Source organism: Spermophilus citellus, assembly GCF_964194105.1.
Source record: "Spermophilus citellus genome assembly, chromosome: 2".
Taxonomy (NCBI): domain Eukaryota; kingdom Metazoa; phylum Chordata; class Mammalia; order Rodentia; family Sciuridae; genus Spermophilus; species Spermophilus citellus.
Window position 1 is genome coordinate 225,291,931 of NC_138183.1, and position 233,327 is coordinate 225,525,257.

Consider the following 233,327-nt stretch of genomic DNA (forward strand, 5'->3'; position numbering starts at 1 on the left):
GAGTTGAAGTTGTGAGAGTAGGCAAGTTCTCTGAATGTAATTAAAGGACAGAAGGGAAAAGACAGAGTCTTACAGGATGCCCCCCACTAAGTATGCAGAAAAAAGAGGAGGAGCCAGCAAGGAGGGCAGAAAAAGAAGGAACATAAATTGTAATTCTACCCCACGCTGAAATTCTTGGAAAACTCCCTGAGGCATTATATGACCTATGGGCATGGACTAAGAAGTCTGTGTCTATAAATTCTGTAGAAATTTCAGAAGTGAGAGAAAGTAAGAAAGAATTTGTTTAATTTTTCTTTCTTTTTTTTTTTTAAGATAGAGTGAGAGAGGAGAGAGAGAGAGAGAACTTTTTAATATTTATTTTTTAGTTCTCGGCGGACACAACATCTTTGTATGTGGTGCTGAGGATCGAACCCGGGCCGCACGCATGCCAGGCGAGCACGCTACTGCTTGAGCCACATCCCCAGCCCATTGTTTAATTTTTCTTAAGCCACTATCTTTAAGCTGAAGACCTATGTTAATTTTCCTCATTCAGTGTATAGGAAATGAATAAGTTCTTTTCATTTTCTAGGACTTTTGACCAAGATTTTATTTACTATGGGTTTTTCACCAGCTAGGGGAATCCACAGGTTAATTAAAACATAGGCAAAATTTGTCTTTGGAGATTCTTCTTGATGTCTATCTTTCCTTTTCTCCTACCCCATTCATAATGTTTTTCGGGGGGGAAAAAAAAGCTCTTGGGGCTATAGTTGTAGCTCCATGGTAGAGCGCTTGCCTAACATGTGTGAAGCACTGGATTTGATCCTCAGCACCACATCAAATAAAACAAAGGTATTGTGTCCATCTACAACTAAAAAAAAAAATTTAAATGAAAAGCTCTTATATGTCCTCATGTTTAATAACTGCATTCAGCCTAGGGGTGTGGCTCTGTGGTAGAGCACTTGCCTAGCAGGTGCCAGGCCTGGGTTCCATCTCCAACACTGAAAAAAAAAATCATTCAAGGTCTGTGGTATCTATGATAGCACATGCATTATTCAGTGTCTTCGTGCTTGATGATTTCTTCTCTCTGCTTTATTTTTCTACTTTTCTATACCATTCTGTCTTCCTTATTTTGTTCCTTGTTTTTAAAACCCCAGAAATATTTATAATTTTTTCCCTGCATGAGGGTAGAAAAAGAATTCAAATTCATGGGGAGGTTAGGCAAAGTGCTGCTCTAGTAGTCCTAGCTACATGAGAGATTGGGGCAGAAGGATCACTTGAGCCTACAGGTTCAAGGCCAGCCTAGGGAACATAGTAAGACCCTCATTTAAAATAAATAAATAAATAAGCATCACATGGGGGGTTAAGTGGTGGCATGATTATGGCATGTCTTCTGTATATGTCATTGTGAAATATAAAACCCTGGATATCTCCTCTTAAAAGTAAAGTTAGTTAACGTTAGTCTAGTGTAATACCAGTGTAGTATACAAATAATTTTTCATTCATTGTGTCTGATCCTCTGAACTGTTGAGTTCTAGAGGACATTTCAAGCTAGGTTTAATAGAAATGCTCTTTTAAATACTAAAGAGCTCTTTTAAATACTAACTTTGAAATACTAAAGTGCTTTGCATTTATTGTCCCAAGAAATTCTTCTAGCAGAGTCATTTGTTCACTTTCTGTATTTCACAAGGCTGAAAGTAGTGAGAAGGGAAGAGAATACTTGAGAAAGAAAAACAATTTTTTAAAAAAGATCATGGTCAGAAAAATTTGCCTCTGTGTAAAACATACCAAAAAATGGAAAATTCTAAAATCTTTTCCATTCTTGGTTCCTGTATTTTGTGGAAGAAAAGAGGCATAATATGGTATTCCAGTTTTAAGATATTATTAGTGCATACTTTCTGATTTTGATCACATAAGATATATGAGGTGTAAGAAAACACTAGGTAGTATTTAATGACTGATGTAATCATTACATAGTTTCTATAGTTTTTTGTTTGTTTGTTATTTTTATTTTTTTTGGTACTAGAGATTGAACCCAAGAGTATTTTACTATTGAGCTTCATCCCAAGAACTTTTTATTTTTTATTTTGAGACAGGGTCTTCCTAAGTTGTCCAAATGGCCTTGAACTTGATCCTCCTGTCTCAGCCTCCTAAGTAGCTAGGATTACCGATGTGAGCCACTGTGCACTGCTTCTATGTATTAAATTTTGAAAGTCAACATGGAAAATTTTTGTTAGAATAAAATATCTGTCTACCCCATCCCCTGTAAGCAAACACACAGAACTTCTTCATCGTAAGCTGATGAATGTGGCAAGTGACTGACCTCTCATGAGTGCATTCCAGACTTCTGACAGAGGAGGAATTGTGTTGAGCCCTCAGTTGCCTCTCAACTATTGAAGGGCTGATTATCCAGCTCCTAGATTTACACAGGCTTTTGCTTTTCTTCTTTCTGCAATTTTTCTCTTTCCCTCCAATTTCAAATCTCATTATTACCATCAAAAGGAAAAGGTGTCTTAAAGAACCAATTGGCTGACTTAGCTTGGGAAAGTTCTCTGTAAATTGTCTGTGTCTTAATGGGAAGTATAGTGTAAACATTGACTAGAGGTCAATATTGACTGTAAGTTTTAATTATCTCATTAGCCGTAACTATAGGAGGTTAACTTATGTAAGGGTACTTTATAGACATCCAACTTTATAATCTAAACAGATTTACTTCTTAATGCTTCAATTACATTTCATAATTCACAATGGGAAGAGAAAACCGTAGGTTTAAAACACCAGACCCATGTTGCAACTTCCATTGACAGGCAAGGTTTTGTGAAAATGGTCGACTGAACCAAGCCATTTATGTATTTATTTTCCTGTGTGTGGGGGGGGGAATAAATATATATATATGGCTTAGATTAGTGGAAGGGGAAAACACAATTCTAAGAAAAGGATCAATACCAGTGAAAACATAGAGAAGGGCCCAAGAATTTGCTGCAAACACAGGGTAGTATCAATAAATTACTCAGCAAGAGCAGAGAACTGTAAAAACTAGGGCAAGACCAGAATAAGGGAGGCTTTCAAGAGGAGGCTCAGGAGTCCGAACCCGATTCGGTGGCAAGTAGGCTGCAGATAGACTTTTAAGGAGGAGGGCAACATGAAGGAAGTACTGCTGTCTTGGAGGTATGGAGGTACAGGTAGGAGGGAACAGAAGACAAAGGAGGATATCAGCCATTGTGATTATCTCTGTGGCATTTATTTCCTTGGCTTGGAGTTGTCCCCCTCAACAAAGCCTCGATTTGGCATCATATCATACTTTTGAGAAAATTTTCAGAGAAGAGGGAGTGAAAGAAAATTCACACATTTTGGATTCTTACTAAGTGTGCCAGACACTGCTAGAAGCTATATATACAACATCCTCCTGGGTTTTCACAAAACAATTCTGCTGTAGCTTTTACTATTCCCATGTTAGAGAGGAGGAAACAGGTAGTTTGAGTTCATTCATATATCTATGAAATGACTGTCAAGTTTCAAACCATGTCTGACTTGGTCTTTCCCTATACCAAGACTCTTTCAGAGTCATGGGTAAACTATAAAACAGTTGTTATATTAATAAATTGAGTTCAACATTTATCAAAATATTTAATTTTTTAATATTTTTTTAGCTTTAAGTGGACACAATATCTTTTATTTTATTTTTATGTGGTGTTGAGTATTGAACCCAGTGCCTCAAGCATGCCAGGCGAGCATGCTACTCTACCTGAGCTATATCCCCAGCCCCGAAAATATTTATTTTTTAATATTAATCATATTAATCCAAAAATGCTGCCTTTCCTAGACCTAAACATGATCTCTCTGTTTAGTTCTCCAGCCATCTATGCCAGAAGGGGCAGACACACTCCCTCCATCATTTTCAGAGGACCTGAGGAAGCTGTCTTATCACCGTCACCAACTTCTTTGGAGGACACAGGACTGCCTTCTTATGAACAGGCAATGGCACTGACCAGAAAACACAGTGTTTCACCACCACCACCATATCCTGGGCCAGCAAGAGGATTTAGGGTATTTAAAAAGTCTATGTCACTCCCGTCTCACTAAGAACACCCTGCACTTCGGCATAAGAAATCCATGCTATTTGAATGGTTTGTTCTCCCTGAACCAAAAAAGATTCAGCTCTTTATGACAAACTGCATAGAATAAAGGAAGAGTAAGCACTATGAACCACACCACAGTTCCATTTGCATCTTGGACCCGAAAGTGATTGTCATCAGCTTGATAAGAGAATTTGGCGTCAAGGGCAACATGGTGACACACACGTGTAATCTCAGCTACAGGGGAGGCGGAGGCAGGAGGATCACAAGATCGAGACCAGCCTGAGCAAGTTAGTGAGGTATCTCAAAACAAAATTTTAAAAAATGGCTGAGTATGTAACTCAGTGGTAGAATTGCCTGGCACATGTGAAGCCCTGGGTTAGATTTCCCCACCCTGCAAAAAAGGGAGAGAGAAAAAGAAACAGAATTTGATTATATAATTCTCACAGTTAATAAGAAAGCACTTTTAAATAATGTATATTTTAAAGGTTCAAAAATCTTTGTTAATAGCTGGAGATTTAACTCAGTTGGTAGAGTTATTTGCCTCACATGCACAACGCCCTGGGTTCAGTCCCCAGCACCACAAAAAACAAAAAACAAAAAAAAAAAAAAAAAAAAAAACCTTTGTTAGTATCTTTTGTCCAGATAAAAGTTGTAGATTTCTTCTGTTGAATATTTTAAAAAGTAAGAATTTCTAGTCATTACTTATCCCAAGTCATGATATTGAACCCACTATTAGGATTTTTTTTGTGAGAGGAGGTGGAAATACTTCACAGAATTCAACATTTTAATATAAATTTGTGACCTTAACATAAACACTGGTTTTATATTTTAAATTATTGCCTACTATTCACCATATTATGCAGGTATTAGTTCTTAATGCTTATTATAAGTCATGTTTTATTATCAGGAGTGGGGTCAGTAGAAATACTGTTTGATACAATTTAGTTCTTCATATGGTACAGCGTTGCAATGGCAAGGATTTATAAAAGTTGTTATGGTTTCAAATAAATAATCCTCTAACCTAGGACTAGAACTTGATAAAATTGCCCTCATTCCTGATGAGGAGATACCCCATCTGCATTAATAAAAAATCTACATCTACATCATTCAATCTCTGGAAAATATAAATAGTAGTTTGAGAATCTAGAAAAGGTATTTAACTATTAAAATAATAATAATTAAATTTGCCAGAAAACCCTTATATATTGTCTTTTTTTTTTTTTTTTTGGTGCTGAATATTGAAGATAGGCCTTGTGCATGCTAAGCACAGGCTCTACCACTAAGCTATTTCCCCAGGACCTACCACTTCCTCCCTTGCATCTTTTAATATGTCTGAACACAAAAGAAAGACACCATATGTAATAATTTTAACCAGTACTTTATGTCTATTTTAATTATGTATATAACCAGTTTTTCCCTAAGAATGTTGCATAGTGGATAGGGGATATAGTTCAAAATAGAATCTGTGCTTAGTATTTACCAAAGACCTTGAGTTATATCCCCAGCACACATACACACACACACACACACACACACACACACACACACACACACAAATCTAGCAGAGTATAAGTTAGTATAAGTTATAAATCTCTGGTATATATGTGTCCTAATTTATATGGGTAGGTATATATGCATAAGTGAATCTGTTTCCTCTTTGTAAGAGGTCAAGAAATATACTCCTGCCAGGTGTGGTGGTATATGCCTACAATCCCAGCAGCTAGGGAGGCTGAGGCAGGAGGATCACAGGTTTGAAGCCAGACTCAGCAATTTAGCAAGGCTATGAGCAACCTAATGAGACCCTGTCCCAAAATAAAAAATAAAAGGGCTGGGGATGTGGCTCAATGGCTAAGCACCCCTGGGTTTAGTCCCTGGTACCCCCCGCCAAAAAAAAAAAAGAAAGAAAGAGGGCTGGGGTTGTGGCGTAGTGGTGGAGTGCTTGCCTCTCATGCATGAGGCGCTGGGTTCAATACTCAGCACCACATAAAATAAATTGCATTTATCTACAATAACAACCAAAAAAAGTATTTAAAAAAAAAAGGAAGAAAGAAAAGAAATAACATACTCCTAAAAAATAAAACAGAAAATTCTCTTCTTTATGTTCTTGCAGGCATTGCATTTTCCTATTATTTAAAATAATTTATAAAATATTACTTTATTTTATAATTTTTACAGAGATGGGACTTCAAACCCATGTGCATTTGATAATTCCTTCCAAATTAAATGTTTAGAAAATATGTATTATATTACAGTTCATATGTGTGTCTCTCTTTTATAAAAGCATGATCTTCATTAAGACAGATAAAAGTAAGACCTTAATTATTAGGCACTGTTAAATTATCCTTGTAGATGCTCAGAGTCTGTTTAGTTGCTTATTACAAATAAATCATCTAGCAACATTTAGATTTAATTAGGAAAATGTTTCATTAAGCCACCCACATTACCTATAAAATTCTATTAGTCATATCTTGACTTTACATGAGCACTTTTTGTCTTGTTGCTATGCATTTTTTTTAGTTGTAAGTGGACACAATACCTTTATTTTTTTAATTTATTTTTTTAATGTGGTGCTGAGGATCGAACCCAGTGCCTCACATATGCTAAGCAAGCGCTGTACCACTGAGCTACACTCCAGCCCTTGTTACTATACATTTTACACTTATTTTAATCCCCTTTTTACGAAGTGAGCAAAGTTAAGATTGCCAGTAACCTTTTAAAGAATAAGTATCAGACTAAGATATAACTTGCCTAAAATCCAACAAGTTCTTGAGAGCTGGGTTTAGATTGAGTATGTACACTTTTCAGGTCCCAACTCATGCTTATAGAATTACATTGCTTCTAATTATAATCCAGGTATCTTGTTAATTAATTCTAAATCCATGAGAAAAATTTACAAGCACTTCTCACATAGACATACATAAGTACACATATCACATGTATATGTATAACTGTTTTTACATACATGTGAGGAATATTTGGGTTAAATACAAATATAAAATGTGCGTTTCTTTTACTGAATTGTAATTTGAAATGTTCCATGAATTCCTTTACTTCTACTGACTCCCAAAAGTCAAACTGCAAAGCTAGCTTCACAGTCTGTGACAACCCCACCCTGTCCCAACAGCAGCCTACAGATATCAACTGCCATCATTTAGTGCGAACGGGATGCTCTGACTTGAATGAATCTAGAATAAATTCTTGTGATTGTGAAGTCACTGGTATTTATAGAGCCTCCAAAATTGAGATCATGATACTTTAAATATAAAAGGTCAATGTGAGAGAACCATTGTTGACGTATGCTTATAATGATGGAAAGAGAGCTATCTCAACATAAAACCCCTGATGTATATCTGTTTCATTCACTTCTTTCTGTGTCTGTGGTATATCTGGTAAAATTGTTGTTTGATTTAATTGACCTGTTTTGTTTATGCTTCCCCAGGTTATTGATTAGTGCTAACCATTAAATCTATTTTCTTTTTTTTTTTTATCTTTCTCACTGAAAATATTTCTTTTTTTTTTCTTTTTTTATTGTTGGTCATTCAAAACATTACGTAGTTCTTGATATATCATATTTCACAGTTTGATTCAAGTGGGTTATGAACTCCCATTTTTACCCTGTATACAGATTGCTGAATCACATCATTTACACTTCCATTGATTTACACATTGCCATTCTAGTGTCTGTTGTATTCTGCTGCCTTTCCTATCCTCTACTATCCCCCATTAAATCTATTTTCACTTGAGGTTTTATATATAGTTAGATAAGTTTTCCACTTTATCACAATCAGAAAATGAATGGAATATAGAAACAAAAGGAGAGTTGGACTTGAATAAGACAAATACACATTTATAAGGTTATACCTTTAGTAGGATAGATAATTTTACATAGAATATTCTCTTTTGAAAACGTAAAAAAGGACAAATTATGTGAAAAACTTTTGCATCTATTAATGTGTCTTCTGAGTGAATACAGACAAATGTGGAGAACTCTCAGAATAATTAAAAACTGTAGGGTTGGGGACATAGCTCAGTGGTAGAGCATTTGTGTAGCATATACAAGAACCTAAATTTGATCTTCAGCTACACAAAAACAAAAGAGCTGGGCACAGTAATCCCAGCAACTGGGGAGGCTGAGACAGGTGGATCACAAGTTCAAGAACAGCCTCAGCAATTTAGTCAGACTCTGTCTTAAAAGATAAAAAGAACTGGGGACATAATTTAGTGGTAAAGCTCCCCTAGGTTCAGTACTCGTAACACACACACACACACACACACACACACACACACACACACACGAAGTGAGGGACACTGTCCTCAGTATCTTTGATTTCCCATTTCCCTTTAATATTCTAAACAATTTTTTCTATTTCTCAGAAAATTTATATATATGTATACTCTTATATGTAGAATAGACTTTTTTGGGTACTGGGGGTTGAACTCAGGGGTATTCGCTCACTAAGCCACCTCCCCAGCTCTATTTTGTATTTTATTTAGAGACAGGGTCTCACTGAGTTGCTTAGTGCCTTGCTGTTGCTGATGTTGGGTTTGAACTCAGGATTCTCCTGCCTCAGCCTCCTGAACCACTGGGGTTACAGAAATGCACCACCGCGCCCGGCTGGAAGAGACTTTTAATGCTAAATGATTTGTTAATGCTTAACAAAACCTCTATATATTATTCATATTGTTTTTGTTTTATTTGAATTTTGTTATTAGTTTGATTTGTTTATTTGAATTTTATTAGCTATTAATTTGATTTGAAATATATATGACATTTATACTATTAAAGGAATGTCTAGCATTTCTATAATTTTTTTAATTGAATATCCTGTCTATATGGTCACTTTGGAACATGTATGACATATATTGATGCCTTCAACCTTCTGAATTACATTTCCTCCAACCTATCTCTCTCTCTCTCTCTCTCTCTCTCTCTCTCTCTCTCTCTCTCTCTCTCAATGTACACTGGGGATTGAACCCATGGGTACTTTACTACTGAGCTACATCTCAGCCCTTTTTTTTTTTTTTTTTTTTTTTAAAGAGAGAGTGAGAGAGGAGAGAGAGAGAGAGAGAGAGAGAGAGAGAGAGAATTTTTTAATATTTATTTCTTAGTTCTCGGCGGACACAACATCTTTGTTGGTATGTGGTGCTGAGGATCGAACCCGGGCCGCACGCATGCCAGGCGAGCGCGCTACTGCCTGAGCCACATCCCCAGCCCAACCCCTTTTTATTTTTAATTTTGAGACAGGGTCTGGCTCAATTGCCAGATTTGCCTTAAACTTGACATCCTGCTGTATCAGCCTTCTAAGTTGCTGGTATTATAGGTATGGGCCTGGCTCCTCCAACATTTTTTGTTTAAAAATGTTTTTAACAGCTTAACAGTTTAAAGTAATCCAGTACAAATATATCTGTATTTTCATTACCTTAAAAGAGCAATCCTTTCTTTTGAACACATTTTTTCCTAAAATCTAATTGTGTTTTTGTTTTAATGAATTTCCTGTTCAAACACTTTTTATATATGTAAATAAACTTTATTCTAAGTAAACATTTATTGCTTATTTCATTTAAATATTCTTCTTCCTCATATAATAGCATATTGTGACATATGCTATCATATGAATTAAATCTGAACAACAACTGCAGATTATCAAAACAATGTTTATAGTACAATGTTGTATCTATCTTTCACCTAGTAGGGCTTGCATTCTATGTAAACACTGTAGTTCAGTTGTGAAGGTTTTTGTTGTTGTTGTTGTTTAACAAATTCTCAATGTTTAATATATTACTTGAGGCAAGCATATTACCCCTTAAAACTTTTTTTTTCCAGTACTGGCATTGAACCCAAAAGAGTGTTCCATCACTGAACTACATCTCCAGCTCTTATTATTTTGATTTTTTATTATTTAGTACTGATGGTTGAAACCAAGGGCGCTCTGCCATTAACTACATCCCCAGCCTTTTTTTATTTTTTGTTTTGAGACAGGGCCTCACTAAGTTGCTAAGGGTGGCCTTAAACTTGTGATCCTCCTGCCTCAGCCTCCTGAATTGCTAGGATTACAGGCGTGTATCACTGCACTGGGCCCTAGCCCTTTTTATTTAATTTTTGCTTTGTTTTGTTTTTGAGACAGGGTCTCACTAAACTGCTGAGTCTGGTCTCAAACTTGCAATCTTCCTGTCTCATCCTCCTGAGTAGCAGGGATCACAGGTGTGTGCTACCACACCCAAATAAAACTAAATTTATTTCTGTGACCTGAAGATTGTCTACGACATTGACTAATGATGACCAGAGTTTTGCTTTTTCTTTCTCCTCTATATGCATTCTATTTATTTATTTTCTTTACCTTATTGTACTGGCTAGTCCTCCAGTGCAATGTTGAATAAATGGCATGTGAAAGAGACAGAGACAGAGCGATAGAAAGAGTTTAAAAATATAAATCTTGGGGCTGAAGCAATAGCTCATTGGTCGAGTGCTTGCCTAGCACATGTGAGGCCCTGGGTTCGATCCTCAGCACCACATACAAATGAATAAATAAAATAAAGGTATTTAACAAAAAAATCCTTCCTTTAAAAATATATAAATATTACCATTTAGTGAATGTTAATGAAGGATATAAGAAAATTATATTATTCTTTTCTTTCAGTTTTTTTTTAATTTTTAAAAGAAAGTGCTTTAAAGGAAACACAAAAACACAAGCAACAAACAGTCATCCAGCCACAAGAAGCTTAGTTGGACATGTCTTTCCAGGTCCTGTGTGTGCATACACATAGCATCCCATTTTGTGTGACTGAGATTGTACTTGTGTATTGTGCTTTTCCACACATCATGAATATTCACCAGTTCAAAATCCCAAAGTTATATAAATACTTCCGATAACCAAGAATACACTGCACCAACTCAATCTGTTAGAAAAAAAAAAAAATTGTAATCCTGCCTTTCTTGGGAACAAAAATTTCACTGAAAGCTGAAATGGCAACAGGCCTCTAGATAGACATATTGGCAGAGTTACAACTAAAATAATGCATTTTCTTAATGCTCAATTTAAAATGAAACATAAAGCAACAGAGTACACCAAGCAGAATGCTTCTAAGAGGATTCATTATCAGATTTCTCCACCATGCGGCCAGCGCACTGGTTTCATTAATGAGGTTCTTGGCATAAAAGTTAGCTAGCAGAGATCGAAATAAAACACACAGACTCAGTTACCTTTTTCTATGACCAGGTCCGAGATGGCTCCCCTCTCTGGCTCCCACCTCGAACCACCCATAGGGCAACAAGGATTACTCAGGGCTAGCAGGAGAGAGAGAGAGCAAGCACGCCAGGGAGTAGCCTTTTATTGAGGAACAAGAAATTCAGGGGAGAATTCCATCCAATGAAGGTTGAGGGGGGCTGCACTCCAAGGTCAGGGTCAGTGATTGGGCCCCCGGGGTCAGTGGTCAGTCACACCCCCACACGGACGGGTTCTCTCATCAGAAAAGGGCCAGGAAAGCTCCGACACAGTTAGCCAGAGCACCTCAGACCCAAACCGGGAGTTGCCCAGTCACGTGTGAGAATGGCTCTCCACAGATTTCTACCACTAAAATAATAGCAAGAAAGCAGGTTCCCAGTGAATTAAAGATGCGCACACACCAATGGCTCACATCAGAATAGAAATCCTTAAGCACTTGTTCCCATCTTTCCCTGTGTGCTTCCTTCTGCCCCTCTGTTGCCAGCCTAATGAACAGGTTCTGATACACACTGCCCAAAGATAAAACAATTCCATGTCCAAGATGCATCTTTTCTATAAATTATAACAAAAAGATATTACTGGGGCTGTGGTTGTGGCTCAGCGGTAGAGCGCTCATCTAGCATGTGCAAGACCCTGGGTTCGATCCTCAGCACCACATAAAAATAAAATAAAGATATTGCACAGCACCACATAAAAATAAAGATTTTTTTAAAAAAAGATATTACTAGCTGGCTAATTCACTAGCTCTACTTTTTATGATATACTGTCACCTCAGGACATCTAGAAAGCTTAGATAATGTAAAATAAAGTACAAACTTTGTGCACAATGAACACAGGTACTTTACCAAAAAGGCACATATAGATCTATGCTTATAATCTAAAATTGTCTTCCAGATATGGAGATACTAGCAAAGAGTGCTTCCTCTCACTCTTCCTCCTCCCTCTTCACCATTCCAGTGACTAAGTTCAGGGTTACCCCCAGTTCTAAGAGTTTACTAGTTATATTTCCATTACTTGGGTATCAACAACTCTTTTCATTTTTTGCTGGTACTAAGAATTGAATCCAGGGGTATTTACTACTAAGTACATCCCCAGTCTTTTTTATTTATTTGTTTCTTTACAGATTCATTTTTGTGGTACTGGGGATTAAACCCAGGGGAGCTCTACACCTGAGCTATATCCCCAGTCTTTTCTATTTTTTATTTGGAGATGGTGTCTCTCTAAATTGCTGCACTAGCCTCCAATTTGTGATTTTCCTGCCTCAGCTTTCTCAGTAGGTGGGAGTACACATGTGCACCACGGCCTTGTGCACCTGACAAGGCCTTTGTAACTCCTTACTGACCAGCTGTAAACTGAGGTTCCCATAACTCCCTGTGTTCTAAAAATTCGCTAGAGCTGCTCATAAGACTCAAGGAAACATGTTCACTGGTTTATTATGATGGATATCAGAAAGCACACCAGTAATCCAAGCAACTCAGGAGGCTGAGGAAGGAGGATTGCAAGTTCCAAGTTGACCCTGGCAATGTAGCAAGATCCTGTTTTAAAGTAAAAGATAAAAATGGGCTGATTTTGTAGTTCAGTGGTCAAGCACCCCTGAGTTCAATTTCCAGTACAGGGGTTGGGGAGGAGGATATTATAAAGTTTGGTGCTGTGGCACATGCTTGTAATCCCAGCTGTTTGGAGGCTAGGAAGATCACAAGTTCAAAGATAGCCTCAGCAATTTAGAGACCCTGTTTCAAAATGAAAAATAAAAGGGCTGGGATGTAGCTCAGTGGTAGTAAGCATGATTGAGTTCAATCCCCAATACTGGGGGGTGGGGGTCTGAAAGGGAAGGATATCACAAAGGATGCCCCTGAAGAAATACATAGGGTGAGGTATGGAACAAGAGGTACAGAGCTCCCATGCCACCCCAGGTGAGCCACCCTCCAGGAATATCCCCATGTTTTGCTATCCAGAGTTTCTCAAAACCCTATTCTTTTAGAGCTTTATGTAGGCTGCATTGTGCAGGAGTAACTGATCAGATCATTAGTCATTTGTGATCAATTTAACCTTTAGTCCCCCAGAAGTTGAGGGTGAGGGCAAAAGTTCCATCAGCCTATGTCTTTCCAGTGACCAGCCCTCATCCTGCCACTACCTAAGGGCTGCTAGTCAACAGTCAATTCCATTGCATACAAAGAGATACTTATAACTTTGAAGATCCCAAGGATTTGATTTATTTATTCCTATAGATACCAGGAATTGAACCCAGGGGTGCTTAACCACTGAGCCACATCTCCAGCCCTATTTATTTATTTATTTATTTATTTATTTATTTATTTAGAGGCAGCTCACTAAATTGCTTAAGGCCTGGCTAAATTGCACCATCACGTCTGGCTGAAGATCCTAGGATTTTAAGAGTAGTATGCCAGGAAACTGGCAAAAACTAAGTATATATATTTCACAACATCACAGATACCAAGTAAATGATATGCTTAGTAGGTAGTACACATTAACTGACATTAACATGCATGATAATTAAATCTAGATCTTTCCCCAAAAAAATCATTTATCACCACCATATCACCTGCTTCAGGATAAAGAGAACAGAGACATCACTAAGGGACAGGACAATGTAAACCAGCTATGAAGAGGGAAGTTGTGGTTTAGTGCCTCATGCTTTGGCTGCAGCTGAGAAAAGCTAAAGCATGAGCCCAGTGAAGGCCCTGCCACCCTTGGTTTGGGTCTCAGTCCTTTAGCAGCAAACCTTCTGGAAGACACTGGTCTCGAATTATATTTGCAAATAAGGACAACAGGACTGCCCTAGATAGTAAAATATCTTTTTCTTTTCATGATGCGTGAAAAATGTATGTGGGTAAACTTATAAAGGACTGTGTTTCTCTTGTTGGGACACAAATGTTCCCTTCATAGAAAACATTCCTTTGTTCTTCCTAATGTTTCACTTTGAGGAACGTTTCCCATGGCTTTGATCAAGCCACTTCCCTGCTTCAAAGGTTCTGATGGCTCCCTATTGTGAAGACATATTCTGAAATGATTAAATGTTTGGATCTTGGGCCAAATATGGGACTATTTGAACATCCATGTAAATAAATGTGGTAACAGATTATAATCTCATATTTGGAGAACAACTTCAAGTTCAATGATTGACTACAAGAATTTATAGAACTCAGAGATATTGTTATACTCATGGTTACAGCTCATTACAGTGAAAGGAAGCAAATTAAAATCATCAATGAAAAAAGGCACATAATGCAGAGTACAAGAGACCAGGAGCAAGCTTCTGGTTGTCCCTTTCATTGGAGCCATGTAGACATTAATGCTGTGTGACAACACACATGAAGTATTGTCAATCAGGAGTACATGTAAGCCATGGTGTCCAAGGTTTTTATTGGGGGTCATCACACAGTCAAAGCTGAATTGCTCTGGGTCTGACCTTAATTCTCTAGCCCCTCCAGAGGTCAAACTGATAGGTGGTTCAAAGTCTCCAGCATAAATCGCTTTGCTAGCATAAACTCTGTTGTGTGGCCCAAAGCCTCAAATAAAGATGTTTCTAATAGGCAGAATATTCCTTTCTTTGCATTGTGTGGGGTTTGAACAAATGGAACCTGCTCAGTGAATCCTATACTGCACAAATCTATCAGATGAAATAAGAATCTAAAGACCTAGGAATTAGACCAGAAACACTGCAACTTCTAGAAGAAAAGATAGGGTCAACACTCCAATAAATTGGCCCAGGCACTGACTTCCTTAATAAGACTTATGAAGCTCAAGAAATAAAACCAAGAATCAATAAGTGGGAAAGCATCAAATTTAAAAGCTTCTGCAGGAGGCATCATAATACCAAACCTTAAACTATACTACAGATCAATAGTAACAAAAATGGCATGACACTGGTACCAAAATAGACATGTAGACCAAGAGTACAGAATAGAAGACAGAGACAAACCCACATAAACACAGTTATCTCATAGTAGACAAAGGCACCAAAAATATACATTGGAGAAAAGATAGCATCTTCAACAAATGGTGCTGGTAAAACTAGAAATCCATATGTAGCAAAATGAAATTAAACCGCTATCTCTCACATGCACAAAAATCAACTCAAAGTGCACCAAAGACTTAGGCACTAGAATAGAGACCCTGCACCTAATAGAAGAAAAAGTAGGCCCAAATCTTCATCATGTCAGCTTAGGAACTGACTTTCTTAACAAGACTACTAAAGCACAAGAAATAATATCAAGATCAATAAATGGGATGGATTCAAACTAAAGAGTTTCTTCTCAGCAAAGGAAACAATCAAAAACATGAAGAAAGAGCCTACCGAATGGGAAAAAAATTTTACCACACACACCTCAGATAGAGCACTAATCTCCAAGATATATAAAGAACTCAAAAACTTAACACCAAAAAAATACATAACCCATTAATAAATGAGCTAAGGAACTGAACAGACACTTCACAGAAGAAGAAATATAATTGATCAATAAACATATGGAAAATGTTCATCATTTCTAGCAATTAAAGAAATGCAAATCAAAACTATTCTAAGGGGCTGGAGTTGTGGCTCACTGGTAGAAAGACCCTGGGTTCGATCCTCAGCACCACATAAAAATAAATAAGTGAAATAAAGGTATTGTATCCAACTACAACTAAAAAATAAATATTAAAAACTCAAAGATTTCATCTCACTCTAGTCAGAATGGCAATTATCAAGAATACAGGGGCTGGTGAAATAGCTCAGTTGGTAGAGTGTGTGCCTCGCATGTACAAGGCCCTGGGTTCAATCCCCAGCACCACACACACACAAAACAAAACAAAACAAAACAAAACAAGAATACAAGCAACGATAATTGTTGGCAAGAATGTGGGGGGAAAAGGTACATTCATTCATACATTGCTGGTGGTACTGCAAATTGATGCAACCACTATGGAAAGAAGTATGGAGATTCCTCAGAAAACTTGGAATGGAACCACCATTTGACCCAGTCATTCCACTCCTCTGTTTATACCCAAAAGACTTAAAATCAGCATCCTACAGTGACACAGCCACATCGATGTTTATAGCAGCTCAATTCACAATAGCTAAACTATGGAAACAACCTAGATGCCCTTCAACAGATGAACAGAGAAAGAAAATTCATATATATAAACAATGGAATATTATTCAACCTTAAAGAAGAATGAAATTATGGCATTTGCAGGTACATAGATGGACCTGGAGAATATGACGCTAAGTGAAATAAGCCAAATCCAAAAATCCAAAGGCCGAATGTTTTCTCTGATAAGCAGATGCTGATCCATAATGGGGGGTAGGGAAGAATGAAGGAACTTTGGATTGGGCAGAAGGAGGTGAGGGGAGGGAAGGGGGTGTGGGGGTAGAATGAGACAGACATTATTACCATTTATACATGTATGACTACACTACTGGTAAGGCTCTGCACCATGTACAGCCAGAGGAATGAGAAGTTGTGTACAATGTGTCAAAATGCATTCTACTGTCATGTGTAACTAATTAGAACAAATTTTTAAAAATTTAAAAGCTTCTGCACAGCAAGGAAAATAAGTGCATGAAGAGAGAGCCTAGAGAATAGGAGAGAAATCTTTGCCAACTACTTCTCTGACAGAGAATTAAAATCCAAAATATAGGGCTGGGGCTGGGGTTCAGCAATAGAGTGCTTGCCTAGCATCTGCAAGGCCCTGGATTCAAACCTCAGCACCAAATAAAAATAAATAAATAAAAAAGGGTATTGTGTCCAACTACAACTTAAAAATAAATATATATATTTTTAAAAAAATCAAAATACATAAAGAACTCAAAAAACTTGACACCAAAAAACTCTTTTAACTCAACCAATAAATGGGCAACTGATGTAAACAGACATTTCTCAAAAGAGGAAATATAAGCTGGGCATGGTGGCCGCTGGCACACATCTATAATCCCAGAAACCTGGAAAGCTGAGGCAGGATATCACAATTTCAAGGCCAGCCTCAGCAATTTCACCAGGCCCTAAGCAACTTGGTGAGACACTGTCTTAAATTAAATAATAATAATGATGATGATGATGATGATGCCTGGTGTGGTGCTATATCCCTGTAATCCCAACAATTCAGGAGTCTGAGCCAGGAGGATCACAAGTTTAAAGAGAGCCTCAGCAATTTAGCTGAGGCCCTAAGGAATTTACCTTTTTTTTTTTTTTTTAAACTTATGGTGCTGAGGATTGAACCCAGGGCCTTATGCATGTGAGTCAAGCACTCTACCAACTGAGCTATATCCCCAGCCCATCTAGTCAATTTAGCAAGATCCAAGATCCTGTCTCAAATTAAAAAATAGAAAAAAGCCTAGTAGTCCAGAAGGCTGGGGCAGGAGGATTGCAAGTTCAAGGCCAACCTCAGCAATTTAGCAAGGCCTCAATAAATTTAGTGAGAACCTGTCTCAAAATAAAAAATTAAAAAGGGCTGGGATGTGGCTCAGTGGTTAAGTGCCCCTGGATTCAATCCCATATAAAAATAAATAAGTAAAAAATAAAAAATAAATTTAAAAAGGGAGCCAGACATAGAGGTGCACACCTATGATCTAGTAGCTCAGGAATCTGAGGCAGGAGGATCATGAGTCAAAACCAGCCTCAGCAACTTATTAAGGCCCTAGGTAACCTAGGGAAACCCTGTCTCAAATTAAAAATATATAAATAGGGCTGGGGTTGTGGCTCAGTGGTAGAGTGCTTGCCTAGTATGCATGAGGCACTGGGTTCAATCCTCAGCACCACATAAAGATTAAAAAGTAAAGATATTGTGTCTACCTAAAACTAAAAATTAAATATTAAAAATATATATATCCATATATATATATCTCCATATATATATGGAGATATATATATATATAAAGAGAGAGAGAGAGAGCGCTTGCGCTTGCGCACGCTAGGGATGCAACTTAGTACTTAAGCACCCCTCAGTTCAATCTGTGATACCAAAAAAAGAAAAAGAAAAAAAAAAGAAATACAAATGGCCAACAAATAAATGAAAAAATGTTCAACATCCTTAGCGATCAGGAAAATGTAAACCAAAATTATATTGAGATTTCATCTCACTCCAGTTATAATGACAATTATCAAGAATAAAGTAACAGGGCTGGGTTTGTGGCTCAGCGGTAGAGTGCTCACCTAGCACGGGCAAGGCCCTGGGTTCGATCCTCAGCACCACACAAAATAAATTAATTAATTAAAGATATTATATCCAACTACAACTAAAAAATAAATATTAAAAAAGAATAAAATAACAATAATTGTTGGTGAGAATGTGGGGGAAAAGATACACCTATACATTGTTGGTGGGACAGAAAATTAGTATAACCATTTTGGAAAGCAATACCGAGATTCCTCAAAAGGCTACTAGGAATGGTCATGTGCAGTGGTACATGCCTGTAATGTCAGCAATATGGGAGGCTGAGGTAGGAGGATCCCAAGTTCCTCAAGCCCAGCCTCAGCAGTTTAGAAAGCCCATTAGCAATTTAGTGAGACCCTATCTCAAAATAAAGAAATAAAAAGTGCTGGGAATGTAGTTCATTGGTACAGCACCCCTGGGCTCAATCCCCAGCACTGCCCCCAAAATAAATAAAATTATCATACTATAGGGATATATACATACCAATGTTTATAGCAGCACAATTCACAATAGCCAAGTTATTAAACCAGCCTAGGTCAACAGACTTGTGGCTAAGAAAATGTGGCATATATACACAATAGAGTGTTATTCAGTCATAAAGAATGAAATTATGTCATTTGAATGTAAATGGATGGAACTAGAGAAACTCATGCTAAATGAAATAAGTCAGAATGAGAAAGTCAAGGGTAAAGTGTTTTCTCTCATTTGCAGGAGCTAGGGAAAGGTGGGGGATGGCTGGGGTTGTGGCTCAGTGGCAAAGCGCTTGCCTAGCATGTGTGAGGCACTGGGTTCAATTCTCAGCACCACATAAAAATAAACAAAGGTCCATTGACAACTAAAAATATTTTAAAAAGAAAAAGGTGGGGGAAGGAATAATAAAAAAGGGAATTTCACAAAAATAGAAGGAAGACCATAGAGTAGAGGAAGGGGACTGAGAGGGATAGAGGAAAGAAGGACATGAGGAAATATGGGGAATGAAATCTAGCAAATTATGCCATGTCCATGTTCCACAGGGAATCATATATGTGTGCATACATATAGAATGCATTATATATATAATTATAATGCACTATTTAAATAATAATTATAATACTAGAAGAGAGATCAGTAAAGTAGAGCAAGTGGATCAGGGGAAAGGAGGTGGGAAGGGTAAGGGAAGTTACCAGGGAATGAAATTAAATTATGTGCATGTATGAATATGGCAGAATGAATCCCAGTATTATGTATAATTGTAATGCACTAATAAAAATAAATAATGAAATAAAAGTAAGAATCCTTGAGTTCATATAGATACAAAAAATAAATAAATGTGATAAGAAAAAGTTCCTTCTTGTAGAAGAATGATTACTAATGACTGTACAAACAATGATGGAGTTAGAAAAACTACTTTTTGATAATCATAGTAATTGCTTCAGGAAAATATTATCAAAGGATACTATAGAGAATTGATTGGTAGCTCCAAAAAATTGTATCCTTGTTCTTGTCCTCAGGACGTCGGAATGTTATCTTGTTTGGAAAAGGCTTTTTGCTTAGGGCCTCGCTAAGTTGCTGAACCTGGCTTTGAAATTGTGATCCTCCTGCCTCAGCCTCCTGAGCTGCTGGGATTCCATGCCCAGCAGGAATTTACAGTCCTAAAGGACCTACAAAATACATACTAATTATTAAAGAAAATATAGTAACATTGGCCCAAACTGGCAGTAGCTCCTTAATCAAACTTATTAGATTTTGGAGTTAAAGAGCTGGTTTGAAGCTTCACTTGCATCACTGTCTTATGTTGACTTGCATGTTGTTGGGAAAGTTACTAAAATTCAGCAAGCTTCAATTTTCTGTAAAACGAGATTAACAGTAATCAATATCTACATCTTAAAGATGTTATGAGGATGAAATATAATGATCCATATAAGCCCTTGCCACAAGGTCAAACATGTTCAGTATGCATTGATTATTCTAATAAGAATATCCATCACTTATAGAATAAGGTTTTGAATTTTCTACAATCTATTCAAAGAGGTAAAAGATATGTTCAATGAATGCTGCTTCTTTACCAAACCTCTTGGTATCTCTTAATCATTCATCCTTTCTTTTTACCGACCCTGGATCAGCTAATCCATTCATCAATGCCCAAGAGTCCCTCTGTATTCAAAGCTCAGACCTCTACCCTCCACACAAAACTGCAGATCAAATATGCTTCTAGAAGCTCTGCTCACTGCAGGATTTTGACTCATCATTGTTTTTTTAGGGATACCCTCCTTCCCATTGAGAGTGAACTTCCAAAGAAGCAGGCTTAAAAACAGCTCTTCCAACTCTATTGCTGTCTCTCTTAGCAGGGGAGATAGGCAACAGAGAGAATAGTCAAAGCTGATGACACGGTTAAGCCTCAGAGAGAAAATGGTAGTGGAACTTCCTTGATATCTGATGTTTTAATTTGTGATAGTGATCGAACAGATTAAAATCAGAGTTGCCCTAACAAAGTCAGGACTCACTGGTCCCCTCAACAAAAGAGAAAGGAAAATTTGAAAACTAAGACCCATCCCTTTATCAACCCACTTCTCTCAAACATACCTCTCATATTCTCAGTTCTGAAACCACAAATTTGAGCTTGGATCTTTCTACACAATGGTTGGGCTATTTGTAACACAGGAATGTATGGAGTTATTGACTACAGTTCTAATCAGGCAACCCCAAATCCTGCATTTGCCAACAAGCTAATGAACAAGGCCATCTTAGTGGAGATGGCATTTGCTCTCTCCCCCAACTGATTCCCTACATCACCTTAAAGCAAACCAAGAAAAGCTAAACTCCAGTTTCCTCAACTACAAAACAAAAGGATTGAATTGCTTGATCTAACTCCAACCTTTCCAGCAGTTGTTATATTCATTTTACTAAAGGAATAGGAGGAGGATGAGAAATTCGGAAGATTGTTCCTGCGTGTGCGCGCGTTTTTTTTTTTTTTTTTTTTTGGTAGTAGTGGGATGGAACCCAGGGGTACTATACCATTGCGCTATATCCCCAGACCTTTTAATTTTTTATTTTGAGACAAGATCTCACTAAGTTGCCAAGGCCAGTCTAGAAGGCCATCCTCCTGATCATGCATATATTTTAAGGCATTACTTAACTCAGAAGGAAGTGGGAAATGGAGGTGAGGAAGGAAAGTTTCCTTTTTAAGCATAGGACTTCCAATTCATTTGGTTTCCTGCAAACAAACTGTCTGATTCCATCAATTTTCTGGCCCTTCTCTCCAATTATAGGATCAAGATAAAATCTCTAGCTTTTTAAGGCCTGGTAGAGTGCTTGCCTAACATGTGAGATCCCAAGTTCAATTCCCAGATTTTTTAAAAAAATGCTTTTTTAGAATAGCATATGCAAATTAAATGAAACCTTTAAAAGGGTATTTTAAAAGTCATATGTGTATTTATTCATTCAACAATCATATTTGTTGACCTAATAAATTGTGTCAATAGATGCAAGGGGCTCAAGATATTTAGTACAGAAGATATAAGGATGAATTAAATACAACACTGCCTTTATGGAATGCATGATTTGTGAGAGTAAAACCCAGATACACAACTAATTGCAATGCAATATGATAAGTGTTAAGTAGAATAGCAATTGGAATAAAACACTGTAGCACTTCTGAAAAGCCATCAATTAATTTTCCCTGGGAGAGCTAGGGAAATGTTTTAGAAGATGTTTTGTTTCAATCTTAATTAGTACTCCGGACTCATCCCAGGGGTGCTCTACCACTGAATAACATCTCCAATCTTTTTTATTTTTTGTGATAAGGTCTTGCTAAGTTGCTGAGGGCCTCACTAAATTACTGAGACTGTCCTCGAACTTGTGATCCTCCTGTCTGTTTCCTGAGTCAGTGGGATTATAGGCATGTGCCAATGTGCCCAGCTTCATTTGAATCTTAGTGAATGAACAGGAGTTCCACAGGAAAAAATGAAATGAATCCTAGTGGCTTGGGAGGCTGAAAATAGGGGGATGGCAAGTTGGAGCTCAGTCTAGGCATCTTAGTATGACCTCATCTCAAAATATGAAAGTAAAATGAGCTGAAGATGTAGCTCAGTGGTAGAGTGCTCTGGGAGGCCATGAGTTAAAATCCTAGTACCACACATACACACACACAAAATAGAATGGTTGTTATTATTTAAAACAAAAACAACATTTATTCTAAACTTTTGATATTACCTAGATCAGTCTTGAAGCAGCTAGATTGGGGATGATATAAAACAGATCATGGAAAATGCAGAGTTGGGAATATATTTTCAGTAGGGAAAAATATTTATTTACATATACCAAAACATTACATTATATCCCATAAAATTATACAATTATGACTCATCAATTAAAAAATGTTAAGTTAAATGATTTAATGATGCTAATCATAAACATGTTGCAACATTTGACTTTAGGATAAACTAAGAAAATTTCATTTGAAGGGCAAAGGAACATCTGACGACAGGATATATTATTTAATACTACTCATTTGGGCACAGTGAAGCATTCCTGTAATCCCAGAGGCTAAGGAGGCTGAGGGCAGCCTCAGTAAATTAACAAGGCCCTAAGCAATTTAGTGAGACCCTGTCTCAAAGTTAAAAATAAAAAAAGCTGGGATGAGGCTCAGGGGTTAAGTGCCCCTGGATTCAGTCTTTGGTACCAAAATAAGTAAAAATACAAAAGTTTTCCCTTAATATCTGTTCTTTGATCAATGTGGCATAAACTAATAATGGTGTAAGAGATGACAAAGGTTTTATTGCCACTTGTTTGCTATTGCTAGCATAACTCACTTTTTTTGAGGTTCTGGGAATTGAACCCAGGGGTGCTGTACCACTGAGCTACATTCCCAGCCATTTTAAGAACTTCTGAAACAGGGTCTTACTAAATTGCCTGGGTTGGCCCCAAACTTGCAATCCTCCTGCCTCAGCCTCCTGGGTGGCTGGGATTACAGGCATGGGCTACCATGCCCTGCTCCCCATAACTTACTTTGAGTACCAGTTATGGTCTCAAACTAAGTGCCATAAAACATTTATAGTATGCCACTTCATTTCTTAGCTTTTCCACAGAAACGAAACTTTAAACTCACAAAAGTAGTTTATAAATATAAAAGTTATTTGGAAAACTTATTGTATTTAGATTCCACATTTCCAGTATGCAGAAATAAAAAAAAATGTAATGGAAATTTATGTTACTTCTCTGTAGGATCTTACATTTGGCAAATTCCTTCCCCAATGAAAATCACTTTCAAAGATATCTTTAGTAAATGCATACTGTAATTAACTTAAAATTGCAAGGTCAGTTTTGTCCACAGCTTGAATTCATTTGTAAATAAGACTACTTAACTTTCCTTCCCCACCCCAGGACCTGGCTCCAAGCTTCGCAGGTGCAAAAGGGTTTACAAAAAAGAATGAATAGGAACAAAAGGATGTAGGCACCAGGAGGAAAACAGAATCTCCCAGGACAAAATTAATCTCAGAAGGATTAGTAGCCCCTGTACCAGGTAGTCCTTAAATTTAAAACAGCTTTTTAAATGGTCATTAGAGATAGTGTATCAAGATTATCAGGTCTTCCTCTACGCCTGTCTAGATTTGCTAAAAACCTTTACCTTAGGCTTATCTTGAGGGATAGATTGCTGTGCTAAGCATGTAATAGGTGTTAAACCAATATTGATTTTTAAAAGGTGGTCATTAAATATAACTTCACCGTTATTTTAACTTTGGCTGAAGGGCCAAGTGATTTCTCTGATCTCTTAATTTCCTCATGAGAAGAAACACAACTGATAGACAACAGAAAAACCTCAAGTAGTCATTAAAATTACTCCACACCAACATCTTGGAAGTCAGATAAGAAATGTTTGGGTAGAGTCCTGCAGAGGTTCCGAATCTCGACCAAAAAAAAAAAAAAAAAGCCCAACACACATTGCATACTGAGTTAGACTTATTGTTATAAAAGTCATCCAGATGGTAGTTGGATTGATCAACGAAGAGCCAGTATTTATTTTGGAATACAAAGATTCAAAAATCTAGAGTGGGAAAATCCCCAAGTTGGGGGATGGGGACAGTTAATAAGAACTCCTGGGAAAGGCCCTTTCAGCGAGGATTGGAAAGTAATACGTTTGAATTTGAATTTCTTTGAATATAAATCTCCTCTAGCAGCAGGAAAAGGGTCCTTTTGCCCAGCAAGCTTTGGGCAGGAAGGGAGTAAACGGAACTGTAAAACAGCCCGTTCAGCTGTTTCTGGTTTGGGGCGCAGAGAAAGAAATAGCGATTTGGAGATTGAGTGTCTCTGAATCTCTCAAAATAATCCGAAGGGTCAAGTAATGAACTCCAGGAAAAGCGCTGACAAGCCTCCCGCTTTGCGGCACCCTAGGCTGCGTTTCCGCTCACTGTCCCCTCCCTCGGTGGGGCGATCGGGAAGCGCGGCCCCTTCCCACGCGGGCGCAGTGAGAGCGGACAGCTCCCCTCCGGGCAGACGTCCGCGGCCCGCGGGCTTCGGCTGCCGGGTGCTCTCCGAGTCCCCGGGGTCGGCCGGGTCGTCAGACTTCGCCTCCTTAGCCGTGGCTGCCCCTCCAGAGCCGACCGGTAGCGGCGGAGGCCTCGCCCGCGCCCGCCCAGCCCACGAGCTGCGAGCGCGGGGCGCCGAGGGGAGGCGGGGCGAGGCCGCGGGGCGGAGGGGGGCGGGAGGTGCATCCTGGGAAATCCACCAACATGGGGCGCAGCGGCCGCCGCCGCCGCCGCCGCGAGTCCCGGCCGCTGGTGCCGCCGCTTCCCTGACGCCCAGGCTGGAGCCTTGCAGCCTGCCGCAGCCCCGGCTGCCGCGGTACGGACTCGCCCGCGCGCCCTCCTCCTGCCTCTCCTCAGGGCCATGTGAGGGGGCAGCTCCCCCTGCAGCCGCCGCCTCCTCCTCCTCTTCCTCCCCCTGCCCCTCCCTCCCTTCCCGCCCCCCTCACGCAGGGCCCTAGAGGAGCCCCCATTGCAGCCCGTCCTCCCTACGCCACCCCCACGATGGACAGGAACTACCCGACCTCGGACTTCGCCGACCCACCGCCGCCGCCCGCGCCCCCCGCCGCCCCCGCCGCCCCCGCCGCCGCCTCCAGCGCCGCCGCGCAGACCCCGACCCCCGCCTGGGCCTACGAACCCCGAGCCCCAGCAGCCGCCTCTAGCCCCAGCTGCAGCAGCGGCAGCAGCCCCATCCTCAAGGCCAGGTAGGGAGGGTGGGCGGCGGGGTCGCGGTGGGCCAGGAAAGGCCGGGGATGCGTTTGGGGCCTTCGCACTGCTGCAGCGCCTCTCAGGGGTCTGGGTCGGGCGGGGAGTTCTCCGCTCGCCCTCGCCCCTCTCGGGAGAGGGGGCTGATAACTCCTAGGGGGTGGTCCCGTCTGGGTGGGGGCGCCCAGCGCAGCATTCGCGTATGGAACTGGTTGAGGACCGCGGTTGACGGGAGGGCTGGGCGGGAGTCGTGGGGCTCCGTCATCTCCCGGTCCTGGTCTCTCACATGGTGAAGTTTGGGCTCGAGACCGAACTCGGTATCAGGGAGATCCAGGACTGGCTCTGGGGGGCGAGGAGGGCCCCGGATAATTCGGGGCAGTGACATTCCATTGTATTGGAACCTGGGTGACCGACAATGTGGTCTTGGGGCTCTGGCGGTGTGCGGGTGGGGGAGGTGGGAGAGGAAGAGGAGCGGGGCCGCGTCCCTGACACTGGGTGACCCGGGAAGGCTGGGCTACCGGAGCACCCCCGGAGCGCGACGCGCGCGGGGGAGGAGGCCCGGCGGGGCGGGAACGCGGAGTTGGGGCTGTGTGACATATGTTTGCAGTGGTGGCCAAGATTAAACCATTTCTCTTCGACGAGTTCAAAGTTGCTGTAGGGTTTTCTCCCCTTTTAACAACAGCAGGAAGTAAGGAATCTCTGTTTGCTTTCTGTGCCTTGGGGTGACTGAGTTTGGGAAGAAATCGGGGGCTGCTGATCAGTGAAAGCCATAAAGGTTGAGGAACCAGAGCATGCTTCACCTCCATTTCGGCTACTGAAGCCTGGGTTTATTATGTAGCGCGGGGTTCAAGAGTTCATCTTTCCTTCAGCATAACCAAGGGAACCTAAAATGTTGACTCCTGCTTGATATTTAAGCTTGCAAGGAATTGTGTAGTAGTGCCACACTTTGAAACGGTTCCATTTGAATGATAACTGGAAGGCGTGGTCTGGCTTGGAGGATTCGGGAGCCGGGTGTTTTAAAGCCACCTCTCCCGAACAATACTGTATCTGGTAGGTGCAGCTTCTGATTACAAGGACTTGGGAATCCTGGGTTGCTAATGACTTCATCCTCAGCTACCAACAGGAAGCTTCATGGGTTTATGATCTCATCAGATTTCTTCATTATTTTCACGACAGAAGTGAACTTTTTTTTTTTTAAACTTTGTACATTATAGTAGTCTAGATTGCCTTCTTTGTTTTTATGGAAGTTCCACATTCATGATTTGGGAAATATGTATAGCTGGTCTTTGTCTTAGATTGTACTTTGGGATGATTGTGAAAGAATGAGAAAAGGGAAATGAGCCTCCTTAGAAAATTTTAGACTCTTTGTTTAAGTGACCAGGGAGTTAAAAAAAGATAATAGTGATATGCCAATTTGATGTTCAACGATTAAACCTTTTAGAAATAGCTACAATTTGTTGTATATATAAACAAGCCATTTTGAGGAGGTTTATGTAAATGTTGGCACTTCTCCCATTATTTCTTTTTGGTGATATTTAGCTATCAGTTTTCAAGTAGCTTTTACATTGAACATGATAAATTATAAATTACTAATTAAAATTACTTTCTCTTCAGTGAACAGCAGTGATAGGTATCTGCCTCATTTTTTTGTGTGTTATAAGTGAAAAATGTTTGTTAGGTAAATGAAACTGAAGGCTACCTAGTTATTTTTGTTATTTCTTTTATCAGAATACTTCTCAGGCAAGAAACTAAAATATACTTATCATATTTTCCAAATATTATTTACCAAAGTAACAAAATGGGACTTCCCAAACATATCTGAAAACAGTAAGTAGACAGAGTTGGAATTGTTAATATAAAAGATATATTTTCTGTTTATTGTAAGTTATTGATTTTTAAATGATATCCCCCCTTTTGAATTTTTTGGAGGTGGGGTCAGTCACATTATAGCATAGAAAATTCAGGCTTCTCCTTCCTCTACAAACCTGCTTTGTTAACATCTTGTATTAGGATCAGGCCATCTGTACAGGGCTGCTCACACTTCTTAATTCTACCTCATTTTATTTTTCAAACTGTGCAAATGGCCCCTTATTTCAGTTACATCAAAAGTACCATAACTGAAATGTCTTTTAAGTCTTTAAATAACCTACATTTCAGAAGCTTAATCATATTTTTATAACATTTAAAAAAGCTTTTTCATAATTCATGTTATTAGTTGAATGTTTTGTTTCCCTTTGTGGCAGTTTCTTCTGAAGGTGCAAATGAGTACTAGCTGTGATGATGTAATATGGATACTTAGCCATAACGAATTAGCCTGTCTGTCACCTTGTTTCCTATAACCTGTTTAGAAATTGACAGATGGTAATGACCAGTCGGTTATTGACATGGGATCTAACATCCTCCTTTACATCTTGGTCCTGAAACACAACATTTTTATCACTTGATGGGAAAGGGCCTGATAAACAAATTTTCATGAGTTTGGAACAATACTTTTTTGGATACAACTGCTCTATCAGATATTAGATAGTCTTGTTATTTTAATGGTTGGAAAATAACAATGGAAAACCAGAGCATTTTTCCTCAAGTGGGGCTTATGGAGAGAGTTCTGTCCCTGAATGTTTTTATTTGTGCTCTTCTCAGTTTTAGGAACCATATGAACATGTTCTTTCCCAATCACCATTTAGTCTGATATACCTTTTAGGGGGCTGTTTTAGGTACTATACGTATCTTTGCACACTCTTTGCACACTCTTGGAAATAAGATAGTCATCAGGCAACTCTAAACCTGCTACCCCTTTCTACATTGTATTTAAATCTTGTGCAGAACAAGAAGCAGCTTAGTGTTTCATCAGGTAGATGTTGTCCTTATATTTGAATATGCACCAGAAAAATGTCTGAATGGAAATACTTTTTTTTATTTTTGATGCTGGGGACTCGACCCAGGGATAGTCTACTACTAAGCTACATCCCCAGCCCTATTAATTTTTTTCTTTTAGTTTTGAGACAGGGTCTCACTAGGTTGTGGAGGCTGGTCTCAACTTGTGATCCTCCTGCCTCAGCTGGGATTACAGTTGTGTACCACCATGTTCAGCTCCTGAATAAGTTTTAAGATTTTTGAAAAAAAGATCTTGTAAGATCACAGTTGATAAAGCAATAAGGACAATGCCAAATTAGTGGGGAGTTATTTAGTGTTCACTATTTTCCATAGAAGTACTGTTGGAATAGTAGCTATCATTTACCTCAAGAGTTAATTTGTGCTGTATTATTACTATTATTTTTTTTCTGCAGTGTTGGGGATTGAACTGGGAGGCCTGTGCATGCCGGCAAGCACTCTATTACTAAGCCACATCCCCAGCACTAATTTGTGCTATTTTAAAACACATACATATTAATTTATTTAATCCTCACAGAGATTCTTTAAGGTAAGTATTATTTTTGCCTTTACTTATGAATGAGGAAACTGAGGCATAGAGACATTAAGTTAATATATCTAGAACTACAAAACTGACAAGTATTGAAGCTAGGATTTAAATCTGGGTGCTGTGAGTCTTGAGCTTGCATGTTTGGCTACTATACTGCAGTGCTTCATGGTAAGATAGTTTAATGCTGTAATTCGCCTATATTATGGTTAAATGAACTTTTGTGAGTTGGCCTAGAATCCTGAACATCAACATCAACATCCTAATTTCAGTGTTCTTTACCACTGTTGACCATTTCCTAACTGAAACATGCTTCTTTTTATGTATATATATTTATGTATTTTTTTAGTTTTAGGTGGACACATTGTTTGTTTTTATGTGGTGCTGAGGATCGAACCCAATGCCTCATGCATGCTAAGCCATCGCTCTATCACTGAGACACAACCCCAGCCCTGAAACATGCTTCTTTGCATTTCTGCACTGAACTTTCCTGTTTTCTTTCTGTATCACTGGCCTACAGTTTTTCTTTTGTGTTTCACTAGATTTTATTCCTCTTCTATTTAATATCTACATTTTGTTGTTTACTTAGGGTTTGTAATTAATATGATTTCTTGTCTGTTTTATGCTTTCTTCTGAGGCTATCACATCCATGCCCATTTTTTAAAAAATTTTTTCCATGTCCATGTTTTTAAAAACCATATCAGTGAAAATGTCCATGTTTATGTTTTCAGCTCAGACCTCGTGTGAAGACTTAGTCACATATCCAGCTACCTTTGTAACCTTTGACTTGGATATATAATGGGCATTTAATGATGAGCTCGTTTCCCCACTCATCTCACCTTTGCTTTTCTAGTGAGGCTCATCTCAGTCATACTTCTCTCTACCTGATTTCTCATTCTAGAAACCTGTACATTGTGTTCTCTGTCACTAAGCCCTAAAGCTTTTTTTTTTTTTTTTTTTTTTTAATGGTACTGGGGATTGAATCTAGAGCACTCTACCACTGAATTGTATCCCTAACCCTTATTAGTTTTTATGTGAGACAGGGTCTTGCTAAGTTTCTGCAGGTAAGTTGCCAAGGCTGGCCTCAAACTTGCCATCCTACTTCAGCCTCCTTAGTCACTGGAATTATAGGTATGTACTGCCATGCCCGAATCTACTTTTAGCCCCCAGCCAGCACAGGCTTCATAAGTGAAGGTTCTGTAGGTGAGAAATCTGAAGGGAGTCGAATTAAAGAGACGGGTTCTAACTACCTTTAAACCAGCTACAGGACAGCTTCTCCTACCTCCAGCCTCCAGCCACCTATTGTGGTAGCTAGGTTTACTGAAGAAGCTAGTGAGCAAGAGAGAACATGCCTGGGAGTGGACTTTTATTGGGGAACAAAAAATTCTGGGGAAAATCCCATCCAATGAAAATTAAGCGGGGCAGTGTCCTAGGGTCAGGTGTGAAGATTGGGTATTCGGGTAGTGGCCAGACAGGATAGTGGCCTCCACACGGACAAGCCCCCGGACCCGAGAAGGGTGGGGAAAGCTCTGGACACAAGGATGTGTCTGAGCGCCTCTCGCCCAGCCAGGGAGGTAACTCAAATCATGTGCAAGGATGGCCTCCCACATCTACTGCTTTTAAAAAATCTCTTAAATATACCTTGGAGTTTTCCAGTTTGGTTTCCACTGCTCCACACTAACCCAGTCTGCCATTATTTTTCATTTGGATAACTTCAGTAGCTTTCTAATAAGTCACTTTAAACCAGACCCTTTCGTTCTTCCCTTCGTCATTCTCCTTATACATCCAGATTGATTTTTTTTGTACTGAAGATTGAACCTAGGGGTGCTTTAGCACTATGCTGCATTCCCCAGCCTTTTTTGTTGTTTTGAGATAGGTTCTCACCAAGTTGCTGAGGTTGAACTTGTACTTGTGATCCTCCTGCCTCAGCCTCCCAAGGTGCTTGGATTACAGGTATATACCACTTCACCTGGGTAGATTTTTTTTATATATATATTTTAGTTGTGGTTGGACACAACACCTTCACTTCACTTGTTCATTTTTATGTGGTGCCAAGGACCGAACCCAGAGCCTCAAAAGCTCTCCACCGCTGAGCCACAACCCCAGCCCAGGCAGATTGATTTTTAAAAACAGATCTACCAGTTTGATCCTGTTGGTTCTGGGCTTAACATCTTTTTGTTTTGTTTTTGTTTTGGGGAACCAGGGATTGAACTCTGGGGCACTCAACCAATGAGCCACATCCCTAGCCCTATTTTGTGTTTTATTAGAGACAGGGTCTCATTGAGTTGCTTAGCACCTGGATGAAGTGCCTGAATTGTGAGGCTGGTTTTGAATTGGCAATCCTCCTGTGCCCTATCCCCCGCTGGAATTACAGATGTGTGCCACTGCCTGGCCTTGGGTTTAACATCTTTAAGCCTACTTAATGGCTCCTCCTAGGGTCAATGTGCCCCGTATGCACCTACATTTACAACCCATTTAAAATGTTGTTAGCATTTGGATCATCCTGAATTCTTCCTACTTAAGGCCTTCATATATGCCCTTTCCTCTACCTAGATACAGTCACTCTTTTCCTACTTCCCAGACTGACTTCTTAAAGTATCTTATATTCAGAAACCTGTTCCCTTCCAAACTTACTCCAGTTACTTTATGTATATATTTCCACAGTACATTTTACTTTCATATCATTATATACCTATATGGTATTTACATAATCAGTGTCTTCCACTTTAGAATGGAAGTTCTTTGAGGAACCTTATCTGTTTTGCTGTTGTAGTATTATTTTTAATATTTAGCACTTACTCTTTATATGCTACATACCTAGAATATAGTGTTACTTAATACTTGCTTATGGTATGAAAGCCAGAACTCAACTTTTGTGTGGGAATTGGAAGTCCCTTTCGTCCTGTTGTAGCCGTCAGTGCCATGCACCCACTACCTTGTAGTAGGGACCAAGATGAAAGGTTTAGTGTTTTTGTGATTATCATTGTTAAAAATGACAGGAAATAAGCAACTGCTTTTCTTCTCTCTTTCCTTGCTGTGTTTTCTGGAAAAATGAGTATTAAAATATGTCTACCAAAACACAGCCAAGTTTTTTTTTTAATTCATTAAGCAAATATTTGAATGCCTAGAAGATATGAGGTTCTGTGCCTTCATCCTCAAGTATAATATTTCCACATTGAAGCTTGAGAAATTTAATGGAAGCCACTTATTTATTCATTCATTAAAATGTACTGAGCATCTTTGAATTTATGATACTCAGCTAAGTTCTACAAGGTACCACAGAAATGAAAAAGACATTATCTTGCCTTTTAAAGAACTTGGCATTTGGGCTGGGTTTGTGGCACAGTGGTAGAGTGCTTGCCTAGTGTGTGTGAGGCACTGAGTTCAATTTTCAGCACCACATATAAATAAATAAAGAAAATAAAGATCCACCAACAACTAAAAAATATATTTAAAAAAAAACAAACTTGGTAATCTACAAGGGTGACAGGTATACTTGCTGCTTTGCTGTTTGGCTTCTATGTTGAATTGTCCAAGAACTTGGAGATCCATCCTCTTTTTTTCCCTCTCCAGGTTGCCATATATATGAGATTTTATTCAAATTTATATTGATAAATATATATATAGATTCATATCTAGCATCTGCCATTGAGCAGATATTTCAAACATATGTCCAAGACGAGATTATCATCCTAACACCTGGCCTGATCCTCCTTTAATAAATAATACCACCATTTACTTTGTTGCCTGGTTCCAATAGTTTGGAACCATCTATAATCATTTCTTTCCTCCCTGTATATATCTGGTCCCCTCAACAGAACTCATTGATTTGATCTCTATACTCAGTTTCCATAGTTACCACCAACTCCTTTCCTTACTTTCCATTGGCCTTCTTGCATTTAAATATGCAACAGGCAGAGTTAACTTTTCAAAACATAATTCAGATATCATTACCTTGCTTAAAATCTTTCAGTGTTATTCAGAGTAAAATTCAAGTCCTTAGCCTATAATAAGGTCTTATGTGATCTCAGCCTCAACTAATTCTCCATCCTTAGCTCATTCCCATCCCTCCACCATCCTTTAGTCACATTGACTATCTCTTTCATGAAATGTGCTAAAATTACTCATGTTTTAGAGCTTTTGCACTAGCTGTTCTCTTCACCTAGAGTTCTCTCTCCAGGTCTTTGCTGATTTTGGATATTTAGGTGTTTTGCAAGATGTTTCCTCTTCTCCAACTGCCCATCTAAATTAACTTTGCAACACTATCATATCACAGAATTGTTTTTTTTTTCTTGATAGCATTATCACTCTCTGAAGTAATTTTGTTGCTTTATATGTATCATTTAGTACTAACCACTCTTTTCCACATATCACTAGCCACCACTAACAATCCGTGTTTCAAGAGAATAGTGCTCTTCTCTGTCCTATGTTTGGGTTTATATTTTGACTCTGCTACTTTCAGTGTGATCTTACAAAAGTTTAACTTTCTGTGCTTCAGTTTCCTTTTATGAAATGATATGATTTACACTTTTATGTGTACGTGTATGTGTGGTAATGGGGATTGAACCCTGGGGCACTGTACCACTAACAGATGTCCTCTCCCCAGCTTTTTTTTTTTTTTTTTTTTTTTTAATTTTGAGACAGGGTCTTGCTAAGTTGAGGAGGCTGGCAACTGGTACAAACATGCTTTAGAGACATAGAGGAGAAAAGTTTATCTGGTTCAGGGGGCTCATAGAAGCATTTGTCAAGTAGATTAAATACAAATTGATTGAAATTGTTAATATTGTGGCTCAGCAGTAGAGTGCTTGCCTAGCATGTGCAAGGCCCTGGGTTCAATCCTCAACACCACATAAAAATAAATAAATAAATAAAGGTATTCTATCAAACTACAACTAAAAAATAAATTTAAAAAAGAAGAAATTGTTAATATTGCATCATGGAATAAAGGATTGGCCCTAAGGAGCTTCCAAGAACAAGTATTCCATGAGGAATAAAGGTGATTCTATTGGGCCAGTTAATGACTGGGCCTTGAACTGGCATAGGATCACTTATGTCACAGTCTGCTAGTCAATTCTGTCCTTGATCAAGTAGAGTCATTATGGGAGGGAGATTATCAAACATGTGGTTCATTGAGGAGCTTATTGGAGTAACATTACTACAGAGTATTAGTGCTAGATTTTAGAAGTTTTTTTAGTTTAGTCTCTATGAGGGTTAAAGAACTTTGAAAGGTTTTTCTTTAAGAAGGATAGTGATATCCTTATCACTCTCTCAAGTAATTTTGTGTTTGTGTGTGTGTGTGTGTGTGTGTGTGTGTGTGTGTGTTTTGTACTGGTATCAAACCTAGGTATGCTTTACTACTGAGTACATTCCCCAGCCCCATTTTCATTTTAAGACAGGGTCTCCTTAAGTTACCATGTTGGTCTTGAACTTGTGTTCCTCCTGCCTCAGCCTTCTGAGTAGATTTGATGACAGGCATATGCTACTACACTCAGCTGATTTTTTTTTTTTTTTTGAATTTAAGAACAGAATGGATTAGAATTGGCAGAGATAAAAAACAGGATACAAGATAAGAGGTGATTCACTAGACCAGACAAGAGAGAAGTGATAGGAAATTGGTAAAGATATGTTGGTGTAGAAAGAAGTAGATGAATGTGAAAGATCAAAATAACCTGGGGTGTTGTCAGGGTACATAGTAAAGGGTAAGAAAAAAGTAAATTTTGAGCTGGGTCACCAGAAAAATGATTACAGTGAACTAAAAGATGTTTTTTAAAATTTATTTTTTAATTGAAAAAAGTTGTGCGGAGGTTGGGGGGTGGGTGGTGGTGCATACCTATAATACAAGTGATTCGGGAGGTAAGGCAGGGGGATTACAAGTTACAGACCAGCTTCAGCAATTTAGCACTGCCTTAGGCAATTTATAAAAATAAAAAGGGATGGGGATTGCGCTGGGGCTCTAGCTTAGTGGTAGAGCACTTGCCTAGCATGCATGAGCACTGGGTTCAATCCTCAGCACCACATAAAAATAAACAAGATAAAGGCATTCTGTCCATCTACAACTACAAAAAAATTTAAAAGGCGGGGGCGGGGGATATGGCTCAGTGGTTTGCCAATGTCTTGGCTGAGCACAAGATCACAAGCTACCACACAGCTTTGTCGATTCAAACAGCAATTCTTTATTCCCGAACTCACACCGGCCTCTACACACGTTCTGGGGAAATCCCAGTTCTGCTGCCGCCCAATTCACCTACTCCACGAGGCTTTCTTTTCCAATATACTTTCTGAATCTCACGAGAACTCAATGGGAGCTCAGGCAGCAGGAACGCCCTATTTCCAGCAGCAATAATCTTCAACCTCCAGCTTCCCTAAAACCCATATTGTCTTAATTGTCTTAAACCGGGAACGCCCTAAACCCAAGGACCGGGATACTTCCTCAAACCTGATCAGCTCTAAACCCAGATCCGCCCTGATCCTTGAGCAAGGTCACCTTACATGCAATGTCAACAGCAAAATTCCAAGGCAAGTCCATTTAACATGGGGTACGCTGGCAAGGAAATTTCGATGCGTCATTCCTACTTGGCAATGGCCCTCAGCAGTGGTTAAGTGCCCTGGATTTAAAAAAAAGAAGGGGGGGGGTTTGAACAATAAGTTGTATACCAGTTTATAGCATGTTTTGAAGTATGTATACATTGAAGAAATAGAAATGTTAATTCATTTTGGTCAGTACATATATCATGCAACTCTTCTAGGCATTGGGGACTTGGTAGCAATTAAAACAGACAAAATCTTTGTTCTTGTGGTATATACACTGTTGGGCTGGGGAGTCAGACAAACAAATAGACAAGAAAATTTTCTCGTTGCAGAAGTAACATTTCCTTGATACCTTAAAAAACAACATGAACAAATGTCCTAAAAGAGTCTGACGGTTTCTTTCCCTCATAGGATCTTGCCATAGATTAGTGGTCCTTCAGAATCACCCAGAGAACTTGTTGAAACACAGGTTGCTTGGCCCAACTCCAGAGCTTTTTAATCAGTTGATCTGGGTTAGAGCCCTAAAACAAGTTCCTAGGTGATGCTAGTGCTGCTTGTCCAGGGACCACACTTCGAGACCACCAACATAAATGTTATTCCTGTTGTCTTTTTAAAAAAATTCAGATTTAGATGATATTTATTGTAATTCACCAAACTTGTAAATCAAGTGTTGAAAAGGTTTTCTACGTAGATCTGAAAATTTATGAAATCCAACAACTATTTCATATTTTAAAAAAAATTATAAAAATAAGGCAGAAACTGAAAGATATTGTAATCATTTGTATACTAAAAAAGGAGAGGGGCCCACAAGTACATATCCCTGTTTTGGTCAGTTTTTGTGTCATTGTGATGAAAATACCAATGAGAATAATGTAGAAGAGAAAAAGTTTATTTTGGCTCACAGTTTCAGAAGTTCAGTCCACAGTCCTCTGAATTCATACTTAGGTTTTGGTCTTTGGTGAGGCAGGACATCATGGCAAAAGGGCATGGTGGAGGAAAGCAGCTCAGGACGTGGCAACCAGGAAACAAACATCTCTATTCACAAGTAACAAGATATTAAGCCCAAAGTCATTCCCCCAGTGACCCACTTCCTCCAGCCACATCCTACCTGCCTTTCAGTTACCACCCAGTTAACCATTTCAGTGGATTAATCTACTGGTTAGGCTAAATCTCTTAATCCATTTATTTCACTCCTGCATAAGCTCACACATGAGCTTTTAGGGGACACCTTATATTTAAACCTTAACTTTTCCACTGCAGCCCTCAAATGCTCATGCAATGCAAAATACATTTAGACCATTTTCAATAGTCCTCATAGTCTTAACAGTTCCAGCATTACCCAAAAGTCCAAGTCCAGAATCTCATCTGAATTCATGAATGTTTTCTCCTGTAAACCTCAAGAGCAAGTCACATATATCCAATATATGATGGTATATTTCTATTCCATAAGGAGAAATAGGGGCATAGAAAGAAGGAATGAGACCAAAGCAAGACTGAAATCCAGCTGGGCAAATAAGTCCTATAGCTCCACATTCAGCATTTAGGGCACAGGGCATCATGATGTTCTCTTCAAAGAACTTCTGTAGCTCCACCCCTATGGCCTTCATGGTTGCAGCCCATATGGTCTCTATTGACTTGCCCCTACTCAATTCCTGTATCTTTCCTAGGCAGATGTTCCACATTACTGGCATTTCTTAATCTCAGAAGTTTCCACTGAACCTTTGGCTTCCTTTTCATATCTTTATGCATCACCCTGTTCAGCACCTTGCAGGGATTCTGACCCTGTTACACTTTGCTTGGCTTTCCAGGCCTGCCTTTGAAGTCTTGGTGGAAGTCTCCAAGACTCACTGACTCCAGAATCCTTCATTTCTGCAGAACTAGCATCAAGTGATTGATGCCAGTGGCTGCCACCATCTTGATCAGTAGCCAAGCCTCCTAGGACCATGGCTGCAGCCTTCAAGTGCCTGGGTGACTGAGCATGATAAAAAAAACTTCTTAGGCTCCCTTGTGCAAGCAGGGTACTTCCCCCAAGTCTTTTAAAGAAATTTTTACTTTAACACTCTTGAGCCTGAGGTGGGTGTGGTTTTGTGGATTCCTGAAATGCCCTCAAGCCATCTTGTTGTCTTTGTGCAAAGTATTTAGTATCTCTTTAGTGCCTGTAATGTCTTTAGATCACAACTTCCTTTGCTCCTGTTTTACTTTGATTTATCTGGCCAAATTGTAAGTTTTTCAAATATTTGTGCATTGCTTTCTCCTCCTGATTATCATAGTAAACTTTTGGCTAAAAGCTGCCAGCAATATCCATGCCACTGCCTGAATACTGTGCTGCCTTGAGATTTCCTCTGTCAGGTACTCATTAGTACCTCAGTTGTAAATTCAGCATTACAAAAATCTCAGGACATGGGCAAAATGTAGACTTCTGGTCCAATTTCTGATAGAGTCATCCTCTTTCTGAAACCTCATGAACTCAGTCTTTACTATCCACAGACCTATTGGCATTCTGGTCTTCTGAGCTCCAACCAGGATCATGTTAAGATTTGTAAGGGGACAAATAGATGAGAATGATGGGAACACAAGGTTACGAGAATAATTCTGTTAAATGGGCCCACTGTACTTAACCCCCATATGCTTTCTCTGCCAAAAAGCAATCTGCCTGCAGCCCCTTCTGGCCTAGGCAGGGATGAAGACCAGGCAATTTGTGTAGGTAATGAATGATGGGGGGGAGAGGATGACTGGTTATCAAATAGAGAACCATGGGTTATTATTCCTGTGATCCTTCTCCTGGACACTCTGGGTTGCTAACAGTTAACCCGCCCCCCCCCCCCAATCCCTGCTTCTAGGCACATACACTGAGAATAAAGAGATGGCAATTCTGGGGTCTATAAAAGAGCAAGATGCACACCCTTTTCAGGACTCCCAGGTTTGGGGCCCCTTCAGAGAAGTCTTGTCTCTGTCACTTTCTTAAATAAAACTTGCTTTCTATGCTTGCCTCAGCAATTCTCAGTTCACAGGGTTGTGGGAGTTGTGGGGGGTACGGGACTGGTATCAGCTTTGCTTACAACATTGCAAAGAGTTTTCAGCCTGTATCTTAAAGTTTTCAAAATTTCTCATTCCAGCTCCAAAGACTACAGAACCACATGGTCTAGTTGGGTACAGCAGTGACCCCGCTTCTTGGTACCAGTTTCTGTTTTTGTCAGCTTTTTGTTGCTGTTACCAAAAGACCTTACAAGAACAACATAGAGAATAAGAAATTTATGTGGGGTTCAAGGTTTTAGAGGTTCAATCCGCAGTTATCTGAATTCATAGCTCTGAGCCCTGAGGTGAGGCAGAACATCAAGGTAAAAGGGCATGACACAGGAAGCAGCTTGATGTTCTTATCATCTCTTCACAAAGTCCTTCCCTGACCACCACATCTGAAGTAGCCCTGCTAAGTTTTCTTTATTCTGACATTTTGATTTTTTTTCCAAGTATTTGTCTTTAGCTGAAAAGATCAGAGAATTGAGTTCAGGAGTTTACATAGAGATAATAGTAAGATCTCAGAGATCAAGATTTGGGAGGTTATGATGTTTATTCTTAGCTTTTGGGTTGAGAACCAAGTCTTAGGTGTTTCTGGTGACAGTGTTTTTTTTTTTTTAATTGTTATTATTGTTTTGTTTTATGGCACCCAGGGATGCTCTACACTGAGCTACATCCCTAGCCCATGAATGAATGAGTGAATGAATGAATGAATGAGTGAATTTATTTTTGAGACAGACTGACCTCAAACTTGTGATCCTTCTTCCTTAACCTCCCAAGCAGCTGGGTGGGATCACAGACATGTGTCACTGTGCCTGCTTGGTGTGACAGCAATTATTGAATACCTACCAAAAACCAAGCACTGGTGTAATAATTTATATACATTGTCACTTCTCATACTAACTTTGAGATAGATATTGTTAGACCAATTTGCAGATAATGAAACTGAAGCATAGAGAGGATAATTAGCTTTGCTAGGCCACACTGCTATTAAATAGGATTTGAACCCTGGAAGTGACTTCAGACACTGTATTGTTAATCACAAGCTGTTCTGGAACTCAGGGAAAACTCCTCAAAAGGCTTAGGGTATAGGACAAAGTATAATTGGCAAATGAAAAGACGTAAAAAAAGAAGCATTAATGATGGAAAACTCTGAAGAAGTATGCTAGGTCTTTTGGGACTTAATGTATGTGCAGAAAGAGGCTATACTTCCATCTTTTTTCAAAATTAGAAATATTTTCCCAGCACATACTTTTAATAAAAGATTTGGAGGGGCTGAGGTTGTGGCTCAGCGGTAGAGTGCTCTCCTAGCACATGCGAGGCTCTGGGTTCCATCCTCAGCACCATATAAAACTAAAAACAAATAAAAATAAAGGTATTGATAAGGGTATTGTGTTCAACTACAACTGAAAAAAAGAAAAAAGTTTTAGAGAAAACTTGAGAACATAGGCTTAGATCAGATGGAATGATTACCATAAGGTGGGAAATCCAGAGATGTTTACTGAGTAGCCCTCATATTTGAAACACTGTTCAGTATCAGTGATTTCAGTATTTCCATTCATTGTCTTTTGATTTTTTTTCAGAGCCATGGCCACGGATTCTATCTTGTCCTCTTGATTTAATATCTTTGAATTAATATACCACTTTTCACTGTTTCTTGAATGGTGGCAGGCATGCTGTTACTCGCAGGGTCTTTGGGTTGTTTCCTCTACCAGGACTACTCTTCACTCAGATAATCTACATAACTTTCTCCTTCAGGTCATTCAATGGCCTTTCCTTAGTACCTTCCATGGAATCCTCCTCTCCTACCCCCCCACCCCCCACATCAATGTTAAGTCCTTCAACTGTGCTGCATATCAGGTTTCTTCATAGTCTGTTCATAGCATTTATTAATTCTTGATATTAAATACTTTTTTGTCCTTATTTATTGTTAGTCTCTGTTACCTTGGGAGTTTCTTTTTCTTTTCCTTTTATTTATTATTATTTTGGGGGGGTGGCAGGTTGGGGGGGTACCGGGGATTGAACTCGGGAGCACTCAACCACTGAGCCACATCCCCAGTCTTATTTTGTATTTTGTTTAGAGACAGGGTCTCACTGAGTTGCTTAGCACTCTGCTTTTGCTGACCTTGAGTGTTTCTTAATGGTAGAACTTAAGCTATGGCTTTCCTCCACTTACCTGGCATATGATAAATATTGAATAAATATTGTTTTAATAAAGAATATATTTGTGCTGGGGATATAGCTCAGTAGTAGAGCAGTTGCCTGGCATGCTCAAGGCCCTGGGTTTGATACCCAGCACTGCAAAAAATAAATAATATATTTAATGCAAGTGTTTCTGCTTTGACTTATTGTCTAATATCTCAGGAGTTTAAACTTGGTTTACATAAATTAAGAGTTATTTAAGAACCCTGTATACCTTTAATCCTGGTGGCTTGGGAGGCTAAGGCAGGAGGATCACAAGTTCAAAGCCAGCCCCAGCAAAAGCAAGGCGCTAAAGAACTCAGTGAGACCCTGTCTCTAAATAAAAAATATAGAATAGAGCTTGGGATGTGGCTCAGTGGTAAAGTGCCTTTAGGTTCAATCTCTAGTACAAAAAAACCCAAAAAACAAAAAAACAATGAATTTTGTATAGCTTGTCTTATGTTGCCAGGACTATAGACATTTATGGAGTGTAACTAAATAAAAAATGAAGAAGTTTTCATATGACCTAATGCCATTGCGCTCATTACTGTGTGATCACTGATCCTATTTAAATAACTTGAGTCCAAATTGTCTGAATCAGTGAAGCAAACACAAAAATGTGGATAAGCTAAAATAGTTTTGCTTAGATCTGCTTAAATTATATGGCTTAACATTTAAAAACATTTTTTCATATTGAGAAAGACTGCAAGATAAAGCAATCTAATAAAGCAGCTGGTACTATCTTCACTCAAATAGAACTAAAGTATTTTAAGTCAGAATTTGATTTGGCCAGAGCCATTAAGGGATTGGTGAAATGATGCCAAAATTAAATAGTGAACCTTTGGGAAGGATGAAATTCGGTAGAAGTGTGAGTGTGCAACAAACAAAACCGAAAAATCTCCCACATACTCAAAACTTAGAGATGGTCTTTCCCTATTTCCTATTGGTTAATATCTTTGTATTGCTTTTTTTTTTTTTTTTTTGGTACTAAGGAGTTGAACCAAGGGGGACTTCCACTGAGCTATATCTCGTCTTTTTTATTTTTAAATTTTTTTAATATTTATTTTTTAGTTGTAGTTGGATACAATATCACTCATTAATTAATTAATTTTTATGTGGTGCTGAGGATTGAACCCAGGGCCTCGCCCATACTAGGTGAGTGCTCTACCACTGAGCTACAACCCTAGCCTCATCTGTCCTTTTTATTTTTATTTTTTTATTTTATTCTTTTTTTAAAGAGAGAATTTATTTATTTATTTTTTATTTTAGTTCTCGGCAGACACAACATCTTTGTTTGTATGTGGTGCTGAGGATCGAACGCGGGCCGCACGCATGCCAGGCGAGCGCGCTACCGCTTGAGCCACATCTCCAGCCCCTCCTTTTTATTTTTTGAGACAGGGTTTTGCTAAGTTACTGAGGCTGGCCTCAAACTTGTAATCTTCTTGTCTCTTAAAAGCTAATCTAAAAGTCTCTTAAAAGCTTATTTTAAAATAGGAATTTTTTAAAATAGTAAGTTTGTGCATTGTAACAGCTGAATAATACTTTGTGAAAACTTTTTTTAGTGTGTAAATTGTTTTAAAATATATACCCTTACTTAAATGTTCATCATAATTTCTCCCTTTACATACCATTTGGTGTGAATCAGTAATCTAGAACAAGAATTAGCCACTTAAAAGTTGATTTTCTCCACTACAAACAACAACACTTTTATTATGGAAATTTGAAACTAAATAAATTTGGAGAGCAAGGTATAATAGATCCCTATGAATTCATTACCCAGCTTTGGTTTCTATTCATAGTCTTTTCCCCTCCATATTTCTTTTTATTAGTACATTATAGCTGTGCGTAATGGTGGGGCTTGTTGTTACGTATTCATACATACACACAATATTACAATATAATTTGGCTAATATTATTCCCCAGTATTTTCTCTTTCCCTTACCCCATCCCTCTTCCTGGTCCCTTTTATCTACTCTATTGATCTCCCTTATATTTTCATAATTTTCCTGCTTCCCTACTCTCTTTTTCCTCTCTAGCTTTCAATCTGAATGAAACCATAATGACCCTTGACTTTCTGAGTTTGGCTTATTTCACTTAAATAAGGTTCCCAAGTTCTATTTTCCTATAAATGATATGATTTATTTATTTATTTATTTATTTAGTAAGTAAGTAAGTAAGTAAGTACCAGGGATTGAACCCAGAGATGTTTAACCACCCAGCCACATCCCCAGCCCTTCTTTATGATATTAGAGATGGGGTCTTGCTGAGTCACTTAGGGCTTCCCTAAGTTGCTGAGGCTGGGTTTGAACTCAAGAGCCTCCTGCCTTAACTTCCCAAGTCACTGGGATTACAGACGTGTGCCACTGCACCTGGTAATTTCATTATTCTTTATGGCTGAATAAAGCTCCTTTGTGTATATATACCACATTTATTAATCCATTCATCCATTGATGAACATCTAGGCTGGTTCCATAGTTTGGCATTTGTAAATTGTACTTCATAGTCTTGTTTCATTTACAACGTTTCCTACATTCTCTTAACTCCCAAATTTCAAAGCAAATTTCAGGCCATTTGTGTATTTCTTTCAACCATATTAAGGAAGATATCTCCGAAAGGTAAAGATTTAAAAAATATTTTCTGGGGATCAAAAACAGGCTCTTGTGCATGGTGAACATATGCTCCCTCACTGAGCAATATCACTGGTTCAAAAATGAGGTTTTTAAACATAACCATAATGTGTAGGATATTTTAAAGACTGGGGATGTAGCTCAGTGGTAAAATGCCCCTGGTTCAATTAGTACAACATCAACAACAAAAAGTATAATAGTATCAAGCACTAGGGTTTTTAAAATAGCTTGTTGACTAGTGGGCTTATAACTTTCTGGAAGTTTCTTTAGGAAAATAGAAGTATTAAATCTTTTGAGTTTTTAGGAAATTTAGATTACTTTTCTAAAAATTTGTAGAGAAAATAGTATATTGAGTATTAAAATGGATATTGTAACTTTGAACTTTGATTCACCTTAATTATTTTTTCAGGGCTAGAGGGTGTAGCTTAATGGTAGAATTCTCATAGCTTAATGGTAGAATTCTCATCTAGCATGCAGGAGGCCCTGGGTTTCATCCCCAGCACTGAACAACAACAAAACATTTTTGCTACCCTAAAATATTCAAAGATGTATAAATGTTTATCTGTAAATCTAGTATACAGAGGTGAATTATTGTGATAAATGCATATCTTTATAGTTTTCTTAACTAATGCCAGAAATCTTATAACATGCTAATAATAATGAATAAAATTTGTCTTATAAAATATCGGCTTCACTTGTTTCTCAAACAAGGAAGAAAATTTAATTTTGGTTAAGAACATCATACTAGGCTATAAACAAACAAACAAAAAAAGATTCATTAAAGATGAAATAACATTTCATAGGACCCATACATTTGAGTCATGGAAATATGAACTTTATACTATGTGTTGTGAAAAGTGAGCAGGTATGTATTAATTATTTTTAAATAATTCTTTTTAGCCCAAAATGAGAGACTCATTTAGGATCCATGTGATCTTTTTTATATCACTCTTAAACCTTGTCTGGACTTTACAAATAGTTAATACATGTGACAATTTGAACCACAGAACAAGAGGCTTTGACAGATGTTATTTCTTTTAGAAGAAAATAATTATATAAAAATAATGGGAAAATAGGATTTAAAAACTCTTTGTTCAGAGGAAAGGTTAGTGATGCAGGTATGATAGAAATACAAGAGGAAGATGATAAAAAGAATTTTTTTTTAAATTTATATTTTCTTGGGCTAGGGTTTTGGCTCAGTGGTAGAGTACTCACCTTGCACATGCGAGACCCTGGGTTTGATCCTTAACACAATATAAAAATAAATAAGTGAAATAAAGGTATTATGTCCAAATACAACTAAAAAAATTTTAAAAAATTATATTTTCTTGACGCTGGGAGTGCAATCCAGGGCCTCACTCATACTAGGGAAATGTTTAACCACTAAGCTACACCTCTAGCCTGATTTTTTTTTTTTTTTTAATGATGCTTTGGGTATATGCATGCTAGGCAAGCATGGTACCCCTGAGCTAAACCCCTAGTCCTGAAATGGAATTTTGGACTTGTATTCAATCCAGGTTTTGTTGTCATAGGTACAGATATGATATATTCACACTTTAGGAATTACTCATAAAGCAACAGACAAACTCTTAGTCTTGACTTTGACAATGTTTTCTTGGGCACCTATTACAAATACCAATAGTGTTTTATTGTTTTGAATCTTATTTGGACCTGAAAGATTGTTTTTTGAGTATACTCTTACCATTCTACTGAATGGGAAGTTTCATATTGTATTCTTTATTTCACTTATTATTTTTTCCCCCAGTACTGGTGTTTGAACCCAGGGGCACTCTACCACTTAGCTAGTTTTTAAATTTTATTTTGAGACAGGATCTTGCTAAGTTGCTCAGGCTGAACTTGTGATTTGCCTGCCTTAGCTTGCCGAGTAGCTGAAACTACCATTGCATGCCACTGCACACAATATTTATTTTTATTTTTTTAAAGAATTTAATCTTTATTTTATTTGTTGTTTATGTGGTACTGAGGATCGAAGCCAGGGCCTCACCAGTGCTAGGCAAGCGCTCTACCACTGAGCCACAATGTCAGCCTCTAATATTCATTTTTAAAGCAATTTTCATGGAACTTGGAACTATTTGGATAGTGATGTATTGTATAGGTGGTTTGGTCATGACATTCAGAGGTATATGCATTTGTTTTTAGAATTTGTTCTGATTTTAGTTTGGTAATGAGGTAAGTTTTACAGCTGGTAGTTGTCTTTAAAAATATGTAATTTAGTCACTCCTATGCTTAAAAAAAAACTTTGGTTTTCCATTGTACTTGCAGTAAAATCCATACACCTTATTGTGCCTACAAGGTTTTCAGTGTCTGAACCTTGCCTTGCCACCTCTCCTGCTTCATCCCTTCCCTCATATATGCTAATTCTGTTGGTCTTCTTTAAGTTCTCTATTTTCTTTTTTTTTTTTTTAGAGAGAGATTTATTTTTTAGTTTTTGGCGGACATAACATCTTTGTTTGTATGTGGTGCTGAGGATCGAACCCGGGCCACATGCATGCCAAGCGAGCACGCTACCGCTTGAGCCACATCCCTAGCCCAAATTCTCTATTTTCTATGATTGTTCCCACCTTAGGCCTTCACATAACTGTACCTTCTTCTCTTCCTCTGATTTGGGACGGGACTAGCTTAATATGCTTTATTCAGGGAGGCTTTTGCTCATATTCTCAACCTTTGTATCTATTTTTCTTCAGTTTATTTGATAGAATTTGTAATTATTTAATTAGTTCATATGCATTTGTCACCTCACTTCACAACTAAACTATAATCTCTTTGAAGGCACTCATCTTGTCTTTTATACTGTTAATAGCCATAGTGTCTTGCTCATTACCTAATATTTGTCGAATAATGAGATGTGTTTATCCTACTCTACCGTAGTTTTTGTTTATTCTGTTTTTTAGAGAAGGCACTTATATTGTTTACTTCCTCATGATTACATGGGTCATGAAGGCTGAAACTTTGTTATGTGTATTTCTTTTCTTTCTTTCTTTTTTTTAAAATATTTTTTTAGTTGTCAGTGGACCTTTATTTTATTTATATGTGGTGTTGAAAATAGAACCCAGTGCCACACATGCTAGGCAAGTGCACCACCATTGAGCTACAACCCAGCCCTGTTATGTGTATCTCTCAACACTAGGAACATATATATACATACACACACACACATACATACATAGATACATACATACATACACACACTCAATAAATACATATGGACTTGAGTTGAGATTTTCCCTTGATAAAATGTTGAGCATGCTGAAATGGCTACATTAGAAATGTTCAACAGCTACAATTGCCAATATTATAGAGTTCTAGAACAATTTTAAGATCAAAGCTAAGTGGAATAAAAACAAAAAATGGAATTTGAACTCTAGAGCATAAGTTATAATTTATATACAGTTTCTTACATCTGTTCCCCATGTTCCACCTTCTTCATGCCATTAAACTACTTCTCCTTGCAGTTGACTTTCTGTTTTGACCCTAGATTTCTTGTCCACAGAACTTTTAAGCACTAGAGTGTGGAAGAAGGGATAATGTAATTATAATGTATATGTAATATGTGTATTAAATATTTTTGATTTGGGATTATTGTGTCTGATCTCAATTCAGCATTTGGTATTCCTTTTTTTTTTTTTTTTGTAGTGGGAATTGAACTCAGGGGCACTCAACCGCTGAGCCACATCCCCAGCCCTATTTTACATTTTTAGAGAGAGGGTCTCGGTGAGTCACCATTGCTGAGGCTGGCTTAGAATTTGTGATCCTTCTGCCTCAGCCTCCTGAGCTGCTGGGATTACAGGTGTGTGCCACTGTGCCAGGCTGGTATTCCTTTCTTGAAATTTATACTTTTGATTTTTGGATACACCAATTCTTGGTTTTCCTCCCAATTTTCTAATTCAATTTTTTTGTTTTCTTTGTGGTTTTCTCTTCCATCTTTCCCTTAAATCTGCATTTCATGTAACTGATTATACAGGTAGCAAATTGTGAATGATTTCTTGTTTTCATTAAATACAACAAGTCTTAGAAAAACAAAGGAGGAAAGATTTATTGTGGCTCACAGTTTCAGAGGTTTCAACTCTTGGTTGGCTGGCTCTATTAATGTGGTCCTGTAGTGAAGCAGAGTATCATGGCAGAGAGGGCATGATGGAGCAGAGCTGCTTACTTCATGACAGCCAGAAAACAGAGGTTGCTGGGAAGAAGAGGGCCAGGAACAAGACATAACTTTCCAGTGCATAACCCCAGTGACCTTCCAACGAGGCCCTACCTCATACATTTTCTACCACCTCCCAATAATGCCATCAAATTATGAATCCCTCAGTGGATTTAACCCATAGATGAGGTCATAGCCCTCATGAATCAATCACTTCTCAAAGCCTCACTTCTTTCTATTGTTGCACTGGGTACCAAGCCTTCGACACATGAGCCTTTGAGAGACATTCCAGATCCAAACTATAGCAGAGCTGATCCCTGTAATAATTTTGCACATATACTTCTGTGATATCTTAAGTGGGAATAGGAAAGGTTGTAAGGAATTTTGAACTCCAGGTATCATCCTTGAGAGTGGGAAATTATTATTGGTCATAATGTCCCCATGACTTTTGTTCTGAGCCTGCTTCTCATGTAGTAACATGCTCTTGAACATTTTTACCAACCTTTGTGACTAAAAAAACACCCAATTGGTAATAATTTCCAATTTTTAATTTCCTGTTCATATTTCTATTCTGACTTCTAAGTAGCAATATTCACTAGCTCTCATGAGTATTTCTCATAATATCTCTTATAAGTATCTCAGACTCAGTGAATCCGAAACTGAACTCTTCTGGCTGTGTTCACTCTTATGGGTAGTTCACACTGAATCGTGACTTGTCTGTCTTTCTCTGTAAATTATTATTGGTCAAATCCTCTCAATTGTATTTTTTAACAGATTTCAAATATTTAACTATTGCCACTGTTTTGTAATTTTTATGATTTTCTACTTAGATTTGGCAACAGGATCTTGTTTTCCTGATTGCAGGTTTACTCTGTTCTCTGTACTGTTTATTAAAATTATCTAAACTGGGTGCCGTGGCACAAGCCTGTGCCTATAATCCCAGCAGCTCAGGAGGTTGAGGCAGAAGAATAGAGAGTTCAAAGCCAGCCTCAGCAACTGTGAGGCACTAAGCAACTCAGTGAAAGCCTGTCTCTAAATAAAATACAAACTAGGGCTGAGGATGTGACTCAGTGGTTGAGTGCCCCTGAGTTCAATACCTGCTACCCCTCCCCCCTAAAAAACAACAATTATCTAAGAGATTGATTCTCTTGATACTTCACTTTTTCTTCCCTTCCCTTTTTCCTTCCCTTCCTCCTTTTCTCTTTCCTATTCCTTCTTTCCTCTCCCCACCCTCCTTTTTTATTTAGTGCTGAGTATTGAACCTCACAGGGCCTTGTGCATGCTAAGCATGTAGTCTACCACTGAGTTACACCTATAGCCTCTTCTTTTGCACTTTTTCAAAGTAAACTTGCAGTATCCCATCTCAGACTACTAATAAATGATTTCTAGAATTGAGATCTGAGCATGTATAGTTTGAAAACACCAACCAGCTGATACGAATGAATGGTTAAGAACCAATTTTTTTTTGTTTATTTATTTTTATGTGGTGCTGAGGATCAAACCCAGGGCCTCAAACGTGCTAGGCGAGCACTCTACCGCTGAGCCACAACCCTAGCCCAAGAATCAAGTATAAATTTAATCATTCTATAATGAATTAAAATACCTTAGACAACCTTGTAGAGGAAATGTGAGATGCTTCTTTTGGTATGTATTTTCTGTAGTTTGGCTCCTATCTCCCTCATATCCTATCGTTCTTTTTTTTTTTTTTTAGTTTTTTTTTTTTATTGGTTGTTCACAACATTACAAAGCTCTTGACAAATCATATTTCATACATTAGAATCAAGTGGGTTATGAACTCCCATTTTTACCCCAAATACAGATTGCAGAATGACATCGGTTACACATCACATTTTTACATACTGCCATATTAGTGACTGTTGTATTTTGCTACCTTTCCTATCCTCTACTATCCCCCCTCCCCTCCCCTCCCATCTTCTCTCTCTACCCCATCTACTGTAATTCATTTCCCTCCATGTTTGTTATCCCATTCCCCTCATAACCTCTTATATATAATTTTGTATAACAATGAGGGTCTCCCTCCATTTCTATGTGATTTCCCTTTTTTTCTCCCTTTCCCTCCCGCCTCATGTCTCTGTTTAATGTTAAACTTTTCTTCCTGCTCTTCCTCCCTGTTCTGTTCTTAGTTGCTCTCATTATATCAAAGAAGACATTTGGTATTTGTTTTTTAGGGATTGGCTAGCTTCATTAAGCATAATCTGCTCTAGTGCCATCCATTTCCCTGCAAATTCCGTGATTTTGTCATTTTTTAGTGCTGCGTAATACTCCATGGTGTATAAATGCCACATTTTTTTATCCATTCATCTATTGAAGGGCATCTGGGTTGATTCCACAGTCTAGCAATTGTGAATTGTGCTGCTATGAACATCGATGTGGCAGTATCCCTGTAGTGTGCTCTTTTAAGGTTTTCAGGAAATAGTCCGAGAAGGGCAATAGCTGGGTCAAATGGTGGTTCCATTCCCAGCTTTCCCAGGAATCTCCATACTGCTTTCCAAATTGGCCGCACCCGTTTGCAGTCCCAGCAGCAGTGTACAAGAGTACCCTTTTCCCCACATCCTCGCCAGCACTCGTTGTTGTTTGACTTTGTCATGGCTGCCAATCTTACTGGGGTGAGGTGGTATCTTAGGGTGGTTTTGATTTGCATTTCCTTGACTGCTAGAGATGTTGAGCATTTTTTCATGTACTTGTTGATTGATTGTATGTCCTCCTCTGTGAAGTGTTTGTTCATGTCCTTGGCCCATTTGTTGATTGGGTTGTTTGTTTTCTTATTGTCTAATTTTTTGAGTTCTTTGTATACTCTGGATATTAGGGCTCTATCTGAAGTGTGAGGAGTAAAAATTTGTTCCCATGATGTGGGCTCCCTATTTACCTCTCTTATTGTTTCTCTTGCTGAGAAAAAAACTTTTCAGTTTAAGAAAGTCCCATTTGTTGATTCTTGTTATTAACTCTTGTGCTATGGGTGTCCTGTTAAGGAATTTTGAGCCCGTCCCCACAATCTGTAGATTGGAGCCAACTTTTTCTTCTATCAGACGGAGAGTCTCTGATTTGATATCTAGCTCCTTTATCCACTTTGAGTTGACTTTTGTGCATGGGGAGAGTAGGGGATTCAGTTTCATTTTGTTGCATATGGATTTCCAGTTTTCCCAACACCATTTGTTGAAGATGCTATCCTTTCTCCATTGCATGTTTTTAGCTCCTTTATCAAATATAAGATAGTTGTAGCTTTGTGGATTAGTCTCTGTGTCCTCTATTCTATACCATTGGTCCACCCGCCTGTTCTGGTACCAGTACCATGCTGTTTTTATTACTATTGCTCTGTAATATAGTTTGAAATCTGGTATCGCTATACCACCTGATTCACACTTCCTGCTTAGAATTGTTTTTGCTATTCTGGGTCTTTTATTTTTCCATATGAATTTCATGATTGCTTTATCTATTTCTACAAGAAATGCCATTGGGATTTTGATTGGCATTGCATTGAACCTATAGAGAACTTTTGGTAATATCGCCATTTTGATGATGTTAGTTCTGCCTACAATGAACAAGGTATATTTTTCCATCTTCTAAGATCCTCTTCTATTTCTTTCTTTAGGGTTCTGTAGTTTTCATTGTATAGGTCATTCACCTCTTTTGTTAGGTTGATTCCCAAGTATTTTATTTTTTTTGAGGATATTGTGAATGGAGTGTTTTTCCTCATTTCCGTTTCAGAAGTTTTGTCGCTGATATACAGAAATGCCTTTGATTTATGCGTGTTGATTTTATATCCTGCCACTTTGCTGAATTCATTTATTAGTTCTAGTAGTTTCTTTGTAGACCCTTTTGGGTCTTCTAGGTATAAAATCATGTCATCTGCAAATAGTGATAATTTAAGTTCTTCTTTTCCTATTTTTATGCCTTTAATTTCTTTTGTCTGTCTAATTGCTCTGGCCAGTGTTTCGAGAACTATATTGAATAGAAGTGGTGATAGGGGGCATCCCTGTCTTGTTCCAGATTTTAGAGGGAATGTCTTCAATTTTTCTCCATTCAGAATGATGCTAGCCTGAGGCTTAGCATAGATAGCTTTTACAATGTCGAGGTAAGTTCCTGTTATCCCTAGTTTTTCTAATGTTTTGAACATAAAGGGATGCTGTACTTTGTCAAATGCTTTTTCTGCGTCTATCGAGATGATCATATGGTTCTTATCTTTAAGTCTATTGATGTGGTGAATAACATTTATTGATTTCCGTATATTGAACCATCCTTGCATCCCAGGGATGAATCCTACTTGATCATGGTACACAATTTTTTTGATGTGCCTTTGTATCCGATTCGCCAGAATTTTATTGAGGATTTTTACATCTAGGTTCATTAGAGATATTGGTCTGTAGTTTTCTTTCTTTGAGGTGTCTTTGTCTGGTTTCGGAATCAGGGTGATGTTGGCCTCATAGAATGAATTTGGAAGAGCTCCCTCTTTTTCTATTTCCTGAAATAACTTGAAAAGTATTGGTATTAATTCTTCTTTAAAGGTTTTGTAGAGGGCTGGGGATGTGGCTCAAGCGGTAGCGCGCTCGCCTCGCATGCGTGCGGCCCGGGTTCGATCCTCAGCACGACATACCAACAAAGATGTTGTGTCCGCCGAGAACTAAAAAATAAATATTAAAAATTCTCTCTCTCACTCACTCTCCTCTCTCACTCTCTCTTTAAAAAAAAAAAAAAAAGGTTTTGTAGAACTCCGCTGTATACCCATCCGGTCCTGGGCTTTTCTTGGTTGGAAGTCTTTTGATTGCTTCTTCTATTTCATCTATTGATATTGGTCTGTTTAAGTTGTGAGTTTCCTCCTGACTCAGTCTGGGCAAATCATATGACTTAAGGAATTTATCGATGTCTTCACTATCTTCTATTTTATTGGAATATAGGTTTTCAAAATAATTTCTAATTGTTTTCTGTATTTCTGAAGCGTCTGTTGTAATATTGCCTTTTTCATCCCGTATGTTAGTAATTTGAGTTCTCTCTCCTCTTCGTTAGTATGGCTAGGGGTCTGTCGATCTTATTTATTTTTTCAAAGAACCAACTTTTTGTTTTGTTAATTTTTTCAATAGTTTCTTTTGATTTCTGCTCTGATTTTAATTAATTCTTGCCTTCTGCTACATTTGCTATTGTTTTGCTCTTCCTTTTCTAGGGCTTTGAGATGAAGTGTGAGCTCATTTATTTGTTGGTTTTTCCTTTTTTTGAGGAATGACCTCCAGGCGATGAATTTCCCTCTCAAAACTGCTTTCATTGTGTCCCATAGATTCCGATATGTTGTGTCTGTATTTTCATTTATCTCTAAGAATTTTTTGATTTCCTCCTTTATGTCTTCTGTAACCCATTGATCATTCAGTAACGTATTGTTCATTGTCCATGTGATGTAGGATTTTTCCTTCCTTCTTTTATCATTGATTTCCAGTTTCATTCCATTATGATCAGATAAAATGCATGGTATTATCTTCACCCCTTTATATTTACTGAGGGTTGCCCTATGGCATAATATATGGTCTATTTTTGAGAAGGACCCATGTACTGCTGAGAAAAAAGTATATCCACTTGATGATGGTTGATACATTCTATATATGTCAGGTAAGTCTAGGTTATTGATTGTGGTATTGAGTTCTGTAGTTTCTTTGTTCAACTTTTGTTTGGAGGATCTGTCCAATGGTGAGAGAGGTGTGTTGAAGTCACCCATGATTATTGTGTTGTGGTCTATTTGATTTTTGAACTTGAGGAGAGTTTGTTTTATGAACGTCGCAGCGCCATTATTTGGTGCATAAATATTGATAATTGTTATGTCTTGTTGGTCAATGGTTCCTTTTAACAGTATATAATGTCCTTCCTTATCCCTTTTGATTAACTTAGTCTTGAAGTCGATTTTATTAGATATGAGGATGGCCACCCCTGCTTGCTTACGAGGAGCGTGTGCGTGATATATTTTTTCCCAACCTTTTACCTTGAGCCTGTGTATGTCTTTTCCAATCAGATGTGTCTCCTGGAGGCAGCATATTGTTGGATTTGTTTTTTTAATCCATGTTACCAACCTATGTCACTTTATTGGAGAGTTTAAGCCATTAACGTTTAGAGTTACTATTGATATATGGTTTGTACTTCCTGCCATGTTTGATTATTTATCTCTTTTTTTTCCCCTAATTTAGATTGTTTCTCCATGATTAGCTTTCCCCCCATCCTCTGTCTTTACTGAGGCACTTCCCGCTGATGGTTTTGGTTATCGTTTTCCATTTCTTCCTCGTGTAGAGTTTTGCTCAAGACGCTTTGCAATGCTGGTTTTCTGGCTACAAATTCTTTTAGCTTTTGTTTGTCATGAAAGATTTTTATTTCGTTGTCGTATCTGAAGCTTAATTTTGCTGGATACAGAATTCTTGGTTGGCATCCATTGTCTTTCAGTGTTTGAAATACGTTGTTCTAGGATCTTCTTGCTTTCAGCGTCTGTGATGAAAAATCCGTTGTCAACCTTATTGGTTTACCCCTGAATGTAATCTGCCTCTTTTCTCTTGTAGCTTTTAATATTTTCTCTTTGTTCTGTATATTGGATAGCTTCATAACAATGTGTCTTGGCGTTGGTCTACTGTGATTTTGTGTGCTCGGTGTCCTGTATGCATCTACAATTTGTATATCTGTTTCCTTTTTTATTTCTGGGAAGTTTTCTGTAATTATTTCCTTCAGCAAGTTACTCATTCCCTTGGCATGAATCTCTGTGCCTTCCTCTATCCCGATGACTCGTAAGTTTGATTTTTTTAAATTATCCCAAATCTCTTGGATGTTTTTCTCGTGATTTTTTACCAGTCTATTTGAGTTGGCTAGACTCTTTTCAAGATGATATATTTTGTCTTCATTATCTGACGTTCTGGCTTCTACTTGCTCCACTCTGTTAGTGATACTCTCGATTGAGTTTTTAATTTGGTTTATCGTTTTCTTCATTTCTAGAATTATTGTTTGATTTTTTTTATAATCTCTATCTCCTGATAAAGATGCTTAACTTCTTCTTTTATCTGTTTATGTAATTCATTTTCAATGTGCTCTTTAAGGTTCCTTTCCATCTGTCTAAGGTGTTCCTTGAGTTCTTTATATGGCCATTTTTCTGATGACTCCAGGTCCTCCTGAATATTTAGGCTGTCTTTCATTGTTTGTACTCCTTTTCTTCCTTGCTTTTTTATGCTCATGATACTTCTTGTTCTGTTTGCTGAGTTACTGTTTACTCTTATAAATTTATTTGATGCTTGGGAGGAGAGGTATTAGAAGGGAAGGGAAGAAGTGACTAAATAGAGTGAGTCAGTAGGCAGGTGGAATTCAAGAGAGGGGGGAATAACAAAATTGAAAAGAAATGAAAAGACAAAAGAAAAGAAAGTGAAAAGAAAGAAAGAAAAAACGAAAAAATAAAAATTTTAAAACAAACCAAAAAAATTATAATGATAATAGAAAAATGGAAATTGAAGTTTAAAAAAAATAATAATAATAGAATAAAAAGAATTTAAAAAATTGAAACCATTAATAAGAAAGTTAAAGAACAACAACAACATCAACTACAAAGAGTGAGAATAAAAAAAATACTAATAATAATCATTAAAGAAAAATAGTAATAATAATACATGCAGTCATAGAGCTCGATTAATTTCTCTTCCAGTAGGTGGAGCTATGCCCACTGGGCCAGGCTTCTCCTCGTGATAGGTGGGAACCAATCACTGTGCCTCAGCTCTTCTTCCCAGACTGTGCGAGTCTCCAGTCCTGAGTGCCTAGGTCCTTCTCTTGTGGTTCCTCAATCCAGGCCCCACTCACCTGTGACGCTTACCACATTACTGGCTACATGCCGGGTCTGCTGCTCCTGGGAGCCCTGTTTTCACGGATGCCTGGGCCCACCCTTTCTGTTTGCCTCCCTCGGACCCTAAGTTTGTAGGGCTTGGGGCTGAGGACCCCCAGCGAATTTGTTTGCCCTTAGGTAGCAACTCCCCTGGTAGCTGGTGCAAGGGACCTCTGTTGTCAGCCCTGGTGGGAGCGCCGCTAGTCCCACGTCACTCCTGATTCCCTGGGTCTGGCTATGGTGCTCAGTTGGCTTTTACCTCTGTGAGATCAGGTGGGCCGACTAGTTATTTCAGCAGGATCGTTAGTGCTGAGTCACGAGAAGCAGGCGATCCGGGGCTTAAATGCAGCAAATTCGTGTTCAGTGTGCGTTTTCTGAGGGGCCCAAAGTGTCCGCCCTAGCTCCACGTCAGCCCAGCATTGCCTAGTAATCCTGAGCAAATAGGCTTTAGATAATTTACAGCTCCCTATGCCCGCGCAGTTGAAGAGGTCAGAGACTTGATCTCTCCGCGCCTGCAGTCATGTTAGACCTCCTCAATGATATTCATGTTACCCTTACAGTTTCCTGGCATAAGCAAGATCTTGGGGTTATACAAACTGCTGCTTCTGTTTCCAGTCCAGTTTTCTAGAACTGAAACCCTGCTGTCGTCGCCTCCACCTCTGGTCCACGCTCTTGGGCGCCGCGCTTGTCTGCGACCTTAGCAGCGCCGCCGCGGAGGGCCCAAGCGGCAGCCGCCGCGGAGGGCCCAAGGGGCTGGCGCCGCAGGGGGCCCAAGCGGCTGCCGCCGCGCCTGTCCCCTCGCAGAGGGATGCCGAATGACCCCAGAGCAGGCTATGCCCCAAGGTGCAGCAGGGAACGGGCGACCGAGGCACTTGAGGCCGTGGTCCAGCCTTCAGAGGACAGGGCTCGGCACGCAGCCCAGTTCCAGTCTCTAGATGCAGCAGCTGGACCGTGTAGACAGGGCCATCAAGACAGCATGCAGAAAGCAAATGGCGGCTCCCGCGGAGTGGATTTTCGGCCCCGAAACTACAGCCCCGCCAACAATTCCAATCCACTAACTCTCCCTGTATAGACAATATTCAAAAAAAAAAAAAAAAAGGGCGGGGTGTACTGAGCTTTCTTTGCCTCAGGTACTTACAATCCACTGCTGATTACCCATTCAGCTTCTCTGCTGGGAGCGAAGTGAAAGACCTATCGTTCTTTTTTTTAAAAAAAAAAATTATTTTTGTGATGCTGGGGGTAAAACCCAGGACCTCACACATACCAGGCAACCCTCTACCACTGAGCCATATCCTCTGCCCCTCATATCACATCTTTCAATAGAACCAGGTAGAAGTTCTTACCATTTTACTAATGTGCCATCTTAATTCTCAAAACAACCTGATGAAGGTTGTAGGTGTTATTATTACCCATATTTTACAGTTGAGGATACTGAGACTTATGTAGTTAGCCTTGAGTCAAGACTTTATACAGAACTATATTTGAATCCTGCCATCTATTTGGCAGAGTCTGTCTTTTTTTGTTGTTATTCTGTTTTGCTGTACTGGGGATTGAACCCAGGAGCACTCTACCACTGCGCTACATCCCTAGACCTTTTTTGTTTCGAGACAGTGTCGCACTAAGTGCTGAGTCTAGCCTTGAACTTGGATCCTCCTGCTGCAGACTCTTGAGTAGCTGGGATTATAGGTGAGCACCACTGCTCCTGAGTCTTTGCTTTTAACAGCTGTTACACATTTGCTTCAAGGTTCTTTAGTTTATTTTCCAAATTTATGATAAATAATTTCTAATAGGGCTGATTATTCTTAGGATACAGTTTTTTTTAATTCTCAGACAATGATTAGCTAAAATAAAATAGTTCTACAAAATATTCTGTCTATAAGTATAAGTGGGGGAGACATAAGCTAGAACTCCCAATACAAAGTTATTTCAGTGGATTCACTGTTAATATTTTTGTATAAATTTTATAGTAAATACTATCATATACTAGTTAAATGAAAATATTTATCTTCACTCAGAATATTAGAACTACAAAGAGCATTAGGCTTTATAAATAGGAAAACTAGTACTCTACAAGATTACATGCTTTGCCCAAGTCTTTAAGCATTTATTTGCAGCATCAAGACTGAATTGGAACTTCTGATTTTTGAATCCAGAATTTTCATCTTAAGTCTGCAAGTTGATCTATCTAAGTAAGACTTAATATATTCTTATTTATTATTTGTTTGCTTGTATAAGACTAATATTTCAAAGCTTAAGGAGAATTCTGTTTTTATTATATTCTAGTTTTTAGTAGCTATATTCTTTTAACACAAAGAGAAGGAAGTGGGATAGCTTCTTAAGGTAAAATCATTCATTCAGTGCTTAAGTAATTTACATGCAAGTACTGACTTGTTTACTTGGGATTTAACATATTTCATGGAACCCTTGCTAATTGACTTTGAAACTTAGAATGTGTTTCATTTCTTAAGCATTATAGATATAAGGGTAGTGCTACCCAAGGAGTAGGTTTATACGTTATTATCATTATATAAATCATAAGATAGCTTATTAATATTCAAAGCATTTTTCTTATGATCATATACCATCTTAAATGCCTGACTTGCCATTTTTGGTGAGTTTTTTGTTTCAGCTTTCTCATCTGCCTTAAAGCAACTTTCTTGGTGGGCATGGAGGTGCACTCCTGTAATCCCAGTGACTCAGGAGGCTAAGACCAGAGGATCCCAAGTTTGAGGCCAGCGTCAGCAGTTTAATGAGGCCCTAAGCAGCTTAACAAAACCCTGTCTCAAAATAAAAAGGGCTGGGTGTGTAGCTCAGTGGTAAAGTGCTTCTGGATTCAATCACCAGTACTAAAAAAAAAAAAAAAAAAAAATCTTATTTTTTATTAAAGTAAATTAGCCCATTAAGTTCCAAGTTTTCAGTTCTGTGAATATTTCAACAAAATTGACACAGGCATATTAAAATAGGTTGGGAAGCATAATCTAGAGCTTATATATAATTAATTAATATTATCAATGTTAATTATTGTAATTATTAAAATTATAATCTTTGTATTATATTACATATCATAGTTATATATTGTATAGTATATTTAAACTTTCATGGGTGTTCTACAACTGGAACCATGTGGGTTAAATGAAAATGCTAAGGAAAAGATTTTCATACTTAAACAGAGTAGAAAGTGGTAACTAAATAATCTGGTTTTGTTTATTTTGATTTTGAGGAAAAGGTTAAAAAAAATCCAATTGAAGGGAGATGATACTTTCTCCTGCAAAATTCTGACCCTCCTTATCCTTAAGATTGAGTCCATAACCCACTTATGAGTATATAAGAAGAGGAAGGAAGATTGAAATTTTTATGCTAGGCTGGGAATATGAAGATTGAGGCATATCTCTTAGCTCATTCCTGCTCTCTAGGCCTCAGCTCAGGTAATGTTTACAGCTTGTAGGCGGATGGTAAAAGTCTCCCCCCACCACCACCATTCAATCAGGCCTTTCAGGTCTTGGGTGTTAGGAAGATCTATGAGCCACAGTAGATCCTATCTTAAATAAATATACATTTATTCAAAAGAATCATTTGTACTGGTTTAAGGAATTAGAAACAAAAAACATGTTTGAGGCATGTTTTTCCTAGCAGAATTAAGGAAAAAAAAATCTAACTTTTGTTTAAAAAATAAACAACCTCAACAAACAATGAATATCAGATTATTTCAATCTATTTTAAAACTGAAATCTATTTTAAAACCATAAGCATTATATACAGATATTTTTTGGGAAGCAATGCTGGGGATCAAACTCAGGACCCTCCTGTGTGTTAGGCAAGCACTCTCACTGAGCTACATCCCCAGACCTTTTTTCATTGTCTTTTGCTGTGTTGTTTGATTGAACCCAGGAAGTTGCACATGCTAGGCAAGGGCTCTACCACTGAGCCAAACCCCCAGGACCCTATGTATAGATTTTAAAAAATTATTGTATGGTATATGGAAATGGGTCAGCTGTGGAAGATTGAATAATACATGACAAAAGACATATTAATAAACTGCCTTCTTGTTTGATATGTTGCATAGTTCGTGAAAAATTACCAATGATCCCTAAAGTTGGAAGACTATAATTTTTGTTGATACATAACATATACCATATAATTGGCTACTTAAAAGTATATAGCTCAGTAGTATTTAGGATATTCACAGGGTTGTGCATCTATCACTACTATCCAATTCTGAAGCAGTTTCTTTGCCTCATAAAGAAACATACCTATCAGCATCCTCTTCCTATTTCTCCCCTATCTCCAGTTCCAGGCAGTCTCAGTAACTCTGTCTCCATGGGTTTGCTTATCCAGGACATTTCATATAAATGGAATTATATGTGATCTTCCGTGTTTGATATATTTCACTTGTATAATATTTTCCAGGCTAGTTAATTTGTAGTGGCTATCAGTATTTATTCCTTTCAGTGGTTGAATAATACTCTATTGTATGGCAATATCACGTTTTGTTTACCCATTTATCAATTGTTGGTTATATGGATTATTTCTATATTTTGACTCTCTGTTCTTGGCAGTGCTGGGAATTGCTCCCTGGGCCTTACACATGCTAGGAAAGCCCTCTACCATTGAGCTATATAACTCCAGCCCTACCTACTCTGAACATTCATGTACAAGTTTTTTTTTTTTTTTTTTTTTTTTTTTTTTTTTAAAGAGAGAGTGAGAGAGGAGAGAGAGAATTTTTTTAATATTTATTTTTTAGTTCTCGGCGGACACAACATCTTTGTTGGTATGTGGTGCTGAGGATTGAACCCGGGCCGCGCGCATGCCAAGCGAGCGCCCTTACCGCTTGAGCCACATCCCCAGCCCCTCATGTACAAGTTTTTGTGTGAACATTTGTTTCAGTTCTCCAGGAGTGAAATTGCTAGGCCGTATGGTAACTGTGTTCAACTTTATAAGAGAAGCTTGGGATTTTAATTGGTTTTCTTGATTCAGTAGATTTTTGTTGCTTTACTGAAACCAAATTTTATATCACAAATAATCTTTCTTCCATTGTACTTACAGATAAATTGACCCACCATATCATTCATATTATAAACATATGAATGTATGTATGCTAAATACTACTGAGCTATATATTTTTAAGTAGCCAATTATATGTTATATGAGTTATGTATCAACAGAAATTATAGTCATCCAACTTTAGTGATCATTTGTAATTTTTCACAAACTATGCAACTCTATCAAACGAGAAGGCAGTTTATTAATATGTCTTTTGTCATGTGTTATTCAATATCCCACAGCTGGCCCATCTCCATATACCATATAATATTTTTTTTTAAATCTCTCTCTATATATGTATGTATTCCACACACACACCCTGCAGTGGTAGAACCCAGAGCTCTACCACTGAACTAGCCCCAAAACATCATATCTTATAAAATTGTTGAGAGAGGCCAAGTGTGCTAGTGCAAGCCTATAATTCCAGCCTGGGGAGGCTGAGGCAAGAGGATTGTGAGTTTGAGGCCGGCCTCAGCAGTTCTGTCTCAGAATTTTTTAAAAGGCAGGGCAGGGGCTGGGATTGTGGCTCAGCCGTAGAGCCATCGCCTGGCACAATTTTTTTGATGTGTTTTTGTATTCGATTCGCCAGAATTTTATTGGGGATTTTTGCACCTAGGTTCATTAGAGATATTGGTCTGTAGTTTTCTTTCTTTGAGGTGTCTTTGTCTGGTTTCGGAATCAGGGTGATGTTGGCCTCATAGAATGAATTTGGAAGAGCTCCCTCTTTTTCTATTTCCTGAAATAACTTGAAAAGTATTGGTATTAATTCTTCTTTAAGGTTTTGTAAAACTCCGCTGTATACCCATCCGGTCCTGGGCTTTTCTTGGTTTGTAGTCTTTTGATTGCTTCTTCAATTTCATCCATTGATATTGGTCTGTTCAAATTGTGTGTATCCTCCTGACTCAGTCTGGGCAAATCATATGACTTAAGAAATTTATGAATGTCTTCACTATCTTCTATTTTATTAGAATATAGGTTTTCAAAATAATTTCTAATTTTCTTCTGTATTTCTGTAGCATCTGTTGTGATATTGCCTTTTTCATCCCGTATGTTAGTAATTTGAGTTCTCTCTTCTTCTCTTCGTTAGCATGGCTAAAGGTCTGTTGATCTTATTTATTTTTTCGAAGAACCAACTTTTAGTTTTGTTAATTTTTTCAATAGTTTCTTTTGTTTCAATTTCATTGATTTCCGCTCTGATTTTAATTATTTCTTGCCTTCTGCTACATTTGCTGTTGTTTTGCTCATCCTTTTCTAGGGCTTTGAGATGAAGTGTGAGCTCATTTATTTGTTGGTTTTTTCTTTTTTTGAGGAATGACCTCCAGGTGATGAATTTCCCTCTTAAAACTGCTTTCATTGTGTCCCATAGATTCCGATATGTTGTGTCTGTATTTTCATTTATCTCTAAGAATTTTTTGATTTCCTCCTTTATGTCTTCTGTAACCCATTGATCATTCAGTAACATATTGTTCATTTTCCATGTGATGTAGGATTTTTCCTTCCTTCTTTTATCATTGATTTCCAGTTTCATTCCATTATGATCAGATAAAATGCATGGTATTATCTTCACCCCTTTATATTTACTGAGGGTTGCCCTATGGCATAATATATGGTCTATTTTTGAGAAGGACCCATGTACTGCTGAGAAAAAAGTATATCCACTTGATGATGGTTGATACATTCTATATATGTCAGGTAAGTCTAGGTTATTGATTGTGGTATTGAGTTCTGTAGTTTCTTTGTTCAACTTTTGTTTGGAGGATCTGTCCAATGGTGAGAGAGGTGTGTTGAAGTCACCCATAATTATTGTGTTGTGGTCTATTTGATTCTTGAACTTGAGGAGAATTTGTTTTATGAATGTCGCAGCACCATTATTTGGTGCATAAATATTGATAATTGTTATGTCTTGTTGGTCAATGGTTCCTTTTAACAGTATATAATGTCCTTCCTTATCCCTTTTGATTAACTTAGTCTTGAAGTCGATTTTATTAGATATGAGGATGGCCACCCCTGCTTGCTTACAAGGACCGTGTGCGTGCTATATTTTTTCCCATCCTTTCACCTTCAGCCTGTGTTTGTCTTTTCCAATCAGATGTGTCTCCTAGAGGCAGCATATTGTTGGATTTGTTTTTCTAATCCATGATACCAGCCTATGTCGCTTTATTGGAGAGTTTAAGCCATTAACATTTAGAGTTACTATTGATATATGGTTTGTACTTCCAGCCATGTTTGATTATTTATCCTTTTTTTAAAAAAAAAAAAATTAGTTTGTTTCTCCATGATTATCTTTCCCCTCTCCCTCTGTCTTTACCGAGGCACTTCCCACTGATGGTTTTGGTTATTGTTTTTCATTTCTTCCTCGTGTAGTATTTTGCTCAAGATGCTTTGCAATGCTGGTTTTCTGGCTACAAATTCTTTTAACTTTTGTTTATCATGAAAGATTTTTATTTCGTTGTCATACCTGAAACTTAATTTTGCTGGATACAGAATTCTTGGTTGGCATCCATTGTCTTTCAGTGTTTGAAATACATTGTTCCAGGACCTTCTTGCTTTCAGCGTCTGTGATGAAAAATCCGTTGTTAACCTTATTGGTTTACCCCTGAATGTAATCTGTCTCCTTTCTCTTGTAGCTTTTAAAATTTTCTCTTTGTTCTGTATATTGGATATCTTCATAACAATGTGTCTTGGCGTTGGTCTACTGTGATTTTGTATGCTCTGTCCTGTATGCATCTACAATTTGTATATCCGTTTCCTTTTTTATTTCTGGAAAGTTTTCTGTAATTATTTCATTCAGCAGGTTACTCATTCCCTTGGTTTGAATCTCTATACCTTCCTCTATCCCGATGACTCTTAAGTTTGGTTTTTTTATGTTATCCCGTTATCCCATATCTCTTGGATGTTTTTCTCGTGATTTTTTACCTGCTTTTCTGAGTTGGCTAGACTCTTTTCAAGATGATATATTTTGTCTTCATTATCTGACGTTCTGGCTTCTACTTGCTCCACTCTGTTAGTAATACTCTCATTTGAGTTTTTAATTTGGTTTATAGTTTCCTTCATTTCTAGAATTATTGTTTGATTTCTTTTTATAATCTCTATCTCCTTTATCTGTTTATGTAATTCATTCTCAATGTATTCTTTCACTGTTTGAATTTGCTGTCTCATATCCTCTTTAAGCTTCCTTTTCTTTCTTGCTTTTTCATGCTGGTCATGTTACTTCTTGTTCTGTTTGACTGCTGAGTTACTGTTTACTCCTATAAATTTATTTGATGCTTGGGAGGAAAGATATTAGAAGGGAAGAGAAGAAGTCACTAAAGAGAATGAGAGTAAGCAGGTAGAATTCAAGGAAGGGGGAATAAGAAAATTGAAAAGAAATGAAAAGACAAAAGAAGAAAAAAATAGGAAATAAAAAAATTTAAATAATAATAATAATAAATAAAAATTAAAATTAGAAGAAAAAATTTAAAAAAAAATTAAAATCAACAAGAAAGAAAAATGAAAATGAAAAAAAAAACCCAAATTAAAAAAGAAAACTAATAAATGCAGTCTTAGAGTTTGATTAACTTCTCTTCCAGTAGGTGGCGCTGTGCCCACCAGGCCAAGCTTCTCCTGTCAATACGTGGGAACCAATCACTGTGCAGCAGCTCCTCCTCCCAGACTGGGCGAGTCTCCAATCCTGAGTGCCTAGGGCCTCTTCTTGTGTCTAGTCACTTCCCCACTTTTCCTCTAGCCAGGCCCCTCTCATCGGTGACGCTCACCACAATACTGGCTACACGTCAGGTCTGCTGCTCCTGAGCACACACTCCCTGTTTGCCATTCCCTCAGACCCTAAGTTTGTAGAGCTTGGGGCTGAGAATCCTCAGGAAATTTTACTTGCCCTCCCTAGCCACGCCCCCGGTAGCTGGTAGAAGAGACCTCAGTTGTCAGCACTGGTGGGATCGGTAGCCGGGAGTTCCGCACCGCGGGTCCCGCACCACTCCTGATTCCCTCGGTCTGGCTATCAGCTCACGGGAGAGCTGGGAGGGGCCCTTAAGGTTTCCTCGATGTGTGGAGAAGGAAGGCTAGGGGATTACACACCTGTAGCCGCTGGTTTCAATGAAGTTATCTCCTCCGCCGCAGTCTGGTGACGTCAGTTCTCTGCCATGGTTGTGTCTCTTGCAAATGGCGACAGTTCGTTTCCCTTTGCCGGGTGACCAATGCAACAGATGGGTCCTGACTGTCTCTCCTAAGCCCCGTTTCAATCCTGTGGCCACTGCCTATGAAGGCTCGGTTGGCATTTACCTCCGTAGGATCAGAAGGGCCGACCAGTTGTTTCAGCGGGATGGATTAGTGCTGAGTCACAGCTGTTTGTCTGCGGGAAGCAGGCAAACGGGAGCTTGAATTCAGCCGATCCGGGCTCAGTGTGTGTTCTGAGAGGCCCAGACTGTTCACCCCAGATCCACGTCAGCTCAGCATTGCCTAGTGATCCTGAGCAACAGCATTTAGACTGTTTACGACTCCCTATGCCCGCACAGCTGAAGAGGTCAGAGACTTGATCTCTCCGCACCCGCCGCCATGTTGGATCTCCCTAATTATTTATTGAACTATCCAATGTTCCATAGAATTTTAGAACTGAAGAGGCTTTTGAGATAATTTGGTTTTTTTCTTCATATAGATGAGGAAATTAGTATGACAGTAATTGAGTCACTTATATATATATCACACTATAATCCAGAGGTTTGGACAGTAAATTAGGCTCTCCTGGTTTCCAGGATGTTCTTTGTACTATGTCATGTTATCTCTGCTAGTAAAGACTGTTCAAGATAAAGTTGAATTAAGGAAAATGTATGCATCATTCTTCTGTGTAGTAAATTTTCAATTAATTTTTCTTTGTGACAGTATTGTTAAATTAGATTATATATATCTGCAGGTTGGAATTTGGTCAAAGATTTCTACTATTTTTTTTTATTGTTGTTGAGAACATTACATAGTTCTTGATATATCATATTTCACACTTTGATTCAAGTGGGTTATGAATTCCCATTTTTACCCCGTATACAGATTGCAGAATCACATCAGTCACACTTCCATTGATTTACATATTGACAAACTCATGTCTGTTGTATTCTGCTGCCTTTCCTATCCTCTACTATCCCCCCTATTTTTGTTTTTTATTTGCTACTTCCAGGTGCTTCTTGGTTGAGACAACGTTTACTGTTTTTCGCAGGGGCAGGGGGGACACCGGGAGTTGACCCCAGGAACACTTTACCACTGAGCTACATCCCCAACCCACTCCTTCTTTCTTTTTTTTTTTTTTTTTTTTTTAAATCTTAATATTTATTTTTTAGTTTTCAGCGGACACAATACAACATCTTTCTTTGTACATGGTGCTGAGGATCAAACCTGGGCCGCACGCATGCCAGGCGAGCGCGCTACCGCTTGAGCCACATCCCCAGCCCTCCTTTCTTTTTTTAAATTTTGAGACAGGTTCTCACTAATGGCTGGCTTCCAACTTGCAATCTTCTTCCTTCAGCCTTCCAAGTCCAAGCTTACAGGTGTACACCACCACTCCTGGCCAACTTTTATGACTTTTAAAGGTTTTTCTAGAAATTTGTTGATGATATGGTTTGGACTCTGTGTATTTGGTTATTGATTACTTTACTGGTGCATTATAATTATACATAATAGTGGAATCCATTGTATGGTTACTGATTTTTAATATCCTCTAGTTTAAGTTATGAAGAAGGACATCCCTCAGAGTCTGAAACAGATCTCCTTCAGAGACAGACATTTGTAGCCTCTCATCAGATTCCTGGATATGCCTCCACATCTCAACCAACTGGTAACAGTTCTATTGTGAAATATACTATGAATCTGTATACATTTAGTAAATAAGAAAAAAATCAATTTTCATCTTTTGAGTTATAAATATAATATGTAAAGGAAATATCAGGGGAAATGTTAAAATGAAAATGACATTAAAACCTTTGTAATTAATAGATTGAGACATCTTTTATGCATCTTTAGGGATTTTAAGTTATGAATATGCTTGGTCAAATTAATACTTGCTTTCTATTTGAAAGTAAAACAGTTTAGGATTATAGAATTATTTTACCTCAATTTTCAGAAATAGAGTAGGGAAATAATTTTATTTAAAGTATTTATTTTTACCTTGAGATATATTTTATCCTTCATTTGTAGGTCTTTCAGGAATGTTTGATACTAGCGTGAACAGTGTCAGCACTAACACTAAGGAATCTTCCGTGATGAATTTTCTCTCTACTGCTGAGTCCCGAACTGCTCAGGCTGCTTCTTCAGGACCTACTCTTTTACCACAATTCAGGGCTCCATCCTGGCAGACAGGTGATTCTTTTTTTCAAGTCCTCTAAAAATTACTGGTCAAAAATACACTTCTTGGGGCTGGGGTTGTGGCTCAGTGGTAGCACACATGCCTGGCATGCATGAGGCACTGGCTTCGATTCTCAGCACCATATACAAATAAATAAAATAAAGGTCCATCAACAACTTTAAAAAAAAATACACTTCTGTGGCCCTATCACTATGGTAGTGTGCCTGAGAGTGAATTCCAAAGGCTTTAAAACCTGGAATTTTTTTCTTTCTTTTTTTTTTTTTTTTTAATAATTTTAAGATAGATAAAATTCAAGAATTTGTAAACAGAAATTCAGTTTTAGCATTCTGAAAACTAGCAAGTTCATATTGAAGGGTTGGTAATTATTTTCTGTTTTTGTTTTTGTTTTTGTTTTAAGGATTCCTGTGACTAACTTTAAAAAAAAAAAAAACTTCCATTTTATTATTTAATTTATTTTTATGTGGTGCTGAGGATTGAACCCAGTGCCTCACACATGCTAGGCAAGCACTCTACCATGGAGCCACAACCCCAGGCCAGGGTTGGTAATCATTAAAGATAAACTCAGATGTAAAGTTTGTATTTGGCAGTTTAAATACTTGTTCATTTGGAAGGAGCAAAAATTAAATTTCAATTATTTTAATGTCTTCTGGCAGGGTATGTATTGCAGTAAAATAATAATCTTATGATCATTTCATTTTTAGTATTCTATAAAATTATCCTTGATCAAAGAGATCAAATCATCACTTAAAAAAAACACTACAAGTTTGGGAGTAAGGTTGTAGCTTAGTGTTAAGATCACTTGCTTAGCATGCTTGAAGCCCTGGGCTCAATCCCAGCATCTTAAAAAAATTTTGAAAGCATTACAGTTGATACTATGTTATACTCATTTCCTTCCCTCCTCATTTCCTCCCTTCTGCTCTCCCTCTTCCTCTCTTTCTCCTTCCTTCTTTCATTTCTTCTTTTTTGATAGTGGGGTTTAAATCCAGGGGCGCTTTACTACTGTGTTTTCTTTTGAGGCAGGGTCTTACTAAGTTGCTAAGGGTCTTAAGTAAGTTTCCCAGGCTGGCCTCCAATTTGAGTTCCTCCTGCCTTAGCCTCCCGAGTCACTAGAATTACAGGCATGTGTCATTGTGCCCAGCTTATTATACTCATTTTTAACAATAATTATAAGGCCCATATGAACCTTTTCTTTATTTGATTTTTTCAATTTAAATTTTCAACATTTTAAAAATTACTGTATATTTTTATTTTTTGTAGAATGACATGAAATTTCTTGGGAGAGGCTGTTTGTTTTAAAGAAGAAATGTCAGCATATGTAAGGGTTTTGTTTATTGTGTTGAGTGTTGAACTCAGTGCTGTGTCCATGATAGGCAAGTGCTTTACCACTGAGCTATACTACCAACCCTGAGAAGATATTTTTAAGTAATAACTCATTCTGATATAAATCCCATTAATAGAGCCTCTTACCATGCCTAGCAACATTTTCCCCCTGCTTCTAAAGAGATCATTAGTGATTAGTATAAGATACAACAGTATTTTAAAACCATAGCTTCAGTTTTTCCTTCCTTTCTTCCCTTTTTTGGGGGGAGAAAGTTGGTGGACAGGGATTGAAGCCCTGACCTCCCCCCTTTTTTCTTTATTTTTAATTTTATTTTGAGATAGGGTGTTGCTTAGTTGGCCAGGTAGTTTTTGATCCTCCTGCCTCAACTTTCTTAGTTCATGCCACATAGTTCCACTTTTTTTAGAGAGGAAGTAATAGCTTGGTATTTATTCTTCTTGACTATTTTTCTGTGTCAAAACATATATTTCTACCTAATCAATATTTATTGTTAGGATATGCCATAAGTTTTTTATGTGTTTTGGTTGTTTGTACTTATAATTTTAAGAACTATAGTACATAGCTTGCACAAATCTCTTTGTGTCTAGTTATTCCTATGGAATAATTTTCTAGAAGTGGAACTTTGGGATCAAAAGGGTATGTATATTAGGGCTAGGGTTGTAGCTCAGTGGTAGAGCACTTGCCTAGTATGTGTGAGGACAGAAGTTATATCAGCAACTAAAAAAAAAGGAATTTAGGAAAAAAAAAAAGTTGTAGGGGATGGGATTGTGGCTCAGCAGTAGTGCACTCGCCTAGCACGTATGACACACTGGGTTCAATCCTCAGTACCACATAAAAAAAATAAAATAAAGGTATTGTATCCAACTACAACTAAAACAAAATATTGTTTTAAAAAAGTTGTATACTTTCGTTGTGTGTGGCTAGAATGCTGTCCAGCTATGTTAACAGCCTACTGACATAATTAATTTCTGATCAGTCTTCCATAATAATTATTCATTTATTGTTTTGGGGAAGTCTATTGTTATATAGGAAGTCAACCTTGAAATGAGAGAGATTTTCAAAATGAATATATTTTGGTATAAAAACCTTTTCGATGTTAACTTCACTATTATTTTTAGATTGATTTATCATGTTGGATATAGGCAGTTTACTGTTGATTTTCACTTTTACTGTTTTGTACATTTTACCTTATTGGTATTTTGCATTAGGAACTTAAGGTAAATTAATCACTATTGATTACATACATTTTTACTGGTTTCTTAATTTTTTTTTTTTTTTAGTTGTTGATAGATGTTTATTTCATTTATTTATATGCGGTGCTGAGAATCAAACCCAGTGCCTTACACGTGCCAGGCAAGTGCATTACTGCTGAGCCCCAGCCCCAGTCCCAGCCCCAGTTTTCTTAATTTTAATATGGCCATGTCCAACTGTATTCTGTTACAATAAAGACATGAATTACTGATACCTTTATAAAATTATTTTTGTTTTAAGAAAGAGAGCTACTTTGAAATATAATTTTCAATATTTACATAGAGAACTGACTTATGAGGCTTTTAACCTTACAGTACTTTTTAAAAAATATTTTATTTAGTTGTAAGTGGCCCAATACCTTTATTTTATTTATTTATGTGATGCTGAGGATCAAACCCAAGTCCTCACATGTGCTAGGCGAGTACTGTAACACTGAGCCACAACCCCAGCCCAACCTTACTGTACTTTGATGAATTGAGGGTTACATAATTCACTTCAATGAAAGCATTTATTTATTTGTTCTATAACTGCATAATAATCTTTTTGCTTTCTCTTCATAGGTATGCATTCCTCAGCAGCAACTGAGCTGTTTGTTACTGGACCTTTGCCAACCACTGGAACTCTTCCACCATCTGCCCCTTCTGCTTATCAGCATCCTACCACCTTTAGCAATAGAAACTTTGCCACCACCTCACCTTTGGTGCTTCAGGATTCAACTTTTAACACTACATCAAATGGAATTTTAAATCCTCATGACCCTTTGTTACAAATTAAGACTTCCCAGGGAACTCTTCCAACTGCTTTGGCATTTGAGCGCCTGGGCAGTTCTGCATTAAGTAACAGCATACCACCTCAGTCTTCAACATATCGTTCAGCTCAAGAGTCTGCACCCCATCTTTTACAACCTCAATTTAGTTTGTTGCCTTCAGCACTTGGGGGAGCCCAGCAGACTCCTCAAGCCTACAGTTCAACCCTTTTCACTAATTCTACTGCTTCCATTGAAAGAGCTCTTCTTCGAGAATGTAGTGTTATTAAACACCATCAGCGGCCTTCAGGTACCCAGTCTATTCAGTCACAACTGACTGGTTCACAGCATTCCTTACATAGTTATCTATCAAATACAAGTGTAGTTAGCTTTCAGGAAACAACCAGGCAGTCATCCTTAACCTGTAGCCCAATTGGAGATTCTCCTCAGGTGAGCAATGGAGGATTGCAACCGAAGACCCCACAGGTTTCAGTGGAACTTGCTCAATCTTACTCATCTGCAATTCCCTCATCAGGGTATGCTGCTCCTACTACAAAAATAAACAGCTGTTCTACAAAACAACCACTAATATCAACTAAGATCCCAAAACCTCAAAGTATAATTCCTCCTGTGCAAACACTAACCTATGCCAAACCTTTACATAACCAGAGTTCTGTAATATCAGGTCAAGCACAGATTTATTCTACAGCACAGCTACCAAGCCTGTTATCAGTTAGTCAGTCCCAAAATTATGGTTTAGTACAGCCACACAATGTGCCATCTATTGTTCATTCACAGGTTTATAGGTCCAGCAAAGTGGAGAAATTGCCATCCTTGTATAAAACATTGACTTTTTCTGGGTCTTCTCGGCCTATAACTTCTGAAAGTCAGACACTCAGTTATTCATCCAATCAACAAGAAGTATTAACTTCAGTTACAAATGAGAATTACCCTGATCATACAAGAGATCTATCTTCAGTCAGTCAGTCTCAAAGTTATTCATCTAGTCACTCTCAGGGTTTATCACCAGTTAGCCAGACCCAGGTTAGTTATTCATCTCAATCACAAGTGTTGTCAGTTGTTAGTCCTTCAGAAAGCTATGCTTCAGGGCAGTCCCTGACATTGACAGCCCCTTCTCTTTCTTATTCTTCTGCCTCACGGGCTCAGAAATTGCCAGACTCTAGCTCAACCCAGAATTATATTTCCATGCATTCTTCTCAAAATGCTCAGACTCAAGATTCATCATCTTCCCAGTCCCAGAAGTTTTTGCCTGCAATCCAGTCATCATCTTTTGCATCCTCTACTCATTGTCAGACGTTACAGAATAACATACCTTCCCCAGATCCAAAGTCTTATGCTGAAAGAAAACTTGACTCAAATGTCTATACATCTTCAAAGCAAGAAGATGATTTTCCAATTCAAGAGTTACAGGCATTGCAGCCACAGTCGTCTTTAGAGACATCAACCCCAAGGCTATCTGATGGGGAAATCAATGCTCAAGAATCAACTTATAAAATGTCAAAGGCAGATGACAGATATTCTCAGAGTGTGATCAGAAGTAATTCCCATCTTGAAGATCAAGTTGTTGGGATTACTCCACAAGGGTCAAAAAAAGAAGAAAACTTGGTTGGTTCAGTGACACAACTTAACCAACAAATTGGCCAAGCCAATAATGGAGCAACCCTTGATCTTAAGAAAACTGATTTAATGCAGACTCCACAAATAAGGTTAAATGCTAAAGACCTAAGCCAACAGCATTCTCTTATACATAAGGTTCATGAAGCCAAGGTCCAGGAACAGCATGATCAAATAATTAATGCATCTCAGATTCAAATTCCAAATCATGCTTTAGGACATGGCCACCAGACATCTCTTCCTAATACACAGCTTCTTTTAGATTCTGCCTGTGATTTACAGATTCTTCAACAGTCAATACTACAGGCAGGTTTAGGACAAGTAAAGGCGTCTTTACAAGTTCAACGTGTCCAAAGTCCTCAACAAGTAGTGAATCCTTTCCTTCAATTGGATGGTCATATTATTCAGAGCAATGGTGATCATTCTCAACAGCAGATCCATCCTCAAAATCCTGAAATTATGAAAATGGACCTCTCTGAACCCTCAAAACCATTACAGCATCTTCCAACAAAGGGTCATTTCAGTGAAACAAATCAACATGATTCAAAGAACCAGTTTGTTTCTCTTGGATCAATGTGTTTTCCAGAGGCAATGCTTCTCAGTGATGAAAGAAATATTTTATCAAATGTAGATGATATCTTAGCAGCTACAGCAGCAGCTTGTGGAGTTACACCTTCTGATTTTCCCAAGTCAGCTTCAAATGAAAGCATGCAAGCTGTTGAAGGTGGTGATTCTAAATCTCATTTTCAGCCAGCATTAGATGTCAGGCATGTGACCTCAGATTTTAACTCTATAACAGCTACAGTAGGAAAGCCACAGAATATAGATGATATTTCTTTAAATGGAAATCAGGTTACTGTAAACCTTTCATCCATACCTACCCTTCAGTCAAAAATGACTCTTGATCAACAGCATGTTGAAACACCTGGTCAAAATATACCAACTAAAGTAACTTCGGCAGTAGTTGGACCAAGTCATGAAGTCCAGGAACAAAACTCTGGCCCATTCAAGAAACAGTCTACTACCAGTAATGAATCTGAAGAAGACAGTGAAGTTCCCATTGATAATACATTAAATAATAACAGAAACCAAGAGTTTGTTTCTAGTAGTAGAAGCATAAGTGGAGAAAGTGCTACATCAGAGAGTGAATTTACTTTAGGTGCTGATGATAGTAATGTGTCAGTGAACCCCACTAGAAGTGCACTTGCACTGTTGGCCATGGCCCAACCTGGGGATGCAATCAGTGTCAAGATTGAAGAAGAAAACCAAGATCTAATACATTTTAACCTTCCAAAGAAAAAAGCTAAAGGAAAAGGACAAATTAAAGATGAAGACAACAATAATCAGAAACATCTGAAAAGACCTTCCCAAGGCAAACGCCAGAATCCCATGGGAACAGATATATATTTACCCTATACTCCTCCTTCCTCAGAAAGCTGCCATGATGGTTATCAGCATCAAGAAAAAATGAGACAGAAGATCAAAGAAGTAGAGGAAAAACAACCAGAAGTCAAAACAGGATTTATTGCTTCTTTCTTAGATTTTCTGAAATCTGGACCCAAGCAACAGTTTTCCACTCTTGCTGTCCGAATGCCTAACAGGACCAGACGACCAGGAACCCAGATTGTTCGTACATTTTGTCCCCCACCACTTCCAAAAACTTCATCTACAACACCCACACCTTTAGTGTCTGAAACTGGAGGCAATAATAGTCCATCAGAAAAAGCTGGCAACAAACTTAAAAACTTGGAGCATTTATCTTCATTTTCTTCTGATGAAGAAGATCCTGCTGTATGCAGTCATGATGTTTATAAAAACATCTCTACTCCTTTAACTGCTTTGGATGCAGATTCTGATAAAAAGAAGAAAACAGGTAAAGTTTTAAATAATTCACAGTTAAGACTTTCTACTATTATTTTTCTAGCTATAACCTACCATTTACGTGTTTTTTTTTTTGTTTTGTTTTGTTTTTAGCTTAAAGCACGTTTGCAAAATAAATTTTCAGAACATAATGCCTAAACATTTAGCATTTGCCCTGCCTAGGAGAGTTTTTGTTTTAGGTTGAGTAGTTCTGATTTTTCTTGGCTTTTTGCCACAGATAGCTTAACACACAGCATGCTATCTAGACTTCTAATCTGAGACATTTTAAGGTAGCTTTTGGATATGAGGTATGGTATTGGGGGCCCTGTTGTGTAAACCTGGCATATTTTCTTGATATGCCAATTTTACCTGAAGATTGGCATTTTACTTTTAAATACTGTTGTGTGCAGCATGCACATTACTGATCTAATTAAAATAAAACTTTACAATTTTCTACTAGCCTCAAATCATATATCAAATCTTTGGGTATGTGTTTCACTTTATTCTATGATTAATAGAGGAAATGTTTTAAGAAGCACTGTCTTTCTGTAAATAATTGACAGGTAAGTGTAAAAGTTACTATTTTAAGGAAGATTCCAAGAAAAAAATATTTATAACAGGAGTGGAGATATAGCTTAGTTGGTAGAGTGCTTGCCTTGCATGCACAAGGCCCTTGGTTTGATTCCCCAGCACCACACACACAAAAAAATTACTTATAATATAGTTATTAGATGTGCATCATTACTTCTGATATACAGATGGTATGACTGAATAAATGTAAACATGGAATCTGAACCCAGATTTGTCTACATTCCTGCTGAATTCTTTTATATAATCAGGGTTGTGCTTTAAGACTTAATCTCTGTTTCATAATGTACTTCTCAACTTCCTTCCAGACTTGGGACCAGTTGTGACTGCTAGATTGATGTGAAACAGCTGATAATCCAAATAATCTATTAGCATAGGTGTTTGATAATACATACATTTCTAAATAATTCTCATTTTATTAAACAAGGAAATTAGCATAATAGAAAGTCAGTTTTTGATTCAAAGAAATTACTATGGATATGGGCATCCTAGTAAACTTATAACTTCTTTCCCAATTCAGACTGCTTTGCCATTATTATTATATTTCCTTTTTTTGTTTCTAGAACAAACCTTTAGTAGTCTCTGATCTAAAACATGAATCTAAAACTAGTTTCTTCCAGATGACCATGATTAAATTTTTAATTATAATCATCCCCATCAACTCAATCCTCACTATCAGGTCTCTCTTTACCATCTCTGTTGCTTCATCTACAAGAACTCAACATTTCACTTGAGCTATTGCAACAGACTTCTAATTAGGTATTTTTCACCAGTCTCGATATCAATCCATCCTCCACATTGTTGTCAGATTTATCTTTATAAAAAAGGAATTTTTTATTTGAGGATGTGAGGGCAATTTGGTTGTGACATCTGTCACACCTTTGATTGCTAGAGTTGATTTGAATGATCTGACTGGTGAGTGAGTGTCCCCTTTCTACCTCACTGCTCTCTGTGCATCCCTCCTGAAGCTGAAGAGGACAACCTTCCCCTATAGAGGACTGTTCTTCAGTCAAGGGATACAAGTAGCTGTACTCTCTTGCTAGAACCTCCAAATAAGCTCTCAAAAAAGAAAAGTTAATTATTACTTATGCTTTGAAACATTCTTTTGCATTTCATAGGAAAATACAATGATGAGAGATGATAGACAGGTTTTCCTTTTTCTGTGTTTTACTGTCTTGCTCTTCCAGAATCCTTCTTCTGTGATAACTGATTCTTATGTCTTGGATACAAGATCTTGGATATCTGAACCTCTTACACAATTGTGAACCTTTGAACATATTTTTACTTACACTATTCTTTTCTCCATTTTTCAGTCCAGCAGATAATTCATTGTAAGTATGTGTTCCTTTAGGCCAGCAAAGGGTTATAGTTAAGAATTTGAGCTTTGGAGTTAAATCACCTGAGGTTTAAATTAATTCTATGTAACTTCAGACATATTCCTTATCTGTAAAATGGGGACATTTCCTTATCTGTAAACAGCTGACTGTGTTAGTCAGCACTTTGTTGCTGTGACAAAATGCCTAAGAGAAAAACTTACAGGAGGAGAGATGTGTTTTGGTTTATGGTTTCAGTCCATGGTGAGCAGGCTTCATTGCTATGGCCTATGGTGAGGTAGAATAACCATCATGGTGGAACAGAGTTGCTCACCTCATGACACCCAGGAAGCAAAGAAGGAAAGGAAAAGAAGATAAAGAGACACACAGACACCAGGGATAAGATGCAATCTTCTAGAGCATGCCCCCAGTGACCTTCCTCCAATAGGGCGTGACCTCCAGTGGTCTTCACTATCTCCCAATAGTCGGTTCAATTATGAAGCCATCAGTGGGTTAATCCATTCATGAGTTCATAGTTGTCATGATTCAATTACTTACCTAAAGCCCTACCTTTGAATATTGCTGCATTGAGGATCAAACCTTTAATGCATAAGCCTTTGGGGGACATTTCAAATCTAAAATATAACAGATAACAATATACATTATGCCTCTGCTAGGGTTTTTGAGAAGATTCAGAGATTTAAAGCATTAGTACAGAAAAGGACACTTTTTTAGTTATCATACTGTGTTCATCTTTGTCCTTGACAGCCTGAAATATGGTAGATACTTAATAAATGGCTGTTAAATGCATGAAGTTATTTAAAAGAAAAGTGAGGACTGGGGGTATGTAACTCCGTGATACAGCACATACTGAGCATGTGCAAATCCCTGAGTTCAGTCTCCAATACCAAAATAAAATTTAAAAAGTAACAGCCAGGCAGGGTAGCTTATACTTCTCAAGTATCTGGAGGCAGGTGGCAGGAGGATGTCAAATTGGAGGCCAGCCTGGGCAACTGTCTTGAAAGGAAATAAAAAGGGATAGGGGTGCAAGCTAGGGATAATAGAGTTTGCCTAACATGCTTGAGGCCCTGAGTTCAGTCCTCGGCTCTGGGGGGGAAAAAGTGGAGTATGAGTTAAGTTATGTTGCTCGATTTCACTCTTTTAAATTTTGTGACTAGAATTCTGAATTTTGACAGTTTCAGTGAAGTCACAGAGTATTATGGGCCTGTGGTCCTCCAAATTCCATGATTCTTTGGAAAGTAAGAAGTTTAAAAAATGGTGGGGGAGGTCAGGGATGGTAGGAATATACCTCAAAATTAAAAAATAGAAAGTACTGGGGATATAGTTCAGTGGTAAAGCAACCCTGGGTTCAATCCCCAGTATTGAATTAAATTAATAAATATACATCACTGGATTATGAAAAGAAAAACAAAACTATGAAATCTTATCTAAGATTAATTTAAATTATCTCCTGTCCTATTTTAGGCAAGATGGAGCACAGTCCTATAACACTTTGATTTCTATATTTGCATTAAAATGACGTGGAGGGCTGGGAATGTACTTCAGAGCCAGAACACTGGCTTACCATGTGAGGCCTTGGATTGGATCTCTAGCACTTCATTTAACAACAATAAAAACTGACAAATGGAATATAAAAAGAAGGGAAAATCTGCTTCAGTTTTGGAACTAGGAATGGTCACTGTTTTCACAGTTCCCTACTCTCTTCAAATTGAATCCAGTTGCAGTATAAAACTAGTTTTTGCAGAACTATCAAGTGTGAGCTATGCCATTAACATAGACCTGACATATTTGCATCTTTCTACGATGTCAGAATTTACCAACATATTCATAAGGTATATCACTTCCATCAGTTTTAATTCATTGAGTACTTGTGGGTCACTGGGTAGCCATGAGCAGGATAAGCACAGGAAGTTTTGGTTTTCTTTTGCAGGGGTGGTTGGTACCAGGGATTGAACCCAAGGATACTTAACAACTGAGCCATATTCCCAGCCTTTTTTATATTTTATCTAGAGACAGGGTCTTGCTGAGTTACTTAGGGCCTTGTTAAGTTGCTGAGTCTGGCTTTGAATTCTTGATCTTCCTGTCTCAGCCTCCCAAGCCACTAGGATTACAGATATGTGCTACTGCACCCAGCAAGCACAAGTTCTTTGATTCCAGCTATTACTAATATCTATAACACTTGAGTCACACATCACACTTTATTCATACACGCACACACACATATATATATGTATGTATAGATTAACTGGGTAGTAAATATGGGCAGGTAGGGAGTAGCTAGAGGAAGTGGGTGACTAGGGGCATGCATGTAGGGGTATATATTTTGTCCCTGGTAAGCAGAGCTCTGTCTAATCTTCTTTCTGGTGGCCGTGTCCATAGTTGCTTTCCTCCTCCACACAGGCCCAGAGCAATGATGTTGGACAGCCATCTATGAACCCATGAGCACCTAATGAACTTTTTCTCCTCTACCTTGTTCTTGTCTGGTGTTTTGATCATAACAACAAAAAAGCTGACTGAAACAGGGTGCTTCTTCCTCTAAGGATTTCAGTATGGGGATTATGTCTGGTGATTCTGGTAGGCTCGTGGACCTCGTTTTTCTGATATCAATTTAATATGTTTACACAGCTATGTGCTTCTGATTTAGTTTAGTAAGTTTCCAGGTGGTCATTTTTATTAGCATGATTAATTTATCTGTTTGTGATTTATGATTGTGCTATGCAGATGATGGTGGTTTACTTGTACAAATGGTATAGAGTCATTCTACCTTGGCACTTGAACTCAAAATGGAGTAACTCATGGCAAACTCTTGCTTTATAAAATGGACTCAGAGCAGGGTACAGCCTGGTCTCCACAACTATTAAAATGTTTCTGAATCTGTATCAAATACCGAACTATAGGACCTAGTCAGTGGAAGCAGAATATTAGAGGTTACAATTTCTAGCTACAATTAAGTATATCATTCAAAGTAATGATATATTTCTTCAAAGTGGAGTCCAACTAAATAGCATTCAGCTTGGACTTCTTGGAGGAGCTCTAGGAGTGCAGAGTAAACTGTTAAGGACATAGGTGACTGAAACCCCAGAGCTCAAGAACATAGTGAAACCAAAAATGTTGTTTCCTTTCAGTTTGTCTGTATCTCTGTGAATAAAATGCATTTGGCTGAAATGTGTTTTAAGCTTAAAAATGAAATGCAGGAGTCCTTTGGTTTGTTTTTTATGGTTCTTGAAGTGTTTTTTAAAACTTTAGGTTTTAATTTTGTTTTGTTTAACTCCTTGCCTATGAAATTTGTTTGAGGTTGTGGGATAGTGTAAGGATTTAGCATTTTCCCCCAAAATGGATGTTAAATTATTCAAACACATTTATTGTCTAGTCCATTTCCCCCTATTTGTCTGAAAAATCACTTTTGGTAACTAAATTCTCACACTTGGGGGTCTATTTTTGAACTTTATTCTTTTTCCACTGATGTAGTTGTCTGTTCTCTCTTCAACAGTATGTCAGTGCATTAAGTCCTCTGCAGTTACTTCTTTTTATGGTTCTTTTCACTATTAGATTTTTCTAATCAAAGAACTTTAGAATCAGTATGTCAAATCCTATTAGGCATTTTGGAAGGATTGTGTTTTTTGTTTGTTTTTTGTTGTTATTATTTTTAAGATTTTTTTTAAAAGATGCACACAATATTTATTTTTATGTGGTGCTTAGAATTGAACCCAGTGCCTCACATGTGCAAGGCAGGAGCTCTACCGCTGAGCCATAACCCAGCCCTGGCAGGATTTTTTTTTAATTAATAGTTTTATAAGGAACTATTTTTGATGTTTGAGCAAGCTGTATAGAAACTGCAAGTGCTATTACATTGTCCTAGCATTTGGGCCATTCTATTCCTTAGGCTTTAAAGACTAGGGGGAGAGAACAGTGACAGATGTTTGAGACAGATTTAGGATCCGGTCAGAGTTCACTACTATATTTTATTGTTGTATCTCCTTAGTTTTCTTTAGCCTATAGCACAGTCTGCTTCCCCACCTCCCACATTATTATTGTTATTATTATTTTTGGATCCAGGGAGTGTATTCTTCCACTGAGCTACATCTCCAGCCCTTTCTATTATTTGAGATAGGATTTGGGTAACTTGCTGAGGCTGGCCTCAAACTTGTGATCCTCCTGCCTCAGTCTCCTGGGTTGCTAGGATTATAGGTGTGCACCACTGCACCCGACTCCACACTGAATTATTGAAGAATCAAGAAGAGTTTTCTTGCTCAACCCAGTGACTCATGCCTATAATCCCATCATCTTGGGAGGCTGAGGCACAAGGACTGCAAGTTTAAGGCCTTCATGGGCCACTTAGCAAGACCCTGTCTCCAAATTTAAAGATTTTTTTAAAATATTTACTTTCTAGTTATAGTTTGACACGATATCTTTATTTTATTTATTTATTTTTATGTGGTGCTGAGGATCGAACCCAGGGCCTTGCACATGCTAGGCAAGTGCTCTACTGCTAAGCCACAATCCCAGCCCTTAGAGAATTTTTTTAAAGGGCTGGGGTTGTAGCTCAAAGGCATTAAGCTCCTGGGTTCAAGTAACACCCCCTAGCCCCACCCAAATATACTACACATACACAAGAAGAGTTTTCCTAAAGAATGTCTCATATTCTACATTTCTCTGATTATTTCCTCCTGTCATTTAACATTTTCCTTTGTCTTCTGAATTTCCTATAACTGAGAATTGGATATAGAAGTTTGGGTTTAGGATAAATGCTTATGGCAACAACATTGGTAGTAATATTGTACCCTTCATATGTTAGTATCTGAGGTATATCATGTCAGGTTGGCAACATTCAATTTCTACTTAAGGTATTTACTGTCAGATCTCTCTCTTGTGAAATATATTGTTTTCTTAGTATTCAATAAGAAGCAGTAGGGAATGTGGGCAATTTTTGTCACTTTTTAGATGTCTTGTTTCCCAATAATCTCTCATCCATTATTTTTTAAAATTAGTATTTGTTTTGTTAAATTAATTAGCTTCCCCCAACATTATTGCTGCGTGCGTATCGAACCCATGCCCTAATGCCTGATAGGCAAGTGCTACAGCTACAAGCACTAGTTGTAGTATTTTTTATACCTTTATTTTTATTTATTTTTATGTGGTGCTGAGTATCAAAACCAATGCCTCACACATGCTAGGCAAGCACTCTTCCACTGAGCCACAATCCCAGCCCCTAGTTTTAGTGTTTTTTTTTTTTTTTAGTTGTGATGGACACAATACCTTTATTTATTTATTTTTATGTGGTGCTGAGAATTGAGCCCAGTCCCTCATAAGTGCAAAACAAGCACACCACCACTGAACTAAACCTCAGCCCCAGTTTTAGTATTCTTAAGAGCTTATCTCCCCACCCCTTTTCTCTTGTTTTTACATTTAACAAATATCACCATGGATACTGTATTTTTAAATTTCCATACTGTAAAATTTATGTACAATTCTGTGCATTTTGATAAACACATAGTTTTATAACAATCAACCCCCAACTTTTCTTATGTTGTGCCTTTTTAATCACTCCTACCCCCATCCTCAGACATTCATTGATTTATTCTTTCTCCATATTGTTTTCTTATATAAATGGAATCATACAATATGTCGTCTTTATAATGTGGTTTCTTTGACATAGCATAAAGCAGGTATTTGAGGTTCATGTGGTAGGCAATCACTCTACCACTAAGCAACACTCCTCAGTCTTTTTTATTTTTTATTTTTAGACAGGGTCTTGCAAGGTTGCTGAGGCTAGCTTCAAACTACTTCAGTCTCCTGAGTCACTGGGATTACAGGTGTGAAGCAGCACACCCAGCTGGTCTTTTTATTCTTATTTTGAGTTTTGAGAATTCTTTATATGTTTTGGAGTCTGGCTCATTTCTAGTTCTGTGTGATTTGTCCAGAACTGGAGATTGAACCCAGGGATGTTCTACCACCAAAGTACATCCCCAGCCCTTTCTATGTTATTTTGATAGTCTGTTGCTTAGGCTGACACCAAACTTGGAATCCTTCTGCCTCAGCCTCCTGAGTCACTGATATTACAGGTGTGTGCCATCATACTTGGCATTGTTAGCAAAAGTTTCAAGTTATGATAAGCTCTAGTTTAACAATTTTTCTTTTTATAATTATGCTTTTTTTGTGTCATAAGAAGCCCATGGTCACAAAAATTTTTTCCTACAAGTTTTGCATTTTATATTTCAACAGAAAAATTTCATAGATTTTAGCTGTTAGTGCCTGTAGCAAAAGATAGGTTAACAAGAGAAAAACAAACTTATTAACAATTATACCTCATGTTTGTTCCCCAAAAAAAGCCTAGAGAAATCATTTCTGGAGGAGGTCCAAGGAATTCCCAGAAAGGAGGACCTGAACTCAGGATGAGTGAGACTCTTGACAGTGCAGAACAGAATTTAAGAACGTGTCAGAGGCACAGACAAGAGATGATTTAGAAAAGCAGAGATGCTTTCAAGGATGAATGTGCACTATCTCTGGATTAAGAAACAACACTTTGGTCTGGGTGTTAATATTTACTGAGGGACAGTAGTTAGGGACTGGACAGGTGGAGTCAGGGAGGAGTTAAGCAATTTTAAGCCAGTTTTTCTAGAGCTTGCACATTGCCCTCTTACCTTGCTACTTTGTGCAGGCGAGGATGTGTGCTGGATTGCTTACAGGTTGCTTATTTGGCATTCCAACGGTTCAGGTGTATAGGCGTCATTCCAGTGGTTCTTGGGTGCTTCCCTTTCTCTGTATCCCCAAATTCCTATCTCAAAATGAGTAAATCTCTAGAATGGATCTCAAAAGAAAGCATTTAAACACAGGTTAAGTATCATTTTTCTCTGAATCAGTATGGAGAAAGGCCATATTAAAAAGAGATGGTCAGAAAAGCCCCTTTTAAACAAGTTTCTTATTTGTGAGGCTTTTTCTGCGGTATGTATTGCTAGGGATTGAACCCAGGACCTTGTGCATGCAAGGCAAGCACTCTACCAGCTAAGCTATATCCCTAGCCCTTGTTCTGCAGATTTGAGTTTGTGCCTTTTCCATTGATTAAATATATCTGGTAACTTTGTCATCCTTTTTTTTTTTTTTCCTGGTGCAGAGAAGGATACTTCCTTTCCATTTTGATACATAAATTTCTCATCAAAATATTTACTTTTCAGAATTTCTTTGGTCTCTAGTTTCTCAAAATGATTTATATGCCTATTCTGGTCTCCTAAAGTCATATTTTGAGGTGATTTGTTTTGAATCTTATTAATGTTTAGGTCTGTGATTCATTTTGATTTGGTATTGGATATGGCCTGAGATATGACTGAGATGTGGGTTGAAGTTAACCTATTTCATACTTGGAAGTTCAAGTTTTCCTGAACCAGTTATTGAAAAGACTGTTCTTTCTCCACTAATGACCTCTTTTTGCTTTTCATTGCTGCCATGTGGCCAGTACAGTGCACATGCCTGTAATTACAATACCCAGGAGGCTGAGGAAGAAGTATCCCAATTTCTAGGCCACCTTGGGCAATTTAACAAGACTCTGTCTTAAAAAGAAAAAAGGGAGGTGCTGGGGATGTGGCTCAAGCGGTAGCGCGCTCGCCTGGCATGCGTGTGGCCCAGGTTCAATCCTCAGCACCACATACAAACAAAGATGTTGTGTCCACCGAAAACAAAAATAAATAAATATTTAAAAAAAGAAAAAAGGAAAGAAAGGGCTGGGGGTGTGGCCCATTGTTAAGAGCATTTTCCTGGCATGTATGAGACCCTGGGCCCAATCTTCAATACTGCAAAAAATAAAAACACCGTAGAAACAAAACAAAAACAAAATAATTATATAACTGCTCACGGGGATTAAATTTTTAAAAAAGCTTAAAATTGTTTTATATCAATCAATGAGAACAAAGTCACAGATAAGATTGTAATGCCATAAAATTAATGTGTTGATCTTTACAAAAGAAATACATCTTTAAGCTATATAATAATCTAAATAAAAACTTGCCTGCTGGATTATGATTTCATTGAATCTGCAGCAATTTGACTCTTTTTTTTTTTTTTTTTTTTTTTTTTTTTGCTGGGGTCAGGGACTAGGGATTGAACCCAGGGGTGATTTATACCAAACTACATCCCCAGTTCTTTTTATTTTGAGACTGAGTTTTGCTGAGTTGTTGAGGCTGGCCTTAAAGTTGGAATTCTGTCTCAGCCTCCCAGAATTTTCAAATTCCAATTATTTACTGTAGATTATAAATAAACCATTGGTAGATTATAAAAATACAGTTGAGTTTTGCATATTGATCTTAATTCATGTGGATTTGTACAACTCATTATTCTAGGATTTTTTCTTTTTGTAGATTCTATAGGATTTTGTCTCCAGATAATGATGATATCTGTAAATAAGAAAGTCACTCCCCTCCCCTTTCCTCTTCTTTTCCCTCCCTCTCCCTCTCTCTCTTTCTCCTTTTTGCTGTGTGGAACCTAGGCCTTGTGTGTGCTTGGCAGGCAATTCTGGCTCCTGCTGACAGTTTTTATAATTCATAGAGGTTGAATTTTTTCAAGTGCCTTTCCTTCATCTGTTGAGATGGTCTTGTTTTCTTATTTAGTCTGTCTCTATAGTTAATTACACTGATCAGTTTTTAAATATATTCTCAGACTTGTATTCTCCAGATAAACTCCACTGGTTATGATATGTCATCTAATGAGTATATAATACATTCCACTATTGCCATGTATATAAAAATAAATAAATAAATATTTTTCAGTTGCAGTTGGATACAATACATTCATTCATTCATTCTTACATCGTGCTGAGGATCAAGCTCAGGGCCTTGAATGTGTTAGGTGAGCGCTCTACCACTGAGCCACAGCCCTCCCCCCATATGTCATCTTTTAAAAAACATTGATGGATGCAACTTTCTAATATTTTTGGAGGATTTTTCTTATCTGTGTTCATAACAGTTATCTGTAATTTTCTTTTCTAATGCCCATTTCTGTTTTGGTATCAAGTTATTGCTGGCCTCACAAATGGGTGGGGAGTTTCCCTGTCTTTCCTGTTTTGTACAAGAGATTGGGGTGGGTGGTACTATTTCTTCCACATATGTTTGGTCAATTTTGCCAATGAAACCATCTGGACCTGGAGTTTTCTTTATCAGAAAAAAGTTTATGAATTCAGTTCTTTCATTAATAGAAGTGTTCATTTTGTCTATTTCTTCTTGACTGTAGTTTTGGTAGTTTGTATCATTCAAGGAACTGGTTCATTTTATCAATTTATCCAATTTACGGATATAGAGTTGTTGCTGGTGGCATTTCTGCCATTATCTTTGTAGTGTCTGTAGCTTTGTAGTGATTCTCCATCTTTCATTCCTGATGTTACTAATCTGCATCTTCTCTCATTTTGTCTTGGTCAGTGTGCACAAAATTTTATGGATTTTATTGATCACTTCCAAAGATCAGCTTTAATTTCACCAATATTTCTCCTTTGTTGACAATTTCATTGATTTCTGCTGTTTTCATTATTTCTTCTGTTTGGTTTAGTTTATTTTGCTCTTTTCTAGTATTTTTCTTTTTGGTATTTCTTTGCTACAGTAAGCATTGTTTTAGGTACCTCTCACCAGTTTGGATATGTTGTATGTTTATTTTCTTTAGTTCAGAATTTGAAAGTTTTCCTTTAATACTGCTTTTTCGATTCATAAGCTCTTTAGATTAGATTGTTTAAATTTCAAATATGTGAGGATTTTCTGGATGCCTTTCCTTCATTGATTTCTGGTTAAATTCCATTAAGATCAGAGAATATACATTGTGAGATTGCAGTGCATTTAAATATGTTTGCTTTGTAGCCCAGAATATGGTTGATTTGGTGAGTGTTCTCCATATACATTAAAAGAGTATGTATTTTGTTATTGAATAGATTATTCTATAAGTGTCCATTAGATTAAGTTGGTTTTTAGTGTTGTTCACTTTGCTGATTATCTATTTTTAATAACTGAGATAGTGTTGTAATCACCAAGTACGTTTGTGGATTTGTCTTTTACTTTCAGTTATTTTCTATATTTTGAGCTGCCTTTAGATGTATACACATTTAAGATTAATTCTTGCTTGGTAATAATTCTTATTCTGAAGTCTACTTTTTTTTTTTTTTTTTTTTTTTTTTTTTTTTTTTTGGTACTAGGGATTGAACACAGGGGCACTCAGGAAAAGCTCCCCTGGGTTTAATTTCCAGTACTCCCTTACCCAACCAAAAAAATAAACAATTGTTATTCAATTTCATCAGTTGCTTTTTTCCTTTGGCTCCTCAGATTGAACCCAGTGGCACTTAACCACTGAGCCACATCCCAAACCCTCCCCTCTTTTTTTCCTTTTTCTTTTTGAAACAGGTTATTGCTAAATTGCTTAGGGCCTCACTTAGTTGCTGACACTGGCCTTGAACCAGTGATCTTCTTACCTCAGCCTTCCAGTCTCTGGGATTACAGCCCTGTGCTATTACACCCAGTTTGTCAGTTGCCTTTTTTTTTTTTTTTTTTTTTTTTTTTTTTTTTGGGTACTAGGGATTGAACTAAGGGGCACTCAACCACTGATCCACATATCCAGCCATATTTTGTATTTTATTTAGAGACAGAGTCTCACTGAGTTGCTTAGCACCTTGCTTTTGCAGAGGCTGGCTTTTAACCCATGGTCCTCCTGCCTCAGCCTCCTTAGCCACTGGAATTGCAAGTGTGTGCCACCACACCCAGCCTGTCACTTACTTTTTGGAGCTTTTCTGATAAATGCTTTCCCCCTGTCATTAATCTGTACTGTGATGTTATTACTTGGTTTCCTAATGCAAAATCTTTCTAAATTTTTTCTGTCATGAACTGTGCTTGGTCATGATGAGTTATTTTAATCCATTACAAGATTTACCTTGTTAATATTTTATCCTTAGGCTCATAAATGGATTAGTTTATAGTGGTTTATTTTGTTTTGTGTGTTTCAGTCTTAATTTTGTTTACTTTTGTAGTCAAGATTAAATCAGTCTTCCAGATTAAAATGGTAAAGTTTTCATGTTTGTCTAAGCTTTGAAAAAAAGTTTACCCTATATAATAGGAATTTGGTAGAACTTGAATATATCTGGCTATCTTTCCCCCTTTTCCGCCCCCTGATGTAGCTTGATCTATCTGGGTAAATTTAAGAAAAGTATAATTTCTAGGAAAATTGTTTCTTTCATTTAATTTTTAAAAATTTGTTGTTATAAACTTGTACACAGGTTTTTAGTCTTTTTTTCTACTTCTGTAGTTATGTGTGCTGTTTTATTCCTAATAATTTTTTTTGCATCTTTTTCCTTATTAGCTTGTGAAAAGTTTTTGCCTGTTAAGTGATGTTTTTCAAAAACCATACTTTCCTGTTTCACTTTACATACTTTTTCTTAATTTCTGCCTTCATGTTAATCCTTTCCCCCATCTTCCCTGTGTTTAATTTAATATTCCCTTTCTAGCTTCTTCACTTTAATGCTTAGTTTATTTTTACATGTTCTATCTATTAAATGGCATAGTAAGCTTTTAGTGTTCTTTGTACTATGCTCAGGACATATCCCATTTGTTCAATTTATGGTATTCTCATTGTCTTTCTTAAGCAATTTGTCATTTCAGTTTTTTTTTAATTTTTAGGTGTTCTACTTAGTTGTCTGTTGCAGAGAATGCATTTCAATTCATTGTACACAAGTGGAGTACAACATTTCAAGTCTCTGGTTTTACGTGGTGTAGAGACTTACCATTCATGCAATCCTACATGTACCTAGGGTAATGATGTCCATCTCATTCCACCATATTTCCTATCCTTATAAACCCTTCCTTTCCCTCCCCATTGCCCAATCCAGAGTTCTTCCATTCTTCACATTCTCCCCACCCAATCATAGATCAGCATCTACTAATCAGAGAAAACATTCAGCCTTTAGTTTTTTAGGATTGGCTTACTTCACTTAGCATAAAATTCTCCAACTCCATCCATTTACCTGCAAATGTCATGATTTTATTCTCTTTTAATACTGAGTAATATTCCATTGTGTGTATACAACACAGTTTCCTTATCCATTCATCTATTGATGGGCATTTAGGTTGGTTCCACAGTTTAGCTATTGTGAATTCAACTGCTATGAACATTAGTGTGGCTATGTCACTATAGTATGCTGTTTTTAAGTCCTTTGGGTATATAAAACAAGGAGTGGGATAGCTGGGTCAAATGCCAGTTCCATTCCAAGTTTTCTGAGGAATCTCCACTGCTTTCCAAAGTGATTGTACCAATTTGGAGTCTACCAGCAATATATGAGTGTACCTTTTCCCCTACATCCTCTCCAACACTTATTATTGCTTGTATTATGGATAACTGCTATTCTGACTGAGATGAGATGGAATCTTAGAGTAGTTTTGACTTGCATTTCTCTAATTACTAATGATGTTGAACACTTTTTTTCATATATTTTTTGATCACTTGTATATCTTCTTCAGAGAAGTGTCCATTCAGTTCTCATTTTAGTTTTGATTTCCTTTTTAACCCAGGAGTTGTGAGAAATGGTCAGGTGTTCTCCTCTGTTAAAAGTAGTTTGTTAATTAAAAAAATTAATTCACATTTTGTTTAGGGAATATGTCCATGTTTAGAAGTGATCAAAATTTTGTTAGTGGGTTGTTAAATGTTTAATTTTGATAAATTCTTCTCAAGTACTAAGTATAGATAACATTGTTCAAATTCTTTGTCTTTTTAATTTTTTAAGCATAATAAATGACATGCAGTTATATAAGAAAATGTATGGGGGCTGGGGATGTGGCTCAAGCGGTAGAGCACTCGCCTGGCATGCGTGCAGCCCGGGTTCAATCCTCAGCACCACATACCAACAAAGATGTTGTGTCAGCTGAGAACTAAAAAAAAAAAATATATATATATATATTAAAAATTCTCTCTCTCTCTCTCTCTCTCTCTCTCTCTCTCTCTCTCTCTCTCTCTCTCTCTCTCCTCTCTCTCTCTCTTTAAAAAAAAAAAAGAGAATGTATGTATATTACTACTGGGGTGGGGGGTGCTGGGGATTGAACTCAGGAGCACTCAACCACTGAGCCACATATCAAACCCTATTTTGTGTTTTGTATTTTATTTAGAGACAGGGCCTTACTGGGTTACTTAGCACCTCACTTTTCCTGAGGCTGGCTTTGAACTTGTGATCCTCCTGCCTCAGCGTCCCCTGCCACTGGGATTACAGGCATGCGCCATTGTGCCCAGCTGTACATGTATTATATTTTGGAGGAGGATAACATATCTGGGATTTGCATTTTACAGACACACAGTGATAGATAAAACAAGTATATCAAAAACGTTTGTGGTGGCTGGGGATGTGGCTCAAGCGGTAGCGCGCTCGCCTGGCATGCGTGCAGCCCGGGTTCGATCCTCAGCACCACATACCAACAAAGATGTTGTGTCTGCCGAGAACTAAAAAATAAATATTAAAAATTCTCTCTCTCTCTCTCTCTCCTCTCTCACTCTCTCTTTAAAAAAAAAAAAAAACAAACGTTTGTGGTAGAGCTGGGGTTGTGGCTCAGTGGTAGAGCGCTTGCCTATCATATGTCTTGGGTTCCATTCTCAGCACTGCTTACAAATAAATAAAATAAAGGTCATCAACAACTAAAAAAAATTTTTTTTAAAGTTTGTGGTGAATACACAGGTGTAATCCCAGCAACTTGGGAGTGAGGAAGGATGAGCACAAGTTCAAGGCCAGCCTCAGCAATTTAGCAAGACCCTGTCTCAAAGATAAAATAGTACTGGGGATGTACTCAGTAGCAAGGCACTCCTTCGTTCAATCCCCTATACCAATCTCCTATCCTCAAAAAAAAAAAAAAAAAAAAAAAAAAACCCTAAGAAACAAAATGTTTATGCTTGTTAAGGTTGAGTTATGTAGTACATGAAAATTTGTATTCTCTACTTTGTGTGTTTAAAATTTTATAATAATAAAAAGATTTTTAAAATCCTCTCTATCCTTATTTATTTTTAGATTGCTTGATCTGTTGATTCCTGAGAAAGGTGTGTTAAAGTTTCCCACTATGTTTTATTGTTTTTCTAATACTGTTTACTTGTTATGTTTTAAACTCATAAGTAGGTGCATAAAATTTTGCTACAGTTAAATTTCTTATTAACATAATAAAAATATTCTTTTACTCATTTAATGACTTCTAACATTGCCATACTAATTTTGTTGCTGTTCACATTTTTCAGTGTTTTTCCATATCTGTGTTTTCTTTCAAAACATGTTTTTTTTTTTGTGAAATGTAACTCACATATGGAAATATAACAAAGTTAAAAGTATACAAAAGAATTTCCATAAATTTGAAAATTGCAGACATTATTCAAGTCATATTCTCTGACCACCATGCAGTAATTTCATATATTTGCAAAAGAAAAAAAGAAAGAAATATCCACCCTTCTAAATCTTGGCTTAAAAAGGAAGCCAAAACCAAAATGACATATTGCTTGGAATGGAGGGTGGAGCATTGAAACTAATGGGATGTGGCCAGAATGAGGAACAAAGAAGAAAATTTGTGGCATTAAATTCCATTAATTGGAAAGCAAGAAAATACAAAAATAAATTGAGTTTTAATACCCACTCATAACCTTTAGAGCTAACCACTAATTACTAATTGATTTGGATGATATTCCGCTTTTCTTTCTCTTTTTTGGGGTGGGGTGGGGTGGGGTGGGGACAGTATTGGATATTGAACTCAAGGCCTTGAACGTTGAGGCAAGAGCGCTACTGCTTTTTTATTTTGAGACAGGGTTTCACCAAGTTGCCCAAAACTGGCCTCAAATTTGGATCCTCCTGCCTCAGTTTATTTTGTAGCTGGAATTACAGGTAGCTGGAATTACAGGCTTGCGCCATAATGCCCAGCATTCCCTAGCTTTTTTTTATATATATAAATTTTCCACTTTAGTATGCATCACTATAAACTATATTTCTGTTTAGTGTGTTTTAAAACTCATTATAAAGGACATTGTACAATATCAATAAATTTCCCTCAACTAATTTAGAAGTTACACTTTTTTTTTTGGCTTAACTTGTGTGTGTGTGTGTGTGTGTGTGTGTGTTGGGAATTAAACCCAGGACCTCACACATACTAATAAAAGTATGCACTTTACCACTGAGCTGTATTCCCAATCCTGTTTAACTTTTTAAAATAATATTTTAATTAATTTTTTATTCATTACAGACATTCACACACAGAAATACTAGGTCATGGATGAAGTAATGAAAACTAACGAAATAATGAGAAGTAATTAAGATGGGTACTGTTTTTGAGTCTCAGTCTCTTCAATTGTTTAAAATTCTTCCAGTCACATTCTTTTATACAGCATCCAGTTGTAGGCCTTGAACTGTATGACAACCTAAATTCTCCATGACTACACTGACTTTTTTTTTTTTTTTAGCTTTGGATCTATGCTTTCTTATTTTTACTTTTTTTATTAGAGCATTATAATATATAGTGGGTTCATTTTAACAAAGTAATACATGCATGGAATTTTATTTCACCATTCCCTCCACTCTGTCTCCCCTCTTCCCTCCCCCTATTCTCCTTTCTCTACTCCATTGCTCTTCCTTGCCCAGCTACTTATTTATTTTTAATTGGTATTTTCCACATACATAAAGGTGAAATTCCCTGTGGTACATTTATATATGTATGTAATGTGATTTTGTTAAATTCCATTCCATATTTTCTTCTTTCCCATCCTTTCAGCAATGCTGTTTTATTTTATTTTTTATTCTATTTTGTTACACAGAACACCAGTATACACCCTGTCATAAATACAAAAGCATGGAACAAACCCACTCCGATTCAGTCCCTAGCACTCCCCACTTACCACTCGCCACATTGACTTACATTCACCACCAATCAGTTTACATGCTTCCCACCAATTAAAGGAAACGTGAAACTCTGTTTCTGGGGTTTCAGAAATTTCAGTGCATAATCAGCTGGCTTCATTGCTTTGTGCTCTAGATGAGGCAGAAGAACATCATAGTGGAAGATTGTGCTGGAGAAATGCAGCTCAGGACATAAGCACCAGGAAGCAGAGAGAGACCTGCTTAATTTTTTATAATGGAAAATTTTAAACATAAAAGTAGAGAAATTAGCATGATGAAATAAACTCATGTATCACTTGGTTTCAGTAACTATCCATAGAGGGAGAGGGTATAGTCCATGGTTCATGCATGAGGCTCTGCATTCAATTCCTAGCACTTTGGAAAAACAAAACCAAAGAAGTGTCAATACATGATCAGTCTTCTTTCACTTGTTTCATTCTTTCCCACCCTTTTGATTGTTTTGGTGAAGTATTTCTGTTCTTTTCCTGGTTACAATATGCATTTTCAGCTTCTCAAAATCTGAAAGTATCTTCTTAGGCAATACTGTCTTTTGAACATTGACAAGCTCATTTACTCTCCTTCTATCTTAAATATTACTGTTACTACATATTTATACTCAAGGCATCATTAGTAGTGTTTTAAATAGCACTTGTTGAGATTTACCTATGTATTTAGCACTTTACCCTTCATTCCTTCTTATACCTTTTATCTTTGGGGGGGTCATATGTCCTCTTTTTGCATCTGGCTAAAGCATGTTGTTTATAATTTATTTCTCTCGGGGTCTGCTAATAGCTATCTCTGTAGGTAGCTATGGGATTTGTTTTGCCATGTGACTTAGAAAGTATTTCCTGGGACTGGATATATAGCTTGGGGATAGAATACTTGCCTAGTGTGCATAAGGACCATGGTTCAATCCCCAGCACTGCAGAAAAATGAAAAAAAAAAAAAAAGCGGGAAGTGGGGGGATATTTGTAGAGTGCATTGTCATTGCTATTTTTAAAAATACCTTTTATTTTTTATTTATATGAACACAGTTTCTCAATTATTTTTCAATAAAAATGGACAAAAATAAAATATTGTAAAACCTGTCATAGTAAGTAATATTTATTCATGGATCCATGCACAAATAATCTTTAAATGCTATATCCACCCAACAGAACATTGTTTTTCATCAAAATTTGAAATACTATTTTTGGATTCACAATTATTGTAATGTGAGAAATGTCTAATATTTAGAACCTGTCACAAGTCAGTGTTCATTTATATACCTATTTTTGTGGTAGAAAGTATTATAGTGTAATTATAGTTTTACAGATACATTACATTTGGATAAAATTCTATAGTATGGACTTCTAATATCAGATAAACTTATTCATCTATACTTTCTCAACTGGACTTTTCCCTTAACAGGTTTAGGGATAGATTTAATTGGGTAAGAGAACAGGTTGGCTAGCTGATAACAAAAATCAGGGCTTTACTTAAGCTGAGAAGTGTTTTAGAATGTGTTTCTGAGGTCTGCTTTTAATTCTCTCTCAGTTCTCTATCACTCTAGGCAAGTAGAATTCACATTTTTAAAAGAAACAACTTTTACAATTTAACCTATGATCAAATGCCCCTGCTGCATAGGTTAGTATAAGTGATAGGCTCACTGGCTTTTGTGTCTTTAGTACTGTTTTTGTTTATATTATCGTTATCTTATTTCATTAGTATTATTCAGAATTACCACTGGAATGCTATATTATATTTGTTCCTCAGCCTAGGATTTGTCTATCAGGTCTGGCCCTCAAAGTTTTTTCATCAGATGTATTGAATTATAATTTACTTGCCATAACATCTACCTATTTAAAATATACTAAGTGGCTTCATAGAATTGTGTAACCATCACCACAGTCTAATTTTAGAACATTTTCATTATTTCCCCCCAAATGCCTGTACTCCCTGTATTCATTAGCAGTCAATCCCAACACCTTATCAAGCCGTAGGCAACCACTAATCTATTTTCATTTTTTATAGATTTAACTATTTTGGACATTTCATATAAAATCATATAATAGGTGACCTTCTCTGGATAGCTTCCTTAATTTAGCATGTTTTCAGCATTTATCCATGATATACCTACCATGTATCAGTACCTGATTATCCATTCATCAGTTAATGATCATTTGGGGTCCCCCCCCCCAATTTTGGCTATTTTGAATACCTTTGCTATGAAGAGTCATGTACAAGATTTTGTGTTTGTTTTGCATTGCTAGGAATGGAATCCAGGGCCTCACACTTGCTGGGCAAGCATTCTACCACTGAGCTACATTCCCAGTTCCATGTACAAATTTGTTTTTTCCCCCAAGTACAAGTTTTTGAGTGTGTTTATTTATTTATTTATTATTTTTTTTTAATAAAGAGAGAGTGAGAGAGAGAGAGAGAGAGAGAGAGAGAGAGAGAGAGAGAATTTTTTTTCTTTATTTTTTAGTTCTCACGGACACAACATCTTCGTTGGTATGTGGTGCTGAGGATCGAACCCGGGCCGCACGCATGCCAGGCGAGCGCGCTACCGCTTGAGCCACATCCCCAGCCCCAAGTGTGTTTATTTTTATTTTTCTACATGTCCAGAAGTGAAATTCCTCAGTCATATCATATGTCCATGTGTAATGGAGGAATGGCTGTACTTGATACCCAAAGAGCCTGTACTGTTTTACATTTCCATTTACATTGTATGAGGGCTGCAATTACTCCACATTCTTGCTGATACTTGTCATGTGTATTACTAACTAAAGCCATCCTATAGGTGTAAAAGTTGTATCTCATTTTGATTTGCATTTACCTAATGACTCCTTGAGTGGCCTTTCATATGCTTTTGGGTTTTTTTTTTTATTTTGGTGGAGAGAGGGCAGGCACCAGGGATTGAACTCAGGGGAACTCAACTACTGAGCCACATCCCCAGCCCAGTTTTGTATTTTATTTAGAGACAGGGTCTCACTGAGTTGCTTAGCACCTCACCATTGCTGAGGCTGGCTTTGAATTCGCCATCTTCCCATCTCAGCCTCCAGAGCTGCTGGGATTACAGGCATGTGCCACTGTGCCTGGCTGGTTATTTTTAATATCTTCTTGGGACAATGTCTATTCAGATCCTTTGCCCATTTTTTAAATTATTTGTCTTTTCATTATTGAGGTGTATGAGTTATGTTAGTATTCTGGATATAAATCTTTGATAAGTATATTATTACTATTTATGATTGTTTTCCATTCTGTAGGTTATCTTTTCACTTTCTTGATGGTATTAGTTTTACATTTGGAAGAAGTTTGTTTTGATTTCTTTGGTCACATATGCTCTTGGTGGCATTTCTAAAACTTTATCTCAAGGGCACCCATGGTGACACATACCTGTAATCCCAGTGACTTAGAGGCTCACAAGTTCAAGTCTAGCCTAAACATTTCAGTAAGGCCCTAAACAACTTAGTGAGACTCTGTTTCAAAAACAAAAACAGATTTACACCTGTTTCAAGAATTTAATTATTTTAGCTTCTAGGGGGCTGGGATTGTGGCTCAGTGGTAGATTGCTTGCCTAATACCTATGAGGCACGGGGTTCCATCCCCAGCACCACATACATACATACATACATACATACATACATAAATGAATGGATTCTGTCCATTTATAACTAAAATTTTTTTTTAAAAAAAATTTAGCTTCTATATCTAAATCTATATGGTGTGAGTGGAAGTCCAACTTTGTTCTTTCTTTTGTGGCTGTCCAGGCGTCTAAGCACCATTTGTTGAAAAGATTGTTCTTTCCCTAATGGTTTTAGTACTTTTGTTGAAAATTTTTGTAAATACAGGAGTCCAAAAGGTCTTTCTGCTCCACTACTCTATGACTATATTTGACTATGACTATATTTGTGTATGTTAATATCATGCTGCCTTGATTATGGTAGTTTTATAGTACATTAAAATTGGAAGTGAGTCTTCCAAAATTTGCTCTTCTACTATTCTAGGTTTTTCAGCTATCTGGGTCTCTTTCATTTCCATGAATTTTAGAATCAGTGTGCCAATATTATGGGGAAAAAATACAGCTAGAATTTTTATAGGGGTTGAGTTGAATCTGTACATCAATTTGAGGGGTATTGCCATCTTAACAACGTTAAATTTTCCTTTTTAAAAAAAAAAAGTGTATTTTTTTTTTTTAGTTTAGTTGGACTCAATATCTTTATTTATTTTTATGTGGTGCCGAGGATCGAACCCAGGGCCTCACAAATGCTAGGCAAACGCTCTACCACCGAGCCACAACCCCAGCCCCAATGTTAAGTTTTCTAATCCATGAACATGGGTATTTTCCTAATTATATGGTTGGACCTTTAAACTTTTCTTTGAACACTGTTTTGTAGTTTTCTGATCCACAAACATGGGATATTTTCCTAATTATATGGTTGGACCTTTAAAATTTTCTTCCAACACTGTTTTTTAGTTTTTACAGTGTAAGCTTTGCACTTCTTTAAATTTATTCCTAAATATTTTGTTTCAGTACTGTTGTAAATTATGTTTCTATTTTCATTTGGGGATTTTTCATTTTAAGTATTATGTATTTTAAGTATTAAGTATTATAGAAATACATTTGATTGTTAAATATATTGGTCTTGTTCCCTGCAGTCTTGCTGAACTCATTTACTACTTCTGTCTTAGTAAATTCCTTAGAATTTTCTATATATACAAGATCTGTCATCAACAAATGGAGGTAATTTTTTTTCTTTAAATATCTTTCTTAGGAAAAAGCATCCAGTTTTCAACATTAAGTATGGTGATAGTGAGTTTTCTCTAGATATCCTCTATCATTTGGGTAAATTATCTTCTGTTTTTAGGTTTGTTTCTTTGTTTTATCATGAAAGGGTATTAAATTTTGTCAAATGTGTTATTTCATGTGTTGAGATGATCCTTTGGTTTAGTTCTTTGTTCTGTTAACATAGTATATTGTGTTGATTGACTGACTTCCCCCTCTTTTGTGGTACTAGGATTGAACCCAGGGGCACTCTACCACTGAGCCACATATGGTAGTAGAGTGCCACTGGGTTCAACTCTATTTTTTATTTCAAGGAAGAGACTCACTAAGCTTTAGAGGCTAGCCTCGAACTTGGGATCCTCCTACCTTAGTGTCTAGAGTCACCGAAAGGGGGGCAGCATTGATTTGAAGATATTAAGCTAACCTATATTCCTAAGATAAACCCCACTTGGTCATGACTGTGTGATTCTTTTTTTTTTTTTTCTCCGCTTTTGGTTCTAGGCATTGAAACCATGGCCTCATACCTGCTAATCATGCACTTAACCACTATGTCCCTAGCTCCTATATATATTAGCAAATTTGCTTGTATTTTGTTCAGGATTTTTGTGCTTATGTTGTGGTCTGTAGTTTTCTCATGTTTTTGTCTAGTTTTTGTATTAGGATAATACTGGCCTTGTAAAGTGAGTTGGGAATTGTTTCCTCCTATTTTTTGGAGTTTGTAAAGGATTGGTGTTAATTCTCTGCTAGAATTCATCATTAAAGCCATTTGGCTTGTTGTTTGTAGGGTGCTTCTAAACTACTTTATATATATTTATTTGCTCTTCTACTATCCTGGGGGATATATATATATATATATATATATATATATATATATGTGTGTGTGTCTGTCTGTCTATTTAGATTTTCCCTTTCTTCCTGAGGCCTAGTAGTTTGTATCTTCTAGGGACACATTTCATCTAGATTATTTGATTTGTTGACATATTTCTTTATACCTCCCCCCATTTGTTTCTAGTGTTATTTTATAGTATTTGGGGGATATTTTCCTCTCCCACGTCTAATTGGCCCTTCATTTTCTACGACTTCTTTATAGATTTAGTTGCCTGACCTTTCCCTATATCACTTTTATGTGATTATTCTTTTAATATGTCTTTGTTCTACCTAAAGTGGAGTTGGGGATAAAGATACATACTACATACATACATACGTGCAGGTTTGCATTGCAATCTTCTTGTCATCCAGATTCAGTTCTCACAACTTTGATTCTTGGAAATTGTCAGCTATTCTTAATTTCTTCCAATGGTTTTGACTGCTTCAACTATTTCATTGCAAAAATAATCACACTTTTCTTTTTAAACTGTTCAGATTTTACTCAAAACATGTAAATTTTAAATATTTGAATTACTGATTTGCATTTACTTTATTTAGTTTCAGAAGCCCTACAGGTGGCAAGTACTAGCCCATCTGCCAGTACTCCTAGTACCACTACTACCCCCACCACTGTGGGTACAGTTAAGCAAGAATCTCTCCAATCTACTTCATCTGCAGTAAACATTCTGGAAAATATAAATTCTACAGAACCCCCAAAAGCCGTTGATCATGATGATCTTCCTTCAGAACAGTTTGCAAAAGAACAGGACACTGTTGCCATAGAAGGTTTTACAGATGAAGAAAACACAGAAAGTGGAGGAGAAGGCCAATACAGAGAGCGTGATGAATTTGTGGTAAAGATAGAAGACATAGAGACTTTTAAGGTGATGTGAACATTCACAAGTTTAAAGGTTGTAGTTCACTTACAGTTCATTTATAGCCTTCATGATGACTTCATTAACATTCATCTACCTTCCTTTACAAGTGTTATATTTTTACAATTATTCTAAGTGTAATATCTAGTAGATGTTAGATATTTTGAAAAAGGAAATCATTGAAAATGGTTTTAACTTTATCTTGATGTGATGTGTTTCTGACCTGTCAGATTCAGTTGATGCCAGTAATTACCGTAGTTTTGAAATGTTAAGTTTTTCAAGGCTTCCAACTCAATATGTTATTAGGACTTTTTATAGAAAATGGTAATTTATATAGTTTTAAAGCTTAAAGAAAAATAACAGGACTATCATGTAAAAATATAATTTAGACTTAATTTCATAACTTTATTTATTTTTTTTTTTTTTAAAGAGAGAGTGAGAGGGGGGGGGGAGAGAGAGAGAGAGAGAGAGAGAATTTTTTTTTTTTTTTAATATTTATTTATTTTTTCTTAGTTCTCGGCGGACACAACATCTTTGATTTTGTATGTGGTGCTGAGGATCGAACCCGGGCCGCACGCATGCCAGGCGAGCGCGCTATACCGCTGAGCCACATCCCCAGCCCAATTTCATAACTTTAAATAAGAAAATTTTAGTTATGCTTAAGATAATACATTTTTGAATTTTTGTTAGCTTGCTTTTGCTTTTATCTGTTTTTTTCTTCTTACATTGGAGCAGAGCAGAATGGCATTAGCTAGAACAAAAACATAGCATTCAATAACTATATTCCTTTCATTCATAATCAACTACTGTAAATATTTTAGCATATTTGTTTCTGGTCTTTTGAAATATGTATATACTTTTATAACATTGCATAAATAATATATGACAATATCATTAGCAGAAGATTTTCCAACAAAAAGTTAATGTGCTACTTGTGTTAGTGAGCTCCCTATTTTTGAAAGAATTTAAGCAGAGACTGAATAACATAACCAGCTTATAAGAGTTATTGCTAGGGGCTAGGGGTACAACTTAGTGGTAGAATGCTTCCGTAGCATGCGCGAAACCCAGGATTTGATCCTAACACTGCAAGGGAAAAAAAATAATTATAACAGAAATACAGTAGTAATTAGAAATAAATGATTGAAGAGGTTTTTAATATTTCTTTCAGCTCTAAGATATTCTATAAATCTAAAATATAAATAATTTTTTACAACAGGAGGCTTTAAAAACAGGTAAAGAGCCCCCAGCTATTTGGAAAGTACAAAAAGCTTTATTACAGAAATTTGTTCCAGAAGTTCGAGATGGGCAAAGAGAATTTGCAGCCACAAATAGTGTAAGTAAAATGCTTGTTTATGTTAGCCTTCCTATATTTCAACAATGATCCAGGAGAAAATATAGAATGATTTTAGATTTAAATAAATTTTATATTAAATATTTTAAAATATTTGAACTACATAGTATATGAAACTCTGATAGTGTAATTTAAAAATAAAATCAGTAAATTCTAGCTATTTAAAATTTAATGACTGTTGCTTAACTTTTTTTTTAAATAAAGAAAAGGGATTAGTGTTAGACTAAAGGTTTCACATGGACTCGTGAGCTATTGTATTGATTATTGTACCAAATATCCTGAGTTACCAGAAGACTGATAGAAGTTATTCTTTTGTACTTTCATAGCTGTTCAATAGATTTGAGTAGCTAAGCATCTGTCAAATGAGATTGCTTTTATAACCATATGGACTGGCTTACAGTCAAAAATGAGCCTAGAATCATTTTTATTCAGGGTAAAACTAGCTTGGCCAGAGCTGCATTTCAGGGAAGATGAAGGATGCAAGTGAGAGTCCAGACAACAAAGTAATATTTATGTGTAGAGTGTACAATTATGTAATTCAAGGTGTTTCTTTCCTTAGTACCTTGGATATTTTGGAGATGCAAAGACTAAATACAAAAGGATATATGTGAAGTTCATTGAAAATGCAAACAAAAAGGAATATGTCCGTGTGTGTTCCAAAAAACCAAGAAATAAGCCTTCACAAACTATTAGGTATTTGTTTTCTTTTGTAATATTTTTACATTTTTATAGGCCTATTTTTGGCAATATCATTGTACAAAAGATTATATCAGTTGAAGATACTGATTTGTTTGTTTATTTGTTTGTTTGTTTGCTTTTTGGTACCAGGGATTGAACTCAGGGGCACTCAACCACTGAGCCACATCCCCAGCCCTATTTTGTATTTTATTTAGAGACGGTCTTACTGAGTTCTTAGCGCCTCCATTGCTGAGGCTGGCTTCGAACTCGCTATCCTCCTGTTTCAGCCTCTCCAGCTGCTAGGATTATAGGCATCTGCCACTGTGCCTCGCCTGACTTGTTTTTGATGTTATAATAGATAGTTCTGAAAATTTTAGTACCTGTTGAAATAGTGATTCTTTTGAAAGAATGAGGTGGACACTAGAAAACTCATACTGTGATGAAATAACCATCCTTTTCTTTGCCTTAATCCTTTTATGGAAACATATAGTATACAGAAAATAATTGAATTTTAGAGTGAAAAGCTCTTTATAACATAGAGAAGAAATTTTTCTGAAGTCCTCTTTTTTGTCCATAAAATGAGACTGGCTTTGAACTCTCGATATTCCTGCCTCAGCCTCCCAAGCCTGCTGGGATTAGAGGCATGCACCACCACACCCTCCTGGGAGTCACTATTGATATATTGGGCATATATTTTAGTTTGGATATATTTTAGTTTGGAAGAGTTGGTGAGGGTTTTTAAATAATTTTTTCTTCTGATTCTCACTATTTTTTCCTAATTTATTTTAGTCTTACAAGATTTAGTGTATTAATGAAGTTTGTTTGTAACATTACAGAACTGTTCAGCCTAAGCCAAGTAGTAGCAGTAAAACTTCTGATCCTCCAGCATCAAAAATTGCAACAAAAGCTCCTTCTGTGAAACCCAAAGTTAAACAGCTAAAAGTAAAAGCTGAGCCACCACCAAAGAAACGCAAGAAATGGAAAGAAGAATTTTCGTCTTCGCAGTCTGATTCATCTCCTGAGATCCATTCTAGTAGTAGCGATGACGAGGGTGAGTGCTCCACACAGTGAGCACCTTGATACCTCCAGACAGTCTGCATGAAGGGAAGGAACAGTGATGCTGAAGATGTAAAATTCATTTGTTCTTTACAGCATTTATCTACCTTACAAGTTCTGCTTGTGCTTTGGGGGGGGGGGACACATTAAGTGAAGTTCAGATGGCCCACACACTCAGCCTTAATAGAAAAACAACTCATCTTTTTGAATTCTAGCCTCAATTATGTCAGTTTTGTAGATAGAATTTTCTAACAGTCTTCCAGTTCTAAATTTCTAAGTCTCTGTTAATGCAGAAGAAAAGCATTAAATAAGGAGCAACTTAAAACTATAATTAATATGACATATATAAACATATATAAAATAATATCTACTTCTGACATATATACAATGCATAATAATTGTATATGCTTCTGCCAACCATGTGCCCATGATTAAGATATGCCTTCATTTTCTTTTTTATAAAATGAGAAAATTGCAATGAAACAGATAAGCAGTTATCAAACTTTCTGACCTTAGAATCCTTTGTCACTCTAAAAAAAAAACTGTAGAAAATCTTAAAGGGCATTTATGTAGAGTATTTATATTTGTTAATATAGTGTACTGGAAATTAAAACTGATATAATTTTTAAGACATAAGAATATACAGCACACATTCCATTTGCTATCAAACCTTGGTGTGTGATGTATGCAAGAAATTGTAAGCAATTCAAGGGCAGAGACTGGCAAACTATGGCTATAGACCAAATCTTGTCATCAGCCTTTTTTATTGACTGGGCAGGGGAATTACTGAAGATGGAAGTCAGGGTCCCTTTACCACTGAGCAGTGTTCCCAGCCCTTTACGTTATGTTTTATTTTGAGACAGGGTCTCGCTAAGTTGCTTAGGGCCTCACTAAGTTGTTGAAGCTGATCACAAGGTTGCAATCCTCCTGCCTCAACTTCCTGAGTCACTGGGATTGCAGGCGTGCACCACTGCAACCAGACTATTCTTATATAACAGTGCTATTGGAACATGGCCCAAAGACACTGTTTGGAAATATATGTATTTCCATATAGTTGCTTTTCCACTACAGTGGTAGGTTTGGGTAGTTTCTGTAGAGACCTTATGACCAACAAAACCTAAAATATTTAACATGGTCCTTTACAGAGAAAATATGTTGTTCTCCTGGAGCATAAAGTTAAAGATAGGAAGAGATAAAGGGGTGATGGAAGGCCAAGTATGCCACACCTAAACTGAAAAGCAACAGAGGGTCCTTGGAGGGATTTAAATAGGGAAGCAACATGGTAAAATTTGAATTTTACAAGGCATGGTTTCAGGCACAAATTGAATCTGAAGCTAAATAGAGGCAATAAGGATGAAGGAAAGAAGACAGTTGAGATTCGGGATGTAATCTTGGAAAAACTTGAATGATAAATTGTTTGGTGGTGGTAGTTAAGGTTGTTGTCAAGAATGGTTTCTGAGTTCAAGTATCACTGCTTGAGAGATGATCTTAGAGATTATTTGATTAGAAATAAAGTCATAATAAAAATTCTTTCAGTGCTGAAGTCTACTTTAAATGTATTGTTTTTAAAAGCTGTGAAATAAAATTGTACACATGAGAATTTTTAAGAAGGTTCAGTACTTTGAGTATGTATTTGAAAGCATTATGTGTAATTTTTGTAGTTAGCTGCCCTGCCTATTGCTTATAATAATAGAACGGGTTTGAGGGGACTGGAGGTATAGCTCAGTTTGGTAGAGTGCTTACCTAGCAGGCAGAGGCCTGTGTTCAATCCCCAGCACTGCAAAAAGAAAGAGGAGGGGTTTAAAAAGAGTAGAGGGGTTTGAGTTCTGAATTTGCAATTAGCAGTTTCTTCAAATGACAATGAGAAAAATTTCTTCCATTGGTAACTTGAGTGACCACTAGATGTCACTCCTAAGTAAGTATTTTAGTGCTTTTAAGAAGGTAAATATTGATAACAGATTTATATTCTGCTCATTTGTAAATTATTTGTTTCAGGGCACCTTTATTAAAGTCCTCAGATTATTGAGGATTTCAAATACTTTGGTTTATGTGAGTTAAGTCTATTGATATTTACTAAATAGCAATTAAAACAAAATTTTAAAATAAACTGGAGTTCTACTTATTAACACTTTTTTTTAAACAACTGTTTTTTAAAACTATTAACATGAATGCTACTTTCATATCTGCTTCTACCTTCAGTTATTATATATTATTTTGGTTAATGTATATGAGCAAAACTTAGCACCATAAAGTTATATAGTTGGGAAAGGGAATAGTATTATAATGACCTTTTCAGATCATTATGAATATTTTTATTTGCTACTCAAAACTTGACAAATGACAGTTTTTAACTTTTTTTAATAACTTTATTTTATTTACTTATATGTGGTGCTGAGGATCGAACCCAGGGCCTTGCACGTGCAAGGTGAGCGCTCTACCGCTGAGCCATAACCCCAGCCCAACAAATGACAGTTTTTTGAACTGTTCATGCTCTGTTGTTACATTAAAACCTGTTGATTTGTTTTGCCCTTTGAATGTATTTTTCATGCATGCGTGGTTTCATGGCATATTAATTGACCGTGTGGAAATATTATCTCAGTGATATAGATCTTCCAAAAATTCACACATTTTATTTTTTTCAAATTAAAAAGTTATAGTTAAATACATAAACATAAAATTTGTCATTTTGATGATACTGTAGTTATAAGTGGACGATTTGGTATTATTAATTACATTTACATTGTTCTGCAACCATCATCACTACCTATTTCCAAAACTTTATTAGCCAAACAGAAACTCTGTACCCATTAAGCAATCTCTCTCCATTCACCCTTTCTTCCAGCGGATGGTAACTTATATTTTTTTATCTCTATTAATTTGACCATATATATGGAATCATAGTATTTGTCTTTGTGTGTCTGGCTTCTTTGACTTAGAATACTGTTTTTAAGTTTTATCTGTGTTGTAGCATATATCAGATCTTCATTCTTTTTATAGCTGAATAATTAGAATATTCAATTCTTTTTATGGCTCTATAATATTCCATTGTATGTTACATCATATTTGGTTTACCCATTCATCTCTTGATGGACACTTACGTTGTTTCAATTTTTTCACTATTATGAATAATTTGCTGTAATGAACATTGGCATATAAGTATCTGAGTTCGTATTTTCAATTATTTTGGGTATATTCCTAGGAATAGAATTACTGTATCATGTCAATATTCATTGATGAAATTTTTGAGAAACCACCAAACTGTTTTTCATAACGGTTGCACCATTTTATATCCTAAGCAGGAATGCACGACGGTTTCAATTCTCCACATCCTAACACTTTACAAACAAAAAACATTACAAAGAGCTTTGTAATGTTTTGAACAACCAATAAAAAAAAGGATTAAAAAAATAGCTATTCTTTTAAGTGTGGTATCTCATTGTAGTTTTGATTTTTCTTTTGATTTTGTTATTAAGTTGTAGGAGTTCTTTATATACTCTAGACTTTAAACTCTTATCTGATTTGAAATATTTCCTTCCATTAAGTAGGCTGTTTTTTCATTTGTTTTAAATTCTAATGAACCCCAATTTGTCTTATGGGGGGTTTTTTGTTTGTTTGTTTCTTGTGCTTTGTTGTAATAGTTAGAATTCATTGCCAAATCCAAGGTTATGAACATGGATCCTGTGTTTTCTTCTAAAAACATTATGATTTTAGACATTATATTTAGGATATATTTCATTTTATAGTATCAAAAAATAATATTAATCTTGCTAACAATCTCATCAGTAAAGTCTTGAACACAGTGTAGAATAAAGTACATCAGATTTTATCACTGACAATAAATACAAATACTGTCAGTTGTTTTCCTTGAAGCAACAGATTCACTTCATTAATTTTAAAGAAAATACTCAAGTCTAAAGAAACATAGTATGTCATTTTTCCAAATTAAAAAAAAATGTTTTGGGAAAAACTAGTTAATTTGTCTCATTACTCGATCATATGGGTGCTCTTAAGGTAATAGTTTTTACTGCCTCATTGAGGATTATTCTTAAGTGAAACTAGCTTTTTCCCCCTGCAAATGCTTGACACTAATGAGACAAAGTTGTGATGAAGTGTATAACTACTAGTATAATTTGGTGACACTGCCTTGATTCATTGTAAGGAATCTGTAGTTTTACTTAATATTTCTTCTGCAAATGCCAACATAGTGAATAATATACATAGCATCCTAATATTATGAAAAGAGCCTTGATGCCAGAGACTGCTAAAGGGCTTAATAATAGTTACAGAAATGTCAAAATTGAAGCAAACTTCTTAAATCATATAGTTGCCATTGAATTTAAGTAAAATTTCCTCTATATATGGGCTATGTTTACATTTTTTAATTTTAATATTACTGTAGTAATATTAGAATTCTGAAGTAATTTAAGTGTAGAAATGCAAGAGAAATCTCTATATATTAACTCATAAATGGGTTTCTTACCAAACTAAACAGAGAAACCATCAAGACTAGAGTGGCATGACAGAACAGCAGGTGTCTATGGTATGGGCCAAGGGAAGAGACATGGGTTCTTACCTGGCCTATATTTCCAGATGCCAAACTGGTGCTAGGTCTCAGAATCACATAGAAGCTTTTTAAAAGTATAATGTTTAAACTTAATTGTCACTCTTACCACACCACTACCAAAGATTCTCTTTTAGTAAACCTAGCAGTCTGTTTTTTTATTCTGTTGTAAAAGTTCTTCAGTGATTGTGATGTGCAAACCAACTTTCAAAGTATCTTACCTGGGGTGATTTTAAAGGGAAGCTAAGAAAGCCTTTAATTGAAAGAAACTGTATCTTGAATCTTTCATCTGCTTGTAGGCTCCTGTTATAGAGAAAAATATTATAAAAGTTGTTAGGAAGGAAAATTTAATTTTTCATCTTTTCTTCATCCCAGAATTCGATCCTCCAGCTCCTTTTGTCACTCGCTTTTTGAACACAAGAGCAATGAAAGAAACTTTTAAGAGTTACATGGAATTGCTTGTTAGCATTGCCCTGGACCCTGACACAATGCAAGCCTTAGAGAAGAGCAATGGTACAGTCTACTAAGTAGTGCTTTCTGGACTTTTTAAAAACTTGTTACCTATTAGTTATATGTTTATGTGTCGTTTGTATAATATATATCTGTAAATTGTCAGTTAAGTTCATTATGCCTTCACTCTAGAAAATGGTCATATTCTTTTCATTCATTGTCTGAATACTAGAGAAAATATTTCTATTACTTCCTACTCAGGGAAAAATTATTATTCATTTGTTTCTTTGAATTCCTTCCAAAATGTATATGATCCTCATTAGTATTTTACCTAGTGTCTCTGTTACATGAAAAGTCCATATTTCTATATACTGTTTTCTAATAGTTGGATAAATGAACCGGATGATAAAGGTATAAAAATTGTATATTTTTATCTTCAGTTAAAGAATTTTCTTGTAGTAGTCATTTTTGTCTATTATAAAAGATTTTTGGCTGGGGATATAGCTCAGTTGGTAGAGTGCTTGCTTTGCATGAACAAGGCCCTGGGTACGAATCCCCAGCACCACCACTATCAAAAAAAAAAAAAAAAAAGATTTTATATACTTATTGCTTATCAATGCTTTCTGATTTTCCTCCATTTTATATAAGGGGAAAGAAATCAAAAAGGTTATACTGGAAGATAAGTAATTTACAGATGTTTAAGTTTGTTTCTGTGAGCTGGGTGGGGTGACGCACACCTGTAATCCCAGCGACCGGGGAGACTGAGGCAGGAGGATTTCAAGTTCAAAGCAAAAAGCGAGGTGCTAAGCAACTCAGTGAGACATAGTCTCTAACATAAATACAAAATAGGGCTAGGGATGTGGCTCAGTAGTCGAGTGCCTCTGAGTTCAATCCCTGGTACCAGAAAAAAATATATATTTTTTGTTTTTGTGAAATATAAATAGCATTTGGTTAGATTTAATCATTACTAGTCAGGCAAAATTAAACTATGAGGTATGTTGCAGCAACCTTAGGAAGAATTTCTCAACAAGGACTTTTTTATAAGGAGCCATTCTCTCTCAAGTTGCCATGCTTGTATTCATATTCTAAATATGTAAGCATTCATTTTATTCAGCTATGAAGTTTATAACCTAGACTCTGAGGAGTATTTATATTTTTTCAGAAAGATCATTGAAAACAATTAATAGTATAAAATAGTATGTATTACTATGTTGGTAAATTAAGAAATAGTTTAATAACCTAAAGTATTTAATTCTGTACCAGGGGCAATTAATTTATATTTTGAAAGTACTTTTCTTAAAAGCTTAAAGTTCAGAGAGGTAAAAAAAGGAAGTAAAATGTTTCAAATGGGGATCTTTTTCACACTTTTTCTCCTTTTATAAAATAGCTATTTTGACTCTTTTTTTTTTTTTTTTTTTAGTTGCAGTTGGACCCAATACCTTTATTTTATTTATTTATTTTCATGTGGTACTGAGGATCGAACCCAGCACCTCGCATGTGCTAGGCAAGGGCTCTACTGCTAAGCCACAACCTCAGCCCTTTGACTCTTATATTTTTGACACTGAGTTTTGCTCATTTTTCTCACGCTACTTTTTCTTTGCTTCAAATAACAGTGAATTAAGAATACCTCAGCACTGGGGTTGCAACTCAGTGTAAAGCACTTAACTAGCATGCATAAGGTCCCAGGTTCAATCTCCAGCACTGCATTTAATAAAAAGGAATGTCTCTTGGTCATACTGGGTGATTTATAAAACTAATGATGACCAATTTATACCGAGTAATCACTGTTATTGTTCAGACAGTAAATGAGATCTGTAGAAATTGGGCACCTTGTCAGTTGATCACATTGCTGTCATGGGTTAGTTCTAGTTCAACTAAAACCCAGTACTTTTGCAGAACACATCCCATTATCATACTATGCTGCCTTTTTTTCACACTCTATTATAAATTTATTTTACAAGTTAGCCTTTATTCAGAAATCTTAATTTCCATTTTCATAAGCAATATTTTATATAAGCCAATGAATTTAAATTTTTAACATAAATGTTTTGAGAAAAAAGGAATTTTAACAAGTTGATAGTTTATTCTGTTAAAATAAATTATGTTATTTCAGATGAGCTACTTTTACCTCATATGAAAAAAATAGATGGCATGCTAAATGATAACCGAAAAAGACTGCTTTTGAATCTTCATTTGGATCAATCATTCAAGGTATTTCCTTTAGATTATTTATTAGCAAAACTCAGTAACAATCATATCTCTAAATACAATAGGAAGGAAAATGTATGGCCAGGTGCAGTGCTGCATGCCTGTAATCCCAGTGTACTCCCGGGGTTCAGTCCCCAGTACAAAAAAACAAAAAAGTTCTTTCCTTAGAAATAATTAGCACAGTTTCTCATGATGTTCTTGATGATTTTTGGAGTGAGTCCTGAAGCCTTTGAAGTTAATGATATTCTGTTTTCCTCCCAAAACCACATGCTCTATGTTATTTTTAGCATCTTGTGCTCACTGGAAAGTTTTATATTTTCTTTCATCTCCACTGACCTAGTGCCAATAGTTTCTAAATTTAGAATCGAGTTATAGTCTTTAGATTCCATTTATTGCAATTAGTAATCTGGATGCAGAATTACTCTGTCTGGGCATGTTTTAAATGCAAAGCATGAGAATTCTGATAAAGTACAAATAATCCAAGAAAAGAACAATACTAGAAACTAGTGATAGCTCACTCTAATAGGAAATGCCAAAAGTTTTATTGTTTGTATCAAATGACACTTTATTCCATACTACATTTACATAAGAAAAATTTATCATTTTTGAAAATGTACTATTATCAAGGCCATAATGCCAGTGCTAGGGAACTATATGTGTTTGGCAAAGAATGGCCTCAAACGTTTTAACAGTTAACAGTTGAGATTATCAAATAAGGACCACATTCTGAATTGTAAATATAGTGGCAGTACTTTAATCCTTTTAGTGTCAAAACAATAAATGTTCCTGGTAACACAGTCTAATTTATAAAACTATAATGAAACTAGTTAAATTTAGCTACACATATCATTCAATTATTGTTTGTAGCTTTTTATGTCGGGATGATTTGCCAAGTAGGTAAGGGCATAAATATGGCAGTGGACTTGGTTCTGCCACATGGCCACCATATTATCAGTGTTAGCTACCATAAGCTGTTTTTATGTACAGAAATTCATCAAGCTCTGTTTTAAGATCTTATCTTAGCAGTGCTTTTTGTGCATTTAAAAGAAGCATGAGAAGTGTCAAAGCCAGAGAAGGATTACGAGCTTTTTGTTGTCTTTTGTCCTCATCTTCATCCGGGATCAGATGACCGCTTTATAGCAGGGCTTGGCTTTATTTCAGGGTATTAAAAATTCTTAAAGTAGAAGAGCTTTGAAGTAACTTATATATGTCCCTCTTTCTCCTGCCTTGAAGCCAGTGAGGCATAAATAGGAAGAATTCTGTCTTGTTCAAGAGTCCCTACGGTGTAGTGTGCTTTTGCTTTTGCTTTAAAAAGCAGGCCATACAGTTGGCCCAGAGAGTCAAGGGATGGGAAAATAGATTCCACATCTGATGGGAGGAGGTGCAAAGAATTTGTAGCCTTGTCTATACCCCCTACCACGTACGTGTGTGTGTGTGTGTGTGTGTGTGTGTTTGAGAGAGAGAGAGAGAGAGAGTATTTTGAATATTGAAAATAGTTCAGGTTAGTTTTCTTCTGATGTCAGTTATTATGCTTCATTGTTTTAAAGAATGCTTTGGAAAGTTTTCCTGAACTAACAATAATTACTCGAGACTCTAAAACAAAAAGTGGAGGATCTGCTATTTCTAAAATCAAAATGAATGGCAAAGCTTATAATAAGAAAACTCTAAGGACTTCTAAAACAACCTCTAAATCTGCACAGGTAAGGATATATTGATTAATGAAAGTATACCTTTTCCAGTTAATAATACAGTTCCCACCTAAAACATTGAAATAAGCAAGTATTTTATACTATGTTGTCATTAAGTATAAATACTTTTTGGGTAGGAATAAACAACTCTAACCTGAGGAACAGGGACTTAGTATTGTTTATTGTTTTTCTCCAGTGCCTGGCACAGTATTTAGCATATAGTAAGTGCTCACAGAGTTTTAAAATAGACTAATAAGGAAAGAATAATCCTGTGCTTATGCTTATACATTTGTATATGATTGTTATTAATTGAAAAATTAAAATTATGTATATATTTATCATGTACAACATATTTTAAAATATTATACTTTTGGAATGGCTAACAAGCTAATTAATGTATGTATTACCTTTTTATAATTTTGTCATTGAATACACATGTGTACAGATAAATGAGGATGCCCATACTTCATAAGATGCAATATTGATTTCATGTCTGCAGAGTCATTAAAATTGGAATTTGTTCATCTTTAAACAAAGTATAAATTCTTATAACCTTTTGAGAAAATAGTTTTACATAATAACAGCTCCATCAAAAAATGTATTCTAGGGCTGGGGATATAGCTCAGTTGGTAGAGTGCTTGCCCTGCATGCACAAGGCCCTAGGTTTGATCCCCAGCACCACAAAAAAAAAAAAAAAAAAAAAGTATTCTATAGAAATAATATTCACAAATGCCTTTGGCTCATTTCACAATTGTAAGAGCAATCCAGTTTATCAGCTGCTAGTAAGTTAGATAAAGGATCATGGAGACAATGTAATATTTACTTTTGAAGAAGAGACAGATTTATTAATTCATTCAAAAAAATTCTTTATAGGCTTTTAGTGTGCCAAATAAAATTCTAAGTAATAGGAATACAACAGTGAAAACTAGTTAAAAAATTCCTGGCTTCATACAATTTATATTTGAAAGGGTGGGGAGGTAGAAATAAGTCATGTTTTTAATTAAAATTTTCTATGGTGTTAAATTTTTTCTATTTTGTTAATTTTTAAAATGAAGACTTAAAAATAACTTATTTTTAATGTGCCTCTGTACCATATAATACCTAGCCACATAAATCATTTTTAGAATTACCATGAGACTTTTGATCCAGTATTTTCCCAAAAGTATTCTTATCTCAGATGTTACAGAAAATATATCTATAAACTTTTTTCTTTTTATAGGAGTTTGCTGTTGATCCAGAGAAAATACAGTTGTATTCTTTATATCATTCACTCCATCATTATAAATATCATGTTTATCTGATATGTAAGGAGGAGGTAATGTCTTTTCATTTATTCAAAAAAGAAATGTATGCTTTTCTGAACTTAAGGAGACTCTACCTATAGTATTTGTGAATGCTTTAGAAAGAATTGTTGTAAAATGTGTGTGTGAATATATATATATATATATATATATATATAATTTCCTATATACTTCTGTGACAACTAGATATGTTGGTTTGAGTTTCCCTGCTGTGTTTTGTACTGACTCATCGGCTTTACCACCTCTTGAGTATGCAACTCGTAAGGTTTTTAAGCTGCTAATGCTTGCTTTGCCTTGCCATAATAAGTAGTGTTTTATTGCATTTTGTTCTCTCATAGAATGATCCTGTTTTAAATCAGTTTAGTCACTGCTCTGCCATCTCACTGCCTTATCACTAATGGCCTTATCCCGCTTGATATCAGCTTTTTAATTGTAAAATGTTAAGTTGTCGCAAAACAACATCTGATGTTTTAGTAGTCTAGTATAGTCTAGCAAAGGTGGTGACGCAAAATATGTTGACTATTTTCACAGTGATCTGAAGTACAGAATTAAACTCAATATTTGTCATTTGGTTTTTAACACAATTGGAAGGAATCGAGAAAGTCTGAAGCAGTTTTTCTAGCCTTCCTTTCTGCTCCCATGGAGCCAGTGATAATAGGATTAGACTCACTTAAATTTATCTGAAATAAACATTCTCCATGGTTGGGAGTAAGAAAAAAATCAGTACATGTTGATGAATTAATAAATTCATCTTTTCATTGAAGATATAGAAAGCATATGGCCTCGTGAGGGGGTTGAATATAAAGTGAAGTAAAAGTTAATGTGGTACTTTTTCTTTTTCATTTGTTCTTTTTAGATATACAATACAGTAGAGTGTATTTTGACATACTATACATACATAGAATACAACTTATTCTATAGGATCCCGTTTTTGCAGTTGTATATGATGTGAAGTTTCACCTGTATTCATATATGAACATAGGAAAGTTATGTCCAATTAATTCTATTGTCTTTCCTAATCCCATCCTGCTACCTTCATTCCCCTTTGTCTAATCCAATGAACTGTTCTTCCCTCCCCCTCTACCCTTATTGTGTGTTGGCATCCACATATCAGAGAAAACATTTGGCCTTTGGTTTTTTGGGATTGGCTTATTTAATACTCCGCATGATATTCTGCAGTTCCATCCATTTACCAGCAAATGCCATAACTTCTGTACACCTGAGTAAACATTCCATTATGTATATGTACCACATTTTCTTTATCCATTAATCTGTTGAAGAGCATCTAGGTTGGCTACATAGTTTGGCTGTTATGAATTGAGCTGCTGGGGCTGGGGTTATGGCTCAATGGTAGTGCACTTACCTAGCATCGGTGAGGCACTGAGTTCAATTTTTGGCACCACATACAAATAAATGAAATAAAGGTACATCAACAACTTAAAAATATATTGTCTAAATTAAAAAAAATGAATTGAGCTGCTATGAACATTGTTATGGCTGCACCACTATAGTATGCTGATTTTAAGTCCTTTGGGTATATGCTGAGGAGTGGGATAACTGAGTCTAGTGGTGGTTCCATTGCAAGTTTTCTGAGGAATCTCCACACTGCTTTCCAGAGTGGTTGCACCAATTTGCAGTCCCACCAGCAATGTTTGAATGTACCTTTTCCGCAATCCTCTCCAACATTTATTGTTACTTATATTCTTTTTTTTTTTTTTTTTTTTTTGGTACCAGGGATTGAATTTAGGGTCACTCAACCACTGAGCCACATCCCCCAGCCCTATTTTGTATTTTATTTAGATACAGGGTCTCACTGAGTTGCTTAGCACCTCCCTGTTGCTGAGACTGGCATTGAACTCACAATTCTCCTGTCTCAGCCTCCCAAGCCTCTGGGATTATAGTGTGCCACCATGCCTGGCTTTATATTCTTCATAATTGCCATTCTGACTATAGTGAGATACAATCTCAGTGTAGTTTTAATTTGCATTTCTCTAATTTCTAGAGGTATTGAACATTTTTTCATATATTTGTTGACCATTCATATTTCTTCATCTATGAAGTACCTGCCTGTTCAGTTCCTTTGCCTATTTATTTATTGGGTTTTTTCTTTCCTTTCCTTTTTTTTTTTTTTTTATTTTAAGTTTTGTGAGTTCTTTGTGTATCCTGGAGATTAATGTGACACTTTTTTTTTATTTTAGATTTCCTCTGTGCAGAAAAAAAATGAAGATTTAGGACAAGAGGAAATTGTTCAACTTTGTATGAAAAATGTAAAATGGGTAGAGGATCTGTTTGAAAAATTTGGAGAACTTCTAAATCATGTACAGCAGAAATGTTCCTAACATTTCCACAAAAATCCCATCTTTTTTATAGCACTAATGAAATAGCAGAGGAGGAGTGGTCACAGATAATCAATTGTCAAGCAGAGGCCTCCTGCAGGTGTGCTACTTCCATCACCAAACTTTCACCAGAACCTCTGCAGAAGAATAGTGGTGCTGTCAAGGAAGTCAGTCCTTAGAAATGGACCTTAATCCTACCACATTTTTATCCTAATGAATGATTTTTCTATTTTGTAAACCATTGAGTAACTGAATTTTATTTTCAGAAATTTTTTTTGACAAATGATGAAGCATGCACTAAATATAGTTTTTCTTTATTATTAGAGAAAGAACACTTAAGTAACTTCATTATTTCTGACTCTGGCTACACTACATGCCAGAATGAAAGAGAGGTGGCAAAAAAGCATGCATTTGTATTCATGTCTGGCCACAAAACTGAAAGTATTGTACATTATGTAAACAGATCTGGTGTGATGTAACATCCTATATGGGAATATCATCGATTTAAAATATAAAATTCAGAAACTGCATTCTGCTTTATGGACTCCTTTTAACATGTTCAGGAAACTGGATGTGGAATTGGTGCAATTCTATGACTGCTTTTTGTGTCAAATTATATTGTAATGAAAAAAAAACAGTGACAGACTATTTTCCCTATCTCAAAGAAAAGTATTTTTGTTTATACTGTGTTTTTTCCTCTGGAAATTTTTCAATTGTACATTTTATTTTACTAATAGCTGTATTTTTCACAAGGAAAATGCTGTGGTTATAATTATGTTCTCTGTATCTGTGCTATACTTCATGGCTTTCAGTAAATCCTATTTAGTTATATGTTGAATTTCTGTTGTAAATTTCATGTTGAGGTAATCATTTTTGTTCATACAGATTTGCTCCAGTGTTATCCAGAATATGCATTCAATGCTAGAATTCATTTAGCTTTATAAATGGGGCTGTGTTAGACACTGCAGCAATTTCCTATTTCATTAAATAAATTTATTATTAAACTAGTATTTCATTCACTAATTTGTTGAAGTAAAAATATAACTACATGATACATTGGAAAGAATAAATGGATAATCAGATGACATTGCAGTGTTACGCACAGCTTCCTTAACTCTTAGAACTGGAAGTGATAGAGTTCTCTTTGTGGTGCCTTTTCAACCTTTATACACACTATTGTAGCTTTCTTAAGTTTGGTAGCTAGAGGTTTAAGTAGTTTAGCTAAGACAGTGAATGTATTAGGTTCAATATGACCTTGTGTTTTATTTGTGTTTGCCAACAGGATGCCTTATTTGTTTGTGGAAAAGATTTACTAGTGTCATTCTAAACTATCTCCTTTTTTAGGATTCTAAAGAAGTTGTTAATCTTCATACTTTTGTTTATTTTACCACCATTTAGTGCCTTAAGTCCTATCAAGAAAGCAGTGTTCCTGCTCAATGCCCAAATAAGTCATGATTATGTGGATATTTCTGTTGTCTTGATATCAAGTTAACAGACCAACTTCTTATATTTAAAACTTCAGTAAACTGGCAAAGAATTGAAGGCAAATGTCACTTGATTTGTGAATAAAACATGATAGCATTGGGTTAAAAATAAGTATGTGAGTTTAGCTTAAATTTATTTCTATTGGTTATCTTATTAAAAGCAATAATCCTTAATACTTATACCTGCCATTAGATAAGGTATTCAATAATAGAAATTTTCCTCAAGTGTTAAATATTCCATTTCTGAAAGGTTTTTTAAAACATTGTGAAAACAAAAGTAATCTATTAGATTAATTTGCCTGACTCATGAGAGAGATGGAGAATATCAGCAGTGGGAAAATCATAAAATTAATTTTGCATGTAGAGAAAAGTAGGAAGAAGCCATATTTCTTTCTTGTAGTATTGACTCTGGGCAGAATTGGTTTCTTTCATTTTCAAAGTACAGAGTAGAGAACTACATCTCCTGATGTAGTGTTGTAAGTATACATCTTTACAATTCTCCCCTGGCTTACTTTCCTCAATCATTTATAGTTTAAATATTATTAAAAGACACTTTGCGTTTAGGTAATCATTGAAGTAGATATTTGAAATTATAGCCACATTTTCCTCATGGGTAAGCCCCATGGAAAACGAAGATATTTCTTTAAAGTTAATCTCATTTTCCATAGAACATAGCCCATTTCCTTTTGAACTGCAATTGTCCTTACAGTGTTTACAGCAGTATTCATATGAGTTAGTTAGTAAAACAAGTGTTTTCTTAATATGGGAGGCCAAGTCCTATGATACTGACTCAAAGAAATCCTAGTAGTTTAGATGCATCATCTTCTCTCATTTGTTCCATATAGCATAGGCAAAAACATCAACCTCAGGCCTTAGGGAAAAGGGGGACTTTACTCTGAGAATCATGCCCAAGTCCTCTGTTTGTATGAAGTTAAATAAATATCTAGCCTGTTAGCATTTACATTCCTTGCCAGGGAGTTAAAATTTATAATATAGAAATAACTTAGGTTGTAGATAGATTTAAAGAGGTAAAGCACATGCTACCACAACCCAGGAAAATATTTTTAAGAAATATTGGATTTTCCTACCTATAGATTTCTGGAAATAATTTAATGTAAAAAAATTCAGTGTGTTGGTGCTTATTACTAGTTCAGATGAGTGGTTGGAGAAAGGGGCCTCCTTCCTTATCATTTTCATTATAACCCAATTTCCAATTACTTGACCTTCTAATGAAGTCATAAATTTATAATTATGAATTATCACAGTAAGTTTAACTAGAAGCTGTCCATTTTTCTGTTAAGTTACCAAATAGGAAACATTAGTAAGATGGAAAAAATCATATTTTAAAAAGGTTTAGAAGTTTTTCAGATTGCTTTCAAAATTCTGAAGTTCTTTAAATTTCTAAAACTTGAAAATATATAGGTAGACTCATGCATTGGGACTATTTTTGAAAATTCATATTTTTAAACCATAATTTTTCTCTTAATATGCATATTTATTTTCTTTAAAGCAGCTATATTCCAACCCATAATTTTGAAGATATACCCGTAAATCCAATACAGGAGCAGGGATATTGAACTAACCTTCCTAAAAGCTGCTTCAGATGCTAAATTGTGAATTTTATTGTATTTGTAGAATACAGCTTTTGTTTTAAACTGTATTTCCATCTGTTTCACAAAAATGCTTTTCAAATAGTGTGGAATATTCCAGGATAACTGGTTCTATGTCAGTTATGCAGTTATACTTGACACACAACTGTATAAACAAACAATGTACACTATTGGCTGTGCATTAATTTACATGCACAACGTCTGGCATCTGTTCACAAATGCATGTTTTTGCAAATTGCCTTTATTTATAAGTGACAATAATTGAAGTCAAGGACACAAGGAGGCTGAGGATATAACTCAGTGGCAAAGCACTTGCCTAGTATGTGTAAGACCTTGGGTTCAATCCTCAGCATAGCAACACCAACAAAAAAGGATACAAAGAAACCTGCATTTGTAGTCCAGAGTTTTCATTCGGTCCATAGTACAATGTATGGAAATGTGAAAGACAGTTTTGTATATTTGTTTGTTACTAACTCAGACCATTAAAATGAAAACATTTTTTTAAACAACAAAATCAGAATGTTTGGGTTTTTTGTTTTGTTTGTTTTTTAAGAATTAACAACTGAACTACTAAGTAAGTAGACAAAAGCACCAAGTTCAGATCCTTCATAGAACATATACCAACATTACTAAACAGTTATTATACAGATGGTATAGGGCCCACCCATTACTTTCTCAGATGATAGTTAAGTCAAGTAAATTTTACAGCTGTGAAGTTAGATCTTTCTAATCTTATTAATAGCTAGAAATAATTGATAATACCAAAATATTTTTGTTATGTTTTAAACTATTGCCTAAGTAAGACAGTTTTCCCTGTCCATTGATTTCTAAATAAGTTTCTGTCTTAACTTTCATCTAATATTAAAAAGTATTCAGTATTGCAAATGAAGTAATTCTCAGTACATTGACTATCTTGTAACTAGTTTTGGTTGTAAAAACATTATTTTACACAGGAAATATAAATCTTTAATCAGTATCTATGCCAATATTTAAAAATTCTGTAGCATCTTTGTTTTGTTCACCATTGGTTGCTAAAACTGCTGTTTATTTTAGTATTTTCATATATTTGCCAAAATAGTCATTATCCAAGTTACAAACCTAGAGGATAGCTCTTATAGTATTATGCTTTGTTAACGATTTGTTCCTGTCGGGCTTTTTCTACTAGTATTTTTTTAAATGTGCTTTGTATCAGAGAAGCTCTCTAAACTCAATTATTTAATCTGATCCTTCTCCAGAAAAATGTAGAAGAGGATACTTTCACTCTTTGGTTTTTCAAATATAAATATTTTATTACTAGAAAAATAATAAAGCTACTACTACTTGGTATTTTAAAAAGTCAGTGTGGAAAAGTGTAAAGAAAAAAAGCTACTCCATTAAGTCTGATATTGGCCTGAAACATACTTTCAGTTCCTAGTAGAGGATGCATCATAAGACTTTGCACCGTGGATTGCCCCTTTTCTCTGTTAGAGTTTTAAATAAAGTCTAACATTTCAGAGATACTTATGTTTAATTGAAAATTAAAAAGCATATTCCAAAGTAAAATCAAAATGATCTTGGTTATTGATCATTTTAAGTTATGCATATATCTGTTCTTGAGCTAGGATGAATAATTTAGAGCTGACTGGTTTCAAATTAAAGGAGGATACAATTACCTATTGGTCTATTGTTAAATGTCTTATCTGTTTTGTAATATTAATCAGGAGTCAAGAAACTGCTTTGCAGAAATAACTTGTATTTTACATATAATTTACCTGCGATACTTGGCAAGTTTATTATTTTTACCCAAACTAAATATAGATTTTCCTTTGACTCCTTAAAGTATAAGAATAGGGCAACAACAAAAATTATTTATCTTTCCACTGTCCTCCCCATTTTCACAATCTTTTCATGGTTTTTCATTCCTTTAAACCTGACATTTTTTATCCTCATCCCCAAATTCCTGTATTAAATGGCCCCTCCTTACTCCTGCCCATCTTCATTGTGGCTCAGTCTTTAGGACCATCCTTCATTCCTCAAATATATGATTTTTTTCTGTGCCCTCAGTTTTTGTTTGTTTGTTTGGGGGTTTGGTTTGGTTTGGTTTGGTACTAGGGATTGAACTCGGGTGCACTCAACCACTGAGCCACATCTCTGGCCCTATTTTTTGTATTTTATTTAGAGACAGAGTCTGACTGAGTTGCTTATCACCTTGCCAATGCTGAGGCTGGCTTTGAACTTGTGATCCTCCTGCTTCAGCCTCCCCAGCAGCTGGGATTACAGATATGTGCCACCACACCTGGCTTCAGTTCTTCTTGTTCCCTCTTTGAAACTATTCTTCCTTTAGTGAACTCTTTATTCTCCATACTTCATTTTAACATCACTTCTGCAGAACCCAGTTAGGTTTTAATCCTCTAAAACAGTTTATGCACTCTTGATTCCTTCAGTGTAGTATTTATCATACTTTGTTGTGATTGGTGTTTTCTCTTTTGCTGGTTCTTGTCATCTCCACATGTTTTGCTCACCATTGCATTCCCAGCATCTAGTTAGTACACTATCTGAAACATGGTATATTCTTATTAAATAGTTGATGAATACTTAGATATGAAAGAAAAATCACTGGGATTTAAAGTAGGTAAAAACAAGAAAGTATCTGTTGGATTTTACAGGTAAGGCATAAATAATATTACTAAGCAATAGTAAGTGCTACATCAGAAAAAAATGACTATACCAAGAGTTTGTGTAATATGAAAAAAATGGTATTTTATGAAAAACAATACAGTGGCCATCATTTTTCACCTTTGATCCTCAGATCCAAAGAGAGCCCAGGGAGTACACATGTATTCCTCTTTTGGGCTTGAGATTTTCCAGGCAGAATAATTAGAGAAGAAAGTCTGGTGAAAACTTTAGTATATATAACATGCACTTATGAGCAAAACACTCTGGTGGGAGAGTTATATTTACTTGGGGAGGGTCAGGGAAGGCTTCCTGAAAGCACTATCCACTTGGCAGGGCCTTGATAGAAGATTTGACACAAGTGGACGATGGAAGGGGTGGGCTACCTACCTAGTTTTCAGGAGAACAGTTCCTACTTCAGTTCTGCCACCGCTGGAGCTCCATCAGGCAGGGCATGAAGCCTAGTCTGGAGTCATTTCCTCATCCTGCAAGTGAGGTAAGAAACAAGTCCTTTTTAAACTTAATATTCTTTGACTGTAGATACACTGGAATGTTTGGAGAAATATAAAGAGCTACCATTCAGCAGCACTCAGAGCAGCATAGCAGAACCTTAAGAATGGAAAGGTCTTCGTTATGTTAGGCAAAATAAGTCAAACTTAGAAGGTTGCCAGGTGTGGTGGCATATCAGGTACTCAGGAGGATTTAAGTTCAACGTCATCATCAGCAATTTAGCGAGGCCCTGAGCAATTTAGCAAGATCCAGTCTCAAAAAGAGATGGGAGGTAGCTCAGGGGTTAAGCACTCCTGGAGTCGATCTCCAGTACCCCAAAACAAATTCAGAAGGTCAAGGGACATATGTTTTATGTCATATGTGGAAGCTAGAGAGGAAAAAGTGGAGGGAAGGGACCAAGAGGTGGAAGGTGGGGTGGGGTGAAGGTGAGGGGGGAAGTGCTGGGGATTGAGATTGACAAACTATATTGTGTGCATGTAGGAATATGTAACAACAAATCCCATAATTATGTATGACTATGATGCACCAATTAAAAAATGGGAAAGTATTGCTACATTTTTTTACTATTTTGCAAGACTAACTTCAAAATCACTAGGCTTCTATTTTACACACACACATACCCCTTAATACCACTTAGTTCCTATTGTGATATTAATGAAATATTAATTAGAAATGTCACTAGGTGAATTCACTAGGAATTATGAAGTGCTTAGAGTCTATATCCACATAACCTTCATCCTTATATCTCCAAGAGCACAAAGAATTTTATGCAATAGCAACTTGATAGGTATGTATTGAATAGATGATATACAAATAGATGAATGTACAAAAGAGTTTGAAGTCAGTTTAGTATTTTCACATTGGCTTCTTATAGTAGTTCAAGATACCCTGTTGTCACAGTCCCTTCTTTCCTTCCTTCCTTTTCTATCTTTAAGAGAAAAATGTCTCCTTAGAGTACCTGTCCTTTTCATGCTACCCTCTTATTCTCCCTGTGCTTATTTTCCAATAGGCCAGAATCAGTTTTCTTGATTCTTATATTTATTTTCCATTTAATCCATGGAAATGAATGGGCTATCATTAGAGAACAGGTAACTTTGAGCAGTGAAACAAGACTAGCAAAACTCTAGCAAGCAAAGAACCTGGCTTTAGAGTGAATTCCTCAAGTTGGTGTTCTTCCATAGACTTTATGAATGACTTAAAAACTTTGTGGGCTAATCAGTAGAAGGTCTTTTTTTTTTTTTAATCTTTTAGTTGTCAATGGACCTTTAATTTATTTATTTATGTATTTATATGTGGTGCTGAGAATTGAACCCAGTGCCTCATACATGCTAGGCAAGCGCTCTATCACTGAGCTACAACCCCAGCCCCAGTAGAAGGTCTTTTTAATGCCAATCCTCCACTATGTGGGGGAACCAGCACCCTGCCAGGGTAGTTTTCTGCTCAGGAGGTGATGAGCCATCTGAGAAAATGAAAGTCTGAAATAATTAGTAAAGAATTAAGAGACAGAGCCAGAAAGTAGGTTTTAAGGAAGGCCTGGTATAGATCCAGTACACATAGGAGCTGGAACTGAATGAATGAAAAATGGCTCTGGTTCTTTAAGGAGTACATCAAAGGCAGAGATAAGGTTTCAGTGGGTGGAGTCTTGCTTCTTGGTGTCTGGCCGGCAACAGGTTGATTGGCATCTTGGCAAGCCACACCCATATCTGAGAGGCTGTGTGGCTATGTGGCTCCAGCAGGTCACCCACCCCATCTCCAGTACTGTGCAGAACTTGTGGCAGAGCTAGATAGGAATTCACATGTATTGGGTAGATAGGAATTCACATGTATTGGGAATTTCATCTGCAAAAGTGCCGCTGTGAGTTCCCAGATACCAGACTTTCCTACCCAAAGGCTTTCCTCTGATTTTAGTTCACACATAGTTCACGATGGTTCCTGGCATTCCACTGAGTTTATTACTATGTGACTTAAGTGAAATCAAGAATTTAGGATTTTTAAACAACTGGTGAGTCTCAAAAGTGAAAAGCCCATCAGCCTTTGGGACACAGGGAAGTCAGAAATCATTGAAATACAGAAAATGCCCCTCCAACCCCTCAGCACGCAGCCCATTCCTTGGCCTGTACCTCTGACCCATGCCCTTGCCTGCAAAAACTAATGCAAGGGCAATGTGCCAGCACAGGGAAAACTGGCCCAAAATTGTGTGACTGCCGTGACTCCACCTCTAGACTGGCCAGCCCCTAGCAATGGTCCCTTTATACATAACAACTCACACCAAAAGATTGCTGGCCTGCACTCTCCCTTGAATGTGTATTCCTTGCTCTACCCCAAAAGCTTCTTCCTTTGAGATAGCTCACATTCTTCCTTGAATGTGCGTGTCTCTGCTTTCCTAAGTAAATTTTCATCTGTGTCTCTGGCACATGCTAAAATTCTTTTCTGGCATATATGCCAAGAACTCCACTTGTCCTGAGTTGAGATTCCCTCTGGAAACTGTTCGAACTTCTGATGACAATAATGTGAATGTATTAACGTTATCACAGGAGCTTACAAACAATTCACCATCAAGAGTATTTTTTAAAGCGTCATTCAAAAGCATTGCAAAAACTTACCTGCTGAGGGCCATTGCCAAGTAGGAATGACGCATCAAAATTTCCTTGCCAGCGTACCCCATGTTAAATGGACTTGCCTTGGAATTTCGCTGTTGACATTGCATGTGTGTTTGAGAAAGGTGACCCTGCTCAAGGACGAGGGTGGATCCAGGATTAGGGTGTATCCTGCAGTTTGAGGAAGTATCCCGCTCCTTGGGTTTAGGGCGTTCCCGGTTTAAGACAAGTTTAAGGCGTTCCCAGTTTAAGACAATATGGGTTTTAGGGAAGTTCGAGGTTGAAGATTATTGCTGCTGGGAATAGGGCGTTCCTGCTGCCTGAGTTCCCGTTGAGTTCTTGTGAGATTAAGAAAGTATTGGAAAAGAAAGCCTCGTGGAGTAGGTGAATTGGGCGGCAGCAGAACTGGGATTTCCCCAGAACGTGTATAGAGGCCGGTGCGAGTTCAGGAATAAAGAATTGCTGTTTGAATCAACAAAGCTGTGGTGGCTCGTGATTCTGTGTCCAGCCAAGACATTGGCACTTACCTTCATTTAGGTATGTTCATACTAGTAATGTACTCTGCCTTCCAAGTGAGAAATATGAAACATCATCACTATGCCTACAGCTCAAGCTGAGTTTGCTCAAGCTGCTATAACAAAACAGCATAGATGAGGTGGCTTGGACAATACATTTATTTTCTCACAGTTCTAAAGGCTAAACCCAGAGGGTTCTAGCTTGCAAACAGCTGCCTTTTCACTATCCTCACATAACAGAGCAGGCTTTCTGGCATCTCTGTGAATGTAACCCTAGTTGGAAATAGACTGGAGATGTAATGAACTTAAGAATCTTTGTATCATCTTGAATTATCCAGGTTGGTCCTAGCTCTAAAACAAGTGCCGCAATAAAAGATGGAAGAGAAAAAGACATAGAAGTGATATAAAGATGCAGGCACATGGAGTTACATAGACCCAAGAAACACCTGGAACTCCTCTTGGAGGGAATGTGGCCCCTGCACCTTGATTTTGGACTTCTGCTCCTGTGAGAGAAGCATTTTCTATTAAGTCATCCTTTGTGATAATTTAGTGGGTTCAATAGCTCATGCCTGTAATCCCAGTGACTTTGAAGGGTGAGGCAGAAGGATAACAAATTTGAGGCCGGCCTCAGCAATTTAACCAGGCCCTAAGCAACTTACCAAGACCCTGTCACAAAATTAAAAAAGAGCTGGGGATGTGATCCAGTGGTAAAGTGTCCCTAGGCACAATCTCCAGTACCAAGAAAAACAAAACAAAAAAACAGTTTGTGATAATATGTTATGGCAGCCCTAGGAAAATATTATACAATTTACTTAGTAACCAAAAGAAAACTGGATGGGCTATATTTCAGTAGACCCCACTTTTCCATAGGGGATGTGTACATTCTCAAGACCTCCAATAGATGCCTAAAATTATGGCTAGTACTAAACCCTATAGACATCATAATGGTGCTTTGGGGCAATTACTAAGTAAAATAAGGGTTATCTGGACACAAGATCTATAATATCACAACAGTTGGTCTAGATAACTACCACATGACTAATATCATGCAGTAAGGGTACACTGGATGAGAGGTTGAGTCATATCCTGGGCAGGACAGAGTGTGCACAAGATTTTATCATGCTACTCAAAACACTGCAATTTGAAACTTAGGGATTGTTTGTTTCTGGAATTTTCTATTTTCACACTGTATATATAGATAACAAATTTTTGGAAAATGAAATGGCAGATAGGGCAGGAGTACTACTCTAGCAAAGTAGATTACAAGGCAGAAACTACCACCAGTATTAAAGAGAGTCAATTCATAATGATAGTGGGGTCATTCATCAAGAGTACATACCAATATTGCCTGGCATATTGGTATGTATATATAATCCCAGTGACTCCTGAGGCTGAGGCAGGAGAATTGCAAGTTTAAAGCCAGCCTCAGCAACTTAGACCCTATTTCAAAATAATTTTTTTAAAGGCAGTGGGGAGGAGCCAGGGATGTGGCTCAGTGGTTAAGTACCCTAGGTTCAATCCCTGGTACCAGAAAAAAAAGAACATAACAATCCTAATTATTTTGTACCTAATAACAGCTCTGAGATATATGAAGCAAAAAGTGATATAACTGAAAGGAGAAAATAGACCCACAATTATAGATGATTACTTCAACACCTATCTTTAATAATTGATAGAACAAGGAGGCAGAATATCAATAAGGATATAAATGACAGTACTATCAACTAACTTAATTGGGTTTTTTTGTTGTTGTTGTTGTTTTGTTTTCATTGTTGTTTGGTTTTTGTTGTTTGTTTGGGTACCTAGGATTGAGCCCAGAGGAACTTAACTACTGACCTACCTCCCAAGCCCTTTTTGTTTTCTTTTGAGACAAGGTCTCTTTTAAGTTGTGTAGGCCTCACTACATTGCTGAAGCTGGCTTGGAACTCCTGCCTCAGCCTCCCAAGTTGCTGGGATTACAGGTGTGTGCCACTACACCTGGCTTACTTGGTATTTATAGAACACCATGCCCAACATCCTTCTTGTCAAGTGCACACAAGGCTTTACCAACAATTATTCTGGGACATGAAACAAAATTCCTTGAACAAAAGGAACAAATTCCTTGAACAAAAATTCAATGAATGTTAATGGACTCAATCATATAAAGTATGTTCATTCTCTGACCATGCTGAAATTAAATTATAAAACAATATCATAGGGCCTGGGGCTGTATCTCAGCAGCAGGTCTTTTGCCTAGCATGCTGAGGCACTGGGTTCGATCCTCAAAGCCATATAAAGATAAATAAATAAATAAATAAATAAAGTCATGTTGTCCATCTACAACTTCAAAAAATTTTAAAAACTATCATAAAATAATGGGAGAAAAATTACCTCTACATAGGGAATGGGGTGGGAGGGAATGGGAGGGAGAAGGGGAATAGCTAGGATGGTGGAAGGAGAGGGTCATCATTATACAAAATACATGGATGAAGATGTGAATTTGGTGTCAACATACCTTATATACAAATAGAGATATGATAAATGGTGGTAAAAAGGTGTATTAAGAATTGTATGCAAAAAAATAAGAGAGCTCATGTATAATGGCATAATTTGGCATGAACATACTTTATATACAGAGTTACAAAAAATTGAGCTGTGAATGGATAATCATGAATGTAATGCACTCCACTATTGTCATGTATGTAAGAAATAAATTTTTAAAAAAGGAAAAAACAAAAAACTATCATAAAATATCTGGAAATTCTCAAATATTAGTAAGTTAAATAAATCAACCACAGGTCAAAGAAGAAAATAATAAAAATAGAAAATATTTTCAACTGAATTAAAATGAAAAGATAACATCAAAAGAGGGTCAAGCCCGGCACAGTGGTGCACACCTGTAAACCCAAAAGTTTGGGAGGCTGAAGCAGGAGGATCATGAGTTCAAAACCAGCCTCAGCAATTTAGAGAGGTCCTAAGCAATTCAGTGAGACCTTGTCTCTAAATAAAATACAAAATAGGGCTGGGGCGGTTCTCCCATCGCCTCCTCTGTGGGTCTCAGCAGCTCGGCGATGGGTGCTGTGGCAGCAGCCAGGCAGCGCAGCTTCGGATGGCTCCCGCGTTTGTCCAGCGCGTCGCCAGGATGCTCAAGAGGAAGGTCAGCTCTGCAGCGAAGAAGGAGCCCAAACGGAGGTCGGCAACCTGTTAGCTAAGTCTCCTTCTGCCAAGGCGGACGCCTAGCCCTGGAAAGCGGCGGGCAAGGATAAATCGTCAGACAAAAAACTTCAAAAAGGAAGCAAAGGGAAAACAGCTTAAGTAGCCAACCAAGAAACTCAAGATTTACCTGCAGAAAACTGAGAAACGAAAAACGAGGGAGTCCAGCCTCTGATGAAGCAGAAGAGAAAGAAGCCAAGTCTGATTAATCACACACCATGTCTCATCAGTGGTCCTGTCTCCCTTTTTGTACAATCCAGAGGAATATTTTTATCAACTATTTTGTAAATGCAAGTTTTTTAGTAGCTCTAGAAACATTTTTTTAAAAAAGGGAATCCCAATTAAACCTATTTTATGGGCTGGGGACGTGGCTCAAGCGGTAGCGCGCTCCCTGGCATGCGTGCGGCCCGGGTTCGATCCTCAGCACCACATACCAACAAAGATGTTGTGTCCACCGAGAACTGAAAAATAAATATTAAAAATTCTCTCTCTCTCTCTCTCTCTCTCTCTCTCTCTCTCTCTCTCTCTCCTCTCTCACTCTCTCTTTAAAAAAAAAAAAGGGAATCCCACTTCATCCCATTTTTTAAATGAAATAATTTGCTGGTTATTGTGGGGTACAACTAGATAATAGTGGGATATTGAATTATGGGAGTTGGACTGTCTTGGATGTCAACTTAACATTCTGTGGGTGGTGTTGGTTTTATATTCTACAATACAAAGCATATTAAATGGCAGTTTGGAGCCACAGTATTGCATTTAATGTCTTGAATATTTTAAATTACTTCTATTCCTGTATTTTTTAGAATTGTTTCCTGAAGAAGACCACTACTGGATCACTGCTGTCAGAATTGTATATACTCTATAACATCCTTGGTTGTGGAAGTCTGGTTTTCCTAATATATATATTTTTAAATGTTTTCATAGTTATAGATGGACAGCATGCCTTTATTTATTTTTTTATGTGGTGCTGAGGATCGAACCCAGTGCCTCACACATTGTAGGCAAGTACTCTGCCACTGAGCTATAGCCCCAGCCCCCTAATATATATATATATATTTTTTTTTTTTTAAATTAGTTCTTGATGGACCTTCAATTTGTTTATTTGTATGTGATGCTGAGAATCGAACCCAGTGTCTCTTGCATACTAGGCAAGCTCTCTATCACTGAGCCACAACCCCAGCCCCCCCCCCCCTAATATTTTTAATGTGCTGTGAAAGATGGAAAATTTGAATATGTTGTGTGTGTGACAAAGTTTTGAATTAGTGGGACCTAGGTAACAAGAGCATTCAAAGATACTGGTACTTGATATTCTATTAAGAAAAATTTATCTCCAGATTCAAAGCTGGAAAGTCACTGGAATAACTGAAAAAGAAGTTATTCCAATACATGTGTTAAGAATTGTGTACAAAGTGAAATATCTGTGTACTGATTCTTAATAAAGTCAATAAAAACCAAAATAAAATAGGGCCGGGAATGTGGCTCAGTTGTCGGATACCCCTGAGTTCAATCCCCGTTATCCCCCCACCAAAAAAAAATTTTTAAAAAGAGGGTCAAGCAGTGCTCACAGGGAAATGTATAACATTTTGTACATTATAAAGTAGAAATCTCTATGATTAATGACTTAAGCATTCATCCTAAGACATTAAAAACACATTGGACCTCATGTAGTGGCATACTCACCCTTAATTCCAGTGATTTAGGAATATGAGGCAGGAGAATCACAAGTTCAAGGCCAGCCTGAGCAACTTGGCAAGACCCTGTCTCAAAATAAAAAGTAGAGCTGGGGATGTAGCTCACTCCTGTGTTCAATCCCCAGTCCACCAAAAATAAATAAATAAAAGAACCATCATGAGTAATTTTGTGCTGATGAATTTGCTAGATTAAATGAGACAAATTCCTTGAAAAGAAATTATCAAAGCAACTGGGCATGGTGGCTCACTCCTATAATCCCAGCATCTTTGGAGACTGAGGCAGGAGGATGGCAAGTTCAAAGCCAGCCTCAGCAATTTATCGGGGTCCTAACCAACTCAGTGAGACCCTGTCTCTAAATAAAATACAAAAAAGGGCTGGTGAGGTTGTTAAATGCTCCTGGGTTCAATCCCCAGTGCCCTCCCCCTCAAAAAAATTATCAAATAAATTCAAGGAAAAATAGTTTGATTTTATTTTTGTGTATTAATCTTGTACTCTGCATCCTCCCCAAAATTTTTTCTTTCATTCTGATAGTCGTTAAGTGGATTCCTTAGGATTTTCTATATACTGATCATGTTATGCAAACAGAAATAGGTTTGATTCTTCCTTTCCAATCCGGATGCTTTTTATTTCATGTTTTTGCCTAATCAACCTGGGTAGAATATTTAGGACAGAAGTGGTGAGAACAAACACACTTGTCTTGTTTCTGATTTTAGATGGAAAGCATCCAGCCTTTCAATATTAGGTGTGAGGTCAGTTTTGTTTTTTGGTAGATGCCCTTTGTCAGATTGAAGAAGTTTCCCTCTATATCTAGAAGAATAGTTTTATTACAGAAGAGTCTTCAATTATGTCAAATGTGGCATCTGTGGAGATAATCTTATTTTATTGATACATTGATTAATTGTTTGTAATAGTGGGGATTTAACCTTGGGCCTTGTACATGCTAGGCAAGCACTCTACTACTGAGTTACACCTCCAGCCTCTTTTTTTTTTTTTTTAATTCTTAATGGTACAAGGGATTGAACCCAGGGCTGCCTAACCACTGAGTCACATCCCCAGCCCTTTTGATTTTTTATTTTGAGACACTCACTAAGTTGCCTAGGAGAGATTTGAACTTTGAATCCTCCTGCCTAAGCCTTCCTAGTAGCTGGAATTACAGCTGTGTACCACCACACATTGTTTTTGTTTTGTTTGTGATACTAGGGATCAAACCCAGGGCCTCATGCATACCAGGCAAGTACTCTACCACTGAGCCACATCCTCAGCCCACATTGTTTTTTGTTTTTGTTTTTTTGGTGTGTGCTGAGAGCCATTAGCCAAGTAGGTATGACAATTTCCTTGCCAGCGTACCCCATGTTGCTTAGAGGAAGGACTCGTGGAAATGGACTTGCCTTGGACATTTGCAGTGACATTGCATGTATGCTTGAGTAAGGTGACCTTGCTCAAGGACCAGGGTGGATCCGGGTCTAGGGCGGATCAGGTTTTAGGGAGTATCCCACTCCTTGGGTTTAGGGCGGTTCCAGGTTTAAGGTGTACCTGGCTGGAGGGCGTATCCTGCTGATAAAAGCCTGGTGGAGTATGTGAATTTTTCCCCAGAATGTGTGTAGAGTGCCGGTGTGAGTTTGGGAATAAAGAATTGCTGTTTGATGGGCTGGGGATGTGGCTCAAGCGGTAGCGCGCTCGCCTGGTGTGCCTGCGGTCCGGGTTCGATCCTCAGCACCACATACCAACAAAGATGTTGTGTCTGCCGAGAACTAAAAAATAAATCTTAAAAAAATTTAAAAAAAAAGAATTGCTGTTTGAATCTACAAGGCTGTGAGTGGCTCGTGATTTTGTGCCCAGCCAGACTGCAGCAGGTGTGTGTGTGTGTGTGTGTGTGTGTGTGTGTGTGTGTGTGGTGCTGGGGATCGAACCCAAGGTCTTGTGCATGGTAGGGAAGCATTCTATTCTAAATAATGGCTTTATTTTTTTTCTAAGATTTAAAAAAATTTGTAATTGATGTTTTAAAAATAAATGACAGCAGAATGCATTACAATTCTTATTACACATATACAGCACAATTTTTCATATCTTTGGTTGTATATAAGGTATGTTCCCAACAATTCGTGTCTTCATACATGTATTTTGGATAATGATGTCCATCTCATTCCACCATCCTTTCTAACCCCCTGCCCCCTCCCTTTCCTTCCCACCCCTTTGCCCTATCTAGAATGCATCTATTCCTCCCATGCTCCCCCTCCCTACCCCACTATGAGTCAGCCTCCTTATATCAGAGAAAACATTCGGCATTGGTTTTTTGGGATTGGCTAACTTCACTTAGCATTATTTTCTCCAACTCCATCCATTTACCTGCAAATGCCCTGATTTTATTCTCTTTTATTGTTGAGTAATATTCCATTGGGTATATATGCTGCATTTTTTTTATCCAATATTGAAAGCAGTGTAGAGATTCCTTAGAAAACTGGGAATGTAACCATCATTTGACCCAGCTATCCCTCTCCTTGGTCTATACTCAAAGGACTTAAAAACAGCACACTACAGGGACACAGCTACATCAATGTTTATAGCAGCACAATTCACAATAGCTAAACTGTGGAACCAACCCAGATGCCCTTCAGTAGATGAATGGATAAGATTTTTTAATACTTTTATTTATTTATTTTTATGTGGTGCTGAGAATCAAACCCAGCACCTCGCATGTGCTAGGCAAGCACTCTACCACTGAGCTATAACCCCAGCCCCACATTAATTGTTTTTTTTTTTTTTTTGAGTGTTAAATCAATACTGAATTTCTGAAGTAAATCCCACTGGGTCATGATATGTAATTCTTTTTTCACGTTGCTAGATTCAGTTTGTTAGTACACTAATGAGAATTTTAGCATGTATATGTCTAAGAGATATTAGTCAGTAGTTTTCTTGTGATGTCTTTGTCTGATTTTGCCCTCAGGGCAAATAGACTTCATATAATTAATTGAGAATGCATTAATTCTTTCCTCTTCTGTCTTTTGAAAAATTTGTAAAGAACCGGTATTAATTTTTTTATAAATATTTGATAGAATTCATCAGTGAAATCTCCTGAGCCTAGATTTTTTATCTTATTTTTTTTAGTTTTATTAATAGTTTTTAAATTACTAATTCAGTCTCTTTCCAGGCATGGTGGTATATTCCTGTAATCGCAGCAGCTCAGGAGGCTGAGGCAGGAGGATTACAAATTCAAAGCCAGCCTCAGCAACTTAGTGAGACCCTACCTCAAAATAAAAAGTAAAAAGGGATGGGGTTATGGCTCAGTGGTTAAACGCCTCTGGGTTCAATCCCCAGTACCAAGAAGAAAAAAAAAAAACTAATTCAGTCTCTTCACTTATTATGGATATATTTAGATTCATTAGTATATTTAGTCTATTTTTCTGGAGTCAGTTCAGTAGTTTGTGTTTTTCTAGGAATTCCTCTTCGTGTAATGGGTTGGCTGCAAAATAAAGCTAAGAAAGAGATAATGTGGAAGAAACCACAGGACACAGGAAGTAATTTTAGAAGTGGGGATGGGACAGCTCTTTGACCTTAGGGGTTGAGCTTCCACACTGGAAAGATAAAGAGAGAGCCCATGTTTGATTTATTTATATGGGGGAAAGAATTAGAGGTTTTTCCATGAAATGTTCTTTTGCCAAGAAAGGTAGAAGTTGGGCTGTCCAGTTTCCAACAGTTTACACCCAACTCTGGAGCTAGGAGATCAGTCCCCCTAGGCGATCAAAGACAGAAGTTAGTGCATTGCACAATCCACAAAACAGATTGTGATGCCAAACCTAAATCTCCTTGGCTCAAGGCTGAGTGAAGATGCTCAAATAGCTCAGGGGTGGCTTCCCACATGTTCATTTCATCTGTATTAGTTTTCTAGGGCTATCACAGTTAGTGTGATTGAACAAAAGAAATTTATTTCTCGGGCTGGGGATGTGGCTCAAGCGGTAGCGCGCTCGCCTGGCATGCGTGCTGCCTGGGTTCAATCCTCAGCACCACATACCAACAAAGATGTTGTGTCCACCGAGAACTGAAAAATAAATATTAAAAATTCTCTCTCTCTCTCTCTCCTCTCTCACTCTCTCTAAAAAAAAAAAAAAAAAAAAAAAAAGAAAGAAAGAAAGAAATTTATTTCTCACAGTATTGGAGGCTGGAAATCCCAGATCAAGGTTTTCGTTGGACATTTGGTTTTTCCTGAGGCCTCTCCCCTTGGTTTGCAGATGGCTGCCTTCTGGCTGTGTCCTCACGTGCCCCCTTTTTTGTGTGCACACATCCCTGGTGTTTCTTCCTCTTCTAATAAGGACAGCACTTATATGGGATTGGGGTTTTTCCCTTATTTAACCTTAATTGCCTCTTTAAAAACCTCATCTCCAAATACAGTCACATTGGAGCTTCAACATAATAATTTGGGGGGACACAGTTCAGGCCATAAAACATCTAAGTTTGTGTTAGCACACAATTTTTAATTATTTTTAAATTATTTAATATTATTTAATATTAATATTTAATATATTTTAATTATTCCTTAAAAGTCTTTTTTACTTCTATAAGGTCAATAGTAATGTCCTCTTTTTTATTTCTGACTCTAGAAACTTGAGTCTTTTTTTCATTAATCTAGCTAAAGACTTGCTAATTTTGTTTATCTTTTCAAAGAACCAGCTTTTGGTGTTATTAATTTTCTCTATTATTCGTTTCTCCTCCCTCTACCCCTCCTCCCACCCTAGGCCAAGGATCAAAACCAGGGCCTCTAGCACGCCAGGCAATCCACTCCTGATCCATACCTCCATCTTCTAATTTTTCTTTCTTTTTACTTTTTTTTTTTTGGGGGGGGGTATTGGGGAATGAACTCTGGGGCACTTGACCACTGAGCCACATCCCCAGCCCTATTTTGTATTTTATTAGAGACAGAGTCTCTCTAAACTGCTTAGCGCCTTGCTAATTTGCTGAGGCTGGCTTTGAACTCACAATCCTCCTGCCTTTGCCTCCTGATCTGCTGGGATTACAGGTATGTGCCACTGCACCTAGCTCTTTTTGCTGGTTTTTACTTTAGCTTGTTCTTCTTCTTTAAGTACCTTAAGGTAGAAGATTAGGTTATTGATTTGAGCTCTTTCTTAATATAGGCATTTAAAGCTGAAATTTTACCTCTAAACATTGCTTTCACAACATCCCCAAAATGTTGGCAGCATTGTGGTCAGAGAACATTTATTTTGAATAACTTCTGTTCCTTTAAATGAATTAGATTTCTTTTATTCTCTAGAGTATCCTAGAGAATGTTCCACATGAATTTGAGAAGAATGTATATTCTGTTGTTGGATGAAGTGTCCTATAGATGTCTGTTAGGATAGTTAGTTTTGCTCTTCTGTCTAGTTGTTCTATCCCTATTTATTTACATATTTATTTTTGGTACTGGGGGTTGAATCTAGAGGTGCTTAACCACTGAGGCTGCATTCCCACCCCTTTTTTTTTTTTATTTTGAGACTGGGTTCACTAAATTACTTAGGGCCTGGCTAAGTTTCTAAGGCTGGCTTTGAACTTGCAGTTCTTCTGCCTCAGCCTCCGAAGCAGCTGGGATTACAGGCATGTGCCAGCAAAATGTTGCTTTTTCTTACTGCTTTCAAGATTTTCTCTTTGTCTTAAGCCTTTCACCATCTTTTTCTCTGATTTATTTGTGGAGCTCTTTTTGTGAATTCTACTTCTAATTCACTAGCTCCCTAAATGTATACATTGTTTTTTGAGTACATTTAGGAAGTCTTCTCCATTATTTCTTCAAATAGTTTTTCTATTCCTTTTCTTTTGGTATTTCTATTACATGTATGTTGCTGTACTTAATAGTGCTCATATTTCTCTGAGGCTGTCTTTATACCTCTGTTCTTCAGCTTACATAATCTATTGATTTATTTTCAAGTTTACTTATTTTTCTGCCTGTTCAGATATGCTGTTGATCCACTCTATTTTGTTTCAGCTATTGTATTTTTCAACTTCAGAATTTCTCCTTGGTTCTTCTTATTGTTGTTTCTGTTTTTAACTTTGATCTACTTAGGATAATACAGATATTCTGTATTTAACGAAACATTGTCGTTGTGTCTTCCTTCTCTTCTTTAACCGTAACTCCCTGTAGTTCTGTGAACATGATAATAAAAGCTTCTTTGAAGTCTTTTTCTGGTAAATCTGACATCCAGTCCTTCTCCTAGACAACTTAGGTTGCCTGCTTCTTTTTTCAGAGTATGAGTCATATTATCCTGTTTCTTTGCATTTTTCAAAAGTTTCTGTTAGAAACTAGATGTTTTAGGTATTACATTGTAGCTTGTAGTAACTCAGAGTCCTGGTGCCTACCACTTTCTGGGGCTTATTATTATTTGTTTGTTGTTGTGGTTGTTGTTGTTTAGTGACTGGCTAGATTGTTTTAGGGATGTCTTCTCCACTTCCACTCCCAGTGTGGAGCCTCTGGTGTTGCTTCTCAAGCAAATGTGGTTATGCCTGAGATGACAGAGGCTAGGCAAGGTGCTCTGCCTTGCTTTTAGAGACCACTTTTGGGTGTTGAACTCCATTAATTACTGTTGGATTGCTCTATTATTTTCAACGATGCCTGGGGCATAAATTGTCCTAGGAACTAATCCATTCAAATCTCATTTAAAGGAAGAGTCTCTGAGGTCACTATTTGATATTTAGTCTAACCCAGGAGACCTCTTCCTAGATTTCTTATTTCTGGTTATCTTCTAAAAACTAGCCAGACCACGGTTTAGCCTGTATCTTGAGTTTCCTACCTATTTCCTTACCACAACCTGTGAGTGCCCGTAGGCTTTATCTTCTTTACTTTCTGTTGAAGTAGTAGTGGTAGTTGTTATTGTTTTTAGTGCTAGGATTCCCATTCTCTTGCAATGCTAAACTAGTTGCATCCCTAACCCTTTTTATTTTACTTTGAAACAGGGTCACGTGTATATCATTGCTGTGCTGGCCTGGAATTTGATATTGTCCTCCAGAGTAGCTGGGATTACAGGTGGGTGTCACTGAGCCCAGCAGTCATTATTTTTATGAACTGATTTTTCCCTTTAGGCAAAATCCCTGAACCCAGGTTCAAGATGTGGGATAGAGGGTGGAGAGCACAGTCATGACAAACTTCTGAGTGACATTTGCCCACTGGGCCTGGAATAATTAGTTAGAGGGGGGAAGCAGCACAGTGGGGGAGGGGGGGAACTAATGGCTTGCTTTTCCTGGCATAGAAATTCTGCTTTATAAGCCAAGGGGAAAATGGTCAGAGCCCCAGTATTCTCAACATGTTTCACCCAAAGTAGAACCCCCACCTGAGTGGAGTTCAGAAGAAGGGAACCTCACCTCTCAGCCATACCCACTTAGGACTTAGCCTCACAACGGGTAGTTGGTGCTGGATGAGCAATGTTGATATCTTCCATGCAGAAGTCCAGAGCAGAGTCTCTGCTGAGTTGGGAATAGGAAGAAAGGAGGAGTCTTAGTTTAAGACTCTCACCTTTCTTTTTTTTTTTCAGGGAGAGGGCTACCAAGGATTGAATTTAGGAGCACTCAACTACTGAGCCACATTCCCAGCCCTATTTTGTATTACTGAGTTGCTTAGTTCCTTGCTGTTGCTGAGGCTAGCTTTGAACTCACAATCCTCCTGTTTCAGCCTCCTAAGGAACTAGGATTACAGATGTGCGCCACCACACCAGGCAAGATTCTCAGCTTTCTTACCCAATTTTCATACATTTTTTTTTTACCACCATTTGACTCAGTTATCCCACTTCTCAGTTTATATCCAAAGGACTTAAAAACAGCATACTATAGTAACATGGCCACATCAATTTTTATAGCACCTCAATTCAAAATAGCTAAGCTAGGGAACCAAACTAAGTGCCTTTCAACAGATAAATGGATAAAGAAAAGGTGGTATATACACAATGGAATATTACTCAGCCATTAAGAAGAATGAAATTATGGCATTTGCTGATAAATGGTTGGCACTGGAGAATATCATGCTAAGTGAAATAAGCCAATCCCCAAAAAACAAAATTTGAAGGTTCTCTCTGATATGTGGATGCCAACACACAATGAGGGAGACTGGGGAGGGGAATAATAGGAGTCCATTGGATTAGACAAAGGGGAATGAAGGGACAGGAGTGGGGAGGAGAATAGGAAGGACATAACTTTCCTATGTTCATATATGAATACATGACCAGTGTAATTCATATCATGTACAACCACAAGAATGGGATCCTAATTAGAGTAAGTTACACTATGTGTGTGTATGTATGTGTGTGTGTGTGTGTATATATATATATATATATATATATATATATATATATATATATGTCAAAATACACTCTACTGTCATGTATATCTAAAAAGAACAAGCAAAGAAAATTGTTGTTTACCCTTAAGACCAGAGGCATTACATAGTTGTTTTCCATAAAATGATTTTACCATGTTCACTGGAGAATAGTCAGTGGCATGATGGAAGTCAATCTTCAGCTGTCATTGCCATCAGACAGGGTTTGCAGGGGTTTCCCAGAAGAGAGAAAGGGACCTTAGCTCAGCCTTTGCAGGCTCTTGATATGCATCGCTGAATTAAATTTCAGGACATGTCAAAAAAAGGCATAAGCAGGGCTTTATTCAGGAAAAGTAAGGAAAAAATACTCAAGGGACAGAGAATGTGAGCCACCTCCAGTGTGAGGTATGTTTTTGGGGTCTCAGGCTCCTCTTCTTTGTTTTCTTTTGGTACTGGGGATTGAGTGAGGGGTGCTTAACCACTGAGCCATATCCCCAGCCCCTTTTATTTATTTATTTTTATTTGGAGACAGGGTCTTGCTAAGTTGCTCAGAGTCTTGCAAAGTTACTGAGGCTGGCTTTGAATTTATGATCCTCCTGCATTGGCCTCCAGAGCCACTGGGATTACAGGCATCCACCACCAAGCCTGGCTCCGGTTCTTGTTTAAAGGAAACCTTTTAAATGATGAGCTGAGGGGTATGTGGGAGTGGCATCAGTCTGATACACTCAATTCTTTTGATCATGGAACACAGCATGGTTATAGTATTCTGGTTCTTTTCAGGATCTTTAGGTTGACATTATCTAGTTAATGCATAACACATGGCATGTATCCCTGACAGAGCTCTCTGCAATATTTTTTCCCATTGGCCTTATTTAATTAGTCTAAAGAGAATATATTGTATAAGCTAGCAACCTATGTAGGCATTAATTAACTGGATTCACAAACCTCTAAAACTTATGGACCTTTTAAGAATTCAGACCTGAAGAAAAACAGGTCTGGGGAGCAGGTCTGGGAAGCCTTCAGAGTTACTATTACAGATTCTTTTCCCTCCCACAGTATCCTTCCTACCCATCCTTATTCTAGCCTACCTCATTATGGCTTTAAAAATGTGATTTAAAAAATATTTATTTTTTAGCTGTAGTTGGACACAACACCTTTATTTCACTTGTTTATTTTGTTATGTGATGCTGAGGATCGGACCCAGGGTCTTGCACGTGCGAGGCGAGCACTCTACCTCTGAACTACAACCCCAGCCCTTAAAATGTTTTTTTTTTTTTTAATGCAAAAAAAAAAATACAATGGTTTATGTTTAAGTGTAAGGGTCTTTACACCATGTCCGTGTGTGATAAAAATAACAATTCTAATAATTATAAATAATAAATTAATATGAACAGTATATAATTTAAATGTAATAAAAATAATAAATTTTCATGTTCATGTTTTTGGTGGTATTATTATAACATAAAAGGAAATACATATTTCTTTTATCTTTTATTTTTCCCTTGGTCCTTACTTTCATGTTCCATTTTTATTGTACATACATATAATACTTATAAATATTAATCTTAATAGGGTCTGATTTTTTATATCAGAGAACATCATCATCTTTTTCCCTCATTAGGAACTAAGAATTTGTTGAAATAAACACATTGACATAGTTAAGATCTTTAAAAAATATATTGAGACCACAGAAAAGTGATTTACTAAGTACACTGTATCCAGTTCTTCAATGAAAAGAACAGTGTCGTCATTGGATCAAGAACTTTTTGTTTTGAACTTTGAAGTTCCTACCTAACAGCCCCGTCATTGTTGACCTATTTATACATGCTGTAAGTGTTCATGCCCAAAGTGCTATGAGTGTGCTTTATTAAAGAAAGGAGATGATTAGCTAAGTGAGTACAATTTACTATTTCCTTTTGGCATATAAATACATTAACTTCTCAATTCAATCCATTAGAAACACTTAGTTTTTGGCTAACTGGAAAAGAATATTTGTAAACCGTTACCTTGTTTATTAATCCAGTAAGCCCCATTGTCTCAGATATAGGACACCTATAAAAACTTAAATTGAACAACAGATATAAAACTTATGGTGATTTTAAAATTAAATATTGTTTTTAGAGTTTTATTCTTTTGAGAAAAGTAATAGGTGAATGATTAGAGCATTTGAAAAAATATAGACTTCATGTATATATGAAAACATATATAAAGAATACATAAGTTCTAGATTTTTATTTATTTATTTATTTATTTATTTGGTACTGCTGAAGTCAAGGGTCCTTAACCACTGAGAAACATCCCCAGCCCTTTTTTATATTTTGAGACAGGGTCTCAATAAGTTGCCTAGGGCTTCACTAAATTGTTGAGACTAGCTTTGAACTTGCAATCTTCCTGCCTCAGCTTCCCAAGCTGCTGGAATTACAAGAGTGTGCCACCATGCCCAGCTAGATTTTGGTTTCTAACCTATGTTAATGCACCTGTGTCAATTTCATTGAAATATTCACAGAATTAAAAACTTGGGGATTAATGAGTTAAGGAGCCACTCACTATACATAAGGTACTCTGCTTCTGAGATATTTACAGCAATAGACTAAGATGATGATAGTTCAAAAATGATAATTAACTAGTAGTAAGAAGTACAAATAATTTGTTCTGGATACCAGGGCCATCCTTTCTTTTCAGTACTTTAATAGTGCTTCATAGCTTGATATTCAATCTCATTTAAGGTAGCTACTGTTAGCCTACTTAATAGATGAGGAAACTAGAGAAATTAAGTGCATAACTTATAGCTATACAGTAGAGCTGAGTTTTGAGTACAAGTCTTTTGACTCCATAGCTCATGTTCTTAGCAATGGAAAATTTAAGGTCCTTAATTCAGTGTTAGACACATTTGATAAACTCTATGAATATGTGTTCAAATTACAAGTACCTAGCATTGAGAAAGTTTGATAATATGTAACAGGAAATGCTATTGACAACAACAGACCAATCTCTGGAGACATATTTTACACTTTTATTATTATACTCTTCTTATTAGAATTTTATGTTCAAATAAAAGGGATCAAAATTTTACAATGAACATATCCCAGAGACATCTCTCAAATACCACTTACTGAGCACATATATTTCAAAGTTATCACTATGCCACTGGTATTGACTGCTTTTAAGACAAAAGATTCACAAAATACTGTTTTTTAATTAAAATATAATTCACATGCTATAAAATTCCCCTTTAATGTCTACAGTGAAGCTGGCCCAAGTGCAGTGCTGTTTACAACTAAATGATCACAACCAGTTACAGATTTCTTTGTTCCTTCTCCATTTCCACAGATTCACTTGGCTAGACTTATTAATAAATAAATAAAAATGAAGTGTACAATTCAGTTGCTTTTAGTATATTTACAAGAGAACATTTTCTCTTTTTTGGTACCAGGGATTGAATCCAGGGGCGCTTAACCACTGAACCACATCCCCAGCCCTTTTTTATTAATTTTTTTAAAAAATTTGAGGCAGGATCTCACTAAGTTGCTGAGGCTGGCTTTGAACTTGCAATCCTCCTGCTTCAGCTTCCTGAGCTGCTGGAATTACAGGTGTGCGTCACTGAACCCAGCTCTTTTTTAAAAAAAATTTTATTCTAATTTGTTACATATAACAGTGGAATGCATTACGATTCATATTACACATATAGAGCACACTTTTTAATATCTCTGGTTGTATACAAAGTATATTCACACCATTCATGTCTTCATATGGGTACTTTGGATAATGATGTCCATTTCATTCCACCATCATTTCTAACCCCATGCCTCCTCCCTTCCCCTCCTACCCCTCTGTCCTATCTAGAGTTCATCTATTCCTCCCATGCCCCCCTTTCTACCCCACTATGAATCAGCCTCTTTATATCAGAGAGAACATTCGGTATTTGGTTTTTTGGGATTGGCTAACTTCACTTAGCATTATCTTCTCCAACGCTATCCATTTGTCTGCAAATGCCATGATTTTATTCTCTTTTATTGCTGAGTAATATTCCATTGTGTATATATACCATATTTAAAAAAATTCATTCATCTACTGAAGGACACCTAGGTTGGTTCCACAATTTAGCTATTGTGAATTGTGCTTCTATAAACATTGATGTGGCTGTGTCCCCGTAGTATGCTGTTTTTAAGTCCTTTGGGTATAGACCAAGGACAGGGATAGCTGGGTCAAATGGTGGTTCCATTTCCAGTTTTCCAAGAATTCTCCATACTACTTTCCATACTGGCTTCACCAATTTGCAGTCCCACCAGCAATGTAGGAGTGTGTCTTTTTCCCCACATCCTCGCCAACACTTATTGTAGTTTGTATGCATAATAGCTGCCATTCTGACTGACATGAGATGAAATCTTAGAGTGGTTTTGATTTGCATTTCTCTATTTGATAGAGATGATAAACATTTTTTCATATATTTGTTGATTGTTTGTATATCATCTTCTGAGAAGTGTCTGTTCAGGTCCTTGGCCCATTTATTGATTGGGTTATTTGTTTTTTTGGTGTTTAGCTTTTTGAGTTCTTTATATGCCCTAAAGATTAGGGCTCTTTCTGATGCATGAGGGGTAAAACTTTGCTCCCATTCTGTAGGCTCCCTATTCACCTCATTGATTGTTTCTGAAAGGAAACGTTTTAATTTGAATCCATCCTATTTATTGATTCTTGATTTTAATTCTTGTGCTATTGGAGTCTTATTAAGGAAGTTGGGACCTAATCCCAGACAATGGAGATTAGGGGCTACTTTTCTTTTCTATTAGATGCAGAGTTTCTGGTTAAATTCCTAGGTCCTTGATCCACTTTGAATTTTGTGCATGGTGAGAGATTGGGGTTTAATTTTATTTTGTTGCATATGGATTTCCAGTTTTCTCAGCACCATTTGTTGAAGAGGCTGTCTTTTCTCCAATGTATGTTTTTGGCACCTTTGTCTAATATAAGATAACTGTAATTATGTGGGTTTGTCTCTGTGTCCTCTATTCTGTACCATTGGTCTACCAGTCTATTTTGGTGCCAATACCATGCTGTTTTTGTTACTACTCTTAAGGTCTAGTATAGTGATTCCACCTGCTTCATTCTTCTTGCTAAGGATTGCTTTAGCTATTCTGGGTCTCTTATTTTTCCAGATGAATTTCATGACTGCTTTTTCTATTCATACCCAACTCTTATATTGTGGTGCTGGGATTTAACCAAATGGGAACTCTATCGCTGAGCTACATCCCCAACCTTTTTATTTTTTATTTTGAGACAGGATCTCACCATGTTGCCCAGGCTAGCCTCAAACTTGAGATGCTCCTGACTTGTTGGGCTCACAGCATGCACCACCATACCTGGCTTTAACATATATTTTAAATTGGTATATATTTTTTAACATAGGGAGAAATAGTAGTTCAATATCCTGTTAAGCCATTGCAGTACCCTGATTGCTTTCTATTAAATCATCTGATAAATAGCAGAAATAATGATTTTAGCAAAAATTGCTATTTGTTCAAAACAAATGCTGTAGTAATTACAACAATATGGTGCTGGCATCAAGTCAGACATGTAGACCAATGGAACAGAAGAGTGAACACAGAAGTAAACCCTCAAGTATATGGTACAATGACTTTTTTTTTTTTTTAAAGAGAAAGTGAGAGAAAGAGAGGGAGAAAGAGAGAATTTTAATATTTATTTTTTAGTTATCGGCAGACACAACATCTTTGTATGTGGTGCTGAGGATCGAACCCGGGCCGCACGCACGCCAGGCGAGCGCGCTACCGCTTGAGCTACATCCCCAGCCCTACAATAACTTTTTTAAAAAATATTTTTTAGTTGTCAATGGACCTTTATTTTTATCTTTTTATATGTGGTGCTGAGAATTGAACTCAGTGCCTCACATATGCCAGGCAAGTGCTCTAACACAGCTATAATCCCAGCCTTTGGTATAATGACTTTTGACAAGTGTGCCAAACCACACTGTAGGGAAAGACTCTTAAACAATGTTTAGAAAGCTAGCTCCTCACTTTATACCATATGCAAAATTAATTCAAAATGGATTGCTGACATAAATGTATGACCTAAAACATAAAATTCTCAAAAAACTAAAACAAAACAAAACAAAACTTTACAAGAAGAACAGAAACGAAAACATTTATAAAACTCCTGGCTGGGCATGGTGGTGCATGCCTGTAATCCCAGTGGCTTGGAAGACTGAGACAGGAGAATCGAGAATCGTGAGTTCAAATCCAGCTTCAGCAACAGTGAGGTGCTAAGCAATGTTGAGAGCCACAGTTTAGTGAGAATGACGCCTGAGGTGAGGCAAAGAACCTCATCCCCCCCACTGGCACCAAGGCCAAATTTGGGGGCCAACAGAGGTGAGGCAAAGAACCCCCCCACTGGTGTATGGCTGTATGCTGGACCGGTAGCCAATGACGGGTAAGATCCAATTACAATGGTACCAACCTAAGACAGGAGGCTGATGCCTTAAGGTCAGCTCATCCGATGACAGGTAAGGACCATATGTAATATTGGACAACCTAAGACAGGCACGGTCCCTAAGCCACATGCTTGATGTTTAATTAAACAGAAGGGGGGAGATGTTGAGAGCCACAAGTTTAGTCAGAATGATGCCTGGCATTTTTGCCAGAGGGAATGGTTGAAAGGTGACCCTGCTCCGGGATGAGGGTGGCTTTTCCTCGTCACTCACTCCCGAGTGTCCCGAGTGTCCTGGGGCTCCCCATACAGGCCACCAAATGCCGCAGTCTGGCTGGGCACAAAATAACCGAGCTGCCACAAAGCCTTGTAGGTTCAAACAGCAACTTTTTATTCCCCAAACTCTCACCGGCACTCTACACACACTTCCTGGGAACACACTGCCTCCACCGGGCTCTGCACGCCAATTCTCTCAGAACCCCACGAGAACTCAAAAAGTAGTGGGCAATGAGGCAGCAGGATCCGCCCTAATCTGGGAGCCACCCTAATCCCGGAGCAGGGTCACCTTTCAACCATTCCCTCTGGCAAAAATGCCAGGCGTCACTCTGACTAAACTGTGGCTCTCAACAAAGCAACTCAGTGAGAGTCTGTCTCTAAATAAAGATACAAAATTGGGCTGGGGATGTGGCTAAGTATTTGAGTACCTCTGAGTTCAATCCCCACTACCATCAATCATTCTATCTATCTATCTATCTATCTATCTATCTATCTATCTATCTATCTCCTGGAAGAAAACAAGGGGAAAGCTTCTTGACACTGTCCTCGGCAATGTTTTTTTTGTATATGACACCAAAAACACAGGCAAACAAAAGCAAAAATAGATGAATGGGATTACATCAAACTTAATGACTTCCTCACATCAAAGGAAATAATTATCAGAGTGAAAAGCCAATCCTGGAGGAGGGTTATGATTTCTAATTGTAAAGTATATAATGGAATAAAAATTGCAATTTACAAATCTGATAAAGATAATATTCCAACTATATGAAGAAGTACAACTTAACAATAACAGTCCAACTAAAAAGTGGGCAAAAGACCCAATCAGATATTTCTCCAAAAAATATATACAAATGGCCAACAAGCATATGAAAAGATGCTCAACATCACTAATCATTAAAACAATGCAAATTTGTTAAAAAAGGAAAAGCAGAACAAGTGTCAGCAAGAATGTAGAAAAATTGAAACTTTTGCGCAATACTGGTGGGGATATGGAATGACAAGACATCAGGGAAAACAGTATGGAGGTTCCTCAAAAAACTTAACACAGAATTGCCATATGATTCAGGAATCTCACTTCTTGGGAAAAGTGATTTTTTCCCCAATGGTAGAGATCCAAGTCAAGACTCCCTGCATGCTAGACAAGCACTCTACTACTGAGCTACGACCCAGCCCTTAAAGTCGAATCTTGAAAAGATATTTGCACACTTACAAGCATTGCAGCATTAGTTACAGTAGTCAAGAGATGGAAGCAGCTCAAATACTCATTGGTAGACGAATGGATAAAGAATGTGATATGTTCCTACGATGGAATACTGTTCAGGCTTTTTTAAAAAAGAAGATGGAGATGGGCACAGTGATGTGTGCCTGTGCCTGTAGTCCCAGCTATTGGGGAGGCTGAGGCAAGTGGATGGCTTGAACCTAAGAGTTAGAGGCCAGCCTGGGCAACCTTAAAGCTTTGGACTGAAAAAAAAAATTATAAAGCAATAAAATAAAACATCTCTGGGAGTGTGGTATAGTTCAGGGGTACAGCGCTTGCTTAGCATGAGCAAGGTGCTGGTTGGGTCCCTAGAACTCAAAAAGAAAGAAAGAAAAGGAAAGGACAAAACAAAATAATTTTTTTCTTTCTTTACTTTGTTTCACTTATCACTGTTTACATTGCTAGGAAACAGAAGTGGGTTTTTTTTAGGGCAGTACCAGAACAGATTAGTGAATCATAAACTTTCTGTTCTGTTTCCTACATTCAGACAATTTGATTTTAGGCCAGTTTTGATCAAGTGAAATTCTTCCCAAGTGCTAAACAAACTGATTTGATACACCTGTTTGACAAATAACAATAAATTTAATTTTAAAGTCTGTAAGTGATTAAAAAGACATTGCAAAAAATTACAACTTGGGTGCATGGTGCTGATAGTTTTTTGTTTAATTTTGGCTGTTTGTTTGAACTCAGGGGCACTTAACCACTGGGATCTATCCCCAGCCCTTTTTTATTTTGAGACAGGGTCTCCTTAAGTTGCTGAGGCTTCCTTTTGAATATGTGATGTTCCTGCCTCAGCCTCCCAAGTCACTACAATTACAGGCATGTGCTACCACACCTAGCTCTGATAGTTATAGTACATGAAGAAAGAAAAAAGGTCAAAGGCTGCACGACTGTGCATCAGGTTGATCCGAAAGGGATGAAAACTTCCTTTCACATTATAAACTGACTGTGATACTTGTTAGTTTTGAGAGGAATACTTTCAGTGCTTCCTAAACATTAAATTTACAAAAGTATTAAGCTGATGTGTGTGTATGTGTGTTTCTAGTGTTGGGGTGCAAACATAGGGCCTTGCACATGTGGGGCAAGCATTCAACCACTGAGCTACACCCCCAGCCTGAAGGTGATTTTTTTTTTTTAAACTCTGGATTTCAATGAAGACAACAAGCAAAAGTATCCACTACATGCCTATACTACACAGATATTAAAAGAAACCTGAGAGGTTAAAGTATGCTCCCTGCCCTGGACAATATTTCAATTTTGTTAGGCACTCAAGATGTATTTGTGCTGAAATAATTAGAAAGTAAATATACAACTGGGGACTGAATAGTACATTTGAATAAGTGCCATATATTATAGAGGGAATGTATCAGGCAACCTTGAAAAACATGTGATGAAGAAGTAGGATAGGAAAGGGGTTAGTCCACCAGGTTGCATTAAACATAGGCAGAGAAGAGAATCCTAGTATTCCAGATGGGGTAGGCAAGGATAGCAAAAGCTAGTAGAAAATTCGTTGAAATGTTACATAAAGTATCAAAATGGTCACTTAGGTCACCTGCCTTTTTCAAAAGGCTAAGATTTATTTTCCACAACAGGGCCACATTTTTCCCCCTCCTAACCAGTACAACTACACAGTATTCATTTAGTCATGCAGGGTGGGAAAGACTAAAGTTAACTGGTGTACTGGGAGACTGAAATTTGTCCCGAGTTGAATCTTCTCTGTGAACAGCAGACAACGGAGAAGTTACAAAGAAAATTCCCTGAACAGAAGTGGGAACGGGTTTTATATCCACCAGGGGGAGACCACATTAAAAGGTGCCAGCAGAGTTGGCAACCTTTTCTAACGCTTTTTTTCCCTTTTCTAACGCAGCAATTATCCCTCATGTCCCACCCACTAAACCTAAGTCCCTAAGGTCACAGCTTCTTACTATGTATTCTCTGAAACAACTACATGTAAGATATTTTTCTAACAAGCAACGAACTTCCATTTAAATACCATGCTAATTTATACCCAGACCCCACACACGCATCCTCCTGTTAATTTAATGTGTACCAAACGTAGAAAATCACTGCAAAAAGCAAGTATCTGGCCATTGGGTTATTGGTCTTTTAGGTCATCTTTTCAGAGGTGCTCCAGCACTGAACCCCTGGATTTCCAGCCTCAACTTCCCAAGTAACTAGGGTGCTTTCCTTCAAGAGCCTTTCCTCTCCTTTCCTGTCTTCGCTCTAACCCTTCTTTTCCCACAGCAAACCAGGTCCCAATTCACCTGACCCTGAGTTACTTTGGAATCAACACAGATTCCTTTGGCAGCCAGCCCCAAGGTCTTTAGTTGCTGCCCTCCTGTGACCTCTAGACATTGCTCTCCTGAGTCAGGAGGATTTATTTGTTCTTAACAGGGAGGGGATGCATGAAAAACTCAATGCATTTATTACCATGACGTAATCTTAAGCATTTATATTCCAGGCCCAATTGCTAAGTGCGGAACATGGATTGGTTCGTGTAAACCTCAGAAAAAGTTCGGTGAAGCGGGTACTAATTACTACTCCCGGGTCCCAGGTGAGGACACTGAGGCACAGGGCAGTGAAGCACTTGCTGGATCCTCGAGGCAAGGCACTGCGCAATGTGCTTTGAATCTAGCTGGTCTGGGCCGTAGCTCAGGGCCGGCGCGGATTCGCAAAGATCCGCCTAGTGAAACGCTTTACCTGGCCGCGGCTTTCTCGGTGGCCGGCCCGAGGCGTCTTGTGCTGAGGCGGTCGCAGGTTACACGCCTCCCCCAGGAGGCACGTGACGGACAGGGGCGGGGCCTGACGGAGCCCCGCCCCCGTCTAGTTAACTGGCGGCACTTAGCGCGGGCGCCCAGTGAGCCGAGCAGCCGCGGTCTCCGAGGTCGCGTCCCGGCAGCCAGGGCCATGGCCACCGTGCGGGAGAAGGCGGCCGCGCTGAAACTCTCGACTTTGCACAGTCCGGCGCATAGGCCTCCCGGTAAGTGCCGAAGATGCCTCCGAAGGGCGGCGAAGGCTGTGGTCCGCGTGGGGCGGGTGCCGGGTGTGGGGCGTTCATCCGCTTGCGCTGGTTCCGCGGGCTTGGTGAGCCCCGCACAGCTGTGTCCCGGGCGGGCGCCCTCGCGTTGCGGGAGGTTCCTCTCCGCTGGTGGGCTGCAGCTGGCTTTTTAGTAAGTCACCGAAACTTGAACCGCTCCGCGCGTTGGTCTCTGTGCGGGCTACTTGCCAGGCACCGGCCGTGGATGTCGCGGAGAGGCTCCGCGTGGTGAGGTTGTGTGGAATTTGGGAATTTCTTTGGTCCTTGTCTCGAGCACATACCTGACTACACAGTAGTAGTAGACCTTTCTGGGAGTGATGAGAATTTTCTGTTATAAGTTATCCAGGCAAGATCTTGGTCTTATTTTTTTAAAAAAACATTTTCTGTGTAAACAGTACTTAAGCGAATTGAAGTTTTTGGTCTTTTTTTTTTTCTTTAATAATTACATGACATTAGGAGATAAGTGGTGACTTCTGCTACTGTAGTTTTGGGGGGGGGTTGGTTTAGGATTTTTGTTTCTTCAGATGTTTTAACAAATGAACAGAATCAGATGATCAGCTCTAAAATTTTGACCCTAACATATCTACAACTCAGTAAATAGGGTGACTCAAATGACTCTTAATGATATTCAGATAACACTTGGCTTTTTTGACGGGGGCACGACTCCTCTTTCAGGCCACATGGGTGCATCTCAGTGGCCCCCCCTTTCTTGTGTTTGACTTACTAATTAATGCTCCTTTTAATCTTCAAGATGCTAATGATGAATTGTGATAGAGAACAACTTTTCATTTGTGCTTTCCTAAAACAGATTATAATATTAACCATATTCTGCTCCCACTTACAGGAATAAGGACATAATACTATCTTTTTGATTACATTGTGAAGAGAAGGAAAACATTAAAATTCAGGAATTTAAAAACAAATAATATTAAAACAGTTTTGAGACAGCATTAGGCTCGGAGTGAATTAAATTTTCCAAATTTCACCTGATTCAAAACATGGTGCTCCATGTCTCCTCTAACTGCTGAAATGTCAATTCTGGGCTTTAGGCATTTTTGAACAAGTTCTTGGATGGTGTGAGGGAGTATGTATTCAAAATTGAAGCAGGTGACATGCTAGTTAGTGGATTTTTGAATCACAGAGAAAGACCACTGTCTTCTATACCAGATGCAGTGGGCAGTTATGGGCTCACTGCTTGTTCTCATTTGTTTTGCTAGCTGCACCTGGAATTTCTACTTGTTAGCATTTGTTAATCCCTCTTCCACCCTTGAGTTAGTTGCCTTTCCTCAGTCCTAGTGAGCAAGGAGCTAAGGATTCTTGGGTCTTTGCCATTCCCTGTGTGCTCTGGCAAGCAGCTTTGTACTTTTCCTTCTCCACAGATTAGTAAATCTTTAATACCTTGAGGGCTATAATAACCGAGGATCTGATTTTTGTAGAAGAAATTAGGTTTATATGCTAACCTTCAGCCAGTACTTCAAAGATCCTTGTCTTCTAATATAGACATACAGGAAAGTGGGATGTTATCTTGTTATCCCTTTATGATGTAACCTAATTCTTTGAATTTGCCTGGTATCACTTTCCAGAGAGCTCAAAGTACTTCCCATATGCTCCCATTAATCTATGTGAATTAAATAGGGGCCATTGCTTAGCATATCTTAAAATTGCTTTTGTTAGCAAAGGTTTATTTTGCATATTTTACCTGTCTGCAGGTAAAGTGATAGAGTGCTTGCCTCTTTTCAGAGGCAGCTTCAGCATATCTCTAATAACAAATAGGAGAAAGATAAATTTTGAACTACCAAAACAAATATCCAGTAAAAGTGTTGCAATCCTGATATCAGTAGTATAGGAAGGTTTTTTTTCTCCAATCACAGATACCAGTTTTAACACTCTCAGATACAATTCTGTTTACATTTGTCTGTTTTCATGAAGTTTTGGTTATTGTCCAATAAATGTAGTTCTTTCCTTTGTTTTTTCAAATTCTGTATTGTTTTAAACTCCTGAAAAAAATGGTTCTTTTTATTTTTGGTTCCGGGGATTGAACTCAGGGACACTCAACCACTGAGCCACATCCCTATTTTGTATTTTGTTTTAGAGACTAAGCCTTGTTTAGTGCCTTGCTTTTGCTGAGGCTGACTTTGAACTCATGATTCTCTTACCTTCTGAGCTGCTGGGATTACTGGCATGCACCACTGCACCCGCCATCAAAAAAAATGCTTCTTAAATACAATTTTCTGCTGTCCTCCTTCCCCCCCCTTCTTCTCCCCTCCCATCACTTATACGTGACTGCATGACCAATGTGATTCTGCAACCTGTATACTCAGAAAAATGAGAAATTATATCCATCTGATTTGAATGTATATGTCAAGATAATTGTACTTTCATGTGTAACTAAAATAAATCAAAAAATCCAAATAGAGTTAGTATAAGACACTGTACTCTGATCCATATTCTTTTTATTAATGATAAGCAATGATTTGTCTTAAGCATAAAATAAGGTTTTTAGATGCAATGTAAATTTTTAAAAAATGTAAATTTGTTTTCCTCACCTTCATAGAACGATAATATAAAACTCACTTATTTTTTTTTTTAAAGAGAGAGTGAGAGAGGAGAGAGAGAATTTTTAATATTTATTTTTTAGATCTCTGCGGACACAACATCTTTGTTGGTATGTGGTGCTGAGGATCGAACCTGGGCCGCACGCATGCCAGGCGAGCGCACTACCGCTTGAGCCACATCCCCAGCCCTAAAACTCATCTTAAAAAAAAAAAAAATTTTCTTAAATTCAGAATGGTTTAGGATTAATAAGTTTATTTGACTGAATTCCTTCCAGAGCTTAACATCATTACCCAGGTGGAAGAAGGTAAAAATAAGTTCCTTGGGGAAGGGGGGACTATATCCTGAGTTCAGAGAAAGAAAGAGGAAGAAGGGTACCTCCTTTCTTTCTTTTTTTTTTTTTTAATAAATTTAAAATTTTATAATAGACTTACAAAAAATCATAGTTAGTACAAAGAGGGCTGGGGTTGTGGCACAGTGACAGAGTGCTTGCCTAGCATGTGTGAGGTACTGGGTTTGATCCTTAGCACCACACAAACATGAATAAATAAAATAAACATATTGTGTCCATCTACAACTAAAAAAAAAAGTACATAGAGTTCCCACATACCCTATACTTAGTTTCTTTTGTTATCTTACATGAGTATGGTCCATCTGGTGCTTTAATGAACCAATATTAACACATGGTTATGAACTAAAAGGTCCATACTTTACTCAGATTTTCTTAGTTTTTCCCAGTGCCCTTTTTCTCTTTCAGGATCCCATCCAGGATATTACATTGCATTGAGTTGTCATATTTTCTTAGGCTCTTCCAGACTGCCCCCCAACATTTTCTGTGTGTGTGTGTGTTTCTGGCATTTGTACCCAGGGATGTTCTTCCACTGAGCTATATCCCCAGCCTCCTTTTTTTTAGTTTGAGGCACAGTCTGGCTATATATCCAGGCAGGGCTGGCTTTGAATTTTCAGTCCTCCTGCCTCAGCCTCCCGAGTAGCTGGGGATTTTAGGCATGTGTCTCCTTTTTTAATGAAACATCTGTTCACTGCTGAACACTGTTAGCCACATTAACATATCTTATCTCATAACCCTCACAGTAACTTAGAGAAGCACAGTGACCTCTTCTTGAAAAAGCAACATAAGAGTTAGGCAGTTTGCCCAAGTTCATATTATTAGTAAATGATGGACCAAAGAGTGGAACACAGGTCTCTGGGACTCCAAAGTCCATGCTGATCTTACTCTTTATATTCTTAGCACCCAGCACTGTGCCTGCTGTGTTAGCACAGTTGTTTACATCTGAACAATATTAGGTCAACCCAGGCATTCATAATCTGGGCACTATTGACATATTCTTCGTTGTGGGAACTGTCCTGTGCATGTAGCATATTTAGAAGCAGTTTCATCTTTATCTGCTTGAAAAAACAATAATATGCATTGTAGCATATTTAGAAGCATCCCTGGCCTCTGTTCATTAAATGCCAATAACACTATCTGCCCCATTGTGATAACTAGAAATGTCTCCAGACATGCCCTGGGAGAGTAAAATGATCCATTGAGAACCACTTCAAATAGCGCTTCTTTAAAAAAACTTTTATAAACTGGGCACAGTGGCACAGGCCTGTAATCCCAGCGGCTCTGGAGGCTGAGGCAGGAGGATCTTGAGTTCAAAGCCAGCCTTAGAAATAGGCCCTGAGCAACTTAGTGAGATCCTGTCCTAAAATAAAAAATAAAAAGGGCTGGAGATGTGGCTTAGTGGTTAAGTACCCTTTGTTTCAATCCCCTGTACTACACGCACAAAAAAAGCTTTTATAAAAAGAAGGGGAGGAACTCTACCTTTTTTTTTTTTTTTTTTCCTTAGGGGGCTCCGGATTTAGCTCAATGGCAGAACTCTTGGCTAGCATACACAAGGACCTGGGTTTGATCCCGAGCACTCCCCTTCAAATAAATGTTTTTAGTAGTTAACAATAATCTACAACTAATAAATATTCATTGACCAGTTGTTTTATGTTGTGGTCCTTGGCCTCTGTAAAGCAAAATATCTATAAATTATAAGGAGAATTGAAAGAAATAGGGCTCTAATTCACTGTTTATTAAAGTTTTATGGAAAAAAGATGAGTTATCAAAATTTTTTTAATTCAGTCTAAAGCCTAAGAATATAAACTAGATTGTTATATGCTCATTTAGAGGTAGTATATTTTGGAAATTGTGTGCATGGTTACCTTACACTGGAATCCAGTTATACTTATGTATTGATCATCTGAGGATTTAATATAATCTCACCATTGGAAGAAATTATAGAATTGTTTACCCTAAAGTAGGTTTTCACAGTAAGACTAGAGCTGTTGACTGCATGGATCATGGATGGTTGATGCGGATTATCTCCTTCTAACTTTCTTTTTTTAAGTACTGGGGATTGAACCCAGGGTGCTTAACCACTGAGCCATATCCCCAGGCCTTTTTATTTTTTATTTTGGGACAAGGTCTCACTAAGTTGCTTAGGGCCTCACTAAGTTGCTGAGGCTGACTTTGAACTTGCATCCACCATGCCTGGCTTCTTTGTAACTTTTGAGTAAGTGTAATTTCTTGACATATCTGCTTTATAACTTGAGTTTAAAGGGATTAAAAGTAATAACTTGACTATTTAGTGTACATTCTAGAAGTGAAGATAATTAGTATCTCACATACATATCAGGGTTCAATATTATCTGGGAAATTTAACTTTCTTTGTTGTTGGTAAACTTTTTTGGATAGTGTCCATGTTTGTGTGAAGGACAGGTCTTGTTTTTTCAAGCAGATAAAGATGAAACTGCTGAAAAAGCAAGTAAATGATTAACAAGTCTAGATTTGATCTGGTGTTTAAGAGCATATGTATGCTAGAAATCTAGTTTTAAAATAATCTCTTGAGTATTTTATTAGACCACTTTGTGATTTTTGTGTCTAGTAAGGTGAAATTTGTCCCCATGTTTCATTTGTTACCTATTGGTCTGTCTTTTTTTGGGGGGGGGGTGCTGGGGATTGAACTCCGGGGCACTCAATCATTGAACCACATCCCCAACCCTATTTTGTATTTTATTTAGAGACAGGGTCTCACTGAGTTGCTTAGGGCCTCAGTAAATTGCTGAGGCTGACTTTGAATTCGTGATCCTCCTGCCTCATCCTCCTAAGCCCCTGGGATTACAGGCATGTGCCACCTTGCCAAGCTTGGTTTGTCATAGTCTATCTGATATCCATAGTCTATATCTAAATGCACAAGTTACAACTTCAGTCTTTAAATTTTTATAAATCCAAGTAATGTAGACCTGAAACCAATCTTGAACATAGGGTTCAATTATTATGTCAGTAGATGAAGAAACCAATTTATAGACATTAAATTTCTTACCCAGGATTATGAAGCTGGTTTCTAGACCCTTAGATTCCACTTGTCATGATACTTTTAGAAAATGCTTGGGGCTGGGGATGTAGCTCACAGTGTCCCTGAGCTCAATCCCCAGTATTGCCAAAAAAAAGAAAAAAAAATGCTTGACCATCTATTCATAAGAAAACCTCAAGATGTAGATAGTGATGAATTTTAATGAGTTATTCACCTCATATGCAAGTGAGGTTTGTGGACAAGCTGAAGCTTAGATCCTGATTGCTAGACTTAACAAAACATTCATTCTATATTTCTGATCTCTTGAATCCTGTTTAGAAATCACAGTAAGTCATTTTCCTAGGCTGTGGGGTGCTATACTAATATTCATTTCAGCTCTTAGATGATGATAAGTACATATTAGACCAGCATGTGGGGAATCTGTATCCAACTTGTGAAGTCAGCATTAAAAAAAAAAAAAAAACAGGTTATCCTGGTGTGGGTTTTGGCACATTTACTTGTGAAGTCCAGGGTATGTTATGAACATGTATGAACATGAGCTAGTTTGGGTCTGTGGGTGGTGATGCTTGAGGGGAAATATTCCAGATGCAAAGGTTGGGAATTAATAGTCAATGAGCACAAAGGGGACCTGAAAGGGCTGAATTGTATCATGCTTGAGGACTCTGGGAGCATGTGGCTCACTGGTACCCACTCTTCTGCTCTAACCTGTTCTTTAATCTTTTATACAGTGTTATCCAACCCAAAGAACTTCCTGATTTCCCACATTTAAGCCACAAACTTATATGGGGGAATTTATTCTTTACCTCTTAATTCCCCTGTAAATATTACCCTTTTTCATGTCATTGAGGCTGTATTTTCCTCCCTCTCAGCCCCCTTCAGTTGTTTTATTAATCTCAAACTAATAAGTGACTTTGCCTTATCTTTTAGGATTTGTATAGCTCAGATGTTAAGACTGTGTGTTTCATCTTTAATATTATCACTAGCCCAGCCAGGTATGGTGGTACACAGTTACTGGAGAGGAAGAAGTGGGAGAATAGCTTGAACCCTGGAGTTCAGGACCAGCTGGGCAACATAGTGAGACCTATCTCTTTTTAAAAAATCATTAGCCTAGAAGTCTGTTTCACTGGTACCTAAAAGGGAGTCGCATAGTTCCAACTTGGAATCTTGTCTGTCTTCCTGTCTTGCCCCTGTGTACTGTAGATAGTATTTATTCTGGAATGTTTGATATGTTACCTTATTTTAGGAGTTGTGGCTGTTTTTACATACCTTGGTTAAGGATTCAAATCCTAGAGTTGTTTTGTTTCTTCTAATCTTTTTGGTTTTCTTTTTTTCTTTTTCTCTTTTTTTTTTTCTTTGTGATGCCAAGGATTGAATTTAGGACCTCACTTATGCAAACCAAGAAAGTGCTCTACCACTGACATACATCTCTAGCCCTTTTTATTTTTTATTTTGAGACTGAATCTTGCTAAATTGCCAAGGCTGACCTCAAATTTGCAATCCTCCTGCCTCAGCCTCCCTAGTCACTGATATCTAGGCATGAGCCACCATGTCCAATTCACTCTTTGGTTATCTTAAAATTGTTTTACTTAATCCTGTCAAGGAAAGAATACTTCCAAGTCTGTTTATCTAGTGTCTGACTTTTTTTTTAAAAATATCTTTTTAGTTGTCAGTGAACCTTTTATTTATTAATTTATTTATATGTGGTGCTGAGAATTGAACCCAGTGCCTCACACATGCTAGGGAAGTGCTCTACCACTGAGCCATAGCCCCAGTCCCCAAGTGCCTGATTTTTTATATATAATATTTAAACACTAGGAAAAAGCTAATATATTTGTTAGCTGTATATCTAAAGGCAAGTTTATTTAACTCACTGAACCTCAATTTCCTCAAAATAGAATTGTTAATAACTATTTCACAGAGAAATATTTCCAGATTAAATGAGAGAAGACACATCTGTCATATTCTGCGTACTCAAATGTTAATAATGATACCATGAAGATTTGAAAAAAGACTATAAAGTACGAAAACTAAATTCATTTAAATCTGTTATAACATCTGGTATTTTAGAAAATTTAGAGTATTAGCTGTTAATACTTTTTGTTTAGTTATCATCATTAGAGGCAGTACAGCTACTTCTGAGTTTTGGATACCAAGAATGACTTGGATTTGAGCTAGGTGTAGTGGTGCACACCTGTAATCCCTGTGGCTCAGGAGGCTGAACACGCCTGGGAGTAGCCTTTTATTGGGGAACAAGAGATTCAGGGGAGAATTCCATCCAATGAAGGTTGAGGGGGGGCTGCACTCCAAGGTCAGGGTCAGTGATTGGGTCTCTGGGGTCAGTGGTCAGAGCCCCCACACGGATGGGCTCTCTCATCAGGAAAGGGCCGGGAAAGCTTCGACACAGCCAAAGCGCCTCAGACCCTTAATGGGAGCCACCCAATCACGTGTCAGAAATGGCTTCCCACACCCGGGTACCCCTTCTCAAAAAAAAAAAAAAAAAGATTAGGATCTGAGAGCATAGCTCAGTGGTAAAGCAGGTACTTAGCATGTGCTAGGTCCTGGTTCAATCCCTAGTATCCCCCCACCCCGTCCCCCCTCTCCCCCCCCCAAAAAAAAAAGTCTAAAGAGTTTTAAAGCCCTTTAGGAACTTATGTTTTCACTGTACACATCTATTTCATTAAACAAAAACAGGAAGATGATTTCAAGTAGCAGTTAATTATAGATCTCCTTATTCTTTACTATTGTACTGATATATTGTTTTCCTTTTTAGACTATTCAAATAGTCTAAACTTTACTACTACTTTGTCAAGATATCCTAAAAATAAAGGAAGTAATATGCTTAACAAAAATGGGAGCTTAAATTAGAATCACTGAATTTTCAGAGCATCATTGAAAAGAGTAACAAATAGGGCCTTCTCTGTGAAGGAGGAGGAGGGAGGGTGAGGAGTGGGCAGCTAGCAAGGGCATGATTAGCCAGACTCGGTTCCATCAGCTTACTAAAACCCAAAGCCTATTTTGTTTCCTTTTTTTTTTCACATTTTTCCATATTTTTATTGGTGCATTAGAATTGTATATAATGGTGGGGTTTGTTGTCATATATTTGTACATGCAGACAACAATATGATTGTGCCAGTATCACTCCCCAGTATTTCACTGTTTTCTTTCTTTTTTAAAATTTTTTTTTGACAGTAGAATTCACTTTGATACATCATACGTAATGGAGTATAATTTCTCATTCTTCTGGTTACACATGATATACAATCCCATTGGTCTATAGTTATATATGTACACAGGGTAATAATGTCTGATTCATTCTACTATCCTTCCTACCCTCTCTTTGTTTTCTTTTTGTTTCCTTTTCGTCTTTGCAGTTTTACCAAATAATCTGTTCATGAAGATGAAGAAAAATAGGAAGCTTGGAAACAAGCCTTTTGGAAGCTTGTTTTCTTTCCTTTGTGTTTGACTAAAATCTTGCTTTATTTCTGTGCTTATCCTGTCTTTGCAGTAGGATGTAAGCTCCTATTGGGCAGGAGTTAATCTTTTTTGTTGTAGTTGTTTGTTTTTTATATTATTTTTTACCCTGCTTATTACATATTTAAGTCATAAGTCTGCACAATAGGAAGCTTTAAAAAACTAGTTTATTCCTGCAACCTGTGTATTTGATTGAAAAATCCTTCAGAGTTGTAGACCATGAGTCGATTCCAGCACTACCTCTTTCAGTAATGTCTGGAAGTTGCAAGTACCTTCTCTGAATATGTTTTCAGTCTCTCACACAGAGATGATATCTGCCACCTCAGGTTGTTACTGGAGATCAGATAACTTACCTGAGGCACATAGTGAAGTTCCTTGTGCATAAGTGTTAACTGCCCCTGGCTCTATTTGGTCTTCTCCTTCCGCATCTCACATCCTTCTCCACTCCCTCCTTAATCTCAATTCCTGCTGTCCACTCCCTCCACATGCCAGACTGGTCCCATAGACCTCTTTCTGTCCTAGCAGAATACACGTCCTCAGGGCCTTTGTTCTTTCTTTTCTGTCTATTCTTCCCCCAGATGTCTGCACAGCTTGCTTCCTACTCAGATATAAGCTTATCAAAGGTCTTTTTTTTTTTTTTTTTTTTTTTTTTTTTTTTTTTTTTGGCACAGGGGATTTAACCCAGGGGGGTTGTACCACTGAGCCACATCCCCAGCCCTTTTTTGTTATTTATTTTGAGACAGGGTCTCACTGAGTTGTTGGGGGGTGGGGGTATCTCACTAAGTTGCTGAGGATGGCCTTGATCCTCCTGTCTCAGCCTCCTGTACATTACAAAAGTACACCACTGTGCTGGACCAGAGGTCTTTCCTGACATCTCATTGAAAGCATCATTCTCAGGCTGGGGATGTGTCTCAGTGGTAGAGTGTTTGCCTTGCATGCATGAGGCCCTGGGTTCAATCCTCAGCACCATAAAAAAAATAAATTCAATAAAATAGCATTCTCTTCCTAACCTGCCTTTTTCTTTTTGGTGCTGATCAAACATTTATGATATATCATCTGTATCTTCCCACAAAGTCTAAGTCCACAAGAACAGGGACTTTATTTTGTTCACTGTCACATGCTAGCACAGAGAACAACATTCAGTATATAGTAGGTACTCAATTTTTTTTTTAACAAATTGCCATCAATAACAATATTTCAGTAATAAGATGCCCTAATAATTTCTCCTTATTAGTAACTTTGGAAATTGCCACTTTTTGCTTAAGGATCATTCAGACCTTATTACAAATGAACAAAGTACTAATTCTTAGCTTTTTTTTTTGTGATCATCCCCTCCCCCCCAGGTTTCAGTGTGGCCCAGAAGCCATTTGGAGCCACATACGTATGGAGCAGCATTATAAATACTCTTCAGACACAAGTGGAAGTAAAAAAACGAAGGCATCATTTAAAAAGACACAATGACTGCTTTGTGGGTTCAGAAGCCGTAGATGTCATTTATTCTCATCTAATTCAGAATAAGTACTTTGGTGATGTAGATATTCCTCGGGCCAAAGTGGTGAGAGTGTGTCAAGCACTTATGGACTATAAAGTATTTGAAGCAGTTCCAACTAAGGTCTTTGGAAAAGACAAAAAACCTACATTTGAAGACAGTAGTTGCAGCCTTTATAGATTCACAACAATACATAACCAAGACAGTCAGATGGGCAAAGAGAACAAAGTATATTCATCTTCCAGGTTGGTATACAATGATGATAGATTATCATGGGAATGTTGGCAGGATTTTGTCTACTTTTTTATGAGAGAGTGACTATATATTACTTTCTTAAGCATAACTTGGCTAAGTATGGATCTGAAGATGTATTTGGTAAAGTACAGTGAAATTTTATTAACTTTGTTTCTGCTAAATATAAAATATTTAAGAGATACCAATGAACAGACTTTGATTTTTCTCAAGTTATAGGTAGTGTTAAAAAAAAAAAAAGTTAAAAATTTTATTTAGAAAGTGGCCTGAGGATTGGAGATGCAACTCAGTGGTAAAGTGCTTGCCTAGCAAATGTAAGGCCCTGTGTTCTATCACTGGCACTGCCGCAGTCTGGCTGGGCACAAATAACTGAGCCGCCACAAAGCCTTGTAGATTCAAACAGCAACTCTTTATTCCCCAACTCTCACTGGCACTGCACTCACCACGCGGGAACACACTCCCTCCACTCGGCTCCAGGCTCCACCCAGCTCTGTCCAATCTCCCCGAACCCGAACCCCAAAGTAGTGGGTGCCCAAGGCAGCAAGAGCCGCCCTATTGCCCATCAGTAAAGGTCAAATATACAATACAATCAATCCAGCATCACAGCAATTATATATAGCTTAACTCAAATCATCATCTCAGTGGTTCCCTGGCATCACCTTTCAACCATTCCCTCTGGCAAATGCCAGGCATCATTCTGACTGGGCTGTGGCTCTCAACATGGCACCACACAGAAGAAAAATAAAGATGGTCTGAGAGAGAGCTGGAGTTGTGGCTCAGTGGTAGAGCACTTGCCTAGCATGCATGAGGCGCACTGGGTTTGATACCCCCACCACATAAAAATAAATAAATAAAAAAGTTAAAGGGAAAAAAGGTCTGAGAACAGGAGGAGAAGGCGGCAGGGAGACACCCAGGCTGTAGATATCACTAGAATCCAGAATATGGAAGAAGTGAGAGTGAAAGGACATGTGTGAAAGTGCCAAGGCCTCTTGTGACTATTGAGGAATTTGTTTTTTTTTTTGGTGGTGGTTGTAGATGGACACAATATCTTTATTTATTTTTATGTGGTGCTGAGGATCAAACCCAATGCCTTTTCCATGCTAGGCAAGCGCTCTACCACTGAGCTACAACCCCAGCCCCTGTTTGTTTGTTCTGGAGACAGGGTCTCACTTGCAGTGTTGCCCAGGCTGGTCTCCAGCTCCTGGGCTCAAGTGATTCTCCTACTTCAAGGATGTGCCACTGTGTCTGGCATATTAAGGAATTTGGACTTGATCATACAGGTGTTGGGGAGGCCACAGAAAGATTTTTAGCACGATGAGTTTATATTTTAGGAAGGCTGGGGATGTAGTTCATTGGTAGAGCACTTGCTTAGCATGGGCAAGATCCTGAATTTTATTCCCAGCACCAAGCGAAAAAAAAAAAAATTAAATAAGGAAAAGTGTTCCTGGTAGTTACATGGCAGCCTACTAGGGATAGCTAGTTAGGAATTTATTACAGTATTGTAGTCTACAAAATTGAGGGGGGTGTTGAACTAAACAGTATGGGGGAAAGAGAGGTTCATTTAAAGAGACTGGGAAGACCAGAATTGTAGAACCCAGTGGCTGAATACATAATGAACTTAGCTATGAAGTACAACAGTTTTACCTTTCCCTTGTATTCTCAGCTAAACTGTAGAGGTTTCAGTGTAATTTGAAGCTCTCATGATTCAGATCTGACCTAAAGTCAGTTTGAAAGTTGACTTTCAGATATTTTTTTTGCCTCTGTATCTAAAACATTATATCATTTACCTTTGTATACAAAAAGGAGATATGAGGTGGGGCCCCACTTTTTGGATGCAGTCCATATGCTTTTTTTGAGACCACTGGGACAGACATGTTTAGGAACTTCGGAGATTTTTTAAATTTTTTTTTTTGGGGGGGTTACTGGGGATTGAACTTGGGGCACTACACCACTGAACCACATCCCCAGCCCTATTTTGTATTTTATTTAAAGACAGGGTCTCACTGAGTTGCTTAGCACCTCATTGTTGCTGAGGTTGGCTTTGACCTCGCCATCCACCTGTCTCAGCCTCCCAAACCACTGGGATTACAGGTGTGTGCCTTCGCGCCCATCAATTTTAGGACTTTTTAAAATACATATATAACACCCCTAGAGGGATATGGGACAACAAACAAAGCATATTAATAATTCTGTGGTAAACAAAGGAATGTTCATACTATCTGAGATAAATAAAAGCTATGATAATCTCAAGATAGGATTTTTTGGTTTGCTTTTTGTACTGGGGGTTGAGCCCAAAAGTACTCTACCACTGATCTATATCCTTGGTCTTTTTCATTTTTTTGTTTTGAGGCAGGGGCTTACCAAGTTGCTGAAGCTGGCCTTGAACTCGTGATCATCCTGCCTCAGCCTTCTGAGTCATTAGAATTACAGGCCTATACCCAGAATAGGTTTTGTGAACATAAGAATGCTGAATAAACTTTTGACTTTTTTTTTTTTTTTTTTTTTTGGTACTGGGGATTGAACAGGGGCACTTAACCACTGTGCCCATCCCCAGCCTTTTTATTTTGAGATGGGGTCTCACTAAGTTGCTAGGGGTCTCACAAAATTGCTGAGGCTGCCTTTGAACTTGAGTCCTCCTGCCTTAGCTTCCTGAGCTGCTGGGATTAAAGGTGTGTACCATCATGTTTGGCAGGCTTTTGATTTTTAAAAGTTTCAGTTTCAGAATTACAGGTAACATATTGTAGCTCTATATTTGGAAAATAATGAGGACTATCCACTGAAGAATTCCCAGAAATAAAGATAACTAATTAAAACAGCATAATGAATTTCAGTTATATTTTATTATGTTTTAAAATTGGTGACTAAAATTTTAGTCACTGAATCATATCCAAATAATTATTCAAAGAATTTCATAGAGTATACATATTTTAGGCTTGAGAAAGAAGGTATTTTTAAAAAATATTTTTATTAATTGTTCATGGACTTTTTATTTTATTTACTTATTTATATGTGGTGCTGAGAATGGAATCCAGTGCCCCACACATGCTAGACAAGTGCTCTACCACTGAGCCACAACCCCAGCCCCAAGAAGGTTATTTTTTAAATTTTATTTTACTCAATCCTTAGGATTTGTATTTGTTGAATTTTTGTTGTGAACTTGCTAGAAACTTTGTTCTCAAATACTGAAATATTTCTGTGGGTATACCACATTTGATTTTAGTTATGCAGATGCATTGTTTAAGTCATCTGATATCAAATCGGACAGTTTGGAAGACCTATTGGAAAATCTGAGCTTAAAGCCTGCTAACTCCCCGTGTGTAAATATCTCTGCAACCTTGTCTCCACAAGGTAAGCTACAGATGAGTAAAGTAAGAAATAGAAGACTAACTTCAAATAAGTTATTTAAAATGTTTCAGTCTTGACCTTTATTAGAATTTATTCAAAGTGCTGAGAAAGAGTGTACTATGTATTAAAGCCATTTATATTACATTTTAACAGAAGTCTATTATCTTTAACAAATACATCAGTGTTAAAACTCTTGAACACTGACTTTTGTCCTATCAGCTGGCAGAGGTTCAAATCTGAAATGTTTTGCATGCAGATTTTTTACTTAAAATATCCTCTCAGATATTTTCTTTCCCCAAGGTTTTATTAGGTTTAGGTTAAGTTTAAAAATTTGAAAATTACATTAAAACATTAACAAAATTCTTATGCTCTTCCTTGTGGCAGTGAAAAGCAGCCTAATGACTTTGATTTCCACCCTCCTTCCCCCATCCTAGTTATGGAAACCCTGAGTAGGATAATCAGCCAATAGTTTCAAACCAGTTTTTAGATTGAATGAATCATTCTTTCTTCCGGAGTCCTTATTAACATGTTATATGACTTGATCTCTTATCTCTGACAGATTGCTTTATATAGTACAAAGAATGAAAAGAATTCCTGTCCAAAGTCTATTTTCCTACACTCTAAACAAATCTTGGATTGTTTTACTTTGTTATAAGAAAGCACTTCAGAAGGTTGACTTTTTCTTTATTTCTTCTTTTTTTGGCCACAAGTATTCTAGCTTAGACCTGTGGAGACAGATATTGTGCTGAGCATATAGTAACTATTAATTGTTAACTTTCATCTTGTATTTTTTTCTGTGTAGTTATTAATGAAGTGTGGCAAGAAGAAACAATTGGGCGTCTACTACAACTTGTAGACCTTCCACTTCTTGACTCCTTACTCAGACAGAAAGACATTGTACCTAAAGTTCCTCAAACCAAGAAGCAGCCTAACATGGTCAACAGCAGTAACTATCTGGATCGAGGGATTCTCAAGGCCTATGGTGACTCTCAGTATGTGGAAACACATGTAATAATTTCAGTGGTTGTAGGTTGTTTATAGATGTGGTATTCATATAATATTTTGAATTGTATCCAGAGGGAATCACTTATGCATTGCCACTGGATATTATTAATGCTTGAGAAAGAACAAAATTTTAAAAAGATTTAAATTTATTTATTTACTTAATTTTTTTTGGTACCAGGGATTGAACCCAGGGCACTCAACCCTGAGCCACATCCCCATCCCTTTTTATTTTTTGTTTTGAGACAGGGTCTTGCTAAGTTGTTTTAGGGCTTTGCTAAGTTGCCGAAGCTGGCTTTGAATTAGCAATCCTCCTGCCTCAGCCTCTTGAGCCACTGGGATTACAGGTGTGCATCACCATGCCTGTCTTGAATTTGTTTTTTTATATTCATTTTGTTTCACATACAACTTGCACATCAAATGAAGAAAATGATTATGCTCCATCATCTTTGTTAAAATGTAGGGCTGAATGGTCTCAAGGTTCCTCAAAGGTTTTTGGAGCAAAATGAACAAATTTGAAAAATTCTTGACTACATATGCTTTAATATTCCTCTAGAATGCCTAATAAACATTTATTTTCTAATTAACTTGTTATATTAAGGAAATATAATGAGCCGGGCATGATGGCACACACCTGTAATCCTAGCTGCTGGGGAGGCTGAGGCAGGAGGATAGCGAGTTCAAAGCCAGCCTCAGCAACTTAGCAAGGCCCTAAGCAACTTAATAAGATCCTGTCTCAAAAAAAAAAAAAAAAAAAAAGCAGTGGGGCTGGAGATGTGGCTCAGTGGTTAAGTGCCCCTATGGTTCAAAAAAAAAAAGTAAGTGCTCGCTTCATCAGCACATATACTAAAATTGGAACAATACAGAGAAGATTAGCATGGTCCCTTCACAAGGATGACACGCAAATTCGTGAAGCGTTCCATATTAAAAAAAAAAAAAAAAAAAAAAATATATATATATATATATATATATATATATAATGAAAGTAATTCTCACATTTAGCTACAATTCTAAATATAAATCTTAGGGCTCAAAGGCTTAACTTCAGGTGCTGAAGGAATTAAGTTTTTTTTCTTTAAGGAAAAGGTCTATATTCTTTATTTCTTTGAAAAAAAATTCTGCTTTTAGCTGGGGACTGAACCCTGGGGCAACTTACCACTGAGGTATTCCCCCAGTCCTTTTTTAAATTTTTGAGACAAGATCTCGCTACATTTCCCAGGCTGGTGATCTTCTGTCCTAGCTTTCCGAGTCACTATGATTACAGGGTGGGCCACTATGCCTTACTAAGGTTATTTTATTTTTAATTATTTTGCCTTAGCAGATATTTTTGCAGTGCAGTTAAGAACATGGAAATGTTTGAAAGGAATACAATTTATATTTTTAGAACTTCCTTAGTTCTATATTCCAGTAAACTATTAATATAATTAGTTGAGTTTCAAAAGGTATGGAACAACTTGGTGTGTGTTTGAAACAAAACAAAACAAACCTCAGCTTCTATCTCCATGTAAAAAAAAAAAAAAAAAAAAAAAAAAATTACCCCTAAATGGTTTATATGCCCAAATGCCAAAATTCAAACTACAAAACTTCTAGAATAAAACACAGAAGAAAATCTTAATAACCTTCAGATGGGTGAAGATTTCTTAGGCAGAATATAGAAAGTACCAAACATAAGTGAAAGTATCAATAAGTTTGGCTTCCTTGAAACAAAATCTTTTTGCTCTTCAAAAGACAATATTAAGAAAAGATTTTATCAAGTCACTGAGTGGGAGAAATTATTTGTAATAGTAGCTTAAAACCATAGATGAAAAAGTTAATCCCAACATATTAGTTATTAAACTTTGCATATGTAATAGCTTATTCTACAGCAGTTTAAATTGTTTTTCTTTAACCTAAAGTAACGTGAAAACACTTTATAATTACCTTAATTTTTATATTCAGAATCAGAATTTGTGCTAAAGCAACCTTAAAGATCATCTAGCTACATTTTATAAGCTTGATGATACGCAGAGAGATGAAGTGACCTGGTATAATTTACCTGGGTCATGGCAGAATTAGTTGTTTTCAGTCTATGGCAATAGAGGATGTGATTTTTTTTTAACTGTATATACTAACAAATTGAATATCAAGTATTAGTCATTTTAGTCCATGAAATGTAATTTTTTTTTTGTTACCCAGCTGGTATTATTAGACATGTAATTGATAGTTATTTCCAAACTTTATCTTCCTTTATTTTAAATAAAATTTTAAATTTTATCCTAGCCAAAGTGAGAGAAGATAGATAATATATAGCTCAGTAGGGAACTAGGTTGTATTGCAAAAATACTGATTTATGAGTCAGGTCCAAGATCTAGTCCTACCAGGGGTCTGAGCAAGTAACTTGGAATTCCTGAGTCTACACAGGAGATGTAAAAAGTAGAGTTTGAATTTTGATGTAATAGATAGTTCATTTTGGGGATGAGAGAGGAAGACACACTAAGCTAATTTTTAAATAAAAATCTGTGATATACAATTTAGCCACATATAAAGATAATTAAACACAATTCTTAGGAGTGTAGAAATATATCCTGGTGGCAGTGCTTGAAATGGCTAGTAAATTAGGTAGTGTGTATTTGTTATTCTTTGCTGTTCAAAGTACTCCCTTCTCCCCCAAGGGAAGATGAGTGGCTCTCTGCTGCGATTGACTGCTTGGAATACCTGCCAGACCAGATGGTGGTAGAGATAAGCAGAAACTTTCCTGAGCAACCAGACAGAACAGACATAGTGAAGGAACTTCTGTTTGATGCCATTGGCAAATTTTACAGTAGTAGAGAACCACTATTAAATCACTTATCTGATGTCCATAATGGAATTGCAGAACTCCTAGGTAAGTAAGATCTTCCTGGATTCTAGGCTTTATCTTCTGGAGGAAATAGGAAAAATTGAATCATCCTCAAAATTAGTCCCCAAATACTTCAAACTAGGAATGGATTTGTAATAATGCATGAAAAGTATGTTTGTTCTAAAACTAACTCATTTGGATAGAGGCTTTAACAAGCTCTAAAGTTATACAGAAATTTCTGGTTGCCACGGGAGAATACTACTTTTGCTGGAAGCTTAGGTACAAAACAGCAATTCTCTTTGGAAGAATTATCAGCATCTTCATCACCACTCCCCCCCTTCAGTATGTTCAAAATGGCAACTGCTCTGCTTTCTACTAGTAAGCCATCTTATTCCATGTCTTGTTGGAAATAAATTGGGAGGCTAGGGTTGTGGCTCAGTGATACAGCACTTGCCTAGCATGTGTGAGGCACTATGTTTGATTCTTAGCATGGCAAGTAAGTAAGTAAATAAAGGTCCATCAACAACTTTAAAAAAAATTGGGGATTTCAGAGAATCCCTTCTATTTTTCTCAGATGGTAGAGTTGGATATATCAGTATTATACATATAATATTAAAGAAAAACAAGCTGTTCTACAAAATCAGGAGTTAAATTTAATGCCCTAGATTATATGACAAGGACTTAAGGTATTAGTTGTCAATTTGAGGAAAGGCTGCCTTTATGGTATTGTTCATTCCTTCTAATTCCCAGTCTTGTTTTTGCTTTCATAAATAATTTGGAATAAGTGCTCTACTTAGCTTATATTGTAACTTGAGTTTTGGTCCTTTAATATAGTCATATTTAGTCAGTTAAAAGCAGTTTTCTTTTCATTTTTGTAAAGTAAATGGGAAGACTGAAATAGCATTGGAAGCTACTCAGCTCTTTCTGAAGCTTTTGGATTCCCAAAATAGAGAAGAATTTAGAAGGCTACTGTATTTCATGGCTGTTGCAGCACATCCTTCCGAATTTAAATTACAGAAAGAAGTAAGTCTTTTGTCTAAATGTTAACTGTATTCCATATCCTTAATATTTATGAGACCCATCTGTCAGATTATTCCATCCTCAGCATCAAGTATGCTGAAGTGGATAATAGCTATTATTAAATAATACTTCCTTAGTATTAATTTTTTAAATATGTAATTATAGGCTGTGTTTTATTTTTATAGAGTGACAATCGAATGGTTGTGAAAAGGATATTCTCAAAGGCTATTGTTGACAATAAAAATTTGTCCAAAGGCAAAACTGATCTTCTGATACTCTTTTTAATGGATCACCAAAAAGATGTTTTTAAGGTAAAACTCTTGATAGTAATGAAATTGAGCTTATTTGTAATGGATTACTTATGCATAGCTTAAACTACATTTTAATAATATCTTGTTGTCCCTTCTTTTTAAGATTCCTGGAACTCTACATAAAATTGTTAGTGTTAAACTTATGGCCATACAGAAAGGAAGAGATCCAAATAAAGATGCAGGTAATCCAAGAGATGTTATTTTTACAGTCTTCTGGGGACAAATTCTTGGTATTTATTTGAAAGTATTTTGCTGTAAGTAGTTCATTTCAGCTAAATTCTAAACACTCTCCTTAGAGTATGAGAGCCTCTAATGTCAAAAGCAACTTGCCCAGAGTCAGTCGACAGTGTTTATCCTCTTCAGTGCATTTCACAAAATGGGGAAGAAACACATAAATATAAAAATATTGTTTGACTTTTCCAGTTAAATCTGAGGAATAGAGTCATTAACTGAACTTTTTTTTTTTAAACTTAAGGGTATATTTATTGCCAGAGAATTGATCAAAGTGACTATTCCAGCAGTACACAGAAGACAACCAAAGATGAGCTGTTGAATTTACTAAAAACTATTGATGAAGATTCAAAACTGTCTGCCAAAGAAAAGAAGAAATTGTTAGGTCAATTCTATAAGTGTCATCCAAACATCTTTATTGAGTATTTTGGAGACTGAGTTTCTAATATATGTTATGTATTTTAAGAATAAATTATGTATCTTAAAGATCCAATCACATATGAAACTGTACTTAATAAATTTTTTTTATAACCTTATGTGTCAAAAACTTAAGTTATTGGTCAGATGGTGTAGTGCTGTTGAGTACTGGCATCTCTTAGGTAGTTGGATTATAGTTATTGTGCCCAGTGCTTTATAGAACACCATAGGGATTTAGATGATATGACAAGTAGTGTTTATATAAGAATGTACTTAAAAGTGAAAAAGTCTGTAATTACAAATTAATAGACTAGTATGACTTGTGTTTTAAATGGTACTCTTTAAAGTTACAAGATAGAAGAAACAGTCTGATAAAATGTATTTGCTTATTACCAATAAATTGTAGACAAGCAAAAAAAAAAAAATCAGACCACCCTAATATTTCTGAAAACGTCATCTATTTTTAAAATATTTTTTTAGACACTGATGGACCTTTATTTTATTCATTTATATGTGGTGCTGAGACTCGAACCCAGTGCCTCACACATGCTAGGTAAGTGCTCTACCACTGAGCCACAATCTCAGCCTGAAAACTTCATCTTTTTAAATTTCTTGTGGGAGATTTCAAACAGGAATGTGGGGAGAGTGGAATAATGAACTTGCCCATGTACCCATCAACCAATATCTACAATTGTCCACTTCTGGCCAATCTTGTTTAATCTATTTCCCCACCCATTTCCCCCAACAAATTTCAGATAGCATCTCACTTCCTCTAAAAAAAGTTTCAGTGACTATGACCAAAAGATAAGAACATTAAAAAATACCCACAATGTCATCTTCACTCATACAACTGTATAATTTTTATTATCAAATATGCATTTAATGCTCAAATTTTCTGATGATCTCAAATGATTTTGACAGTTTGTTCAAAGAGTGAAACAACATCCATAATGTGCTTCTTAAGTTGCTCTTTATTGGTTCTCCCTCCCTCCATCCTTCTTTTCCTTGTCTATCTCTGCTGTCAAATAAACCTGGTCATTTGTCCTTGAGTTTCTCACAGTCTGGATTTTGCCTAGCCTGTCCTTTATCATGTTCCTTTGTGTCCCATATTTCTTATAAATTGGTCACTAGAGCTAAAGTTTTTAACTTTTTAAACAAGTTCATGGTTATTCTGGAGCAACTGTTACAATGTATTTGATAAAGAAGCAATACAGCACAATTTGAAAAAACAATTTGTATTACAATACAAATTGAAATTGTTTATCCTTATTTTAACCTTTTAGTTTATTATGAGCCAGGATTTTATATTTTAACTCAGACTTTTAATGAGAGGAAAACAAACAATGAATAGTATTCTGCTATTAAAGTAATGATCTTTCATTTTCTGGTGTAACTGATGCTGGCTAGTCTCCAAAAGGAAAGCTGAGGACTAATATTAATATTCACAATATATAATCTATGATACCAATTTAATAAAGCAGGGAAAGTCAGGTTTTCTGTATAGGAAGAAGGTGGGGTAGCAGCTTTCTTTAAAATTAGGTGAAAGAAAAAGTTCATGACTTAAATGTGAGCAAATTTTCATAACAAGCTGAAACTGGTGAGACCAACATTGTTGGCACAACAACTGTACTATCTGACTTTCAATCTTTATTTTGCACATAATTAGCATGATTATTTGGCAACCAAACTAACACCTTCAGGGGAAGGCAGAACTAACTGGTTAGTGATATTCATGCTTCTAAAAGAAGCAACATTGACAGAATAATTTCATGGAAAACATGATTGAAATGTTTTCCTCAAAACTTCATTAGGATAGAATAAAATTCTAAAATAAACTGGATGTTTACTAAGCATATTTAAAGTTTTAAGGCACAGTCTAATGCTACCCTGCATGCCTTAGGCAACCCTCCTGGGTTACTGGAACCATCAGTTACTGTCAGCTGTACGCCCTCATTTATTCATGATGCCTTCCTAGAAAGCCATGCCCACGTGTCCACCTGATGCCTAGGTGACTGAGCCTGGCCATCACCTTAGCAGAGCAGACCAGTGCTGAGCACCTCATCCAAGGGCAGCCTCCCTACAAGCTAATGAGACTGTCTGCAAACATCAGCTTGGTCAGTTGTTCCATATAGGTAAACCTAAATTGTGGGGGAGACAGAAGCAGAGATGTGATGAAAGATTTTGTGTGTTCCAGGGTGGTGACAGTAGCAACTCACCTCTACAGCGGCTGCCACCTTTCTCCTCCCAATTCCTAGATAGCCTCGAAGTGAACTCCTTTTGCCTTTCAGTAGTTCTTTCCAGTCCTTGCAGCCAGAGAGCCAACTGGAACATGTATCAACGTACTTAAAGGAAATGGTTCAGAATACATCAAAAGATTATAGGTAAATCATTCAAAATGAAATCGGAGTGGTTGCCGTATAGTCAATGTTGCTCCAACTGAAACTTGCTTATACTAATCCTTCAAGGGAGGTAGGGGACACTTGATGGGTGGAGGTGGTTGTAGCTTGGTCACACACAAGAGTTATCCAGGAAACTTGTAATACTTCTTGCCTGGCATCACTCCCCGCAAGTTTTCAGGTGATAGTTTTGGAAGCCTCTTTGCTCCCATAGGCTAAAATGTAGTCAGGGTTGAAGAATAACAATGTTTTTTTCGTGACTCTTAACAGTTCCTGAATATTTTAAGATTTGATTTTTTTTTCCTCTCCTAAAGTGAACCTTCATCTGAGAACTGTTTTGTTATTTTTTTAAAGGGAAAATAATGTGCTGATTGGTAAGTGGTTTGAGGCCATTGTATTGCACTTAGCCATCAATACTTAATTTTGTTCTAGTTACAACACGTTTGAATACAGAAGATTTATTTTAAGGCATTTATCATTTGTGCCCAATTTTTTAAAAATATTTTATTTACATTTTAGTTTTCAGCAGACACAACATCTTTGCTTGTATGTGGTGCTGAGGATTGAACCCGGGCCGCACGCATGCCAGGCGAGCGCGCTACTGCTTGAGCCACATCCCCAGCCCCATTTATGCCCAATTTTAAAGCATTTTTTTTTTTTTTAATAAAAAAAGCAGGGCTGGGGATGTGGCTCAAGCGGTAGCGCGCTCGTCTGGCATGCGTGCGGCCTGGGTTCGTCCTCAGCACCACATACAAAGATGTTGTGTCCGCCAAATACTAAAAAATAAATATTAAAATTCTCTCTTTAAAAAAAAAATAATAAAATAAAAAAAGCAGTCACGTGCTACAGTGGCATGTTGGTGCATGCCTGTAATCCCTGTGATTCCGGAGGTTGAGGCATGAAGATGGCAAATTTAAGGCCAGCCTCAATAATTTATGGAGGCTCTTGACAATTTATTATTTTTTAGTTGTAGTTGGACACAACGCATTTATTTTATTTTATTTTATGTGATGCTGAGGATTGAACCCAGGACCTCACACTGCTAGGCAAGCGCTCTACCGCTAAGCCACAACCCGAGCCCAACTCTTGACAATTTAGTAAGACTTTGCCTTAAAAAAAAAAAAAAAAAAAAAAAAAAAAAAAGGTCTGGGGATGTAGTGGTAAAGTGCCCCTAGGTTCAATCCCCGTTACCAAATAACTGTCACATGCCTTTTATATTTCAAGATTAAGCACCATAACTATTTATGTTCCTGCAGGTTAATATTTTACTGCTGCAGGCAGAGCTATCTTGGAGCAGCAACTCTTAGCAAGGCAGCTCCACGGTAGTCAAGGCCCACTACTTGGAACCGAGGGAGACGAAGCTCTGAAACCGGCTCGAGTCAACACCATACATCAGGGAAACCACCTTTTCTGGACAAGACCTGAAACGCTCTCAGCGCTCCCCGTGCTCCTGAACGATCTGCCCGGAGCTGAGCCCTCAGGAGACGGTTTGCCCGCTGCCTTCCGTCTCTCCATGAAGTCTTGTTCCTATGGACAACGTGCAGCAGCAGCCCCTGAAGTACTGACTCAAAAATCCAGCCGAGTCGGAGCCTCGGAGACTGCTGTCTAGGTAGTGGGCGTGGTTTTTTAGTAGCCAAAATGAGGGAAGGGGAATAAACTTAATTTAGTTACAAATATGTAATATTTAAGTTTCAAAATCCGGGCGGAGGTTTTAAATGCTATTGGCTCTAAGGATTTTTTTCCATCCATTAACTGACTTCATGCCACCTCCTCAGTCTCCTCTCGAGGCGCCCCCTCGCCTGGCACCCGGCCGCGCCTCCGTCTTTCCGTATGGAAACATGGCGCCTCCCTGCGTGGAGCGGGAGCCTCCCGGCTCCGAGCACCGCCCACTGGATCCCCTTGGCCGGCAACCGGCCCGCCTCCCCGTGCGGAAATATGGCGCCTACCGGCGCCGAGCCACTTCGGCCCGCAGGAGAACTAAAATCACTCGACTCTCCGTACAAAAACATGGCGCCGCCCTGCGTCGAGCAAGCGTCTCTGGGCTAAAGGCAACCTCCCCCTTCCACACGCCGAGGTGCGGCTGCTCTGGCCGCTGCCCACCCGAGCCGGACAGGAAGGACCGCTCGCGGCGCGGAGAGGGATGCGGCCTCGAAGAGGTAGAGGCTGAACCGCCCCTGCCCGCCGCACATCGCTCCCGCCGCCTCCGCGGCGCCCGCCTCGCCTGATTTCGCGGCGGGAGCAGCAGGAGGGAGAACGCCGACTCCGCGGCAGGTGAGGGGCGCGGGCGCGGAGGCTGGCTGGGCCCTCACAGGAGGCGCGAGGTCGAAAGCACAGCATTTCTTCGCCTTCTTTCGTCGGGTCGGGGCCCGGTGATGGGTTGAGGCGAGGAGGAGGCAGGGGCCGCGGGCCGGTTGAGGCCCACCCTCGAGGCCGCCCGCCGGCGCGTCCCGCTCCGCTCTGGTCGCTGGCTCCAGGCCCGCCACTCCCTCGCCGACCCAAACAGCTGTTTACAACGGAATCCGGTCGCGGGGAGAGAGTGGCTCTGAGCACCGGAGGGAGCGACCCCCGGCGCCCGTGGAGAGCCCCTCTTTTACCGTTTCTGCCGGGGCGGGGGGCTCTGAAGTCCGGCCGAGGCCCGCTTGCAGCTCCGACAGATGCTGTTCTTCGCGGCCGCTGCGTGGATCCTTCCACCCCCGGTTTCCTTTTTAGGCACAGTCGAGGCTGAGGATCGTTGAATGAATGAGCGCACTCAGAGCGCCCGAGTGGCTCCTGGCGGCACCCTGTAGCCCTTTAATTGTGGTTAGCGTTTGTGAAAAGCTCGTGTGCCCATCTGCTGGGCACAGTCCCCGTCTAATCGTCCCCCCAATCCTAGGAGGTATGTAGCTCCGCTTTCCAGGGAGGAAACCCGAGCCACACCGCTAGTAAAGAGCCAGGACCGGACCCCAGGTACGTCAGAGACCCACACCCAGCCCTCCCAGATAGACTGACTCACAGCGATGACACAGGGATTCGTTTCTATCCATACCTCGCGGGTTATCTGTTTGGGGGATATAAGGATGCAACAAATGTGGAATAGGGGGTTCTGCCTCTAAGTTCAAAATCTAGGTGAAGAGATTTTTCGTTTGTAAATAAAAACGATCACTTTTTACCATATGGCCCCAACCCATCTTTCGTCTTCACATTTTTTTTTCTTTTTCTTTCTTTCTTTCTTTTTTTTTTGGTATGGGGATTGAACTCAGGGGAAGTCAATTACTGAGCCATATCCCCAGGCCTATTTTGTATTGTATTTAGAGACAGGGTCTCACTGAGTTGCTTAGTGCCTCACTTTTTGCTTTGAATTCACGATCCTCCTGCCTCAGCCTCCCGAGCCGCTGGCCCCTGCTACTTTTCTTGTTTTCATGTGCGTTGGCTTCTCTCCGAGTCAAATGCCCCTCTTTTACCTTTTCTGTCTCCAGACATTTTATAACCGAAAGAAATTCTACTTTAAAAAAATTTTTTTGTAGTTATAGATGAACAGAATGCCTTTATTTTATTTGTTTATTTTTATGTGGTGCTGAGGATCGAACCCAGTGCTGCCTCCTGAGCTACAGCCCCAGCCCCGTGAAATTCTACTTTCAAATATTAGTTCAAATGTCCTCTCTTCTGAGAAGGAACTAGTTTCTCCCTTTGCTTTTCATAACAGCAATTTTCATGATGCCACTAAGGCTTGAGTTTCATGATCATCCTCTGTAAGCAGTTCTTCTCCTTCTCTAATTTGTGAGTTTTCATCCCTTTATTCCTATTTATTTATTTTTTTATTTTTCCTTTATTCCTATTTAAATAAGCATATTTTGAATCGAATTTAAGGTAGCAATGACTGTCTGATGTCTAGCAACCAGACCTGTGGGAATTTCTGGGAACTGTGCAAACACTGTCCTGAGAAGAGCGCCCTGATGCATCTTAAAAGGTGGGTGGGGTTAGTTTACTGAGCATCAAAGGCCTAGGAATCTTGTTTTTGCTTTTCACTGCACAGGATGAATTACTTCATCTTTTCTGGGCTCCTTCTCATCATGTGAAGAGGATAAAATTAGAAATGTTTTGTCCTGTCTCATACAATATGGTGGTAATATCATCCTTTGGATCTTGGAGCATTTCCAGACCCTAATAAGATTTAGCACAGTGAGGAAATGGATATTGGAAAGTAAAGTTGGATTGCAAACGGGAAAATACATTTTTTTTTTTTTTAAGATAGAGTAGAGAGAGGAGAGAGAGAGAGAATTTTTTTTTTTTAATATTTATTTTTTAGTTATCGGCGGACACAACATCTTTGTTGGTATGTGGTGCTGAGGATCGAACCCGGGCCGCACGCATGCCAGGTGAGCGCGCCACCACTTGAGCCACATCCCCAGCCCGAAAATACATTTTTAAAAACATTCATATTAATATTATGGTCCTGAAATTTTCAATTCCAGTAACGTCACCCTGTTTAATGGAGGTCTCTGAAGTTTCAGATAATTATATCAAACGATTGTTCTAATGTGCAGAAGAGAGTCTGCCAGACCTCACTAAAGCAGTTCACATTTCTTTTGATCGTTGATTACCTTCCAGGTGTATAATAAGTCTAATTAGTGTTTCTGACAATGTTTTGTGATCTTTAAGTGCTAATGTACAAATGTTAATTATTTTCAGAATTGTAAATGCAGAAAACATTTTGTCTTCTCGCTTAATTAGAAACACCCTAGGAATAGAGGAAAGGGGCTGGGGACTTAGATGCAATTAGAGGAGGCCTTTATTAACTGGCTCAAACCAATGTGTCAAGTGATATTCTTATTCTAATCAGCAACTAATAAAATGAAAACCCACCCAACCACATACTTTCATGATTATTTGCAACTTCCTTCTTTACTCATGATCTTTTTCTGCTGACTGGCAATGCATGAATAAAAATATTTGCTCCATACCTTTCCCTTAAACACTTCATAAGAGTCAACTGTACCTTTGAAGTCCCCAGGTATTTTTATCCACATGATGGGATTAGGGAACCAACTCCTCATTCCAGCATATTCACTCTCAAACCTGATTATAAGCATTGTTTCCAAGTAGTTTTTCTTTCAGCTTACAGGATGAAGTAAAGAATTTAAGACTGAATTATTCCCTTTGATTAAAACAGAAGCAGGCGATTTCTAATGTTGTCTTCTATTAGTTTAAGGTACTGCATTTTTGTGATGTTAGAAGTGGGACAAGAACATTTCAACCTATTACTCTGTGAGGTCCATAAATTTGATAAGTTTTATCGACCTCACAGAGTAATTGAATCTGTTTAATTATTGAAGTAGAATATTGTAGTTGGATAAGATCTTAGCAGGTCTGTTTATTTTACAGACCAGAAAACAAACCAAAAAAATTAAGTGTGCCCAGAGTCACACTGGTAGTAACAGAGCTAGAATAATTTTGACTTTTTTTTTTTTTTCTTTCCTAGGAAAGTGAATAAACTTAATTGAGAATGTCTGAAAACCTTGACAAGTCTCATATAAATGAAGCAGGAAAATCAAAATCAAATGAATCTGAGAAAAGCCTGGGAGGTGCTGTGGAATGTTCTGATGAAGCTTTACAGAAAAAAATAAAGTCGGATGCTTCTAACCCCCAAAGAGTACAAAGACCTCACTGTAAGCAAATTTGACTTTGACTAGAAGAAGCAATACTATCATTGTTTTCAAATGGTATTTTTATTAGGCTTTTTTGTGTATGTGGTCCTGAGCAAAAGTTCTAGTAATATGATAACATTAACTACCACTTAAGAGTAGCTGTATTTTCCCAGCTGGCAGTCTAGTTGCTTATGGGTTTTCAGCTGCATGAGAAATTAAAAATTTTAGAATAATTTCCCAAATGTTTCTGTCTTTGTCTAGCCCCAGGGCATTCTGATTTCTCTGAAGTCTCTGAGAAACAGAAGGGTGGAGTGTAAATTACAACTTTCATTAAAAAAGTGTTTGAAAAGTCTGAGGCTGATTCCAATCAGGACTGTACTTGTACAGGTTTTTTAAAAAATGTGAGTTCACCACACCCTAAATTCACTGCCTGGGGGTTTAGTTCCCATGAGGTTAAGGGGACTCAGTCTGCTGAGTCAGTGTGAAGTCATTTCAGGTCCCTGGCAGGGAGCAAGCTTCATACATGAAGGGTGGTAATGGCTGTGTGTATTGCCAACAGCTTCCCCAACTCATGTCTTTTATTAAGAATATATAAGCTTTAGAAGTGAGTCCAAAAATGAAAGTTTTAAGAGGGAGTGGTCATAATCTAAGAATGTCAGTGTTGATGTTATCTCTTTAAATTATAAATGATCAGTAATTCTGCATATTTGCAAGAAGTGCAAACATTTTGAGGTTTCAAGATGAGTTTCTTCTAAAATGATCAAAGCCCTTCCAGGAATTTATTAGTCAATATTATATTCTTATAGCAAACATTATGGACCATGTTTTAAAATTATTTTAATTACTTAATTTATTTTTAATATTAGGTATTGAACCCAAGAACGTTCTGCTACCAAACTATATCCCCAGACTTTATTTATTTATTTATTGAACCCAGGGGTGCTTTAACCACTGAGCTACATCCCCAACCCTTTTAATTTTTTGAGAGACATGTATTTTTTTTTTTAAATAACATTTATTTATTTTTATGTGGTGCTGAGGATTGAACCCAGTGCCTCACATAGGCTAGACAAGCACTTTACCATTGAGCCACAACCCCAGCTGGAGAGACAGTGTTTTACTTAGTTGCCAAGGCAGTCTTTAAATTTGTAATCTTTCTGTCTCAACCTTCTTTTTTATTTACATACAAATATATATAAATATATATATATAAATTTTTTTTTTTTTTTTTTTTTTTGTACCAGGGATTGAACCTAGGGCACTTAACCATTAAGCTACATCCCCAGCCCTTTTTTTTTTTTGGGGGGGGGGAGGGTGGACAGGGTCTCACTAAGCTGCTGAGGCTGGCCTCAAATTTGTGATCCTCCTGCCTCAGCTTCCAGGCCTCTGGAAATGCAAATGTGTACCACTGTGCCTGGCCTACCTCAGCCTTATGAGTCTCTGGGACTGATTGTCACACAGATTTTGATAAACTACTAGGCCAAATTGTATATAGGGAAACATGTTACCAATAGCATAATTTATGGTACATGTGATAGGCCTTGTCTCAACATGTATAATTAGAAAAGTTTTGTTTTCCTATTTTTTTAAGTGAGGGAAATGCACCTATCTCTTAGGGTGGTTGTAAAGATTAAATGAATTCATATAAAGTAGTTAAAACAGTGATTGGCACATAATAAATGCCCAGTGACCATTAGTGGTTGTTCTTACTACTGCTGTAAATATTATGTCATCTATTGCATTTCATGATGCCAGGATTGATTGTTGTAATGTGGAGGTACTGTATTTGGATCTGAAATGTCCTCCATGTGTTAAAGGCTTGGTCCCAAATCTGGCACTATTGGGAGATGGTGGAAGATTGGGCCTAATGGAAGAAACGTCATTGTGTTGATGAAGTGGGTATTGGGAAGCCTCTTCTTCCTTGCTCTTGTTTCCTGATTACTTCCTGACCATAAAGTGAACACCTTTGTTCCACATGTTCCCCTCCATGGTGTACTGCCTCACCAAAGACCCAAAGGCATGATCATGATCATGAACTGGAACTTCTAAAACTGAGAACCAAAATAAACCTTTTTTCTTAATTTATCTAGGTATTTATTACAGTAAGGGAAAACTGACTAATAAAAAAATGATGGTTTTATTACCTATAGTTTCTGATAAAGGAGAACTTTCGGTTTGTATCTTCAGTCATTCTTTGATTGATGGTCTTGCCTTTTGTATTCTGTCAGTCTCATGGCCTCATTCTAAATCAATGTCAATCCCAAAATAGGCCATGTTATTTGAAATTGTGTGTAGTTATGTTCCTAAGGCAAGAGTACTTATCCTAGGACCTGTGTTCAAGTTTTAGAGGATCCAGGAACAACCAGCAATGTACATTAATATTTATGCACATATGCAATTCTAGGAAGAAGGTCATGGAAACTTTCATTAAATTTTCATAGAGCTGGGTGTGGTGGCATATGCCTGTAATCCCAGCTATTTGGAAGGCTGAGGCAGAAGGATCACAAGTTCGAGGTCAGCCCTAGCACCTTAGCGGGAACCTAAGCAACTTAGTGAGACTCTGTCTCAAAATAAAAAACAAAAAGACTAGGGATGTAGCTCAGTGGTAAAGTTCCCCTGGGTTCAGTCCCCAGTACCAAAAAAAGAAAAAAAAAGTTCTTATAAAAGTCTGCAGTGGTTGCATATGGTTTGTTCTACAGGGTTCATATTCTGATGGCTTTGTCCCCATGTAAGGATCTAGTGGAACCTTTGTAAGTCATGGGGACTAGTGGAAGGTGGTTAGGTCATTGGGGATGCTGCCCTTGAAAAAGATTAGTGTAGTTCTTATGGAATCCTGGTTAGTTCCTGAGAAGGGGATTGTTATAAGAGAGCAAGCCTGGCCCCTGAATCCTGTGCTGACTTCCTGTCTCATCATGTAGTCCCTTCTGTACACACTCCTGCCATTGTGATGTCATCCATCATGAGGCCCTTACCAGAGCAGAACAGATGCCATGCTCTTGGACACAGACACTATGAGCTAAATAAACCTCTTTTCTTTATACAGTATCTACCTTACATATAGCAGTGGGAAACGGACTAACACAAAGGTACATACTAAAATGAGGTTCTAAGGCAGTGTTCTCAGATGTTCCTTTTGGCTTCTTGATTTTCCTCCTTGTAATAATAGATAGGTATAGAGGAATGAACCCAAAAGGCAAGACTGAGAGCCATGATTTGTGGACCAGATAAGGAGGCATCATTATCCACATAAAGTATAATATTGAATAATTTAAATATTTTCCCCAAACTGCTGGATTTATAGTATCACTAAAAATCACATTTGGAATTTTGCAAATTAAAATAATTCACAAAAAGAAAGTATCTATTTTCACAAATTATAGTATAAAAATATTTTAAGTGTAGAATTGCTATTGGTAACTGGTAGAGAATACTTGAAAAATGGCTGGCTTGTAAGAATAGATCAGCACTAATCTGAGATGATGATTTGAGTTCAAAAGATGAATCTGTTCTTTACACATAAAGAGCCTTAGAGTAAGCCAAGTGTGGTGGTACATGCCTGTAATCCCAGCAGTTTGGGAGACTGAGGCAGGAGGATTGCAGGTTCAAAGTCAGCCTTAGCAATTTAGCAAGATCCTCAGCAATTTAGTGAGACTGTCTCAAAATAAAAATAAATTAATTAAAAGGACTGAGGATATAGCTCATTGGTAAAGTGCCCCTGGGTTTAATACCTGGTATTATGTATTTTTAAAAAGGCACAGTGGTACAAATAATTCAAAGAAGTTACAATTAAAAGATCCATAGAGTGCTGGGGATGTGGCTCAAGCGGTAGCGCGCTTGCCTGGCATGCGTGCGGCCCGGGTTCGATCCTCAGCACCACATACCAACAAAGATGTTGTGTCTGCCGAGAACTAAAAAATAAATATTTAAAAAAAAAATTCTCTCTCTCACTCTTTTTTTTTTTTTTTTTTTTTTTTTTAAGAAAAAGAGCCAGAGTAAGGAACAGTCAAGTCTCAAAAATTTTAAAAGATATATATATTTTAATTGTAGTTGGACACAATATCTTTATTTTTATGTGGTGCTGAGAATCAAACCCAGTGCTTCATGCATGTTATGGGAGCACTCTACCACTGAGCCTCAGCCCCAGCCCTAACAATGTTTCCTCTAAGACCCTCCACTTCTATATAATTTACTTCTCTCCTCTACTTTCTGCTCTAGAATTTAATTACCTAGTGGCCAGTAAATGATGCTATATTTATTCAGATTACAAACATCAATTATTATTCCAGTTAATAGTTCCCATTTAGTAGTGCTTGCTGTACTCATGGGTTCTATATCTATGTATTCCATAACCAAGTATGAATTGAAAATACTAAAAAAGAAAAAAAAGTTGTAGTCTTATTGAACACAGACAAGCTTTTATTTCTTATTCCCTAAACAATACAACAGCTATTTGTGTAGCATTACATCATCTAGAGATGATTTAAAGTATATGGAAGAATACAAGATATTTAAGTATGCAGATTTTAGAATCTGAGGAGGTTCTGAAATCAATCTCCCAAAGACTCTTGAGGGATGACATAATTTTGCTTATTAAATCAGTTAGTCTGATTTACTAAATTAAATCAGAGTTTAATTAGTAAATCCCAGTTTACTAATTATGATTTTAACTATTAAATTTAACTTACTAATTAGTAAATCCCAGTTTACTAATTATGATTTTAACAGCTAAACTTAATTTACTAATTAGAGTAAAGTATAATTAATAGCTTAAATTAGCAGAGCCAAATCATCATTGGATGAATAAATTTATAACACTGAGTTTTTCCCTTTTATTTATACTCCATAAAAATGGATTGGTCGGGCTGGGATTGTGGCTCAGTGGTAGAGTGCTTACTTAGCATGCATAAGGCACTGGGTTCAATCCTCAGCATCACATAAAAATAAAATACCGATATTGTGTCCACCTAAAAAACTAAATAACAAATATAAAGAAAAATAAAGGATTGTCACTTTTTTTCCTACATTTTTTTATTGGTGCATTATGTATATAACGGTGGAATTTATTTTTAACTATTCATATGAGTTTTTACCTTTTTTAAATTTATGAGAATTATGATGTCTTTATATATATATATATATATATATATATATATATATATATATATATATATATAAATCACGTATTTATTGAGTGCATACTATGTATCAGGGATCCAGCAGTGAACAAGGCAGTAAACATGTTGTCTCTGGCTTGGTGGAACCTTCAGTCTTGGGAGGAAGACAAATCAACCATTTCTATCCAGTGTAACAAGTGCTGTGGATAACCTTTGCCCTTGCTTTTTCATACTGTTTGGGTAAGATTCAACATCTACCCTCCACACGTATCCATCTACTTATGTGTTTAGAAACCTTTCTTTAGAGTGTGTAGACTTCTCAGATTCCAGGACACCTTAGAAAAGAAAGGTAAAGAGTACAACCATTCTAAATTAGAACTTCCTTTTATTTTGGGTAATCTGCTAGCTTCCAAGAGGGTATGTTTAACTTAAAATATGTTTTTCTATGTCTCTGACAAGACATCAGTGTTCAAAAGATATAATAGAATTTAGCATTATGTCCACCTAAAAAACTAATTTTATATATATATATACATATATTATGTATATACTAATTATATATTTACATATACACACACATATTCTCTCTTTTTAGTTGTTGATGGATCTTTATTTATTTATTATTTAGCTTTATACTAGATAATAAAATAAACACCAAGGTAAGATACATGTAACCTGACTGTTTTACATGGCTCTTATTATAACTCATATTCTTTTCACAAGTTGAGGTGAGCACCATGGTCTCCACCACATTGCATCTTTGTAAATTTTTCTTAATGAAATTGGTAAATTTGAGAACTCTCAAAAAATAAAACAAAATTCCCAGAATTTTTTCATTTGTATGCAGTAAATTATTCCTCTAGATATAGATCTGTAGCATATCCTGATTCTCTTAGAATTGTAGCTTTTCTCTTTTTTGATCAGATACCTTCCATTAATAATTCTGATTTTTAAGTAGTCTTTAAGTTGGACAGCTCCTGAGAACTTTCTTTCTGGTTGCCTGATGTTTGGTTCTTGGTGCCATCTGTTTTGTCCCTAGTGTGCCCTAAATACTGAGAGTACACTTGCCTAGAATTTGGAGGATTCTTATTCTCATAGAATACCCCTTAGGGGACTGGGGTTGGCTCACCTAGCATAGGCGGGGCACTAGGTTCCATCCTCAGTGCCACATAAAAATAAAAATAAAGGTACTGTGTCCAACTACAACTAGAACAAAACATTAAAAAAAAAAAAGAATACCCGTTAGTCTGACTATCTTCTTTTTGCATATGGAGAAACCATGGCCCTAGAAAATTTAAGTGACTTTGTTAAGGTCATTCTCAACACAGTCTGGAGGAAGCCAAATTTCCTCCTAATTCTGTGTCCACTTTTTTTTGTTGTTGTTGTTTTGTTTTGTTTTATATGTATGTGTGTGTGTGTGTCTAGTTGTTGATATATCTTTATGTATTTATTTATTTATATGTGCTGAAAATGGAACCCAGTGCCTCACACACGCTAGGCAAACACTCTACCACTGAGCTACAGCCCTAGCCTCCTCCACTGCTTTATGACTAGGTAATCAACCAACAGTGTTCCTTATTACCCAGATGCCTGAACTTGTTGAGAAATAGCAAGTTTTCATAAATTTTATATCAGACTTTATTTTTGCACAGTTAAGGTAAAAAAGAACTTTGAAGCCCCAATGAAAATGTCTGAATTTCTCTTTTAGAGACAAGAACCTGATGGAGTTTTCTGGGTACAATAGTGCATGCATATAACCCTAGCTACTCAGGAGGCTGAGGCATGAGGATTGTAAGTTCAAGGCCAGCCTGGGCATTTTAGCAAGACCCTGTCTCAAAATTAAAAAATTAAAAGAAAGGGACTGCTGGGAGGGAGGAGGGGAGGGGCAAGGGAAATACTAGGGAATTCTATTGGCCAAATTACATTGTGATATTGTGTGCATGTATGAATATGTAACAATGAATCTCACCATTGTGTACAACTGCTGAGGCAGGAGGACAGAGATTGAGGCCAGCCTCGGCAACTTTGCAAGACCCTTTCTCAAAAAAACAAAAACACAACAAAACAAAATACACACACAACTGGGGATGTAGCTCAATGGTAAAGAAACTCTGGGTTCAATCCCCAGTGCCAGTGAAGTAGAGGTGGGGGAAGCAAGAACTCAGTGGAGTTTAATAACTCCTGAAGCTTGATACTGATATATCCACAGCAGAAGTTCCATTTGTAGATAATTGGTAACAGAAAATACAAGCTTGAAGCAAAGTATTAGTAATCTTTGTGTATATCTCAATTATGTATTTCAAATATGTTATCTGAGATAAAATGCCTATATGTGTATTTATATATTTTGTGGTTTTTTTAATATTTATTTTTTAGTTTTAGGTGAACATAATATCTTTATTTTAATTTTATGTGGTGCTGAGAATCGAACCCAGTGCCCCATGCATGCTAGGCGAGCGCTCTACCACTTGAGACATATCCCCAGCCCCGTATTTATATATTTGATATTCATATATCTCACATGCCTATTTGAGTGCCTTAGAATTTTAAAACTAGCTTTATTAATGTATAATTTGTATATAATGACATGCACCAATTTTAAGTCCATATGATTTGTGACTACCACCACAATCATGAGCTGCCAGAACATTTCTGTCATCTACCACAATTCCCTAATGCCCCTGGCAGCAAATCTCTTCCCTTACCTCCTGTGCTTCCCAACCACTGATCTGCTTTCTGTCACTATCATATTGCCTTTTTTATGATATAATATAAATGGAATCATTGTGAATGTAATATTTTATATCTGATTTATTTCACTAGGAAAAATTATTTTGTAATTCATCTGTGTTTATATATCAACGATTTCTTTTTATTGCTGAGTACTATTTCATGGTATGGTTACACACAATTTGTTTATCCATTCTGCAATTGATGGACGTTTGGATTAGCTCCAGGTTTTGACTGTTATTAATAAAGCTCCCATTAACATTTTTTTTGGGGGGGGATTGAACTCAGGGACACTGAACCAGTGAGCCACATCCCCAGCCCTTTTTTGTATTTTATTTAGAGTCAGGATCTCACTGAGTTGCTTAGTGCCTCACTTTTGCTGAGGCTGGCTTTGAACTCTGGATCCTTCTGCCTCAGCCTCCAGAGCCACTGGGATTACAGGTGTGCATCTCTGTGCTAGCCCATTAACATTTGAGTAGAAGTCTGCATGGCCATTTGTTTTTTATTTTCTTGGGTAAATACCTGGGAGTGGAATTTCTGGGTCATATGGTAAATATATATTTTACTTAATAAGAAACCACCAGACTGATTCCCACAGTAACTGTTTCATTTCACGTTTCCCCTCCCAGGTATGATTATTCCAAATATTTTACCTCTATGTCAATACTTGGTATGTTTATCTTTCTAATTTTGGCTGTCCTAATAGATATGTATTGGTATCTCACCATAATTTTAATTTGCATTTTCCTAATATTCATGATGGTAAGCATCTTTTCATGTGCTGACCAGCCATTTATGTCTTTAGAGAAATGTTTGAATCTAAGTTTAGTTTGGTTTGGTTTGGTTTTGTATAAGGGATTGAATCCAGGGTCCCTTACCCATTGAGCCAAATCCCCAGCCCTTTTTTTTTAAAAAAATATTTTATTTAAAGACAAGGTCTCTCTGAGTTGCTGAGGCCCTCGCTAAGTTGCTGAGGCTGGCTTTGAACTCATGATCCTCCTGCCTCAACCTCCCCAGTTGCTGGGATTATAGGTGTGTGCCACCGTGCCCAGCCAAGTTGTTCTTTTTTTTATATGATATTCTATGTACAGGTCCTTTGTCAGCAATATGTTTTGCAGATATTTTCTCCTTTTCTATGCCATGCCTTTTTTTTTCTTTTTCTTTTTCATTAAGAGTTTTTCAGGGGCTGGGGTTGTGGCTCAGTGGTAGTGCGCTTGCCTAGCATGCATGACACACTGGGTTTGATTCTCAGCACTACATAAAAATAAATAAAATAAAGGTCCATCAACAACCATATATATATAAAGAGTTTTTCAGAGTACAAGTTTTAATAGTCTAGTTTACCATTTTTTTATAGTTTGAACTTTTTGAATGTTTTATAGTATTAACCTTTATTTTTTATTTTTTATTTTTTTTTTTTAAAGAGAGTGAGAGAGGAGAGAGAGAGAGAATTTTTTAATATTTATTTTTTAGTTCTCGGCGGACACAACATCTTTGTTGGTATGTGGTGCTGAGGATCGAACCCGGGCCGCACGCATGCCAGGCGAGCGCGCTACCGCTTGAGCCACATCCCCAGCCCCAGTTTGAACTTTTTGTATCATAAGAAATCTACCTAATCAGAGATCACAAAGATTGTCATCTGTGCTTCCCTTCAGAAATCTTATTATCTTAGCTCTTTAAAAAAAAAAAAATTTTTTTTTAGTTGTAGATGGGCACAATACCTTTATTTTGTTTGTTTTTATGTGGTACTGAGGATTGAACCCAGTGGCTCACACATGCTAGGCAAGCCCTCTACCACTAAGCTACAACTCCAGCCCTTATCTTAGCTCTTAACAATACATTTTTAGTTTTTGTTTATCATAGAGGAAAGATTTCTTTTTGCTACTGGGAATTGAACCCAGAGGTGCTTTACCACTGAGCTACATCCCTAGCCCTCATTATTTTTTATTTGGACATGGTCTTACCAAGGTTCTTAGGGCCTTGCTAAGTTGCTGAGCCTGGCTTTGAATTCTCGATCCTCCTACCTCAGCCTCCCCAGTCATTGGGATTACATGCATGTGCCAACACGCCTGGCTATCATGGAGGAAAGAATTAAGGGTCATTGTTTTGCTCATTAAATATCTAATTGTTTGTTCTAGAAATATCTAATGTAAAAAATACTTAATATTAAAAATATTTAATTTAAAAAACTATCTTTGCCTTATTGACTATATATATATATATATATATATATATATATATATATATATATATATATTAGTGTAAGTATACATATGTGTATATGCCTATATATCAGGCTATTTCTGGATTCTCCGTCTTGTTCAATTCACCTGTATATCTATATGCCAAAACACACTGTCTTGATGATGACTGTAGTTTTACAGTAAACCTTGAAATTACTGTACGTTCTCCAATTTAATTCTTCTTTTCAAAGTAGTTTTGACTTTTCTAGGTCTTCTGCATTTTCAGACAAATTTTAGAACCAGTTTGGCAATTTCAACAAAAGAGTCTGCTGGGATTTTGACTAGGATGTGTTTAATCAATAGATAGATTTGGGGAAAATTGATATCTGTTTTCAAGTCACAATATTATTAAGATATCTGGGCTTTGATTTTGGATATATATTTTTAATACTCAGGAAGGCAATTTAAATGGTTTTGTATTCTTATTAACATTCTCTGAAGATGCTGAGGAGGAATTTTGAACATTTTCCCCAACTTCCCTTTATGTGAATAAATAAAGGTTTTTAGCAGACAATGTATGACCAACTCTCAGATTCGGTTCCTTTTTGGCCGGGAGGGGAAGGGCAGAAGAATAAAAGAAGGAAAGTAACTTAAGAACTTTATATCTGTTAAACCCTGGACAACCACTAACATTGCTTATCTGATTTTAAGGCCAGATCTTATTATCATCCCATAAAAGTAATGTCATCTTCTAGGCCAATACTTCTCAAACTGTGGTTTCTGGGATCATCAGCATCAACCGAGACTTGTTAGAAATGCAGGTTCTCCAGGTCTGTCCCAGACCTGCTAAATCATAAACACTTCCTCTGATTCTGCAGAAGTTAGAGAACTGTCAGGTTTTTTTAGGAGTTAAGAATGACCTCTTGTTCCTTAGTGCAGAACACCTGGGGAGACTTGAGAACTAACTTTCTGGAAGATAAATCTTTATCAAGATAGAAATCTAGAAAAAGAGATTTAAAAAAAATTTAAAATTTGTTTTAATGAGTTATATATGACAGTCGAATGCACTTTGATACATCATATACAATGAAGTATAATTTCTCCGTCTTCTCATTATATATGATGCAGAATGCCACCAGTCCTATAGTTATATATGTACATAGGGTAATAATGTCTGATTCATTCTGCTCTCCTTTCGAAAGAGATGTTAAGGGCTGGGGTGTAGCTCAGTAGTAGAGCACTTGCCTAGCATGCACAAGGCCCTGGCTTTGTTCCACAGCATCAGAACCACTGCAAATAAGAGAGAATATATCTGGTATCGCCTTTTTTTTTTTTTTTTTTCCTTTTAGGGAAGACAGGAGGCAGAAGGGTTAAAACATAAGCCCTTAGCTTATTGGAAAAATGAAAATCTATAAATTAAGTTTTTTGAAAAAATTTTTAGATGTTGATGGACCTTTATTTTATTCATTTATTTATATGTGGTGCTGAGAATCGAACCCTGTGCCTCACACTTGCTAGGCAAACGCTCTACCACTGAGCCACAACCCCAGCCCTAAATTGTTTTTTGAAATCTCAATTTACTGTAATTATTTTCTGTTGACCATTCTTAGTAAACACCAGATGTTTTGAGTATTGTACATGATCGCTGCTTCTAGAATTCTACTTTAAAGGAAAAAAATGACAGTGAAATAGCTAAAACTCTATTGCTGTTTAAAAATGTTGGAATATTTTAAAAGATACATAATTGAAATTATTGCCTGGTAACAGAACCACTGCCTTTTCTGTATTTTAACAGAAATTCTAGTGAAGAGAAGCAAATCTCTTACACTGGGTTTTTGTTACAGCTAGTCCTCCTCAATTTGTGACGGTAGAAGAACTCCTAGAGACAGCGAAAGGAGTCACCAACATGGCTCTAGCCCATGAAATTGCAGTAAACAGAGACTTTCAGATTAAACCAGTTGAATTACCGGAAGGCAGGTAAGATGGTTACTGGGTTACCTTGTTTAGTAGAACACTGACTTTTCCTAGTTTTGAAAATCATTCCTAGAGTTGATGCCAATGTATTCAAATACATTTTCCTTTCATACATTATTGCTAAAAATTATTCCTATATTAGAAATTACTAGAGTTGAAAGTGAATCTCAAGGCCACTAATGCTTCAAAATGCAAATTGAGGGGCCTGGGGGTGTGGCTCAGTGGTGAAGCGCTTGCCTAGCACTTGTGAGGCACTGGGTTCATTCTCAGCATCACATAAAAATAAATACATAAAATAAAGGTATTGTGCCCATCTACAACTAAAAAATTTTTTAAAAATGCAAATAAAGGATCTAGAAAGCTGTGAAAACCTTTCATGTCAGCTTTGTCCTACAGTTGGCTTTAGCATCCCATCTGGGTTTTCGTTGCACCAGTTCCTTCATTTCTTGGTGACTGTCCCATTGCACTATGGTTATTGGTTTCCTTGCATTTTTCACCAGATTGTAAACTCCATGATCACAAGGATGTTGGGTTATTCTCTCTATCCCTAGTGTCTGGCACATATAATTTTTTATTGAATCTAAAATTCTATTGATTGTAAGGTGTACCTTATTGTCATAATAAGAAACACTATCCATTATAATTGTAAAAATGCCATTGAGTTTAAGAAAAATCATATTTCAGAGATGTTAAAATGCAAAAAAAAAAAATTGTTTTAGAATCAAGGGAATAGGAGTGTAGGTGCTCTTCTTTCAAAACAGTTCATTGATGATGGACTCTCAATGGATATGTCTGTAATTCTCTTGGCCTGTTCCTCATGGTCTCGGGTGGATACTGCAGCTCCTAAGCCTTCCAATATACACCAGCATTCCAGGCAAGAGGGAAAGGTTGGGTAGGCTAAGGTTCTCCTTTTGTTAGGAAGGAATATTATTCTTTGGAGGCATGAGACAGATATCCTGTTTTTTGGTAGTTAGATTTGGTCACATGCTTCCCCAGCTATGAGTTTGAGAAAGTTAAACCAGGCAAAAGGAGTGGAACTGCTATGATTGGCTTATTAAATCACTTTCTTAAATTCGTTCCCAGGTAGAGTCCATTGCTGTCGAACTGTAAAATGCTAGGATTCTGATTAGATGGCTGCTGGGTTGGTGAGCTATCATGTCACCTATAGGAAGCTTCTAATTATGACGTTAGGGATATTATATGTTTGCAAAGATAGTGCTATTTCACATTAACAATGAAATATAGGTGGGCTGGGAATGTAGGTCATTGGTATAGTGTACTTAGTGTTCGTGAAGCCTAGGTTTCCATCCCCAGCACCACAGGGGGAAGAAAAAAAGAATTATTTTACTGTCAAGATTGATTTTGACAAGTCATTAACTATAAGTTCTTATAGTTTGATACTTAGTTAAACTGTTGTCCTAAACTAAAGCTTTACCACCGTTTATATGTTGAACTAAAGCTTTACCACCGTTTATATGCTGAATTAACTGCTTAATTATATGTATCTTGGGAAACCAATATTGGGGAATTAAAAATATTCACTCTGAATTTTCCAATAGTCTTTTTTTTGGGGGGGGGGGAGGGTACCAGGGCACTCTTGGGTACTCAACACTGAGTTATATCCTTGGCTTTTTTTTGTATTTTACTTAGAGACAGTGTCTTATTGAGTTGCTTAGCACCTCACTGTTGCTGAGGCTGGCTTTGAGCTTGCGATCCTCTTGCCTCAGCCTCCTGAGCCACTGGGATTATAGGCGTGTGCCACCACACCTAGCTCCAGTAGTCTTGTTATTATTAAATGCTATTAATTGGACTAATGTTGGCTACCAAATTAGTTGGAAGGTATTCTTCCTAATGAGGCACATACTGAAAAAAAAAATCAAACTAAAAATAATGTCAGCTGACACTATGGTGCATGGCTATAATCCTATCTGCTTGGGAGGGTGAGACAGGAGGATTGCAAGTTTGAGGGCAGCCTGTATTATTTAGCAAGACCCTGTCTCAAAATAAAATAAAAAGGGCTGGGGATATAGGTCAGTGGAACAGATTGCTTGCCTAGCTTGCAAGAGGCCCTGGGTCCGATCCCTTGTACTACAAAATAAATGAATAAATAAATACGTAAAAATAATAGATTATGTCATCAAGTATATCTTCGAGGTTTTTTCTTGAGTCTTATATTAAGATTTATTACCCTAGGATTTGTGATTTTTGAAAATTGTTTGAAATTCAAGTATTTTGTTTTTTGATTCTCCCCTCACCTCATCATCTCCAGCTTGGAGAAGAAAGTAAAGGAGATTGTACATAAAGCTTTTTGGGATTGCTTGAGTTGCCAGTTGAGTGAAGACCCCCCGACATATGACCATGCCATCAAACTAGTAGGAGAGATCAAAGAGGTGAGATGAAGAGTGAATTGTACTTAGCAGTATTTATTCAATCTCTTTTCATTACTGTGCCAGAGACTTTAAAGAAATTGACAGATCAAGAAGTTAAATTACCTGCGGAAATGTGAATTGAGTATTTTTGGCTTAGTGTCCTTGTTAAAAAAAAAAATTTTAAGCAAATCATGGTAACCTGAAGGTATTATTACTCTTGTAAACATAGGGAAAATTTCATTTTGAAAATAACAGAATAATTTAAAGACAACAAAAGTTATTTTACGAAATGTGTTATTTATAAATTTTTAATAGGTTTGGGCACATTCAATTTATATTGGCCAAAAAGTGATTTAGTTTTTGAGATAGAGAAGGCTTTAGGTGAGAGATCTCTCTTTTTTTTCCCCTGTGCCTTTAGCTGTAGTATCAAAGAAGAAATATATCTGTGGAAGCTGAAATTGTTGGTTGCTTCACAGAGTCACATTAATAAATATGTTTTCCTACTGTAATAGTTTTTTCTTGTATCCAGGTGATGGCTACTTAGAGCTGAAATAGAAGTTTAAATAGCTACTCTAAATAATGTAAGCAGTTTGGGGGGTAATTTTTTTTTTTTTTAGTAAGAGGTTAAAATATGTACAACATACAGTAGCAATTGGTAAGCCTTTATTTAACTTAGATAGTCATAAATTCTTTTATGTTTAATAAAAAGTTATGTTTAAGAAATTTTGATTAAATTTAACTGTGTTCTCTTGTAGACACTCTTATCTTTCTTGCTGCCTGGTCACACTAGATTGAGAAACCAAATAACAGAAGTCTTGGATTTGGATCTGATAAAACAGGAAGCAGAGAATGGGGCCCTAGACATTTCTAAGCTGGCAGAATTCATTATTGGCATGATGGGAACACTGTGTGCACCTGTTCGAGATGAAGAAGTTGAGAAACTAAAGGACATTAAAGAAATAGTGCCCCTTTTCAGGTATGAAAATGTGTTGAACACTCTCAGTGCACCTAACTGCAAAACCTATTTTCAGATTTAAATTCCTGAAGTCTAGGTTCTCAGTCATTAAAAACAAATTTTTTTTAAAGCAAACATTATCTAAAATGTAGTAAAGTAGGAAGAAGGAAGAAATTCATCCATAAATTTACCATTTAGAGTCACAATCATTATTTTCAGTTTGAAATATCTGTGTCCTATATATAGTGATACATTGTATTTTCATTTATAATGATAAATAATTTTTATGATATATAAAAATTTTATAATTATAAATGAATAGATTTAATTATTTATATATCATTCCCTCAGTATTTTATTTTGAAAAATTCCAAACCTGCAGGACAATTGCAAAAATAGGATAAGCAGGGCTGGGATGTGGCTCAAGCGGTAGCGCGCTCGCCTGGCATGCGTGCGGGCCGGGTTCGATCCTCAGCACCACATACCAACAAAGATGTTGTGTCCGCCGAGAACTAAAAAATAAATATTAAAAAAAAAAAATAGGATAAGCAACACAGGCATATCCTTCATGGAGATCTGCCAGTTCTTCACAGTCACATTTGCTTAATCTTTTTATATATACATGAATATGTGTGGACATTCTTTTATATATTTAAACTGTAGCCAAGAAATTAAAAGAAATTTTACATTAATATAATCCTTTAGTGGGCTGGGGTTGTGTTGAGAGCCACAGCCAAAGGGGCCCCAGCAAACTTCCAGCTGCCGGCTGATGATTGGTTCACAGCGGCCCCAGCAACATCTAGCTGATTGGCTCCTCTGCGGTGATGTTCATTGGGCTGTTTCCCTGCCCTTTCAGACCACAGAGCTGCTCATTGGGGGACTTCTTTGGCTCCGCCCATGCGACCCAGCCAATCGGCCTCAAGAGCAGGAGGATTGTGGGAGGTGGTGAGGCTTGTGTGGGTGAGAGGCTTGTGGGAAGCCGGTGGTGGCAGTTGGGCTCTGAGGGTTTTTTCCTGAGGAGCTGTTTTGTTTGGGTACTAAAAATGTAAAAGTTTGATCAGGTGTAACTATTGCTGCTGTACCATTATTTGACCCATCAGTGAATATATTTGGAGCATTCATGATAGGTGTTTTTCTTGTCATTTTTGGAAAAATTACAGGATGCAATGACCAAAAAGACAATAAAGGATTAGATGGTAAGTGGTTATCAAATGAAACATTAGATTTGCACATGATTATTGCCCAAGTATTTAACTCATTAGCTAATTCATCAGTTTGATTCATAGTATATGGAGTAATAATTTTATTGGGAGAAATTCCAAATACTCCCTTTGCTGTTTTTATTCCTTTGAGTATTAATTGTCCTACAGCCTCAGGATACCTAGTAAGAATAGTGTTAGGAGAATAAGATAAATGTATCCATAATAATGGACCTTCTTGCCAAAATACTCCTGTAGGAATATTTTTTGTTGGTAGGACAATAAATAATAAAGGCAAACTTATATCAATTCTATCCAAATGCATATTTTCCATATATGTTTCAATGATTTTTAATGCCTTTCTTGCTTCAGGCGTTAACATTCGGGGTGAATTTGGATCTGATGGACCTTTTAGGATATCAAATAAAGGTCCCAACTCTCCTGTTGGTATACCTAGATAAGGCCTTATCCAATTTATGTCTCCTAATAACTTTTGAAAGTCATTAAGTGATTTGAGTTGATCTACTCGTATTTGAATTTTTGGTGGACGGACCATGGTTGAGGATAATAGAACTCCTAAATAATTAATTGGAAAATTTAATTGTACTTTATCTATTGCTATCTCTAGATTATAATTTTTTAATAAGTTTGTAAGTGTGGCATAACATTCTAGCAATGTGTTTTTAGCTTTGTGTGTTAATAATACATCATCCATATAGTGAAATATTTGTAGTTCAGGATTTTGATTTCTAAGTGGCTGGATTACTTTGTTAACATAAATTTGACACATAGTTGGGCTGTTAGCCATCCCTTGAGGGAGTACTTTCCATTCATATCTCTGATCAGGACCTTCATGATTCAGTGCAGGGATAGTAAATGCAAAACGTGGACTATCCTCAGGATGAATTGGAATTGAAAAAAAACAATCTTTAATATCTATAACTAAAACATACCAAGTTTTTGGCAAAGCAGACAATTGAGGAATCCCCGATTGAGCAGGTCCCATAATGACCATTTCATTATTAATGGCTCTTAAATCTTGTAATAATCTCCATTTACCAGATTTCTTTTTGATGACAAAAATGGGAGTATTATGGGGAGATACAGAAGGTTGTATATGTCCTTCCGCTAATTGTTGTTTGACCAGATCATGGGCTACTTGTATCTTTTCTTTAGTTAAGGGCCACTGAGGAACCCATACTGGTCTTTCTGATTTCCATGTAATTTTTATTGTCTCAGTGGCCCTTTGTGAAAATCCAACCCATGTCTGTCTGTTCCTTGATCTATTTGTATTGGTGCTGCTATACCTTGTTCTTGTTTTTCTAATCTTTTTCCTTTCCTAAAACCTTGTCTAGCCATAATAGTGGGTGCGTTTTGATTGATATTATTTGTTAATGTCAAACCTAATTGATCTAAGACATCTCGTCCCCATAAATTTACGGGAAGATGATCCAATACATATAGTTGTATAGTTCCTTCACATCCTTTAGGATCCTTCCAGTCTAATACCATTGCACTTCTATGGGGATTAGTCGCCACTCCTAGGCCTCGAAGCGTTTGAGTGGCTTATTGTAATGGCCAATGTTTTGGCCATTCTTGACGAGAGATGATGCTAAGGTCTGCACCTGTATCCAGTAGCCCATTAAATTCATGTCCTTGAATATTTAGTTTTAGCATGGGGCGAGAATCTAAATTTAAAGAAAGCATAGCCCAATCTATACCTGTGGAGCCTAATCCCTTGGAACCTCTTTCTACAGCATGACTGGAAAATTTATCATGTAGGCTTGGTATTATTAGTAACTGTGCTATTCTATCTCCTGGTGAAATTACTGATATACCCTTTGGAGAACTGGCTATAATTTTTATTTCACCTTCATAATCGGGATCAATTACCCCAGGATTTATCAAAAGTCCTTTTAGAGTAGAAGAGCTGTGTCCCAATAATAAGCCTACTGTTCCTTTGGGAAGAGGTCCTTTTACCCCTGTGGGAATGATTTGAACTCCCATCTCTGGAGTTAGTACTGATCTGGCAGAGGCGCAGATGTCCAACCCTGCGCTCCCTCTGGTTTGTCTGATGAGGGATCTGATGGACAGTGTGTCCTGGGCACTACCCTGATGGGGTTGCTGGGTTCCTCCAGTGCTCCGTATATTTGTGGTTTGGGGCCCCCTGTCCATTTTTTGGCAACGGAGCCTGATGCCTTTGTCCACGATATTGTGGATAAACACCTTGTCCTTGTTCGTTTTTTGATAATGGAGTACCCTCTATGGTGGTTTGAGAATGGCATTCATTAGCCCAATGTCTCCCTCTACGGCATCGTGGGCAAATACCCGGTATTCTACTCCTTTGATACCTAGTTTTGTTAAACCCTCCTCCTATGGGGCAATTCCTTTTAAAATGTCCTGTTTGTTGACGATTGTAGCATGTTCTTGGCCTGGCATATAAAGCCTGTTTTACTGCAGCCGCCATGACTTGCTCTTGTTCATTAATGTCTCTACATAATTTAATATATGTGTTTAAATCTTCCTGTTTCCATGGTCTAATGATATCTCTGCACCAACGATTCGCTTGGTCATAGCCAGTTGTTTTATTAATGGCATTGCTTGTTCTGTATTCCCAAAAATTCTGGTAGCTGTTTGAATAAGCCTATCTACAAATTCAGTGTAAGGTTCATTAGCTCCTTGTATTACCTTAGATAATTGACCTTGTAAACCTCCATGTCCTTGTAAAGTCTTCCATGCCCTAATCGCTTCTGCAGCAATTTGTGAGTATACGCCAGGATCATATGCAATTTGTTGCTGCTGATCCTCATAAGGTCCCTTTCCTAACAACATATCTAGATTTCTCTGAGGATAACCAGCTGCTGCATTTCGCTTAGCCGTCTCCTTGCAAAATTCCTCATTGGCAACCTTCCATAACAGGTATTGACCTCCATTTAGCACAGCTTTACACATATTAGCCCAATCTGCTGGCGTCATGTTCAAGTTGTTAATGGATTCGACCAAGCTTACAGTGAAGGGTGCTTGAGGACCATAGGTTGTTACAGCCTCTTTTAGCTCCTTCACTGTTTTGAAATTTAAACCCTGGTAAATTCTCTGCCCTCCTACCTCAAATACAGGGCATGTTAATACTTGAGATCCTGTCTCAGGATCCCAACTATCAACTGCGGGGGTTGGGAGCCTCCTGGCATATGGAGGTGGTGCTGTTGATTGGATACTTATGCCCTCTGGTGATAGAATGCTGTTAGTAGCAGTCTCCTGTAGAGGTGGTGCTGTTAGTTGGGCACTTACGCTCTCTGATAGAAAGGTGTTATTAGCAGTCTCCTGTTATAACTGTTCCCCTGATGGCTTTTTCTGCTTTACACTTTCTTCGTCTGTCTGACTAGTTCGAAAGACCTTCTCTTTTACTTGAATCTTTTCCTCTGTCTGACTAACTTGAGAGACCTTCTCTTTTACATGAATCAATATGTCTTCTCCTTCCTCTACCATTGTCTGAACTGAAGGCTTTGGACTAAGCAAACCAGATACAAATATCCACAATGGCAATGTGCCAACTGGCAGAGTCCCTGGGCTGTTCTTTTCTATTCTTTTTAAGTCTTCACCATGATGGTCCCACTGTGATATATTTAACAACTCCTCCTTAAAAAGCCATGGGCTACATTTTTGTATTGTATCAACGTATGCCCTGACTGCTCTTGATTTTACTGGGAAGCCTCCTTCCTCTAATAATTTACTTAACAGTCTTTCGGTTTGTTTTTTACTAATTGCTGATCCTGTATTTCTGCTATAATACAACCCAACAAGATGACGCCAAACAAAACCGAGACAGAATGAAATGAAAATGGAACCATACAAAATCATTATATCAACCTTTCTATCCTCCTGAAATGTCCATCCGTCCTTTCTCCCTATCTATTCCTCAGACACAAATAGTTTTTCCTCAGATGTGAGCGGTTTTTCTTCCGTCTCACTCATCTCCAGGGACAGGCAAGTTAAAACAAAAATGAAGCAAAACAAAAGAGGAATCTTAGAATGGCTACCCATCCTCTCGCCCTGCCCTCAGGGGCGAGCAGTTTACTTACCCTCAGTCGCTCCCCGTGCGAGCCACCAAATGCCGCAGTCTGGCTGGGCACAATTCAGGAGCCACTTGTCAAAAGAAACTAACTTTATTTTTAGAACTACAAACGCCAAACAAAACAGCTCCTCAGGAAAAAACCCTCAGAGCCCAACTGCCACCACCAGCTTCCCACAAGCCTCTCACCCACACAAGCCTCACCACCTCCCACAATCCTCCTGCTCTTGAGGCCGATTGGCTGGGTCGCGTGGGCGGAGCCAAAGAAGTCCCCCAATGAGCAGCTCCGTGGTCTGAAAGGGCGGGGAAACAGCCCAATGAACATCACTGCAGAGGAGCCAATCAGCTAGATGTTGCTGGGGCCGCTGTGAACCAATCATCAGCCGGCAGCTGGAAGTTTGCTGGGTCCCCTTTGGCTGTGGCTCTCAACAGGGTTGTGGCTCAGAGGTGGAGCACTCGCCTAGCATGCATGAGGCATTGGGTTCGATCCTCAGCACCACATAAAAATAAAATAAAGGGATTGTGTCCATCCACAACTAAAAAATAAAAGTTTAAAAAGTAATTCTATTAACACATGCATTAACATGTAGTCCATATTAAGTTCTTCTAGTTTTTTGAATATTACTTTTTTTTTTCTCTTTTAGGGGGGCAGGGATATTACCAAGGGCTTCACGTATGTTAGGCAAGTACTATACCATTAAGCTAAACCTCCAACCCTCTGAATATTTAATTTTAAATATATGTGATTGTGATAAAATTTCTACAATTTCTATGCTAATATAGGTAAAGGAGTGACATGTGGCTGCCTGCTGCCCGAGAATCTGACTTTTGGTTAACTGCTTAGCTCAGTTTTTCTGTAAATAGATAAAAATATTATGTATCAAAATCATACTAGACATAATTGCTTAGGGGAAGTTGATCTCTGATTTATAATTTGCATGTGGACTGAAAGATATGGTAATGAACTATAAAAGGGGATGGGTAACCATCTTTTGGATTTCCCTGAATGGGGTAACTTTTATAACTTGGCCTGTCCCTCCTGGGAAACCTCAAAGCCATGCTGTAGAGTTGTTATAAACCATAACAACTTCAGTTGGATGTGGTGGCACAGGCCTGTAATTCTAGTGTCTTGGGAGGCTGAGGCAGGAGGGTCATAAATTCAAGGCCAGCCTCAGCAACTTAGTGAGACCCTGCCTCAAAAAATAAAACTAAAAAAGGGTGGGGTTGTAGCTTACTGGTAAGGGATAAAGAACTCTGGGTTTAATCCCTAGTAACTGCCACCCCTTCCACCCCCAACAAAAAAGAAAGAAAGAAAAAATAAATTGGCTTCTCTGGGACATGAGACTTTTGAGCTAAGTGAATACACACTGCTGAAGTGGCTCTCCTCACATATGAGTGGTCGGCTTGTGGTTGTGACTATAATTCTTGCTGAAGAATATGCTTGATGCCTCCCTACAGGCAAACTATGAATAGATGATGCCAAAGGTGGCCATGTGAGTCAGAATGTTCAATTGAATGTAAGAAGACCCCTGGTGGGTATTGCAGGTATAATTTAACATCATACCCTAATCATTTCACTTATTTATTTATTTATTTATTTTAGAGAGAGAGAGAGAGAGAGAGAGAGAGAGAGAATTTTTTATTATTTAACTTTTTTTAGTTTTCAGTGGACACAACATCTTTATTTTACTTTTTATGTGGTGCTGAGGATTGAACCCAGCGCCCCGTGCATGCCAGGTGAACGCGCTACCGCTTGAGCCACATCCCTAGCCCACTTAATTTTTTTTTATTGAAAGCTTTATTGAGATAATTCTACATTCACACGGACATTCAAGACATGATACAATTAATGCAGTTTCCCCCAAGGGTACCCTTTTGCAGAGCTGTAGTGTAATATGACAACCAGGATATTGACGTTGGTACAGTCCACTGATTTTATTTGGATTTTCTGTTTTACTTATACTCCTTTATGCATATATGTATATTAATTTTAATACAATTTGATCACCTGTGTAAGTTTGTGTATCCCCCACTACAGTCAAGATATTGAACAGTTCCAGTACCATGAGGATTTCTCTCATCATCCTTTTATAACCAACTTATATGATTTTTTAATACTCTCCATAAGCATTACTAAATCTCCCTTTTCACAGATAGAGATTGTATGTAATTATTAACAATTCAATTCTACAATGAAAATCTTCATGCACAGAACTTTTTTTCTGTATTTTAGGTTTTTTCCTAAAGATCATTTCTTTTTTCCTTTTTTTGGTGGGGGGAGGTCCCAGGGATTAAACCCAGGGGCACTTTACCACTGAGCCACATCCCCAGCCTTTTTTTTTTTTTTAAATATTATTTAGAGACAAAAGTTTTGCCAAGTTGCCGAAGCTGGCCTTGAACTCATGATCCGCCTGCCTCAGCCTCCCTGAGATTACATGAGTGTGCCACCATGCCCGGCTAAGATCATTTCTTAAATGGGATTACTCTGTCAGGGTCTGAGTTATTTTAAGAGATTCTCATTGCATTTTTTTTAAACATTTATTTTTTAGTTGTAGTTGGACACAATACCTTTGTTTTATTTATTTATTTTTATTTGGTGCCGAGATCGGAATCAAGGCCTTGCATGTGCCAGGCAAGCACTCTACCCCTGAGCCACAGCCCAGCCCTCTCCTTGCATTTTACTACAAAATTGCTTTCCAAACGTTTTGTAAGAAAAAAAGGTGTTGTTTCATTTCCAGCTTTATGAAAGAGAACAGAGAGCAGATCTTCTCTCATTTGTTCAGTATATACAGAAATGCCCTGCATTGCAAGATTACATCAAACCTCAGAAAGAGCATTGAAGACTTAAGATACAGTTATTGATTGTTGCTTCTTTGTTTGTTTGTTTGTCCCTCTTATGTGATAGGCTTAGTGCTGGACATTAGAAGTAAACTAGTAAGAATTTGCAGTCAGGCCAAGATAAATGCAAAAATTCTGAAAAGAGTCTTTGGGGGAAATATCTCAGAGTAAACTCAAATTCCTACCATAAAATAAAAGGGTCTGGGGAGGCTGACACTTGAGGAGAAACTGTGATTTAGTGAGACTCTGTTTCAAAATAAAATTTACAAAAGGGCTGCAGATTTGTATAGCTCAGGGGTAAAGTGCCTCTGGGTTCTATCTCCAGTACTGAAGCAAACAAATGAAAACAAAACATTGTATGAGCACAAAACATACTTGGGGTTATTGCCAGTCCACAGGCCACAGATGGGCAATTTCTGATGGCCTCTGGTTTCCTGTGGGTGGATTCACAGAACTGCTAGGAATGCTCTGTCTGAGAGAGAAAACTTCAGAATAGTAGCCTGCCTTGTGGATTTGGGAGATAAACATAATAATGGAGGGAAGGGGAAAAGGTTTTATTGTTTTTTTTTTTTTTTGGTACGGGGTGTGTGGGGGGGTGTTGAACCCAGAGGCGCTTTACCATAGAGCCACATCCCCCGACCTTTTTATTTTTTATTTTGAAACAGGGTCTCACTAAGTTTCTGAGGCTGGCCTTGAACTTGTGATCCTCCTGACTCAGCCTCTAGAGTTGTTGGAATTACAGATGTGCCCCACTGTGTCTGGTTAAGATTTTAATTTTTCCTCAAATTGTGCATCCTATCTCATACATAATTCATGTGTAGGTAAGTTTATAATGTAATGTACAGTTCATTCCAAAGGATATTAGGAGACTTTTGAGAACATTTGATCTTACTCTACTTCTCTGTAGGTCACAACTTAACCTGTACCTTGGTTTTAAACTACTTCCTGCAAGTAGGCACTTAGCAGCTCTTGGCATGTGGCAAGAGTGGCTGTGGTACATGACAGGCAGGATGAAAGGCATCCTTGGCCTCAGGTCAGGGCTGTCCACTGGGTACAATCAAAGTACGAACTAGCAATTGATGCCACCAGAAATGGGGCATGAAACATCCCCTAAAACTAAGAAGTACTGGGGTAAGGGGAAAGGAGCAAGGAGAGAGTTAATTTTCTTTCTACCCTAAGAAAATGAAATAACCTACTTGAAAGTGAAAACAGGGTAGCGAACCTACTCCTCCTCTTGGATCTTGGGCTCTGTCCTTCCTCTGTGGTTGCCAGGAGGGCTGACCCAGAGCCACGGTACATGTCTCTGCTGGAAAGGCAGTATGGGGAGGTTTAGGGACACAGTATGAAGGGTAAGGACAGAAAACAGCTTAAAAATTTGCCAAAAACTAAAAAAAAAAAAATTAAAAAATATTCTCTCTCTCTCTCTCTCTCTCTCTCTCTCAAAAAAAAAATTTTTTTTTTGCAGTATTTTCAAACATTATTTATATTTGTGTTTTTTAAATTTGTTTTTCTTAATTTACTTTTCTCATTATTTTCTAAACTTTTCTTGCTGTCCTTTCTTTTTCTGGTACCAAACATTGAACCCAGAGGGGATTAACCATTGAGCCACATCCACAGAACTTTTTGTTTTTTATTTTGAGACAGGGTCTCACAAAGTTTTTTAGGGACTTTCTAAGTTGCTGAGGCTGGCCTTGAACTTGGGATCCTCCTGTCTCCGCCTCCTTAGTCACTGGAATTACAGGTGTGCTCCCGGCTCACTTCTGTTTCTTTAAAGTGTTTATACTTTACAGGTGTCTGGTTTTGAATTCTTTTATCTATTCTCTTTCAGGGCAATTTTTTCTGTGTTAGATCTAATGAAAGTAGACATGGCGAATTTTGCTGTCACAAGTATTCGGCCACATCTCATGCAGCAGTCGGTTGAGTATGAGAGGAAGAAATTTCAAGAGCTTTTGGAGAAACAGCCGAGTATGTTCAATGCTTTGTGTTGCTTTTTCATTGTTGGTGATTTGTTTTTGATTTTCCTTTTAGTTGCTGTAACTTGTTGTATAACAATATTGTTTTTTGCGGGGTTGGGGGTTTGTGGGGGTGCTGAGGTCCAGGCCTGCGATTCCAGTCATGGCTGGTAATGGCCTGGAATGTAGAGACCAGAGAGTGGGCTGGAGTGAATGGCTGCTCCAGATTGACTGACAGGGCCCTCATTATTTGATGGGGCCAGGGCTGGACCTACCTCCCTTTTACCAAAGGGAGAAGCAAGGACAGACCATGCACGTCAGTCAGCAATTTATGTTCAATAGCCCAGTGCCATCCTCGCTGACAACGCAGACACATTCCTGGCTTGTTTTTTTTGTCCTGGTTGCTACTTGCAATCTCTGGCCATGTGTCCAGGTTTGCCACAATTAAAACAGTCCCCCGTTAGAATTTTTATTTTATTTTTTATTCTAATTTTTATATATGACAGCAGAATGCATCATAGTTCATATCACACATATAGAGCACAATTTTTCATATCTCTGGTTGTATACAAAGTATATTCACACCATTCATGTCTTCATACTTGTTTCTTTTGTTATATAACATTGTTTTCAAAACAAAACTAAAATTATGAAAATATTCTAATTTGGGACTGGGATTGTGGCTCAGTGGTTAAGTGCTCGCCTTGCATGTGGAGGGCACTGGGTTTGATCCACATAAAAATAAAATAAAGGTATTGTGTCCACCTACAACTAAAAAAGTATTTTTTTTCAATATATTTATTTTATTTGTTTATTTTTATGTGGTGCTGAGGATCGAACCCAGGGCCTGGCATATGCTAGATGAGCGCTCTATCGCTGAGCCACAACCCCAGCACTAAAAAAAAATTTTTAAAAAATTCTAATGAAGAAGTAAAAGCACAAGATATTGGGGCTACATCTAGAATTAAGCATTGAAAAGAAGACTTAATTGACAAGCTAGAGCAGTGTGGTAGAATATAAGAATAGGAAAGGAAAAAGAATGACGATGTCCTAAATTAATTTTTTTTTTTTTTATGAAAATACCAGTTTGAGGTAAATGATATTCTTGGTCTTGACTTTGAAACCATGACAAACTTCTTGTGAATGTTCATTCACTTTCTTCCCTCCCTGTGAGGTAAGGCAGGAAATTTGACTTTGTTTCTGCCTTATGTGTATAATTTTCTGGTTTTATACACAGGAAAAATCTCATTTTTATGAGCCTCTCAGATGAATACAGGAAAACAGATGACTACAGAATCTAAAACTGTTTCATTTCTAGTATGCTTTCTTTGGTCTCTGTATCAGTAGCTGATATTCTGGGTAAATTTCAGTCTTCAGATCCAGTTTCTTATGAATCCTGTTGGGTCTCCAGCTTTACTGGTGACAAATAAAAACGGCCCTATCTGTCTAGATGGTGCTGCCTGACCAGATTAGTCAAGTCAGTTCTTTTACCAGTTGAGTCATTTAATCCAGACAGAGAAGTCTGAGGGATGCTGAGAGCCAGGAGGAGTCAAGAAAGAGCAGAGTAAAGTAGTCACAGAAGAAGCTCTTACACTGGGAGGCACCCAGGGTTGCAGTTTGACAAACTGAAGTGCCTAGTGTTAGAACCAGCTCCCAGAGGCCAAAGTGCAGCAGGACTCACTGTGGATATGGGAGCACTGCTGTAATCCATCAGTCCAAGTCTATACTTGTCCATATGTACAGTGCAGGATTTCCAGAGCTGGTGAGACACAGAGAATGTTGTCTGTAGAAGGCTAACAGCAGAGTGAGGCCAGATGACCCAGGAATCAGAACTGAGAGAGAGCTCTGGGGAATCAGTGTACTGGCAGAGAAGAGAGGCACATCCTCCTGCAGCAGGGCTATGGATATGACCTCGGCTGCCCACTTGGTTGATAGGAGACCCCTATTGGCAGAACTGCAATATCTCCAGGACTTCACAGCTGCTTTTTTTTTTTTTTTTGGTCATAATGTGGACAAGATCCTCATGTTCAAAATTTCTGCATCCCTGGGCTGAGGATGTGGCTCAAGCGGTAGCGTGCTCGTCTGGCATGCGTGCGGCCTGGGTTTGATCCTCAGCACCACATACAAACAAAGATGTTGTGTCTGCTGAAAACTAAAAAATAAATATTTTTAAAAAATTCTCTCTCTCTCTCTCTCTCTCTCTCTCTCTCAAGAATTTGGGCTTACCCACCTAAGTTAGTAGGGGAAATGTACTGGGGAGAAAAGAATCCTATGGGAAGAAAAATAAATTTCAAAAAAAAAAAATTCTGCATCCCTTACGGTACCTGCTTGCTAAATTATTCAGCTCAGAAAAGCCAGGGGAGCATGATGGCTGATGAAAGCCCCATGAGGATCCCCTGACAGTGTTCCCTGCACAGAATTACATACACATCAAACATGATGAGGTCCCAAGCAAACCAGATTGATTTGAGAGTAAGATCTAGATGAAGAAGAAGCCCTTTGTGATGTGGAGGATATGTTAATAGTTGACTTCTGCTGGTGTCTTGGCCCAGCTGTCTTTGGGCAAGAAATTTGCCATCTCATGGATCTCGAGTCATTAGCGCTTTCAACCACATCTCCTGTAGGACATGAGAGGAGAATGGTTTGCTAAACACCTGGCAGGTGGCAAGGCCTGTCTTGGCATGGTATCACAATAGCCTGGGAGGTGGATGGGTGAATTTCTTTATTCAGGACTCTGATATTCAGACAGATGATGACTTACCTGAGATCATTTTGCTAGTAACAGATAATCTGTGATTTGGACTAAGTTCTGTTTGATCCCAAAGTTCAGTCCACACTGTAATCTCACACCGCCAGGCTCATCTTCCCTAAAGTAATTATGAGAAGCATCCCTGCTTGTGTTATAGTAATGTTTGTGGCTTTGTTTTTCACAGATTCCCTGGACTTTGTCACCCAGTGGTTAGAAGAAGCCTCAGATGAACTTATGGCTCAGAAGTATAAACATACCCTGCCAGCTGGGGGAGGGGCTGCTGGCTCTGGGGACACTCCCATGCTGAGCCCTGTCGCCGTCCAGAATTATGCATACTTGAAGCTTCTGAAATGGGACCACCTCCATAGACCTTTCCCTGAAGTAGGTGCTCCTGGATAATCTAATTGCTCATACTTCTTTTTGTGCAGCTGAGCTTTTTAAAAAGAATAGCATTATTTTGATATAATTCATATACCCCAAGTTCTCTCTTAAAGCATACAACTCAGTGGTTTTTAAGTATATTTGCAGTTACACAATCATCACTGCTATTTAACTTAGATCATTTCTTTCCCCCCAATAGAAACACCATACCCATTGTAGTCCGTTCCCTTTCCCTTCCCTCTAATCCCTGCTTTCTGTCTCTAGGGATTTGCCTATTCTAGAAATTTCACATAAATGGAAATATACAATAGTGGTCTTCTGTGCCTGGCTTCTTTCATGATACATAATATTTACCCATGTTGTAGCATATATCAGTATTTCATTCCTTTTATTTTTCCTTTTATATTTCAAATTTTGGTATTGGAGATTGAACCCAAGGGCCCTTTACCAATGAGCTACATTCCCAGCCCTTTTTACTTTTTATTTTATGACAGGGTCTTGTTGAGTTGCTCAGAGCCTCACTAAATTGCCAAGGCCAGCCTCAAACTTGCAATCCTCCTGCCTTAGCCTCCTGAGTTGCTGGGATTACGTGCCTGCACCTCCATGCCTGGCGCCCTTTGTTTTTGTTTTCCTTTTGTTTTTGTTTGTATCATTATTATTATTATTAGTTGTAGATGGACATAACATCTTTATTTTATTTATTTATTTTTATGTGGTGCTGAGGATTGAACCCAGGGCCTCGGGTTCAATATGCAAGGCGAATGCTCTAACCAGGGCTGAGCCATAACCCCAGCCCCTCCACTGTATTTTTTTATGGCAGTAAAATGTACATTCCATATAGTTACCATTTTAACCATTTCTAAGTGAACAGTTCAGTGGAATTCAATATGTTCATATTGTTGTATAGCCATTATTATCATCTGTCTCCAGAACATTTTCCCAAACTATAAAACTTTTTACCATTAAGGTTGGGGTTGTGGCTCAGTGGTAGAGCACTTGCCTGGCATGTATGAGATCCTGGGTTCAATCCTCAGCACCACATATAAATAAATAAATAAAAAGATCCATTTACAACTAAAAATATTTTTTAAAAAATCTTTCTACCATCAAACAGTAGTTCTCCAATCACGCTGCTCCTAACACCCAACATTCTACTGTGAACCTATAAATTTGACCATTCTTGATACTTTATATAAAGTGGAACCACACACTATTAGTCCTTTTGTGCCTAGCTTATTTTGTTTAATGCCAAGGTTCATCTGTGTTGCGGCATGTGTCAGCATTTCCTTCTTGTTTAAGGCTGAGTAATATTTCTGCTATGTGGATAGACCACATTTTTTATTATTCCTCAGTTGGTGCATATTTCAGTTCCACTTTATTATTTTGAATTATGCTTTTGTGAACGTTTATATAACATTTTGTGTGGAATACACTTTCAATTCTCTTGGTTACATATTTAGGATTGGAATTACTGGGTGAGTCTAATCTTAACATTTTGAGGATCTACCAAACTTTCCTCAAGCAGCTGCATCATTTTACAATCCCACCAGCAAGGTACGATGCTGTCGGTTTGTGCTGCTGAATTTTTATCCTGTTTTTACTCATCTTGATCAAAATCACACCAGTGGTGTTGCATTACAGCTTTATCTGAAGAAACTTCTTTCCCTTCTGTGCTGAGCAATGTCCAGTGCTTCTAACGACAGCAGTCATTTAAGGGGATGACTAGCATGGGATTCCCTCATTTTGTCTTTAAATGGCTAAATTGATGTGTGCTCCCTCCCTCCCTCCCTCTCTCTCTCTCTCTCTCTCTCTCTCTCTTTGAGGATGCTTGAACTCCTTGTTTCTAATCTTAGATCCTGCTACTTCTCTAAATGTCTCTCAGAACTTCCTTAATTTTCCTTTCAAGAAGTTGTAAGTTTCTCCTTGACAGGCGTTGCCTTTTGTGCTGGAGGAGGATCTAAAGAGGGTGTTGAACTGGTAGAGCTGTGTTCCTCTCTGAATAGTGCCATGTGCTTTTCTGGAAAGTTCTTTACCTGACATTTCTCTTAAAAGATGGCGGCAGTTTTTACTGGGGACAGAGGTCTGCTCTTGAAATTAATCCTTGGATTTTTTTTTTTTTTTTTTTTTTTTTGTGGTGCTAGGGATTGAACCCAGAGCCTTGTGCATGTGAGGCAAGCACTCTACCAACTGAGCTATATCCCCAGTCCATTTTGTGTTTTTTTTTTTAATCCCTAAAAATCTTTTTCACTCTAAACTCAAGTATATACATTGTTGAGAGACCACAAAGCCAAATGTACTCACTGCTGTGTAGCACAGTGGGCTAAAAGAGGCTGACAAGTCAGTGGAACCAATCTGTTTAAGAACTGGGCATGTCCAATCTTCAGAGGTAGTTTTTCGTTTTGAGAAGAAGTTTGGGCTCTGACCCCAAATAGTTAATGTCTTGATTTGACAACCTCACTATTTTGTAGCCAAATCAGTCCTTAAAGTGCATTTGATTAGCCAGCCTGTAGGAACTGGGGTCTGAAACTAGAGTAGCTCAGCCTTTCTGCTGCTCTTTCTTGTACCCCACACAGGTCTTTGGCATGGTAGGACGAGAGCTGTCTTTCACACAGGAGAAGCGGTCATGGTAATTCACTCATTGACTGCTTTCCAGGAGGCTGTGATCTGTCAGTCCTACTCCGTTGGCTGTTTCTTATTCTTCATTCACTTCCTAGTTCTCCAGAGCCTCCTTTGAGCTAAATACTGAGCTGTCCAGGGCTCTGCCCTCAAGGTACTCCTCCCCTTTGTTAGGCTGCAGGGAGGCTGTCCAGGTTTGTGGGGGACTTGCTAGACTTGGGAGTTTCCTTTTTAGAACTGGGACAGTCCTAGACAAACTGGGAGGAGTTGGTTGTTCCTCTGTCCTTTCTTCTACCACGCGGCCTGCGCAGTGGTTTCATTAATGAGGTTCTGGCATTCAGTTAGTTAGAAGAGATCAAAATAAAACACACAGACAGTACCTTATTTTAATGCTAGGTCCGAGACGGCTCGGTCTCCCTGTTTCCCTGCCTCCAGCCGCTCAGCAGGGCAGCGAGGATTACTCTGGGCTAGCAGGAGAGAGAGAGAGCGAACACGCCGGGGATCAGCCTTTTATTTGGGGGAAACAAGAGATTCAGGGGAGAATTCCATCCAATGAAGGTTGAGGGGGGGCTGTACTCCAAGGTCAGGGTCAGTGATTGGGTCTCCAGGGTCAGTGGTTACGCACACCCCCACACGGATGGGCTCTCTCATCAGGAAAGGGTCGGGATAACTCCGACACAGCCAGAGTGCCTCAGGCCCTTAACGGGAGTCACCCAATCACGTGTCAGAATGGCTCCCCACATATTCCCCCTTTTTATTCTTAACAATGAGGCGGCGGTTCACTCTCTGGAGTCCCCGGATTCTTGATTGGAGGACTCGCCATCCTATAGTTACAATACAAAAGAGAATTAACAGCAAAGAGAATAATCCAATAATGTACCAAGCGGAGTGTTTAAGAATATTTCTAGGGTTGAATCCATTTAACTCCTTCAATATTTGGTTAGCCAAAGAAGAAGGATCTGAAAAATCAGCTCTATTATTTTGAATGTCTTGGATATGGTGATGAAGTTCCAGAATATCCAAGCTATTATTACTATTTTGCCAAATACCTAATAAATGGTTTTTAACCTTCTCCCAATCCCAGAGAGAAGCATTGTACTTGGCAGCTGTAACGCATACATACTTATAATTAGCATGGCATTTAAGCCTTTCCTTAAATTTTAAGGCTGAAAGTTCATTACCAATGTTAATAACAGTCGCCTCTAAGGCGTTTAATTTAGTTTCAATCCTTTCATCAATATTTACTTGATTACGCAGAGCCTTGGAAGTATTTTGAGCTAAATTATTAAGAAATTTTGCATGCTGAATATTCTGAGACAATGTCAGAGATGCAGAGACGGTTGAGGCAATAAATGAGACCAGTGCTAAGGCACCAACAATTATGACTCCAATAGCACGTTTAGGTCTTGTTAGCTGGGCATGAATTTGCTGTAAAACTTGTAAACCAGCATCAGCATACCATGGCTCTGAAATATTAGCAGGTAATAAAACAAAAGAGGGCTGATGAAGTATCAGCACTCCTTTTCCTCCATTATACCTAGAAATACAATTGGTTAGGTTGCACTTATTACAAGTAACAAAATATCTATCATCTATCCATCTAACTTTTACATTTCCAATAATTAAAACATAAGGAGATTGGACACAGGCTCTTAGGCCATAGCAAGATCCCTCTTTACAGTTCTTGCCGACAAATTTTGGTAAAGGTTTGTCTGAAAAATGTAAATACTCTGAGGCAGCAATTAAACGCCAAATATCTCTTTGAATGCCTCCTTCACTATAAGTCAAAATATTACTAACAAATCCTGCAGGTGTCATAGCAGAATTTCTTCGTAATTGTCTCTTATCAATTTTTGGAGACCAATCTAAAATATACCCACTAGCTTTAGACACCTTATGTTGTACAGGAAAGGTATTTACACAATCCATCCATTTAGGAAAGGTGCCAATTTCAATTATAGAACTATTTGGACAGTGGGGTACCGGTGGAGGTTTTGCAGAAATGACTGGCTTGTTATGGGAAAGTCCCATCTTAATTACTGATCTAGTATTAGGTTTTAAGTCTCCATAAATAGAATTATTTGTCAGTCTAGGTTTACCAATCGCTGTCTTTTCTTCAAATGATACTTTTAGACAGCCAGCATGTTTATCATGTGACCAACATAAAGGTAATTGGGCACTGTAGCCAGAATAATTAAATCTAGTCACATGATTGGGAGTAATATGAGCATCTGTAAATCCTCCCATCATGAATGAGTCATTAGTAAATACTGGAATAGATTCTCCAGTCCACACAGCTGGGTGTACCAGGGGTGGATCTGGGAAATATGTCCAATAAGTGTCTACTTGATTCCCTTTTACCTGACAGCCCAGTAGGGCAATTACTGTCGCTACCATCAAGACTGGGGTCCTGTTCTTTCCTAGGCGTCGAAGTATTTGGGAAGCCTGGGTTGTCAATTTCTTCACATCTTTCCATGAAATCAGCTTCTCGGCTGGTTCAATCTGGTCTTTCTTCATCTTTTTCCGATATCTCCTCCTTCTGGGTTGTGGCTCCTCCGTGTCTATCCTCAGTCGCTTGAGTCTGGGTTCTATTTCCTCCATGTCTGATGGCACGTTCAGGCACCCAGATGGGACGGAAAGCACCTTCTGGAAAAATACAAGCATGCCCTCGGCCCCATGATATTACCGGATCTGGGCCCTTCCACTGACCAGTCTGTAAATCTTTCCACAGAACTCTGCCTAAAGGGCCTGTCACCGAGGGAGACATTTGCCTCTCAGCAGCAGTGTGACCTTCTGTGTCACAGTTTAAAAAATTTAAAACAAATAAGGCATGATTAAGGCTATTTTGGGGAGTCATTATCTTATTCCCCCTTTTTAATTTTTGTAATTGAAGTTTAATAGATAAATGAGCTCGTTCTACAATGGCTTGACCTTGGGGGTTATAAGGAATTCCTGTTTTATGATTAATTTGAAACTCTTGGCAAAATTGTTGAAAAGCAGAGCTTACATAAGCTGGAGCATTATCTGTTTTAATCTGCATAGGACACCCTAAAACAGAAAAAGCTGCTAAGCAATGAGAAATTACATGTTGAGTATTTTCCTTAGTACGTGCTGTGGCAAAAATAAATCTAGAATAAGTGTCCACTATGACATGCACATAACATTGTTTACCAAATTGAGGAATATGAGTTACATCTATTTGCCATATTTGATTTGGTTTTAAACCACGGGGATTTACCCCTGATGGCAGAGATGGAGTGTAAATAACACACTTAGGGCATTGGCTTACAATCTGACGAGCCTGTTCTCTGGTAATACTAAATTTTTTACGTAAGCTAGAAGCATTTTGATGATGTAAGGAATGGGAAGCTAGGGCACAGTCATATGAAGACATCTGTTGACAAAAAGTTACTAATTTATCAATATTATCATTACCTGCAACCAAAGGTCCAGGGAGGCTAGAATGTGCTCGGATATGTTCAATAAAATATGGGTACTTTCTCATTAGCACTGTCTTTTGTAAATTATGAAATAATTTAAATAACTCCTGTGATGAAGTAAACCCAATAACTGAGGTTTCAATATTTTTGGTAACTCTGACTGCATATAAGCTGTCAGAATAGATATTAATAGGCTCATTTGAAAAATAATCTAAGGCCAAAATCAGGGCTTGAAGTTCTGCCCTTTGAGCTGAAGTATAAGAAGTTTGTATTACCTCTGTGTGAACACGGCTGAAGAAACCTGCCTTACCAGAGCTGGAACCATCTGTGAACACCGATAAAGCTCCCTCTATTGGATGGGAAAGTACAATCTTTGGAAAAATAAGTGATGTTAATGATGTAAATTGTACAATCTTATCACGAGGATAATGGCTATCTATCTGGCCAGGGAAATCTGCAAAAGCTATCTGCCATGAACTAGAAGTTTGAAAAAGCCAATTAGTCTGTTGAACAGAAAATGGAATAATTATGATATCAGGCTCAGATCTAATTAATTGTAAAATCCTAGTTCTACCCTTAATCACTAATTGAGCTGTAGAATCATGAAAAGGAGTTAATGTCTTTTGAGGGGAATGAGATAAGTAAATCCATTCAATAACTCCTAATTTTTGCCATATGGCTCCTGTTGGGGTATGTTTAGTTGGAAATATTAATAAATATATTATTTCTTTAGGATCTATTCTAGTAAGCTGTGCATTTTTAATTGCAATTTCCACTTTCCTTAAGGCTGCTTTGGCCTCCAAAGTTAGTTGACGTGGAGAGGTTGGAGAAGGATTTCCTTGTAATATCTGAAATAAAGGACTTAACTCAGAAGTAGTTAACTTTAAGGATGGTCTTAGCCAGTTAATATCTCCTAATAGTTTTTGAAAATCATTAAGGGTACGTAACTCTTTAACTCTTATCTGAAGATTTTGAGGACGGATTGTACTCCCTTGAATTATCTGACCTAGATATTGAAAAGGAGATACCTTTTGAATTTTTTGAGGAGCTATACTTAAACCCAATGTTGTAAGTGAGGTCTCTAACTGAGTAAAAATTTCTGAAAGTACTTCTGAATTAGCATGGGCCAATAATATATCATCCATAAAATGAATAATGTATGCATCAGGGAAGCTATTTCTAATGGGATCTATTGCCTGATCAACATATTTTTGACACAGGGTAGGGCTATTACGCATTCCCTGAGGAAGGACTTTCCAGCAGTATCTTTTAACAGGTTCCTTAAAATTAACTGCTGGGACAGTGAAAGCAAATTTTTCACAATCTTCAGGATGTAACCTTATAGAGAAAAAACAGTCTTTTAAATCTATTACCATCAAGCTGTAATCTAAAGGAATGGCTGTGGGGGAGGGAAGTCCTGGCTGTAATGATCCCATAGGCCGAATTGCCTGGTTTATTGCCCTTAAATCCTGTAATAACCTCCAATTTCCTGACTTTTTCTTAATAACAAAAATAGGTGTATTCCAAGGGCTAAGTGTTGGTTCAATATGACCAGCTTGAAGTTGTTCCTCAACTAATCTATGAATTATTTTAAGCTTTTCCCCTGAGATGGGCCACTGAGAAATCCAAATAGGCTCTTCTGTGAGCCACGTAATTTTTTCAGCTGTTTTAAGGATCGGGGAAGTACTCAGTGCCCCTAATAAAAATTTTGACCTGAAGTATTTACTAATCCTTGTCGTGGAGACTGGCTTGTAAACAGATATTCTTCCTGAAAGTTTTCCCTATCATCTCCAGGAAAATACCTTTGATTAATTTCTTCAACTGACCTTATAGAATTTGGGGTGACTAGTAGCAGTCCCATTTTGGCTAGTATATCTCTTCCCCATAGATTAGCTGGTAAAGACTCTAACACATAAGGCTTAAATATTCCACTGTTCCCATCAGAATCTTCCCAACGGAGATAGTTGGCACTTTGAGCAGGCTGTGAAATTTTTTCTATTCCTTCTAGATTAGCTGAGGCTGTATGTAGAGGCCATGTCCTGGGCCAAAATCGGCTGGACAATACGGAGCTATCAGCCCCTGTGTCAATTATTCCTAGGAAATTTTTATTATTAATTCTAAGTTTTAATAAAGGGCGTTCTTGTCGCACTAACTGGGACCAATATACTCTGTCCGGCGGTTTAGAAACTGAATCTGCCGGCAGGTGCCTTTCTGAGACACAAGGCAATAATATTAATTGAGCAAAAATATCCTTTGGGGTGAGTCTTAGGGCATAATTGGATCTTACAGTAACATATAATTGCCCTTTAAATTCTGAATCTATCACACCAGGTATTACTTCAATAGCTCCCTTTAAATTATTACGTCCCAAAATTAAACCTACAGTATTTTCAGGAAGCGGCCCGAAAATCCCAGTAGGGATTTGTGTTGGTCCCGTTTCAGGATCTAATTCAACTGTCTCTGAAGGTCCTAAGAAAACTGTCTGTGATCCATGTCTCTGCTCCGGTAAAAATCGCGGACTGTCCTGGTCGGCGCCGCTAGTGACGTCACACTGTGCGACGTCTCCCCATATTGTTTCTGGGCCCGGGGAGGGGCCGAACGGAAGTTTTTTGTCCCCTCGCTAGGAGGAAATACTTGTGGCGAGAAGGCGGGCTCATCCGCGCCACCCGAATCAACCACGTGGCGCCGAGTCCTGCAATATCTATTATCGCCAGTAGATGGAGCCCTAAACCTAAATTTGTGTTGGCGACATTCGTAGGCGAAATGACCGGGTTTTCCGCAAACGTAACACTTGCTGCGGAACTTCTGAACTGAATTTTGTGGCCCCAAAGTTTCCTTTAATACTGTTGCTAAGGCTACCGTTTGCAACTGAGTGGAATCTAAGTCAGAACACAAGCGAATATACTCAGAAATTGTTCCTTTCTTACGATGGGGGCGGAGAACATCTTGGCAAATTTTGTTTGCGTTCTCAAAAGCCAATTGTCTAACAATAAATTCGCTAGCTCCTGGGTCTCCGATGGACCTGTTCGCAGCCTGATATAGTCGGGCTACGAAATCTGAATAAGTCTCACTGGCACCTTGTCTGATTTTGGTAAGAACTAAATTGGACTGGTCCTTGGGGACAATTTGCCTCCAGGCACGTTTTGCACAATCAGTTATTTGATTGTACACTACAAAATCATAATTTAACTGTCTTTCTAAATCAGCAAAATCTTCAGTCCCTAAAAACATCGTTACTGGCGTTTCTATGCCCTGTCTTCTGTTTCTTTCTGCCTGTTCATTACAAAAATCAGTCCAGTAAGTTTTCCAAAGTAAGTAATTTCCCCCGCTCAAACAGGATCTGGCTAAAAAAACCCAGTCACTAGGAGGAAGGGGTTGTGAGCAGATATTTTCTATCAGACTCTGAACAAAAGGCGAATTTGGGCCGTACGTTTCACATGCATTTTTTAATTCCTTGATAGTTTTAAATGGAATTACAGCATGAATTCTAACTCTCTGATTTTGCTCATCAGTTTGCTCAAAAACTGGAAAGAGGTGAAAACCAGTAGTATCCTCCCCCATTTCTTGAGCCTTCTTAATACCTTGCTGAACTGGGGTAAGAAAAGTCATCTTTAATTCAGCACACCTGTTAAATTTGGTTCTTCTAGCAGGTATCGGCTGAATTTTTAGGGCTTGGGCAGGTGGTGCTAAATGCAATCTATTAAAATTTCTCTCTAAGTCCTGAGTTTCTATGTCTAATTCTTCTTCCTCAGACTGCGAGCTGCTATCAGACTCTGTACTATCGCCATTTGGAATTTGGGTTTCTAACTCACGTGGCTGAGAAGAAACCTGAGCCCCGCTAGGAGTTTCCTTTGTATTTTCCTCTCCAGGAAGATTGGTTACCACTTCTGGAGGGCTCTCCAAGATTAGAGATGCTTCTTCTTTATCATGCTGTTCTGTATAATCTGTCTGCGGGCTAGCTTGCACATTTCTAACCTTTGTTTTAGCTCCTAGCGCTTTTGTTTTAAAACGGCTCAAAGGAAAGGAAATTAACTTAGCCTCAGGCTGATTTTCCATTTGAATAGACCTAATGGCTCTTTGAATACCTCTCAGAAGCTCTTCTGGTGGCCACGGACTCTGGTCCATGTATTCAAAGAGACAAATTTCTAGGGCCGTCCAAGTTTTCTGTATATTCTCTATGCCTCCAGGTATTTCAGTAGAAAGACAAACTCTCTGTAACTTTCTTCCTAATTTCTCCCAAGTAAGTAAATTTGGAGACTCTTGGTCACAAAACCAAGGACAATATTCACCTACAATCTTTAAGAATTGCAATAACTGAGTTTTCTTTATCTGTTTTCCTTTCTGATTAATTATACTGTCTAAAATAGTTAGATACATTTCCTTATCCGAAGAAGTAGAATTTCCCATTTTAAGTAAATTAACGTCTCTTTCCTTCAATAGTTCCTGGTACTTTTGTGACTCAAATGTCACTTTTTTCTTTCTCTTATTTCTTATTTTCTTTATTCTCTTTATTACTTTTGTGACCCAAATGTCACTTCTTCCTTTCTCTTATTTCTTTATCTTCCTTATTTCCTCTATTTTCTCTTTATTTCTTTATTTCTATTTCCTTAATCTTTTTAGCGCGCGCTCCCACTCAATCTAACTAATTCAGAATGCCCCCCTCTTGGGCGCCAATTCTACCACGCGGCCTGCGCAGTGGTTTCATTAATGAGGTTCTGGCATTCAGTTAGTTAGAAGAGATCAAAATAAAACACACAGACAGTACCTTATTTTAATGCTAGGTCCGAGACGGCTCGGTCTCCCTGTTTCCCTGCCTCCAGCCGCTCAGCAGGGCAGCGAGGATTACTCTGGGCTAGCAGGAGAGAGAGAGAGCGAACACGCCGGGGATCAGCCTTTTATTTGGGGGAAACAAGAGATTCAGGGGAGAATTCCATCCAATGAAGGTTGAGGGGGGGCTGTACTCCAAGGTCAGGGTCAGTGATTGGGTCTCCAGGGTCAGTGGTTACGCACACCCCCACACGGATGGGCTCTCTCATCAGGAAAGGGTCGGGATAACTCCGACACAGCCAGAGTGCCTCAGGCCCTTAACGGGAGTCACCCAATCACGTGTCAGAATGGCTCCCCACACTTTCTAGTGCTATGATTCTTCTGTATTAAGTGCTGGCTCTGCCACCCACTTGATGTGCATGTTTTTTCATCATTCAAACAGTCCTGTAAAGTAGGACTCCCCATTTTGCATAGGCCCGAGAGTTGAGGAAATTTGTCAGGTTGTGCTGCTGTGAAGTGACATAGTCTGGATTTCCACCCAGATCTGTCTCAGGCTTTTCAGGAGTGTGCTGTGCTACTACAGACTTCCTCAGGGGAATGGGGCACTGGAGTGGAAGGACAGTTCACTCACAGCTGCTCTGTAGCTCTGAGATGACTAGGAAATCCTGAGGAAGCTATAGAGGTGGGTGGGAGACTATGTGGCCTCATCGCCCTCTGCTGGCCAGCACAAATTTCAACTCAGCAGTGACTTCTCTTGTGTTCATTACAGACGGTTTTGATGGACCATCCACGCTTCCAGGAGCTCCAGCTCCAGCTAGAGCAGCTGACCATCCTGGGAGCTGTGCTGCTAGTCACGTTCAACATGGCAGCCCCTGGAATTTCTAGACAGGCCAATGCTGCTGAGAAACTCAAGATGATTGTGAAGATTCTGCTAACTGATATGCATCTGCCGTAAGTGGCTGGGAACTGTGGGGAAGACCTTTAGTGGATGGATGGGATTGGGGGCAGAGAGCAGATCAGAGTAGGGCCTCCCAGTGTTAGGCCCTCAAGGGGCTGAGAAGAGACCCTGATCCCCTGACTGCTCACCCGGTGAGAGCGCAGGAGAGTTAATTCAGGCAATAGGGTCAGATGTTTAGGTGTATATAATAAGGCTCTGGTATAGTGGTTTTCAGATATTTGTGATTAGGACCCACAGTAAAAAATTCATTTTCCATTATGACTTACATACATATGTAACTGAAATTAAAACCTCACAAAGATGGAACTTAACCCAGTTATGTTTGATGTATCCTAATAGTTTCTACCCAATTCTTACTCCATTAAAAAAGTACTATCTGCTGCACACTGAGTTGCTTTCACAACCAGCTAGCAGTAAAAACGCAGCCCTGGGACTGTGTAATTCAGTGTACTGCATTTGCTTAGTGTGTCCGAGGCCTTGTGTTCAACCCCCAGCCAAAAAAAAAAAAGACCAGACTTAGAGACCAACAACAACCCAGTCCCCAGGACAGTCAACTGCCCCAGCTGGAGCTCTTAGAAGAGAGAGGTCATTAGAAGAAACAAGATGATTACTCCAGAGGTACAGGTGAGATGGACTTTTCTGCTCTTTGCACATTCCTGACAGGTGTCCTGTGTTGAGTATGAACGTGTCATTTTATTGCCCAGCAGAATTCACAACTGTGGGCTTGCAGGATTCATTCAGCGAGTACTCCTACGGTGAAGCCCTGTTAGATGACTTACAGCATATGAAACATTTTGAATGGTTCTGAGTGAACCCCATATCTGACAAGGCCCAATTCAGAGGATTCTTCCAAAGATGCACCCTGGGGCATTCTCATTCTTACAAAATGGAGGGATTTTATTGTGGCGCTTGCGCAGAGGGTGGGTATGTTCAGTGCCATCTGGATGTTTCTCCGTGTTGTGAGTAGGGGTTGGCTGTTCAACTGAGGCCTAGCCCAAGGCCCTTGCCCAGGTGTAGCCAGAGGCTGTCAGCTGTGTCCCCTGCCAGTAGAACTGCTCTGCAAAACTAACAATGAGGGGCCCTGCCAGTGCTTTTGAGGAGTCTGGCCCTGTACTCCCTATCCACCCTGGCAGTCAGGGATCTGGCAAGGAGTTAAGCTGATGGAGGCAGTGAAGCCCAAGGCTTGCTCTCTCACTCCCCAGTAGTTCTACTGTACAGAGGATCTAGATCCAGAGCAAACCTTAATTTCTAATAGAGTAAGCTCAAAAAATGATAGCTTTTGTTAAAATAGCTCAAAGTTAAATGACCATCTGGTTCCCAGAGGTGCTCTAGGAGAGTCTTAGGGCCCCAGGGAATCAAGGTGCTTATTTTATTTTTTTCTTTTAAAAATAGTTAATGTGGGGCTGGGGGTGTTGCTAGGTGGTAGAATACTTGTCTAGCATGTGAGAGGCACTGGGTTTGATCCTTAGCACCACATAAAAATATAAAAAGAAAATGAAATAAAGGTATATGTTCATCTACAACTAAAAATTAAAAAAAAAATAGTTAATGTGTTGGGGATGTAACTCAGTGGTAGAGTGCTAGCCTGAGGCCCTGGGTTTCATCCCCAGTACCACTAAAAGAAAAAAGTTGGGCTGGCGTTGTGGCTCAGCGGTAGAGTGCTCACTTAGCACATGCGAGGCCCTGGGTTTGATCCTCAGCACCACATAAATAAATAAAATAAAGGTATTGTGTCCAACTACAATTAAAAAATAAATATTAAAAAAAGTTAATGCACTCAATGTTTCAAAACTCAAAAGGTATAAAAGGATATCCATTCCCATTCCATGACTACCAATTTCCTGGTATTGTGTATTCCTCCAGAGGTGTTTCAGAATATTTATAAGTCAGTTCCAGGCTTATTTCACCTCAGAGATGCTAGCAAGAACTTGTGCTTTGGTTATTTGTCTTGGGATAGTCTGAGCCCATACCCTCCTCGCAGTCCTTTCTTTTTTTTTTTTTTAATTTTTTTTTTTACTTTTTTTTTATTGGTTGTTCACAACATTACAAAGCTCTTGACATATCACATTTCATACATTAGATTGAAGTGGGTTATGAACCCCCACCTCGCAGTCCTTTCTAGTGGAAGGAAGGAAAGTCCTTTGCAGTTGGTGTGCACAGCTTGAGTGGTAAGGAGCAAGAGAGACAGCCACAGATTCCCCCTAAACACATCAATCCACTCCTTGGTGGTATCACCCTTGCCAGGCAGGGCTGATGGAGCTGGAGCACTGTATCCATGGGTTGCTTCTTCCTGTCTTCCTTTCTCTTCTCTGCTCAGTTCCTTCCATTTGGAGGATGCCCTGACTATGATCGGGGAGAAAGTATGCCTGGAGGTGAGCAGCTGCCTCTCGCTGTGTGGGTCCTCCCCCTTTTCCACGGACAAAGAGACCGCGCTCAAAGGCCAGATCCTGGCTGTGGCCAGTCCTGATGACCCTGTTCGCAGAATCATGGGTATGTTTGAGGGAAGGCATGCAGCAGGGGGTTAAGGGGAAGGCCCCTCTGAAGAAATCTGAGAGGGTTTTATGGGATAATGAGTGCTGCAGGTAAGGATGGAGTGTGATTCATCACCATTGTGATCAGGGTGATTTCAAAGATGGCAAGTGACTGCACAGCCATCATTGTCCTGAGGGTATGGACTTTGGAATCTCAAAACGTGGTTCAGAGTTCTGCTCCAGCACTTATTGTGTGGCATGGCAAGGAACTTTAAAAAGTGGATCATACCAACCACCTGCCCAGGTTACTGGGAGGACCACCTGTGAGAAGGTAGATTTGTCAGGTGCTTGCCATCACACCTGGCAGCACATGGTAAGTACTCAGTAAATAATGCAATAATTGAAATAGCTAAAAAATTAAAACTTTGATGTAAAAATTAAAAATAAAAATACTATTTAAATATTAGCTAGGCATAGTGTTGTGTGCCTATAGTCCCAGGAGACTGAGACAGGAAGATGGCTGGAGCCCAGAGGTTCAAGGCCAGCCTGGGCAACATAGCCAGTCCTCATCTCAAAATAAAATAACAAAAGGGACGGGGATGTGGCTTAGTGGTGCTTGCTGAGCGTCAGGGAGGCCCTGGGTCCAGTCCCCAGTATTACCAAAAAAATAAAAAGAAAAAAAAAATCAATATTAGCTGATTTTATCATAATAGCAGTGGTACTATGAAGAATTCTCTATTAATTAGCTTAATTTAATTATTTCATAGTATATACATGTATCAAAACATGTTGTATGCTATATATAACTTGTCAATTAATAAAGCTTGGTAGAGAAAAATTCTATTCTGGAGCTGGGGATATAGCTCAGTTGGTAGAGTGTTTGTCTTGCATGCACAAGGCCTTCCGAAGGTTCAATCCCCAGCACCACAAAAAAAAAAAAAAGAAAGAAAGAAAAAAGAGAAAAATTATATTCTGGTTGATCAAGGAATACAGTGTTCAACATTTAAAATTGAGATTGAATTAATTTTGAAGCCCTTCAAATTCTTTGAGAACAAGTGTTAAACAAATAAATAATGGAAAATTAGCAGGTATCAGTCAGAAGCTGAATAGTCTGTGGTTATATTTCAGATGCGGGACTGCTCTAAAAACTATGACTTTTTAGCTGGGCTGGTGGCATTTGCCTGTAATCCCAGCAACGTGGGAGGGTGAGTCAGGAAGATCGAGACACAGGGTCTCTAGTTTAATTCCTAGGTCCTTGATCCACTTTGAGTTGAGTTTTGTGCATGGTGAGAGATACATGCTTAATTTCATTTTGTTGCATATGGAGTTCTAGTTTTCCTAGCACCATTTGTTGAAGAGGCTATCCTTTTTTTGTCTAATTTGAGATAACCCTATTTATGTGGGTTTGTCTCTGTGTTTTCTATTCTGTACCATGGTCTACAAGTCTATTTCAGTGCCAATATCATGATGTTTTTGTTACTATTGCTCTGTAGTATAGTTTAAGTTCTGGTATAGTGATGCCACCTACTTCACTCTTCTGGCTAAGGATTGCTTTAGCTATTCTGGGTCTTTTATTTTTTCCAGATGAATTTCATGACGGCTTTTTTCTATATGAGGAATGTCATTGGGATTTTGATTAGAATTGCATTAAATCTGTATAGTGTTTTTGGTAGTATGGTCATTTTGACAATATTAATTCTGCCTGTCCAAGAACAAGGGAGATCTTTCCATCTTCTAAGGTCTTCTTTAATTTCTTTCTTTATCATTCTGTAATTTTCATTGTAAAGGTTTTTAACCTCCTTTGTTAATTGATTCCCAAGTGTTGGGTTTTTTTTTTTTTTTTTTGAGCCTATTGTAAATGGCTCCTAGTTTCTCTTTCAGAGGATTTGTCACTGATGTACAGAAATGTCTTTGATTTATGGATGTTGATTTTATATCCTGCTATTTTGCTGAATTTATTTATTGGTTCTAGAAGTTTTCTAGTGGAATTTTTTGGATCCTCTAAGTATAGAATCATGTCATTGGCAAATAGTGATAGTTTGAGTTCTTCTTTTCCTATCTCTATCCCTTTAATTTCTTTCATCTGTCTAATTGCTCTGGCTAGAGTTTCAAGTACTATATTGAACAGAAGTGTTTAAAGAGGGCATTTCTGTCTTGTTCCAGAGTTTTTAGAGGGAATGCTTTCAATTTTTCTCCATTTAGAATGATGTGGGCCTGGGGCTTAGTATAGATAGCTTTTACAATGTTGAGATATTTTCCTGTTCTCCCTAGTTTTTCTAGTGTTTTGAACATAAAGGGCTGTTGGATTTTATCAAATGCTCTTTTTGCATCTGTTGAGATGATCGTATGATTCTTATCTTTAAGTCTATTGATGTGATGAATTATATTTATTGATTTCTGTATGTTGAACCAACCTTGCATTCCTGGGGTGAATCCTACTTGATCATGGTACACTATCTTTTAAAATCTATTTTTGTATTTGATTTTCCAGAATTTTATTGAGAATTTTTTCGTCTATGTTCATTAGAGTTATTGGTCTGCACATTTTCTTTCTTTGATGTGTCTTTGCCTGGTTTTGGAATCAGGGTGATATTGGTCTCATAGAATGAGTTGGGAAGTATTCCTCTTTTTCTATTTCATGAAATAATTTGAGGAGTATTGGTATTAGTTCTTCTTTGAAGGTCTTATAGAACTCAGCTGTATGTCTGGTCCTGGGATTTTCTTTGTTGGTAGGCTTCTGATGGTGTCTTCTATTTCATTGCTTGAAATTGATCTGTTTAACTTGTGTGTGTATCATCCTGATTCAGACTGGGCACAATATAGGACTCTAGAAATTTGTCAATGCCTTTGATATTTTCTGTTTTATTGGAGTACACATTTTCAAGATAATTTATAATTATTTTCTGTATGTCTGTAGTGTTTGTTGTGATATTTCCTTTTTCATCATGGGTATTAGTAATTTGAATTTTCTCTCTCCTTCTCTTTATAAGCATAGCTAAGGGTTTATCAATTTTATTTATTTTTTCAAAGAACCAACTTTTTGTTTTATCAATTTTTTCAATTGTTTCTTTTGTTTCAATTACATTGATTTCAGCTCTGATTTTAATTATTTCCTATCTTTTACTCCTTTTGGTGTTGGTTTGTTCTTCTTTTTCTAGGGTTTTGAGATGTAGTTAAGTCATTTATTTGATGACTTTTTCTTCTTTTAAGAAATGAACTCCATGCAATGAACTTTCCTCTTAGTACTGCCTTTATAGTGTCCTAAAGATTTAGATATGTTGTGTCAGTGTTCTCATTTACCTCTAAGAATTTTTTAATCTTTGATGACTTTTGCAACCCATGGTTCATTCAGTAGTCTATTATTTAGTCTCTAGGTGTTGGAGTAGCTTCTTTTTTTTTAATTTTATCATTGATTTCTAATTTCATTCCATTATGATCTGATAGAATGCAGGGTAGTATCTCTAATTTTTTGTATTTGCTAAGAGTTACTTTGTTGCATAATGTATGGATCCATGTGCTGCTGAGAAGAAAGGGTATTCGTACACTGAAGGATGAAATATTCTATATATGTCTGTTAAATCTAAGTTATTGATTGTATTATTGAGTTCTGTAGTTTAGTTTTTTTGTTTAGCTTTTGTTTAGAAGATCTATCCAGTGGTGAAAGAGGTGTGTTAAAGTCACCCAAAATTATTGTGTTGTCGTCTATTTGACTCTTGAACTTGAGATGAGTTTGTTTGATGAACGTGGATGCTCCATTGTTTGGGGCATATGTATTTATAATTGTTATGCCTTGTTGGTGTATGGTTCCCTTAAGCAGTATGACATGTCCATCTTTATCCCTTTTGATTAACTTTGGCTTGAAGTCTACTTTATTTGCTATGAGGTTGGAAACCCCTGCTTGTTTCTGCAGTCCATGTGAGTGGTATGTTTTTTCCTAACCTTTCACTTTCATTCTGTGGATGTCTTTTTCTATGAGATGAGTCTCTTGGAGGCAGCATATTATTGGGTCCTTTTTTTTTTTCGAAATCCAATCTGCCAGTATGTGTCTTTTGATTGGTGAGTTTAGGCCATTAACATTCAGGGTTATTATTGAGACATGATTTGTTTTCCAAGTTATATTTGTGTATTTTTATTATTCAACTTGATTTGGTTTCTCCTTTGATTGGTTTTTTTGTTAATACATCCCTTTGCTGATTTTCATTATTATTTTTCATTTCTTCCTCATGGAGTATTTTACCAAGGATGTTCTGCAGTGCAGGCTTTCTAGTTGTAAATTCTTTTAACTTTTGTTTATCATGGAAGGTTTTTATTTCATCATCAAATCTAAAGCTTAATTTTGATGGATATAAGATTATTGGTTGGTATCCATTTCTTTCAGAGCTTGGTATATGTTGTTCCAGGATCTTCTAGTCTGGGTTGAAAAATCTGCAGATATCCTAATCAATTACATTTCTCCCTAAATGTAATCTGATTCCTTTCTCTTGTTGCTTTTAAAATTCTCTCTTTATCCTGTATGTTAGGCATTTTCTTTATAATGTACCTTGGTGTGGATCTGTTTTGATTTTGTATATTTGGTGTCCTATAAGTCTCTTGAATTTGGTTTTCCAATTCATTCTTCATGTTTGGAAAATTTTGTGATATTATTTCATTGGATAGGTTGCTTATTCCTTTGATTTAGAACTCTGTGCGTTCCTCTATCCCAGTAATTCTTATATTTGGTCTTTTGAATGTTCTGCTCATGGTTTCTTACCATCTTTACTGTGTGGTCAACATTCTTTCCAATTATATATTTTGTCTTCATTTTCTGAGGTCCTGTCTTCCAAGTGATATAATCTGTTGGTGATGCTTTCTCTTGAGCTTTTAATTTGGTTTATTGTTTCTTTCATTGCAATTATTTTTTTTCAGAACCTCTTTCTTCTTATTGATGTAATCTTTTGCTTCCTATATTTTCTTATGTAGCTCTTTATCAAATGATCTTTTATTGCCTGTATTTGCTGTCTTATATCATCCTTTAATTCACAGAACATTTTAATTATATACATCCTGAACTCCCTGTCTGACATTTCTTCTGACATTACAAGAATGTAATGTCTTGGTTTGTTGGGGGCACTTTCTTCCCTTGTTTTTTCATGTTGTCCATGTGTCTTCCCTTCTAGCACTGTGGATCTGAGGCATTACAGTTTTTACCCTATAGGCTTATAGTGTCCCTGCAGGCTTCCAGTACCTCTCTTTTACGGGGGAGAACAATGTGAACAGATCCCAACAGAAACAATATACAACCTTAAACCAATTAGCTGCTATAAAGACGTTTACGGTTTTGTAACAATATACAGAAATGGTAAGTTCAGTTATAATCTACAATATAAACAATAGGTTTGCAGAAGGGTTTATAATTTCGAATGGTAGACAAAGAACTAGGGGTGAGGTGTAGGATAAGATGTTGGGTGTGGGGGCCAGGGTGTGGCTCAGTGGTAGAGCACTCGTCTAGCACGTGCAAGGCCCTGGGTTCGATCCTCAGCATCACATAAAAATAAATAAATAAAATAAAGGTATTGTGTCCAACTACAACTAAAAAATCAAAAACTAAAAAAAAAATGTTGAGGGCTGGGGATGTGGCTCAAGTGGTGGCGCGCTCGCCTGGCATGCGTGCGGCCCGGGTTCGATCCTCAGCACCACATACCAACAAAGATGTTGTGTCCGCCGAGAACTAAAAAATAAATATTAAAAAAATTCTCTCTCTCTCTCTCTCCTCTCTCTCTCTTTAAAAAAAAAAAATGTTGAGGGGCTAGGAGGTGAGGATATAGAGTTATTGGATCTTAGCGTGAAAGAGAAATCTAAAGAAAATGGTTAGTAGCAGGAGAAGAGAGAGAGAGTGATTTGGGGGAGACAAGTAAATGGGAAGACGGTGGAGTACAAAAAATAAACATAAATATTAAGAAAAATTTAAAAATGTAAAAATAGGAGATAAAAGAATATACACCACTGCTGTAATATACTATTCAGACATTCCAGTCTTCAGTAGCCTAATTCATGGAAAGTGCTTGGTTTCACAAATGTTGGGGATGTGAGGGCGGGAGAAGAGAGAGAGAAAAAAAAAAATCTCAGGAAAATACAAGGTTGTTTCTGTTGGAGATCAGTATCTTTCCAACTTCCCTTCTCATCCAGTCGGTGGGGTTGTCTGTTGTTTGCTGGTGTCTCCACCCTCAGGATGGTGAAGGTTATTAGTGGGGAGAGTTAGTCTTGGGGGCGGAGCTCCTAGAGGTGGGTTATAGCACTTGCTGTCCCAGTGGGAGATTGCACCCCAAGGATCTCCTTGGGCCTGATAATGTGAAGTGGGCGCCTGGTCTTATCTCCTTATCCCCTATAGACTTCGCAATTCCTAATCTCTAATTTAGTCTCTAAACTGTATCTCACCCATCCACCACCCCTCTTCTACTTCCCAATCAGGAACCTTTCTCTTCAGAGGTCTTGGGGGCTGTGCACCTGTCACGGAAAGCTGTTTTATCTTGAGCAGTTCACAACCCTGTTTTGTGAGCTTCGGCCACTTAGCCTCAAGCACTGTGCTGGGTTAGCGGCTGCCGGGCAGAGGGGGGAGTTGGGGACTTTCCGTACCTTGATAGTACTCCTAAACTCCAGCCGGTGTTCCGAGTTGGGAGTCAATCAATGATGGCGACGAAGGTGTCCCATGATGGAGGCAGCTGCTTTCAGCAATGGGGTGTTGGGTCGGGTGGGACTGGGCGATGCGTTGAGCAACGTGTTCAGAGATGCATCCCTGTGGCCTGCAGTATTGTGGCTGGTGGCTGTCTCCTGATCCGGTGCAGTGTCCCCAGGTGCAGGCTTACAGCATGTAGGGTTGCAGTGCCCCAAGATGGAGGCAACTGGGGGAGCCTCACATTGGTAAATGGGGTCCACATGGGAGTGGCGCCAGAATTCCTGCACAGGTCGGTGGCCAAAAGTCCTACACAGGTGCTAATAATGCCAGTGGTCCTACTCGGACACCCAAAGATCCTGTGTGAAAGAGTGACCGGGAGTCCTGCACAGCACTGCAGCCATGTGGGAGCAGTTGTTGGGGGTCCTCTAATCACTCACAGAGAAACAGTATTCCCACTACTTGAATCCCAAGTCCCCGAGCACAGAGATTGCAGCCTCCCTCTAGCCCGCCGTCTTGGATCAAGCCTCAGTGTATATATATAGTTTTAAGCTTACTTTATCCCAGCCCTTTGTTGGTGACAGTTTAGTGAGTCACTGAAGAGGCAGCTCCTGCAGATCTTGCAGAGCCCTTGGATCGTTAGTGATTATTCTTGGTCTTGGTAGAAGGCAGAGAAGTGTCTGGAAAGAGGTCTGGGAAGGTGCTTCTCATCCTGCCATCTCGGTTGTGTTGTTTTTCTGGTACCGGGGATTGAGCCCATGGGTGCTTGACCACTGGGCCATTCCCAAGCCCTTTTCTATTTTTTATTTTTTGAGATAGAGTCTCGCTAAGTTGCTGAGGCTGGCTTTGAACTCACGATACTCCTGTCTTACGAGTCCTGAGCCACTGGGAGGGGGCAAGTGTGCACCACCATGCCAAGCACATCTTGGTAGTTTTCTAATAGCCAGTTAATACATGTGGGGATCGCAAGCAGCCACTAGGTAGGATGGTAAGAGGAGCTGCACTTCTGGATGAAACTTCCAGCTCAGGAAACTTAAAGAACCAGACTCCCTCAGGATCAGGAGAGCTGGGGCAGGTCAGCAGCAGCTTCACTGTCAGTGTGGAGTTGGGTTCAGAAAGTATAAGTTGTTTGCACCAAAGAGGATACTCTTGCCCTAGGGCTGAGATATGTCATTTGAAAAGGTCTATTCAATATAAATGTCCATATTGTTTTTATAATAAAACCTATAAGAATTATGACTTGATTAAATCTTGTTTGACCAATAGTAAAGTGCAAAAGCCTGGTAGAGGGAAAAGGGCTAAAAAATGCATTAGCTGAAGTTATCCTCCAAGTAGAATAAGTTTGCAAATGTCCACGACTTTTGTGACCTTCCATTGTCAGCGCCAAAGAAAGAAGCTCATGGTCCTTTCGTGTGAGTATAGTAGGAAAAAAATAGATCATAAGTCAGTGGTGCCAGAATCATCATCATCTTCATCTCCTCCTCCTCCTCCTCCTTCTTACTCCTCATTTGCACTTGGGATTGAACTAAGGGCTTTGCACATGCTAGACAAGCTATCTACCACTAAACTATGTCCCCAGCCTAGCCTTAAACTTGTGATCTTCCTGCTTTAACTTCCAAGTAGCTGGGATTACAGGCATGTGCCATCTCACCTGGCTCTCTTCCTTTTTCAAATTCTTAATTCTAGCTTCATTTTCCTTTGTGTGTGATCTCAGCAGTGGCTAAGGTTGGTTTCAGCGTGCTTGCTCCTCGGAGCAGAACATGTCAGGTCTTTTCTCTGTTTACTCCATCTGTACGTGTGTTCTTGCGTTGCACATGTGGTTTGATCTTCTCCTGGGGGCCAGATATCACGCCAGGCCCTGTGCTGGGTGCTGAGGAGAGAATGATAAACAAGTTAAGTACAGTTGTTGTCTTCCGGAAGCCAATCATCCTCGGGGGAGAGAAAACGTGGGTGGCCGTGGATGAGTGTTCAGACATGCAAGGTGCTGAGTGTCTGATCTAGGGGATTAATGGAGAAGACTTCCCCAAAGAGATGATGGTTAAGCTAAGAACTGAAGCATAATCAGAAGATTGTAAAGCCACCCTCAATGAGAAACAAGTAATCCTTTTCTTTTCCATGACAGAATCCCGAATCCTGACCTTCTTGGAAACCTACCTTGCCTCGGGTCATCAGAAGCCATTGCCCTCAGTTCCCGGGGGACTGGGTCCAGTCCAGAAAGAGCTGGAGGAAATTGCTGTTAAATTCATTCGTCTGGTCAACTATAACAAGATGGTGTTTTGCCCCTACTATGATGTGATCCTCAGTAAGATCCTCCACAGATCCTAACACGTGCACGCCCTACAGCAGCAGTATTAGCACTTGCCTCCGAACACCTGTTCTCAACTGTACCGTTGCTTTGGAAAATGGCTATGTAGTACATTTAACAGCACTGACTCCAAAGGAAAGGATGTTGTGTATCACTGTTGACAAGACTTGTTGAAGAATGCACTGAATTCTATTTTGAGAGATTGTATTTATGAGTGCAAGTTTACAAATCAAAGAAGCTTTTTGTTATCTTGAGTTTTGTAGGTAACAGCCAGCATTGAAGGAGTTGGCAATCCGTTTCCACTCTTGTTCCATCGTGATTGTAGCAGCCACGTCCTCCCAAGGAGACTGGGACATCTCTCTTCTTTGATCTGGGTAGTTTTTTTTTTTTTTTTCCCCTTCAGGTGTCCCATGCTGACAGCTACTAGGAGTGAAAGAGACCAACCCATGACTTTACCTCTTGCCCCTCCCTCCGGGTAATTTGTGGTAGAAGGGCTATATGTAGTCTTACTGCTTTTTTCCACCTCCATTTATACTTCCTGCTGTGCCTAGCCTAACCAGGGCTCCAGAACTCTTGTTCTAGAGCAGTTATTTGATTTTTTAAAACTGTTCTATTGGGCTGGGAACGTAGCACATCTATAAAGGCTGGCCTAACATGCACAAAGCCCTGGTTTTGATCCCCAGCATCACGAAAAGAAAAAACAAAAACTACACAGGATGGGCACGGTGGTGTATGCCTGTAGGCTCAGCTACTAAGGAGGCTGAAGCAGGAGGATCATTTGGGCCCAAGAGTTCAGGGCCAACCTGGGCAGTGTAGACTCTGTCTTACTTAAAAAAAAAAAAAAAAAGCTTGTTCTTTTCCTCAGAATTATTCCTAAGCCTAAATGATAGAAATGAAGGCTTAGGGGATTCAAAGAAGGAAATTTTTTTACCTTTAAGCCTTGGAAGTTAAGGATGAAATTTTAAAGATATATATATATATAAATACACACACACATATATGTATATATATATGTATACATCTTTATATGTATATATACATACATATCTTTATATGTATGTGTATATATAATTTAGCATAACATGAAAGGAGAAATATTGTCTGAGGATTTTATTGAAAAATTTACCCTGGTATAATGCACAGATGTGTTGATTTCATTAAAATTCTGAAATTAAATTTAAGTATTTTTAGGTATTTGAGTAGTAATTTTCAGGGAACTTCAGTGGCCAGAATTCCTGACATACCCTGTGACTGTGAGAGCAATTTGGGTTTCACAGATGATTTGTTCTGTTAAAAAAAAAAAAAAAAAAAACTGTGTCTATGTGTGTATGTGTACTTTAGAAAGGACATTATGTAAGAAGCAGAGTCATGAAGTTGTTGAGTGACCTCCAGCTGCCAGAGGTGCAAGAATTAAAATAATGCCAAGAATCCCTTTACTAGCCCTGCTTGGGGTTGACAGGGTGAAAGGACAAGAGAAATGTTCACTCCATAGACTGTCGAGTGATACCAGAGCTGATAAGGCCTGGTTAGCCAGGTGCAGTGCTGCACACCTGTAATCCCAGCTACTCAGGAGGTGAGGCAGGGGGGTCACAGGTTCAAGGCCAAACTTGGCAATTTAGTGAGATTGTTTCAAATGAAATTTAAAAGGAACTGGGGGTGTAGCTCAGTGTAGAGTACGCCTGGTTCATCTCCTAGTACCACAAAACAGTCATGTTGGGGATGTGATGGATTCCTCCTAGTATATGCTACAAACTGCTCTCATGCTGCTTCTTGCACTAAAAAAGATATGCTGCATTATGTAGTTTGGAAATTCATTAAAGTTTAGACTCAAGGACAAATTTTCCCTGGTTGATTTAGAGGGATAAGACTTGATAAGGGCATAAGAGTCATTCCGTGGGGCTGGGGTAGAGCTCGGTGGGGGAGTACCTGCTTAGCATGTGCAAGGCCTGGGTTCCATCCCCAGTACCTCGCCAAAAGAAAGAAAGGAAAAAAAAGCCATTCAGAAATAACAGTATATAAAGACTTGGACAAGAAGGTAGAAGAAACTGGGAGCCATTTCTGAATACCCTGGGAAAGCCAGCAGCTTTTCTGAGCAACCAGGGCATAGGCCACATTTTACTGAAGGCAGTTGTTTTCTCTGGTCCTTCCATTCAAGGAAAGGCGGTGATTTCTGTTTCTCAAGGAAGACTCAATGATATTGATCAGAGGGAGGAGAGCAGGTACCTGTGAGAAGGCATCAGACCCAGAGTATCAGAATCTGTTCTGCTCTTGGTATTTCTGTGATAGCTGATCTCATGCCCAGGGTATTGATCTTGGGAGCTTAGGTAGAAATTAGCATAGATAGCATTGCTTCTAATCTGTAATATGGCAAGTTAAAAAGAGCCAGGTGTATATATGGTCCCAGGCAGGAGAATCTGGGGTCACTGTAAATAGGCAGACTGGCCATGTTTCAGGTGAGTACTTTAAAAGAAAAAAATTCCACCTTTTGTAGTGTGTGCAGTGTGGTCCCTTCTGGAGTCCTTCCTTTGAGGCAGAGGTCGCTCTGTGGCAGCACTTGTTGGTGGTGAGTTAGGTGCCTGGGCTGCACCCAGGGGCAGTGCTCTTTGCCTGCTTCAGCTGCAAAGTGTTAGGGAGCTCTTGCTGCCCTCGGAGGATGAGGAGGGGTGCTCCATCCAGCTGAAAATACTCTAGGAAGATACTTTTCCTAGAGTATCTTCCTGAATCTCAAAAAACTCCTTTCTCTTTAAGAGTTAACGCTTACAAATCCCCCCCCCCCCATTCCTGGGTTCCTATATTGGCAGAGTTGAGTTCGTACTGTTGGAAATCTGATAATCTGATGCGTATCTAGCAAAGAGCCTCACAGTGGGCATCCCTACCTCAGTATACCCCAGTGGAGTTCCACCACCTGTGGAAGATAAGTGAGCTGATTTTCTTCCTGGGATCTCATAGACTTAACAGGACGGCTAGGAAAAAATCCATTTAGTTCGTTTAGTCACTCAGGAAACACATCCACTTGCTCCTCCCTCTACAGCCTCCCTCCCACACAAACATCCTTTGCAGTAATCTTTTTTGAAAATTGAATTAATTATTGCACTAAATGGTTGGATTTGGCCTGATTTCCTGTCTGACAGGTTTGTGGAGATGAGTGTCTTTCCATGACATTGCTGTTGATTCGGGAGTGCTTTATCACGTGTGGTAGGACTGAGTGCCTGGAGAACGAGCTCTGTGTCTCCAAGCCTCTTGGATTTCACTGTCATGGTTGACTTGACTGTTGAGAGCAGGAACTACTTACTGCTTTGTTGGCTCCACACCAGGTGGATAGACTCTTAATCTAGGTGTTTGTAAAATCTCCTTCCATTGAAAGCTCACTGCAAAATGGGATCATTTATGAAACCATAAAACCCAAATATAAATACAGGTCAGGTAAGGACCGCACTGAAGTGGTGTTTTATTGATTAAATGCAGTACGTAGACAGGAATTTTTTTCTCTAGGAAGAAAAGTTACTAATAATTGTGTCTTCCTAGGCGTATGCTGTGCACTTACAGGCAGGCAGTTCTGAGGGGGCTCCTCAGCGGTTCTGTTTGTGTGGAGGAGCTTATTTTCGTCTCTTCAAAGCCTTAGGACTCCTGGGAATAGAGCAAGTATTGTGGCCACCAACTCTCCTGCTGTTTCAAAGGGACCAGGTGTTTGTGTCTGATTTCCAGTGACCTTTTAGCATCCTCTGATCTATATGTATAACATTTGTGTTTCTTTTTTTTAAGAGAGGGAGAGAGAGAGAATTTTTTATTTAATATTTATTTCTTAGTTCTCGGCGGACACAACATCTTTGTTGGTATGTGGTGCTGAGGATCGAACCCGGGCTGCATGCATGCCAGGCGAGCGCGCTACCGCTTGAGCCACATCCCCAGCCCAACATTTGTGTTTCATTTTGAGACAGGGAAGTCAAGAGGAAAGACAGGGCGCTGTCAAGAAACCAGGGATCTGATCTCTTATGTACTGGCGGGTACCAGCTCTGGCAAATCAGGGCCCATTTCCCACACTTATAAAATGAAAAGACTAACCTTGGTCTTTAATAAGCTCCCTTCCAGTTGTGACATTTGGTGATGGCAGGATTGTACACAAAGCTTGAATGAGAGGAAGATCCTGGTTTGAGTGTTTTCCTCTGTTGTCTTCTGATTGTATGATACTGGACCAGTCATTCTCCCTTGGGCCTCATTGTTTTCATCTATAAAATGGGAACACAGTATACTGACACTGTTGCTGGGAGGACTAAATTAGATAATGGTTATTAAAATGTTTTGTATATGGAAAGGGGCTAAAAATTGCATTATTAACGATTTAAGAAATATATAAACCTCTGCCTGTGGGTCTGCATCTGCTGTTCAGCGGTTAGTGTCCACTTCCCTGGAGTGGATTAGGTTTTGCAGACCTGCAGGGAGCATTCTTGCTGTCCTCTCTTAGGACTGTTGTCTGCCGCCACCGCCACAGTCTTATTTTTACTTGTCTCCCGAGCTCACCTTCACCCCAGGGACCTCTCCTTATCTCAACTTATTTGAACTAAGTGAACGCATGAATGGAGAATGAGTGGTAATGGATGGGCCATGAAATCTGTACTTAAAGGCACTATCTCATATAAAAACAATCTAAATAAATAACTACAAACAATATTTGCAGTTGTGTATTTACATTGGGTTTTGTGTTATACAGTTATTTTAACCGATAACCTTTTCAAAGCAACTTTATGGAGCGGGAAAGGATCTATCTTCTTTAAGCTCAATAAGTTCTAAACCCTCTCTATTATCCTATCAAAGATCACTTGTACTTTTGGGGAAAAAAAAAAAAGAGTCCTAAAAATAAGTGTCATTAGATGAAACACAGAATTTACTAAAACTATTCTTCAAGTGGGTTTCTGTCACACCTGACTTGTATGTGCTGCCTCCTGACTCTAAGACCCCAGCCCTTTTTGTTTTTTATTTTGAGATAGGGTCTCACTAAAATGGTGAGGGTCTCACTAAAATGGTGAGGGTCTCACTAAAATGGTGAGGGTCTTGCTAAGTTGCTGAGGCTGGCCTCAAACTTGTGATCCTCCTGCCTCAGACTCCTGAATCTCTGGGATTACAGATATATGCCACCACAACTGACAATGTTGGGAACTATGAAATGCAATTTCTGACTTAAAAATAACCTTAAAATTGGGTTGGGGTTGTGGCTCAGTGGTGGAGCGCTTGCCCATATATGAGGCACTAGGTTTGATCCTCAGCACCACATAAAAAAATAAAATGATATTTTAAAAAACCCTTAAAATTGAATACTACTCTCTCTCTCCCTCCCCCCTCCCCCCTCCCCCTCCTCATCCTTCCCCCTCCTCCCCTCTCCCCCTTATTCATGTTGCCTCTGCTTTTTAAAGCACTGTCATCTTTCTGATCTAAGCAGAACTTTGGTCAGTGCTCATACAGGGAAGAAACTTTTTAGTAAAAGACTGAATTGTTTCTCTTCTGTTTATTTTTGAGATGGGGTCTTCCCAGGCTGGCCTAGAACTCTTTTTTTTTTTTTTTTATTGGTTGTTCACAACATTACGAAGCTCTTGACATATCATATTTCATACATTAGATTGAAGTGGGTTATGAACCCCCAATTTTACCCCAAATGCAGATTGGCCTAGAACTCTTGGGCTCAAGGGATCCTTCTGCCTCAAGCTCCCCAAGTGACTGGGACAACAGGCATGTGCCACTGCACCCGGCTTTTTTCTTGACTTTTGTTCCCAAAGTTTGGTAAGCTGACATTTTGATAATATGAATGTTTAAGATTTTATGAAAATCATTTAACTTAGTAACTGAATTTTATTACTTGGTATGACTGATTTCAGAGGCTCTTAAAATTTTTATTAAATAAAGCGTAAGTTTACTTGCTTTATCTCACAGTCAAGGAAGAATTACCAATTTAAATGAAGTTTGCTTTGGGAATGGAACAAAACAATGTATGAACCTGGTAATTATACTTTACTACTGTGAAAATGAACTTTTTCCTAATTTTTATTGGTGTGCTGTAGTTGTACATAATGATATGATTTGTTGTTAATCTCTCTACATGCACACAATTTTCCCTTCCTTTTTCTCCATCCCCCTAGTCCCTCTCCTCCCCTCTACTAATCTCCTGTTGATTTTCATGAGATCCCCTTCCCACATTTCTTTTCCTCTTTCCTCTTTAGCTTCCACATGAGAAAACA

The 233,327-nt window shown here is 37.9% G+C and overlaps 4 protein-coding genes, 1 long non-coding RNA gene and 1 pseudogene across 15 annotated transcripts in view; 5 read left to right on the forward strand and 1 right to left on the reverse strand.

Annotated features, from left to right (window-relative positions):
- PRRG4 (proline rich and Gla domain 4) overlaps positions 1-5,172 on the forward strand; it is a 22,010-nt gene extending 16,838 nt beyond the window's left edge. The window contains exon 6 of the mRNA XM_081279994.1: positions 3,825-5,172. Coding sequence (XP_081136120.1) covers positions 3,825-4,059 — 235 coding nt within the window. The 3' untranslated portion in view covers positions 4,060-5,172. The remainder of the gene's footprint in view (positions 1-3,824) is intronic.
- A 17,504-nt stretch (positions 5,173-22,676) lies between these two features.
- QSER1 (glutamine and serine rich 1) lies at positions 22,677-117,780 on the forward strand. Of its 2 annotated transcripts, none has more exons than XM_081279971.1 (13): positions 22,677-25,252; positions 66,152-66,264; positions 66,624-66,785; positions 69,943-73,635; positions 97,597-97,922; positions 99,130-99,246; positions 99,824-99,957; positions 100,779-100,993; positions 105,935-106,072; positions 108,123-108,220; positions 109,765-109,917; positions 111,125-111,220; positions 113,405-117,780. In XM_081279971.1, exons 1-13 carry the CDS (start codon positions 24,753-24,755, stop codon positions 113,543-113,545), a joined length of 5,886 nt encoding a protein of 1,961 aa, XP_081136097.1. In that variant the 5' UTR covers positions 22,677-24,752; the 3' UTR covers positions 113,546-117,780. The 2 variants fall into 2 exon arrangements, with proteins under 2 accessions (XP_081136097.1, XP_081136098.1); XM_081279972.1 differs by having other exon boundaries at positions 25,113-25,637.
- Positions 100,905-146,773, reverse strand: LOC308641398. The gene is made up of 6 exons (XR_014020450.1): positions 146,751-146,773; positions 135,150-135,234; positions 119,679-119,773; positions 105,781-105,862; positions 102,742-102,775; positions 100,905-101,036 (listed from the first exon to the last, which is right to left on the reverse strand). It is a non-coding gene; the product is annotated as an uncharacterized lncRNA (long non-coding RNA).
- On the forward strand, positions 125,929-126,311 carry LOC308641395 (non-histone chromosomal protein HMG-14-like; annotated as a pseudogene). Its single transcript has one exon. The product of its transcript is annotated as a non-histone chromosomal protein HMG-14-like (transcript).
- Positions 146,774-146,898: 125 nt separating the features above from the next.
- DEPDC7 (DEP domain containing 7) lies at positions 146,899-168,339 on the forward strand. Its single transcript, XM_081279981.1, has 9 exons — positions 146,899-147,030; positions 157,820-158,210; positions 161,438-161,565; positions 162,365-162,554; positions 165,216-165,427; positions 166,263-166,405; positions 166,588-166,713; positions 166,817-166,895; positions 167,189-168,339. Exons 1-9 carry the CDS (start codon positions 146,958-146,960, stop codon positions 167,380-167,382), a joined length of 1,536 nt encoding a protein of 511 aa, XP_081136107.1. The 5' UTR covers positions 146,899-146,957; the 3' UTR covers positions 167,383-168,339.
- Positions 168,340-171,890: 3,551 nt separating this feature from the next.
- On the forward strand, positions 171,891-232,023 carry TCP11L1 (t-complex 11 like 1). Of its 9 annotated transcripts, XM_081278537.1 has the most exons (13): positions 171,894-172,028; positions 172,630-172,703; positions 173,440-173,513; positions 173,604-173,703; positions 175,216-175,402; positions 187,253-187,385; positions 189,652-189,772; positions 190,507-190,727; positions 200,641-200,777; positions 203,698-203,894; positions 215,487-215,668; positions 217,993-218,165; positions 226,918-232,020. In XM_081278537.1, exons 5-13 carry the CDS (start codon positions 175,240-175,242, stop codon positions 227,118-227,120), a joined length of 1,530 nt encoding a protein of 509 aa, XP_081134663.1. In that variant the 5' UTR covers positions 171,894-172,028; positions 172,630-172,703; positions 173,440-173,513; positions 173,604-173,703; positions 175,216-175,239; the 3' UTR covers positions 227,121-232,020. The 9 variants fall into 9 exon arrangements, with proteins under 9 accessions (XP_081134660.1, XP_081134663.1, XP_081134659.1 ...); XM_081278533.1 differs by having other exon boundaries at positions 172,467-173,513; XM_081278535.1 differs by lacking the exon at positions 173,440-173,513.
- The last annotated feature ends 1,304 nt before the right edge of the window (positions 232,024-233,327 follow it).

Bases quoted from the DNA above. Each gene is read 5' to 3' on its own strand.
- QSER1 (XM_081279971.1), top strand. From the start codon at position 24,753: ATGAACTCCAGGAAAAGCGCTGACAAGCCTCCCGCTTTGCGGCACCCT. The intron at 66,786-69,942 runs GTGATTCTTTTT...TTCTCTTCATAG, and splicing joins GGCTCCATCCTGGCAGACAG to GTATGCATTCCTCAGCAGCA. The intron at 73,636-97,596 runs GTAAAGTTTTAA...TACTTTATTTAG, and splicing joins TGATAAAAAGAAGAAAACAG to TTTCAGAAGCCCTACAGGTG.
- DEPDC7 (XM_081279981.1), top strand. From the start codon at position 146,958: ATGGCCACCGTGCGGGAGAAGGCGGCCGCGCTGAAACTCTCGACTTTG. The intron at 147,031-157,819 runs GTAAGTGCCGAA...CCTCCCCCCCAG, and splicing joins TCCGGCGCATAGGCCTCCCG to GTTTCAGTGTGGCCCAGAAG. The intron at 166,896-167,188 runs GTAATCCAAGAG...TTTAAACTTAAG, and splicing joins AGATCCAAATAAAGATGCAG to GGTATATTTATTGCCAGAGA.
- TCP11L1 (XM_081278534.1), top strand. From the start codon at position 175,240: ATGTCTGAAAACCTTGACAAGTCTCATATAAATGAAGCAGGAAAATCA. The intron at 190,728-200,640 runs GTATGAAAATGT...ATTCTCTTTCAG, and splicing joins GAAATAGTGCCCCTTTTCAG to GGCAATTTTTTCTGTGTTAG. The intron at 200,778-203,697 runs GTATGTTCAATG...TGTTTTTCACAG, and splicing joins GCTTTTGGAGAAACAGCCGA to ATTCCCTGGACTTTGTCACC.